Source organism: Microcebus murinus, chromosome 4, assembly GCF_040939455.1.
Source record: "Microcebus murinus isolate Inina chromosome 4, M.murinus_Inina_mat1.0, whole genome shotgun sequence".
Taxonomy (NCBI): domain Eukaryota; kingdom Metazoa; phylum Chordata; class Mammalia; order Primates; family Cheirogaleidae; genus Microcebus; species Microcebus murinus.
In genome coordinates, this window is record NC_134107.1 from 47,314,764 (window position 1) to 47,560,326 (window position 245,563).

The 245,563-nt window shown below is 36.3% G+C and overlaps 1 protein-coding gene and 1 long non-coding RNA gene across 2 annotated transcripts; one reads left to right on the forward strand and one right to left on the reverse strand.

Annotated features, from left to right (window-relative positions):
• Positions 1 to 20,299: 20,299 nt before the first annotated feature.
• Positions 20,300 to 157,006, reverse strand: PDE3B (phosphodiesterase 3B). Its single transcript, XM_012780718.3, has 16 exons — positions 155,681 to 157,006; positions 80,335 to 80,385; positions 69,637 to 69,885; positions 67,042 to 67,181; positions 62,153 to 62,259; positions 55,930 to 56,140; positions 55,096 to 55,169; positions 50,848 to 50,996; positions 49,883 to 50,020; positions 48,811 to 48,922; positions 46,731 to 46,844; positions 38,102 to 38,301; positions 30,420 to 30,623; positions 27,715 to 27,876; positions 23,269 to 23,521; positions 20,300 to 21,451 (listed from the first exon to the last, which is right to left on the reverse strand). Exons 1-16 carry the CDS (start codon positions 156,659 to 156,661, stop codon positions 21,240 to 21,242), a joined length of 3,357 nt encoding a protein of 1,118 aa, XP_012636172.1. The 5' UTR covers positions 156,662 to 157,006; the 3' UTR covers positions 20,300 to 21,239.
• A 71-nt stretch (positions 157,007 to 157,077) lies between these two features.
• LOC105879996 (uncharacterized) lies at positions 157,078 to 210,435 on the forward strand. The gene is made up of 5 exons (XR_001157971.2): positions 157,078 to 157,288; positions 183,030 to 183,207; positions 194,375 to 194,472; positions 207,957 to 208,211; positions 208,421 to 210,435. It is a non-coding gene; the product is annotated as an uncharacterized LOC105879996 (long non-coding RNA).
• The last annotated feature ends 35,128 nt before the right edge of the window (positions 210,436 to 245,563 follow it).

The following is a 245,563-nucleotide window of genomic DNA, read 5'->3' on the forward strand; positions in this document are numbered from 1 at the left end:
CCAGCAGTGTAGGAGTGTTCCTCTCTCTCCGCAACCACGCCAGCATTTATTGTTTGGAGATTTTTTGATAAAGGCCATTCTCACTGGGGTTAAGTGATATCTCATTGTGGTTTTGATTTGCATTTCCCTAATGATTAGAGATGTTGAGCATTTTTTCATATGTTTGTTGGCCATTCTTCTGTCTTCTTTAGAAAAGTTTCTGTTCAAGTCCTTTGCCCACTTTTTAATAGGGTTATTTGATTTTTTCTTCCTGATTTTCGTGAGTTCTAAGTATATTCTAGTTATCAGTCCCTTATCGGATGCATAGGATGCAAAGATTTTCTCCCATTCTGTAGGTTGTCTGTTTATTTTCATGACTATTTCTTTGGCTGTGCAGAAGCTTTGTAGTTTGATCATGTCCCATTTATTTATTTTTGTTGCTGCTGTGATTGCCTTTGGGGACTTCTTCATAAACTCTTTGCCCAGGCCTAGGAGAGTGTTTCCAACTTTTTCCTCTAGAGTTCTAATAGTTTCATACCTTAGGCTTAGGTCTGTCATCCAGCGTGAGTTGGTTTTTGTGAGAGGTGAAAGGTGTGGGTCCTGTTTTAGCCTTCTACAGGTGGCTATCCAGTTTTCCCAGCACCATTTATTGAAAAGGGATTCTTTTCCCCAGGGTATGTTTTTGTCTGCTTTGTCAAATATTAGATGGCTATATGAGGATGGTTTTATATCAGGATTCTCACATCTGTTCCACTGGTCAATATTCCTATTTTTGTGCCAATACCATATTGTTTTAATTACTACAGCTTTGTAGTATAGTTTGATATCTGGCATATTAATGCCTCCCATTTTGTTTTTGTTGCCTAGAATTGCTCTTGATATTCGGGGTCTTCTTTGATTCCATACGAAGCGTAAAATTATTTTTTCTATATCTGTGAAGAATGCTGATGGGATTTTAATAGGTATTGCATTGAATCTGTAGATCAGTTTGGGTAGTATAGACATTTTGATGATATTGAGTCTGCCGATCCACGAGCATGGTATGGATTTCCATCTGTTTACATCCTCTGCTATTTCCTTCCTCAGTGTTTCATAGTTCTCCCTGTAGAGGTCTTTTACATCCTTGGTTAAGTATATTCCTAGGTACTTTAATTTCTTTGTTGCTATTGTGAAGGGAATTGAGCCTTTGATTTGGTTCTCAATTAGATTGTTGTTGGCGTATATGAATGCCTCTGATTTCTGTGTATTGATTTTGTATCCTGAGACTTGACTAAATTCATTGATCAGTTCCAGGAATTTCTTGGTTGAATCCTTGGGGTTTTCTAGATACAATATCATATCATCAGCAAACAGTGAAAGTTTGATCTCTTCTGCCCCTATTTGGATACCTTTGATTCCATTTTCCTGTCTGATTGCTGTAGCCAAGACTTCCAGCACTATGTTGAACAGAAGTGGAGATAGTGGGCAGCCTTGTCTGGTTCCAGTTCTAAGTGGGAATGATTTCAGTTTTTCCCCATTCAGTATGATGTTGGCTATGGGTCTGTCATATATGGCTTGTATCATTTTTAGGTATGTCCCTTCTATGCCTATTTTCTTAAGTGTTCATATCATGAAAGGGTGTTGGATTTTGTCAAAAGCTTTTTCTGCATCTATTGAAAGAATCATGTGGTCTTTGTTTTTGCTTCTGTTTATGTGGTGAATTGCATTTATAGATTTACATATGTTGAACCATCCCTGCATCCCTGGGATGAAGCCCACTTGGTCGTGGTGGATTATTTTTTTGATAAGTGTCTAGATTCGGTTAGCTAAGATTTTGTTGAAAATTTTTGCATCTATATTCATTAGGGATATTGGTCTGTAGTTTTCTTTTTTTGTTGCATCCTTTCCTGGTTTAGGTATCAGAGTAATATTTGCTTCATAAAAGGTGTCTGGGAGGTTTCTGTTCTTCTGGATGTTGTGGAATAGTTTCTGCAAGATAGGTACTAGTTCTTCTTTGTAAGTGTGGTAAAATTCAGGTGTGAAGCCATCTGGACCAGGACTTTTCTTTTTAGGGAGATTTTTAATTGCTGTTTCTATTTCAGCTGTTGAGATTGGTCTGTTCAGGGAATCTATTTCTTCCTGGTTGAGCCTAGGGAGGCTGTGTGTTTCTAGAAATTTGTCCATTTCCTCCACATTTTCCAGTTTGTGTGCATAAAGATTTTTGTAGTATTCATAAATTGTATCTTGTATCTCTTTGGGATCAGTTGTGATATCTCCTTTTTTATTCCTGATGGAGCTTATTAGAGATTTCTCTTTTCTGCTTTTCGTTAGCTTAGCCAATGGTGTGTCAATTTTATTTATTTTTTCAAAGAACCAACTTTTTGTTTTATTAATCTCCTGAATAGCTTCCCTGTTTTCAATTTCATTTAGTTCTGATTTGATCTTGTTGATTTCACTTCTTCTCCTGGGTTTGGGGTTGGTCTGCTCTTCTTTTTCCAGCTCTTTGAGTCGTTTCATTAGATTGTCTATTTGTGATCTTCTTGTCTTTTGGTTATAGGCATTTATGGAGATAAACTTTCCTCTCAAAACTGCTTTAGCTGTGTCCCAGAGGAGTTGATAACTTGTCTCTCCATTGTCGTTTACTTCATAGAATTTTTTTATTTCCGTCTTGATTTCTTCATTTACGAAGTAATCATTTAGTAGGAGGTTGTTTAATTTCCACGTTTTTGTGTAGAAATGTGAGTTTCTGTTAGGGTTGATTTCTAGTTTTATTCCACTGTGATCTGAGAAGGTACATGATATGATTTCTATTTTTTTAAATTTCTTGAGATTTTCTTTGTGTCCTAGGATATGGTCAGTCTTAGAGAATGTCCCATGAGCTGATGAGAAGAACGTATATTCAGTGGATTTTGGGTAGAATGTTCTGTAGATGTCTGTCAGACCCAATTGTTCTAGAGTTTTGTTTAAGTCCATTATATCTTTATTAATTTTCTGTTTGGAGGATCTGTCTCGTGCCGTCAGTGGGGTGTTGAAATCTCCGGCGATTATGGAGTTGCTATTATTCCATTTGCTTAGCTCCAGTAAGGTTTACTTTATGAATCTGGGTGCACCTAAGTTGGGTGCATATATATTTAAAATTGTTATCTCTTCTTGTTAAGCTGTGCCCTTCACCATTATATAATGACCCTCTTTGTCTTTTACTACTTTTGTTGGTTTAAAAACTAAATCGTCTGAAATTAGAACTGCCACACCAGCCTTCTTTTGGCTTCTATTTGCTTGGAATATTGATCTCCACCCTTTTATTTTTAGTCTATATGCATCCTTGCAGGTGAGATGTGTTTCCTGAAGACAGCATATACTTGGCCTGTATTTTCTTATCCATTCAGCCAGCCTATGTCTCTTGAATGGAGAGTTTAAGCCATTCACATTTATTGAGAGAACTGATAGGTAAGGTAGATTACTGTTCATTCTGTTGGGTTGGATGTTGTTGATATGATTTCTGTCTTGAGCCATTGTAATATCTGGCCTTTAATATCTTTGGGTTTTGGTTGTTTGTATATTCGTGGGTTATGATTATGATGTTCTGTACCTAACGCTGTTTTAAGTACTTATGGTAGGGCTGTTCTTGTCTTGGTGAATTCTCTGAGCCTTTGCTTGTCTGAGAATGTTTTTATTTCTCCTTCATATACGAAGCTTAGTTTTGCAGGGAATAATATTCTAGGCTGGGCATTGTTTTGTTTCAAAAGAGTGAGAATGGGGCCCCAGTCTCTCCTTGCTTGTAAAGTCTCATTAGAGAAGTCTGATGTTATTCGAATTGGCTTTCCCTTGTATGTTACTTGCTTCTTTTGTCTTAAAGCTCTTAGAAGGGCCTCTTTAGTTGATACTTTGGTCAGTCTGATGACTGCGTGTCGTGACGTCTTCCTGTTTGCATTGAATCTCCCAGGGGTCCTCTGAGCTTCTTGAACTTGTATATCAAGATTTTGAGCAAGGCCTGGGAAATTTTCCTCTATTATATCTTCAAACAGCTTGTCCAACCCTTGAGTGTTGTCTTCTTCCCCTTCTGTTAAGCCTATGACCCTCACGTTAGGTTTCTTCACATAATCCCACAGCTCTTGTAGGCTTTGCTCTTTTCTCTTGTTTCTCTGCTCTATTTCTGTGACTGATTTATTTAATTGGAGGCCATTTTCAAGCTCTGAGATTCTTTCTTCTGTTTGATCAACCCTGTTCTTTAGACTTTCCACTGTATTTTGTAGTTCCTTGAATTGATTCTTCATTTCCAGGAGTTTGATTACACTTTTCTTCATTGTGTCTATTTCTTTTCCCATATCCTGGAGCCTTTTTATGGTTTCTTTGTGTTGGTTATTGAGTTGTTGTTGCAGCTGGGTGAGTGTTCTTATGATCCACATACGAAATTCCTCTTCTGTCATATTGGTTGCCTGATTTTGGTTGGTGTCCGTTTCTAGGGGGCTGGTGCTCCTCTTTGGGGGTGTGTTTTCCGTTGGGTTCTTCATATTTCCTGAGTTCTTTCGCTGATTTCTTCCCATGTCAATCAGTTGTTTCTTTCCTTAAGTTATTGTTTGGGTATTCACACACCTTGTTTAGTTTCTGAGGCGTTAGGTGGTGTCTGTGGGTGAAACTGGACCACTCCCTGTATATTGAGTCAGTGGGTGCCGTGGAAAGGCTGTGCAAGATGCCGTCCCTGTCAGTAGGTGGCGTTTGCTTGGAGGAACAGGCTATGCTGTTGATTTTGTGTCCTGTTATCAGCTCTTGTTCTAGGCGGAGCTGGGTTCGGTAAGCCTGCCCTCAGGCAGTTAGCAGGGGTCAAAGTTCCGTTCTCTGCTTCCAGGGAAAGCGGTCAGGGCGGGGCTGGAATGGTCCTGCTTAGCCAGAAAGTCTGGGTGTGGGGGTGGGGCTGTCTGAGACCCACAGTCTGGAGCGGGCCTCGCTTCTTTCCACCCTCCCCAACTCCACAGCTACTCCTGGGCCTCTGCCAGCAGGCCAGACCACAAACCACCAGGCCTCCCCGGACTGTGATGCCAGTGGGTAGGTTCCCTGCACATGAACGCCACCTGGGTTGGGCGCACGGCCTCCTCCTGGGAGGAGGGTTGCCCTCTAGGACACCCATCCACCCCTGGAGGCACACACACCTCAGTAGGCTATTCACGTATAACCCTTTTGTGCCCCGGGCAATGCTAGCCCTCGGTGCAGGGGATCTGGTCTGCAGGTCCGACCTCTGGGTCCCAGAGTTCAAACTGTATCCCCATCAGGGAGAGGATTTCCGGTCCCAATTCACCCACAGGGAGCCCAATCTGGGTCTATATCTCTCAGCCTCTGAGTCGGCACCATTCTCCTGGGAACACCGTGCCAGCAGCACCTGGGAGGGCGGGCGGGTAGGGAGCTCACATTCTGAGTTCCCCTGAGTCAGCTGTAGGGTCCCAAAAGGGAAGATCCCGTTCCCTGGAGGTGCCTCCGGCTGGTGGCTGTATTGTCTGTCTGGGCAGCCGCGGGTAGGGTCGGCAGAGGGGAGGAGGAGGCAATATGGCGCCTGCCGCGCCACTCGGGTCTGTGCATACGGAGGTGCCCGGAGGAAGTTGGGAACCTGGTGCCACGTATGCTACAGGCTCACCGCTGGCTGGCGGCGGCGGTCCGTGGGCTGGTGTCCGCAGGTCTCTCCACCCACTGGGGAGCCCACCAGCAGTCCCAAATGCAGGGGAGGGGAAACAGCAAATCCACCTACCCTTGCCACTGGTCTCCGGGCTGCTCCGGTGGTCTCAGCCTCCAGTTCTCCTCCGCAGCCTCCTCCCGTGGAGTCTCCCGGGGTCTCAGGTACCCCTCCTTCCGGCCCTCGTCCACTGTATGCTCGTCTTCTTGCTTCTTTCCTCTAATTTCTGCTAGAATCTGTCTTTTCTGCAGAGACACTCTGTCTGGCGGTGTTATTTGTCCGCCATCTTGCTCCACCCCCACCACCAAATTTTAAGTGAAGATTTAGCCTTAAGTAGTCTGCATGAAGCAACTATAAGAGAAAATATTTTCAAAAGATGAGAAAGCACTAATTCAATACAAATTGAAATGGAATCTACTAAGATGTGTTACAGTTAATAGTAAAAATATGTGTGGAACATAAAAAGGCATAATTGGACAAATTGTATTATTCATCAGAAAGTACTTTGCAGGAGATATTTGAATCTATCATGTGTTATCAAACCAGTATGTCAATGGAGAACTTCATTTACTCTCATGGACTTAACCGTCGTCAGTTTTGTGAATTTTTCTCAGAAATAGAAGCTGAATATCCTGATTTGCTCTACCACACAACAATTTAATGGCTTAGCAGTAGTAATATTTTGTTGCAAATTTTTGAGCTCAAGGCCAATATTGAAATTTTTCTGAATGAGAAAAGCCACCCTTAATCACTGTTATTGAATGAACATTAGGTTTTATGACAAACTTGGTTGCTCATAATGAGTTTGACTTAAAATTTATAAGGCAAAACAGTGTTTATATAGGAAACATACTGCCAGGAAGTCATTTCAGCAACAATCTAACACTTTGAATTAATGTTTGGTCATGTGGCAAAAAATAACATTTTAGTCAACAACAGATCCCATACACAATGGTGGTCCCATAAAAGATTATAATACTGTAATTTTGTTGGGGCTTTTCTATATTTCAATACACAAATACTTACCATTGTACTACAGATATCTATCTACAGTATTCAGTATAGATTTGTAGTCTAGGAGCAATAGGCTATAACATATATCCTAGCTATGTATTAGGCTATCCCACTTAAATTCGTGTAAGTATACTCAGTGATGTTTGCACAATGATGAAATTGCCTAATGACACATTTTTCAGAATGTATCCCCATCATTATGTGGCAAATGGCTGTAATGTCAAGCTGCTTTATACACTTTATGCTGTCAAAAGTTAAAACAAGAACTGAGGCCTCCATGCCACCCAGCTTTCCAGCAGATATATTTTGTGAGCCCAAACTAAAGTGACCGCAGCACTTCTGAGGACCTTGATGCAAGAAATTTCCATATTTCAAATTTTACTTTGTACAATTAAGGAGCTTCCATCTAACCTTCAATTGGAAGTGATTAATGTGCAAAGTAATGACATCCTATAAGGCAAATATCAAGAGAACAATTTAATAGAATTCTATATATACCTTCCCAGTGACTAATATACTCAATGAAAATCAGATGCTTGTGGATTGCATCAGTATTTGGCAGTTCCCATCTGTGTGAAAGGCACTTTCAAAGATGAAATATGCAAATTTCATTGCAGATCAGCATTAACAGATGAACATCTGCAATGTTTTGCTGATAGGAAATGCTAACTTTGAACCCCAATTAAGTAAAACATTATCCCCTACCAAAAAGAATTTCCTTTTAGTTGTTAGTAGATCTATATTGCCAAAAAAATCTACTTAGTTATCAAAAGTATATTTTGAATATAATAAAAATTGTGTAGAATTTTTTTCTCATTATATAAGTACCTATATAATGTACTTGGCCTGTAAACCCTAAATTATTTACTATCAGCCCTTTTACCAAAAAAAAAAAAAAATTTGCTCACTTTTAAATTAGACAAAGCACTGGCTAACTTGATTAATCAAAGTAATGGGGAAGCTAGCATAAATGACCAAAGTACAAAATAACAATGGAAGATACTTATAAAAGCAGAATTTTAAGCATAAATTGCTTTCTACAACTCAATGCAAAGAAGGTTGAAGACCTGAATGAAATGGATAGTCTTCTAGGAAAACACAGTTTGCCAAAATTGAACCTAGAAGAGATAGTCTCAACAAAATAAATTTCATAGAAGAAAAAGGAAAGTTGCTAAAGATGTAGTCATCAAAAAAGTATTTGAACTATTCCAGAGCATAGAATGTAAAAGAAAACTTTTGAATGATTTTTTGGAATCAAATTAACAAACTATTCTCACTTATGGCTATCAATTCTAAACCTTAAATAAATTAATCCAACACCACATTTAAAAAATAATGCATCATGATCAAGTAGAGTTTACTCCAGGAATATAAGAATGATTAAATATTAGGGTTCAATATTAGGCTATATTAATCACATACACAGTAATTTATATGACATCTTCATATATGCTAAAAAGGCATTTGACAAAATTTAACACATTCTTGACAAAATAAATTGTTGAAGTCAATACCTGCGTATATACCCACATATATAAAGTGTATATATATCCACATATGTGTGTAATATATACATTCCAAACACAATCTGGAAATATTGAAGGTATTCCTTTAAAGTCAAGAATAAGAAAATCAGCCCACTATCATCGCTACCTTTTCCACGTTGTATTAGAGGTGTTAGCTAGCACAATTAGAGTGAAAGAACTGAAAAGAACAAATAAAACTTTATTTGCAGATAATATTACTATGCACTGATAGAATTGATGCAAATCAATAGAAAATAAGGTCAGTAAGGTAACAGGACATCTGATTAAAATATTTTCAAAAATCTATAACTATCACATACACAAACCATTAAAAGATGTATGGAAGAGAATACCATTTTTTCAGTATCAAAATACTAGGAAAAAAATAGGAAGGTACAAAAGGTAAATGAAAAAAATATTGAAACACTCTTGAAAGAGTATTTCAAAATGAGACCTGGACAAATGGATATATACCTTATTCTTGGACAAGAATGTAAAAAGATGGCAGTTTTCCTTAGGTTAATATATAAATTTAATGTGATCATATGAAAGCATTGACAGAATGGGGTTTTTTGTCATATAATTAGACTAGCTGTTTCTAAAATTCACATGAAAAGGTAAACAAGTACAAGTAGTTATAAAATTCTGAAAAAGAATAGCAGTGTGAGCGGTTTAGTTCTATCAGGTATTGATATACTATAAAGCTTGAATAATTAAAACAGTGTGATAATGACATGAATAGAATATAGAAAAGAAAGAAATCCGAACTATAGAGGAATATCAAATCAGTGGACCAAAGGTAGACTTCTTAGTAAATGATCTTGGTGTTGGGACTAATCTGTAGCCATTTGGAAAACAGTTAAAAATTTGAATCTGTATTTCAACTGCATATGACTTGATATATTCCAAATGCCCCAAAAGTTTAAATGTATAAAACTAAGCCATAAAAGTGATAGAAGAAAATATGGATGAATTATTTAACTTTGGAATAAGGAAGGCTTTCTAACCATTGCTGAAAATCCAAAAGCCATAAAATAAGATTGATAAATTTTACTTCATAAAAATAACAAAGATCTTCTGCAAGGGAAAAAACACTCTAAGTCAAAATGAAGTAGAAAAAAATGTCACAAACACAGAGCTAATCTTAATACCATAAGGATACAGAAGAAGTTCAACAGTACATTATGAAACAATGGTCAATGGATATGGACATTTCACATACTGATACACCATGTTGTAAAGATAACCTTGTTATCTGAAAACATAACATACCTGAAAAGATAACCTTGTTCATAATAAAATAAATATAAACTTCACTGAGATAACATCTCTCTCTCAGAGACCCCCAGCAACTGCACCAATTGACCCCTCTGATCAGGAGCATTCTCCCAAGTGTGGTGGAAGAGCACTGAATAACATGTTAGCAGCTCCCCCTAGTAGCACATCAAGCATTCACAGAGGCACACACCCAGGCTTACAAGCATCAGCTGCAATCTGTCTTGCCCTTACCTCCACTTTAAGGGGGAATAGGGTCCAAGTAAACCTCAGGAGTGGCAAGACCCTTCCTAAAGATCAGGGCATTCATAACCCCAATTCGGAGGACCAGAGACCAACACAGAGACATCATATTACCTTGATAACTGGCTCCTCCATGAAATCTACAACCAATGACAGGGTAACCCCATGGCTTAACACAGTGCCCTCCATCTCAAGCTATTAAATGGCAGTGGAGTTATACACAGTGTGATCCACCAACTGGGAGCTTAAGCTGGGGGACCAAACTCACTAATCTCTATTGGCAAAAGGTGAAGACAACAGGTCAGATGTAACCCAATTTGCTAAAATACCTCTAAGGCAATACAAAGCCAACATGCCTCTTCCCACCACTGTCAAGGAATGTCCCTTGGCAGCTTGAAGTTAGGGGCACAGATCACTCCTAGCACTCCCAGTTCTTGACCAAGCAGCCTGATGAGAAAGAACCAGCAAAAGAATGCAGGAAAAATGAAACATCAGAGAAAAGTAACCCCCTAAAGAAATCATTAGACCCTCAAAAATGGATACTACTTTAAATGAAATGATTAAAATGACAGAGGAAGAATTCTGAATATGGATTGCAAAAAAACTCAAGGGAATTGAAGAGAAAATAGAAACCCAACACAAGCCACAAGAACAATACAGAAAATGAATGAAAACTTCTCTAAAGAAATCAAAATATTACTAAAGAACCAAAAAAATTCTGAAAATGAAAGAGGCATTCAAGGAACGTCAAAACACAGTGGAAAGCCTTAAGAATAGAATGGGTCATGCAGAAGAAAGAATCTCCGAGCTTGAAGATATGCCTATGTGCTAAACAAATCAGATGAAGAAAAAGAACACAGAAGCAAGAAACAAGAACAAAACATACAAGAAATGTGGGATTATGTAAAGAAACCAAATATAAGAACTGTAGGCATCCAGGAGAGAGAATAAGAAAATATATAAGGCTGGAAAATCTATTTCTTGGAATACCAGAGGAAACGATGCCTGGCCTGGCCAGAAATCTAGATATCCAGATACAAGAAGCACACAGAACTCCTGAGAGACTCAATGTGAAAAGGCAATCACCACGTCATATAGTCACTGGATTGGCTAAAGTAAACACGAAAGAGCAGCATAATCCTTTAGCAACAAAACAAAACAGCAGATAACCTGCAAAGGAAAACCTATCAGACTAACTGTGGACTTCTCAACTGAAACCCTACAAACCAGAAGGGACTGGGGAACCCATCCTCAATCTTCTTAAACAGAATAATGGCCAACCTAGAATTCTTTACCCAGCAAAACTAAGCTTCATCTATGAGGGAGAAATAAAGACTGCCCCTGACAAGCAATGACAGGTGGAATTTGCAAAGACCAGACCTACCCTGGAGAAAGTACTAGGACTTGCATTATACACTGAACAATGTAATATACATTCAACAAAGTAAACTCACTCAGAGTTAAATAAAGTCTAGAACCTGGATTACCCAATGGCTCAAGAGGTAAAACAAAACAATAAGAATTTACCTAACAATATAAACAGAAATCTACCCCCAAAACCAATCCTCTCAATAAATGTGAATGACTTGAATTGTCCTCTGAAGAGACATAGACTGGCTGAGTGAATAAAAAGTCATAAGCCAAGTATCTGCTGTCTCCAGGGAACTCATCTAACCCACAAAGATGCTTTCAGGGTCAAGGCCAAGGTTTGGAAAATAAACTTCTAGGCAACTGGGAGCAAAAAGAAAGTGGGCGTAGCTATACTTATTTCAGACAACATAAATTTTAAAATATCAAAAGTAAAGAAAGACAATGATGGTCATTATATAATGGTGAAAGGAATAATCCAAGAAGAAGATAACTTAACAATTCTTAAAATTTATGCACCCAACATAGGAGTGCCCAGATACATAAAGTAAACCCTGTTTGATCTAAATAGCATGATAAACAGGAGTGCGATAGTAGCTGGGGATTTCAACACCCCACTGACTGAATTGGACAGATCCCCCAAATAGAAAATAAACAAAGAAATATAAGCAGAGCCCTAGGACAAATGGGTCTAACAGACATATATTGAACATTCCACCCAAATAAAGCTGAATATACATTCTTTTCATAAACTCATGGAACTTTCTCCAAAATCAATCACATCGTAGGCCACAAATCAGATCTCAACAAATTAAAAATAAAAGAAATAGTACCATGTATTTTCTCAGGTTATAGTGGTATAAAGTTAGAGATCAGTTCCAACAAAAACATTCACCACAAAGTCATGGAAATTAAACAATCTATTGATGAACAACTACTGGGTTGAGGAGACCCAGATGGAAATCAAAAGATACTTTGAACTAAGTGATAATGGGGACACAAGTTATGAAAATCTGTGGGATACAGCAAAAGCATTTCTGAGAGGAAAACTAATAGCATTCAGTACTCACATTCAAAAGACAAAAAACTCAAAAATCAACAAACTAATAAACCATCTCAAGGAACTGGAAAAGGAAGAGCAAATTAATTCTAAACCTAACAGAAGAAAAGAAATAACTACGACCAGAGCAGAACTAAATGAAATTGAGAATAAAAGAACTATACATAAGATCAATAAAACCAAAAGTTGGTTTTTTGAAAAGATAAACAAAACTGATAGCCTTCTTGCTTGATTGATAAGAACTAGAAAGAAAAGGACTTTAATAAACTCAACCAGAAATGAAAACAGAGAGGGCACCACAGACATCATGGAAATATAAAACAATATCTTTGAATACTATAAAAATCTATATGCCCCAAACCTACATAATGTGGAGAAAATGGACAAATTCTTGGAAAGACACAACCTCCCTAAGCTCAATCAGGAGAAAATAGAATTCCTGAACAGACCAATATCAAACACAGAAATTGAAGCAATTAAAAATCTTCCCAAAAAAGTCCAAGATCCGATGGGTTCACATCTGAATTTTACCAAACCTACAAAGAAGAACTCATACCAATACTGCAGAAATTATTCCACAACATTTAGAAGGATGGTATCCTCCCCACCTCATTCCATGAAGCCAATATCACCTTCATACCAAAGCCAGGAAAAAAAAAAAAAGAAAGAAAGAAAACTACAGACCAATATCCCTCATGAATATAGATGCAAAAATCCTCAACAAAATCTTAACAAATCAAATCCAACAGCACATCAAAAAAATAATTCATCACGACCAGGTAGACTGTATCCCAGGGATGCAAGACTGGTTCAACATATGCAAATCTATAAATGCAATTCACCACATAAATAAAAAGCAAGAACAAAGACCATATGATTCTCTCAATAGATGCAGAAAAAACATTTGACAAAATCCAACACAGTTTTATGATAAAAACTCTTAACAAAATAGGCATAGATCAGACATTCCTTAAAATTATTAAGGCCATATAAGATAAACCCACAGCCAATATCATATTGAATGGTGAAAAATTGAAACTATTCCCACTTAGAACAGGAACCAGAAAAGGTTGCCCACTATCTCCACTTCTATTCAACACAGTGCTGGAAGTCCTTGCCAGAGCCATCAGACAAGAGTGGGGTATTAAAGGTGTCCAGATGGGGGTAAAAGAGGTCAAACTGTCACTCTCTGTTGACAATATGATATTATATCTAGAAAGTGCCAAGGATTCAACCAAGAGACTCCTGAAAAGTCTCAGGATACAAAATTAATGCACACAAATCAGTGGCATTCATATACACCAAAACAGTCAAGCTTGAAGTCAAATCAAAGACACAACACCTTTCACAATAGCATCAAAGAAAATTATATAATTATTAGGAATATATTTAACAAAGGAGGTAAGACACATATATAGGGAGAACTACAAAACATTGAGAAAAGAAATTGTAGAAGATATAAACAGATGGAAATCCCTACCATGCTCATTGATCATTGATTGGTAGAATCAATATTGTTAAAATGCCCATACTAAAGTGATCTACAGAATTAATGCAATCTCTATCAAAATACTACCATCATTCTTTACAAATTTAGAAAAAATAATTCTGTGCTTCATCTGGAATCAGAGAAGACCTTGTATATCCAAAGCAATTTTAAGCAAAAAGAACAAATTTGGAGGTATTAGTCTGCCAGACTTCAATCTTTACTACAAGGCAATAGAAACCAAAACAGCATGGGACTGGCCCAAGAATAGAGATAAAGGCCTGTGATATAGGATGGAGATCCCAGATATAAAACCATCCTCATGTTGTCATTTAATTTTCAACAAAGCAGGCAAAAATATATATTGGGGAAAAAAATCTCTATTCAATAAGTGGTGCTGAGGAAACTGGATATCCACATACAGAAGACTGAACCTGGATGCCTACTTCTCACCTCTCACAAAAATCAACTCACGATGGATAACAGACTTAAACCTAAGTCATGAAGCCTTAAGAATTCTGGAAGAAAATGTTGAGAAGACTCTTTTAGACATTGGCCTAGGCAGATAATTTATGAAGAAGACCCCCAAAGCAATTGCAGCAGCAGCAAAAATAAACAAATGGGACCTGATAAAATTTAAAAGCTTCTGCACAGCCAAAGAAACTATCATTAGTGTGAATAGACAGCCTACAGAATGGGAGAAAATATTTGCTTCCTACACATCTGATACAGGGCTGATAACAAGAAACTATATAGAACTTAAGAAAATCAACAGGAAAAAAATCAAATAACCCCATCAATAAATGGGCAAAGGACATGAACAGAAACTTTTTAAAAGAAGACAGACTAATGGCCAGCAAACATATAAAAAAGTGCCCAACATCTCTAATCATTAGGGGAATTGCAAATCAAAACTACAATGAGATATCAGCTAACTCCAGTAAGAATGGCCCTTATCAAAAAGTCCAAAAACAACAAATGGTGGCATGGATGTGCAGAGGTTGGACACTCTTACACTGCTAATGGGACTGCAAATTAGTACAACTCCTGTGGAAAGTAATTTGGAGACACCTCAAAGGACTAAGAATAGAAATGCAAATTGATCCAGCAATCTCACTACTAGGCATGTATGCAAAGGAAAAAAAGACATTCTGTAATAAAAACATCTGCACTCGAATGTTTATAGCAGCACAATTCATAATTGCAAAGATATGGAAACAACCCAAGTGCCCATCAATACATGAGTGGATTAATAAACTGTGGTATATGTATACCATGGAATACTACTCAACTACCAAAACAATGGTGAATGATCTCTTATATTATCCTCCATAGAGATTGAGCCCATCTTTCAAAATGAGGTATCACAAGGGTGGAAAAGCATGCACAACATGTACTCACCATCAAATTGGTACAAACTGATCAACACTAAGGTGTTCACATGGTAGTAATACTCACTGGGTGCCAGTCAGGTGCAGCAGGGTAGCAGGGTAAACCCACAACTAATGGAAGCAGAGCACACTGTATGGGGGAAGGACACACTTGTAGCCCTGGCTTGGGTGAGGCAAATGCATTACATGTAATGAAAATGTTTGTATCCCCTTAATATCCTGAATTTAAAAAAAAAGAAATACAGACTCATGGGACCTGCTACAGACCAGAATCTGAATTTTAACCAGATCTTGATATGATTTATATGCATATTAAACCAAGATTTAAAAGTACTGCTTTAAAAATTCCATTAGGTTAAGTCTGTTGATTGGAAAAGCTCAGAGTTTATCTGAAAATATCTTTATTTTATCCTCATTTTTAGTAGCCTTGCTGATTAACTATAGGTGACATTTATTTTTTTTCTCAGCACTTAGAAAATAACGTTGCAGTGTCTTCTAACTTCGATTGTTGGTGTTTACAAGTTTTTGTCAGTCTTATAGTCATTCCTTCTTGGTGACATTTTTTATATCTCTTGCTTATTCATTTTTTGTCATTCCATCTTATATTTCCTTAAACATTTCATACATGATTATTATATTGTTTTTTATGATGTGATGCAGCTTGTGGAATCATGAGGAATCTAAATCTGCTATTCATGTATTTAATGATTATATTATCCAGGATTCTCCAGAGAAACAGAACCAATAGGAGATAGAGAAAGATACATTTGCTTATTTTAAGTATAAAATTGTGGGATCTGACAAGTCTGAAATCTGAAGAATAGTCCAGCAGGCTGAAAACTCAGCCAAGATCTGATGTCATCTGAAAGGACAGCATTGCTAATAAATCACCTAAGATAAAAACATCACTGTACACAATGGTGTGCTGACCCCATTGCTTGCTTCCTGCTTAATCACCTGTGGCTTAACTTATTTTTTTAAGAGCTTGTTTTTCAGAATTGTAAGAGTACTGAACAAACAGAAAAGGGTATATAGCCCCTCAGCATCTGCCAGACCACATTCCAAGAAATCAGATAAAACCACCTGAACAGAAAACAACTGCTCTGGAAAATGACCACCTTCTGTTACCACTTCACATCAACAAATGCTCTGGAAAACAACTGCGTTACACTTCCATTATTTTGCAACAACTACTCTGTTCTCTATAACCCCAATAAAAGTCCAAGCCACTAGTCCTTGGTGCTGGCATTCATTCTTCCTTTCATACCATGCCCTTTCCTCCCTTGGAAAGTAAAATAATTTTTTTGCTTCAAAACTTACCTTAATCTTTGAGTGGAGAATTCTTTGTCAGTCTGTGGTATGACTAACATTGTTGTTTTGAGTATAAAACCTGCAGGGTAGGCTGGCAGGGTGGAAACTGTCACAGGATTTTTACATTATAGACTAGAGTCAAAATTCCTTCTCTAGGAAACCTCAGGTTTTTGTCTTTAGGCCTTCTACTAATTAGATGAGGTCTACCCATATCAAGGGTAATCTCCTTTACTTAAAGTCAGTTTATATGTTAATAATAGATGTTAACCACACCTAGAAAATACCTTCACAGCAAGATCTAAACAGTGTTTGACCAAATAAGTGGGCATCATAGCCTAGCCAAGATGACACATAAAATTTAAACCATCACAGTGACCTTTGGTTGTGAATCTCACTTGGTTTATGTTAACATGAAAGAATCGAGAAAGCCTAAATTGGTGATATTTCCCTTAAATAGGTTTTGCATTTCCTTTGGCTGACAGCCAAGAAGGACTACTAAACTGGAGTCACTTTGGCCCCCTCAAGGTCCCTAGCTTAATTAAGAAGTTTCAGATTCTGCTCCTTCACCTTGTAGTAGCCCTATGGTTTAAACTCAGATTTCAGTTTAGGTATTCAGTAACCTTGAGTGTGTAGATGTGGTTTAGCACTTAGAGCTCCTGTTTGGTTTCTATTTTTTTTTTATTTCAGCATATTATGGGGGTACAAATTTTAAGGTTTTGAATAATGCCCTTGCCCCCCGCCAAAGTCTGAGCTTCAAGTGTGACCATCCCCCAGACGGTGCACATCTCACTCATTATGTATGTATATACCCGCCCCCTCCTCCTTCCTCCCACCTGCCCAATATCCATTTAATGTAATTCCTATGTGTCCGCTTAGGTGCTGATCAGTTAATACCAATTCGCTGGTGAGTATACGTGGTGCTTGTTTTTCCATTCTTGGGATAGAGGAAGGAAATAGCAGAGCATGTAAACAGATGGAAATCCATACCATGCTCATGGGTCGGCAGACTCAGCATTGTTAAAATGTCTATACTATCCAAACTGATCTACAGATTCAGTGCAATACCTATTAAAATCCCAACATCATTCTTCACAGATATAGAAAAAATAATTTTATGCTTTGTTTGGAACCAGAGAAAGACCCTGTATATCAAAAGCAATTCTAGGCAATAAAAACAAAATGGGAGCCATCAATATGCCAGATTTCAAACTATACTACAAAGCTGTGGTAATTAAATCAATTTGGTATTGGCACAAAAATAGGAATACTGACCAGTGGAACAGAACTGAGAACCTTGATATAAAACCATCCTCATATAGCCATCTAATCTTCGACAAAGCAGTGGTTTCTATTTTTTTAAAAATGTAAAACCCTGGAGATTTCTCTTATTTCTGTGAACCCAGCAATGTACCTAGTTTTCCTGTGGTGGAAAGGCATGAAACTATTAGAATTCTAGAGGAAAATGTTGGAAACACTCTCCTAGACATCGGCCTAGGCAAAGAATTTATGAAGAAGTCCCCAAAGGCAATCACAGCAGCAACAAAAATAAATAAATGGGACATGATCAAACTAAAAAGCTTCTGCACAGCCAAAGAAATAATCATGAAAATAAACAGACAACCTACAGAATGGGAGAAAATGTTTGCATCCTACGCATCCGATAAGGGGCTGATAACTAGAATATACTTAGAACTCACGAAAATCAGGAAGAAAAAAATCAAATAACCCTATTAAAAAGTGGGCAAAGGACTTGAACAGAAACTTTTCTAAAGAAGACAGAATAATGGCCAACAAACATATGAAAAAACGCTCAACATCTCTAATCATCAGGGAAATGCAAATCAAAACCACAATGAGATATCACTTAACTCCAGTGAGAATGGCCTTTATCAAAAAGTCTCCAAACAATAAATGCTGGCATGGATGCGGAAAAAGAGGAACACTCCTACACTGCTGGTGGGAGTGCAAACTAGTTCAACCTCTGTGGAAAGCAATATGGAGATACCTTAAAGCGATACAAGTGAATCTACCATTTGATCCAGCAATCCGATTGCTGGGCATCTACCCAAAAGATCCAATGACACTCTACAAAAAAGACACCTGCACTCGAATGTTTATAGCAGCACAATTCATAATTGCAAGGCTGTGGAAACAGCCTAAGTGCCCATCAATCCAAGAATGGATTAATAAAATGTGGTATATGTATACCATGGAGTACTATTCAGCTCTAAGAAACAATGGTGATATAGCACCTTATATTTTCCTGGTTAGAGCTGGAACCCATACTACTAAGTGAAGTATCCCAAGAATGGAAAAACGAGCAGCACATATACTCACCAGCAAACTGGTATTAACTGAGCAGCACCTAAGTGGATACATAGGTACTACAGTAATAGGGTATTGGGCAGGTGGGAGGGGGGTGGGGGGAAGGTATATACATACATAATGAGTGATATGTGCACCATCTAGGGGATGGTCATGCTGGAAACTCAGACTTGTGGGGTGAGGGGGGAATGGACATTTATTGAAACCTTAAAATCTATACCCCCATAATATGCCAAAATAAAAAAAGTCATATATATATTATATGACTATATGATTATATAATTATATGTTATATATAATATATATTATAATATATTTACATATTTAAAAAAATAAAACAATGACAAATTCATGATGAAAATTATTATAATAAATTAATCTGAATTAATAGCAACCAAAATAAGATCTGTAATATTGCTCATGGCAATTTCTCAAGTAAAACTCCATCTAATAGTACTATGTGTATTTAATATACTTACACATTCATTTCTTATAATTATGAATTTTTAAGCTTCAGTAGGCATATTTTTTTGGTTTCTTTAGACTAGCTATTTTGATTGATACTTGTCAACTATCTAGCAAAGGTTAAATTATTTTAAAATGAGTTTCCAGTATTTTTCATAGAAAAAAATTCTTCTTTTTAGAAAATAAAAATATGAACTAGAAAAATCCAATAAAATAATAGTCTCATTATGCATGGAGGCACATATATGAATTTATACATATACACTCTTATATATTCTGCAGGAGAGAAAGCAATAGCAGAAATACACTTAAGCAGGATGCAAGATGTACTCTAGAGAAATATAAGCACAGGATATAAGTGCAAACTCAATAAATTATCAGTTAAAATTTTATTACTTAGTAATATATGGTGGGACTAGTTTATAAGTGGTGTGGCAATGGTAACAAATGTGGCAACAAGGAACTCAGCACTCAACATGTCTAATAAATAGTGATTCACTAAATACTGACACTGTGAAGGATCAAAAATTCCAACGCTTCCACAGATCTTTAATTGATATCTTTCAGATAAGCCAAATATTGTAGGTAAGTAAGACACTGCCTACTGATACCATACTTCAAAGGTATTGCCTTGGAAAATTAATGATTTCACTGTCCATAAAATTGCATGGATCCAAAATATATAGTCTTCAATAATAATCAAAAATATTCTATCATCTTGCTATCATTTTGGCTGCTCTTTATATCTTCAAATATTTTTTGCAACTAGAGTATATATCTGCACTCTAACAAGCTTACAACCATTGTAAATATGGTCCATTTTCTCTGCAATCACCTTAATAATGTGATTATTTATTAATGTGCTTTTGTGTGAAATGATTGCCTAAAATGCTTAGTTTTTTTATATAAAAATTAAATAAGTATTCCCATCCTTTATCTCAGAAATCAGTCTTTCATTTGTGCTCTAGAAGTAATGAGTAGTAATAGGTCATTACTGTCATGAAGTCTTGAGGCAGAGGGAAATTAACAGAAAGATAAATGTCAGTTTTACATTAACTAAACACACAGCACCTAAGATATGGATCTAAAAATAACCACATATTCAAATTGTTTATACAATGTATGTATCTTTTAGAGCTCACTATATTTCTTTTTTCTTTATCTTTGATGGGACTAGTTTCATTGGATTTTGCATTGAGGCAAATGACAGACATCTCCTTTTCCTTGGCTTTAATCAGTCTCAAATTCATCAAAGAATAGACAAAACGATGCTCATTTCATAAAAGGTTAACATCAATATTAGGACAAATTTTTTTCTTCTGACAATTCTGTGCTGTATTTATATTAACTAAATGTTTAAAAATACTAATCCTGAGCAAGAATAAAATAAGAACAGTTTGGACTAAAGAATAAAATTCCTTCATTGTTTAAACCTAAATAGCTTTAAAATTCAACCACAGAACATAAAGTCAATAAAATTGGAATTCTGACTTCTGATGTCCACGGCAAACCTGAATACTTTGAGCAGAAATAAACACACATAGTAGGTAATACGCAACAGTAAAAAGCATCAGAAATTGATGCACCTGGATTTTGTTAAATATAACAAAGCTCATTCAGTCCTTCATGGATAAATCCAGCTAGGAGAATAGCACAAACTGTATTGCATTGAGCAGAAATCCCTCAGAAAGGCAACGCTGGATTCCTTTTTAGATAGGCATAGACTTTTTTTCAAAACATTCAAAGACATAAAAGAGATACAACATGAATTCTGTTTTCATGAAAGCAAAAAGTTCTGGCCACTTTGGTAACTGAACTAAGTCACTTGAGTTTTTAGTTATAGCTATTCCCCAATGAAAAATAAGAGCTCACTACCCAGCAAAGCAGTATTATAACAAGTATTTATGCACTAGTGAAGGATTTAAGTAAAGGTTTCGCTACATGAGTCAACCCAAGTCTAGCTCTAAGAATAGTTTTCTAGTTCATGTGGTGAAAGTGCATAGAAGTGGGAAACTGCCAGTACAGCAAGGATCCTCTCACAGTATTCCCTGTCCACGTGGGAACGGTCAGCTCAAGGTCGGCACCGTCCACTAGGCAATGATTTCTGCCCCTGGGCACAGCCCTACAGGCTTCTTCATTATGACTTTTCTTTTATTCAAACTGTCGCTTCTTCCTCTTCATCTGCTTCTTCAATGACCTGAATCTCATCTGCTTGAGGTAAGGAGGAATTCTCCACCGGCAGCTTATTCCCATCAGTTTTACATTTTTCTTCTTCCTCTATGATCTCCTTCCATATCTTATGGTTTTCAGTAAGGTGGTGCATTAGCTGGCAAAATATTCGTCTTCTGCTTTTCCTTCTTGGCGGTTCTGTGAAATTTAAAACAAATATATTCAAATCATAGCAATATGATTCAATCATTCAACAAATATCTAAGTGCCTATTTATTCTAGGTATTTATCTAAGCATTGGGGTTATGACAGTAAACAGTATTATGAAATAATAATATAAAATAATATAATAAAATAGTATTATAAAAATAATCCCTATACTATGGAGCTCACATTCTAGTGGAAAGATCTGGACAAACAAAAATAAGCAAAATAGGAATATGTTAGATGGTATTATAAATATAAATAAAGTGGATGGTATTATAATTATGGATAAAAATAAAACAGGGAAGAGGTTTAAGAAAGACTGGGTAGGTATGGGGGAGGGAAGGATACTGCTGAAATTTCAAATGAAAATAGTAACAATCCAAAGTTAAAAGCCAACCTTTCAAAGGTGTTTTATGTATTGAATTAAACACAATTACCAACATTTTGATGAGTATAGTTTTTAGAAGTCAGTCAAGCTTCCCCTGTTGACACTCAGATGCTAATGGCATTATGATTCAATTTTTTAAAAACTTTAAATAAATTTTAATAGAATTTTCTACGGTAATTCTAAATGCAAGGCATGAATGTGTATGTTGGGGGCTGTTCTTTGTAGTCATCCTATTTGTTCTGATTTATGGCATGTTTGAAAATTTTAAAAAAGCTAGGTATAATCTAAATTCTACTTTAAAATAAACAACAAATAACTGATTTCATTCACAATTACAAAGGTAACAAATGTTTTTTTAATTTTCTATTCATACTCATTGTCTTCTAGAAAATTATACAGAAAATTATATAGACAATTATATGATATAGAAAATGATATCACTGCAGTTTGGTAACTCAAATTCATAATGCTATAAAACTTGGCTCTTTTCCCCCTTAGAACCAGAGAATGTATGTTTTCCTTTATCCCTCCACTGTTTTGAGCCATTTCCCAGCTCTATATGAAAGGCAGATTAGTAGGCTCCTTTGGAAGTTGTGTTCCTTAGCTGCCTGGTGGGGCTGAGGTTGGGGTGGGGTGTGTGAGGAAGGGTGACAGGGAGGAGAACTAGCTACTAGGACCCACCCCCTCACATATGTTCAGATGTGGTACAGCTCTATCACATATGCACGGGTAGAGCCTGCTAAAGAGTACTGAAGGGAGGACAACACTTCAAGAGATGTTACTTTAATTAAATAAGAATAAGAATGCTTGTTAGCATAGTACCCAACATATACAAGTTTACACAAAACATGACTATTGATCTGAACATTCAGGTAGTAGTTAATCAAAATAGGACTGCCGAGCCAGGTGCAGTCACATGCTCTTGTAGGCACAACTAGTTGGGAAGCTGAGGCGGGAAGATCACTTGACCCCAAGAGTTTGAGGTTCCAGGTGAGCTATGATCATGCCACTGCAGTCCAGCTTAGGTGACAGAGGACAGAACAAGACCTTGTCTCTACAAAAACAAAACCAAACCAAAAAAACAAAAGATAAGACTGCTGAATCTGTATCTAACAACCAAAGATCAAAATCCAAATTAAATAGACATTTGTAGCTAATAAAGGTTCAGTATTCCTTGTCTAAAATGCATGGGACCAGAAGTGTTTTAGAGTTTGGAATATTTCATTATATTCCTTATATATTCCTATATTGCATCATATTCCTAATTTGAAAATCTGAGATGTGAAATGCTCCAATGAGTATTTCCTTTGAGTGTCATGTTGGCACTCAAAAAGTTTTGAATTTTGGAGCATTTCATATTTGGGATTTGGGATACTCAACCTGTAACATTAAATAAATGATAGTATCCCTGTGTTCTTACTAGAATTTAGATTGTCTTCCATTTCTTCATCGTCTATATCTAATTCTTCACCATCTTCATCATCACCACTTTCAGTATCATCATCTTCTTCTGCTTCTATCCATTGACCTGGCAGCAAACCAGCAGCATCATAGGAGTTACACAGGGGACCCACTATGTGGGTGATAAAAGATTCTTGGAGTTTTGCTAGTTGAGGAGAAGAACGATCCATGAAGGGACTGATGGGCAGACCAAGATTTGCTTCTTCATCTCCCTGAGCATTGGAAAAGAAAAGTACATTTTTAACTATTGAAAGAACTACTTAAATTATCTTGTTTTTTTGTTTTTTTTTTTTTTTTAGGCATTCCCAAACATTCTGTATATCTTGTTTTTTTTTAAATAAACATATTCTACATCAAAATAATTTTTTACAAAGAAGTATCAGTGAATCTAATTACTCTATCATTTCAACTGTAAGAATTTCTTTAATATTTGAGAAGTCCTAAATAAAACTTTATTCTCACACTCTTTCCACATCAACCAGTATGGTTGATGCTAAGTTAAGAAGGAAAATATACATCTTTTAAATAAGTATCACCAATTTTACTAACAACCTGCAAGATTCTACAGGGTCAATTATAGATTTTCTTTCTCCTAGAGGCAAAGGCATAATAGAAATATTTTTATTGTAGTTATACCTCAAATGTACACAGCTGAATTTTGCAAGTGCTTTTCAATACCCTCCTTTTTCTTCCTTAAAAAAGGCACAACTAGCCTTTTTTCTTATTGATCTTCTGTATTATTTTTTGTTTTCAATTTCATTTAGTCCTGCTCTGACCTTAGTTATTTCTTTTCTTCTGCTGGGTTTGGGTTTGGTTTGCTCTTCCTTTTCTAGTTCCTTGAAACAATTCCTTAGATTGTTGACTTGTTATCTTTCTGTCTTTTCAATGTAGGCATTTAAGGCTATGAATTTTCCCCTTAGGATTGCTTTTGCTGAATCTTACGGATTTTGATAATTTGTGCTCCCTTCATCATTTAGTTCAAGGAATCTTTTTATTTCCACCTTAATTTCCTTTTTGACCTAATAATAGTTCAGGAGGAGGATGTTTAATTTCCACGACTTTGTGTAGAATTGAGTGTTTCTGTTGGAGTATTTTATTCTGCTATGGTTTGAGAAGATACAAGGTAAAATTTCTGTTTTTTTGAATTTGTTGAGACATGTTTTGTGGCCTAAGATGTGATCTATCTTAGAGAATGTTCCATGTGATGATGAGAAGAATGTATATTCAGTAGTTTGGGGGTAGAATGTTCTGTAAATGTCTGTTAGGCCCATTTGCTCTAGAGTCCTGTTTAAGTCCAGTATTTCTTTATTTATTTTCTCTTTGGAGGATCTGTCCAGTTCTGTCAGTGGGGTGTTGAAGTTGCTCACAATTACAATGTTACTATTTATCTCTTTGTTTAGATTTAGTAGGGTTTGCTTTATGAATCTAGGTGCACCTGTGTTAGGTGCATACATATTCAAAGTTGTTATGTATTCTTGATAAATTGCTCCCTTTACCATTATATATTATATAATGGCCCTCTTTGTATTTCTTTACTATTGTTGATTTAAAGTCTGTTATCTGATATAAGAATTGCTACACCTGCTTTCTTTTGATTTCCATTTGCATGGAATAATTTTTTCCATCTCTTCATCTTGAGTCTGAATGAGTCTTTGTGGGTTAGATGTGTTTCCTACAGATAGCAGATTCTTGGCTTGTATTTTCTTATCCAATCAGCCAGGCTATGTCTCTTGAGTGGGAAATTCAAGCCATTCACATTTACTGAAAGGATTGATAAGTAGGATGCATTTCTGCTTACTTATAACTTTGACCAAATAGTACAAAAGCAATCCATGTAAATGAAAACATGTGTACCCCTTCAATATTCTGAAATAATAATAAAAAGGCAGAACCCTCTAATGCATCTAAATCAGAAAACTCAAGGAGAAATACAATTTAAAGTAGAGCTACTATGGCTGATGTGAAGATTCTGGGGCTAAGCCCTGCCTGCCCTCTAATACCTTTCCACTGTGGCTTCTAGAGAGCACAATTTGAGGTCAGAAAGATGAGGTTTCAAAACCTGCTTTTGCCACTTACTATCTGTGGGGTGTTGGACCAGCTCTTCACCCAATTTCATTGTTTGTAAAATTTGAATAATAATCTACCTTGCTATGAGGAAAAAAGGCAATATTATGTAAAGTGCTCAGCACAGTGCTAAGCATTCCCCAAATGCTATTAACATTTTTGTACTACTGTTTGTTGAACTGGTTGGGTATAAATTATTCTCCACAATGTACAAATTCTGCAGGCAAGCAGTGTCTATCTGAAATGAGCAAACATAACATGGAAGAAACAACCAGAAACTATCCCAGTGATTAACTCTTCCATGATTAAAAGTCTTTTATGATTTTATCTTCTATGAGGTAAGAAAACTATTAATATTTTTCAAAAAACAGTTGGGTTTATCTATAGGCCTCAGTAATTTCATAGGTATAGTTCAGGAGTTTGGCTGTTCTAAGTCCATGGCAGTTAAATGGCTATAGGGATAAAAAGATAGTATAATTAGGAAAATAAAAATAAAAAAAGTTGGGCATCGTTATGATTTTGCACCCTTATCTGATGGTGGCTTAACAGCATAACAAGAATGAGAAGGAATTTTAATTCTGATGAAGTATGATTAGGACTTTCACATGTGGTAGAGTATCAGATGACATTTTCCTCCTTTGTCATGAATAATGAAATTTAGAAACATTAAGTGAAACTGTCTGAGATAATATATTATTTTTACTGATAGATCTGAAATTATAATAGCTAACATTTATTGAGCATTTATATGTCAGAACTATTCTACAAACTATATATATATATAGAGAGAGAGAGAGTTTGTAGAATATATATATATATATATATATATATAAATTGATTTAATCTTCACAGTAACCTTATAAGGTAGGTTCCATCAATATTCCTGTTTTATCAATGAGGAAATTGAGGCACAGAGCAGTTAAGTAACTTACCCAAGGTCACATTGTCAATAATGAGTAGTCAGGATTCAACCTTAGGCATGGCTTCCAAGTTTGTTTAGTGAGTATTAATTGAATATGCTTTTAAGATAATTCTATAAGTTGGGTTTAAATGAACATTTCTTATATTATTTCATTGAACTAGTGAGTTTTCTAAACTTGACATACACCACTATTTTTTTGTTACCTATTTGTACAGATAATATAAAGATAGCATTTTCTTAAGTATAAAATTCCCATTTTATGAACATGAGATCTACTGGAGATCTCTAAGGCAGGCTTCAATTATTACTGAGGATGAGGATACAAAATATGTATTATAATCTTACAAATTAGTTAAATATAACCATTTATTACCCAACATTAAATATAATTTAGTTGAAATGTATCAGAGAATAATAAAACAATAATCTTGGAATACTTATATATTTCCATGATTATACAGTATGGTATTTTGTAACTTATAAATACCAGAGTGTATATTCTTATGTTGGGATGTTTAGCTAGGATGGGTGAAAAACACTGCAAATTTACAATACAATCTGAGGGTAATAAATTACATCAGGTACATGGTTATATAGGCTAAATTCATTGTTCATGTTTTGTACTCATAGTAAGAAAGCCCTCACTTGATAGACATCTTGATCTTTCCTGATTATCAGAGCCAATAAGGATTTATAAGGCATGTAATTCTAAAGCCAAGAAGGCATATTTGATATTTTAGAGATAATGAAATATTATTGTGAGGAAATAAGTGCACTTCTACGTTGTAGGAAGCCTCAAAGTTGGACAAAAAAGGGCACAGATTCTGCAAAGTGGTAGGATTATTTTAAAGTCAAAAGATTTTAAAAGATACAATAGAAGAGTATGTTTGTACCTTTGGATCCTTGAAATTCACTAAGTATCTACTCTGTTCCCATTCTAGCCTTCTAATTTCTCCTTCTGTGCCAGGACTCTTGCCCAGTTGATGTTTCTATGGCAGGGTACTTAGACTTTGTATAGCAGAGCTGAAAATGGGTTGATATTCTTTAAATATATTCGGAGCACACTCTTTATAACTTAAAAACCACTGGATCAAGAAATAAATTTTTCTAGGTTATAGATTCTCAGGGTTGAAAGGGATTTTGAAATCATAATGTAGTCTATCCTCAACTCTAGACTCAAGGGTATGTTTACTCCACTCCAGAGAGGCAATAGCTATTTTTTGTTGCTTTAAATTTTAGCTGCAAAGGCAAACAGATCTGAGAAAATCCTAAGAACCACAGCAAATGCAACAGTTTCTAACCCTTGCCAAGCAAAACAACACAGATTTCAAACACTTAATATAGCTATTCAAATCCCAAATGCCAGCGTCTTCACATGGCAGTTCTTCAAAATCCCATTAATCTCATATTTCAACTTACCTGTTCATAAAATTCATTGACAATGCCTTCTGTCCATTTCAAATGCAAGTCTCGAACTTTTGCTGGGCCATTTATATCTGCCAGTTTGATGCACACCTGGCATACTAAGAGGCGATCATTTTCACTATTCCATTCTATGCCATTACTATTTACATCATTGGCCTATTTTGGAAAAACAAAATTATTTTAGGTCTGAAATCTCAGAAGTTTTTTAATAGTTGTTGGGGGATTTTTTGTTTGTTTTACTAAATTATTTAAAAACTGTTCCTGTCTAAATGACAGGAAGAAATTTCAGTAAATGCTTCTTTTAATTAGTTTATACCATTAAATGGACCTCTATGAATTAAATTTCTTTTTGAAGTGTCACTGTAATTTTGTTCAATGGAACCATAACTTTTGTTTGTTTGTTTGTTTTGTTTTGTTTTGAGACAGAGTCTCACTCGGTTGCCCAGGATAGAGTGAGTGCCATGGCGTCAGCCTAGCTCACAGCAACCTCAAACTCCTGGGCTCAAACAATCCTGCTGCCTCAGCCTCCCGAGTAGCTGGGACTACAGGCATGCGTCACCATGCCCGGCTAATTTTTTCTATATATATTAGTTGGCCAATTAATTTCTTTCTATTTATAGTAGAGACGGGGTCTCGCTCTTGCTCAGGCTGGTTTTGAACTCCTGACCTTGAGCAATCCGCCTGCCTCAGCCTCCCAGAGTGCTAGGATTGCAGGAGTGAGCCACCACACCCGGCCAGAACCATAACTTTTTAAAAACATACAACCAATGATGGATTTCAATATTTGTGATTACCAAAGAGAATTGTAATTTATTTGTATGTATATATATGTGTATTATGTATAAGTATATATAGACATATATCATCAATAAATCATATAAGAATTATAACTATTTATTTCTCCCTCAAAAAAAGAACATTTAGCCTGGGTAACAAAACAAGACCCCATCTCTACAAATAATTTAAAAATAAGCCAGGCATGGTGGTGTGTGCCTATAGTCCCAGCTGCTTGGGAGGTTGAGATAGGAGGATCGCTTAAGCCCAGGAGTTTGAGGTTGCAGTAAGCTACGACTGCCGCACTGCATTCTAGCCCAGATGACAGAGTGAGACCCTGTCTCAAAAATAAAACAAAACAAAACACTTAAGGAACTAAGGAGAAGTTGGCTCTAGCTGTAAAAAGTAACATGATATAGTTAAAAGAATATAAGTCTTAAAAGCTGACTCCTATGGTTTTAAATCCTGACTCAAAATGATTTACTAATTCAGTATATAATATTGGAAAAATTAATTAACCTCTTTGACTCTAACTTCCTTCATCTATGAAATAGGAAAAGTAGTATCAATGAGAATAAATAAATAAATAATGCCTACTTCATAGTAAATGGTAAGTAAATATTAACATTGTTATTTAAATAAAGTAATTACCATTATTACTTAGACAAACTAGTATGCCTTTCAAGAACTCAAATTTCCTTTTGTCAAAAGGCCAGATCATGGCTTTTGAACTTTTAGTGTGATGGTTGTTTTTTTTGGCATCAAACTCCTTTGTCAAAGGAAAATTTATGAAGACCACCACAGAAAATACTTAAAAGGAGACCTATTTTGATTGAAACTGGCTAGGAGGTCTAGAGACCCGCTCATATGGCATTTTCCTGAGATTTTAGAATAGAAGTCTTTGAGGAATATAGATTCAAAAGTATTGTGTGAAATAATCTTTTACCTGTAAAAGATGACTTAAGCAATTAAATGAATTTTATTATTAAATAAAAATAAAAGTGAATGAACTATATGACTATGAAACAATTTTAATGGTACCCTGATTTCTTGCTGATTTTAAAAAGTATTTTATTAATATCATGATAGCAACACATATAGGAGTCTCCTTCCAGGGGTTAAATCTAGCACTGCTTTGTTACCAGTTTCTCTACCCTGAAGATGAGGCTTCTTTTAGGTCACAAAAGTCATCAAGAAAGCAGTAGCTTCTTGCCCGCTAAAGAGGGGGCATCCTTCCCTTAAAGCCATGCTTCTCAACATTTTTTCACCCCAAATGTCTGAGGGATAGAACATATTCTCATTAGTATCACTCTCATACTATGGCAGTGATTCTTGATATGCCAATGACTGAATTCTTTGAGAGGAGATACTTTGACCTGTTCTTCCCTCATTCTTCCCTAGCACAGTGACCTGACAGAGTGGGCAATCCCAATAAACAGTTGTTGAATGAGTGAATTATTCACTCAAGTAGAAGAGGGTACTTCCCTTCCCCTATACTAAGCAGTCAAAGAATTATAATATAAAGAAGGTGTAACAGGTGTGGTGAGGTAGGTATAACTGGCTTCTTAGAAACATATCTTTAATTTCATATAATGCCTTACTTGACAATGTGCATGACATTCTCAAATCTGCCCATAAAATCATTTGAAATAATTGATTTGTCACTATGTGAAAGAAAGTCACAATAATGTAAGTCTATGTGTTGAAAGAAAATATAACAAGCAATAGTATTTTAGGACATGTTACCATAACAATAAAAATGTTTTATTTTAAAAAATGTAGGTGCATATTATTTTATATCGATTATTTATTGCTACTTCATGAGTAGTATTAATTCTGACTTAACATTAAAAAACACCTTTTATCAGTAACAGTGACAACAATATTTCTATTTTTGAAATCAAGCACTAATTTGCATAACAAACCTTGGCATTGAATTCAGCAAGAAAATCAAAATGCTTTTTAAGATCTGTGGCAAGGATTGCTTCAATGACTAAAAAACGAAAGCGCTTGAATTCCACGTGATCAAGATTAAGAAGGAAGTTGTATTCTGGGCGAGAAAGATATAAATTCCAAGCTGATGCAGCATGATGATTTTCCAGAACAGATTTGTCGTTGTACAAAACTGCCTAAAAAGGAATATAGAAAATGAGACAGGCATCTCAAAGATAATAAACTTTAATAATTAATAGGGTTGGGGCTGGTTGGAAGAATACAAACAATGAGTATACCAAGCATTTTACCAGGCATTTTAATACCTCTGAGAATGGATTGTGATCATCTTATAAATGAGTAGACTGAAGTGCAAAGAGGTTAAGGTACACCTTTCCTTCCAGCATGCACAGCTAGTAAGTGAAAGGGTTATTTATCTCCAAAGTTCATCTTCTTTGCAAACACCCATGCTGCCTCCCAAGAGATATAAAGTTGATATTTTGAGGCCTACTTCATTTAATCAGTAAACCTTCTCAGATAAAGCTTCTGTTATTAAAGTCATTAGGGATCAAGAGCAGGTATAGGGATACATTTCTACTCTTTACTCAGCATGGAGTCAGTGGTGATGGGGACTTAAGAAGAGGAGACAGGAGTACTGTCCAAAGACCCATGTATCTGAGATGGATATATCCTATACTCCCATCCTGACATAGTGCCTGGGAGTAAGAGAGAAGTATGAAAAAGGTAAAAGGACAAATACTCTGGTTCAAATGGTGTGGAACTACTCACTTTTTCTTCACCTCACTCCAGTGGAAGACCCTGAGGTGCCTCCTCAATATGCTAGGACTTTGGAATACAGATTCAAAACCACTGGAGTATAGAATTTCTAAAGCCTCTTCCACTGCTAAAAATTAAGCAATTTTTCATATTATTAAAAAAGTATAGTAATTATTAAAGAACTTCCACAGCCAACTTGTGCTAAAGGCTGGGGATAAAAATAAAAGTCTTATTCCTGTTTTCATGGAACTTTCTGTCTAATGAGAAAGGATAGATAAAAATAGGAAATCTCAGGTAAGATACATATTCTTAGAGCTTAATTAAATAGCTCTACTTATTATTTGTGAAGATTAGCTATAGCCTGGATTTAAGCACAGATGCTTAACACCATATGATTATTTTTACACTATTTGATTTTAGGTAAGAAATGATATGATTTAAACTTTGCAACGGGCCATATAAAGGCATTTCATACTAACCCTAAAACAACTTCTAAACATCATAAATCCCAAAGACAAAGAATAAGCTTTCAAAGCTCCCTAAGAGGTCAATTTACATTTAATAGCGATTTGACTGATTCATGCTCAAATACGAAGACTGATAAACTATCAGAATAGTTATGTCCGTTCAGGAAGAAGTGAGTATATCTCGGACTCATTTAAACACAATGTACAATGAGTACCCTGTGAAGCTAGCTGACTTAATAAACTCTCAGGTAGCAAGATCAGCTAAAAAAATGAGTAAGTTCAGAATTCCTTCGTCATTCAAACTACTCTTTGAAATTACCAAAGAAATATGAAGTGGGGCAAAAATATGAATCAATATTAGAATCTAGATATAATCACCATACTGGAAACTTCAAAGACAAGGTAAAAATGAGATGGATTGAGGAAAGGCCAACTAAGTCACTGCATGAGAAGGAGAAACCTACCTGAAGAGTAAGTGGAAGGTGTCCTGTGCTGGACCCCAATAAACTCACTAGCTCATAGCTGAGTGGCGGCAAGAAAGATTCATGGAGCAGTAGGTAGGAAGCAAATGTCAATTCCACTATGGAAGAATACTTGGAGGTAGCACACACAGCAGCAGACCAAGCTTAAACTTAGTAAGAAAAACATTGCAGGTAAAAGAGAGAACGAAGCCACAGCTAGCTCTTACTGAGGGCTCTTTAATGTATAGAAGGAAGACAGTGCCTCAACTAATTTAGAGCTGCAGTAAAATCCTTTGACTTTGTGTTAAAGTACCTTGCTACCTGCTTTATCTAGCTATAGATCCCTTCCTTCTCTCTACAGGCAAATACATCTACAATTTAGCAAGACAAATTAGTTAATCATAAACCTTACTTTTTGCCCTCTGAGTTGGAAAGATCCAAAAAGGGGTTTAATACAAACTGACAGAATCTTAGCAAATAGTTAACACCTTTCAATGAATATGAGCAAAAAGAGAAAACCCATCAGACATAAGAAAGACTTAGATCCAACAAAGTAAGAACCTGACAAAGCTGAACAAATGTCCCTGTTTAAAAAGCAATACACAGGAGGAAATATTTTTAAAAATCTAGGTTATAGTTATGATCCGATGACTAAGATGGTACTTTAAGTGAAAAATCTTGCATTAAGAAAGGCTGTTCATTTAAAAATAATATTCCTGGCCGGGCGCTGTGGCTCACGCCTGTAATCCTAGCTCTTGGGAGGCCGAGGCGGGCGGATTGCTCAAGGTCAGGAGTTCGAAACCAGCCTGAGCAAGAGCGAGACCCCGTCTCTACTATAAATAGAAAGAAATTAATTGGCCAACTGATATATATATAAAAAATTAGCCGGGCATAGTGGCGCATGCCTGTAGTCCCAGCTACTCGGGAGGCTGAGGCAGAAGGATCACTGGAGCCCAGGAGTTTGAGGTTGCTGTGAGCTAGGCTGACGCCATGGCACTCACTCTAGCCTGGACAACAAAGCGAGACTCTGTCTCAAAAAAAAAAAAAAAAAAAAAAAAAAAAATAATATTCCTAACTTTAAGAAAATCCAGTAGAGGTAGCAAACAAATAAGATGCTACAGAAAACAAAGCAGCTAGTTTTAAAAAAGACATTTTAAAGAAACAGTCTTAATGAATGGTTATCACCTTGGGATTCCATTACCCTGTAGTTCTGAGTTTGTTATAAAATTTCTAATAATCTCATATCTTTGTCTTATTACCATCCTTATTTTGTTAAGTGACTTTCTTAAGATGGACAGGCCATGATTTTTTTGAATCATTGCATATCTGAGAATCTCTTTATTTTGCTCTTATGCTCAGTGGTACCTTAGGTGATTATAGAACTAACTTGAACCCCTACGCCAGCACAGCCTATCTCCTCCCTGCTTTACTTCTTCCCTACCACTTCTATCATTATTATCTCCCTCTCTCCCCTGCTCAATATGTCTTTCACACACACACACACACACACACACGCACACGCACACGTGCACACACACACACAATTTATTTATTTTTTTGATTTACTAGAATATAAGTTCCAGGAGGGCAGACTTTTCCCCCTATTTTATTTAACAACAGTGCCTAAATAGTGCCTGTCACACAATATGATGTATCCAATAAATACTGAACAAATAAACAAATGAATAAATTCCTTTAGAATGTTGAAGACTTTATTCCAGTATTGTCCGGCATCTATTGCTGCTAAGATATATTGCCAGGTGAATTTTTGTTCTTTTATATATGTGTTGTTTTCATCCTCTCAGGAATTCTTTATTTTTAAAAATCAATCTCTGGTGTTCTGAAAATTTTTTCAGGGTATATTACCTGTGGGTTGGGAGTTGTTTTTTCCTTTTCAATTTCTCTGGTGCTTAGTGAACCCCTTCAATCCAAAGACTCCCCTCTTTTTAGAACTCCCACTAATAAGATCTTGGCTGGGTCCCCTATGCCCTATCTTGTCCTTCTTTATATTTTCTCTCTATCTTCTTGGTCCATATTCTAGGAGAGATTACCTGAACTTTTACTTCCAATGTCTATATTATATTTTTTAAAATTCTGCAGTAATATTTTTAGTTTCTAAGAACCCTAACTTGTTCTCTGATGTTTCCTTTTTTACAATTTCCTCTTCTTATCTTACAGATGCAATATTTTTCAAATTTTCTGAGAATACTTTTTTTTTTTAAAGTTAAATGCTTTTCTATTCCCTAGATTATCTTTTCCCCTGTGTTCAATAATTCTTTTCATCTTAGCCTTTTCTTTCCTGGCTGCTGGCTAATGGCATATGCCTGGTGATCCTGGTTATTTGTTGATATAAAAAATGAATTCTAGATTGCAGGTATAACTTTCCACTGCTATTATGTATGTTTTATTGCTGAGTCTCTCCTTTTGGGAAGGATGAGTAGGAACTCTGTGATATGGATGGGGTCTATTATCTAGCAAGTTTTGCTTTACAATCACCCGACTGGGTGCCAGCTGTTAAATTTACAGATTGAGAAGGATTCACTCTGGAGCACTAATACCCATTCTAATAACTCTTATTCTCTCCAGGCAGTTTCCTTTAATATCTAAGAGACGAGTTTTCTGCTTGGAGGTAAATGCAGGGTTGTAGTAGCTCTGCTTAGAGGGGTACATGTGTGCATGCATGTGTATGTGTGTGTATGTATACCCACAGGGAGAGCAAGCAGAGTCAAATAGCATTATGAGTTTCTCTGGGGTTCCAGCCATGCTATGGACGGACCCCTTATATTGTATTTTTGTTTTCTCTGTCAATATTTGTCTATCTGCTTTTCATTTTCTGGAAATACTATGAAATTTTCTGATATACTGGTGATAATAACCTTTCACTGATTGTTATATTACTATCATTTTAATGCGTTCTCAGGAAGAAGGGAGACAAATCCATGTCTTTAAATCATCATCTTGATCCATACTTTGGGAGAGAAAACAAATTTACAAAATCTCAGCTTAAAATTTTGTTTTCTTTTACCCCAAATCTCATCAAAATATTCTAGAAATACAATGATCTCAAGCACTAATCTCCATCTTTCAGCCAACTTTTCATTTGTAAATAGCTCAGAAATCTCTTAGAATCTTATTAATGCTGACATTCCTCCATGATATACCTGACTATGTGCTTCACCTTCTTTCATGGCAAGAATTCTCCTGCATTTTCCCAGAACACTTTCCTCACCATGGAAGAGAAGAGAATGCTTGATCTAGTTAGTAGTATTATATACTACTGTCTCTCTATAATACACTGGAACTATAATATCTTTCACTAATTATGGCCTGACTAGACCCACTGAGCTTCCAAAGATGAAAGAACCTACTTTATTACTTAACCATATTGAGTCCCAGGCTTTTACAAGAGCCCTTATCTCATAAATGCTGCCTGAACAAGTCCTCTTTGGGAAGAACAGAATGTATTTCAGAAAAGGTAGGAGTATTGCAGAGCAAAGAATTAGGCATCCTTCAACATTTAATAAAAATTTACTGAATGCCTTTTGTGTGCCAGGCACTATCCTAGGTATTATGAAATCAAAGAGAAAAAAATCCCTGCCCTCACAGAACTTTATATTTCACTGAGGAGAAACATATAATAAACAAAATATATATTATGCTAAATGATCATTGCTATGGGAAAAATAAAGTAGGGAAGAAGTGTAATAATGCTAGGAAGAGGATTTTTGAAATTTTAGATGAAAGGAGGGGACAAAATGAGCCATATAGATATCTAGGGAAAGAGTCCCCTGGGTGGGGAGAACAGAAAGTGCTAAGGCTCTCAGAGAGTAAGTGTGCCTAGGATAGAGAGGGAATAAGCAAGGAGGCCAGAGAAGCCAGACTTGAGTAAGTAAAAAAAGAAGAGTTAATGGGTTTCAATAATATAGGGCATTTTAATGACTCTTTTACTAGGAAGCAATGTTAATGCCACTAGAGAGTTTGGAACAGAGTAATGTAACTCACATTTAAACAGGGTCACTCTGGCTAATATGTGTTGAGAACAGGCTGAAGGGGAGCAGGGAACAAGCAAGAAGACAAGGTAAGAGGATACATTTTTTCACAGGTGAACTCTAATTAGACTCCTTTCCATTGTAGCACTTCCTATTGCTTCATCTATTGGCAATTCTTAAAAATCAGAAGTTAGAAATAACATGATTACTGATATTATGTTCAGACTTCGTGTTTGTATTTGACAACAGCTCTGAGTACCCAACTTGTATAAATTGTGTTTATATATCATTGTGTTAAATTATCTCTATGTGAGAGAGTTAAGACTAGAATTCACTTATTTGTCATATCCTTTAGGGAGAGGTAATGAGCAAGTCTGACTCACCTATACACAAAACAAATGAAAGAAGTAATAAAAATAGAGAGCAGACTAGAACAGTGAATAAATTCTATGATAATTGATGGTTAATTCATATATTATTAATATTAATCAATAATTAATAATTTCATGATAATCTGACTAGGAGTTTCTCATGCCACAGAAAACAGTAGAAAACTTTCCATATGTTATCTCTTTTTACTCTTAATCATATCAGATACATATTTTTAGATTCAGAAGAATAAACCTTTATTTGAGTTCATACAACTAATAAGTGGGCAACAAAAATCAAACACAGGACTCTTGATCTCAAGTCCAGTGCTTTTTCCACTGTGCCACTACTCTCCAATCTATGATTCTCAAATGGAGTAGGATTTCCAAAGATTATGATGTATTAAATCAGAGAGAATGGGCACCTGATTCTTGCAGAACAGTATTCCAAATGGGGAAATATGTGCTCCTTGGGGGCAATATCTTCCAAAACAACAGTTAGAAAGTAGTCAAATATTAATAACTAGATTTAAATTCATCAGAAAGTTACCTGTGGAAATCATAAGCTATTAATAAAATCTCATTGGAGAAATGAAAGACATGTCCCTTTTAACCCATTTACACACACACACACCATTATACACACTTACACATATACATATACAGACCTCTCTGCATTCCTCTCTCTCACCCAAACACATGCTTGAGATTCAAGAGAATTTATCTCCTATATTTAAAAAGTTGGAGAGTATGAAAGAGATAAAGGTGAAAAAAGAAACACAGAAGATGGCTACGGAAGATGAAAGTATCAGAACTGAGGTTTAAACATAGAATGATAAAGTGAAGAAGTCAGATGAATTCAACAATTACTGAGTACCTACTTTCTTTATAAGGCATGCAGTTAGAAACACACAGATGATATTTCAGGAATCCTCTGCATAAACAAACCCCACTACCACACTAAATTCTATTTAACCCACAACTACACTAAATTCTACTCAAAGCCGTGTATTTAGTTCCAGGTCCTCATGTTTAAAACTGTTACAATTATAGTATCCATTTACTGGGAACTTCTACTTCTTTATGCAAATTGTAACTCTAAAGGAACTTTATACCAAATAATATTATACCAGAAGAATTTTTACATACAGTTATATATTCAGAGCTAAGAGATTTAGGGTCTGGATATTAAGGCGAATCTTAGGGGAAAAAAGAGAATAAAAGAAAGATTAATAGTTCTCCTCAACCATTATAGCTTTTAGCCATGTGACTGACCTAAACAGAAGGAATATAAATCTTAGATACAGGCAGCAGTTTTGTCAATTTGATTAAAGACAAAAATATTGACAGCAAGGACTCTAGAATTTGACAAAACAACGAATTACTATTTCAAGAACTGTTTACTATTTTCCGGTTGAAGATGATTTTTTCCCTAATTTCCTAGCACATATATGTCAATGCCATGTGTTTATTCAATTAATTAAAATCTAGAGTCTTAAAGTCAGATGGAATGGCCATATGCTTCAACTGAAGAATGATTTATAATGGGATGTGCAGCATGTTTGTAAAATTTCAGAATTACTCTTTAAATTTTCTGAAAAAATATTTCGTACCTGAGGGGCATTTGTAGCCACTAAAAATGCATTTGTCCGCCCTGGGTGATCATAATCATGCATGGCAGCTGCCACATACAGAGCCATCAATTCTAATGCAGGAATGTGTGAAGATAGGCAGCCATAACTCTCATCTGGAATAGAGCAGCTCTTCGAAGAAATATAAGCAATTCGCCCAGGATTAATTCTACCATCAGAATCTGAGGAATAATAAAACATAAAATAAACCAGCATTAGCACATAACAATTATGCTAATGAGATGATTTACTATAGGTAATGTGATTACTTATCTTACTTGTTGACTTAACTAAGAAAAGAAATAAGAAGTTTAGAAGAAATAATTAGAATAATAAGAAATAATAAGAAGTTTATTAAGAAATAAACTCTGTGAACTTAAAAGAGTATATTATTACCAATATGCATGCTAATACACAGGAACAGTGTTAAACATGACCCTGAAGTTGCTTACTGTATAATACAGGATAGGATTGTTATGCCAGTTTTATGTTAACTTGGGCTAATAATAATTTTTAAAAACCTCTTATTTTTTAATATTTTTTATTAAAGGGCTAGATATAATGGTTAGGGCATAGGATGTAACAGAAAAAAGCAATCCTAGGAAATAAAATTTTATGAAACCAGTACAGAGATTTAGGAATTTAATGTATTGCCAAACTAAGCTCTCAACATAGATGCTTTTCAAATCTCATCCAGAAAGATTAAATTTCATTTGAAGCCCTTTTCCCCTTCTTTTTCCTTCCATGAAGCTCTGTACAATATAATGGAATGAAATGCTAAGGAAAATGAAAAGGTATGAAAAACTGGAGAATGTGTCAGTCACTATAACTCTACCCTCTTGTCAGAAACAATGTGTTCACCATCCACACTGTGCTTTTGGTGTCTTAATACTTTACTATTCATTTCTTTTTTTATTATATTTTGGTGGCTTAATCTTAGATAAAGATGAATATTCCATTTTTGTTTTTGTTTTTTTGCTAAATGAATCTTAAGAAAGTATAAGGAGGGAAAAGAAACAAAGAAAAAGGAAAAACAAAGAAAAATGGAAAAAAGAGGAGACAGCACATCAAACCACAAAGATATTAGAGATACAAAATTTCCCTGGTTGTATTCATCAGTGGAACCCAGACATAATGTTCTGTCTTGTCAAAGTTCAAAACGATTTTTTAACCCTAAATTAGTTGACTCAATATTTGCCATCAAAAGAATTTTTTAACATAATGATTTTAATACACTAGTGACAATTACAAGGATACCTCATTATTTTCATGCTATTTATATTTGTACCTAAACTGAGTTTTAGAATAACCCACACTAGAGCTATTTATAAAAATTATTTATTTGTTTATTATTTTTAAAGATAGATTCTTGCTATGTTGCCCAGGCTGGAGTGCAATGGGTATTTACAGGCATGATCATCATAGTGTACCACAGTCTTGAACTCCTGGCCTCTAGTGATCCTCCAGCTTTAGCCTCACTCACCACTGTGCTTGGCTTAGAGCTATTTTTAATATAATCATAAAAAATAAAAATAAGACAGTTAAGTATATAAATATGGATATATTAAGCAATCAAATTTCTGACAAGACTTTATCAATATCAGAGTCGATAATTTGAATTTTTTACTATGTTACATATATCTTGGATTTCCCCTACAATTTAAAAATACATAAATAAAATTTAAAATGGCAAAATATATTCTTTTAAACTCAATAATTACTTAGAATTGGCACGTTAGTATCTTAATATATTAGTTTGTACATGCCTAATAAAAATTAATAGTATGAAAAAGAACATAGTTGGCAAGGACAATTAAACATAATTATTATGAATCCCATTTATTTGCTTCCTTTCAGAAAATGATGATTCTTTTAACTTGCTGACTCATTTCAAAGGAGGCCTCAGTAAAAGACATCAAGATTGGAAGGGAAGATTGCAAACTATCTTTATTTGCAGATGGCATGAAAAAAAAGATATATATATACATATATATATATATATATATATATATATTCCTAGGAAATCCACTGAGAAAACTACTAGAACTAATAAATTAGTTCATCAAGGCTATAGGGGACAAGATCAACATGCAATAATCAATTGTATTTATACATAGTAGTAACAAACAATCAAAAAATGAACCTAAGAAAACAATTCCATTTAGAACAGCATCAAAAAGTATAAGATACTTCAGCTGACTGAGACAGGAGGATTGCCTGAGCCCAGGAGGCTGAAGTGAGCTATGACTGCACCACTGCATTTCAGCCTGAGTCATAGAGCAAGACCCTGTCTCAAAAAAAAAAAAAAAAATACTTAAGAATAAATTTAACCAAAGAAATAAAAATCTAGTATTCTGGAAACTGCTAACTATTGTTGAAAGAAATTAAAGAGGACGTAAATAGACTACAGCAGGTGGATCAGGTGGAGCATGCCTATAATCCTAGCACTTTGGGAGGCTGAGGTGGGAGGATCACTTGAGACCAGAAGCTTGAGACCAGCCTGGGCAACATAGTGAGACCCTGCCTCTACAAAACAAAATAAGAAAAAAATAGCTGGGCATAGTGGCATGTACCTGTAGTCCCAGCTACTTGGGAGACTGGGGAAGGAGGATCACTCAAGTTTAGGTTGCAGTGAGCTATGATAACACCACTGCACTCTAGCCTGAGCAACAGGGCAAGACCTTGTCTCTAAATAAATAAATAAATAAAAGACCTAAGTAAGTGGGAAAATACCCATGTTCACATATTAGAAGCCTTAACATTGTTAAGAGGGCAATACTCCCTAAATTGTCTCACAGATTCAAGATAATCTATGTCAAAATCCCAGCTGGGATTTTTGTAGAAATTTACAAGCTCAACCTAAAATTCATATGGAAATTCAAGAGACTCAGAATAGCCAAAACAATCTTGAAAAACACAGACAAAGTTGGAGTATTCAGACTTCCCAATTTCAAAGCTTACTACAAAACTCTAGTAATGAAGATATGTGGTACTGGCATAAAGACAGACATACGGATCAATGGAATGGAACTGAGAGTCTAAAAATAAGCCCTCACATTTATGGTCAACTGGTTTTCAACAACGGTGCCAAGACCTTGTTGGTGCCCTACTATGCGCCCTGCATGATGCTAGGACCTTTCATACATGTTTTCTCACTTAATGCTCACAACATCTTATCAGGTAGAAAATCTGATGTAATAACATTTAAGAGTCCACTATGTTTAAATATATAACGAACTCTTTTTAAACAAATGGTTCAGGGACAACTGAATATTTATATACAAAACAATATTCCACCTCTTCCTTATACCATACCCTCAAATTAGCTCCAAATGTATCGTAGACCTACATTTAAGAGCAATTATTATAAAACTCTTAGAAGAAAACAGGAGGGAATCTACAGGAGTCAATCTATAGAATGGGAGACAATATATGTAAACCATGCATCTAATAAGGGGTTAATATACAAAATATATAAAGAACTCAAACAATTCAATAACAAGAAAATAAATCATCTGAATAAAAAATGGGCAAAGTATGATAAGACATTTCTCAAATGCAGACATACAAATGGCCAACAGGTATATGAAAAATGCTGAACATCTCTAATCATCAGGGAAATGCAAATCAAAATCACAATGAGATATTACCTCACAACTATTAGGATGGCTATTAACAAAAGAAAGAGATAAGTGTTGGTAAGGATGTGGAGGAAAAGAGATACTTGTACACTACTGGTGAGACGATAAAGTAGTACATTCATTATGGAGGCTTCTCAGAAAGTTAAAAATAGAATTACCATATTATTCAGCAATCCCATTACTGGATATATACTCAAAGGAAATGAAATCAGTATGTTGAAGAGATATCTGCACTCCCATGTTGATGTAATATTATTCACAATATCTGAGGTATGGAATCAACCTAAGTGTCCATCAATGGATGAACAGATAAAGAAAATGTGGTATATATACACAGTGGAATGCTATTCAGACTTTAAAAAGAAGGAACCCCTCCTGTCATTTGCAACAACATGGATACAGTTGGAGAACCTTATGCTAACTGAAATAAGCAATCTGCAGAAAGATGAATGCTACATGATGTCACTTACATCTGGCATCTTAAAAAAGTTAAAGTCATAGAAGCAGAGAGTAAAATGACAGTTACCAGGAGGCCTGGTGGAAAACAGTATAGGAGAGATGTTTGTCAAAGGATACAAAATTCCATTTAGATAGGAGGATTAAGTTCAGGAGACTATCATATAACATATGACTATAGTTAATAATGATGTACTCTCTACTTGAAAATTACTGAAGAGTAGATTTTAAGTGTTCTTACCACAATGAATTATGTCAGGTAATAGATGTATTGATTGGCTTGCTTTAGCCATTCCACAATATATATATTAAAACATATTAGACATAATAAATATATTTTTCAATGAAAAATAATTACATTTTTAAAAAGAAAGAAAAAAGTGAATAAACAACACACAGAATGAGAATAGTTGCAAATCATAAATGTAATAAGGGACTTGTATCTAGAATATATAAAGAACTCTTAAAACTCAATAATAAAAAGACAAATGACCCAATTAAAAATGGGCAAAGGACTGAACGGACATTTCTCTGAAAAGATATACAAATAGCCCATAAGCACACAAAAAGATGCCCAACATCATTACCCATTAAGGAAAAGCAAATTAAAGCCACAATGAGCTACCACTTTACACCCACTAGCACAGTCATAACCAAAAAGGTAGATAATAACAAGAAGTGGCAAGGATGTAGAGAATTTGAAACCTTCATACATTACTAGTTGGATTCTAAAATAGTTTGGGAGCTCCTCAAAATGTTAAACCTTGTGACCTAGCAATTCTATAACTAGGTATATGCCTAGGGAAAATGAAAACATGTCCATACAAAAACTTGTGCATGAATCTTCACAGAAGCATCATTTACATTATTTACCCCAGATGTGGGAAGAACCCAAATGTCCATCAACCATATATTGGCTGGTAAGAGAATGAGAGAGGAAGAAAATGTTGCTTAATATATAAAATAAAAACATATCAAAGCAATGAGGAAAATACATATAGCTATTATAGACTTCATTTCTATGACTTGTCACATAACTTACTTGGGATTTATCATTTTCTTACTTCACCATTCATTCCATGTTCCCTTTGTCCTGCCAACCAGGATGAATACCAAAAAAAATTGCCTGAGTACATCATAGTTAAAATGCTAAAAACCAATAGCAAAGTAAAAAGGAACATATTAGGAGCATATTATATTTACATATTACATTTCTCGATAAAACCTAAGGCTGACATGTCAACAGAAACTATGAAATTCAGATGATGATGGAATGATATCTTCATATATACTGAAATATAAAAACATTCTAGGATAAAATTAAGATATCTAATGCAAGGCTGGTTCAGCATACGCAAATCTACAAATGCAATTCACCTCATAAATAAAAGCAAGAACAAAGACCATAGGATTCTCTCAATAGATGCAGAAAAAGCATTTGACAAAGTCCAACTCCCCTTTATGATAAAAACTCTTAACAAAATAGGCATAAGTGGCTCATACCTTAAAATTATCAAGTCCATTTATGACAAATCCATGCCAATATCATACTTGATGGGGAAAAATTGAAACCATTCCCACTTCAAACCAGAACTAGACAAGGATGCTCATTATCTCTACTTCTATTCAACATAGTGCTCGAAGTCCTAGCTATAGCAATTAGGCAAGAGAGGGACATTAAGGGCATCCAAGTGGGGGCAGATGAGATCAAACTCTCGCTCTTTGCCAATGATATGATATTATATCTAGAAAACCCCAAGGATTTGCCCAAGAAACTCCTAGATTTGATAAATGAATTTTGTAAAGTCTCAGGTTACAAAATCAATACACACAAATCAGACGCATTCATATATGCCAATAACAGTCAAGCCAAAACTCAAATCAAAAACGCAATACCTTTTGCTATAGCCCCAAAGAAAATTAAATATCTAGGAATATATTTAATGAAAGATTTGAGAGACGTATACAAGAAGAACTACAAAACACTAAAAAAAGAAATTGTAGAAGATGTAAACAAATGGAAAAATCTACCTTGCTCATGAATTGGTAGAATCAATATCATTAAAATGTCAATATTACCTAAAGTGATCTACAGAATTAATGTAATCCCCATCAAAGTACCATCATCATTCTTTACAGATCTTGAAAAAATAATTCTCCACTTTGTATTGAATCAGAAAAGACTTTGTAGAGCCAAAGCAATCTTAAGTAAAAAGAACAAACCGAGAGGTATCAGTCTTTCAGACTTCAAGCTGTACTACAAAGCAATAATAATTAAAACAGCTTGGGACTGGCACGAGAACAGAGACATTGATCTTTGGAATAGGACTAATATTCCAGAGATGAAACCATCTGCATATGGTAATCTAATCTTTGATAAAGCAGTCAAAAATATATATTTGGGAAAAGAATCTCTTTTCAATAAATGGTGCTGGGGAAACTGGATAGCTACATGCAAAAGAATGAAACTGGATCCCTACCTCTCACTTCTCACAAAAATCAACTCAAGATGGATAACAGACTTAAACCTAAGGCATGAAACCTTAAGAATTCTAGAAGAAGATGTTGGGAAGACCCTTTCAGACATCGGCCTAGGCAAAGAATTTTTGAAGAAGACCCCCAAAGCAATCACTGCAGCAACAAAAATAAACAAATGGGATCTGATCAAATTAAAAAGCCTCTGCACAGCCAAGGAAACTATCATTAGAGTGAAGAGACAGCCTACAGAATGGCAGAAAATATTTGCTCTCTACACATCTGATAAAGGTCTGATAACAAGAATCTATCTAGAACTTAAAAGAATCAACAAGAAAAATCAAACCCCATCAATAAATGGGCAATGGGAATGAACAGAAACTTTTCAAAAGAAGACAGAATAATGGCCAGCAAACATATAAAAAATGCTCAACATCTCTAATCATTAGAGAAATGCAAATCAAAACCACAATGAGATATCACCTAACTCCAGTGAGATTGGCCTCTATCAAAAAATCCCAAAACAACAAATGCTGTTGAGCATGTAGAGAGACAGGAACACTCCTACACTGCTGGTAGGACTGCAAATTAATGCAACCTCTGTGGAAAAGAATTTGGAGATATCTCAAAAAGCTAAAAATAGAAATACCATTTGATCCAGCAATAGCACTGTTAGGCATCTCCCCCAAAGAGCAAAAAACATCTGCACCCGAACGTTTATGGCAGCACAATCCACTATTGCAAAGATGTGGAAACAACCCAAGTGCCCATCAATTCATGAGTGGATTATTAAAATTTGGTATATCTATACAATGGAATATTACTCAATTATAAGAAACGACGGTGATCTAGCACCACTTATATTTTCCACGATTGAGTTTGAGCCCATTATCCAAAGTGAGGTGACACAAGATCAGAAGAATGGGCTCCACATGTACTCACCATCAAATTGGTATTGACTGATTAACACTAAGGTGTTCACATGGTGGTAGTGTTCTCCAGGGATTAGGGGGTTGGGGCGGGTAGACTCACAACTGAGGGACACGGTGGGCATTGTAGAGGGGAAGGACATGCCTCTAACCCTTGCTAGCGAGAGGCAAAGATATAAAGTGTAACCAAAATGTTTGTACTCTCATAATTTCCTGAAATAAAAGAAAAAAGATATCTACAAACAAAAAAGCTGAAAAAATGTTCTCCGATAGAAGCACAGAACTGCTGAAAGGACTCATGGGCACTGGAAAGAGTAAATACAGATGGCAGACAAAAAAGAACCAGTGACATAAAGCAAATCCATACAAATATTGGCAGTACTTCAGACTCAACTACCCAAATGTAAAGCAATCATTGAGTCTATGACACTTACACTGATCAGTATGGTAATATTATTTCTCAGGTATTGGTAACTGAGCAAATTCTATCCTGATATATATCTCTTACTGGAGTATTCCCTCTACCTTTTTATAAACTAGAATAAGAAAACTATGAATATCATAATTCATTATATTTACATAAATATTGTATTTATGATGAGAAATATTGTTAGTTTTTTTTCTTTTTGTTCCATAATTCTTCCAACCCTGAGAATTATTAGCTTTTTTGGAAGCAAAATTTTCATGTTTACAAAGAATTTTTAGTATCATGATACTTAAGTCAGGCTTTAAACATGTTCCCTTTGGTTTGGGAATGTTATATATTTTAAATGTACATGATACACTTGAAACTAAAACAAAACCAAGAATAAAAAAAAGCCAAGGAATGATTATCACAATATTGAGGACAGTGGCTATCTCAGTAGGAAATCAATAGGATGGGACAGAGAAAGAAACATGACAGATCCCAGTACTGGATCTTAATTAATCCACCTTAAAATGCATAGCAAGTTTAAAATGTTTCGTGTCATTATTATGCATCAAAACTTACAGTCCTTTATATGTACTAAAGATTATTTAAACATTTTTTAAAGAGGAGAGATAGTAAAATGAGAGAGCTGGATTTATTGCTCCTAATAAAATCATTGAGAGACCTGTAGACAGAAGTACCTGTTTCACTTCCTGTTCCATGATCATTGTGCATCTGCTGTAAGCCAGGAATTGGCCGTGTTGTCAGATACCAAACTGCATGTAGGACATCTGTGGCATGTATACGATTGTGATCTAAAGTCACAAAGATGTTTTATAAAAATGGTTATTCTACTAGGTTTGACATAGGACATTTTTAAAGTACAAGAATTTTCTAGCTATACTATATATCCTCATAAATAAAATGTATAACTTAGAATAATTTCCCACAACAGTATTTAGTTTCATTTGTAAAGTCTCTTGATGTGTTAGAAAGTTCTCTTTTAAAAACTTTCACATATACTATGGCAACATAGTAAAGGGGCCAAAGAAAAGCCAGGATAACCTAGGATAACTGAAAGGCATTAGAAAATTTTCTTAAGGTTACTGTTTTGTGGCTTTTAAAAAAATGTCATGTAGTATGTGGATTATGGAGACACACTTTTGCACACAAAACAGTTACAACTTTTGGATACTTATACTTTTGCCAAAAAAAAAGAAGGAAAAAAAAAGGTAAGAAATACCTATGTCTCAGGTTTGCTATAAGAATTAAATGATAAATGATATGTGAAAACATCCAGAACAGTGTCTGAGACATAGTATATGATCAATAGAACACTGATTTGCTGAAATTCCACTATGTGAAAAGGCAATATGTCATAATATAAAGAATATAAGTTTTAGTAGTCAGACCTAGAACTGAAACTCAGCTTTGGTATCTAGCTTTATGATTTTGGGAAAACTGTTTCTCAGTTTACTTCTCCTCCATAAAAGGTAGATAATACAACCTTTCCAACAGATTAAATAAGACAACCTATGTGAATCTAATGATTATAGTCATAGCAGATATCCAATAAAAATTCAACACTGCAACAAATGTTTAATGAATACCTACAAGCTAGCATTAGTAGATAATACAATACTAAGTGTTCAGGCTATAGACATCACATGATGTCAATCCACTAGGAGCTTAATTATCACTAATATAATCATCATCTTTTATTGACCATATAACTATGTGCCATGAATTCCAATATGTGTTTTACATGAATTATTCTTATATTATTATCACTGCCTATGGAGTAGGCACTATTAATATTCCCATTTACAAACTTGTAAACTAAAGTTTATAAAAGTTAGGTACAGAGACTGTTTTCTTAACTAATACATCCTAATTGAATCTGACAGTGAAGACTCCTTACCATATTTCTTTCCATTCTGCTTCCCTTACATTCCATCTTAATGTATCCCTATATTCCATTTATAAAATTCAGCCATTTTTTGAAATGTACAATTTATAAGTGTAAATAATAGTATATATAACTCATCTTAAATTATTAAACTTTATTAATGAGTTATGCCAATATAAGAAAAAGTAAATAATTTTTATGAATAGTAAAGATATTTATAATATCACTGACTTCCCAAATAATATGTCAATATGAAGAGATATTATAGACTATATATTAAAAAGCCACATCTTTTCCTAATATGAAACTCAAATTACAGTCAATCATAAAATCCAACAGCCATTAAACATTATTCCATAAATCAGAATGTAGTCAAAAATAGAAACTATGGATAAATTTTAAACATTTTAAAATAAAAAATTTTCTGAAATTCTTGACCAAACAGCTAAAAAGCTAAGGCAAATAATTTTAACATAGAAAGATGTATACTATTAATATATAAATTAGGTGTAAAAAGCAGATTATAAATATATATCAATATTATGATCCCTTTTACAAAAAATAAATTTATAAGAAGAAATTCTTCAAGGATATATACTAATATGTTAACAGTGGTCAGTTAACTCTAGCTAGTGTGACACAAATTTTCTTTTAAATATTTTTTTTTCCTTTTTTTTTTTTAATTTCAGCATCTTATGGGGGTACAAATGTTAAGGTTACATATATTGCCCATGCCTCCTCTACCCCCTCAAGTTATGCTTTTCCAAACATGTAGTTTTAAAGGTGTTTAAGGGACCATCTAAAAAGAAAGATAATAAAGAGTTTCAAAACCAGTATCACTTGTACTTAAATAATAAGATGTTAATACTTACAAGGAATGTCTCGATAGCCATCTTCTAATGCACAAAAATACTTCATAAATTGTTGAGTGGGAATTTTAAATATGTCCAATAAACCAGTGTCTTGAAATAAGGTGTACATAACCTAATTGTCAATTAAAATAAAGTTCACTTTAAAAATCAAAATTCCTATTTGTAGCTGAGTACAATGTTTCTGTGATTTGCATTTAGGAATGTTAACCATGTGTATGCCTTAGAATTAATAATTCATTAAAAACTTTCCTAGAGTTAATTCTTTCCAAAAAATAAGAAAGGAATAACATCACCCTAAAGCTCCTGAAAACCTAAAAAGGCTTACCACACATATTATATCACAATTTATAATTTTTCCATTTTTCTCTTTATTTATTCATAATTTAGTACAGGGAATGTGAATTCTATCTAGTCCTAGCCTATGTGTTAAAAAAAAAGTCAGAACAATATCATATTTATCACATTTTTATCTTTAACAATGTCAATGAAATGAACTTATTTGTCTTCTACATAATTTACCCTTATGTTTGTGCATTTCATAAATAAGATATTAAAGTAATTAATGAGTGATATTTTGGGAAGGTTAATCCAATGCTGTTATATCGATCTATCAGATAGATTACTTGAATCAAAATGGTAAAATGGAAGCATATTTCCATGGTTCTAGCATGAAATGAATCATCTGGCCTTAGGTAAAGAATAGGCAAGTGAAAAAAATGAAGCATCAGTTTTAGTGGTTAGAACTAGATCACTTTCATATCTTTTTCAACCTTAAAATTCAAGAAAATATAAATTTTTATTACTTCTTTAGCCTAAATTAAATCCCATAAATATGGTCAACTATACTTTTCATTTATATATGTAATTGCATAATCTATATGTAATATTATATGTAATATATAATTGTTTTATATATATATTTGGGTTTTACAAAAAAATAAATAATTCAATGAACCATGTCATTGTTGAACAAATGCCTAAAGCAATATTATATGATATTTAGATTTTGCTTTTTATAAAGACTTGAGAAAAAATTAATTTATAGTAAAAAAGTAGAGATTTGAAAACAAACCTGACTGAGAATCCTTCCTGATTTTTCTCCCATCTTTTCTACAAGTTCAAAAATTTGAAAATTCCAGTTGCTCATCTTTTCTATTAATGAGTCATAATCTTCTACTAAAATCCAGTCCAGTGATACTTCCTGTTCAACCTGCACATGCAGGAAGACAACAACTTTATTTTACCTTTTATAAATATTGTTAAATCCACATCTAAATGAGAACACTTAGAATTGAACATTTATTTGAAAAAGGTCAGTACCATTTTGTATAATGGTTATTTTCAAATACACTCTTATCTGTACTTCCTACGTTTTCTCTTTGTAGAATGCTATCTTCAGACAACTATAAACATGTCTGCTGGGCATAAGAAGACTTACTAACCTTCTTACAATTACTCTTATAAAAATGTTATATTTCCAAATCACTACACAAATCTAAAATCCACCATTTTCTTTTTAGAAGTTACAGGTATCAAAGGGTAAGAGAAAAAAACTTATATCCTTTAGTGGCATTTATGACCAAGATAACTTCCCAAATGAAATGGATGGGTGTTTTTTTCCTAAAGGCTTAAAATTTGAACTTTAAGAATAAAAATATATTTCTATTATAAGTAATTATTTTCATTGTTTTTAATAACTGTATACATGTTTTCTGTACTTTAAAAGATATAATTAAGAAACTATCAGAATAAAAATAATATGTCTACAATAAAATAAATGTCTACAATAATATGTCTATAATAAATAAAATGTATCCATTTAAAAATGAAGGCTGTTTGTCCCTCTTGTATAACAGGTTTAAAATAAATACTATATTATTTGAAACCCAAGCAATATTTTAGTTACAGTAATTTCTCAGTTAAAAAAATTTAAATAACATTACATTAAAAATCTTGTTCTGGGAAAAATAATGAAACCAGTACTAACTAGTATTATATTTCACCTTAACATAATCATATTGAAAGTTTATCTTTTACATTTAGTTGCTGTTCATTCTGTGCCTCTTCTGGTAGGCGATTATCACCTTCTAAAAATAATTTTCTGCAGTCTCTCTTCTCTGTTTCCTCTTCTTGTGGAGTTTCCATAAGGTTAAATGATTCTTTTGAGAAAATGTTTTCTTCTTCACCTTTCAAAAAAATGTATAGTAATAAATAGGAATAAAATTTCCCCTATGAGTACAGCTCAATAAGAAAAATGGTTACATGTTAAAAATATTCAGATAAAGTGAACCATAATGGAGTTCAATCTAAATTAAGTTGTATCTTGCTGGACCAATTTGCCCAGGTACCTTGTTCTTAGGCAACACACACATTTCACATGTTAGACTCATCTTACATATCTACTCATGGATGAAAGAGAAAAAGAGTGGATATTCTTTATAAAAGTGAGAAACAGAAAAAGTCAGTCCCTATCAATAGAAATCTTCTTACCAATTTTATGTAAACAGTTTCTAACATCTCTGAGTTTTAGATATAAAAACTCTAAATTCATAATTATAAGTGAATGAGATTGTTACATACAAAACTTAAACCACAGTATCATGAATTGTGAGTTATTTCTCTGCCAATGTGATTAATAATATTCTTTTTCTCCAATCACATGGAAAAAGGGAGCAGCATTGATAGATAAATAGTATTCATTCAAATGTTAGTAAACATTCGTATTCATTCCATTTGTAATACCCTAAATAGGGAACTTTCTCCAAATCCATTAGTAGAATAAATAAAGTGTGTATATATTCACACAACTGAACATTACAGAACAAAGAGAATGAACTACAGTATGAATGGTTCTTATATATATGTTATTGGTTCTTATATATTATATTAATTAATTATAATAATATATATTAAGTACAATATGAATAGTTCTTATATATATTAATGTTCACTGAAAGAATTCAGGCACCAAGGTACATATTCTGTGATTTTCTTTATGAAAAATTTAAAAGCATATCAAAACTGATACACATGAGTATTGAAAGAAAGGAAGATCATTGTCTTTGAATGATATGGCTGGAAGGGAACATAAAAGGTAATTTTGAGGTGCTGGTAATATATTATTTCTTGATCTGGGTACTGATAGCACAGTGTACGAAAGTTCACCAAACTACAGACTCATCATCTGTGTACTTTTCAACATGTAGAATTTTTAAAATTGGGGTTTTTTCTTAAGTAAAGAGAGTTATTAAGAGTAGTCATTGGAATTGAGTTTCAGAAGAACTAGGTTCAAATTCTGATTTTTGTACTTTGTAATGGTAAACTTTTCCCCCCAGTATAATGTGGATAATGATACCCCTATTGCTAGATGTTACACATAATAAGTTATCAATAAATGTTAGTTATATCTGAGCTTAATCAACTGAATATATAAAAAAATATCATTAATTGATAATGATCAGGAATTAGTATTGTTGGAAAAATAATTTTTCCAAATGAAAAACATTTATTTTAAGAAATAAAATTTAGAATATTCAAGTAGTCTTTGTAAGTTAAGGCAGTAACTACAATGATATTCTAAAATAGCAGTTAATCTAAAAATTGTTGGCATTTGAAGTATATTACATAATTTATTTTTTAATGATATAAATTCCTAATAACTATATTTTACGGATAACAAAAACAGTTGAGATAAATATGGCATTTCTTTTCCAAAGATGTCTGCAAGACTATCTCATATCCCACATACTTTTCTGAAATGAATTCTTACCACTCCTCCATCAAGAGAGTGTCTTTATTTACCAACCCCTTCAAATCTCAAATTCACAGGCCTATGAATGCTCTGATTTATTTCTCACAGTTCTGGAGGCTGGAAGTCTGAGATCAGGGTGCCAGCATGGTCAAGTTCTGGAAAGAGCTCTGTTCCAGTCTGCAACTACCAAGTTCTCATTGCATCCTCACATGGTTGAAAAGAGGGCTAGAGAGCTTTCTGGAGTGCCTTTTACAAGGGAACTAATCCCATTCATGAGGGTTCCCCCTTCATGACCTAATTATCTCCAAAAGGCCCTACCTAATACCTAATACCTAATACCATTGCATTGGGGGTTAGGATTTTGACATGAATTTGAGGGGAACACAAACATTCAGCCAATTATAATTTTAGTAAATGTATAGCAACCATCATGCCAATCCAGTTTTAGATATTCTCATTAACCCAAAATGTTCCCTTACCACCAATTATGGTAATCTCTATTCTCACCTTAGGCAACAATTGTTCTGTTTATCATCTCTATAAATTTGCCTTTTGAGAATTTCATATAAATGTAATCATATAACACATAATCTTTTGAGTCTGCCTTCTTTTACTTAGAATAATGTTTGAAGTTCATCCCTGTTGCAGCATGTATCAGAAGTTCATTCCTTTAATTGCTAAATAGAATCCAATTGTAGGTATATAACATATGATGTTTATTCATTCACAAGTTGATGGACATTTGCATTGTTTCTAGGTTTGCACTATCATGAATATAAGCATTCACTTACTTGTCTCTAAGTGTTCATTATGTTTTCTCTTGGGTGGATTTTTAGCTGTGGTATTGTTGGGTCATATGGTAAATTTATGTGTTTAGAAGTTAACTTTCAAAAATTCTGCCAAAATGTTTTTGAAAGTGGCTATACCATTTTATATTCCCATCAGCAATGCACAAGGGTCTCAATTTCTCTGCATCTTTGTCAGCATTCAGTACTGTTGGACTGACTGTCTTTTGATTATAACTATTCTAGTTTAAGTGTAGCAGTATTTCAATGTAGTATTAATTTATATTTCCCTAATGATTAATGATGTTTATCATCTGTTCATGTTTTAGTTACTCATCTATTTATCTCCTCCAAATTACTTTCACCAAAATATCTAAAATCTTTTGTCCATTTTTTAATTGAGTAGTTTGACTCATTATTATTGAGTTGTAAGAGTTCTTTATATATTATATATATAAGTCCTTAATCAGATGTATAACTGTAAATATTTTCTCTCAGTGTGTGGTTTATCTTTTCATTTTCTTATTGGTGTCTTTTGAAATGCAAAATTTTAAAATTTTGCTGAAGCCCAATTTATTATTTTTTCTTCTTTCATAAATTGTGCTTTCAGTATCGTAAGAATGCTTTACTCACTCAAGGTCACAAAGACTCTGTCCTATATTTTCTTCCAGAAGTTTCATGGTTTTAGTTCATATACTTAGGTTATGATCTATTTTGAGTTACTTTTTGTGTATGTGGTGAGGTAAAGATCCAAGTTCTTTTTCTGGCAAGTGGATATCTAATTGTCTTGGAACCATTTGTTTAAAAACAACAACAACAACAACTATTCTTTCCCTTTTGAATTATCTTGCTTCTTTGTCAAAAGTCAATTGACTATAAATGCAAGAATTTTCCTTTGGACTCTCAGTTCTGTTCCATCGATTTGTAAGCTCTTCTCTGTGCCAGTACCACAATATCTTAATTATAGTGGCTTTATAATAAGTTTTCAAATCAAGTGGTGAAAGTCCTCCAAATTTGTTCTTTTTCAAATTTGTTTTGGCTATTGAGAGTCATTTGTATTTCCATACGAAGTTTAACACCAACTTGTCAATTTCAGCACATACCCTATTGGTGGCCTCAGACTCCGGCTCATGTTCTAGAACTTTTATTCTCCTCTAGATCTCGTACTGGAAATTCTTAGAAGCTTATTAGTTCTTGAATGGCTTCAAGTAGATTTTTAAAAAAATAACTTGTCCAGCTTTTGTAGCTGCCCTTAGGGGGAATGTTGGACTGAGTTACCTGGTTAATTATTACTGGTGGTTTTCATCATCAATTTTTTAAGGTTATAAAACAACTATAATTTTATCAATAACATTTCTTGTTTGGGGATATAAAATGTTTCGAAATGATATAACTGACCACATTTTAAAATAACTCCTCTCTATGCTATAAAAAATTTCTGCAAATATTTTTGGGCTTAGATTGTGTAGTATAAATTTGTGTTAAAATAAATAATTTCACAATTTATGAATACTAGCCATAAACTAAGAAGACTACATTCATTTGTACAACACATTTTTATTCTTCAAGATACTTTCACCATCTATAATATAATTTGTTTTTAATAATTCCTCTGTGAAGTAGGTGAAAATATTATAATATTTATTTTAAAGATAGATAAACTGAAGTTAAACTCAATCATTTGTCCATTCTAAAAAACACTATAAGAAATTGCTCTTAAACTCAAATATATGACTTTTGCAATCTCACCTGATTTTCCACTGTGGCATTCCATACCAGGTGATTCAGATGTCGAAACATATTTCTGTATTTGATGTCCACAGCTTGTAGAATAAAATAGATAAATATATATGGTAAATGAGGTAAATTTTTTACCTAACCTTAATTAGAAAATCTGCTTAAATTTTAATCAAGATCCCAAGTGAAACACATGCTAATATTCCAATCTCTATAAACTTAAAAGGCTTTATCCTAGAAAGCATCTGTGTGTCCCTGAAAGAAATAATACATTTTTGAAAGTCAACATTGAGGTCTGAGGTAAACTCTTATTACTATCAAAGCAGAAAGGAGATTAAGCACAATATGAACTGGTATTATGAATAAGCACTAAAGTAGTACATACTAAAATAATTCTCTCAACATTTACTGATATCTTATGATAAAAAAATACTATTATATTTCACTTCAGATGGAGACCATTTAATTAGAAAATTAATAATAGCACTGAAATGAGAAAAAGGTTATTTAGATTAAAAACTACTACATAAAGAAGGTATCTCTTTAATCCATCATCTAGTTATAAAACAGAACTAGAAAACTGGTAATATTAATACTTTATTAAAATACAGTACTTCCTCAGATAATGTCATTGATAGGTTCTTAAAAATTGAGACTGTAAGTAAGATGACTTATACAAGATCCTCAAATTATGTCATTTCATTAAAATATAAATGAGAAAAAAAACTTGTTTCATTATAAGTCATTTGGGTTAAAGTTGCAGCATCCAAGAACCTATCAATGATGTTGAGGACTTACTTTAACTTATATTTTTAAACAGAAATAATGAACAGTTGGGAAACTTACCTGTTACACAGATTGCTATCAGAATTTCTAAACTGCTGATACAAATCTGGTGTATTGGGTACACAGCCCAGAGATTTGTGTAAAATAACGCTTGGCTTATTAAAAAAATCAGCAGTATCAGGAAATTCTATAGGTGATCGATTAGTTAGAGAGCCAGTAGACACTAGTCCATGGCTGGGAGAATTCACAGGATTCAGGCTGGATAAAGCACCTTAAAAATTAAGAGAGAAGATAGATAAATAAATATATATATATGTGTTTATTATGTATGTCTGTGTTTTTATAAAGAACATTTTCCTTCTTTAAATAAAGCAAAGTATTTACAATTAAATGATATAATAAATTTCTACATGGGGCTTCAAGACATTCTAGAAATTTAAGCAAGATTTGTCATATTTATCAATATCCATTACTGTTGAGTAAACAACTGGCATAATAGCACATAACAAGTAAATAAATATTAAGAGTATGACTAAAATGTACATACTGCATGGCACAAATTGTCCTAATTCATATTGGTCTTATCTTTCACATTTTGTGTCCCTACCGGCTTGATTATCCACATAAGTAAAGCATCTCTACCAAATTTTACTGAATTTTTTTCAATTCAGTAAAATTCAATTTTATTGAAAAACTAAAGTTCCTAATAGCATTAAGCAAGTTGAGGATATGCTAAAATTATATGCTAACATAGTGACAGAACCCTTTACAAACTGCATCCAAATATTTCCAGCTCATATACTCATTCAACAAATATTTGACAGCCTAGTATATGCTGGAAATGTGCTGGATTTCACAATGGAGAAAAAGATACTATTCCAGTGATTCAAAGAACCTAGAGTACAGTGGAAAATGCAAACAAGTGCTAGGTTCTAAAATAAGGGAAAAAACAAAGTGCTTTAGGAACACATAGGATGAGTGCCTTGAACTAATGCAGTGTGGGTATACTTGGAAAGAGATAGGCAGATTTAAAACTTTATTTGGAAATAATAAAGATCCAAGGAAAGCGTGATTCAGAGAGAAAAACAAGTTAACAGTGACTAAGAAGCTACAGTATTTTCAGGCATAGTAGTAAATACTTACAGATGTGTGTGATGGTGTCAACTTGACTAGGTTATGGGGCTGAGTTGTTTGGTCAAACACTAGTCTAGATGTTGCTGCTGAAGATATTTTTTTACCGTAGATGTGATTAACATTTCAATCATTAGACTTTGAATAAAGCAGATTAATTTTCATAATAGGTGTGGGCCTCATCCAAGCAGTTAAAGCCTTAAGAGAAAAAACTGAGGCTTCCCAGAGGCACTGTTTTTTTTTATTGTACTGTATTGTATATATTTAAGGTGTAGAACATGATGTTTTGCTATACACATACATAGAGAAATGGTTACCACAGTCAAGCAAAATTAACATTCATCATCTAACAGTTAACTTTACGTATGTGTGTTTGTATGTATATGTGGTAAGAGGATCTAAAACCTATTCCCTTAATATCAATAAAATATTAATAACTATAGTCTTCATGCTATACATTAGATTTCTATACTTATTCATCCTATATATCTACAACTTTGTACCATTTGACCTACATCTCCTGATTTCCACCAACCCTGCCTCAGCCCCTGGTAACCACCACTCTACTCCCTGTTTCTATGTTTTCAACTGTCTTTTTTAGATTCCCATGTCACAAAGCTCATGTAGTATTTTTCTTTCTGTGTCTGACTTATTCACTTAGCATAATGTCCTCTAGGTTTATCCATGCTATCACAAATGACAAGATTTCCTTATTCATTAAGGCTGAATTTTATTCCATTTTGCATATATACCACATTTTCTTTATCCATTCATCCACTAGTGAACAGTTGAGTTGTCTGCATAGTTTGGCTATTGTGAATAATACTTTAATGAACATGGGAATGCAGATATCTCTATGAGGTGTTTTTTTTCTTTTTTTTCATTTCTTTTGGTTATAGATCCAGAGAAGAAATTGCTAGGTCATATGGCAGTTTTTTTCTTTAATTTTTTGAGAAACCTCCATACTATTTTCCATAATGGCTGCACCATTTGCATTCTCAAGAGTGTAAAGGGTTCCCTTTTCTCCACACCCTTGCCAACATTTGTTATCTCTCATGGCTTTGACATTTATAGTTGAATCTCTGATATATTTTCAGTTAATTTTTTAGTACAGTGAGAGTATTCATTCTTTTGCGAGGACAAGTACATATGCACTTGTCCTAGCACCATCTGTTGAAAACATTCTTCATTCCTCATTGAATTATCTTAGCACCTTTGTTGAAAATCATTTGACCATAAATGTAGAGGTTTATTTCTGGACTCGCAACTCCATTCCATTGAATTGAAATATCCTTATGTTAGCACCACACTGTCTTGATTACTGTAGCATGGCAGTAAGTTTTAAAATTTGGAAGTATGAATCTTCCAATTTTTTTCTTCTCTTTTTATTGAAGAACTCTTTTGGCTATTCTGGAGCCCTTGCTTGTCCATATGAATTTTAGCATTAGATGTCAATTTATGCAAAGAATCAGGTCAAATTTTTATAAGGACTGTGTTGAATCTAGAACCCTTTGGGGAATATTGCAATCTTAACAATATTAAGTCGTTTAATCCATGAACATAGAATGTCTTTCCAGTTACTGAGGTCTTCTTTAATTTCTTTCAACAATGTTTTATATTTTCATTGAAAGGCTTTGCATTGTTTTGTTACATTTATTTCAAAGTATTTTCTGATGCTAACTGTAAATGAAATTATTTTCTTAACTTCAGTTTGGGATTGCTCATTGCTAGTGTATGGAAATAAAATGGATTTTGTATATCCTGCCACATTGATGAACTTGCTTATTGGTTATATTATGTTTCAGTAAATTTCTTCGGATTTTATATATACAAGATCACGCCATTTGCAAATACAGTTTTACTTCTTCCTTTTATTCCTTTTTATCTAACTGCTTTAGTTAGAACCTACAATCCAATATTGAGTATAAGTGGCAATTATTTTATATTTATTAAAATAATGTTATAACTTTATTTCATAATTTCTAATTACATATATTCTCTCTGGTGAGATAGTATTGTCATACTCTTCTTAAATATTTCAGATATGGTTTCCTCTGATTCTTTAAACATATTTACAAAGGCAGATTTATAGTCTTTATCTATTTAAGTCCAAAATCCAAGAACCTCTGAGAAATTTTCTGTTGGCTATTTTTTTCCCTGTGTACAAAGCAAAATTTTCTTCTGTCTTTGCATGTTTCATAAATTTTTGTTGAAAACTGAACATTTTAGATAAAATATTACCCGATGGCTGCAAAGCTGCTAGGTTTTGATTACTGTACCACTGAGCTGGGGAGGAAGGGGGAAGATTAAAATAGCCCCAAATTAAAATGTCACAGAATCCAGTCTTACCAAGGTTCAGTAGTTTTCTTGGATAGAAAACTTCTAGTTTGTTCTCTGGCTTTTGGTAATTTCCAGAGTTTTGAAATGACTGCTTTAGTTTTATTCCTTTTTTGTTTGTTTGTTTGTTTTAGCAGAAAAGTAAATCTTCCCTCTGCCATTCCAGAAGTTGATTTCTATGTATTATTTTAATCCTTTGAAACTCACTGAGACTTGCTATAGTCAAGCAAATGCTATGTTGTGATACAATTTGTGTCCTTGGAAAATATAAGCATCTTGTAAATGGCTGGGTATAGCATTTTATCATCATTAATTGAAGTTAGTTGATCATGTTGTTCAAATCTTTCATATATTAATACTATTTTGGTCTGCTATTCTACTAGTTAATGAGAGTGGAGAGTTAAAATCTCCAAATATAATAATGGACTTGTCTATTTCTCCCTTAGCTCTGTCAATTTTTAGTTCACTTATTTAATAGCTATGAGATCAGATCTATCTGTTCTTATATTTAAAGTATGCCTCATATAAAGAGGATATAGTTGAGTCTTATATTTTTAATTCAGTCTGACAATCTCTATATTTTTATTGGAATGTATAGTCCAATTTTTTGTTGAAGACTGGACATTTCATAGATAATATACTGTAAAAACTTTGGTCAGATCTTTCCCTCTGCCCCAAGTGTGCATATTTAATGTAATATAGCATCTTTAATCTACCGTGTTGCTATTTATTTTTCATTTTAGCCTACTGTCTTTGTTTCTTTTTCTTTTTTTGGATTATTCAAGTTTTTTTTTTATCATGTCATTTTACCTCCCTTATTAGCATTTTAGTTATATCTTTTTCTATTATTCTTTTAATTTTCCCCCTGGATATTAACAATGAACATTTTAAAATACTGGTCTCTCTTAAATTAGAACTTTTTATTACTTCTCAATCATTGCTAGTACCTTACAGCAAGTTTTTAAGTCCATTTACCCCTTCCTTTCCCTTTAGGGTATTGTTGCCATATATTTGACTTCAACATATATTACAAATGCTGTAAAAGTATTATTACTTTTGTTTTTCCCATCAATATTTTCTTATACTCACCACCTATTTAGGATTACCAGTGATTTTCTTTGTTTCTGCAGTTTCATTTGTTCCTGATTCAATCTGGATCATTTTCCTCCTACCTAAGAAACTTCCTTTATGAATCTTAGTAGTGTAGACCTGCTAGCAATAAATTGTTTCAGCTTTTGTTTGTTTGAAAAAAAATTGTCTTTTTCTCTAGCTTCTTACTTGATTTAGTAAAAATATTTTTGCCAGCTTTACTGTGGTATAATTTGTCAACAAAAATTGTACAATATTCAAGGTATATAACATGATGACTTGATTTGCACATATACTGTGAAATGATTTTCATGATCACACTAATTAACATATATATGACCACACTTGGTTACCGTTTTGTGTGTAGAGGGGTAAGGACACTTTGGAAAAAAAAGTTTTATTTTGCTCTAATTTTTCAAGGATATTTCACTGGATAAAAGAGTTCTATGTTGACAAGTTTTGTTCTTTCAACACTTCAACTACACCGTTGCATTGTCCTGGGTATCCATAGTTGCTATTTAAGAAGTCATTATCAGTACTATTGTTGCTTCCTGGAAAATAACCTTCTTCTGGTTACTTTTCAGTTTTTTTCTTTATTTTATAATTAAAGGGTTTGACTGATATACCTAGCTGTGATTTTCTCTATTTATCCTGCTTGTGGTTCACTGAGTTTTATGAATTTGTTGGCTTCTTTCATTAGTTTTGGAAAATTATTCTGTCCTTTTTCCCCTTTCCTTTCTTTTTGGGACTTCATTCACACATATTTTAGAACTTCTGACTATGTCCTGTATGTCTCTTACACTTTGTTCTGTTCTTATGCATTTTTTCCTTTCTACGCTTCAGTTTGGATATTTTCAATTTCTCTGTCTTCAAGCTCACTATTTTTGTTTTCTGCTGTGTCCAATATACTTTTAAACTATCAAATAAGCTTCTAAATCAATCAAATGCATTTCTCAGCTCTGGATCATCCACCACTTCTTTTCTAATGGATTTCAGTTCTCCATTGAAGGTATCCATTCATTTTGCCTATCTTTCTATTTCTTTTAAAACATTATTGTTATTTTGAAGACTGTTAGATCCAGCATCAATATCATGTACAATATATATATAGATCTTTTTCTAGTGCCTGCTTTTCTTGATTATTGTAACATTTTCCTCTCTCTTCACATGTTTAATAATTTTTTATTGTGTATAGATGAATTTTGTGCTTGTATATCCCACTGTGCCAAAATATCAGTTTGCTCTGCTATTACTATGTTGTATTTGTAAAATATCTTTGAGTCAAGAAGTTTTGAAGCATTCTATAATCTTTTAATTTAAAGATAATTTCTACTGGAATGACTTAGCAGGATTATTAAGGGTTTTTCCTGTTCTCATGCTAAGGTTTTTTTCTACACATTTACCATTCTACAAAAGAAATACTCTTTGCTGAAGATTTTTCCTTGTTTTGTATCTGCAAATATTCAAGTTAGTTGAATAGTTCTATATTTTATCTCTGAATCCCTAGTGTCTAAAAAAGTGCCTGGTACATAGTAGATGTTCAAAAAGTGTTTACTAAAAGAATTAGTAAATGGTCAACTATTAGCCAACACAAATTGCTCAGTCATGTTAACTTAAAACACATGAAATTGTATTCAAAATTAGCTACAATGTATAATGAAAAGAATTAATACTACCATAAACTTTGAGATCTCCCATATTTAAATCATAAAGACTGATTTCTTACCAGCTCTTCTCAGACCTATATGGTGAGTCAGTGATACAGAAGATGATCTTTGCTTCGGGATTGTCAGTAGATTTGAACTAAAAGGCCCATTTAGATAGCATCCTTGACTGAAAGGGAAAGATAGCAGGTTAGGAATCTTAAAACCATGAAAAAATGTCCTTCTTTGTGGTCTTTAATTCAATTAGCAAATATATCCTTATAAATTCAGAGTTTTGACATTTATTTAGTGCCTAAGCCCTAAAGCAGAAGGGCGCAAACTTTTTCTGTAAAGAACTGGATAGCAAATACTTTTCACTTTGTAGGCTATAAGATCTGCTGCAACTATTCAACTCTGCCATTGTGGCTCAAAAGCATTCATAAACAATAATAAATGAATTGGTATGGCTGTGTTTCAATTAAATTTTATTTATAAAAACAGGTTATAAACTAGATTAGGTTCACAAGCTATAGTTTGCTGATCCCTGGACTAAAGCAGGTTATCATTATCACCTGAAAGTCGTCTATTTCCCCCCCCTCCCCCAGAAACAGAGTCTCTCTCTGTTACCCATGCTGGAGTACAGTGATGTGATCATAGCTTACTGCAGCCTCGAACTCCTCAGCTCAAGCAATCCTCCTGCCTTAGATGATTCTGGTGTTCCTGGTCCAGGGACCTAACTGAGAACCACTGGCCTAAAGTACAGTTTTTAATTATTTTCTGTTCCCACTCTTCACAAATACTGACTACCATACCAAATTTCCTTTGTAAACCCCTAGCCTCAGCCCAAGACTTTGAAATGGTTTCTTTGAGGCACAAACCTTGCCCATTTCCCCACCGCTAGCTCTGGAATAAAGTCACTTTCCTTTCACTACACCTTATCCTTCTTATTGTCCTTTGTAAGCTGCAAGCAGCTGAGCATGTATTTGATTACAGATCTGTATCTCTATGAGAGAAAAAGATTCTGTATTATCAAGAGAAGGCATGCAAAATCAGTTGGTAATCACTCGTTAAAACTTCTTTGTTGATATTAACAATAATTATAATAACAACAGGCATTATTGTAAGTAAGAAAGGAGTGATTCGGAAATATAGGACTCCAACCAGCTTGAGCAATCAGCCTGTATTTCACCTTCTTGTTTTCACAGAACTCTGTGAAGCCTGTAGCCCACCCAGACAGCTAAAACTAGCCCCTGACAAACCATGGCATCTTACAGATGAACTCAAGTGAACTTTCCTCATCGCCATGCTAAAGCCTCCACCCTGAGAGGCACTAACCCTAACCCCATTCCTAAATTTGGTAGAAGACAGTTTTTTCCACCAGCCGGGGTGAGGGGTGGGGTTGGTTTGTGGGTGGGTGGAGCTCTGCAACCTGGTCCCCAACAGGCCACAGACAAGTACCAGTTCACAGCCTGGGGGCTGAGGGTCACAGAAACAGAGAACTCAGAAATAAAACCATATAATTACAACCAACTGATCTTTGACAACGGAGACAAAAACAGACATTGGGAAAAGGACACCTTATTTATCAATTGCGCCAGGATAATTCGATAGTCACGTGCAGAAAAATGAAACAAGACCCCTATCTCTCACCATATGCAAAAATTAATTCAAGATGGATTAAAGACTTAAATTTAAGGCATGAAACCATAAAAATTGTAGAAGAAAACATAGGAAAAACTCTTCTAGACAAAGTTGTAGACAAAGAATTTATGACTAAGACCTGAAAGGCAAATACAGCAACAACAAAAGTATATAAATAGAACTTAAAGTTAAAACCTTCTCTACTGTAAAGGAAATAATCAACAAACAGGCAACCCACAGAATGGGAGGAAATATTCACAAACTATACATCCAACAAATGACTATTAACCACAATCTACAAAGACTCTAACAAATCATCAAGAAAAAAACCAAACAAACCCATCAAAAAATGGGCAAAAGACATGATCAGAAGCTTTTCAAAATAAGACAGAAAAATGGCCAAGAAACACGTGAAAAAATGTTCAACATCACTAACCATCAGGGAAATACAAATTAAAACCACAATGAGATACTACTTTACTCTTGCAGAATGGCCATTATTAAAAAGTAAAAAAACAATGGATGCTGGCATGGATGCAGAGAAAAAGATACTCATATACTGTTGGTGGGACAGCAAAATAGCACAACCTCTATGGAAAACAATATGGCAATTCCTAAACGAGCTAAAGGTAAAACTACCATTTGATCCAGCAATCCCACTACTGGGTATCTACCCAAAGGAAAAGAAATCATTGTATCAAAAGGACACCTGCACTCAAATGTTTATTGCAGTACAATTCACATTTGCAAAGATATGGAATCAACCTAAGTGCCCATCAATTCATGAGTAGATAAAGAAAATGTAATATATATATATATATACACACCATTACTCGTTTAGTAATACTCAGCCATAAAAACGATTGAAATAATGTCATTTGCAGCAATGTAGAAGGAACTAGAGACCATTATCCTAAGTGAAGTATCTCAGGAATGGAAAAGCAAACACCACAGGTTCTCTTTAATAAGTGGAATCTAATAGATGGGTATATTCGGGCACAAAGTGATATAAAGGACATGAGAAATCAAGAAAAGGGGAAGGGTGGAAGGGTGGGTATAGGATAGAAATTTACCTCTTGGGTACAATTAACACTATTCTGACTTAAGCATTATACATAATATCCATGTAATAAAAATGCTTGTACTCCCTTAATTAGCATTTTGAAATAATAAAAAAATTTTAAATTTATTTTATTAGAAAATAAAAAGCTCATATGTTGTTTTATTATACTATTAAAATTTCTGTTCTCGGGGGAAAAAAGATGATTCCAGAGTCACAAATCTGTTAGTTTAGGGATACTGAAACATTACCATGCATTAAACATCTAGAGATGCACTAAGATGGATTCAACATATATAGCAGCATGACAGTCACATATATAGGGCTCATATATTTGAATTAAATTAATAAAAATTAAATGAAATTTAAAATCTGGGTCCTTAGTCATACTAGATATATTTCAAATGATGAATAGCCACATGGAACTAGGGAGCACCATATTGGACAGTGCAGATATAAAATATTACCATCATTGCAGAAATTTCTATTTGGACAGGACTGATCTAGAGACTTAAATTTGAGAAGGAATAGTGTTTGTAAATGCTTTACATATTCCCATCTTATCCCGCCTATGTTCAAAGTACACTTACAAGTTTATTATTACTGAGAGGCTTTAGCTTCTTCTTCAGCTTTTTGAAAAGAGACCATATCTAGCCTGATCTCTTTAAAGTAGATATACATAATATCACCACTTACTTTAATCTTCAAATTTCTAAATCTTTGATGAGGCATATGGATTTTGTTTTTATGAGAGTTAAGTCAATATATAGAAGCTGCCAACATTTACCTTTATATGAACACTTCTCAGAGTTGAAGATTAGTTTTCTATTTTAATATCAATTATCTGAGGCAGCACAATAAAAATGACCTTAAACTCAAAGTATCAATTGTTTCTTTAACTACAAATACATGCTGTTACATCAGTATGAAAGATTAAAAAACAGAATAATTTTCATCATTCCTTTTAAAATTCAACAATAGTCTCAAGATAATGCTTCTCATAGTTAAGAAATACTATTCCATTTCCAGTTCCTGACATCATTCACTTCCTCATATCCTGCTTCCATTCCCAAAAAAAAGACTACCATGTTCAGGCTCTAGCAAACTTTGGACCAATGCTCATTTTCCTGTACTGCACTCTTCCTACTTCAATCCACTTCTGTTTTATACATCATTTCACTTAATTTTTCTTTTATAAAAAAGAAGTTTACCTATTTGAATGTATTATAGGAGATTCAAATTAATAACCCTTAAGAGAATCTGGAAAATTATAATTATCTGATTATATTTCACATGTAAACATTAAAGTTTAACAGATAAATAGCTATGATCCAATCCTGCCATCTACTGTTTCAAATATGAAACCATACAGCTCAAATTAAAAGTATTGTACAACACATGTTCAGTAAAAACAGAAAGTGGTTTAACATGGAATTTACACTAACTCCAATTTTATAACATAGTTAGATAACTGACTAAAGAGAATCTTATAATAAACCCATACAAGAAATCAGTATCTTCTCTGGCTTTCAAAAGGCTGTATTATGGGGGGAGGGGGGGAAGGGCATTTATTGAAACCTTAAAATCTGTACCCCCATAATATGCCGGAAAAAAAAAGGCTGTATTAAATACTTTGTTGTCAGTGTAAATGTATATATTTACATAAAGAAGATTTCAGCTCCTGCATTTTACCAGTCTCATTTACTTGTAGTTACTGATGCCTTTCACTGATAGGATTAGCACTGTTTAGTTCCAAGTAAAGTTTCAACAAAATACAGAATATGCTAGTACTCTCAGCCACTAACAGGAACAGGGTTTGAAAGAGACTTGTAACCTTAAACCTAACAACCATAAGCCCTGGGAATGTGCTCCTCCTTTCACAAATCAGTAATTCTGCTGACCTACCTTTGGATACTATGCATTAGTTGGTGTCTGCCCCTGTAATGGCCACTTCTACAGATTTAAAAGCTTTCCCAGTACCCTGTCCTAAACTGATTCTAGTTTCCCCAAACCATCTCACTGACTCATGTTTTTGAGGCATTAGCATGCTTTGTACTCAAGCTAAATAAGCCTTGAGAGAAAGCACGCTAGCTGCTTCTTAAGAATCAGTTTCTGTATTATACATATTATAACCACCCATGTTGTCCTATACCTAAAATATTTCAACCGTTCCTTTCTGCTTTTAGAACTATTTCAAACTTTATTCACAGAATCTAAGTAGATACATTAATTTCAGGGTTTTTTTTTTTGGTAAGGCTCTGGAGATTTTACCTTGAAACACCAAATTCTTGGTGAGGCCTTTTGGCAATATTGCGTTCCCACCTTGAAGACTGCTCAATAGGTGGCAATCCTGAGGTTCCTGAGCTCCTCCTCAGCTGTGGAGTTGATAAACTATTCCTACTATTTAGTCCCTGTTGAATAATTTAAGAATGAGTAAAACTGTCACCCTTTAATATGCTATATATGTAACATTAACTATGGCACAAAGAAATATCAATACAAAGTATATTTTTAACATGTACAGAACAGAATATTTTATTCCAAAATTCATCAGTTTACTCCAAATTGTATATTTTATACTGTTGTTCTATTTATCTTTCTCCTACTAAAACATATTTCTGAACTCTCTACAATTTAAACTAGATTTTTTTTCTTTTCACATTTAAATCCTAGTTTCATGAGGAAGAAACAACTGGCAATTTTAAAAAGTAGATATGCAAGATTTACCCTGAAAATCAACTTCAGGGAACAAGTTTAGAATTGGGGATGATCAGCTCTATATCCTAGTTTTTTAATATTTTCAGTATAATGCTATCTAATGCACATAGCTGTTAGTCTGGATAAACTGTAGAATTCTAAGTTTCTTCATGAATCGATGATTAAATTAAATGCAGAACAGCTTTAGCATTAATATTTTACCTTAATTTTTAAAAATATTCTCAATCCAAATGTTAAATTAATGAGACTATTCCATTTTGACCATTGTGAATAAGTGTTTTACTGAGATCTAGAGTTTCTGCTTTTAACGAATTTTCTATCAGCAGACACTGTAACAATCTCAGAGAAATAAATATCTGTGTTATATTTAAGTTTTCCCAAGGATGCTGCTGATTTTGTAAAGGTTCATTGTAGTTAGACCAACTGTGAAAAAGTTCTTTGTGTAACATAATCCTTGTTGACTATATTTTAGGTTCATATAATTTTTCTTAGTTCTTAACACACATATAAGCTATTTATATTAACTTATCCGTCCCTATTCCCCTTTGCCTACTAATTGTTTTTTTCATAAATTCCGTTGTTCTTTTCTGAAGTAACATCAGGCATTTTATATGCTTTTCCAAAAGCAGAGATAAATTACATATGAAATTCTAATAAGGAATTTAAAGAACACAAAGGAATAAGGGTTACTTTCTGGTTCTTATACGTATCAGTAGATTCTAGCACCCCAACTAACTCTGATTAACTACAATGCTCAGGAAATGAGGCATTTAGGCATCCTGTTCAATTAATATTATGTTTGGAATGCTTCTAAAATGTACGAGTACACTTTTCTACACAGTAAACATAGTAACAAACATAATAATGATATCAACATGATTTTTATAATCATTTTTAAGAATTACTATTTTAAAAAATTACTATCCTGAGCCCCAAATGTCAATAGAAAATGCAAAAGAAAAGCAACACATCAAAACTAACTCAAGAATGTATTAGAGTTATTTTATTGATGGTTTATTGCTATCCCTTTTGGATGCTTTTGATTAATCTCTTTCTTATAAGGTAGAGTGCTTAAAATATAGTCATATAACTAAGTACTATTGTTACCTGCATTTTGACTAATGCAAGTACTACCGTATAAACTTTAAAAAAATTAAAAAAACACATAACTACCTATGATCTAGATTGTCATCAATAATTTTCAAATCATTTTGTACTAATTGGTTTTGCCTAATTTTTCAACATTTCTAAACCTAATGCTGAGAACTGACAAAATAAAATGGATGATCAAAATCCCTCTAAAAACTATATTTACCTTTTTTTAAGTTCTAAATGCACTATTACAATTAACCAAGGCAACTAATTTGAATTTCATCTTCTCTTGGTTAGTTTCCTTACCTGGAATAAAGTAGCTGAACTAGAATAATACCTAAAATATTTCTAGTTTCAAAGTTTTATCATGTTAACTATTGGTGAAAATATTGATAATAGTTAAATAAAACAAGTAAAACCACTCCCGAAAAAGCATAATGTATATCTATTTACAACAATATTTATTATTTTCTAAAAAAAATCCTATTTTAAAATATTAATATTTAATGAGAAATTAATCCCTTATGTAATAATGGAAAAATCAATGCCTATTGGGCTATAGTAATCTTTCATGGGTAAGAGGGGGAAAAACAAGGTTCAAATAAATGTAAAAATCATTTTTAAATAATGCTATATAATTGATAAAAAGAATATTATAATTTCTTCTTAGCTCAACAAAAACAATTCCTAGACTCTGTAGAATAAAACAGATTAATTATAATAATAACACAATCTTACTACTAGTTTGTCATTCAAGCCTGGAACTAAATTTGCTTGTTGTTCTTTATGTCTTAACAACAAAAACAATGATAATAAATAATTGCGACCACTTAAATTATAACTGCTAATTACAGCAGCAATGTTATTTAAAATAAAAATTGAATACTCATCTAGAATTATCTTGAATTTATAACTGCCACTAAAGTCCCAAGCAGTTCAATATAATATCTGGTCCTCGAAAGGAAAATTGTATTTTATATAAGACTTAAGGAGCATTTTTAATTTGAAAATGTAATTAAATGTGATAAATAGGTTGGCTGATTACTGTATTTTGACCTTGTGAAGTTTTCGATCCCCTTTCTCAGTTGGGTCCTCTATTTCAGAGCAAGGATAAAATCCAGGAAATGGTGTGAGAGGATTAATCTTTGGCCTACAGGAACCTGAGAAAGCACCCATCAAGCTACTGATACTCCGTAGGGAAGAAATGACTTGTGGGGGAAGGCTTGGATCAATCAGAAGCTCTGACACCATATTTCGAGCCTCATTTAGCACTGAAAGATCAACTCCATTTCCACCTCCAGAATTCTAGAAAAGAAAGAGAATAAAAATTTTTTAAATTTAAGAAAAACTTACTCATTTGCAAAAATAAAAATAAACCTACTCTACTTTAAATCAATAATATCCAGGTAATTTAATCCTTTTAAATATAAATTTTCATTGATTTACACATAGCATAAATGATATAACAAATGGTATGATTCTAACTTAAAAATTTTTTATATATATGTAGCAGATACTGTGAAATTTAATTTTATCTTTATTTTTCATTAGCTTATTTCATTATAGTTAATGGTATTTATTACTGACTTACTTTATAACTAGTATAAAACTAAATCTGCATTTACTTTAAAGTCTATAATTTGAACATTTCATTAATTTATTGATGATTTCCTTTCCTTTATGTCAACATTTCTTTTAAACACAAATAGCATTTCTTTCATTTACCTTACTCACTTAAGAGGCAGTCTAGCCTAGTGACAAGGCTTTCTTAAAAAGATATCTGATTTGAAATCTGTTTAACCTTAACTGTCTGACCTTGAGCAATTACTTAACATCTGAACATTTTAGTGTCTTCAATGTAAAATGAGGTTAATAACATCTAACTCATTCAAAGCTGATGTGAGAATTAAATCTGATAATACAAGTAAAGCACACTAAATAATTATAGTGTATGTATTTAACGTGCAATAAATAGTATTATTACTATTAATATGAAGAAAAATGAGACAGAATGCAGTAAAAAATGGTATCAGAATTCAAAAGAGACAGTGATAACTTAGAGATGGATGGTTGACAAAAACTTCATGGACAAGGCAGCATCAGGGTAGGCCCTAAAAATCTGGTAGGAAAACATACATTTTTAATTTAGAAGAAATATGTCATTGATATAAACATATAATATGATTTTTGTTTTTTGAAAATACATGTATTATGTTCAGCTTGATTACTCATAGAAATAAATGGACTAATAATCATAACAGTAAATTAAATGTTACTTTTGTTTGTTTCATTGTACCTTGAACTTATATTTGGGTTTGTCTGAAATTCATAATTATTCAAATTATTGAATGAGTTCACCAAAAAACCATTTATTAAGTATCCTCAATACATTGTGGAATTGAGAAATGTTATGAAAGTTAAGCCAAGTTAGCTAAATAATGTCTGCTCTTTGTGGAATTCTTTTTTTTCTTGTGAAGTGTTAATTTATATTAATTTTGATTTTAAAACATTCCTCATTACCAGGGCATAGCCCAACTATTTCTAGTCTTTATCTATTATAAATAAAATTAAAATAAACACCTCTCTATATATGTTACTGTGAACAAATAAGTATACTTCTTATAGATAGCTTCCCATAATTTGAATTGCTGGACTAAAGCAAATGAACATGTTAAAATTTGATCATTACTCTAAAACTACCATAGAATATGTTGATCAAATCTATACTTCCACTAATTGTATATAATAGCACCTATTTTTTCCACATCTCATTACAACTGGATACTATGAATAATTAATCCCTACCTATTTAATAGGCAAAAAAAAAATCATTTCATTGCTGCTTCACCCTGAATTCTCTGATTATTGTCATTCTGAATGTTCCCTGTCATACTTACAAAATTTATACTCCTTTTTCTGTGACCTTTGTCTATTTACAGTCTCATTTAACTGCTACAAAATTCAAATGGAACACGTATACAAATAATTTTTGTTTGAAAGTAAACTTTCTTCAATCTTATCTAAAAACTGTTTAGATTAGGAAAAAACAAATCACAAAATTACCAAGACAATACAGTGTGATTTTCACTTTAACAGTTACAACATAATTAGAATCTACTGATAAATATCTCCTATGACAACATATATGCATTATGTACAAAAATAATTCACTGCCATAGATAAATCTTTTTGCATGGCCAATTTCTCCTTTTTTCATATTGTGTCCTTTTATGGTAAATATCAATGTTAGGTCTTAAGTTTGCCATTTTATTATTTGTCTTCTGTTTCTTATTTCTGTTAGTTTTTTCTTTCTTTTCTAGGGTTACTAGAACATATTTAGGGTTCTATCTCAATTGATTTATAGAGTTTTTGAGTATTACTTTATATAGTTTTTTTAGTGGTTGCTCTTGGTAATATAATATACACATGTGACTTATCACAGTCTACTGGTATCAACACTTTACCACATTAAGCGAAGCATAGAAACCTCCTTCCTGTCAGGTCTCTTTACCTTGCCTACTTTTTGCAGGGGTGGGGAGGACACTGCAACAGGGTCTTGCAGTTGCAAGGAAAGACTGGGCCCAGATCCACCACCTTGCCTACTTTTACAGAGCATTGTCTTAAGTATCAGATGGTATTATAATTTTTGTTATAGTCATCAAATATGATTATTAAACTTACAAGAAGAATGAATCTCATCTCACAGATTCAAAAGTCTATTCCTTTTACCTATATTTCTTCTTGTTTCATTGTTCTTTCTTCCTTGCTGGTACTCCAAGATTCCTTCTTTTATAATTTCCTTTCTATTTAAAGAACTTCTTTTAGTCATTCTTTCAGGGTAGGTCTCTTGGTGAGAAATTATTTTTGTTTTCCTTCATCTCAGAACATCTTCCCTCGTCATTCTTAAAGGACAGTTTTGCCAGATAAAGAATTTTGCAGCCCCTTTCTTCCAGCACTTAAAAATGTTCTGCCACTTTCTTCTAATCTCCGTGGTTTTAAATAAGAAATTTGCTGTCATTCAAATTGGTGTCCCCCTATAGGTAATGTGTTATTTCTTTCTGGCTGCTTTCAAGATATTTTCTTTGTCTTTAACTTTCAAAAGTTTAATTACGACACATCTTAGAGTAGATCTTTTGGAATTGATCCATTTGAGGTTCACCAAACTTCCTGAATCTATAGGATTATATCTTTGGCTAAATTTGGGAAGTTTTTAGCCATTATTTCTTCAAATACTCTTTCAATCCTACTCTCTTTCTCTTTCTCAAACACTGATGACATGAATGTTCAATCTTTTGTGACTGTCCTACAGTCCTACTGTACAGTCCTACTGTCCTACTGTCCTACAGTTACTGTCCTACAGTTCTTTTGTTACTGTCCTAAGGCTCTGTTCATTGTGTTTCTATTTTCCCTAAGTTGTTAAAATTGGATAGTCTCCTAACCTATCCTCAAGCTCACAGATTCTACCCTGTCATCTCCACTCTATTATTCAGCCCATTGAGCAAGTTTGAAATTTTTATTATTGTATTTTTCAATTCTCTAATTTCCATGTTTCTTTTTTTATAACTTCTATTTCTTTGCTAAAAATTTTTTTGCCATTTGTTCTAAGAGACTTTGTAATTACTTGTTAAAACATTTTTACAATGACTGCTCTAAAAATCCTTGCCAGATCATTCCAAATCTGATTCACTTTGGTTGGCAATGATTGTCTTTTCTCCTTCAAGTTGTGATTTTCCAGATTCTTGGTATGATGAGTGATTTTTAATTTTATCCTCAATATTTTGGCTATAACATTAGAAAACTGTGGATCCTATTTAAATCTTTTATAGTAGGAGCAATCTATTTAGGTTTAGTATGCAGGTCTTTGCCTAATTTTGTGGGCTGTGATTCCAATGACGATTTAATTTTCAGAGCATTCACAATTACTTTGGTTTGCTTGATTTTTCTGATGCCATTGGGGTTCCCAACAGCCCTTGCTAGTGCCTCAGGGTTGGGGGAGAGTGAAGTTCCTGAGGTTGTATCACCTGGTACCTCTAGGTGAGGGAAAGGAGTCTCCAGGCCACAAGAACAAAGAACACTTCCTGGGCTAGGCATTTATGGCAATATCCTCCTTGCCAGGCACACTGGCCATCTGTATCTCTTAGTGGAGAAGGAGAATCTCGTGCCCAGGAGGGAAGGAGAATACTTCCCCTGGCCACTTATTGTCAGTGGAGCTCCCAATCAATTCCCTCTGCTGGAGCCACAAGACACTTGGTGTTGTCAGCAGGGCTCTTGTTTAATCTGGAAGAAGAAATGAGCCTACCTCCATCACCTTCTTTTGTTAGGTTGGGAGTGGGGGCCTGGGATGCCTTCTGCTGTTGGGTGGGGATCATAAGACATTCTGTCACTGTGTTATTCCTTTAGTGGTCCCTAGCCAGTCCACCTTCCTCTTTCCATCTTTCACAGTTCTCCTTTGGTTGCTTAATGCATTATTTTCAGAGTTAATAATTATATTTAGCAAAGAGGAGCAGAGAGAATTAAATCTAATAATACATGCAGAGCACATTAGATAATATATAGGACATACAAGTAAAGTGCAAAAAATAGTACTATTATTATTAATGGAAAGTGAAGAGATAAAAATATGGATGAAATGGCATAAGAGTTCAAAAGAGATATAGATAATTTTAATTTGGATGGTAACATAAATTTTATGGAAGGAGTAGCATTTGAGCTGGGCCCTAAAATTTTGGTAGGATTATAGCTATAAATGTTAGGGGGAAATAATTTTTTGTAATAAAAATAAACAAAAATGTATTGGGGAAGCTCATTGCATAAGATAAATAAAGCATAAACAAAGGTATACAAAAGTGGTAAAATAAAAAATTTTTAAATAACGATAATACAGGGAACATGAAATTGTTAAAGCACAGGCTATATAAAAAAGCAATAGAAAATAAGGTTGGAGAGGCATAATGGGATCAAATTTTTGAGAACAGCAGACTCTAAGTAATATGGACAATAAAGGGGTCATATAGATTTTGGACAGGCTAAAATGAAAAAATAAAGCAAGCAAAGGGAAAAGGAAGTGATGGAAGGCAATGCAATTTTAAAGAGGGTAGTTGGGGTATGCATCACTAAGAAGGCAACAATTGTGTTAAGACCTGACAGTGGTGTGGGAAATAGTCATTCCAGGCAGAGAGATTAGCAAGTGCAAAGACCCAGAGGCAGAAGGCTGTCTGGCTTGTTTGTGGAATAACAAGGAGGCCAGTGCAGTTGGAACAGAGTATATGTAGGAGAAAGCAGTAAAAGATACAATCAGAGAAGTAAAAGGGATTAAAGGAGAGAACCATATTGTGTAAATTCTTTTAAGTCCATGACAAGGACTTTAGCTTTTATTCTGAGTTAGACAGGAGAGTAGTAAGAGAGTGACATGATCTGACTTACGTCAGATGAAATTGAATATTCAAATTGTTTTGCTATAATTTTAAAAGTTGAACTTAAATTACTATTTCCCATTGGCTTATTTTTGGCAAAATCTTGATTTTGTACAGAAAGCTAAGAATGGTTTTTGTATTTTAAATGGCTATGAAAGAAGAGGAGAAGGAGGAGGGAGAAGAGGGGAAAGATGAGAAGGAGGAGCAGCAGTGGTAGGTGGCCATATGTTGCCTGCAAATGCTAAAACATTTACTCTCTGGACATTTATAGAAAAATATTTCGCGGGGGTAGGAGGAGTGGGGCAAAACCCCAGCTAACGGGTATAATGAACACTATTCCTGTGATGGGCACATTTATAGCCCTGACTCAAGCCATGTAACAAAAATATTTGTACCCCCTTAATATTATGAAAAAAAAAGAAAAACATTTGCTGATTCCTGTCTTATACAGAAGATGCTTAGTATTTATTATTATAGAAACTTATATAATATTAGCTCACATTTTTATTGAGTGCTGCTATGTACCAGGTACATATTATTATTTTAATCAGCCCTCTGAGGGAATTGGTATTATTCCCAAATAGGTTCAGAAGCACTCAAGAGGCTTGCCTAATTTTCCAGCTAGAAGGGAACAGTTCGTATCAGACCAATTCTTCTGCTTCGAACAACTAGAAAAGCTGAAATAAAATACATTTCAGGGCATCAGAACACATAAAACCAAGCAGCCAAGGCTTAAAAGGACAAAAGCCTAGAGTTAAGAGAAAAGATTGAAATGAACCCAACATTCTGTGCTACTCTTTTTCCTCAAAGAATTTGCTGCTGGTTCATAGGGTAGAGAGGATGAGAAGGAAAGTGGTTAAGAGGTTGAGAAACAGAGTACAGATCTGTAGTCTCAAGTGGCTAGGCTAGGAGACAAAATTGGAGTTCAGGGCTATGAAGGTAGACAGGGCCAAGCAAGATCCCAGATTGATGAGAAGAACAAAGAATCAAGTTTAAATTCAGAGTTGCTTTTACTCTCAAGGCATTTGCCAATTTATAAACAATAGCCAAAAGAAGGAGAAACCAAATAGAAATCTTCAAAAAGATTTCTATTAAATACTTTGAAAGTAAAACAGAGCTTTCAGCAGTCTTACAATGCTAGGAGGAACTTGAAAAAAAAAAAAAGAGTTCTTAGAAAAACACAACTAATGCAACTGGTACAAGAAGAGAAATAAATTGAATCTATAACTTAAAACTGGTCCACAAAAAATACTCTAAGGAGAGAGAGCTTCACCCGAGCATCCTTCCAAGCATTAAAGGAGGAAAAATACCAATCTTCAATCTTACACAAACTTTTTCTACATAATAAAAAGAGAGGTTAATATCCTACCTTGTTTTATTTTGGTATCAAAGTTTTTGGTAATCTTGATACCAAAATATGCCAAGAACATTATGAAAAATAAGAATTACAAGCCAACACCCTCTCATAAACACAGATTCAAAACTCCTAAATAAAATGTTAACAAATAGAATCTAGTGACATATATTTTTAAAAAGACAATACATCTTGATCAAATTCACTTTATTCTGGGGATGCAAAGATGGTTTAACAAATAAACAATGTAATTCACCACATTAATAGAATAAACGGAAAAAATTCCGGGATCATCTCAGTAGATGCAGAAAAATCATCTGATAAAATTTTATACCCATTCATGACTTAAAAGAGAGAAAAAATCCTTAGTTAACTAGGATTAGAATGAAAATTCCTTAATCTGACAAAGGGTATCTACAGAAAACATTAGCGGTAATATGTTGAACATTTTCTCCCTGAATTCATGAACAAAACAAAGCTGCCCACTTATGCCATTTCTATTCAACACTGCATTGGAGGTCCCAATGCTATTATACAATAACATGAGAAAAAGAAATGAAAAGCATAGGACTGGGAAAAAAAATCAATCTGTCTTTATTCAGAGATAACATTATTGTATAAAGACTCAATGAATCTTCAAAGAAGCTATTAGAATTAATAAGTAAATTCAGCAAATCAACTGAATTTCTATGAATCAATATAAACTATTAAAAACATAAATTTTTTAAAAATTGATACCTTTTATAATATCGTTGTAATATTAAAAATTAAATACCTAGGAATAAATTGAACAAAATATGTGCACAAGACATCCACACTTGAAAACATTATTGAGATAAATTAAATATGACTAAAATAAGTGAAGAGATATATCATTTTTATAGATTGAAATTTTCTGTATCATGAAGATGTAAATTCTCCCTATACTGATCTAAGAATCAGTAGAATTTCAATATAAATCCTAGCAGGATTTTTTTACACATGGAAATTGTCAAGTTGATCCTAAATTTTATATTAAAACACAGAGAACCAAGAATGGTCAAGATAACTTTGAAGAACAAAGCTAGAGAATTTTTAATACTATAAAATATAAAGACTTATTATAAAGCCACAATAATTAAAGTAGTAAATATAGTATCATTGTTTAAGGATAAACAAACTAGCCAATGGACTAGAACAGAAAGTCCTGAAACAAATCCACATATATACATAGTCACTTGATTTATGACAAAGGTGACAATATAGAAAAAGAAGAAAGAATGCTTATTTTTTTCAAAATTGGAACTGGGTCAGTTGGATATCCATATGGAAAAAAACGTGTCTTGTGCTATATATCACACTATATAGAAAAATGAATTCCAAATGTATTACAGACCTAAAAATGAAAAGTAAAACAATAAAACTTCTAGGCATTAACATGGAATAAAATCTTCCTGACCTTGGAGGTAGATAAAGTTCTTAAATAAGACACAAAAATTCACTAATCAAAGGATATGACTGATAAATTGGCACTACATTAAAATATGAAGTATTTTCCTCAAAAGATACTCTAACAAGTCACCCATTTTGAAAATATTTTTCTCACTATATTCAATATATATATAATACATATATTTATGTATATGAATACAGATATTCATGTCCAAAATATACAAAGAACTACTTACTGCTAAGTAAAAGATAAAAAACTGGACAAAAGACCTGGCCAGAGGATATCTGGGTAGCCAGTTAACATATAAAAAAGGTCCTCTGAAAATATCTCATTAGGCAAGACCATCACTGTGTGAACTTCACAAAGTATGCTTATACAAATATATATTTTTATTTATATTTTTTCATATAGAAAACCAAATGTCCCATCAACATTACTGAATATCAATCATTTCCCCTCCTTGATCTGCAATGCTAATATCAAGTGCCATATATCATATTTCTGTATTTGCTCCATTATAATTTTATGGGACCAGTGTCATAAATACGGTCTATTATTGACCAAAACATTGTCATGCAGCACATGACTACTCAAACCACAAGACACTATTACACAGCTACTGAAATGACTTAAAAGGGACAGTATCAAGGGCTGGCAAGGATGTAGAACAAAAGAACTCTGATACACTGCCGATGGTTGGATAAAAATTAATATAAGCTCTTTGGAAAATCATCTGGTGATACCTACTTGAAGTAAATATATGCATGCATACACTAGCAATCTACTTCCATATATATACCCAACAAAAGGCATCAAGATTGTTCTAGCAGCATTACTTGCGATAGCCAAAAAACTGAAAATAAAAAAAAGTCCATCTACTGTAGAATGAATAAATAAATAGTGTTATATTCATCCAATGGAATACTAAGTAGATGAAATGAGCAGATCACTGCTATATGCAATAATAATAATCTCACAGATAAAAGTTTGAAAGAAAAGAAAACAAAATACATATGACTGATCCAATTTATATCAAATTAAGACAGGAAAAACTATGCTGTAATGGCAAAAATCAGCACTGAGATAATGCTTGACAGAAGTTGATGTCTAGAAGCAGAGGATAAAGGGGCTTTTGGGGTGCTGAATTCTTGATCACATGTGTATTCAATTTGAGAAAATTCATCAGGTTGTACAACTGTGAGTTGTGCACTTTTATATATGAATGTTATCTTTCAATTTTTAAGAAAGGGTTATTAGAAAGGGGAAGAGAGAAAAGAAAGAACAAAGGACAGAGGTGCCTAATATCTTATACCAGTCTGTCTGACTACGAGTCTATGCTCTTAGCTTACTGCTATTTATTTTTAGATTTTACCAGTAATTTAGATACTTTTAATTGGAAGCTGAGGATCTTGGTGAATATGAATGATGATAAAGCCCACTATGTGAGTCAAGGAACCATCTCCTTTTAGGTCAGATGTGGCCTTCTACTTGATTTCATCTGACTGCAGTAATTATATTATTTTACTCACTGAAGTCAAGAGAATATTTTATTCTTATGGGCTCTTATGTCTATTCCAGTCACAGTTTAAAAATAATAATCAGCTATTCAAAGATTCATTTCAAAAATTGGTATTGAGCAACTAGCTAAATAAATATGATAAACAGGGCTAACAATTCTGTAATATAAATGATTTAATATTTATTAGTGTTTATCCATTATTGTGACAAAACATTAAGTTTCAAAACAGCATATGGCACATGAAAATTAACCCATTTGACATAGTTATTGCTTGATGTTTACAAATGATTTTTCTCTTTTCTCCTATACTTCTATTTTCATTTTATCTGATGTAAACATAAGTAGTCAAAAAAATTAATCTGAAAAAATACATATTATATTATTTCATTTTTATATACAATGTTCAAAAATAAGCAAAACTAATCACTAGAAGTCAGGATAGGGATTATCTTTGGGGATATAGGTAATGACTGAAATGGGGCATAAAGGAGTCTTCTGAGATTCTGGTAATATTCTATTTCTTCATATGGATTCTAGTTACATGGGATATTTAGCTTGTAAAAATTCACTTAGTTGCATACTTTTGTGTATGTATGTTATCATTCAATACAAAGTTTAACAAAAAAATGAAAGTTAGGTGCTTTAACTTCCCTAATAAAGTATCTTGCCAACTGCTTTCCTTTGTCTCGTTTATGGCCTTCAATCTACCTTTTTTCCCCTCTGGTAGGATCAGTGGTCTATATCAGAAAAGAAAAAAAATCTCATCCTTAATATAGAAATATTAGTTTATTCTGAGCACAAATTATATTAGTAACATTATAAAAGTAATGATTTATATAAGTTGATTTCTCATCTTTTCTTTTTCCCTTACAATTAAATTTATTTATTTTTTTAATCTACCTCAACGAAAGTTCAAGTTAATTTAGTTCAGTTAAAGAAAATCTTATGGCACAAAAATCTTATAAATGTAACTTTAATTTAAATGTCAAAAGTTTCATTAAAGATATTAGTTATTGGGGATATCACTTATATTTACCTGATAATGAGGCTTATACCAATGCTTTAAGTCCCAATCCCAAAGAATCATCTGGAAAATAAAAATTCACTTGGTTACAAACCAGAAATAAACATATATGTAAAGATAAAATGTAGCATCTTCAATTATAATTACCTAAAATAGATTCAAATTTGAAAGAGGATTGCTATGGTAAGAATAAAAATGATCTCTAGACAGAATATTTCATTAATTAATACCATCTGTAATTGAGAAATCAAAAGAAGAATTACCAGAATAAAGTCACTAAAACAAGCTACATTGGCCTTCAAATATTTATTTATTACCATAAAAAGGAACATATAAATCCCAAATCACATCAAATCACTAAAAATACAAGAAAAAATATGTATCATCAGATATTCTCCCCCTCCCTACCATTTCCAAAGGCTCATCATCATCTTAAACCCAGTGTCAATGGATGGTGCTATTTCCTTATCAATAAGGCACTTCTGTCAAGATCACTTTAAAAAGCATCTTGTCGGGTGTCAGACAGATGGGAGGGGGGAAGAGGGGATGGGTATATACATACATAATGAGTGCGATGTGCACCATCTGGGGGATGGACACACTTGAAGCTCTGACTGGGGGGGGGGGGGCGGCGGGGGGGGGAGGCAACACACGTAACCTAAACATTTGTAACCCCATAATATGCTGAAATTTTTTTTAAAAAAGCATGTTGTCCTTGGGGGTAGATTAAGTATAAAGGAATGAATTTATAAAAAGCAGCACATATACCTTTAAATATGCAGCTAATTAGTGATTGTTTTCCTGTTTGTCTCCTTTATAGGCTATCAATGCTAACTTCTTAGTCCCAGATTAGTTTTTGCCTGCCCTTCTTCCTAGCAAGGCTTTTAGGCTGCTTCCTTATCCAGTATATTGAGTAGTCGCTACGCTCAAGGAGATAAAATTAACTTTTTTTCCCTTCCTAGTAATCCTTCAAAAATTAACTTTAATTTAGCAAACTTTAACTGCCACCTATCACTACTTTTAAATTTCTTTGAAGTTTACTGAGTTAACGTATGTCTCCACCTTTTACTTAATTGATATTAACTGCTCTTTTCTACATAGTTCTAAACCCTTGTCTTGAATACAGGCTAATTTGTATTAAATATACAGGTAATTGGGTAATATAATTATATAATTTCTATATAGTGAACTATTTATGCTGTTTCTGAAGTCTTAAGACCAGACTTTGTGCTGTTAAGTCTAAAGTCTTCTGGTTGCAAAAGATCTTAAAGTGTTATTTATTCTATCGCTGGTCCAATATTTTATCAGGAGTTAGCAAACATTTTTGGTAAAGGAACAGAGTATTTTAGGCTTTGCAAGCTACATAGAGACATAAGGTATCTATGGCAAATCCTTTGCTTTTTGTTTTTGTTTTACAACCCTTTAAAAAAACATTCTTAGCTCAAAGGTCATACAAAAACAGGATGCTCCACAAAAATCAATGGTGATATAGTACCTCTTGTATTATCCTGGATAGAGCTGGAACCGTTTCTGCTAAGTGAAGAATCCCAAGAATAGAAAAACAAGCACCACATATACTCACCATCAAATTGGTATTAACTGATCAATACTTAAGTGCACATATAGTAATAACATTCATCAGGCAGATGGGAGGGGGTAGGAGAGGATGGGTAGATACACACACGTAATGGGTACGGTGTGCACTGTTGGGGGATAGATATGCTTGAAGCTCTGACTCGGGTGGGGCAAGGGCAATATACGTAACCTAAACATTTGTACCCCAGTAATATGCGGAAATTAAAAAAGCAACAATAATAAATCATACAAATAAAAACAATACATTAAAACAACTTAAAAAAAAAACAGGTTCCTGGCAGGATTTGGTCAGTGATTATAGTTTGCTGACTCACACTTTTAATACACTCACACTTTTAATCACTCAAAAAACTGTCAATTGTCATTATCACTATCTCCTTGTCAACACCTTTGCAGAAGATAATCTTTTTCTTGCCAGTGAAATCTATTCCTTCCCAAACAAAATCCAGACATACTATTATACAACCACTTAGAAAATTCATGGACCATTGCCCACATAATGGCTCTGGAATAGCTACATGTAAAGTATATCATATACATAATAGACTTATTAAATTTATATAGTACTTTATATGGCCCTAAATGTGGTCCTGATATAATTATTTCAAGTTGTGATTTAACCAGCATACAAAATAGATTCTAGACACTAATTAATGCAGCTTAGCCCTTTGCACTCGGATGTCAAATGTGACTCGACACATTTAGCAAAAATTATAGAGATTAAAATTACTCTTTGAATGTATCAATAATTTGAAATATAAAAAATCCAAATAAATAAGTTTGTATGAAAAGAAACTCCAGTTTTTTATTCTACTGCTGCGCTTTGTAAAATCTGGGGTATGTAAAAAATTAAATCCTGAGTAGACTAAATGAACTGAGAAAAAAGCAAGCGAGTGCAAAGGGTTGGTTAAGATGTTAATAACTTCCTAAAAAATGGTCAGTAAGATTAACATAACCTAAAATCCCACAGTTTCTTTTATATTTGATATTGCTATGATCCATTTTCTCCATACTATTCTTTTTAGACAACGGGCTTTTTAGACCCAACTGCAATACTTTAGTTCTGCCCTTATTTTAGCCTACTGGCTTCTTTGGAGATTCAGGGTGTCAATCAGCCTATTCACCATTCCTCCCATCATCATGACATCTGTAAATCTGATGTTTTCTTAAATTAGCTAATAAATGTCTAGAATAAACAGGAGTGAAAACAGAGCCATATGACATGTCATTGGCTATGAGACAGCCAAAATCACCTACGAGTCAGGCACCAATTCACTAATTTGCATACTAATTCTATAAACTTGCCTAACTATACTAACATTTGATCCATACTTCTGTATATCTTCCATAAGGATACCATCAGAAACAGATGCCTATATGCCTCATTTCCCTAATTCATTGCTCTAAGTATAAGCCGATTTTTTACTAACTCAAGCATACTTTCATTAGGATGGTTTCTTAAAACTGAGTACTCGGCCTTTCTCCCCACTTCACTGACCTACATGATCAAATAAAATATTACCTTTTTAAATATTTGCATTCTACTGCTAGGGTCATATTTGTATTCATATCATGTACTCTCAATAGGGGTGCTATCACTCCCAAGCAGATGATAATTAGTTCTTATAGGCAAAAAAAGAAAAAAAAATTAAATTTAAATGGTTGGGGCCCTCCAAAAGCTACTGTATATAAATAGATATACTGTACACCTATGATATAAAAATTTCATTAAGGGGGAGGAATGATTAGGGGAGAAATGTCTAAAAAGGTTTCCAGGTAGAGTTATAATGAAAATAAAATTGAGAAACACTGATATAAAGTGTCCTGCTGCTTGCTTGTAAGAGCAATCATATCTTAGCTTACATTCTGAGAAAGTTCCCCAATGCATTTAGACAATTCTAAGGCTACCTACTCAGAAGCTGCTGCTAAACATGAGAGAGAATGTACACCCTATTTTAACTATACCTTTATAAGTCTTTAAAAACCTTACTACGTACAAGAATGCTTTTTTCCCTGTGCTTACTATTTTTAGATCTCTCTACTGTAGCATTTTGTATTGCAAACCATCTCCCTCAATAAATTCACTCCTCCTGGTCCTTTATCGCACTATCATTGTTTTCTCTCACTTGTATTTGCTAGGTTGGCTTTGAATCAACTCTTCAGCAGAAGCTCACCATTATTCGCAGCCACTTTTCTCTAGGATCAAAATTACATTACCAAAAACAGCAGGTCTTAGTCTGAAATCCCCTCCATATTAGGAATTAAAAGCAGATCCAGTGAAAGCCACAAAGAGCTGGCAGACTGCCTTTTGTGTAATTTGAACTACTAGAATATTATAATTTTGAGAAAAAAAATTCTGCATAAATAGTAGAAGATGAATGACCCAGTAATTCCACAGCTAGGTATACGTCTTAGAGCAGTGTTATTCAAAGTATGGCCCGGAACAAGATAAATAAAAAAAAATTAAGAGTAAAGATTTAGAAATTTTTATAGCAATCTGACATTGGTGAAACATTTTTAATGTATTTTACAAAAGCATCAATCCATAAGAGACTGGGGGAAAACCTCAAAAGCTTCATCCTTTGCTTCAGGTTAACACCAAGACACAAAAACAAAGATGCACACAGCTGTGCAGTCTGGGGTAGCAAAAAACTAGATACAACCCAAATATCCATCAACAATAAAATGGAAAATTTTTGGTACATTCACACAATGGAATTCAGCAGTGAAAATGAAGTACCACTACATACTATATATATAACCCCAGAAACATAATGTTGAAGAAAATCAAGTCACAGAGGGATACATATAGTATATTTTCATTCATGTATAAGGAAATACATATTGAGATATACTTTTTTTTTAGATAAAGTCTCTCTTTGTTGCCTGGGCTAGAGTGAGTGCCCTAGCGTCAGCCTACCTCAAAATCCTGGGCTCAAGCAATTCTCCTGCCTCAGCCTCCTGAGTAGCTGGGACTACAAGCATGCACCACCACGCCCAGCTAATTTTTTCTGTATATTTTTAGTTGTCCAGCTAATTTCTTTCTATTTTTAGTAGAGATGGCGTCTTACTCTTGCTCAGGCTGGTCTTGAACTCCTGAGCTCAAGCAATCCTCCTGCCTCAGCCTCCCAGAATGCTAGGATTATAGATGTGAGCCACCACGCCTGGCCGAGATATACTTTTTAGTAATATAAATATATGGGAAACTATAAAGGAAGTCAGGATGGTGATTATTTCTAAAGGAGAAAAGAAGGGAAGTGGTTCCAGGAATGGCATACAGGGAACGTTAATGGTAATGTTCAAAGTTAATGATAATGGTCAGTAGATGGTGTTTGTTTCTTTAGTCTCCATACTCTGTTCATATTTACAAATATTTATCCAGTTTTAACAGAAAGTTAAGATAAATTTAGGAAGGTAAAGAAGTGGAGACAGTGACTAGAGAATATTCTTTTGAGATATTGTGCTATAAAGGCCAGAATGAAATGAAACAATGGTTAGAAAAGAATGTACAGATAATACTATTTTTTTTAACATGGTAGCTTCTATATCAGGTTTATACTTGATAGGAATGATACAGGACAATAGGATAACTAATGACACAGGATAGAGTGAGAGATATGAAAATAAGCAAATCCTTAATGAAAATATTGCTAAATGTCTCTGTAATACTAGATTTTATATATATACAAAATATATATATATACATTTATAATATTAGATAAAAATTTTAACTAGGAAACAGTAATTAGTATTAGCCATTATTTTTTAAATTATGATCTGTGACTCACTAGTTGTTCCTCAGTGGTCTGAAATATTTAGAGAGAAAAATGGAAACAATTTAGTTTACATATTTTTTATAATTGTGAAATGTAAGATTAATTTTGATTTCCACAGAAATCTCATCTTTATCATCTTAATAACCATTATATTCTTAAAATCTGAGTAGGTACCCTAAGACCTGCATTATTCCATAAGAGTACAAATCATCTTAGCTATTTTCATGTCATTTGATTATTATTTATATCTGTTAAATTTGAATTTTTTCATTGTGTTGCATTATATTCCCCAATCAAAAAAAATAAATGGCTCAAATTTGGTTGTCTAAAGCCTAATGTATTGATAAAAAATAGCAACTCATAATAAATGTTAAGCCTAAATCTAGGACAGGACTCTAATGTCAACAGAATATAAATCTGTGAGAGTGATAATATCATAGAAAGGCATAAAAAAATGTTACAAGGACATACAACAGCAACTTTCTAAAATCTGGATTTTTTTTGAAGTAGAAATTCATTTACCCCACATTCTTCTGCATGTTGACTACTTAGAAACTTAATCAAATAATGACAGGAAGCCATGGAAACTTTTCAAACAAAACATAAAAACCTCTTTGGTAAATGAATAGAATCTTTTTTAAAAGAATACAAAATGATTTTACACATGAAACTGAAGATTTTTGTTCCTAAAAGAGAAGAAACAAAAACTATAGAGATACCATTCAGATTCTGTGTCCTCACAGTAAAAGCATTTTTAAAAGATAAACTATTGCTGAGAGATTTATAAAACTAGCCACACAGATGATAAGCATTATACTGAAAGGGAGGACAGATCAAACAATTTCCAAAATGTATTTACCATATGACCCCTTGGGACATCACAGAATAGAAAAAGCATACAATATAAGAGAGTAATTGCTGTTACATTTGCACATAGCAGATATTTTACTTTACTCCTGGATAAGTGCACTCATTTGCAGAGTCCAAATCAGCTCTTATAGGTGCAATGCACATGAGGAAAGATAGCAGACAACTTTTTATGTTTTATCACTCAAACCATCATACTACAAAAGATGATGTTTTTTCTAATTTAATGGGAGTTATTTTGTAAACTATGATACAGACTGGGAAATGTGTGTGGAAATCAGTTTTAAGAGAGAATTAGTTGTCTGTACAGCAAGAAAAAGCTTTGCTAAGCAATGAAAGTATTACACTGACTACAAATCTATATCCTGCTCTTATTCACAGAAAAGAGCTAGTGGTTAAAACACATGAGCCTGATTCAATGTTAAAGAAATAGTGTAAATGTAAAAGCACTCAATTTTTGGCCACAGAGTATAGTGTTGTGGAAAAGTAGAGCAAATATAAAAATATTAAAAAACAAATATAACATATAAAGAACAATGATAAGTATTTTTAAATATAAAATACAAAGAACTACTTCTCGAACTGTTAATTATGATAATGCACAATTTACCAACTGACATAGCCCTAAAAGTAGTCTTCAGTGAGCAATCTCTTAATTCCATATTACATGCTTAATCTGAGTATTCAGAACCAACACTCAACAAATATTTGCTGCCTTTCCTCATATTTATAAGTTTGGTTATATTTTTCCAATTTAAGAGAAACAGAGAAGATAAAATAATATTATTAGATGTAGAATGAAGCTACAATATTCAACTTATTATATTTACTCATCATTGAGCTGAATAAGGATACCTCTAATATTGCAAACAATTTGGTTTTTAAAAATTATGAATTGTTTTTATACATTTATCTAAAATTGGTGAGTGGCTACCATGCATAATGAATGCACAGTGGTGGCACATGCATATTATAATAAAAGTTTTGTCCTACTTTGAGCTGTGACCTGAACGCGAAAGGCATAGGGAGACCTGGGGACGACCCAGAAGCCAAGAAATGGAATAAAATGGAAAGACCAGGACATGGAAGATCAGTACAAAAGGCCAAGGAGAAATTTAAGACGTTACGTGGCAGAGAGACTCAGTGAAAGTAAGGAAAGGTGTCAAGGTAAAGAAACCTTGAGCCAGATTCCAGAGTGTGTTCTGAACAAGAAAACTGCTTCGAGAGTAAAAGCACGTGAAAGCAGTGTGCGTGGAGGAGTCGCCATGAGTCATTCATTTCACAATAGGCACATCAGAGATCACAATGAATATGAAACAGATGATTTTAAGAAATTTGGAGAGAAGCCATGTATACGTAACCAATATGAGAAATTCTTCAATGATTACTGCTCTCTTTTAACATCTGAAAGGTCTCACACTGGAGAGCAACCCTATGAGTGTAAGAAATGTGGAAAAACCTTCATTTCATCGAGAGGTATTCGAAGACATGTAGTAAAACACATGGGAGGTGGACCTTATAAATGTGAGCATTGTGGGAAAGCCTTTGATTATCCCAGTTCATTGTTTATACATGACAGGATTCACATTGGAGAGAAGCCCTATGAATGCAAGCAATGTGGAAAAGGCTTCATTCATCCCAGTGTCTTGTGAGAGCATGGAAGAGTTCACACTGGTGAGAAACCTTATGAATGCAAATTGTGTGGTAAAGCCTTTATTTATCAAAGTTCTTTTCGAAGTCATAAAAAGAAAGTACACTGGAGGGAAACCTTATCAATGTAAGAAATGTGGGAAGTCATTCACTTGTCTCATAAAGGTTTACAGACATGATGATGCATACTTGAGTAGGACCTTACAAATATAAGATATGTGTTTGGGAATACCTTACATACAAAGGGAAAGCCTTTGATTTTCCCATGCAGTTCAAATGTGTGAAGGAACACATACTACAGAGAAACCCCATGAATGTAAGCAATGTGGGAAAGGCTTCAGCAGTTACAGTTACTTTCAAATGGAGGAAAAGTCAAACTACAGAGAACCACTATGAATGTAAACTATGTGGTTTCTCTTTAGACATCTCAATGCTGTTTAAAATCAAGAAAAGAGTCACACTGGAGAGAAACCCTATGAATTCAAGGAAAGCTTTGAATGTTGGAAAGCCTTTACCTGACCTGCAAGCCTTTGAAGACACATGATCATGCTGGAAATGGAATTTATACATATATGTGAGAAAGCCTTTGTTGTTCCCAGTGTATTTCACATGCATGACAGAACTCACACAGGAGAGAAACCGTGTGAATGTGAGTAATGTAGTAAAGTTTTCCATTTTTCCAACTCTTGAATATATAAAATGTTTTACACTGTAGAGAAACCCTATAAGTGTCAGCATGGTGGCAGAACCTTCTGTTGTTCAAAGTATATTGCAATAGGTGAAAGGACTCCCAGTGGACAGAAACCGTATGTATGTAAGGAATATGGGAAAGTTTTCACTGGTTCCAGTTGCTGTCAAAGACTGGAAAGAACTCATGCTATTAATTTGCGAGAGAAATGCTATTACTGTAAGAAATTTAGAAAGCAGTCTATTGTTCATTTCCTTTCAAACACAGGAAAAGAGAGAGAAGAAAGAACCTATGAGTTAATTGACTTTGAGTTAAGAAGAGAGACCTATGATAGGATAATAACATCTATAGTTAGAGTTGGATCTCTGGATTGTTATGTCAGTGTTGGTAATTTTTGGAAGTAGATTTCCCCGAATCCATTCTATTTATGATTCCATTATAGAATTCGCCAATAGCATATCAGACATGAAGAATGCATTGGTTACATTTTGGAAACACCATGCAGGGAGACAGATTAATACAGGCTGTTCTGACACCTGCTCCCAGCCCATTTTTTATTTCTTTGCATTGCCAATCAAGAGGATCCTCAAAATCACCTGATTGTCATTTTCTCAGAGGTATAGATTCCAAAGATGTCTCCAAAAGCTCCGCGTTAAGGATCCATCTACAGTTTGCTTTAACTTCAGGTATTATAATATGTTTATCAGGCTAATGTTGAGTGTCATAGATGGGAATATCTCTGACACTTTGACTCCTATAACCTATAGATTGAATTGGTATAAGGTATGAGGGTTTCTCAATAGAATTCCTTATAGAATCTGTGTTCGTTTAGTTGTACGGATTGCTGTTCAAATGTTGTGTGTCATTTCTATGTATTAAATGCTGTTAGGATGTAAACTTAATTCTACCCTTGCTAATCATACTAGTCCTAACCCAGAAGCCTTAAAAATGGTGTGGAGGTCAACCTAATTCATGACAATTGCCTGCCAGTCATATTATAAGAAGAAGGGAGTTTTGGTAATTCTTTTGATTTGGAATATGTACTCTTCTATTAAATTTAAAGACATGGTTACACAATAAAAAAAAAAAAAAAGTTTTGTAACAGAGGGAAAAGCCTAAAAAGGGGTAAAAGGTTTTACGACTTGTCTCTTTAACATCCTCCAAATCTTTTGGGGAATTAAAATCTGCATACTGCCTGAGGCCAGTAATCAGAAGCTCAGAGGTGTGTCCTCTGTACCCCAAGTGATGGCTAAATGGAATTGTCTGGGAAGAAGGCACAAGACTCTCTTCACTGCATATAGGTCAATCGGGACCACCAACTACTGTTATTAAACACCAATAGCCCCAAGATGAAAAGTCCTTTTAAAAATTCTGTATTAGCCGGGCGCGGTGGCTCACGCCTGTAATCCTAGCACTCTGGGAGGCTGAGGCGGGTGGATTGCTCGAGGTCAGGAGTTCGAAACCAGCCTGAGCAAGAGTGAGACCCCGTCTCTACTATAAATAGAAATAAATTAATTGGCCAACTAATATATATATAAAATTAGCCGGGCATGGTGGTGCATGCCTGTAGTCCCAGCTATTCGGGAGGCTGAGGCAGCAGGATTGCTTGAGCCCAGGAGTTTGAGGTTGCTGTGAGCTAGGCTGACGCCACGGCACTCACTCTAGCCTGGGCAACAAGGGAGACTCTGTCTCAAAAAAAAAAAAAAAAAAAAAAATTCTGTATTTTTGCTTATAGATAGGATGATGGTACTTTAAGATGCCAAGTCAGCCATTCTCCTCATTTGCTGGCAAATTAATTAAACTTCCCTTTCCTTCTCCTCAAACCACTTGTCCTCGTTCTTATGATGCAGCTTTGGGGACAAGGGCCAAACTTTCTATAACAGTTTTACGAAACATTGGTCCAAGTATTCATTCCTCCTATATAATAAAATGCAGGTCTTTTAAAATCTTACTTCCAAGTAGATAGTAAATGCTCTGTATATACATCGTTTCCCAGTCAGCAAAATTTTAGGCATCTAAATTTCAACACCAATACCAAAGTAGATCCTGTAAATAATTTAAACATAAAAATAAACAAATAAAAATAAATTTTGAATTGCAGTAAAAAAAGAAATTACAGTGACTATGGTATGTTTTCAAAATACGGTTCTATCAAACTATGGGACATCATTTAATGAGAGTTTGAAATATTAATGAGTTTTCATTATGATGTTTATCTGTTTTTAGGAGCTTCCATTATGATCTTTATCTGTTTCCTCCTAAGCTCAAATATAATACACTATCAGAAAATATTATAGCTTTTCACATACTATAGGTATTTGCTCAAAAGTAATTTAACAACAGTAATCTCTTTAAGTACCATATGAGGTATATGATATTAGATGTTTTTTAGTTGATTTGATAAAGTGCACCCAAGACTGTATCTTTATTTATATTCATCTTTTCTTTGTGGTAAAAGTTGAATCCTGATAAAAATTTCTGTTTGAACATGTTTATAAATCTAACATGCTTTACAAAGCTCTACAAAACCGCCAAAACCACAATGAAACATCAGCAGTACAACCAGGAGATGTTATCAGGCTCAATTACGTCAATGAGGTTTTATTTCATTGTTCTCTATGTAGCCAAAAAAGAAAAACATACATGTGCCCTCAAATCAAACTTACAGAATGGTTACATTTATGCGATATTTAAAACAATACTTATTATGGTAAAGCTCTGAATTACCATTACAACATCCTGTATTTACCTATTTCTTGAATTTCTTAATGAGCTTCTAATGATATTATTGAATTTCAGTATTTCCAACTTTTTCTATTCCTTTTAACTTAGGCCCAATGAAGAATACCACTTAACTCTTTGATTATTTGATTTATCAAACATAAATTTAAAACATAAAATAAATGGATAGCCAAAAAGTTAAACTAACTAAAGCTGTACTTTCTAATAGTTTAAATTGCAAAGATACTAACCTTGACCTCTATGTGACAAAGAAGGAAACTCATTCAAAAACACTGAGCAGAAAAAAAGGTGGATGGGGGCAGGGGGACAGGGACTAGTATTACTTAGAAGCTAATGTCATTTACTGTTCTTTATAATCCAGTAATATGATGATGGTTATGGTGACTCAGATCTCATGCTATGTACCAGGACTATGGGAAGCACTTAATACATACTGTCTTTAATCTTAACTAGAATTCTCTGTGGTAAGCCTTATTTCCCCATTTTACAGAGAAAAAAACAGAAATTTCCCAAAGTCACACAACAAGTAGCAGAGAGAGAATTTAAATCTAGATCTGCCTAATTGAAAACCTTAAGTATTATTAACCATTATGCTATACCACCTTATATTTATCGTTTACTGAACACTGCTATGTGCTACTAATGTGGCAAGTGCTTGGCAGCACATGCAAAATCACAGCAACTATGCAAGTAGCCCCATATGGCTTCTTGGAGAAGTAGCCATATATAAGTTTCTATATGGAGAAGTTGAGGCTTAGTGATTATACTGATTACTCTGCATTTGCCTCCCAGATCCTTCTTTCCTCTTCTCTGGACCTGAGGAGAGTAAACCCCATATTTTGCAACACCTGAGTAGCCTTGCAGCTGGTTACTGCTTAGGAAGCCCACAGCAGAAAATTGGAGTTTGAGAGTAGACAGAGATGAAGGTTATTTCTTCTCTGCTGCCCACAGCCCCCAATATGTACCATTGTCTCTGGCAAAGATTGTGTTCCTCTATAACTACAGCTCTTACCAAGTGGCCTTCTTTTACAGCTTCTGCAATCACTAAACTTGCAACAAATACCATCTACTGACCATTATCATTAACTCTGAACATTACCATGAACGTTCCCTGTATGCCACACCTGGAACCACTTCGCTTCTACCCACAGTCTTCCCCCATCTCAGTTAATGGCAACCCTATTGTTACTTTGCCACTTTTCTCTTATTCACACCCCACATTGGTAAATCTTTTTATCTCTTTCAAAATATGTAAACAATATGAATACTTCTATCTCCATTGCTCCCACTGGTAGCCTAGGCTACCATGATCTCTTGCCTGGATTATTATCATAGCCTCCTAAAAACTCCTTGCTTCTCTTGCCTAAGTATAATCTATTCTCAATAAAGCAATCAAAGTGATCCTCCTAAAGCTTAACTCACATGTCACTTCTCTGCTCAACACTCCCCAATGACTTCCCATCTTAACCTGAGCAAAAGCCTAAGGTTTTAACAACGGCCTATAAGGCTCTCTCCAAACCCCTCCAGGTACACTGGTTTATTTACTGTTCCTTGAACATACCAGGCAAGTTTAATTAAAGACTCATTCCCTTCTTCCATTTTCTCAATGAATTCAAAAGGAAGTAACAACATAACACTACTATCTGGTGTGATTTTCTAAAGCTGTACTGATAACTCAGATTTTATAATGTAGCACTTGAAATGCATACATAAAGTTTTTTTCCCTGTCAAGAAGTACAAAACCAAAAAGAAAAATATTTAAAAGGACAGGGATAAACATGGGTTGAATGAGCAAAATTAAAAAGTACTGAAGTCATACATTGTTTGAAATACACAGAACTTCAATCTGTTCAAGTTATCAATTACTTAAATATCTATACTCTATTGATGAAGTAGCAAGCATTTTAAAATTTTCCATTAGCTTTTAGGAGACTGTTCTATTTATTTTTTTCAATGTCCTGAAATTCAGTAAAACACCTCACTATTTTTTTTTTTTTTTGAGACAGAGTCTCGCTTTGTTGCCGGGCTAGAGTGAGTGCCCTGGCGTAAGCCTAGCTCACAGCAACCTCAAACTCCTGAGCTCAAGCGATCCTCCTGCCTCAGCCTCCCGAGTAGCTGGGACTACAGGCATGCGCCACCATGCCGGGCTAATTTTTTTATATATATATATATATTAGTTGGCCAATTAATTTCTTTCTATTTATAGTAGAGACGGGGTCTCACTCTTGCTCAGGTTGGTCTCGAACTCCTGAGCTCAAACGATCCACCCGCCTCAGCCTCCCAGAGAGCTAGGATTACAGGTGTGAGCCACCGCGCCTGGCCAACACCTCACTATTTTTAACCTTAAAAATTCCAGAACAAATATGAATTTATAAAATAGCCTACATACCACAATCTAATTGATAGGCTAAGGGAATTTAAACACAGAGAACCATTTTCTTAGTATGAAACAATCTCTATTTTACCAGTATTCTTAATCTCTTATTCTCTCTAGGTGTTTTCAAGTTCTTACCCACCTACTTCTCTTCTAGATTTCCTGTGTCTTTCTGGATATATTGCTTTGCCTCAACTGATTTCTCTAACCTGTGATGAGCAAACTTTTATCTCCATCTCTGACACAGTTTCTAGATCCCACTAAGATATATATATTTGGGGGAAAGAATGTAAAAATAACTAAATAAATTGGGATTGTAAGCTTTTAAAGAATATAATTTCCACTTTCCTCTTATCTGAATAAATAAAACATTTTTTTAAGTTATAATAAAATTTTCAGCATAATTTTAATAAGTAAGACATTAGATCTTTAACAGCTTATATTTAAAAGACCTTACTAAAACAATTAAACAATTCAGGATTACATGAGAAATATCCTAAGAAATATTCCAGAATTTCAAGCATGGACAAAACCAAAAGGAAAAAAATATGTTCCCCACTTCAATAACAGGAATATTTTACAAACTTGCCTCCAAGTCTGGAAAGATAACCTTAAAAAGAGATCACAAGGAAGCTCCCTTGGAAGAGATTTCAGATTAGCCTAAATGGGTAGTTTTATGACCAAATCTGGAGATACCCTCATCTATACATACTATAACTCAGGTTGTCTAATGCCACAGCCCAGGCTCTCAAACAGTATACTATACTACCTTCCACTGAGTTATAACACAGAGGAGGCTGGGTTATTTTCCCCCCAATCAGCTCTATACAGCTCACAAACTAAAAGATTCACAAAAAACAATGACATTCAAGTAAAACAGAGGAACTAGTAGGTCCTAGGTGGGCATACCTTCTGACTACAAAGCAAATAAAACCTATATTTCTTCTCTGATTTCCTTTATAATTTATCTGGGGACAGACAGATTATATTATTATATCATATATTATTATATATAATCTTAATAGTTTAAGATTAAGAATAATGAGCCAACCAGAGACACTGGATTTACTGGTTAAATAGTTACATATCTGTATTGAGAGAAAATTAAAAATAACACATTCACATTATCTGCTGGAAGTCCCTTTGTTTAGAAATTCCACTCCTTGGCTCTTTTGATATCCATGTTTCTCTAATGTGTTTAGACAAACACTGATCTTTGATTTCCCAAATAACACAATGGAGAATACTAATGGTACTTCACTGTGGACAGAGATTATATTTCATCATCAATCTGTAATTTATGCCCAAATAGCAGTACTACAGAGGGCTAGAATTCTCTTCTGGGAAAAGCTTAGAAATTCTCTACAAGGGCTCAGCTCCAGGCTGATACTCCTCTGCAGTCTGCCCACTCTACCTGACATTTGATCATTAGAATTATCAGTGCCAGTTATGGGCCCAAGAGCAATCTGTTCAAGTCTCCCATTTTCGAACACAAGGCAAAAGCATTATAGGTAATATCTAAATGTGTTTCAGCCATGCATTTGACAGAGAATAAATTGTGAGTATAACCTTTTAGTCAGATTCTGTCTTTGAGTATCCTCAAATTTCTATGTCACTGCAATTAAACTAAGACCTAACACAAAGAAGGGAGGCACTACCAAGTCTGGTAAACCGTAAGCAACAAAAGAGAATGAAAACTTGTGTGTTTACTATGCCAGGCACTCTATTGGAAGCTTTATATATATTATTACATTCAACCTTCATATTCATTCTGTAAGATAAGTATTATTCTGATTTTATGTATAATGAAACTTAAATGGATTAAGAAACTTGTTGAATGAATAAATGAATAATTTTTAAAATTTCTCTTTCCCCATTTCAATATAATTCAATCTAAATATGTCTGATTTTTCTCACCACCATATTTTTGACATTTTATATCACTTTCAACATCCTCCAATCAATTTTCCTCTCTTACAGTTCTATCCACTTCATATAATAAAACCAATCTTCAAAGCCATTTGTATCATGTTACTCCCCTGTTACACATATCAGAGTATATTTGAGCCAAAGGGAATTTCAAAGTCAACAATTCCAATCTTCTCATTTTATAGATAAAGAAAACCAGGACCAGAGTGTTGATTATCCTTATGTTTCTTAGCTCTGTGCCTAAACTCACTCAACTAAAAAATCTGCATGTAGGCAAACATTCAAGTGAAACAAAAGAGCTAACTGGTCTTAAGTGAGACAAGCCTTTTACAAAGAAAATATAAATTTATAATTCTACTAATTCATCTTTCCAACCAAACTCATACATGATTATCCCCTCAAACCAACTGTGGGGGGTGAGATCTAGCCACAAAAATCTGCTTACCACTTTCTTCACCTTACTGGGACCTTCCTATTTTCCTTGGTTTCTATTCTCTACTTCCTATTTCTTAATCCCAGTTAATATCTGACCTCTTAAAATAGAAGAAATAAATACAGGCCACAATGGAAATACAATAATGTTTTTGAAAGCAGCAGATTCAAGTTTACTAGGAAAGTAACAATCAGAAATTAAGTTATTCAATTTGAACAAGCACATTGCCAATATTGTAAAAATTCAGGACCATAAAAAAGAACTCACTGATCCTACTAAATGGCTACATTTCCAAAGCAATAAAAGGCATTTCATACAAAAAGGACTATATAAAGAAGTAGCACAGGTATGTTGAAGAATGTTTTATCACTTGTGTGAAATTAATAACTCCTCAAGGATAAATATTTAACAGAGATACATGTTAGGCCCTTACCTGACTTTATTTTAGAACTGAATATTAAATTTAGGTATATAGATATTAAAGAAAATTAACATAAAGCATCAAAGTAGATTTAAATTAACCAAAAAAAGAAACTTAAAAATCAATTTATATTAACAAACTAATCTTTTTACATTTAAAATGAAAATTTACCATTTTTTATTTTGTACTTTTATTGGTCAGATAGAAATTATTTAAGTTGCCAGTGGTATCTATTTAACACTGTTAGGCATTAGCTGAGTAAACAAGTTTTGTCATGGTAACTGTGCTTAAAATTAAGCAAACAAAGATACTAGCCCCATAGCAACTTGATTTAAAAATGAAAACTGGGAACCTCTTGCCTATAAAAATAAAAAAGTAGATTCCTGAGAGATCGTCATGGTGTCCTAAACCTATAAAACAAATGTACTAAAAGTTTTATGCTTTGCATAGGCAAAATGACTTTTTTTCAATAAATTTTAAACATGCAGATAAATTTAACACTACATTGTAAGAAAAACGTTACAAAGTAGAGGACCACTAAACACTAATTTTCCATGTATAAAATAGAGTTAACACTGAATTGACTGTTATTATAATGTAACATGGATCAGCTAAAGAAACTGACAAATTAAAATCAAACTTCAAGTAACTTCTAGAGATCCTACCTAAAACAAGAGCAACTATTAACTACCATTCAGTATGGAATAACTCATTTTCCCAAATACTGAATTTTCTGGTAGTGCCACACAAATAAAAAATTGTCAAATAGTATAGAAAAGATAGTTATAGCATAGATAGTTATATTATGGTCTATCAATTATCAATGTACTAGCAGATTTTTAAAATACTTCTATTTTTAATGCAATCGTCTTTTTTTTCTAAATTAATGGCTGCTCATTTATTAGGCAAATGTACAATAATCTAGTATTTTGTTGAGATTAGAGAGTCTAACATAGTAATAAATTGCGCTAATTCTTGACCATGAAACTATTAAAAAATAAACTATCCTAGAAGGAACAAGTTCTAGTATTTGACAGTACAACAAGGAAATTACAGTTAAGAATAATTTATTGTATATTTCAAAATAGCTAGAAGTAACATTCCCAACACACAAAAAAGATAAATGTTTGAGGTGATATATATCCCAATTACCTTGATTTGATCAGTACACATTGTATACATGTATCAAAATATCACATGTACCCCAAAAACATGTATAACTATGATACATCAAGTTAAAAAAAGATGTTCATAAAGCATGTAAACACACTGAGAACGGTGGCTACCACAGTGGGATGAGGTGGGAACTGGGCAGTGAGAAAGAGATTTGTCAATCCACTTTTTGCCTTTTGAACCATGTGAATAAAGTATGTACTTCAAAGAATTAAATAAGAACCCCATTAGATTGTGAAGACAAGAAAAAAAATTAAAAATAAACTAGCCTAGTCTTTTGGTATGCTGAATATTCTCCATTTGTCCCTTCAGCTCCACTCTCCAAATGGCAGTTTTCCCTAGGAAGCTAACCTTTTCAGACTATATCCAAAGGTTATTTGCGATATGGCGTTTGGAAGGGTTGGGACTATGGGAGGCACCAGCAGGAGATAAAAGAGCAGAAGAATGAGGTCGAGGAACATATAGGTGGGGGTATCAGCTCTTTTCTTGACAATGCAGGTTGCCAGTAGCTGGATTACTCCACTAGAAGCCACAGCTCCTGTAGGGGGCCCTCCTCTGCAGATATCCCCGTGTCTCTTCAGGCCTCAGGTGGTAAAAATGGTTATTTCCCATAACCCTTTTCACAGTTTTATAAATAGTCCTTCATTATATCATCCTCAATTACTCCATCTGAGTGTGTCTTTTGTTTCTTGCTGGGACCCTTGATGACACAGACACTGTTTCTCATACTTCTTTCTTATTACTCTTCAACATCCAACATAAACACATGCATATAAATAAAGGACACTAGACAGAAAATCAAAACAAAACATCTTAGTTCTATTTTCAGTTTTACCAATGACTAGCTTCCATTAAACTCTGTATTCTTTTTTTTTTTTTTTTTTTTTAGACAGAGTGTCACTCTGTTGCCCTGGCTAGAGTGCCATGGCATCAGCCTAGCTCACAGCAACCTCAAACTCCTGGGCTCAAGCAATCCTGCTGCCTCAGCCTCCCAAGTAGCTGGGACTACAGGCATGTGCCACCATACCCAGCTAATTTTTTCTATATATTTTTAGTTGGCCAGTTAATTTATTTCTATTTATAGTAGAGATGGGATCTCGTTCTTGCTCAGGCTGGTCTCGAACTCCTGACCTTAAGCAATCCTTCCACCTCGGCCTCCTAGAGAGCTAGGATTACAGGCATGAGCCACCTCGCCCAGCCTTAAACCCTGTATTCTTAAGTAAAATAAGGAACTTGGATTAAGTTGGAGGAAATGGTCATCTAAAGTTTGCTTTAGGAATGATGCAGAATTATTTTTTCTCCACTAATAGTTGAAACCCAACCAACAGAGACTATTTTCAATGTGTTTGATAGGCATGGGCTCACTTAAAAGCATGAGTAATTTTTTACCTCAGACTTGGCAAACTTTTTATATAAAGGGCTAGATAGTAAATGTTTTAGGTTTTACAGGCCAAGAGGCAAAATAAAGGTTATTATGCAGGTACTTATGTAATAAGAGACAAATATATTTTCATTAAGCTTTTATTGAAAAAATTCTAAATATAGTAATACAGAGTATAGCTTTTTGCAATGTAGTTCTACCAATAAGAATAGAATTCTTTTCTGGAGAGAGTATTTCATTTTAACGGGGGCTCAAAGTTCCCTATCATCAAAATCAATCTTCATCTTCAATGAGATTTTACACATCTTATCTTTGAAAATGTCTTTTCATCCAGAGAGGTACTACCAAAATATTAATACAAGTCCATAAGCATATGATTTTAATTGAACATATTCATTACTTGGTAAGTATTTATACAATTCTATTAGATTCTTCTGACATTTTTCTTTTAGCAAGTCATTACATTGCAGATAATCACTTCAAATTGAAGATTACCTGGAAGTTCCTAAATTGCACAGTTAAATCAATTATGACATGTAGAAAATCTTTAACTTGCAATGAGGTCTGAAAACCACTGCTAGAACTGTAATTTGATCTAGAAAATACATCTGCAACAAATTTATGTGGGAATGGAGATCTAACTTCTTGTGTTAAGTTCTGTCACATGTGAAGTACCTAGTGGCTTGACATTACTTGTGATTCAAACATTCACTGTCATCAAAATGAATTTTACCACAGTAAAAAATTTCACATTTAAGCCCTGTTATTCCTCATAATTTAAGGCTGAACTTGTTAAGAAACATTAATAGGTCTGTGACAAAAGTTAATTTCCAAAATCATTCCCAGTGTTCAGTAATAGTGGTTAAGGGTGGTTCTTCTCACTCAGAAAAAATTTCAATCTCAGTCCTGAGTTCAAAAAATACAGTAGGTAATAGGAGAACTATTACAGAGATTGTCTTTCCAACACTGTGCAACTGCCTGGTTTGGAAAGGGCATGAAGGGGATGATAAGGATGCAAACTCAAAGAAGAAGCTTAGACAGTTCAAGTCTAAGCAGACACAAAAGATAATGGTAACATTCATAAAAATAATAAGTGAAAGAAAAAGAGATCTAGAATTTAGCAAATTTTTTAAAAGAAATGGGGTCTTGCTATGTTGCCCAGGCTAGACTCAAACTCCTAGACTCAAGCAATCCTTCTACCTCAGCCTCCCGAGTAGCTGGGACTACAGGCACCCACCACAACACCCAGCTAGAAATAGCAAATTTAACAAGAAAATTGCCATATACAAAAATACAGATGTATAAAATAGATAAATTGAGGTGTGAATGGTCATATTCCAAAACGCTGTTCATTTGTCCAAAGAATTTACTACAGAGTTCTTTTCAATAAAGCCATCTATAAAATAGTAATAATAAAAATACCTATAAACTGTAGTTATTGAGAGATCAAATGAGATAATACACATAAGGGCTCACATTTTACTACGGAGACTGATCTCCAGAAATGTTAGCATGATTTATTAGTACTATTGATGTTAATTATAATGAGTGCTCTTATTTTTTACAAAGACTTAAGAAACAATAAAACTTAAGGTGTCAAAGAAAATGGCTAGTAAAATTAGATTATCAAGTTGTCAAGAAAAAGATTTAATTTCCATAAATATCCATATAACTCAGAAAAGAACAAGTAATTCATGAAAAGTGAACTATTCCTCTATGCTATGAAATACTTTCTGAAGTTTCTGCCTCCCAAACTGGGTCAAGCCCCATCTCAAACTCATATTACTTTTTCCAAAGTCTTAGTTGTTTGTAAAAGCTGTTATTAAATAAAAAAGTTTATGTTATTTAACATAATCTAAACAGGACAGGAAGTTCTTAAAACACAAGTTTCCACATTCACTCTATCTTGTTCAAAAATAAAAATAAATAAACCAATAAGATTTTGTTGGTGTGGGATATATTTTTATAACAAGTTTTGCTTTTCAACTACCAAAGCAAAATACTATTTAGTCATCTAACATCAAGTGGTGTTTTAAAAATCTCCAGTGTCTGCTTGAGTTTTCTCAGAAAAAAAATGATTTTTAAGGCTTTATGTACATTCTACTTATTAAATATTTGGACACTTTGATTAAGTGTTGAAATTGAACATGGCAGAAAAGATGTTATTCATTATCATTCTAAGGAAAACAAGCAATAATGAACATAAAAACTTTTAAGGTACTTTTTATGAACCATTTACATATTTATAAACTTATTTTTAATTATGATAAGAAAAAAATTTTTAATCAATATGTGGTTTTGAACTAGAAAGTTCCTTCTCCTCTGTGATCCCCTAAAAAGGATACTTAAAAGTTTTTCATTCTCTTCTCAATTAAATTATCTTACTTCTATGACTTAAACATAAAGGCAGAAAAATAATTCTGACAGGTAGAAAATGCTGAAGATACAGCACCAGATGCTTAGCTTAACATTTACCTAAGGAAAACAAAGCTATGGCTTCTCAGACAATTATGATTTTCAGCATAAGGAAATAAGAATTGGCATCTGAGAATAATATGTCCACTTTATACACCCAATGATATATAAAGGTAAGGTTATTTGATGGTAAGGTTCCTGCCTTATATATCCTCAGTGTCTAAAAAAATATTAATACATGGTTCATGGAAGGCAATCAAATAGATGCATACTGAATGGATAAATGAGAAAATAAAAGTTAGCTAACAAAATAAGCCTAAGAAAACTATGACCAGCTAAAATACTTAAGAAAACATTCTCTTCTTGACATAAAATTTTTGCAGACTTTGGAAAAGTCTCCCCAAAGTTCCCCAGCACAAATTACTGAATATTGAGAGATCAAGCTAGTTTGGCACTTATTTCACTACTTGATTTTTTTTTTTTGGAGACAGAGTCTCACTCTGCTGCCCGGGCTAGAGTGCCATGGCGTCAGCCTAGCTCACAGCAACCTCAAACTCTTGGGCTCAAGTGATCCTTCTGCCTCAGCCTCCTGAGTAGCTAGGATTACAGGCACGCGCCACCATACCCAGCTAATTTTTTCTATATAATTTTAATTGGCCAATTAAAATTTCTTTCTATTTTTAGTGGAGATGGGGTCTCGCTCTTGCTCAGGCTGGTATCAAACTCCTGACCATGAGCGATCCACCCACCTCGGGCTCCCAAAGTGCTAGGATTACAAGTGTGAGCCACCGTGCCCAGCCACTACTTGATTTTTTAAAGAAAGCTAGTACACTGCTGAGAAAGTCATGTATGAGGGAAAAGTGAACAACAAATTGCCATCATAGATGTTTTTCCATTAAAGCAAAATTTATGGCTATACTGGTGTCAATAACTATTCACACTTCAGATATGTACCATGAATATTACATCTACACATAATCATTACATCTATACTGCCTTACTATAATGAATTCAATGAGCATTTACTGAAAACTATTATGTAAGACCTATATCAGGAAACAAAACACACACACACACACTCTCACTCTTTCATAGTGGTTTGCTTGAAATCGCAAAATAAATCATGTCACAATCTTGGCCCTCACATAAACAGTTATTAGAACTACTACCCAGGCTGGCTCTCTCTCTCAATCCTTTATTCCAGTTTACCTTTATCAACAAAAAATACTTAATGTGATCCCCAAATATTATTTGCCTATTTTGCCCAATCTTCTCTTTTCCTTAAATTTTTCCTCTGTGCTGTTTTCAATGCTTCCCTTTCTCCTTCTTTCCTTTTTACTTTTCCTTAACTAGCCATACAATAAAATGATTTTAAAACACACACTTAATAAAAATGTAAGGTCATATTCTTAATTTTAAAATCACCTGAGTTGAAACTTTTATATCTCTCCCCCAAAGAACTAAATTTTCATTTATGTTAATAGTCAATCTTTCCTATAATCCAATGGCTGAATGGGGGGGGGGGACAGGGATCCTAGGCTTCTGACAAAACACAAATATGTTATTTTACCATTCTCAAGCACTATCATTCCTTACTACCTGAGTACTAAGTAGTTTACAGATTAGCTATGGTCACTAAATAAAAGTTCCAAAGCAAAGAGATAATATGAGAGAAAAGAGGAGACAGTCCAGAAAGTTAAAATCAATGGATCATACCAGGATATGAGATAGCTTTTAAAGGAACAGGAAAAGAGGAGGCAAAAGAAAAAAACAAAGAATGGAACAGGAAGATAAAAATGACAGAATGACAGAAGCCTTTGTATTGTACAAAGGCAGTAATATTTAATGAAATCCCAGTGCTAACCAGAATCAAGGAGAAACTGCAAATAGTGACCATGTTACCTCATAGTGATGTACATAAAGAGAAAGCTGGACATAGTCAATGTGTCTCCTTAAATTTAAGAAAACATTCCAAAGTTTTCACAGAAAAGATAGTCAGGACTCCATAGCATAAAACTCCAGGGAGAAAGAAACTTTAAGAAAGCTAGGAAAAGAAATTAAAGAAGTTGACCAATGGACTCAAAAAGGCCAAACCTCAAAGTTACCTATGGCTTACAAAAATGCAAGCGACAACAAAAGGGTTTCTATTTATTTATTTATTTGCTAAATTAAAACAAGATAGAAAAAAAAATAGGCTTATCTCAGAAGATAGTATAATACCAATAGAAAGAAAGCAAAACTCTGTAACTCCAAATTGTCCCAGTTTTCTCTGTCAGGGACTTGACAGGTATGAACAAACACTATAATACTGGAATGTAAAAACCCAAGACAGGTAAACCCAAGTCCCTGGTCAGGATGAATTACAGTCACAGGATACTGAGAGAACTAGCACATGAGGTTATTGGTTATCTCTGAAGACTCCTAGAAACAAGCAAATATAATAGATTTTTTAATTTCAAAATATTAAAGGGTTCAGATGTTTTTGTTACATGGATAGCTTTATAATGCTTTAGTCAGTGCTGTAAGTGTCCCCTTCACATGAATATTATTCATTGTACCTGTTAGGTAGGTTTTTACCCTTCCTCTCCACCCTAGCCCCCTTCTTGATTTCCAGTGATTTTTACTTCTTTCTGTGCCCATATGTGCCCATGAATTAGTTCCAAATTATTAAGGAGTACATGTGGTGTTTCTATTCTTGAGATACTTCACTTAGGATAATGGTCTCCCCAAAGGAAATGAAGTCATTTTACCAAAAAGATACCTGTACCTGAATGTTTACTGCAGCATCCTTCATAATTTTAACTGATTTTTAAAAGAGAAGAAAAAGGTAGATTGCATAAAATACAGAAGATGAGCATAGCAGGCGTCATTTGTACCCCATGTCACAGCTCCTCAGCCCACATTTAGTCACAGCTGTGGTGGACTTTCCTGGGAAGACTCACCTCACATTAACAAATTACCACTTCAATCACACATTTGCCCATCTTTACACTTTCTGTCCCAGGGCTTTCACTGGCACTACGATGTCCCACTCAGCCTGTGAGCAAGGACAGCCTGGAAATATAAGTGAGTTAACTTTCCCAGGTTAAAGGAGGGAGGGAACCATCAACGAATAATGGACAAGAGCTGATAATCTATAGCTGATAGATAAATATAGTCTAGGAGGAGTTCTGAACATTTTTCTGGACATCCTCACAGAATCAGGCTTCTGCCACAACACTCACTACAATAATGTATTCGTATGTTGGCATTTCCTCCTTCCCTGTCTCACTCTTCCCCACTTCCTTATTCTCACTTTGTGGGATCACCTCCCAAATAAACTTCCTATACCATTGACTCAGGCTTGAATTTTATAGGAACCAAAACCAAAACAATAATGCTTATATCAAGTGCTCACAGACAAGATTTAAGGAATGATGTATGAGAAATTAGGAGAAGTTATGATTAGCAGAAGTTATCAACTCACTACAAAAATTAGTGATAATTTCCTTTTTTGCCAAGATTTATTATTAGCAGGTCAGAGAAATGAGGTAGATAGGCTCTTAATTTCCCAAAACAAACTTGTTCAAAATGGAGAAGTATGAATTATAACACACTAATGATGTACATTAATGACTGTTTGAACCTAAAGGGTGCTGTAGGTCAACTTGGAGAGACAGAGTGAGTGCCATGCTATAGAATTCTAACTTCTATAACAGTCTATGAACATCATTATAAATGACATAAATGATATAAAATAATGGGGTTTCCAAATATGAATTCACAGAACAGTGCCAGACATATTGAATAATCACCAGGTGCACAGTATTCCTAAGCAAATGTGAGGTAGGACCTAAAAATCTATTTTTTAAAGTTCTTCAAATGATTCTGATGAGCAGCCAGGTTTGGGAATCTGTGACACAGAGAACATGATTATTGCATCTATAAATGACATAGAACAGAAAACATACTAACAGAATGGTTCAGAAACTAAAAAGACCAGGACAGGCTATAATCAAAAGATGGACTAATTCCAACTAGTGTGATCTGGCTGCCCAAAAAAATGAATGAGCTCTTGGTTTATGTTATACAGAAGCTGGGAGATGATAATCTGTTCCTACTTAGCATTAGTGGGCCACACATTTTATAGACCAAAAGGTCTTAACCACTTCTTGAACAATGAATCCCTTTTACAGTCTGGTAAAGCCTAGAGACCCTTTCTAAAATAATATTCTTAAAAGCATAAAATAAAAACATAAGAAAATAGAGGAAACCAATTAATCAATAAAATTTCTATTCCATCTACATATCTAAATATTATTAAAGTAAACATGATTCAGTAATATATGTTCATATAATTAGAAATGTAGATATAATATTCACATTAAGACCTAATGATTGTTAATATTTCAAAATATCTGCAACAACTATAATGGATATGAAATTATCTGTGATTTCTATTGCTACACAGCCACAGGATTTACCACAATGGTTTGTTGTCCACAGTCATAACCTTTTAAATGTCAACTCTCATCCAGAAGTTAGTAAATAAGGATAAAAATTTTCATGTCTGTGACAGTTAATTTTATGTGTCAACTTAACTGGGCCCTGGGATACCCAGACATTTGGCTAAACATTATTCTGGGTGTGCTTATAAGGGTGTTTCTGGATGAGATTAACATTTGAATTAGGGCCAGGTGTGGTGACGCATGCCTGTAATCCTAGCACTCTGGGAGTGCTAGGCAGGAGGCGGGAGGATCATTTGACCTCAGTAGTTCAAGACCAGCCTGAGAAAGAGCGAGACCTTGTCTCTACTATAAATAGAAAGAAATTAATTGGCCAACTAACATATATATAAAAAAAATTAGCCAGGCATGGTGGCACATGCCTGTAGTCCCAGCTACTCGGTACGCTGAGGCATAAGGATCACTTAAACCCAGGAGTTTGAGGTTGCTGTGAGCCTGGCTGCCGCCACAGCACTCTAACCTGAGCAACAGAGTGAGACTCTGTCTCAAAAAAAAAAAAAACATTTGAATCAGTAGACTAAGTAAAGCAGATGGCCTTCCCCAGTGTTGCTGGGCCTCATCCAATCAATTAAAGCAGTGGTCCCCCAACCTTTTTGGCATCAGGGACCAGTTTCATGGAAGACAATTTTGCCACAGACATGGGGCGGGGATGGTTTGGGGATGATTCAAGCACATTACATTTATTGTGCATCACACCTCTCTGCTAATGATAATCTGTATTTGCAGCCATTCCCCAGTAGTATCATCACCACCTCAGATCATCAGGCAGTAGATTCTCATAAGAAGTATGTAACCTAGACCCCTCACATGCACAGTTTATAGTAGGGTTTGCTCTACTATGAGAATCTAATGCTGCTCCTGATCTGACAGGAAGCAGAGCTCAGGCAGTGATTTGAGCTATGGGAGCGGCTGTAAATATGGATGAAGCGTCTTTCACTTGCCTGCCACTCATCTCCTAATAGGACAAGGATCTGTACTAGTCCACAGCCTGGGATTTGGGGACCGCAGAATTAAAGAATAGAACCAAAAGGCTTAGTAAGAGGAACTCTTCCTGTCTGACAACTTGAGCTACAGCATTGATCTTTTCCAGCCTTAGGGCTCAGACTAAAACATGGTATCTTCTTGGGTCTTCAGCTAGCCACCTTTCAGACTGGAACTCACACCACTTGTTCTCTTGGGTCTCCAGCTTGTCAAATGTAGATCTTGGAACTTCTCAGCTTCCATAAATAAATAAATAATAAATAAATAAGCAAGCATACACACACACACACACACACATATATATATATATATATATATATTTTTTTTTTTTTTTTTTTAAACACACACACATCCTCCTATTAGTTCTATTTCTCTGGAGAACCCTGACTAATACTAAAACCAAATCATGGCTTCCCTGAATTCTATTCATGGATTCTACTAGTAGTAAAGACCATCTGCTAAATATTCTGAAGGAGAAGACCTTTGCGACATATGAAGAATGGCTAAAGGAACTGGAAATGTTTAACCTAAAGAAGAAACTTCAAAAACAAAGAGAAATGGAAGGTGTTCTCAAATATTTTATGATTTTCATAAGAAAGAGTGTTTAGGCTATTCTCTATAGCCCCAGGGAATATGGCAAATGGGTTAAAAACAAAAAGAAACACAAGAAGGAAGACTTTGGTTCAATATAACTATTTGCTTTTGACTAGTCAATGCTATCCAAAAATGAAATGTATTATCTTTGGAAGTATTCATCATTGGATCAGTACCCGCAAAAGCTAGCTTACTATTTAGTCAACGTGTTTAAGGAAATTCAAGCACGGGAAGGCCAGAATAGATGATTTTTCACTTCACCTTCAATCTGAATATCCTATTACTTCTCCTTTACATACATACCAACATAGGTTAAAAAAAAAAAGCAAGTTTTATACAAAAATAGAAAGTTCCTAGGATCATAGGAGCTTATGAAATAAAGTTAGCTTTTTAAAATTAGGAGTATCATTTTAGTATGGATATTTCAAACAATGAAGAGAAAGATCATTATCCTTTTATCTTAACTATAATGTCATTAATAAATATAGCTGCCTTAGAAACTATCTAAAACCATAATAAATTATATTTAAAAAGAGAACTAAAAAGATTGTAAGAATTCCATTGGAAATAATTTTTTCTATTTTGAAATGATTAAAGAAAAAATATAAAACCATTCTACTTGGGTCAGAATTTTAAAAATTATTTTATAAGATGGTTAATATAAGAATAAAATCAGGGTTTCTTTTAGCTCATTTCTATATTAAAATAAGTTATTTATTCACAAAACTTAAAAGAATATTTTTAAATAAAAACCAGGTTAAGATATATTGATTATGTGAAAATTCAAAGAATATTATGACTGAAATTACTTCTGTACTGAAATGCCTTCAAGTTTCTGAGAAAGACTTAAAAATACACAGAAAAAGTAATAGTGTTTTAATTTATGGATGCTGCTTCTTCAGGCCACCTGCCTCAAATCAAAAGAGCTGTTAAAGATAAACTGGGACCATGGCCAATCTGAAGCATAAAACAGCTACATATCCAGGCAAACAATTAGTAAGTCACAGAACAGCCAGCCAACATGCAACCAATTCTGAGATTTGAGGTTCCAATGGAGAACTACAATAATATGACGTGAAGTAATTCTATTTTAAAACTTCACTTTAAACTATATGATCTACTCTTATTAATATTATAGGCCTATGTTATATTAAAGAATTTAGGTTACATAGCTTATAATATTTCATGTATAATATATAAAGCTAAAAGAAATACTATACCATGTGGTAAAATTATTAAATACAATATTTAATAACGAAAAATAAAATTATACTTTTAAGTTTCTTTTTATTCCATATGTAGTAAGTCAGAGAGTGACTATTTCCTCAAAAGGGCTTTCAAATTCTGAAACACAAGAACTGATGCATTTCCATAAAAAGATATTTATGAAACTCCTGCTACTTAATTATTTCTTAGATGTGTTTATAAAAGCTTCCGTTATTTTTGCAAATCACTTTATTCAAAATATGGAAGTTAATGAGAAAGATTCTAGAAGAAATTACTTTTGGCTCATGTATGTAATCCTAGCACTTTGGGAAGCCAAGGTGGAAAGTCCACTTGAGGCCAGGAGTTCGAGACCAGCCTGGCAAGACATCTGTCTCTATAATTAGCAAGGCGTGGTTGTATGTATCTGTAATCCCAGTTACTCAGGAGGCTGAGGCAGGAGGATTGCTTGAGCCCAGGAGTTTGAGGCTGCAGTGAGCTGTAACTGGGCCCACTGCACTCAAGCCCAAGGGACAGAGCAAGACCCTGCCTCAAAAAAAAAAAAAAGAAAGAAAAAGAAAAAGAAATGTATACAGCACATAAAAACGTACAATGAAAACTACAAACTTCCCTTTACCCCTCTGCCCTAGAGTCAACTACAATTAACAGATTCTGTTTTGGGTATCTTCTAATGTCCTCTATACAGAAGGAAGAAATTACAACATTTATGCTCCCTTGTACACACTCATTTTTATAAGTTATATTATTTTTTTTACAATGTTGGAGCTTATGATATTTGTGTTATGTGTATAAGTCTAATCAAAAATTGCAAATTAGTGGGCTTTACAATACTATGATTATGTATCATTCACTCTAGAGTCACATTGACTAAACTCAAGGAAGGAAATGAAATTCTATATAATTGATGCTTTGCCACTTCAAGTAGGATCTTCCAAATATTACCATCTAATGGATCCTCATATTATTTCTAGCCTCACTCGTGTTTTCTGCCACTGCTTCTTTTTTAACCCCATGTAATGATTAATATTTTAAGCGACAGCTAAGAAAATCTAAAGACAGCCTTCAAATATCTCAAACATGACACCAGTGAAAGAGATTATTTCGTATTAGCATGAGATACAAAAATATTTAGGTAAGTTTTTATGCTCAGCTTTAAAAACTGCCTATTAACTAGAAAGGGGCAGCTAAGACATCCCTTCAGAGCTGTCCTAAATTGGATTGAGGGAGGATCAAGCCTTTATTAATAACTCTATTTTGACAAGTCATTTAATGTAGGCTGCCCTAGAAATAGGATATTATGTTATTTAAGACAACTCTGTTTAGAGTGAGCAGACAATTTGACAATTACATGAAGACTGCTGAGATCTGTCAGGAGAAGACCTTCCCAGCAGCTGAGGGAATAAATCTTTCAGTCCTGAAGGAAAGATCTGGACAACATAATGCAGCATCCATGATACACAGTTTTTCCATATCACCATTTTCTATCTGATTCAGATTCAGGTCCCCAATCCCACAAAATTTAAGAATCCAGCCAATACACATTTGTTCTTTTCCCTTTCCTATCAAACAGGCTGGCAATTGTTGTATGTGCTATAGATGGGCACAGGCAATGAAGAAGGAAAAAATGGCAAAGGGAAAAAGTATAAGGAGGAAGGGAGGAAGAATAAAGAAAAAGGAGAATAAAAATGTTATACATAATAAAGATTTCTACCCACCTCCGACTTCATTTGGCATGGAATTCCTACTAACTACTTGCCATCCAAAGTTACAGTTGACAAATGAGAGTGAGCAGAAATCAATGCTTCCAAAAGTACACTTTGATATATTTCTATACAGCTAAATGCAAAGGAATAATAGTTAAGCATGGCAGGAACAGGATAAGTAAATGGTTAAAATATGTCAAATTAGATTTCCTGTGTGTGTATGTATGCATGTGTATAATAACTTACCCAGTACACTTAAATCACAAAGAATCAAAACCTTAGAAATAAATGACTACCCAGATACACCATTCTTTCTCTGAATCAAGAAATTTTTTAGATAACTACTAAAATTACAAAGTCAGTTTATTAATTTCACAGATATTTAATTACAGAATTTAGAAAAAATGGTTATAATTTTCACAATTTGAAAATTTCTCTAGGGAATGTGAAAAGAATAAAACATAGAGCCCTTCCCCCCAAAAAATACCTTTATGGAGCTTATAAATCAGTGAGAAAGATAAATACTTTAAGAGCAATTATAATATATGACTGAGCTAAACTATAACCGTATGTCTTTGACTTTTATTCATTGTTGATATTAAAAATGTTTCCTATAAAACACCATTGAAATCATCCTTAAAGATACTTAATGTCCAAAATGCAAGTACTCTCATAATTTTCTCCTAGAGTTTAGTTCCAGAAAAAAAGTTGTTCTCTTTTATTAGAAACACACATAAACTGACCCTGCTCCCCTAGTTCATTTTTTTTCCTTTTTTGCCAGCCATTCAGGATGCTCAGAAATAAATTTACTACTCAATTTATATTTACTTTGTTCAGTGTGTACACACTGAGAGCTTAGGAGAAAAAAGTGGAGTGGAAATATAGATTTGGCGATTACTGGCATAGGGTAGTAAAGATGTGATAACCCAGGGAATAAGAAGATGGCCAAGGACAGAACCCCAAGGCACATCAACATTTTAAGGATTATATCTTAATTCTGCCTCTCAAAAAACTCACAGCTCTTCCTAGACAATGTTGTAACAGAGTTAACAGCCTCAAAAAAGGGGGAAATGTTTTATAAGTTGTCTCCTTAAACCTCCCCCCCCTACACACACACTCTTTTTGGGAATTAAAACTGCATCCCTGCCCAATTCCAGTAATCAGAGGGGCCAGGGAATGTTTTTTGTTCTTTGTACTACTGAAGATGGTTGGGTCATTTAGATTGTATTCACCAGAAATGCTATAGTTAAACAGCAACAGCCCAAAGCTGAAAACTCTTTTAAAAGCTCTGTATTTCTGCTTATAGAGAGGACAGTGTTTTGTTTTGTTTTTTAAGATGAGAGTCTGCCATCCTCCTCAACTGCTGGCAAAGTAATAAGATGCTCTTTCCTTCTCCTAAACCACTTATCTTCATTCTTCATTTGGCCGCGGACAAGTACTGAACTTTTGGTAACAGAATTTGGTATCCCTGGGTGGGCCCATCAGTGCCCCAGTGGAATGGCTCCCTCTGACTGCTGCTGTGGCTGGAAGAAGCAGGGAGAAGCCCCAGGTCAAATTGTGGGTCTTCACCAGTAGGAGCAGCGTCTTGTTGGGATGAGAGATAAGGTACCACCCAAGCAGCTGCCAGAGACTGTTTAGCTCCAGAGAACTCCTGTCTCTTTCTCCCCAAATTAGACACAGCTCCAACCAACCTGAACTTTTTTTGGGAAAAAGGAAACGGATTTGGGAAATAAAGCGACACCTCAGCCATTTTAGTTAGTGAGTTCCCCAGTGTGCACACCGAGACCCTTGATTCCACCCATTTGGGTGAGGTTTTCAAACCTTCCAGTCCTGTGGCAGGGCATTTTGTTTGGAGGCACCATTTGAAGGTAGAAATTACCACTGAGTGGAACTAGAGAACCTGGGGGGATTCATCACCTTTTGGATTAGGAGATGTTAGTTCTCATTTGGGAATTTGGTTGTCGTTTGTGCGGTTCCCACTCATTTGGTACAACCTTGGCATTCAGATGATTTGCGTTGGGAATTCCCTGTATTGTCTACTTATTATGTTGTATTCATTATTGCTATCTGTTAGCATGGGCAGCTCCATTTCTATTCCATCTCAAAGCCCCTTGGAGAGAACTTTGGCTGAATGGTCAACTTACAAGTCTATGTCTAAAAGACAATGGTGTTATTGTAATCCAACATACATGCTGGAGTGTGAGGAGAAGTGGCTGTTGAATGAAACCTTAAATTATACTATCTTACAACTGGAATTATTTTGTCAAAGGTCAGGTAATGGAACGAGATCCACATGTACAATCTTTCAAGCAATTGCATAACAAAGAGACTGAAAGGACATGTGATAAAACTGGGGAGGGATTAACCAGGTTTGATCTCATGAACCTGCTCCCCTGCCACCAGCTGCCCTGCTGCGAGCTCCCCACCCACTGGGAAAGGTGCTGCAGGCTCAGCTGCACTCAAGCTCACATTGCTGTGGCCCCCAATGCACTGGTCATGAAGTGCACTAATGGGAGCAACTTTCTTCCTGCCCCCGCTGGAACACCACACCCAGCCTGGGGAGCAGACCCACACAGAGCCAGGGCTCAAGCAACTGCTGCCTGCCACTGCTGTCGCCATCTTGGCACCATGAAAGGAGCCAGGGAGGAAGTGACTGGGACCAATTCTTCAGTCCCAGGCCCACTAGGTCATGACTTGGGAGTGGGAATGGTCTCTCCTTCTAAGCCCCAGCAGGTAACTCAATTTGGCCAGAGGGCACCCACAGCCAGGGCAGAGCAATTTCCATTATGTCAGACAGGAGGCTTGAATGCTCAAGGACAGCCAGCAAGGTATTATTAGACTTACACAAATTGAGATCCTAATGCAGACGCAGAAGGTGTGAGAATAAATCATTACCAAAAGTATACACTGGCAGGCCTCTGGAGGGAGAGTGCCTAGAGAGAAAAGTTTAAATGAGTTTGAAGAATTACAACAAAAGCTAATGAAGATCCTTCTAAAATTTTGGAACACATCAGGTACATAGGAAATATACAGATGTGGATCCAAGGGCCCCTGAAAATATGCACATGATTAATATGACTTATAGGGCAGAATACTCCAGATATACAGAGCTGGAAGCTGCAGCAACATGTGGAAGGAATAATTGGCATGAATCCTTTACAGCTTGCTGATATCACCTTTAAAGTATACAATGCTAGAGAAGAACAGAAACAGAAACCTATGTGTGTTCTGTTAGCTCTGTCTACCAAGGGTCCTCTGAGACAATCAAAAGGAAAGGGCAGAGAAAGTCACCCCAGGTTGAAGTTACTTCTAGGATTCAGATGACAAAAGAGGGAGCCCAGGACTCCATGCCTCACTAGTGGCTCCTATCCAAATGTCCCCACAGGAGCTCCAGGTATGGCTGAGAGTGGGAACTCAATCAGCAGGTCTTTTAATTAGCACAGAAGTGATGCTGCTGCAAAGCTGTGTGGGCAAAAGTGGCCTGGGGCCTCCCCATTGGCCACCACCCTGGCCCCCAGCACCAGCTGCATATGGCATTCCGCAAGCCAGGCAAGGGGCAGAGGAGGGCCAGGCAGTGGTGAGGAAGCCATCAGCAAGTGCAGGTGAGGAGGCAGACCCCAGAGAGCCACTGCTAGAGCTAGAGCTGCTCCCACTGCCGCCTCCACTGCTGAATCCAGAATTATCCTGGGTAAGCAAAGGGAACATCAGGAGCTGTGCCAGAAGCAGCAGAAGCTCACCTCCAAGGGCACCGTCAAACTCCTGCTAGATGAATACTTGGGCCTGGTTAAGCATACAGGAGGCTGCCACTGGAGACCATTTCACTTTGAAGTTTGGTCCTCAGCAGACTTGCACATTGTTGCAGCATTTGCAAGAAGAAAGCTACCAAAAAGTGAGTATGGTGGGATAGGCCACCGGGATCCAGGACATTCAGAAAGAATTTATATTCCCCATACCAGTGAGTATAGATAAGTGAAGGATCTATGAGCCATTGATGATACTATACAAGTGACTATGAAAGGTACTCAGTCGCATCTGAACAGCAGGATCCTGGGACAAGGGTGGCTTCCTGGTGCTGCTTAACTATGTTGCCTCAGAGATTTAAAAAGACTCTCCTGCCCTGTTTGGTGAGGGCTTAGCAGGGGACTTGTGGAACCTGCAGTTGGACAGATTTGCAAACAGCATGTTACTTATCTGGGATTCCAAATTAGCAAGGGAAACCGTGACAACTGCACAGGTACCCAGGAATGGCAAGGTTCTGTCACATCTGGATCCCAAACTTTGGACTAATAGCAAAGCTCTTGTATAAGGCCGTTAAAGGAGTGACTGATCTGGACTATAGACTGTTTAAATGCCTTGAAAAAAAAAAAAAAGCAGTCTTATGACTGCCTCCACTTTGGGGTTGCCTGACTTGCAGAAAGAATTTAAATTATACATTCATGAAAAATAAGGAATGAGCCCTTGGAGTCTTAGTACAGATACTGGGAGACATCCCATGGCCAGTGGCATACTTGTCAAAGCCACTACACAATATTGTTAGAGAATGGCCTCCTTGCCTCTGAGCACTAGCAGCTTCTTGTGAGTTGTTATTAATGACTGTGTCTACTCTTAATCCTGCCAGCTTGTTACCAGCTCAAGAGAAAGAGTCTCTGCAGCATAATTGTTTACAGGTTCTGGAGGCTGTCTATTCTAGCAGGATGGATCTGTCAGATCAGCCAATGCCAGAGCCACAGTGGGATCTTTCCACCAATGGGAGCAGCTCTACGGACAATGGACAATGAAAGGCTGGATATGCAGTGGTCACAGAACGATGGGCACTGGAAACAATGGCACTGCCGACTAGGACTTCACCTCAGAAAGCTGAGCTAACTGCTTTAACCAGAGCTCTTCAGTTATCCAGAGGAAAAAAACGTAAGCATTCCATATAAATGAGAGTTCATATAACTCTAAATATGCTTTTAGGAGTGTGCATGATCATGGTGACATTGGGAAAGAAAGGGGGCTCCTGATGGCAGGAAATAAGGATCTGAAGTCTTGGTCTGACTCCTTATGAGGCACTTACATGAATGCACACACTATTGGCATGTGACCTTAATGGCTTTGGTGGGACCTCATTTAAAAGGATGCTGTTTGAATCAGAGTTGCTCTTTATGTGCTCAAAATAAACCAAAGACAGAAATGTGACAGGTTGTGTAGAGGCTTATCCCATCCAAATGGAGAGAGCATCTGTTACCAGAATCCTTCTGAAAGAACTCATTCTGAGGTATGGACTCCCTCCATACAGAGTGATAATGGACCCTCCTTTATATCTGAAGTAACTCAGCAAGTAAGCAAAGCCCTACATCTAAAATGGTGCTACTGCCCTCCTCCTGATAAGGGTAGCTCCTAGAAGTAGGCTTAAATTCAGCTGGTAAGAAATAGTTTATTGGAGCCCCTTTGTAGCACCCCCAGATAAGTATGGTAGTATAACCAAGGTAAAGAAAGCAGAGTAAAGCAATATATCAAAAGAGTGGGTCAGATACTAATCACTATGCATGAGTTTGCTTCTTTCAGGTCTTCACCCTAATTGGAGACACCCCTTCACTCCTTTTAAACCAGGAGACTTGGTGTTGCTTAAAGCTTGGAAACAACAAGGACCTAAACAACAACTGCCAGAAAAGCGGAAGGGACTCTGTGAAGTGCTTCTAACAACTTACACCTTGTTGAAATTGTCAGAAGTAAAACCTTGGGTCCATGATACCAGAGGAAAGAGGTATCCCACAGAAGAAGAGGACCCCAATACCCCAGTGGATGTGCCAGCCTTTAGGCAATCTAAAGTACCTGCTTAAGAAGAAGGAAAAAAAATGAAAATGTTGATATTTTTGCTAACCTTTCTTTGGTTATTTGTTCTGTCTATAGGATGGAGAGACAAGTCCTTAGTGAGGCTTTCCCCAAGTTATTGCCTCTTCTGCTGATCTATCTTGCTGCTAGGTTTGTCATCCTAAATTTCATTTGGTGCAAGTATTCCTGTATATGATTTCTTAGTTCCAGAAGCCGGTCTCTCAGATCACCTACAAAGTGCAACTAATAGCTCCTCACTCAGAGAGTCCCGTGTTCCTCTCTTACCCAGCCCTGTATCAGACGTTGTGTGCAAGGCAACAAGTAAGGACCCATAGTCCTACTGGTGTCTTAGATACCAAGCAAGGTAAAGTCTCTCTTATCAAGTATCCTCCATTTCAACTTGTCAATCCCCACAGTTGTAGTTGTTGCTTATGCCCCTTTTCACCTCATAACCTATTGCATTCTTTATTTTTGTAAATCTACCGCCAAAGCTTGGCAATGGCATAAGTATAAACCTTCCATCTAAAACATTGCCTCAATTCAGCAGGAATTAGCTCAACGAATATGTCACCCCTCCTCCCATTGATGTGGAAGGGTAAAACTGACATTGGGGAATACGTAACAGAGGGAATGGCCTGGAAAAGGGTAAACTATTTTATAAGTTGTCTTGTTAACTGCCTCCCCCAGCTCTTTTTGAGAATTAAAACCTGTATCCCTGCTCCACGCCAGTAATTAGAGGCGCAGGGAAGTGTTCTTTGTACCACAGGAGAGGGCTCAACAGAATTGTCTGGGCAGAGGTCATGAGATTGTCTTCACTGGAGATGCTATAGTTAAATGGAAATAGCCTGAAACTGAAAACTTTTAAAAACTCAGTATTGCTGCTTAAGGACAGGACGGTGTTTTTTTTTTAAGATGAGAGGCTGCCATTCTCCTCATTTCCTGGCAAATTAATAAACTCTTTCCTTCTCAAACCACCTGTCCTTGCTCTTTGTTCAGCCATAGTGACAAGTACCAAACTTTTGATAACAATGTCATCCTCAAATCTGATAAGCAAGTCTAACATAGCTTTGCCTAAATCATAAATAAAAAGGACAGGGCTAAGCTGGGCACACTGGCACGTGCCTTTAGTCCCAACTAATTGGGAGGTTGAGGCAGGAGGATCATTTAACTTATGCCCAGGAGTTTGAGTCTAGCCTAGGCAACATAGTGAGTCCCTGTCTCAAGAAAAAAGGGACAGGGCTAAATATAGAGATAAGTATCATGGCATTAGAAATATTTTTCTTGTTAAAAACCTGCTGAGCCAGTGTCACCAAAAACAGACGAGTCCCTCCTCAAAAACAATTAATGAGCTGGCACAAACTGTCAGAATAAACTCTTCTTGAACTCTGAAATCTAGTAAAAATCTTACAACCACCAGAGGAAGGCTTCAGATGGAGCAGGGACTCCTTTAAGAGCCTGGAGGTACCCCCCCCCCACCATGAAAATAAAGAAAAATCTTGAGTCCCTTCAGGGGAAGATCCAGGCACCTAGCTAGCCTTAAAAAGTTAGTGGGAATAATAATGAACTGCTAGGAAAGGCAATCATGAGGTGTTTGGGTTCCCAAAGGAAACTTAGCATATATTCTTGAGTTGTTTTCCAGAAACACCCTCTGTATGGAAAATGCAGATAAGAGGGAACTGAGGAATTGAATTCTGATCTAAATTTCCCCAAGTGGTCTGTCACATCCATCTTAACATTCCTTTCCCCCATCCAAGCATCTCTGAATCCAACTATGCCCCCTCCCCTTCAAGACATACTATCTTTTTGAACCAGGCCAATATATAACCTTCATATATTGATTTGCATTTTTTTTTTGCCTGAAATGTACCCCTTCCTTTAAAAACCCTAACTTATAAGCCATCAGAGAGTCTGGGTCTTAAGCATTAGCTGCATGTACTCCTTGCCTGGTGCCCTACAATAAAAAAGCCTTTTCCTCCCACTACAACTCTCAGCTTCAGTGTTTGGCTTTGCTGCAGTAGCCAAGCAGACTCCACATTGGTTCAATAACAGGTTTGGTAAAGAAAGAAGCAGTTGCTTTGTGGTAAAAGAGAGCTCTGGCATTTTAAAAATGCCTGCCTACCATCCCCCACACCCCAGACTAGAAGCAGCAGTAAAGAGATCAACCCCCCACCAACCCCCTACTCCTAGTGTGGGTTGTAAGGGAAGGTGCAAAAATACAGAACTTATTTTAAAAGAATTGTGGGACGGGGGTTGGCTTGTCTGGCAGCTCTGTGAAGGACAGGGTCAAGGGCTTCTCCCTGTTTCATTTGATTCCGAGCAGTCCCCACAGCTGGGCAGCTTCCTGGGTGCCTAAAAAGGTACTTAAAGGGGGCATGCATATACCCAGGGCTAGACATATGTCCAGAAAAGGCCTAAGAACACAGAACCGATCTGAAAAGACTAAGAGAGTATTCTGTTCTTTTTCTTTTTTTCTTCCTGTTCCTTTTTCTTTTCTTCTTATATCCTCTTTATGCCTCCAGGTGTTAAAGGAAACTCTTGTCAAAATGCTAGTTAACCACTAAGTTAACAGAACACAGGATTCAGTGGCCACACCAGATAAAGAATATATAGACTTTACAAAAATCTTTAGAAAAGTCATTAAACAAAAAGAAAAAACAAAAACCCACAACAAGTACCAACAAACCCCAGGGAGGGGAAAGAATCTGATTTCCAGAGTTGGCATATTCTGATGTTTAAAACTGTCCAGTTTTCAACCAAAAATACAAGAGACATGAACAAAAGGAAAAAGACAGGAACAAAAAAAATTAATAGAAAATATCCATGAGAAAGTAGAGCATTAGGCTTACTAGGCAAACACTTTAAATCAACTAGCTTAAATATGCTCAAAAGACTCAAAGAAAACCATGGACAAAATTCCAAAGAAACCAGGAAAACAATGTATCACCAAATAGAGTATATCAACAAAAAATAGAAATTGTAAAAAAAGACCCAAATAAAAATTCTGGAGCCAAAAATTACAGTAATTGAAACAAAAAATTCACTTGCGGGATCAATAGTGAAAGGGGCAGCTTTACAAAATTAACAGGAAAAATTTCCTACTAACAGTTAAAAATGAATCCCATGAGTTCTCTCACTAACAGGCACCCTGCAAGAGTTCTGCTTCTCACACTTTTTGAAAAGGGTTGAACAGAGGCAAAAGAAATGTAAATCTCTTTTTCAAAATTGCTTTGAGAATCTGCTTTTTTACAGCCTGAAAAGTTCATAAGTGAACAGCAGGATGAGAGCTTCAGGCCTCAGCCATATCTTAAAAGTCACATCTCCTGAGATAATCCCACCCCCAAGGAAAGGCAGAGAGGAGATAACTCTTAGACTTTCACATCCTGCCCCAGTTTCAGTTTCTGTTATCAGCTGCAGGAAAGAAGAAAGAATGGAGCAGATGCAGCAGTACCCTGTTAATTTGGCTACAATCATAAAACTTCTTTGCCCCTAAATAAAAACCGTGAATACCTGGTTCTCTCTGTCAACCTTCTCTACCTCCTTCACTTCTGTGTTGGCCCTTTTTCGCCCAGAAAAAAAAGTAAATAAACTTCTTTCTATCCTGATCTTCGTCTGGATAAATCTTTCTCAAATGGATACAAAATTCTTGGCTGGCCGCTGTATTGTTTAAGAAGACTAAAAATGAGATCCCAATCCCTTCTGGCTTGTAAAGTCTCAGCTGAGAAGTCTGCTGTTAGCCTGACAGGTTTTCCTTTGTAAGTAGGTGTTGCTTTCATCTCACAGCTTGTAGGATTTTCTCCTTAACTCTGACTTTGGCCAGACTGATGGCTATGTGCCTTGGTGATGTCCTATTTGCCATGAATCTTCCAGGAGTTCAATGACCATCTCGTATCTGGATATCTAAATCTCTAGCAATACTAGGAAAGTTTTCCTCAATTAATTCCCTCAAATAGGTGTTCCATGCTGTTTGCTTTTTCTTCTCCCTCAGGGATAGCTATGATTCTGATACTAGCTCACTTTACATAGTCCCATATTGCTCAGAGTGATTGTTCATTCTTCTTTATTCTTTTTTCTACATTTTTGACTGGGCTAATTCAAAAGCCTTCTCTCCAAGCTCTGAAATTCTTTCTTCTACTTGGTCTAGTCTGTTGTTAAAACTTTCTGCTGTATTTTATAATTCCCTAAATGACTCTTTCATTTCTATAAATTCTGCTGTATCTTTTCCTATGTTATTTACCTCTTTAGTAAATTTATCATTCATGTCCTGAATTATTTTTTTGGTTTGTGTTGGTTTTCAACTTTCTCATCAATCCCATTGATCTTACTTCCCTCATATTTTGAATTCCGTATCTGACATACAACAATTTCCTTTTGGTAGTAGCCCGTTGCTAGAGAACTATTGTGATCCTTTGGGGAGGGGGGTTAAAAAGAGCTTGTTTTTCATATTGCCAGAGTTCTAATGCTAGTTCCTTCTCATCTGAAATCTCTTCTCTCAGCTCAAGACAGATAGGTTTGTAGTGCACCTCTCCTCCTCTGCCTGGAACTTTCCTATTCAGTGAAGAGAGGGAGAGGTCCCTGGATGGTACACATAAGTTCTACTCTGGAAGACTGACATAGCAGGAGAGGGGTGGATGCACTGCGAGCATTTAACACTGTTGCTCTCCTGTGTCTCACTTCTCTCTCACTATTCCCCAATGGTTGTCACGGGCAGTTGGCACTCTGCAGCCATGAATGATCTTGAGGGCTGCCCCACCTACATCCATGGGGAAGTGGAGTTTGTTGACCTACAATGGTATGAACACTGCCCCACCTACCTCCACAGCTGGCATCCATTGTTGCCCTGTGTTGGCTTGAGTACTGACCCATTAGATCCACAAGCAGTGGCATTTGTCAGCCCACAGTGGCTTGAGCTCAGCTCTGCCCATCTGCCCATGTCCAAAGGTGGCAGTGTTTGTCAGCCTGCAATGTCTGAACTTTTGCCCAGCCCCAGGTCATGCAGCAGCAGTCAGGGTGCACAACTCCTCTCCATGGGAAGCTCAAGAGTGCCCAGCCTCCCTCATCTCTTCCCAGCCCAGCAGGGGTTATGAGGAGGCAGTAGCAACAGATCTGGTGCTGCAGCATCTAAAATTCACAATCGTGCTTGCTCTCTGGAGCAACATCACTGTTCAGTCCCCAGACTAATCCCTATGTCAGTCCTGTAGCCTGCTACGGAGTAGGGTCCCTCTTGCAGCTCAGATAGCAATGTCTCAAGGGAGGTATGGAGCCCTGGGATCCTCTCCTCTGACACTTCCCAAGTTCAGGCGCCTTCCCTGTACCTCCAGTCCCACAGAGTTGGTTGCTTCTCTTCCCTCTCCTTCACTTTGGGAGCTTCCTGTCACCTCTCTGTTGATTCACAATGCTTTCTCTTAAGACAACTGATCTGAAGGTGAATATCCACTTTCCACTTTCAATCTTCTCTGTGAGAGGAGCATGTGCAGGCTGCTTCTACTCCTCCATCTTGGCCCTCCTCCTAGTTATTACTTTAAATGTAAATGGATTCCAATTAACAAACAGAGATTGACAGAATAGATTAAAAGAACATGATGCAATTATGCTCTCTACAAGAGACTTATTCTAGATCCAAAGACACAAATAGATTGAAATTGGAGGATAGAAAAAGATATTCCATGCAAATAGTAAGCAAAAGAAAACTTAGGTGGCTATACTAACATCAGACAAAATAGACTTTAAAATGAAAATTATTACAAGAGACAAATAAGGATATTATATATTCATAAAGGGTCAACCCATCAAGAAACTACAACAATGATAAGTTTAGAAGGACTTTTTTTTTTTTTTTTTTTAGAGACAAAGTCTTGCTTGTTACCAAGGGTGGAGTGCAATGGTGTAACTGCAGTTCACTGCAGCATCAAACTCCTGGGCTCAAGTGATCCTTCTACCTCAGCCTCCCAATTACCTAGGTCTACAGGCATATGCCATGCAACTAAGTTTTTTTTTTTTTTTTTTTGTAGAGATGAGGTCTCACCAAGTTGCCTAGGCTGTTCTCAAACTCCTGGCCTAAGATTGGGTTCACGTGATCCTCCCACCTTGGCCTCCCAAAGTGCTGGGATTATAGGCATGAGCCACTCTGCCTAGCCAATAGTTTACTATTTAGTATATTAACTAATAGTCAAAGCCTTTATTACCAAGATTAATTAAATACTAGAAACTAAAGTATGTATGAAATACACTTCCTAAAAGTTTTTTAACAGAAATCTTAAAACAAATTTGCAATATTTAATTATTCTATGTTTTGTAAAATTCAGTAACTAAAATCTATGAACTATGTCACATAGACTGAAATGATTATTTAATTTTAAGATTGAAAACAATTCACTGTTGTAAATTTAAGGGCTCATAAATTTAAGAACCCAGTTAGGCAAGTAGTAGTAGATTTTAAAATCTAATCAAAGAAAACTTACACAATAACAAATAAAGAATATAACTTCTGACCCCAGCAAGAAATACTAAGAATATTTGAGTCAAACAATGGTTCTAATTGTCTAAAGAATAAATGCTTATGTCTAAGTTACCTATAAAAGGATAGAACTAAAATTTTAGACAAAATAATAAGAGTTTCATAATAATAAAATCTACTATATGTATTCTCCCCTAAAATTTTCTAATTCAAAATGTGATTAAAGAAAAAAAAGATATCCCAGGGTAGTTACAAAAGTCAGTATTTTTCATACTAGGCAATAATATAGATTCATTTGGTTGCCGTTAGTTTCTTTTCCTGGATGAATGCCTACAGACTTCCTAAAAGACAAAGTAATGACAAACACGTGTTTCAAGAAAACAGAAATGCCACAAGCTAAGTAAGATCAGATATATTACGTCAGAAATGAACTTTATTCCACAATGGAACATTTCAAGCATGAATACAATATTTCAGAAAACAATAGATTTTAGGTATATTTGTCAAGTCATTTTTCACAGCAGGAGGCTAGAACAAAATATGACTTGGTTTCTACAACTTTTATAATTTTTAAACAAGAATATCCCCAAGCAGCATGAAAGACATTCTCTTGGTGATGCACTATATTGTCAAATATTTTTTCACTCCTATTTTTCTTTCTTTCCATGTTTCTTTCTCAGCTTTTCTTATTATTTTCCTTCAGTTTGTAGTAACCCCAGCCTATTCCATAGACCTCCCAGTGATACCCTTAGGTATTGCTTTATTCAACCAGTATATTCAAAACCAAACATATTTTTAAATTCTTCTCTGCAATAACAATTCCTTTGAATTACACTTTAAAATTTTTTGTGAGCACCAGGGTTAATGGAAATCCTAAAACCTCTAGAGAGAAATCAGAATGGCTTTTGACTTTTTAATATTATAGTAACACTAGATGCTAAAAAAAAGTAAGAAAAGTGGACTGTTTAGTCAATAAGTAAACATTACTTCCATAAACAAAGAATATAAATATCAAAAATAGGTTTTAAAATAGTGACATAACTACAGTAAAATAATGAAAAGAGTGGAGGGAGGGATACTAAGGAAGCTACCTCAATTATAAGAGAATTGCTTAAGTCAAAAAATTAGTAGAAGAGTCATATTATTTTAAATTATGAAGGTAGATAATCTTAAAAATTAAGGAAAAGAATTAGGAATTATTTCATTTGGGGACATGGATGGGAGAAGTAGGGAGAACTAGGAAGAGGACTACTATTTTTCATCTTAAGTCTTAGTACTATTTGATCGTTGATTATATGCATATATTACTTTGAAAGAAATAAAAACAAATTATAAAAATTATACAGAAATTTTGTTAAAAATATTCAAGCTTTGAAATTATTTTTGATTATCAGTTGTAAAATGATGATGTAGGTAATTGAAATCTAAAGATAATCACAATACAGATAATATTTACTACTCATTTTAGCCATCTTACTCAATAAAACTTAAGAAAATGTTAACGTGAATAGTTAAAACTATTTATTCATACAAATGGAAAGGAGCTACAAATCCATTTATTTTTGCCACTACAATACACAAAATAAAATCTTTGGGGAAGATTAAGCTCCATATGTAAGAAAGATTAAGCTCTCTGTTTCACAAAACTAGTATTAAAATTAATTATCATCACCTGAGGACAATCAATGAATTTGATGGTCACAGAAATGTTATGCACCTAATAAGCACTCAGATCTGTTAACTAAAATGATCAAAATCAATAATCAATAATACAAGCAAGACACCTAAAGCAAGGAGAAGTCAGTACAAATTGATAGTTTACCATAGATAATATACAAGTAGTAACTGATAGCTGACTAATATATGTTAAGCACTTTTAGTTTCAGTTTCATAACTTTTCCAGCTGACCTTTTTTGCCCTTTCACTCTCTCAGGTTCCCATAAAATAATTAAACCATGATAAAATACAGAAAAGGAAAGCAACGATATCCAGATACATCTAGAATAGGAGAAAAAACTCTTATGAGATCTTGCCAGCAACAGCTTCCCACATCTACTGTCACTTGAACATTAGAAGTAAGAACACCAAAAGAAAAAAGGGAAACTTCATTTGGAGGAAAACTGCATTTGAAATTTTAGTAATCTTTTTTTATTCAGCAAATGATTTTAGAAATAATACCCTAAATATGGGGGAAACTGGTAACCCTTTTCTATGCTAGTTTTTAATAGTTATACTTTGATTTTAATCTTAAGCAAAGAATTAAAGTTGCCAGTTCATCAGTAATTTAACATTCAAATATTCCTTTCTAACTACTTATTTTTGACAGATTATCTTGGTTTTTAAATTTTTTTTCCTGTTTTACAGCATTATTATAATAAAATCAATCAACTTCCTCTTTTTCTATCTCAGAATTTTAAAACAACTTATATAGCAAGTAACCCAATTTTATTAATATATTGAGCCTCCAAATATTTTATTATTCAGCACAAATAATTAATTACTGTCTATTCATACCTGGCTTTATATAAAAATCCAGATAAAACTCTTAATTCTTATACTAATAACTAACCTAACTGAATGTTAGAGTCCACATGTTAACCAATTAAACCTATAGAACTGCAAATAAAGACCTACTATTATGAGCAAAACTAAAGAGAGAAAAAAAAAACAGCATGCCAATACTTTAACTTTTAAGGTGTTCATGGCTAACAATCATATCTATTCCTTTACACTAAACTTGAATCTTCATTGTTGGAGCTAACCATAATTATTAAAAGATTTTTAAAAAGCATTAAATACTATGTTTGTCATGAAAATAATCCCATTGAGATAGGAATATCACAAGTACCAGAAGGATTAAATGATCTCTTGGAAAAGTTTCTAGCTCTAACTTCCTGAGACTTTATTAACACAGAACATTTTTCAGCTAGAAAGCATTACCTTCTGAAACATTATCCTTTCGTAAGTTTCACTAAACAACACTTTATGCTTTAAAAATGAGAAGCTGTTTCAAAGGATGCCAGACTTTCTAATTACATTAACTGGAAATGAGACAAACTTACTGAGGTTTTTATATGAAGCAAATAAAATAATATCATTGGCACAGTATAAATTTTAGTGATTAAACAACATTAAAACTTGCTGAAAACTAATAAAGGAGCCAAACATTCCCAATACATCCTCAAGAAAAAAAAATTGAAATAGCCATAGAACGAGAAGTAAATAATTGTTAGAAAACTTGAATTCTTTGGTAATGAACAAACAAGGAACAGCTTTTCAAGTATTCTGTGCCATTTAACAGATGGAAAAGATGCTTCCACATGAGATAAAAGTTTAACTTTTTGTATTATAAGGAGAGTTCTCTTATAAGAATGATTGAACTTCAAAGAAAATAAGGTACTAGATTCTTCTTTAAAACCATCTTATATTTCCCTTGAATAAGGCTTCTTCCCTTCTCCTTGGACCTATTAGTATAAGATGAATTGATTCCCTTAACCTACCATATATTGGAAATAGTCAAGGTTGGAAATAAGTATCTTAATTTTTACAAAGCCAAAGAATTTTTGCCAGAACTATGTGGATTTGGAAAAAGAGGAATCCCAGTAAATTCCAAGTAACCATTTATTCCCACAGAGAAATAAAGCTGATTTATTCAGTTTGGGAATGGACGGACTTTTCATTTGACAGAGCCAACAGAATTATGAAGCTTAGCTACTTTTAAGCCACAACCCTCACAAACAGCTAAGAAGCATTCATCAAGAGTGTGCTGCTTTGACCGACAGGAAGTATGTTTTCAAAAGAAGTTTTCTAAGTTTTCAAAAAAAAACTAGTATTTCTTAAGACCCCCATATGACCACCTGGTCAGTCATTTTCCTCCAGGTATCCTATGCAGCAAAGGCTTTGAAGTAAGACATAACTGGTTTTTATTACAGATCAGTAACCACCAGTTACCTAATAATGATGCTTAACTTCTCTAAGCTTCAACTGTAAAAGAAGATAAGCATATTCTGTTTTGATGAGTGCTTCAGAAACTAAAAAAAGAGATGATCATACAAATTAAAAGTAGCAGAAACCAATCATAACAGTTTTTCAGTAAACAGTGAAAAGAGGAAACACTTCCTTAGTCATTGTATGAGGCCAGCATAAACCTAATACTAGTACCTGCCATGGACACAAGAAGGAAAGAAAATTACAAACTAATATCTCTCATGAACACAGATGTAAACTTCTAAAGTTAAAGAATAATTTAGTAAGACAAACACAATATATAAAAAGAGTAATATACATAATCATATAGGGTTTATTCTAAAAAATACAATGCTAATTCAATATTCAAAAATAAACCAAGTAATAGCCGGGTGCAGTGGTGTACACTTACAGTCCCAACTGCTCAAGAGCTAAGGCAGAGGATCACTGGAATCCAGAATTTCCAAGCTGTAGGGCACAATAATCGCACCTGTGAATAGGCACTGTACTCCAGGCTGCACAACATAGCTACACTTCATCTCTAAAAAAAATAAAAAACCAAACTAACTCACCAAATTAACAAAATAAAGGACAAAAATCCTAGGATTATCTCAATAGATAATCAGTAAAGATTATCTATTGAAAAAGATTATCAAAAAGATTATCTAAAGAAAAAGGATTTGATAAAATTTAACATTCATTCACTGTTTAAAAAAAAAAACTCTCAGTAACCTACAAATAGAAAGGAGCTTTTTTAATTTGATAAAAGTTATCTATTACCAATAATAATAATAATACACCACATACAAACCACCTATAGCTAACAACAATCTAAATGGTAAAATACTACCATCACTTTTATTCAACATTACATAGGAGATTCTAGACAGGAAAATAGACAATAAAATGGTAGGAAAGCATAAAGATCAAAAAGAAGTGCCGGGCATGGTGGCTCACGCCTGTAATCCTAGCTATCTGGGAGGCCGAGGCGGGCGGATTGCTTGAGGTCAGGAGTTCGAAACCAGCCTGAGCAAGAGCGAGACCCCGTCTCTACTATAAATAGAAAGAAATTAATTGGCCAACTAATATATATATATATGTATATATATATATATATATATAAAAATTAGCCGGGCATGGTGGCGCATGCCTGTAGTCCCAGCTACTTGGGAGGCTGAGGCAGAAGGATTGCTTGAGCCAGGAGATTGAGGTTGCTGTGAGCTAGGCTGACGCCATGGCACTCACTCTAGCCTAGGCAACAAAGCGAGACTCTGTCTCAAAAAAAAAAAAAAAAAGAAGTAAAACTGTCTTTACTCACAGATAACATGATTATATACATAGAAAAAGGATCTACAAAGGAATCTACAAATAACCAACTACAATGAATAAGCAAATTTAGTAAGGTTATTTAAAACAAGCCCAAGATTTTTGTATTATATTCCTATACGCTAATAACAAACAAATGGAAAATGAAATTTATTAAACACCACTTATACAATAAGATAAGAAAATAAAAAGCAACGAATAAATCTTATATAAGATGGGTAAGACATCTACAACTGAAAACTAAAAAATGAGAAAAAAATTTAAAGATGCAAATAAATGGAAAACTATACCATATTCATGGTTCAAAATACTCAATATTGTTATAATGTCAATTCTCCCGAAATTAATCTATAGATACAATGCATACCAAATCAAAGTTCTATTAAGTCTTTTTTGTAGAAATTGACAAGCTAAAAATTACATAGAAATACAAAGATCCTAGAGCAGCCAAGGCATAACAAAAACAAAGTTGAAGGACTTACACTACCAAATTTCAACACTTACTGCACCTTATCTATGTTTAGATATGTTTATATACACAAATACTTCCAGTGTGTTACACTTGCCTACAGTAACATGCTATACAGGTTTGTAGCCTAGGAGCATTAGGCTATGCCATATAGCCTAAGTGTGTTGTAGGCTATGCCACTTAGGTTTGTGTAAGGACACTCTGTGATGTTTACACAAAGACAAGATGTAAAATATATTTCTCAGAACATATCCCTGTCATTAAGTGACACATGATTAGCATAAAGGACTCCTCCAAACCAATAATTTTTAAAACCCAACAATCCAATTTTAAAATTAGCAAAAGACTTGAACTGACACTTCACAAAAGATATGCAATGTCCAATAAGCACACAAAAAGGCATTCAATATCACAGGTACTATATAGCTAAAATAAAAAAGACTGGCAACACCAAATGTTGGTGAGGATGTAGAGCAATTGGACCTCTCATACATTGCTGTTGGGAGTGTAAACTGGTATAACCACTTTGAAAAAGTATCTGTTAGTTTCTTATATAGTTAAATACAGGTCTACTCCATAACTTAGCAATTTCACTCTTATGTATTTAACCAAGAGAAATGAAAACACATCTCTACAAAAAAGACTTATACAAGACTTACACAAGAATGCTCAGGTAGCCTAATTTATAAGCCAAAAACTAGAAACAATCTACATATTTATCAACATAGAATGTATAAACAAACTGTGACAGAATAATAATAATTGTGATTATTAATAATAAAATAAATAATATAATATTGTATAATAATTGTGATATATTCATAAAATACAATATATCCACAAAATATATTCATTTATAATTATGATATATTCATAAAATATATTCAATGAATATATTCCCTGAATGGATATATTTTGATATATTAATATGTATCATTTATATGTATATAAATGATATATACAATATGGATAAATCTCAGGATAGTATGCAGAGTTAAAGAAGTCCAACTCAAAAGGATGCACACTGTATGATTCCACTTATAAGAAGTTAAAAAACAGTTAAAACAAATCTACAGTAATAGAAATTAGTAAGTGCCTGTATCTGAGGGGCTAGAAAGAATTGACTGGAAAGGAGTTCAAGTAAATTTGCTAGTGTGGAAAAATTTTCTGTATCTTGTTTGTTTCATGACTACATAGTGTATACAACCATCAAAACTTATTGAACTTGGCCAGGCACGGTGGCTAACGCCTGTAATCCTAGCACTCTGGGAGGCCGAGGTGGACTGATCGCTCAAGGTCAGGAGTTTGAAACCAGCCTGAGCAGGAGCGAGACCCTGTCCCTACTAAAAATAGAAAGAAATTAATTGGCCAAATAAAAATATATAGAAAAAATTAGCCGGGTATGGTGGGATGTGCCTGTAGTCCCAGCTAACTGGGAGGCTAAGGCAGAAAGACTGCCTGAGCCCAGAAATTTGAGGTTGCTGTGAGCCAGGCTGACGTCAGGGCACTCTAGCCCAGGTAACAGTCTCAAAAAAAAACCCAAAAACTTATTGAACTAAACACTTAAGTCCATGCATTTTATTGTATATAAATTATCTAAATGTTTTTTAAAAAGCAAAAAAGAAAACGAACAGCAAACAACATTAATAAGAAAAGAAAGAAAAATTGTTAATTAAGATTATAACAGAACAATTCCAAAGATTATGACTGCTCTTAAGAAACAGAGAAATAGGTGATAATTTACCATCCATCAGAAAGGGAAAAAAATAAGATTGTTTTTCTTAAGGAGACAGTTCTGGAAACAGAAACAAAGACTTAAGGCCTAAAAGGTTCTAAAGCAGCTTTTCATCCTCAATTCCAACTCTTAGAATTCTGTTCTATCTGATGAAGCATTATATTAACCTAATATATAATAGCAGGCAAGAGCTGTATTAAGAGCTATGGGAAATTCCTTATCCCAAACTGCTTTAATAGAAATATTGCACATCTGCCTCCTTCATTTCTGCCCTTAGGGCAAAAGGCCTCCTATTTCTACATTCTCTTTTTCATTTGAACATAAGTATTCATTTTTAATAAAAATATAAATAAAAATTTCTCGTAGAATATTAAATTGGCTTTCTATCTCAGTTGAAATCAGGATCAAGATGTCTCCCCCTAACTCAAGGTACTATAAACAAATTCAATATTTTCCTATGCAGGTAAAAAGCAGAAAGTAATTTTTTACCCTTAAATTCACTTTAAGTAGTCCAAATAATAGCAACTACAGTCCAGTGCAAGTACAGACTGCTAGCTGAAAAAGAAAATAGTAGAGTTTTTGCTATGACTGAGCAGCTAGAAACTACATTTCTCAGCCTCTCTTACCACCAGGTGAGGCCATATGACTAATTATCAGTGGAAAGTGAGCAAAACACTCACAACTTTCATGTCACTTGTTTAAAATTAAATTCTTGCTCTGTACTCTTTCTTTTCCCTTTCCCACTCACTGGAAAATGAGTGTAACAATGTCCTAGCTTCAACCATGTAGATGAGGACAAGACTCTAGGAGATGGCAAAGCAACATGAAGCAACAAAACTCTACTATTTTGATTTTCAGCTAGCAGTCTACACTTGCAGTGGACTGTAGCTGCTGTTATTTGGACTCCTTAAAGTGAATTTAAGAATAAAAAATTAGTTTCTGATTTTTACTCCCACAGGAAAAATTGAATTTGTACATAGTACCTTCAGTTAGGGGGAGAACTATGAAAGACCAACCAGCCTGAATGTGTGACCTGTTGTTATATGAGAAATAAACTTCTGTCTTAACTTGAGCCACTGTATTGCTGTCTCTTGTTACATTAGTTTAGTCTTTATTGTAACTAATAGAGCAATTACTTCTTGGTTTCATTTCCCTAAATCTTTCTGATTTGTGTTTTATCTCTAACAAAATATTGTAGTCTTTCCCCTTTTAGTGAGTTTTCCTTAATTATATACAGATATATTGATTCTCCATGTAAACTATGAGGAAGTATGTTTTTTAATTCCATCTCAAATCTAGCTTTTATTACTTACATAATTTACCTGTGTCAGTTATAATAAGTATATAAACACCTGAGTCCAGATAAAAATAACTCATGAATGCATTTAATAGGAATTTCCTAAGTGCAAAGTTAATAACTTAGTACTACAGTGCTCTCTACAACATTAAGAGTAAGGTACACAGAAGAGGGATAAGACATTGTCCTCATGCTTAAGAAACTCAGAATCTAATGAGGAAGGTAACTGTATACCTAACTAAAATACAATGTAAAGATACTTTAACAGTAGTATTTGCTAAACGCTATAAAATATTTTTAAAAGGACACTGCATCCAGGGAACATCCGATTCCAGAAGTGTAGGGAGAAAGTCACCTGAGATAGTCCAAGCCACTACTATCTCTCACTTGGACAACTGCATCTTCCTGCTTCTACTCTAGCTACTCCCTGCCCATAGCCCATAAACAAGTCAGAATGATATTTTTAAAACATAATTTATATCATAAAATTGTCTCGTGACTTCCCATTAGAATGCAATTAGAATGAAATGCAAATGTAAACAAGGTTTACAAGGCCCTACATGATCCATGCTCTACTTATCTCTTCTACCATGCTCCAGCCACCCAGTTTTTTTTCTAACCAGCAAGCATGCCGAGCTCTTTCCTACCACGGGACCTTTGCCTTTGCTAGCTCTTCTGCCTAGAATGTGCTTCCCCCAGCATGACCACCTCCTTTTTAACACTGATGTGCCAGTTAAAATGTCACCTCTTCAGAGAGGCTTTTCCTGACCACTGTACCTGAAACACCTTCTCCACCTCCACCACTCAAGCCCCTAGTATCCTTTCATACTAGGGATACTAGTATACCTTCATTCTGTTTTATTTTCTTCATGCATCCAGTTACACAGGTTACTTTACTGTGCTTTTATTTTCTATTTCCCTCTGCTAAAAATTTTCAAACCTCCATTAGGGCAGAAAACTGATGTGTCTTGTTCACAGTACTAATCACTGTACCTAGAACAACAGCTGGCACATTCGTTTGTGCTCAATAATTATTGTTAAATACACCTGCCATGGTGGCGACAGCCTGTAGTCTCAGCTAGTCCGGAGGTGTGCTATAGCATTACTTGCACCTAGGAGTTCAGGTCCAGCCTGGGCAAATGAGACCCTGTTGCTGAAAATTACATATATATTTTTTTTATTTATTTAACTAGATAGATAGATAGGAATGACATGTAATCTGGATTATTAGCGGAGTTAGGAAAAAGGAAATCAAACACATTTCATCTTGCCCAGAGCTTCGATTTTTACAGATTTGTAGTTTAAACCAATTGACTATTATAATTGGAAGTTATCCTAAAGATTTTATCTAATTCTTGTCATTCTGAGCATGAATATACCCTAAAACATCCCCCGTCTTTTCTTAAACACTTCCCTTTATATGTAAATCATTATTTAACCTATTCTGATTCAAGCAACTCCAAACAATTAAACAATTTTTTCATATTAATCCCAAACCAGTCTACCTGTTATTTACACACATTAGTCTTAGTCCTGACACTAGAGGTTCTCATGAAGATAGGAAGTTTAATCCTATTTCATGTGTCAGCCTTTTAAATATTGAAAAACATCTGCACTATACTCCTAAAGGTAATAAAAAATAGGCAACATTTATTGACACTGTCTACTAGGCTTTGGGCTCAATTTATGAATCACTCATTTAATCCTCACAACTACTGAGTGATAAAGTTATGACTGTGCCCATTCTGGAAATGAGAAAACTGAGGCCTATATTGGATAACTTTCCTAAGGTCATCAAGCTAGAAAGTGTTGAAGCCAGAATTCAAGTGCAGGTGAGCCAAATACAGAGCCTATATTAAGGGTAAGCCTCACTCTCTAAATCACTCCTGCTGTCTGTACTGTTAGTACTAGGCCTCTATGTGCAAATCACTCAGATAACGATCCTAAGGCACAGAACTTGACCCACTGCCTTCAATCTAATGATAAATGCAATACTGATTCTCATTCATTTATAAAAACCATGATATAAGACTTAACAAATAAGAGAATAAGCAAGATAAATGTTAACATTTCTCTGCAAATACTAACCAATCTTTTCATTTTTATGCCTAAAATTCCTCTTTGTTCAGCATACACCCAAACTATCTGAAATACTTTCTATTTTCTGAATATACTCTTTATTCCAATATTCCTCTACCTTTGTTTACATGCTTCTCTCTTCTTAAAAGGCCTTTCCTCTACTTCTGCAGAGATCAGTATCTTCTGTATTCTTAAAAAACAAATTGTGGGGCCACACTGGCTCACACCTGTAATCCTAGCACTCTGGGAGACTGAGGCAGGAGGATCAGTTGAGGTCAGGAATTTGAGACCAGCCTGAGCAAGAACAAGACCCCATCCCTACCAAAAATAGAAAAAATTAGCCAGGCATGGTGGCATGCACCTGTAGTCCTAGCTAATTGGCAGGCTGAGGCATGAGGATAGTCTGAGCCCAGGAGTTTGAGGCTGCAGTGAGCTATGATGACACCACTACACTCTACCCAGGGTGGCAGAACAAGACCCTGTCTCCATAAAACAAACAAACACCAACAATAAAAAAAAAAAAAAAAAAAAAATTGTGCTACATAGATTTCATTTCCCCCTCCAGATCCACTCTCCACTCTGCTCTGTGTCCCAGAAAGTATAAAAAGCCTTCCCCTTGCTATCTTATCTTCTGGGTTGATTCAGCCAGTAGAAGACTGGCAGGAGACTGAAAGACAGGAACAGAGTGAGCCTGGGGTATTCATTCCCCAGCTCTCATGTAAAATCACCTCTGGTTAGCAATGACAACATCTGTCAAATGGACCTCTATATAGCAACTCTCTGAGTCTTGACAACTCCCTATTCTGCCCTTATATGTCTAAGGGAGGTAATGGCTATTCACTGTTGCTCACCAGATACTCACCATACCACGTTGGTTTCCCTTAATCTTTCACACTGTTTTGTAAATCATCCCTTCATAAATTCTCCCAAGTTTACCCATTTAAGTGTGCCATCTACTTTCTGTCAGGGCCCTCCCTGATACAGTACCACTCTTTCCCTAAGCCTTCTCTGTTGTTTGTTAATACCTCTTTTATGGTACTTTTTTTCTTATACTAGACCCCAAGCTTCTTGATGGCAAGGTATATTTTATTTACCTTTCAATCTCCAAAATCATTCAGCTTCTGCACAGCCAAAGAAACCGTCAAGAGAGCAAACAGACAACCCACAGAATGGGAGAAAATTTTTGCAAGCTACACATCTGATAAAGGGCTGATAACTAGAATCTATTTAGAACTCAGGAAAATCAGCAAGAAAAAATCAAACAACCCTATCAAAAAATGGGCAAAGGACATGAACAGAAACTTCTCAAAAGAAGACAGAATAATGGCCAACAAACATATGAAAAAATGTTCAATATCTCTAATCATCAGGGAAATGTAAATCAAAACCACAATGAAATATCACCTAACTCTAGTGAGAATGGCCTTTATCAAAAAGTCCCCAAACAATAAATGCTGGCATGGATAGGACTGCAAACTAGTTCAACCTCTGCAAACTAGTTCAACCTCTGTGGAAAGCAATATGGAGATACCTCAAAGTGATACAAGCAGATCTACCATTTGATCCAGCAATCCCATTGCTGGGCATCTACCCAAAAGATCAAAAGTCACTTTATGAAAAAGACACCTGTACTCGAATATTTATAGCAGCACAATTCACAATTGCAAAGCTGTGGAAATAACCCAAGTGCCCATTAATTCATGAATGGATTAATAAAATGTGGTATATGTATACCATGGAGTACTACTCAGCTTTAGGAAACAATGGTGATATAGCACCTCTTGTATATTCCTGGATAGAGCTGGAACCCATTTTACTAAGTGAAATATCTCAAGAATGGAAAAACAAGCACCACATGTACTCACCTGCAAATTTGTATTAAGGGATCAATACCTAAGTGGACATATAGTAGTAACATTTATTGGGTGTCAGGAGGGTGGGAGGGGGGAGGAGGGGATGGGTATATATAACCAAAACAAGTAAGATGTGCAACATCTGGGGGATGGACATGTTTGAAGCTCTTACTCAAGGGGGGGGGGCATGGGCAATATATGTAACCTTAACACTTGTACCCCAACAATATGCTAAAATAAAAAATAATTTTTTTAAAATATCTCTTTTATGGTACTTTTTTCCTTATACTAGACCCCAAGCTTCTTGATGGCAAGGTATATTTTATTTACCTTTCAATCTCCAAAATCATTCATTTCTTGCCCACAGTAAGTATTAAATAAATGTTTCAAGATTAAATGGGAAAAATTAAATAAAAATAAAAACAAAGAAGATTAATATTTCACGGCATAAGAAAATGATATGAAACTCAAATTTCAGTTTCCAAGAAGGTTCAAAAGGGAAACTAATTAGAAAAAATGTCAGAATTGTGGATATCTTGTGGGGCAGGTTATTAACTGGGAGAGAACATGAAGAAGCCATCTAAGAGATTGGAAATGTTCTATATTTTGATCTGAGTGATCTATGTAGGTGTATACATATGTAAAATTTTGTTGAGCTATATACTTTTGTTTACTTCATAGTGTGTACAGCATACCTCACAAGAGAAGAAAAAACAAGATCTACATTTAGATGTTTGAGTTGAAACAATATGGCTAACTCCTAATTTATCCAGAAGTTCCTTATCAAAACAAACCAAAGAAAAGGTCTGTGCAAAGTCAAAACAGAAGTTACAAAGTCCAAACACTATATTCATGAGAAAGACTTTCAGGCTTTTTCATCCTTATTTTTACAGCCAAATCCAATTAGCCTGGTTAACCAGTTTCCTGACCTACTGTTGATAATCAGTAACTATAATAATTGAGAAAGGGGAGATCTGTTAAAGAATGGTAGCAGCAGGCAGCAAATGGCAAGCAAAATAACTACTAAAGAGCAGATAAAAATTTAAGATGCGTCATGAAGCATATGGTAAAGAGACTGTATAAGCCACTTAGGCATCCTTGTATCATGGCAGAGTAAGACAGTGTTAAAAATGACAACCTTGGCTGCAGGAGTGAAATAGAGGTTGGCAAGATGGAGATAGATGGTCAGAATGGTCCCCAGGAGCAGGGAGGCTTGTGAGAGGCTGGGAAGCAGCAGGAGAATCTCAATGTGTGGCCCCAGCCCAGAGCAAATGGGCTTCTAAAACACTCCTAACTGGTCTGATCGCTGGCTCTTCATCCTTTTCAACATGGTATTGTTTATTTGCATGTATCTTTTGCCATGACTGGTTTGCTAATATCTAAATTAAGAAGTTGGCCCCTAGGGTAAATTCTGAAAATGACGACAAACTTATTGAATAAAGGAGACAGACAGGATTGTGCAGCAGCAGAATTTCAAACCTCTATGGGATCTTCCCCCCATAATTTTCCCCCCCAAATCTTCTCCACAAATTTTTTTTTTTTTTTTTTGAGACAGAGTCTTGCTTTGTTGCCTAGGCTAGAGTGAGTGCCGTGGCGTAAGCCTAGCTCACAGCAACCTCAAACTCCTGGGCTCAAGCGATCCTTCTGTCTCAGCCTCCCAAGTAGCTGGGACTACAGGCATGTGCCACCATGCCCGGCTAATTTTTTCTATATATATTAGTTGGCCAATTAGTTTCTTTCTATTTATAGTAGAGACGGGGTCTCGCTCTTGCTCAGGCTGGTTTCGAACTCCTGACCTTGAGCAATCCGCCCGCCTCGGCCTCCCAAGAGCTAGGATTACAGGCGTGAGCCACCGCGCCCGGCCTTCTCCACAAATTTTATACTTTCTATTATTCATTTGGAAAACTCTATTAAATGGGTAGGATCTCATTCATTCACAGCTAAATTCTTAAAACTAGACACTTTGGTTCATGTTTAAAAGCTTTCTTCAAACATCTGATGGCTTTACAGGGACTGATTGTAAAAGTATTTGTACTTAAAGGTTTAGTGTATTGATTAAGAATTACAATAATACCTTTCCTTTAACATTTTAAGGGTTGATCAGGGTTTAATATGATGCAAATAATATGATGAATCACAAAGTGAGAAATCTATATATTCAAAAGTAAATTACTGAAAAGGAAAGATTTTTCAGAGATGAAACAAAAGCACAGAATTGCACAGAAGCCATACCACAAAAGATACACAGAAAATGTAAGCCCATAATGTATTTATTGGCTATAGGTACCAGTTAAATTTCTAGATTAATTGGGACTCTGTTATGAAAAGACATGTCATGGTTGACAGGTTGATACGGTCTAAGAAAAAGTAGATAACATCCAATATTCGAAACTTAGCATGCATGTCCTCTTACCTGGTTGTTTCCCCCTTCTTCCTTTTAAAACTCTTGAACTCCCTAAAATAGGATTGTGTGCTGCAAATCTATTTTTATTACTGTTGCATTCATTATGCTTGTGGCCAAAACATAATTGTTTTTATAATGTCTATAACTTACTTAAATACTTCAGCAAAGTCAGTGTGATATTCACTCATTCAACAGTTATTTGAGCTCTCACTATAGGCTAGGCATTATTTTAGACACGGCAATGAACAAAACAGACAAAAATTCTGGCCTTCATGGAGCTTACATTCTCATTTCTTGCTTTTTAAATCTAAATGTGTTATTTAACAAGAATTTACATTCTAGGGGTGACCAGCTAGCATGTAATCAGAAAGACCACACTCCCAAAGCAGCTACTATAATCACTTCAGAAGCTATTCCTATTAGCCCTAAAGGCTTTATATAATTAATGTCAGGAATGGGCCTTTGTCACTGAAATCAGTGGCATTCAATATACATGAACTGTCTTGAATATTTTGGAAATATTCCTCTCCCTTATTAGCAGGGAATATGATCTAAGAAACTCTACATCCTCTACCTTTCAAAATGGTTCTTAGGGTTTGAGTTGAGTCTATAATTGATTTTGGAGTATTTTAATTGCCTAAATGCTTACTACAAAGTCAACAATTAATGCCTTCAGGGTATTGTCTCACCTACCTAAAGAGAACCTTTTATGGAAGATGTGGCTGAATGAACAAAGAACTGGGATTTCACTGAGTTTACCAAATAGATTGTATGAACTGTTTTTGTACTACTTGCTAATAATTTTGCCTAATAAATGTTTATGTATAAAAGCTAACAACCCTTATCAGGAAAATAATAAATTATTTTCATTAAGACCTGTTCAATAAGCAGAAACAGGGGTAAACATGTAAGAAACAGACACAGAAAAATGTATTTAAACTAAAAAGATATTACTTATAAAACGATAAACTTCAGTTACCTGATAAAAAATGCACTTAATTTAAAATAATCACATTATTCCTGGAGTTTGCCAGATAATTATGACTAGTAATTTACCATTATCTTCCTCCTTTGGTGAATCGTAAAAACTAATAAATTTGTGTTTAAAATCCTAAGTTCAGCCAGGTGCAGCGGCTCATGCCTGTAATCCTAGCACTTTGGGACTCTAAGACAGGAGGATTACTTGAGACCAGTCTGAACAAAGAAAATATTAGCCAGATGTGGTGGTAAACATCTGTAGTCCCACCTACTTGAGAGGCTAAGCCAGTAGGATTGCTTGAACCCAGCAACTTGAGGTTGCAGTAAGCAATGATGATACCACTGCACTCTAACATGAGCAACAGAGTGAGAGCCTGGCTCACCAAAAAAAAAAAAAAAAAAAAAAAAAAAAAAAAAAATATATATATATATATATATATATATATATATATAGCAAAGTTGTGCTTAGAAATAAAAAGTGAAATCCAAGCACTGAAAATGTTCTATCAACACTTATTAACTGAGAACCATTCAAACACCTAGGAATTTTTAACCAATTCTTAAGCATTTTTATAAGCCATATCTGAAAAAGTAATGCCAAAATTATTTATAACCCTACCACATCACCATGATCTCACCTCAAATCATTCTACACCCCTTCTTTTTTAAGAATAGGTGACTCCTGCTCACAATGTCCTGCATCAGTATTCATTCTTCCAACTTTCAACATTCTTCTAAGCTTCACCTATAAAGTCAGGCATTCTCCGAAGGTAAGCTTTCCCAAGATTATTACTGAGTTTTGTGATTTCAAGAACTTGTTCCTTAGGCATCCTCTTCCTCAAGTTATTTTGAACGATGGAATTAGGAATATTATGCAACAACTAGGGAAAAATGCCGTGTGAAGTGATAAAGAAAATGATATTAATGCAATAATTCAATAAACTATTTGATACATGCCAAGCACTGGGGATACAAAAATAAATAAGATACTATCTCCTCATTTAAAGAACACAAAATATAGAGATAAGAAAGACCTGTCAACACAAATACATATTGTATTTGAGAGTATGAAGTGCAACTATGGAGGCATACAGAAGAAAATGACTCAAATTTTGTCAAGAGAGGAAAGAAAGAAATGAAGAAAGGTAGAATCTAGGCTCAGTTTTTAAATTATGTACATTCCATGCAACTATGTAAAAACTATGGTTGCAAAAAAAAAAGAGAACATGCAAAAATTAAAATACATGTTGTACAAAAGATGTCAGGATTACAAATGGTGTTTTCTATGTGCATGTTGAGAGGCAACTCCCTTTCCAAATCCTATGGCTTCTATGAGGAATAATTTTCCCCAAATACTTCTGGGGTCTCTCTACTCCCTCACTTATGTTTCTTGTAAAAGGTAATAGTGACTTACCTGATTGGTAAATTTAGACTAAAGAATTGCGTATGCATAATTCTACCCCTTGCTTTTTGCTCTTGGAAGCCTACCCACTAGCTGAAAGCAGAAGTTTTCCAATGCTTCTCCATGGACAGGCTCGCACAGAGAGGATGTTCCTGACCCTGTCCTGCCTCGAACCAGGTAAGTCTATTTAACTTTGGGGTTCAGTATCAGAAAGCATAACTATCTGCATATATAAGCAATTGCCTCCAATATCAGCTTTATCAGAAATAAAGGTGGTATTCTGATCTCCCATCTGTTACTCTCTTCTCAGTTTGTTCAGAATTTGGGCAGGGAATATAGGTGTTATTGAGACCTCTCAGACACTATAATATTATATGGCCTTCTTTTTGTAGTTTAAAATAAAATCTTCATTTTTAAATCTTACATTCTATTAAACTCCTGAGCGTACTATTCTTACATGACTCTTCTTCATAGCCCTCATAACTCCTAGCAGAATGCCTCGTAATGTTTGCTGAAGGCATATTAAAGGTACTTCTATATGGTGCTTATTTTTACAACAAAAGCACACAAAAAACATATATAATAATAAGTATTAATGTCTACTAATGTGTATGTAGGTATTTTTTCCCTAAAGAAAAACTTTTCCTCATTATTAGTAAAAATTTATATTCATATTTATCTTTATCTGCTTTGAACCATTACCCTTTAAGTGATGAAACTCTTCAGGGGACTTTTTCTGAGAAGTAGAACAAAGCGTTAAATTGAGGTACTAAAGCAAGGTAACCAATACCAGAATGAGGAAGAAGGCTGGAGAAGTCACTTTTTTACAAGGTTTCTCTTCCCTCTGTTTCCTTTTCTCTTATCTCTCTCTCTCACTATTCCTGGGGAAGGGTTGCATAGCTATCAACATGCTTAACAGACAGTGAACTGTGAAGGAAGAATTACAGGTATAGGCATTTATCTGAATTTCCAGTGCACTTCCAACTCCAAAGTGACAAACTGGAACAAAAAGCTTATGGTACAGTAAATTGTGATTGCAGCAACTGACAAATTTTTCTTCTGGAAGACCAAAGGTTCTTACCTAAATTTTAACTCTGAAACTTCAAAAGATAAGAAATCCAAATTATCCCTTTTAATCACTTTTGAAAGCATCACTTGTATCTTTTCTTTGTTGTCCTAATATACTGACAACTGCTAGAAGAATTTCCCCTATATAATCCTGTATGGAAAGAATTTACTTTTTTACTTAATACTGGTTCCAAGAGAAGTTTCAGGATGATAAAAAGAGATTGTTTCAAAGTTCTAAATTTCAATCAACTTTACGACTGATTTTAGGGTAATTTGGCATAAACTACCAAAACTTTCCTTCCCTTCAGATGATTTATCAGTCCCAATGCCTGCCTGTACTTAATCAAATCCTATATATCTTTCAAATGCCTCTTCTATGATGACTTCCAGTACACTCCCTCTAAAAAACTGATCATTCTTTTTGCTTTCCACAATAAAGTGCTCAGACTACAAATACAGCATTACTGTAACTCTTTTCTCATAGTGAGCTTCTTTATACACCTGTCTCTACTGGATATAAACTCCTTAAAGACAGAACCGTGTCTTATTCATCATTATATTTCCCTCATAGCACCTAGCATGCTGCAATGCTCAAAAAAGAGAATTAGTAACTGTGAGGGTAATTAAGACAGTATAGGCTGGGCGCGATGGCTCACGCCTGTAATCCTAGCAACACTCTGGGAGGCTGAGGCGGGTGGATTGCTCTAGGTCAGGAGTTCGAAACCAGCCTGAGCAAGAGCGAGACCCCGTCTCTGCTATAAATAGAAATTAATTGGCCAACTAATATATATAAAAAAAATTAGCCGGGCATGGTGGCGCATGCCTGTAGTCCCAGCTACTCGGGAGGCTGAGGCAGAAGGATTGCTTGAGCCCAGGAGTTTGAGGTTGCTGTGAGCTAGGCTGACACCATGGCACTCACTCTAGCCTGGGCAACAAAGCAAGACTCTGTCTCAAAAAAAAAAAAAAAAAAAAAGACAGTATAAGCAAAGTATAATATACTAATGTGATAGGAATGAACTAAAGGTATAAATCAAATAGTATACAAAAGGAACACTTTCAATTGTAGGTTGAATTTGGACACAGCTATTGATTATATGTGTGTCTGTATATATAGACATAGACATGTTATTAGGTACCTATTTAGAATTTTATCTTCATGACAAATTAAATATTTTATAATTATATAAGGATCATCTTTTTCTCTAGTAAAGTTTTTTCCTAGTTTGATGTTAATATCTTACCAGCTTTGTTGTATTTGTTTTGTATCCTTTTTCCATTCTTATATTTTCAACCTTTATAAATCCTTAAGTTTATAAAGAGTTGTCAGATTTTTTTTAAAAAATCCAAGTGAATAATCTTTATTTTCTTTTGACTATAGCTTTGCTTCTCTGTTTATTGTGGATACTAATAAATAGTATTTGGATTTATTAATATTACTATCATCTTTTTACATGCTTTCTATATTTGTCTTGTTTTCTAGGTTTCCCTTTTTTTTTTCCTTTTTTATATTGTATTAATTTTTCTTTTTTCCTTCATTCCACTTACCACCTCTATTTGTTTGGAAGTTATACACTCAATACCTATTCTTTCAGCAGTTGCACTAGCTGTCTACATATAACAAAATCTAAAGTCAGACTTTTAACCCTCCTCTTGAAATATGACTTTTTAGCAGACTATTCTAATTTTTCCTTCCAACATAAATGGTATTGTTTTCTAGTATTTTAACTGTAGCCTATTCTCCCCTCACAAATTAGGCTTTGTTAGTAATGTCTTATAACATCAATGTTTGTTTAATTTTACCTACATATTTGTCATTAGCATTCTTTCTTGATCTCAGATCTTCTACTTATGTACTTTTGATGGTTAAAAACTCTCAATTTTTGCTTGTCTGAAATGCTTTTACTTTGCCCTCCTTGTAGAGAGATACTTTCGTTGGGCATTGATTTCTAGTTTGACAGTCAATATTTTCTCAGCACATGAAGGATGATATTCACTGCTTTACAACTTCCACTGTTGCTATTGATAAGTCACCTTTCAGTATAATAACCATTGGTTCTTTTGCAGACAATTTCTCTTTTCTCTCTGACTTCTTTTAGTACTTCTCTTTTTCTTTGGGGATATGCAGTTTTGCAATGATGTATCTAAGGATGGGTTTATTTTTACTTATTCTTCTTGGAATTTAGTTACCTTACTAGAGAAAAAAAGTTGGAAAAAAAATTAACCAGGCATGGTGGTGCATAGCTGTAGTCTCAGCTACTAGGGAGGCTGAGGCGAGTTTGAGGTTGCAGTGAGCTATGATGACGCCACTGCATTCTAGCCTGGACAACAAAGTGAGACACTGTCTCAAAAAATAAAACAGTTAAAAACCTAATTTTAAAAAAGTTGGCATTTTTTCACTTCTTATCTCTTCAAATATTGCCTGCTCACCATTTTATTATCCCCTTTTGGAACTTCAGTTAAATCCATGTTCAACTTTATTCCTTATTCTCCAACTCTTCCAACCTCTTTCTTAGTTTCCATCTTTTCTTCCTTGCATATTATGGGCAATTTCTTTGGATCTATCTTTCAGTTAACAAAGTCAGTCTCTCAACTGCTACTGAATGAATGCAAAAGTTTTTAATTTGTGGTTATTATTTTCATCTTTAGAAGTTCCAATTTTTTAAATCTGTATGATTGTTCTTTTAATCTCCTGTTCCCCAACCATTTTTTCAGGCTTTTATTTTATATTAAACATTTGTTTTTATATTTTGTATATAATAATTCCAATATGTGAAGCTTCTGTGTGTTTTGCTGTGTACTTTTCCTGTAGGTTCTTATTCACAATGCCTTATTTCCTTGCATGTTTTGTGGATTTTTGGCCATGCACTGCTCAATTTCCTTGGGATTTTATCTTAGGAAATCATTTAAAGCATTAGAGAATCTGAATTTCTTTTACAGCTGCCTGGGAACATGATCAACCTGGAACCACTTTACATTTTTCACTTGAGGTTTCTCGGTCTACATATATGCAGCATTAATTCAGATCAAAAACTAAATAAGAACCCCAAAGATTGCACAAAAAACTAATAGAATAAACAAATTCAGCAAAGCTCCAGGATACAAAATCAACACATAAATCAGTTCCATTCTATACACTAGCAATGAACAATTCAAAAAGGAAATTAAGAAAAGAGTTCCATTTACAACAGCATCAAAAAGAATAAAATACTTAGGAATAAACTTAACCAAGGAGGCAAAAGACTTGTAATGTTGCTGAAAGAAATTAAGACGAAAATAAATGGGAAGACATCCCATGTTCATAGACTGGAAGACTTAATATTATGATTGTAACATAATCATACAAGCTATGGATTCAGTGCAATCCCTATCAAAAGCCCAATGATGATTACACTAAGTGAAATAAGCCACTCACAAACGATAAATACTGTACGATTCTACCTATATGAAGTATCTTAAGTAGTTGAATTCTTTGAAACAAAAAGCAGAATAGTAGTTACAGGCTGGGGGAAAGGAAAAGGAGAGCTGTTATTTAAGGGGTATAGTTTCAGTTCTGCAAGATGGAAAAGATCTGGAAATTTACTTCACAGTAATGTAAATATACTTAACACTACTGAAGTGTACACTTAAAAATGGTGAAGATGGTAAATTTTATGTTATGTACTTTTTACCACAACAAAAAATAACAATAATGAAAATAAATACTAATGACTTTTTTTTTGCAGTAGTAGAAAAATGCATCCTAAAATTCATATGGAATCTCAAGGGACACCCAAATAGCTAAAACAATCTTGAAAAAGAATAAAGTTTGAAGTCTCACACTTCTGATTTCAAAACTTACTACAAAGCTACCGTAATCAAAACAATGTTGTACTGACATAAAAACAGACATGTAGACCAATGAAATAGAACAGATGGCCCAGAAATAAACCCTCACATACACAGTCAAATAATTTTCAACAGGGAGCCAATACTATTGAATGGGGAAAGAACAGTCTTTTCAACAAATGGTCTTAGGAAAACTGGATATCCACATGCAAAAGAATAAAGTTGGACAATTACCTTACACTGTATGCAAAAATCAACTCAAAAATGGATCAAAGACCTAAACATTAGAACTAAAAGTTTTCTAAAACTCTTAGAAGAAAACATAGGGGAAAAGCTTCATAACATTGAATTTGGCAATGATTTCTTTAATATGACACCAAAACCATAGTCAACAAAAGAAAAAATAGATAAATTAAACTTCATCCAAATTAAAAACTTTTGTACATCAAAGGACATTAATCAACAGAGTAAAAGACAACCCACAACATGGCAGAAAATATTTGCAAATCATCTGATAAGAAATTAATATCCAAAATATATAAATAACTCCTCTAACAATAAAACTCAAACAGTAAAAAACCTAATTAAAAAGTGGGCAAAAGACCGGAATAGAGATTTCTCCAAAGAAGATATACAAATGGCCAACAAGCACATGAAAAAATGCCCAACATCATTAATCATTAGGGAAATGCAAATCAAAACCACAATGAAATATTACCTTCATACCCACTAGGATGGCTACTACCACAAAAAAAAAAAAAAATTAAAAAAATAACAACTGTTGATGAGGATGTAAAGAAATTGAACCTTTGTGCATTACTGGTAGGAATATAAAATAGTGCAGACACTTGTAGAAAACAGTATGGTGGATCCTCAAAACATTAAAAATAGAATTATCATATTATTCAAGTAATCCATTCCCAGGTATATACCCAAAAGATCTAAAAGCATAGACTCAAACACCCATGTTCATAGCAGCATATTATTCACAATGGTAAAAAGATAGCAACCCAGATGTCCCAGAAAACTATAACTTAAAAATTTCAATCAAAAGCAATTTTTCTCTAAATTGTTCAAAAGATTTAAGGCCAATCAAAATCCCAACAGAATTTTTTTGTGAAACTTCACAAGTTTATTCTAAAAGTTATACTGAAAACAAAGATCCAAAAATAACCAATACACTCCTGAAAAAGAACAAGATGAGGGGACTTACTGGATATTAAGTTTTCTTAGAAAGCTATTATAATTAAGATGGTGTGGTATTAATATACAGTACATAAACTAAATAATGAAATATAAAGCCCAGACACAGACTTGTCCATATACTGAAATGTAATATATGACAGAGGTAGCACTGCTGATGTAAAACAAATAAACTTCTCAATAAATTGTGTTGGCATAATTGGATATCCATATGGATAAAAAATGAGATTGAATCTCTACATTCACAACACCCATATAAATCAATTCTAGGTGAATGAAAACCATGTGAAAGGCAAAACTTTAAAAGGACAATAAACAAGTATGTTTTACAACTTCCATTAGGGAAGGGTTTTATAAACAAGTCACAAAGAGTTTTATCATTAGAGGAAAAGATTGGTAAATGTGACAACACTAAAATTTAGAACTTCTACTATTGAAAAATGCTATAAAAACTGTAACAAGATATTTGCAATCCAAACAAGCAATGAAGGATATGTGTCTGCACATACAAAGAACCCCTGAATTATCAAGAAAAAAACCACCCAATTTTAAAAATGGCAAAAGACATGAACAAGCAATCCCTGAATAAAAATACTCAACCTTATTAGTAATTAGAAAAATGCAAATTAGAATTGCAAAGAAATAGCATTTCATACCCACTAGACTAGCAAAAATAAAGTCAATAAATAGGAAACATTGGTTGGTAAGAATGTGAACCCAAGGGCATTCCTATTCACTGCCAGCAAAAATATAAATGGAATGTCCACTTTGAAAAACAATTCAACTTTAGGTAGAGTTTTAGTTTTCTATTGCTACTTGTATGGTTGAATTGTATCCCCTGAAAAAGATATGTTGAGTCCTAATCCTCAGTACTTCAGAATGTAACATTATTTGGAAATAGGAGCTTTCCATGGCTGATCAAGTTAAAATGAGGTCATTAGTGTAGACCCTAATCACATGTGACCTGGGCTTTTATTAAAATGAAAAATTTGGACACAAAGACAGACAAGCACAGAGGGAAGACTATGTGAATAGACACAGGGAGAATGCTATGATGAACGCAGAGGTCAGGATGACACATCTACAAGCCAAAGATCACCAGCAAGCCACCAAAAGCTAGGAGAAAGGCAGGGAAAAGATTTTTCCTCACAGCCTTCAAAGAGAACCAACCCTGGTGACACCCTGATCTTGGACATGTAGTCTCCAGAACTGTGAGACAATTAATTTCTGTTGCTTAAGCCACCCAGTCTGTGGTACTTTGTTACATCAGCCCTAGCAAACTAATACATTCCTGTAACAAATAACCACAAACTAAACAGCATAAAAAAAACACAAATTTATTAGCTTTTAGTTCTGTAGGTCAGAAGTCTGACACAAGTCTCACTAAGCTAAATCAAGGTGTTGGCTGGGCTTCCATTACCTTCTGAGAACTCTAGGGAAAAATTTGTTTCCTTGACGTTTTTAGCTTCTAAAGCTGCTTGCTTTCCTTTGCTCATGGTCCCCCTTGTTCCATCATCAAAGCTAGCAAAGGTGGGCTGAGTGAGTCCTTCTCACATTGTATTACTCCCACCCTGCTTCCACTGTCCAATCTCCTTCTCCCATCTCTTCTGCCTCTCTCTTCCACTTTTTAAGGACCACTGTGATTATACTGCACCCACTCAAATAATCCTGAATAATCTCATCTCAAAATCCTTAACTTAATCCCATCTCCAAGATCTGTTTTGCTATGTAAAGTAACATATTCACAAATTCCAGGGATGAGAATGTGGATATCTTTGGGGTGCCATTATCCTAACTACCATACATAGTAAAGTTGAATATGAGCAGACCTTATTTCCCAGTAATTATACTTCTACACACACACATGCACCAGGAGATATTAGGTTATTAATATGCAATGTCCAATTTCCTTAAGTACTAAGTTTGACAGTTGTTATCTCGGACATTTCACTTTGACCTTTCTCATTTTATTTTTATTGTGAGGGTACATCCTCAGTCTTTCAAATGCATGGTTTGGCTTGTGAGTATCTTTCAATTTTTTTAGAGCAATTTTTATGAAATCATGGGTAAAAAATCCGTGTTATTTTTGAATATGAGTTCTATCGTGGAACCAACACAGAGCAGATAACTTGAAATATCAACAAAGTGTTTGGGAAGGATGTGGCAAATGAGCACAATATGTCACAGTATGTCAATGGTTTGCAAAGTTCTGTTCTCGTGAGTTTAATCTTGAACATAAGCCACATGGGTGACCTGAGACCAAAGTGGATAATGATAAGCTGAAAGAAAGCTGCAGTGTAAGCAAATCCATCTCAACCTACGCGTGAATTAACAGGAAGGTTTGACATTACTATTCCAACAACATCAGACCATTTGAAACAAATCGGCAAGGTAAAGAAGCTGGATAAATGAGTTCCACATGAATTAAATGAGCATCAGAAGAGAAATGAGAGGCCGGGCGCTGTGGCTCACGCCTGTAATCCTAGCTCTTGGGAGGCCGAGGCGGGCGGATTGCTCGAGGTCAGGAGTTCAAAACCAGCCTGAGCAAGAGCGAGACCCCGTCTCTACTATAAATAGAAAGAAATTAATTGGCCAACTGATATATATATAAAAAAAATTAGCCGGGCATGGTGGCACATGCCTGTAGTCCCAGCTACGTGGGAGGCTGAGGCAGGAGGATTGCTTGAGCCCAGGAGTTTGAGGTTGCTGTGAGCTAGGCTGACGCCACGGCACTCACTCTAGCCTGGATAACAAAGCGAGACTCTGTCTCAAAAAAAAAAAAAAAAAAAAAAAAGAAGAGAAATGAGCATCAGAAATCGTCTCAAAGCTTGCCTTTCTTTGCTGTCACAACATAAAGGCAAACCATTTCTACACTTTATCGTGATGTGTGATGAAAAATGGATTCTTTTTTGACAATCACAAGCGTTCAGTACAATGGTTGGATAAAGATGAAGTGCTGCAACACAGACCAAAACCGAATATTCATCAGAAAAAGCTAATGGTGTCTGTTTAGTGATCCAGTGCTGGTATTATCCATTACGGCTTCGTGAAACCTGGTCAATTGATTACAGCAGATGATGTCTACTGCAACCAAATGGACAAATTGATGAAGATGCTTGTGATTAAGCAGCCAAGATTGGTTAACAGAGACAGGCCAATCCCCTTGCAAAACAACAATCAACCACAATATTTATAAGAATGTTCTTAGCAACATTGTATATAATAACAAAAAACTGAAAACCACCAAAGGGCTATGAACAGAAGAATGGACAAATAAATTTTATTATGTTCATATAATGAAATACTATACAGCATTAAAGAAATGAACTACAACTATCTGCATCAACATGGATAAATCTTAGAAAATGTCAAGCAAAAAAACGTTGCAGAAGAACATATGTAGTATGATTCTATTTATCTAAAGTCCAAAATCAGACAATACTAAATAATACATATTATTTAAGTATACATTCATAGGGGGTTATAATTATAAAGATAAGGAAGGGAACAAATGTCAAAAAAAAATCATGATAGAGGTGGTTACTTTTGGGGCAGAGAGAAGGGGATATAAGAAAGGTTGGGTGGGAGAGAGGGCTTCAAAGGAAATGAGCAGTGTACATGACTTTTTTTCTTTTATTGTTTTACTTTTTTAAAAACCATATAAACATAAATATATGGTCTTTCATGTATGCCATTTCTTATTAAAAATTTAAATTGTAAGTAAATTTACAATATGCTGAATACAAGTTGTATGAAATGTAAGGAAAGAAGTAGCCAATATACTGTTGCTGGTGGAGGAAGGTATAAATCTATACAGTTAAAATACCTCCTAGGTAAATCAATGACAGATGGAAGTTCTAGTTTGTAAAAGAAAAGAAAAAAAACAGTAGGAGATACATTCTTTTGCTCCCTGCTCTACGTAAATATGGATCAGCTTGTAAATAACAAGGTGAACACCGGACTTAGTGTTATAAACTATCAGGAACTACCCACAGACAGAACCTAGTTCTCCTTAAGTTTTGTTTGGCTAAGACGGTTGTTCAGTCTGTTTTGTTTAAATTGAATGTCTTCAGGGAAAGCAGGCAATAGTCAGTTCACTTCCATTCCTTCTCCTCTGCTTTTTACCCTTCCCTCTTTCCTCAACATACAACATAAATATGTTAAGGTTACGTAGCTGGCCCCTCAAGGCACTGAGTTTGAGAGCAGCATCCTTACAAGTCACTCCGAATGTTCTTCGAGGTCATTATTTTCAAGAATCCCTCCTAACTCTCTCTCTCTCTCCTCTTCCACTACTGTGTCCCCCAGCTCCTTTAACCAGAGACATTGCCTTTTATCACAAAAGTGAAGATACCTAACAAAATTAAGTTTGGCCTTGGAAAACTATAATGGCAGGTACATATGCTCTTTATGGAAAGTAAACATGGACTAGGAGTCAAAACTAGGTTCTAATTACTGTTTTCTCAGTATCTCATAGTATAACCCTGAGCCAGTATTTTTTTCCTCTCTCTGGGGTTCAATTTCTTTCCTTTCTACGTAATGAGCAGATTTCAATCAAATAAACTCTAAATCTCTCCTATATCTTCTATATGTATATAGATTTATACTGAAATAAGTTTATGCAAACATTTATACTGAAATAAGTTTTTCCAACAAGTATAAATTTTTCCTGCTTTGGATGGGGTATAGGAAGGCAGAAGAGTGTGCTACGGAAACAGGCTGACTGGTAAAGAGAATGAGAGAAGGGACTGCCACTAAGGAGGATAGAGTCTAAGGATACACTTTATAGTTTTACTTATGGTTACCTTCCACACCAAGTGGAAGTTTGTGTGTAACCTTAAGTTTGTATGAAAACACAAATTATGGAGATGTTACTATATCGTGCAATATAATTAAAACATTCTGTCACACATCAACATTGCCTCACATAGTTTGTCAACTTTTATTTTCAAATATGGCCCACTATAATGGAGTTTGGTTTCAGCTTATATATTAATTTGAGTATCAGTGTACTGTCTAAAGACTTCTTAATCTTATTTGTTTCTTAAAGGAGATTTTGGCAAGTAGGAATGTTAAAAAGCATAAGGAAAAAATCCACAAGCTCGATAATAAGAAGCAGCCCTAAAAGAGCTAAAACCAAGAATGGATTCAGAGGAGAGTTCCATAAGTTCTAGAATACTTTTTAAAAAAAAACAAAAAACAAAACAAAACACAAGGGTAAGAGCAGGTTATGAAGGACTTTGCAAGCAAGGGTCAAGGGTATGTATGAACTGTGGACAATGAAAAGGAATGAAAGATTTTTAAAATGGAAGGAGAGACTTCATCAAATTTGTGTTTTTGAAAGATAACTCTGATGGCAGAGTATACACAATATTTACAAAATAGAGTATAAGATTATTATGTAGGCAGATATTTTACCACAAAATGTTAACATGAAATTAGAATAACTAACACTCACTCATTGAAGCCATAAAATAAATTTCACAAATACTACAGAATTCTTCAAAAAACATACAGCAGCAGGGTATGCCTTGCAAATTCCTTAGGTGGGTAAATAATCACTTATACTTTAAAATCTCTTTTTTTTTAGTTCTCATACTACATATGTATACCTTTTTCAAATAAAATTAACACTTTAAATAATATTTATGGGCATTAAGTCCACAGAATTTTTCAATATTTACCTAGCCATTTAGAAAGCACTTAGCATTTTAGGTATAGAAAAATATCTCACACACTAACTTAAGCCTTTCAAAACCCAGCATTTACCAAATCACACACAAAGTGAGCCTATTGAAAAGCTGAAAACTACCTTGTAGAAAATACAATTAAAATGGTATCGAAATGTAGTTTGTTCAATTCTAGTCAAAGCTTCTATGAATACAACTGATTTTTTGTAACTTTCTATTGTTAGTTTCAGCTGACTCCTAACAAAACTTAGTGCTTCTTTCCATTAACCCACCAAAGCAGCACACAGTCAGCAGTAACTAGATTCAAACTTTAAATGTCTAAGTGTTTTGCTAAAAAACAACAACAAAAACCCTTAGGAAGAACTGACCTATATACAGCATAATAAAATATTATAAATCTGATCTAATTTTATGAACATGTACCATTATTTTTCAGCCTAACATAATGTCCCAAAACTTAAAAATTACTTAAAATCTATTCCTACACAATTAAAAACATTTATATTGATATGAGTTTTCAAGTGGTTGTCAATATGTTAATAACAATGTTTAAATTCTTAAGGAAATGAAAAAGTGTGATAATTTCATTACCATCAAAAAAAGAACCCACATATACTTTTTAAAAGAAATTTCTATCCAAAAAACAGAATATTTTGTTCATCTTTTCCAATTATTACACCTTGGAAAATACAAGTTAGCAATATCAAAATTCAACATTTAAATAAAACTTCAAAAATTACTAACTTGTGACATTTATACTTTTGTTTATACTTTCCCAAAAGTGTCAACTAACTAAAAGAAATTAATTTTAGTTGGAAGGTATTATATAACTCATCTACTGGGATCCTCTGATATGACAGGATATTGAGACTCAGAAAGGTTCACTGCTTTTTCCAAGATTAAACAGCTGAGCCAAGACTTGAGCTTCAATTCTTTGCCTTTGAACCTAGGATATTCTCCCCTATGTCAAATTCTACCTAAAATTTTTTCATCTTCCTTCATTTTCTGAAACAATAAAGCGTTTTGACAATTGCTACATATAGCTCTTTGAAAATTAAAGAATCTCTTGATCTTTTACTTCCATAAAAGTACTGGTTTCCTCTTAACATCTTTAACAGTATATACATGCAAACAAAAACCACACATCCACTGTTAAACTTCAGGAATAAGCATAAATAAAAATTCTTGTTATTACAATCTCTGCTAAATTAAAAATATCCTTTTCTGGTAATGTCAAAATAGAATTACCTTGTGACACTTAACATTAAGTAACCACGGATAAACACCTTAACAATTAACATATGTTTTAAGTCCCCCAAAATATTTCTATTCAAGGTAGAATGTAAATAAGAGTTCTCTGCACTAAGAAAATATGCCCTTTTTAGAAGCACAAATGCTATTTTCCTCTAATACAAATAATAAATGAAGCTACCTGATATAAGATTATTATATAGGCAGATATTTTACCACAAAATATTAACATGAAATTAGAATAATTAACACCCACTCACTGAAGCGATAAAATAAATTTCACAAATACTACTGTATTCTGTAGGTTGAAAAAGGCTGAAAAAGGCTGCAGTGATGAAAGAGCACCACACTAGAATTAAGAGGACTAGAAATTTTCCACACCAGTCCAAACATAATTGACCATACCAACGGAATTACAGTTAAAATATGTTAAACTGTTAAATTCAGGAAAATTGTCCACAAATGTGATGGAATTGTGCTAAAACACTTTTCTAGTGTTAAAAAATGCAATCTCTTCACACATAGTCAAAAGTCAAATGTTATTCCATTCTATGAAAATAGTTTATACTACTTTGCTCTACGATGAATCCTCTCAAAACAGTTTTTCTTCTGATACACATTTTGCTAAGCACTCTCTATTAACACTGATAGTAAACTGAGAAAACAAAAGGCATAACAAAATTTTTTCAAGCGTTTGGCCAAATACTATAGAGTACAAAAGTGGCCTCTGAAGCCATTTCAAGAAGCAAAATGTTGTTTCATTGAACACTACAAATTAGTGTTAAATACGTCATAAAATCAATGTAGTATCTTGAAGACTACTTTGAAGACAACACAAGGGACAAAAACTGAAGAGAGAAAAGAATAGAGAAGAATGCATCAAATGTAATAAGGACAAGAAACAAAATTTTGTCTCCAGTCTACCAGCTCCCAGTGTAAAACACATCGATAACCAAAAATATCTGAAAACCTATGGTATACACTTCTACTCTCATACTTAAAGAAAACCTCTACACTTACCCTTTTAGTTGTGTAGAACACAGCATTGAGAACTGAAAAATGTAATCAAATCCCAACACTGCCATTTACTAGACATGTGTGAAGTTGGGTTATCTCTATAAGCCTTGATTTACTCATCTCTAAATAAAGGTTAATGTCACCAACCAAACAGGGTTCTTGTGAGGATCTCAAACAATGTGTGTAAAGCATTTTGCACTTAGTAAACGCTCAATAAATAGTAGCTATACTTATTGAGTTGCTTGGTGATGTGTCAGGTAGGTTTTCCAACACTTCATAAAGATGCAAGTTCATAAAGATGCAAGTTCATAAGAGGCCACTCTTATGTACTCTGATAATTTCAATTCCTTTAAAAAACAAACATATGTAAATGTATGAGGGGAAAATGGAAATGCTTTTGGCATCTTTCCAGGCATTACTGAGTTTAAAGGTTAAATTGCCAAAACATTCTACTAATTATGCAACAAATACACACAGCCATGAGTCTGTAAAAGATTGTATTAGTCTATACTGCCGTCTTTTCATCTAAATTAATAAGTCTCATTTCCAAAGCTCATCACTGTTCTTTTAATTTTAAGATCTCACCATCCTCCTCTCGATTATCATCAATAGAAACAAAACCCCACTGATTAAAATTCTTGTACGTATTCCCTCGCTGTAAAGGCTGTATGTTAACTTTGGGCAGACACCATTATAACAGCAAACAGAAAAATGACACCAAAAAGACATATGCCAAAAGTGGTAGTCAATCTATTAAACAACAAACGATTCCCTTCATCCTTTTGAGAACTCGTCGAATGCACAGTCTTTAAAAAGTGCCATATGATTAGCGGGCTACTTCATTTCTACTCAAAGATAAGAGGTACTTGCTTCTACATTTTTAAAAGGCATCCTGTGTTTTGGAACCCTTTCCAGAATAAAATTTTATTTCCTTCCATGCCCCCCCTCCCCGCGCATTGCCCCCCCCCCCAATTCTGGAAGTTAACATGTTTTCAAACAGGCTACTTCAACTCCGGAACTGATACGATAAACCTGCCCCGCTTCCTTACCAGACCTCGCTTTCTGGTTAACATACCTGTTCTCTCGAAATACAAGGCAACGAAGGTCTCCTGAACATTTTGCAACTGCCACCATAGTAACTGGCTGCAGTTTCGCCCAGCGACACGCAGCTGGACCTCCTCCGGGGTCTGATCACAGGCACTTTTTCTTCGGTGGTACTGGACAACCGAGGATGATGAGGCGCTTCCCTGATTTGAAAGAAGTGATCCAACCCCAGGGCCAGCAGGCATCCAGCGCCCCCCACCAGGCAGGAGAGCAGCGGCCTGAGGGCTGAAGGCAGCAATCCGAGGCTGGTGAAGGAGACCCACCAGACGAAGCTGGCGAAGAGCAGCACCAGGATGCTGTGCTGGAGCCTCACCCGGTGCGCGAGCGTCAGCACACACACACAGCTCAGCACCACGAGCAACCTGCCCGCCACCGCCGGGGGCGTGTGCGGGGCCGGATCGGGGATCCCTGCGTCCCCGTCCCCCCAAAGCCAAGACCACCACTGCCACACCAAGAAGTCCCCCAAGTAACAGCAGGCGGGCAGCGCCAGCAGCCACCAGGAGCCGCCGCTCCGGCTCGGGCCGGGTCCCCGCTTGGTCCGGGTCAGGAAGCAGGTGAGGAAGAAGAAGGCACAGGAGATGCTGAAGAGGGGACTGAGGCTGTGCGAGCACACGCTCAGCAGCGTCCGCAGCCGGGCGGCCCCGGCAGCCCAGTTCTCCGGCCCCGCGCCGAGCAGCAGGGCGAGGACAAAGGCGGCCAGGGCGCCCAGCGAGAGGCGCGCCCGGCAGAAGGGGGAGCCGCGCCGCGGCTGCTGAGGGGAGGCCGGCAGCGGCCGCAGCTCCACGTTGCAGAAGCGGCAGAGGTGGAAAAAGAAGCCGCGCGGAGGGTCCTGCCGCAAGGGGCTCACACAGCTCTTCACGTAACCGTTCCTCAGACTCTCGGGGGGCGAGCCGACCCCGTCCGGCTGCTGCGGGTACCGCATGGCTTTGGCGTCTCGCTCGTCCCTCCTCATGGCCGGGCCGGGGTGGCCGCGGGGCTCAGCGCCCCCGCTCGTAGCTCAGCGGCCGCTGGCGCTCCCGGACCCCCGCCCCGCGCTCGGGGCGCCCCCCGGCTGGCAGCGCGTCAGAGCTGCGCCCGCCGCCACAGCCCGGGGTCCCCGCCGCGCGGGCTGAGGAGCGGCGGAGAACGCGACATGCTGGCTGAGGAGAGGGGCGAAAGGGGCGTCTCTCCCGGATGGCTTCGGCTGCCTCCTCCTTTTCCCTCAGGCACCTCTCGGAACTGTAGTCTCGGTGTCGCCTCCCAGCTCCCTGGCTGCTACAGTTACCTCACGGCCCCAGCCTGGTCCGTTGGGCGCGCGAGCGGCGGGCGGGCGCTCCTCCCCCGCGGCTGCCCCGGCCGGGCGCGCGCCCCGCCCGCCAGCGCGCGCGCCCGCGCCCCGTCCCCGGGCCTCCAGGGCCCCGGCCGCCCGACTGGGACGCGAGCCTGGGACCCCGCTGACTGAGAGTGCCCCGGCCGAGGAGCGCGCTGCCGCGGCGGTCAGGAGACCAGCCGGGCCTGGGAGAGACAGGCGGGGTCATCTTCGGGTGGAAGGGGAAAGCCCGTTATCTTGGGCCCCCAGGCGTGCACATTCCCTTTGAGGGTAAGTCACACACCCAGCCAGGCTACGACAGGTCACTGCCCGGGTCTTGGGGGAAAAGGGCGTTTGTGGTCCCTAGCGGAGTGCACAGTATGGTAGGGGTGCCAAGCTTAGGGGAGGAGGAGGGGGGAACCGCCTCAAAGCTCGGCCCCGTTCGGGGTGGGTCCTTGGACTGTGTGAGCAAAGCTGTGACCTGGTGAGGACCAGCCACCACTAAGGCCATGGCGCAAAACCCTAATCATTGTGGCCTAAGTCTAGCCTCAAAAGCGACTTGAATTCTTGGGCCACTCAGCAGGCCCAGGGTCTTAAAGCAGCTCTTAGGGAGAAGCACGTGGAATGCACCCTGGGAGCATCTCTGTCTTGCTCAAGAACCACCTTTACAAGGGAGAAACCAATGCCCCATCTCCACTTTGCACCCTTGCCGTATATGCCCACTGGTGCACATCTTGTATTCCACCCCGCATTCTTTCCAGACTGAAAGCTTTTTCACTGTAACAGCATGTTGTGGAGTGGCAGTAGGAGTCTTCTCCAAGACCACTCTCCAGTTTGAATCTGTTGGCCTTGAAAGAAGCCAAATAAGATGCTATCTGTGAAGTACTGGTGAAACTATCAACATTAGGAAACACTGACTCAAAAGGGAGAAGAAAAGAACTTTGCAGTACGGAAGGGACTGCTTTGGAATCTAACCAATCATAACTACCTTAGAAAGTTAACTGTTTCCCTCCACCAAAACTCTCCCTTCAACCTCATAACAGGCCTGCATTTCTCAAAGAGCTAATTGCACATTTTTCCAGGGAGATGAGAAACCTTACTGTGTGATAAATCCCACAAACAGGCCCATTTTTCACCAATTAATTTATGCCCGCAGCCATGACCTAAAACAGACAATTTTCCTATATGACCATAGTTCACATGCGTGGCAGAAATTGCTGAGAAATTAGCATAAGAATTTGACTAAGGTGAAAAAGTCCAGAATTCCCTTTTCTGTATAGTGGATAAAGGAATAAATGTTTAATAGAGTTTTCTAAGTGATTACCCAAATGCTTTCCTAAAAGATAAAAATCTATCAGATCTTTTTTCCAGCATGACAATTGAAAGCAAAAAAAAAAAAAATGCTCATTTCAGCAAAACTCAGCAAATACACTTTTTAAATGATGTGCATAGAACTCATCACCACCGGTTAAAGGTTAAAACAGGAAACTTAATGGATACATTTTGAGCTAGTATAGAAGGGCATGACAAAACTAGCACAAGCATATTACTGAAATTATGTATTACTGAAATGTCCATTATAAATTCCAAAGGAAATAATAAATTGATTTTAAAATTAGAACAAATTCAGATTAAAGTTTTTTGTAAGTTTTTTTTTCTTAATCTGAAGTTGTCATGTGAGGTAGGATAGGCATCTTAAGGGAAAGCGGTAAACTAGAGATCCTGTTTCATGAGTTTTAGTCCAGCCCTAGGCACTTATACCCTGGCATTATTAAGCAAGTCACATAACTTTTACAGGCATCATCCTTCTCCAATGTAAAAATGAAGCAATTTAATTTATATAACCTTTGAAATCCCTTCTGGTTTTAAAAAGCTCTGATTTCTGAGATCAGACAAGATCAGGCATGTTCAGGGTAGTATGGCCATATTCTGTATGCCAAAAATTCATAGGGATCCGTAGGATTTATCCTTCAGATTGCCAAGACCAATCTTTTGTATTCTTTATACCACCAAACTAAACCAAACTCTCGGTGTTGACAAGTAAAAATAAAGGGATTTTTATCAAAGGACTGTGTTCTGAAAAATACAATTAAAAGCCCTCTTCATGAAATTGTTTTACTTCCCAATTCTTTGGCCTTCTTTCAGCTGTTATTCAGGTTTTTGTGAAGCTAAAAGCCCGACTCCTCCAATAACCTGTAGTTGGAGTGCATCCCTCCTAAATGCCAACCCAGCACCTGAGAGGATTCTAAAATAAAATGTAAGAATGTGACCAAAGACTATCAGAAGTTTACTTAACTAAAAATATGCACACACAAAAAATAAGCTATCTATGTTTATAGCTACTCCCTTTTCTGTTCGGTCTCTGTCAAAGATTATCATTAGGGGGAGGGGGGGAAATGGGCATTTATTGAAACCTTAAAATCTGTACCCCCATAATATGCCAAAATAAAAAAAAAATATTATCATTAGGCCACATTTCTATGAAATTATTTAATTATTAATTATTTAATTATGTAATTATTCTCCTACCAAACTTCAACCAATAAATGACTTAGCTCTTGTCTTTAGGTTCAAGAATTTATGATCATTATCTGTGGTGAAAAAGAAGTTACTGTATACCTTTGACTTTTCTCAGAACTCTACCCCAGCCTCATTTTACCTGACTTTGTCTTCCCTCACATCCTGACCATGACCTCTCCACTTTCTAGTGGATCTCTCTATACTCTTCTGGTTTGACAACCAATCACATGGGTTCCTAGTGCTTACTACCCAGCTCCCAAGTCATTCTGGAGCAATGCAACCCCCTTTGTATTCCTCTTTAATTTCTCAAATTGGAATAGTGTCTGACAAGTTTTAAATATCAAAGAAACTTTCAGGAATAGGTAGTAAATTAACCAGTATCACTGAGACTTCAAATTTATAAACTAGAGTCATCCCATAAGATACATGAAAAGATTTTGAAAGAATGAAAGAATTAAAATTTATAAGCTTATAGTTAAAAATAAAAACAGACTAGCTTTTCTTTTGTATAGAATCATTCTGTTTTCAGTGTGCACTGGCAACATTGTTGCCCAAGTATGTTAATACCTATTTTCCTCCCTGCTAATATACATCTCAGAATTTGAGCCTCATCTTGACTCACTTTTAGTTCATCTCAACAAGTATTTTTAATTTTTATTTATTGCAACTTTATCTGCAAGGCAGAACATATTCACATAGACTATTAAATATCATAAGAGAATGAATATATGATTTTAAAAAACTGTTGGGAACAGTGTGTCAGGACTATTTAAGAAGAAGAGAATCGTTTTCTTCTAGAGTCTCCCCACTTTGTGGTTGTCTCTGCTTGTTCTCATGATTTGTTCTCCTCTACCAGTTCTGGTTCTCTCCCTTACTGTCTTCTTTCTTTCTCTCTCCAGTGTCTGTATAGATGACCATCTTCTAATCTCTCTCCTTTCTCCCCTCTCCCTGCCCTCCCTTTCTTCTCTATAGCTAATTCCCTCCCTTGTTTTACTTCTTCAGTTCTCCTATGTACTGTCTCCCTCCACCAACATTACTCTCTCTCCCTTAATGAATGCATTCATTCATTCAGCATTTATTATGTTCCTGGCATTGTGCTGGACACTGGGCTAGATGACAAAGATACAGTAATGAAGAGTGGTTCTTTAGTCTAATGGAAACTATACTAGTTAAAAAGACTGTTAGAGCCCAGTATAACAGGAGCTATGATATAGAGGCAAGTAGCCTCAGTGTACTCTGGGAGCTCAGGAGGAGCACAGCAGGTCAGGAGTAATGCTCTGGGGAAGTCAGAGAAAGTGATTTCTGGGCTCAGTTCTGAAAGGTGAATAGAAGTTAACTAAATAAAGTTGAGAGAAAAGAAAATCTGGGCAAAGCAAGCAAGTACAAAAATCTGGAGGAATGTGACCATAGTGCATTTAGATAACTCGAACATCCTATGGCTACAGTGTAAGGTATGCAGGCAAAGAACCAATGCATAAGGTATGAAGGGGCTAAAAAGATGATGTGGTCCTAATATGGAGCTGGAGTTTATTACTATTTTTTATATAAAGCTTTATGTTCTGTTATCACATTTGCTCGTTTACATGGCTACGTCTACAACATACTCTTCAAACGCAAGAATTCTGTCTTATACTTAGCTCAATCTCTATGCCTACCTAGCACAATGCTCAACTTTTATGCCTATCAAGTTCTCAGCTTTTTCAAGTGTGTTTATATTTCTCAAAGCAATTTTAATAAATCAGATTTTAGTTGTGTGTCCTTTGATTTTTTAGTTAATGAATTTTAATAGAAAACTCTTAAAATATGATTTAAAAGAAAAATGATTCTATATTTTTATTGAAAAATATTTTTTAACATTCATTTGCAACAAATCAGTAAAAGAACCCTTTATCTTAAATTAAAAATAATACTATACATGTGTTTATGTTTCATTTAATTTTCAATGTAAAATAAATGGTTAAAAGATGTATGAGTGATTTTTTATTCAAGTGATGATACCTGGATTTTGTTTGCTATGAAAGCATATATTCTAATACTTTAAGAATTTTCCTTTTTCTGTTTCTAGTTTTCAGAGCAACAGTTATATCTATGACATAAACTCACCATTATAATTTTTAAATATAACAACTGGTAAAAGTATTAAATCTATAACTATTAACCTGAAATTTCCTAGATTTTTTGTTTAAACCTAAAACCCGAACCTTGAACAATAAACAGCAATGTAGACTCTTTCCAAGTTTTCCTGTTCCCTCCTTAGACAAGCAGTAGTTTCTTTAGCTCTGGCTATCCCAGCAGATCTGAAGGATCACAGCCACGACGGTGGCAGCCTACCGTTGACACTGAACTTGTGGTTAATTGTGGAGTTCTGCCACAAAACCACCTCACTACCACAAGCTGGATACTTGCCCAGGAGAGTGACAAACTGCCAGGCCAAGCAATCTACAAGAGGCAGCAAGAGCAAACTGCCTTTTACCCCAGACAGCAGTCATTTCTGGATCCCAACTAGAGCCAGCAGCGGGGCACACCAAAGAAAAATTTAGAAGTATGATTTCTCCACTAAACTTGCTTAAAATGTATTCATGCCATTTTGCAACAGAAGCTCAAAACAGTTCATCCACTTCATCATCTAGCATCATCAATAAATGTGAGACTATACTTTTCATTAATAAATTTTTTTAAACAGGCATAGGACTGGAAATAAAATTATACTTACATTACTGTTAACTGCTAAGTGAACCACTTACATATATGATCATTGCAAATAGGAGCAAATACTGTGTCTTTGTGTGTGTTACTAAGCTGTGCACAGCAGCTCTAGGAACTTTGTCTGAAAGGCAAGGCAGCATGATGTGAAGGAAGGAAAGTTTAGCATCATTCTGATCTGGTTACCACTTTGTAGCTGCATGACCTTGGAGGTTACTTAATGCCTCACATTACTTACAACATCTATGAAGTGGGGATAACAATAACTACCTCTTAGGATTATTATTATGGATTAAATTAATTTACATATGTAAGGTAACTAACAACGAGTAGATGTAAATTAGTTTATTTTTCTTACATCCATCCTGTTCCTTACCATTCCACACCTCTTCAGGGTGTCCCAGGATTCTGTTAATTCTGAGTTTTTCCAAGGAGATCTCCAGATTACATCATCTGTTCAGTTCAACTCTTTTTCAAGGCTGGCTTTTAATGTTATTTCATTTAACTAAGTCTCTGCCTTACTAACTAGGCAATCAAATAGGTAAATTGGAAGCTCTCTTTCATCACAAATCAAGTACTATAGGGTTTTAATGCCTCTGTTCTAATTACCATAAATGCAAAAGTCTTAATGCATTAATATTTAAGGAATAACTACATATTATTATCATAATTTTGTGGGCCTATATATCTTAGATCTCATTCTGCAGAAAAGATGTTGATTAGGGCCTACATGTGGTAACATGGAGAAATTTTTAAAAAATCAAAGCTTAACAACAAATTTCATCCATAATAGCACTAAACATAGTGAAGACCAGAAAATATTTATGTTTGCAAACATTTATTCATTAATTCAGCATGTACCAGGTACTACCTAGATACCAAAAGTACAAATATGAATAAGATATAGTCGCTGCCCTCAGTCTGGTAGAAGAGAACATATGTAAACAAGTGCAGCACAGAGTGAAATCCTCTAATAGAGTTCTTACCAAAGACAGTGGTAGGACAAAGAGGAGTTCACAGATGAAGAGATGCTAGCCTACATATTGAAGTATAATGAAGGGCTTCTCAGGTGGACAAAGAGAAGGTAGAGCATTCCAGACAGAGAGCAGTATATACAAAGCCATGGAGGCATGAAACATTATGGGCATTTCTGGAACTGAAAACAGGTTGGTATGCTTCAGGGTGGGGGGAGGATGGGCATAGAAAATGAGGCTAGATAGATGGGTGGAAAGCAAATCATGGGAAGCCCTATGGGCCCACTCTGAGAAACCTGAATTTTATTCTGTGGGTGATAAGGAAGTGTTAAAGGTTTTAATGTGGAGAAGAGGCATGGTCAATTTTAATTGCATTTAGTTGTAGTTTAATTGCATTTCAAAACTCAATACTGGTACTGCATGAAGGGTAGCTTGAAAGAATGTGAGGCCAAAGCCAGGAAAATCATTTAAGAAACCATTAGAATAGGCTAAATGAAAGATAAAGTTCTGTAAGGCAATGGCAGTAAATTTGGAAAGGAAGGATTGAATTAGTATCAGCTACAGAATTTTCTGATCAATTCCGTAGATTAGGATGGGAGAAAAGGAGACTGTGAAGAGGGTACCCAGGGTCTAGCATGGGTGATTCCAATACCTTGAAACCACTGAACAGGGTAAGAAGTACAAGAGAAATAATTGAGAGTAAAGATGACAGGTTTCATTTTGAACAGGCTGAATTCAAGTAGAGATGTTTCTTGGTTGTTGGATATATGAGTCTAAAGCTCAAGAGAGAAATCTGGGCTACAGATATAGTTTGTAAGCCTATAGTATATAGGTAGAAGTGGTACCCTGGGGGAAAAATGAGCTATACCCTAGGAGAATATATGATGTGAGAAGAGAAGAGGATCAATTTTTGAACTCTGTGGAATACCAACATGTAAAGGATAAGGAGAAAACAAATTCCTCAAAATGGTGACTGAAAAGGAAATAGCAAAGCTAGAAAGAAAACCAGGCAGGAGTGTTGTCACAAACCAAAATAAGGAAGTTTCAAGAAGGACAAAAAATATAAAATACCAAGCTCCAAAAGAGGGCAGAAAAGCATGCACAAGAAGTCATTGTCAATCCTACGTGAAACCAGTGCCATAGTTGAGGCAGAAGCCAGATTGCAGTGGATTGAGGAATAAATTCATATTTATGTTGACATTAAGAAAAGAAGATTCATTTTTTAAAGTTTTATCAGAAAAAAAGCTTTACCTTTAGTTTAATCATTATTTTTGTTAGTTTTAGCTAAAAGAAAAAAATTTTAATTAGCTTACTGATAAAATATAAAGTGCACATGCACCCATTGTTGTCCTGTATTTAAAAAAAAAAGTTGAAATAAAAAATTACACTTAATGGTATACTACCTATAGTCTTCCCTACATTTTTACAAATAGATATTATAAACAAGCACTTGTTTTCTATTCATAGTGGTATCCTACAAATAAAGCAATAAGAAATATGACAGTGATGTTATAGAGTCCATAGAATACAGAAACAAATAGAAATGTCTAACATAGCTCTGAGACATTTTAAAAAAACTAAATAGTTATTATCCAGCTTCAATGAGTAATGTAATCTTAGCCTGATTCTTTTTTTCTTGTACCCCTTTGAAGTCAGCGAGAAATCTCCATTTTTGAAAAGATTGAAATGATAAGATCATTTAAGGGGTCTTGTTCAATATTATTTGCTTAAAATCACCGTATTTTTACCAGCTCTGGAAATAGTAAACACACAACTAGATCTACTAATGAAAAACAAAATATAGATTTATACATTTAAGGATTTTTTTTAAATGTCTGGTCAGATAATTCAGACAAAAGCAAGAGTATTTTATGTCCTTTTGCTGCTAAATAACCAGGATTAACTGCAGTGTTCCAGTTCTTAACCTAACATCAGTCTTGACTAGAATTATGCTTGGACTGCTCCCAGTGACAACTCTCTAGCATGGTTTGGTGCTTTGGTAACTATATTAAACATAAGTGCAAACTGTGAAAAATAACAAGAATCCTTATATAAATTCAATGTTTTAATACTGTATTTTGGGGATGTGCAATCGTGTTTGAAAGGACTAACATCCACTCTGATATGAACGAGACTTTAAACAAATCAAAACTATGGCTCTTTAACCAGTAAACCTCACAGTTATGGCTGATTTTATTCCTTAGTGACTGTGCTTTTTACAGGTGAAAAAGTTTACATCAGATTTCCTCTCATTATAACCTCTCAAATGTTGTCCAGACCAGCAACCCACTCTCTTTAAACAAATACCAGCCAACCAGGAAACCATGAGGTTTTATTGTGCTATAAAATAGACCAGACATTTCTAAACGTTCATAGGCATGAACCTGACTAAATCTTTACTAAAAATAGTTTCAAAATAAACTGTGGGCTCCAAGTTTCTCTAACAATCAAAATTCCTTCATCCTTCATCAGTCTCGCTCTCAAGCTCTTTATTCTTCCGGAGCTACATTACAGGAACTAAAGGTTCCAATTCTATTCTCTTACTGGGATGTAGGATTGGAGAAAAATGTTAGCTTCATTCCCTGCATTCATTCACATTTGTCAAATTCTGTTTCAAATTTTTTTTATACACTACCAGCTCATAAGTCATCTGCTACTTATATCATGGGCATAGAGAGCCCGAATTTTGCAAAGAATTAAGTGGTATATTTATCTTGAAAAAATATTTCCCCCTTGATTCCATTCAGCAAATATTTATTCATTTAAGCCTTGTTCTAGGTACCCTCAAGGAGTGTGTGTTGCATGCATGCGCATGTTGCATTCATGTGTGTGTTACATATGTGTGTGTGCATATGTTGGAATGGGGTCAGTTGTAAATGATCAGTGGGAAATAAGACATACACAAATAACTATAATACAAAATGGGATATCCTAAGAGATAGCCAGATTGTAATGGGGATCAGGAGGGGTGACATGATGTAGGTGGGATTTAAAATCTGGCTTAAAGCCGGGCGTGGTGGCTCACGCCTGTAATCCTAGCACTTTGGGAAGCCTAGGCGGGCAGATTGCTCAAGGTCAGGAGTTCGAAACCAGCCTGAGCGAGACCCCGTCTCTACCAAAAATAGAAATACATTAATTGACCAACTAAAAATATATATACAAAAAATTAGCCAGGCATGGTGGCACATGCCTGTAGTCCCAGCTACTCGGGAGGCTGAGGCAGTAGGATCGCTGAGCCCCGGAGATTGAGGTTGCTGTGAGCCAGGCTGACGCCACGGCACTCACTCTAGCCTGGGCAACAAAGTGAGACTCTGTCTCAAAAAAAAAAAAAAAAAAAAAATCTGGCTTAAAGGATGAGTACGATTTAGAGATAAGAAAGGACGGTATTGCAAAGAAGAAGAAAAGCATAGAAGTGAAGACAGTGTTTGTGGAGCCACTGTTTTATCAGAACATAAAGTTGAAGAATGTTAAAGATAAAAATATTATGAAGCAACTACAGCATGTCAGGTCCTTTAATCCTCTAACTCTAATCCTCACAACAACCTGCAGGTAGTAACAATAATACTTATTTTACATATGGGGCAATTGGGGTAAAGAGAGATTAAATAATTAGTCAAAGATTACACATCTAGTAATTGGTGGAGCCAGGATTTGAACCCCGGCCATGTGACTCCAAAGCTCTTATGTTGTTTCCATTTTATCAGCAATTTTTTTTTTTTGCATTCTATTTTTTTAATTTTTTTAATTTCAGCATATTGCAAGGGTACAAATGTTTAGGTTATGGATATTGCTCTTGCCCCACCCGAGTCAGAGCTCCAAGCATGTCCATCCCCCAGACTGTGCACACTGTATCCATTAAGTGTGTATATACCCATCCTCTCCTCTACCCTCCCACCTGCCCGACACCCAATGACTGTTATTACTATATGTGCACTTAAGTGTTGATCAATTACCAATTTGATGGTGAGTACACGTGGTGCTTGTTTTTCCATCCTTGGGATACTTCATTTAGTAGAATGGGTTCCAGCTCTATCCAGGATAATGCAAGTGGTGCTATATCACCATTGTTTTTTGTGGCTGAGTAGAACTTTATGGTATACATATATCACATTTTATTAATCCACTCATGTATAGATGAGTACTTGGGTTGTTTCCATATCTTTGCAATTGTGAATTGTGCTGCTATAAACATTCTAGTGCAGATGTCTTTTTTATAGAATGTCTTTTGTTCTTTTGGGTAGATGCCCAGTAATGGGATTGCTGAATCAAATGGTAGTTCTACTTATATTTCTTTGAGGTATTTCCATATTGCTTTCCAAAGAGGTTCTACTAGTTTGCAGTCCCACCAGCAGTGTATGAGTGTTCCTATCTCTCCGCATCCACACCAACATTTATTATTTTGGGACTTTTTGATAAAGACCATTCTTACTGGAGATAAGTGATATGTGATTATGGTTTTGATTTGCATTTCCCTGATGATTAGAGATGTTGAGCATTTTTTCATATGTTTTTTAGCAATTATTAAACTCTGGTACATAAGAGTCATCCAGATAGCTTTTACCCAGATGATAAAAATGCAAATTGCTAGACCTTAACCCCAGCAATCCTAACTCAGTAAATCCAAGATGGAACTGAATCATCTGCATTTCTGTCAAGCTTCTTAGGTAATCCTGATGCAGAAGGACTAGGAACCACATTATCCTGAGGTAAACCAGCACAGCTTTGAATAATACCTAAAATGGACTTAAGCATACTTATTGGTGAGTGTCATGGACTGAACTGTGTTCTTTCAAAATTCCTATGTTGAAGCCCTAATCCCCAATCCCAATGTGACTGAATTTGGAAATAGGGCCTTTAGAGAAGTAATTAAGATTAAATGAGGTCATAAGGGTGGGGTCCTAATCCAATATGACTGATGTCTTTATAAGAAGAGGAAGAGCTGGGTGTGGTGACTCACACCTGTAATCCTAGCATATTGAGAGGCATAGGTGGGAGGATGGCTTGAGGCCAGGAGTTCAAAACCAACCTGAGCAACATAGCAAGACCCCATTTCTACAAAAAAATTTAACAATTAGCAAGGTGTGGTGGGGTATACCTATAGTCTCAGCTACTTGGGAAGCTGAGACAGGAAGATCACTTGAGCTCAGGAGTTTGAGGTTGCTGCGTGCTATGATGACACCACTGCAACAGAGAGACACTCTGTCTCAAAAAAAAAAAAGAGAGAGAGAAGGAAGAGACACCAGGGATGTCTTAGGGATGGAAAAAAGGCCTTTTGAGGCACAGAGAGAAGGCAGCCATCCAAAAGCTAAGGAGAGAGGCTTTAGGAGAAACCAACCCCGCTAGCACTTTGATCTTGGACTTCCAGCCCCCAGAACTGTGAGAAAATAAATTTCTGTTGTTTAAGCCACCCAGCCTGTGGTATTTTGTTATGGCAGCACTATCAGACTAACCCAATGAGCTAAATTAACTTCCTGCTTCTCTTAAGCTATATACATCTGTCATATATCAGGAGCTGTCCCAAAGAAGATCCATAATTACCATTCCTATCATAAAAATTCATATCTATATGGTATTTTATAATTTGTAAAGCCTTTTCACATGCTCTGTTGCACTTGAACTTTGCAACAGCTTATGAGGTAACCTCAATAAGGCAATAGGACTTGCCCAGGTTTCTTACAAGTTGTAGAGCAGAGTTCAGGTCTCCTGATCCCAAATCTTAAGCTTATTTTTCCTATATCACACACACATGTGCACATACATGCATGCACACACACACACACACACATCATGAAGTATGATTATTATATAGAAGGCCCATCAGAGGACATGCCTTTCTTTAGCTCTAGGAGTAAATACTTTTACCCTGTTCTCTAGTTAAGTAAGATATGGTTTCAGGAATTTAAGAGGTGTGTCCAAACATTAATAGCAAAGATGATATCAGAATACTGTACAGGATTCCTAATATCCAGTTCTTTTCTCAAACAATTGTCTGGGCAGTAACAAAATGATCCCATTTAGATAAATTAAGATTATGCTTTTGGTCCTTCAGTGAACACACTTTTGATTGGTTTTCTACTAGTGGAAATGGTTTTGCTCAAATGCCAAGTGATATAAATTTGTAGACTGCCATACGGCACAGCTTAAGTAATAGTAAAAACAGTTAGTAGGAGAAAAAAAAGTGAAAGAGCAGTTAAAGATAGAGGAAGTGATTCCTTTACTTTCATTTTCTTTTCTTTTGCTAGCACTTCCTTTTTAGCAAAATAAAAGAGTTTTTGAACTGGTATTCACAAACAACAATTTGTAGAAAACAGTCAACATTATGTAAGAAATTTCTAGAGATCCGGTACAGGCAGGTAGATTCTAAGTCTATCTTCTTTGTACCTTACCATTTTCTTGTTAGCTAAGGTCTCATTTCCCTGGTGGCATTGTCATTTCCCTGGTGGTATTGTCATTTCCCTGGTGGTATTGTGTCAGTCTGTGCCCTCTGAGAAGCAGATGCCAAGACAGATTGAGACACAAAAGAGGGAGAATGCCTGTGAAAGATAAAGGGAAGATAGCCAGAGAAAATGAGGAAAGCCTTCAGACTGTCAGGTAGTTCTAACACTAGTGAAAGAGGAGGAAAAGAGGATTGGGTAGAAAGAGTCTTAGACTATAGCACAATTCTAAGAAAGTTTAAATAAGGTCAATGTGGCACCCTCAAGCCAAGCCAAAATCATTTGTAAATGGAGTCCCTCATCTCATAGGAATAGGCCTACATTTGTATCCCCATTGTCATTGACTAGGAAAAGCCCAGAGGAAGTGTTGTCTCAGTGCAGAAAAAGGGGTAGATCCAGAAGGATAAAGGCAAGGGTCCAGGAGTCAATTATGCTCCCCATCACAGAAGATTTGAGCAACACATTTGCATGGTTGCCACAGTCCACCCCTTGCTCTCGACAGATCTGCCTCTCTAAGCAGATGTAGGGAGCAGATCCTCCCTGGTTCCTATGGACCTCTCCTCCTGAGAGGAAACTTAGAAGAAGGAAGTTAGGGAGATGAATCAGAGCCCCCATTGCTGCAGATGGGCTCGGGACTGTAACTGGTGTTACCCATACTAATTTCCCTCAACTCTCAACTGTCACCTTGGCAAGTCTTGGTAACTTACCTTGTAGTGTGACCCAAACCTTCATTACTGATTCTGAGCACTAGGCAATCACTGATGACCTGATCCTGGCTCACAGGGTTATTATGAGGATTAAATGAGTTACTAAATGGAAAGTGTTTACAATGGTGTGTAGCATACAGAAAGCACTCAGTAAATCTTATTAATTTTATTTTTCCAGTTTACAGAGAGCCATCAGATAATGATAGAGAGATGTGACATTAAGCTAACTCCTTGAGCAGAGATTTAAATGAAGTGTGAGAGATATATATGGCCCTTTCAAGTGAAAGAACCTGGAATATTTTTCCTGAGGGTATGAGGTTTCCAAGGAAAACTCAAAATAAAACTGATTGTAAAGCTGGAAAGAAATAATTACAAAAACAGACATTTAACCTAATGGGGGAAAAAGTTGGCTACCATGTGCCAATTCATTGCTAGCATTGCTATATTTAAGATAATGTCATTAAATCTGGCAGTTAAAATTCTTGACAAATGCTTCTGACGAATAATAACATGAAACATGATCTTGAAATAAAATGAATGAATGCAATTGTGCCCATTAGCCATCTCACAAAAATTATGTTTTCTATTACCTAAATGTCTGTTTCTATATGAGATAAATAAATAAAAAATACATTCATACTTTTTATCTCTGACATAGGTCAATGTAAGAGTCAGTATAGGACAATGAAAAGTATAATAACAGGACACAGCCTGGGCATGGTGGCTCATGCCTGTGACCCTAATACTTTGGAAGGCCGAGGTGTGAGTATTGCTTGAGGCCAGGAGTTTGAGACCACCCTGGGCAATAGCAAGACCCCGTCTCTACTGAGAAGCTGTAGTCTCAGCTACTCAGGCAGAAGGATTGCTTGAGCCCAGGAGTTCAAGGTTGCAGTGAGCTATGATCAAGCCACTGTACTCTAGCCTGGAAGAGAGAGCAAGATCCTGTCTCTAAAAAAATAAAATAACAGGATACACACACATCCCTACTCTTCATTAGGAAAAGTATAGTTTTTCTTGTATAATGCTGTTATTTGAGAGGACTCAAAGCTGCTATCCTCTGGTATTACCTTAGTGGTCAAGTTTAAAATGATCCGGATAACTCTCAGGAAACTGCCAAGTTTCATAAAACTTTCCCAACAATTGTCAGAGTGAGAGCTATAAAATAATTCCAAGGTCTCTAAGAAGGAATCCACATTTGCTACTTTTAAGAAAGCTAGGAAGGGGGTTGTTGGATAAGATCTAAACATGGCTTCCTTCAACTACAAAAAAAGCTGAGCCTCTGTGACGGGTCTCCATGCCCATTCTGTTATCAATATGCCATCTCAGAATGAGGCTTAGATGGCCTACAATTTAGGAAATTGCTTTGTTGCTTTATTGCCAGTGTCTCTGTCTTTACAGAGCTTTCCAGAACAGAATCACCAGATTGAATTTATTCCCCCAGAGACTCAGTTGCTTATTAGCACTTTTCACATCCAGATGGTTTGAGACAAAGACTAAACCAGGGTTAACTCCCAATTAAAAATTAGTGGAAACTTTCTTTTGCTAAGGGACTCTAGTCTATTGGGCAATGGGCTGGGGCATGGGTTTCTTTTGCAACACCCCAGCACTACTGTGGCCTTTTCTATAACCCCTGTAAGTCAAGTCACCTGAGAGGCCAAGAGTTAAACTGGCTGTACAGTCTGAACTGTGAAGGTTGGAAGTAAATCCAAATGGACCAATAGCCTGGATCTATTTCATGAATAAACAGAGGAGTTCAGGCTGGGGACCCTATAAAGTTAAGTCAATATTAGTTATAGAGGAAATCCTGTTTGTTCTTCTTCTGTTGTAGTTGCTTTTTTAAAAAGAACTCAAGTAGAACTTTTTGGTATGTTATAATATAATGCTAAAAATACCTCTTAAAACACACACATACACACAGGATGTTTATAACCAAGTAGAAAGCAAATCATTGTTGTCTTTACTATTAGGTACATGAGAATTAAAAGTGTTTTCACAATATCTTTCAAATATAAAACTTAGAATGCCCATATTTATGAAATGGGAAATACTCGTCTAGATTCTGATGCCATGTCGTTACCTTATTATGATTATTATGGTAAAAATAATTAATTGCTATTAAAACACTTTAATTCCACTTATTTGACACAAATTTCTCCCAGTACTCATTGCCTAGAAATTACATGTAACAAGGTCCAAGTAATCCAGTGTTTAAACTTCTAGGGGAGGAGGGTGCTTTGAAGTTGTGACACCCTATCTTGTTTATTAGATTTCACAACTATTCCTCCTGTCATACTGTCCCCACACACTCAAAGAAAAAAATTAACCTATTATATGATTAAAAAAAAAACTTAAATGAATTTAAATTAATTTTACTTTGCTTCAAGCTTTTGTTTGCTTGCTTGCTCGCTTGCTTTTCTTTATAATTACCTCTGCTTTGAAGCCTGAGCCACCCGAGAACTAAGGTCAGAATTAACTCTCTTCGTGTTGTATTCTTTTAGCTCTTTATACAGTATAAATCTACATTACAGTATTTTAACATCATATTTTTCTTAGTTAATGTTAAGTCTTACTCCCTGGCTTACATGTAAGGGGCATGTCATATTTATCCTTTTTCCTGTGCTAGAATTTCTAGCACAGTGCTTACTGCAGAGGGGTATTCAATAAATGTTAGTTAATGGAATGAATTAATGAATGAGCAATGGCCTGGAAGCAGAAACACACCAGCATGTCAAAAATACCAATTAGAGAATCATTACTCTAGTAGTTTAAAGATATATGTGTCTGAAATCTTCTGTTCTAGAACTCAAATCCATTGAGAGAATGAATTCAAGCACACTTTATAAACCATGAAATCCTATATACATGTGAGCAAATGTCACTGTTGCTTATTACTTACTAACCTTTAGGGAATCATTTCTGAATTTGTGAATCAACAGTCTGTGAAAACAAGAATGAACTTGGATCACTGGAGTAGGAGGAGCAGGGAAGGAATAATAAATGGAAGCAAGTTGACAAGAAGTTGTCCCATAATATAGTGACAGTCCAGTTTTGGAAACTGGGCCTTGCTGAGGTCTTTCTCAAATACTCTTTTTGTGTCCTGGTTTATAAATAACCATTTCTTTAGACACTTAGAATTTAGATAATTCCATATAGCATTCCCAGAAATATGTGTTACCAGGTACAAAACATACAGGCTTGATTGGTCAAGGAAACACTTGTCACATTTGGATAACTCTACTGAGAGGCTAAAATAACTGACGCATTTTGAAGTGACCATTCATTGTAAGCTTCAGTGGTTCTGGAAGAGGCAATAAAAATATCAGGGCAATTTGACAAGCTACTGTGGTTCAAATAGATGTTAGTAGTAGCCAAAGTTCACAAATTATGTCAATGAAGCTGGATTCCATTAAGTCAATCAGTAACTAAGGAAATAGTTAATTGAGATATAATCACAAACTAGAAAAACAGGATAAATTAAAGAAGTAAGAAGAATAATCACATTTTTCAATAGTCACATGCAATCAGACAACAGAATCTGATGTCTAGAAGATAAAGCAGGCAGATTTCAAAAATGGAAAAGGAGGTCATGGGCTAGAACAGGAGTAATTCCATAAAAGCAGCCAAATGGGGATCTTTCTGAAAAGCAGATGACGTCCTCACAGAAGAGAATTGCTTAAAAACTACTAGGACATAGTTCCTGTGCTACAAGCTTATGCTCAATGTCACATAGCTAGTAAGTTGCAAATGAGTTTTCAAAACCATGTTGACACCAAAGCCCATGTCTGCTACACTCGATGTCTGTGCCAAGTTGTCAGGCTATGTTGTTCCTTACACCTTTTCTGATTCCAGTTTCAGAAAAGCCATTAGTCATGCAGCAGTAACAGTAAGAAGCTTTCAGCTTGTCCAGCTTACTTGTTAAGCCCTAATATTAAAAAAAAAAAAATTGAAAAAAAGTCAGGCAATGAAGAAGCTGAAGATGAACTCAAACCAAGTAGCTGAATCTCTGAACTCAAGCCAAGTAGCTGAAGTTCTGAAGCAGCTAATCTACTTATGAACTAACAATTAATCTTAGTGTGTGGTATATTCTTACTTCTGTATTTTCTGGGAATAAGAGAGAAATATCTACTTATTCATTCTTTTATTTAACAAGCAATTACTGAGTGCTTACCATGTGCCAGTCACTGGAGACACAGAGATTAATAGAAAAAGATTTATACTATTAAGAATTGCACCCCCATAATATGCCAAAATAAAAAAAAAATTAAAAAAAAAAAAGAATTGCACAGTGAGGAAGGAATGAGGAGGCAGAAACAGACAAGCAAATAATTACATTACAATGTGGCATTGATACTGAGAAATAAAAAAAGTAACAAATACAGTGATGCTACCTTGAAGGAAATCTCTCTTCCCAATTCCTGATGTTTCCTTCCAGATAGAGGGGATTCCACTAGTGGAATCCAAACCTTCCTCCACCCCTCAACTCTTTCCTTCTCAGGGGAGGAATAATTACCCTCTTAATCTGATTGATGAGTATGAAAAAAAGTGGGCATGTAACACAAACCCCTTGTTCATTCTTTCTCTCTCCCTCTCTTTCCTTTTCTATCTCCCCCTCCCTCCCTACATGCCTCAGTAGTCAGCCTACAAAGAAGATATCTTCTGTTCTGCTGTTTCATGTCCTTTGTTTTCCAGAGACAGGCCCCATGTAAGGAAGCCTGCAGAAGCCCAGCACTGTCTGTGACTGGAGGTTCACCATTAGGAATCCCTCTTTTTCATAGATACAAAGCACATTCTTCAACATCAGTTTTATCTGTAATATAGTAAATGTTATTTCTCAAGAGGCAGTATAATGCAGTGGTTTAGGTGCATAGACTCTGGAGCCAAACTGGTTCATACCCTGGGATTGCCACTTAATAATACTTGTGAGACTCTGGACAAGTTACTTAATCTCCTTGTGCTTCAATTTTTCCACCTACGAAATAGCACTAATAGTATCTGTTCATGGAGTTGTTGTGAAGATGAAGTGAGTTAATACATATAATAAAGCACCTAGAACAGTGCCTGTTACAAAATAAGTTTTCTAGAAGTTTGAGCTATCATTACTATTATCATTATTATTTTAGCCTTTGTCTGTCTTGATCTTTTATTTCTCAATTTGTTGAAAACTCAGGCAAGAAAGAAAAGTGCTATTCATTGGGATCCTCCAATTTTCACCTACAACAGTCATGGAAGTTTCAAAAATCTTACACAGCTCTCAGAGTCATTGTCCTTTTATTTACAGTTCTTGGCTCCTTACTGGTTGAAATTTGGAAGACTCCGATAGATGCCAAATCCTAGACCAAGTATCTCAGACTTTAGCCCAAGCTACATGGAGGGTGACTCCTCTGATCTCTGTGAGTAAGGCAGGCAGGCAGCTTACTTGATTCTCAAAGATTACACTCATGTCCCTCAGGTTAACTGCACATTCCAGAGATTTCTCCTTGTTCTAGCCTCTACACGTACGTACTACCCCGGTCTTTGCAAAAACCCCCAAGGAAAGGAAGGCTCTTTCCTACCTAGTCACAATGATTCTCTAGATTCAGATCTGCCCTTAAAGATTTTAATGGGGGAAAACACACAGGTAGACAAAAATAATTGGAATACAGTGTGTTAAGTACTGTTAAAGAGATATCTAAATGGTACCATGGAGTGGAACAGCCAGAGAGAAATAATTTACTCACAAAGGTATAGTCAGAGTTAGGGATAATGAAGTATCAACACTGAGAATCTGTTTTCACCCCTAGGCCTAAAGAGACAAAGTGAAGGAACTATTACCAAAATCCAGAAAGCAAGCTATAGAAGAGGGCTACCCAAAAGAAACTCTGTTTCAGCAGGTTAATGAAGCCCCTGCCAATTCAAGGCCTGGAAGAGAGAAAGCTAGGGAAATATTACTACATTCTTACTCTTCTGTCCTCTGATCTTCTTCCAGGGCCTCCCATTGTTCAAATCTACCAGAAAGTCAAAAGGCAAGGAAACCTGGTTAATGTTGCCCAAAGAGGTCAGACTCTGAGGACACAGGGCAAGGAGAAAATGGGGGAGAGGGGACCGCAAGGGCCCAACAAAGAAAGCACAGCACAGAAAGCAAAGGAACTAATTCTTCCTGAGGACTTCAAAGAAGACCTTTTAGAGGAGGTAATATTTGAAATAGGTACTGAAGGATAAGCAAGGATTTACAAAGTAGAGAAGTGAACAATGGCATTCCAGGCAAAGGGATAGCATATTCAATAGTTCATGGATATAAAAAAGAGCATGCATGGTATATTTAGACAAGCAATCACATTTGGCAGATGCACATGATACTTGTGGTGAGATGGGTTTGAAAAGAAAAGTTAGGACCAGATTTAAAAGGTTCATAAATGCCATGCTAAAATGATTGTACTCAATCTTACAGTTAATGAGGATCCATTCAGGGACTTTCAGAGAGAGAATTAGAAAGTTAGAAAAAGATAACTCCAATGACTGTAATAAAGGGTGGACTAGAGTACTGAGAGATCAGAAGCATGAATATCATTTCGGAGGCCTTGCAATAGTCCAGGCAAGATAAAGGTGAGTGGCACTAAAGCAGTGGCAGTAATGATGAAGTGAAGACTCTAGGCCTTTTCTGAAGATTTAATTAACAGAACCTGATGACCTAATAACTCTGAGGAATGTCAAAAGGCAGGCTTTAGATAAGTATTCAATTTCTAGTTTGAAATACTAGGTAGATGGTTGCACTACTAATTAGGGGAGAAAATTAAAGAAGACTAGGTTTATGGGAGACTACATAGATTTCAGCTTTATACATACTGAGTTTATTATGTCTATGGAGCTTTAACTAAGAAATGTCTACTTAACAATGAATAATAGATGGCCAGGACTCTGGAGAGAGACCTAGGAGCCAGATATACAGTTTAGAGAAAAACAATTTTTAGGTCATTAAATATTAAATGTCCAATTTTGAATCAAAAATGTAGTTTATTATATTTCAAACAAGAAGCACTATAATTAACCAAAGTATGCATCTAAACTATCAACACTGTTTTGCCATCTTAATGGTAGCTTGTTTATGCTAGCAGTAAAGAAGCCTGGAGAGTGAGTGGCAATGAAAAAAATTACAAAAGGTGTTTTCCACAACTTATTGAGAATTGAATATTTTTCCTTGCAAGAAGTGGTCCAAAGCCTGGAAGAAGTAGTACACAGTTGGTGCAAGGTGTGGTGAATATGGTGGATGACAGAGTTTCCAAGTCCAGCCTCTGTAGTTTGAGCAGCATTGTTTGTGCAACATGTAGTCCAGCATTGTCTTGCAAGAGGATGGCCTGCCTCTGTTGACCAATCTCAGCTGCTTAATCATAAGCATCCTCATCATTTCATCCAGTTGGTTGCAGGAGACATCTGCTGTAATCGACTGACCAGGTTTCATGAAGCTATCGTAGATAATACCAGTATTGGACCAGCAAACATATACCATTAGCTCTTAATTTTTTCTGATGAATATTCAGTTTTAGTCTGTGTCGGCCCTTCATCTTTATCCAACTATTGTGCCTAATGCTTACAATTGTCAAAAGGAATCCATTTTTCATCACACATAACAATATGGTGTAGAAATGGTTCGCCTTATGCCATGACAGCAAACAAAGGCAAGCCTCGAGATTTCTCTTCTGATGTTCATTTAATTCATGTGGTATCCATCTATCCAGCTTCTTTATCTTGCCCATTTGTTTCAAATGGTCCAATATTGTTGGAATAGTAATGTCAAACCTTGCTGCTAATTCACACGTAGGTTGAAATGGATTGGCTTCCACTACAGCTTTCAGCTCATCATTATCCACCTTGCTCTCACGTGGCTCATGGTCAAGATTAAAATCACCAGAACAGGAACTTCTCAAACCATCAACATATTGTGCATCCATTAACCACATCATTCCTAGACACTTCATTGATATTTCGAGTTGTCTGCACTGCATTGGTTCCGTGACAGAACTCATATTCAAAAATAACTCAAATTTTTCACTTATCCATGGTTTCACAATAATTGCTCTAAAAATTTTTTGAAAGATAATCATAAGCCAAACCATGTGTTTGAACGAATGAGGATGTACCTTCACAACAAAAATAAAACAAGAAGTGTCAAAGTAAAATGTCAGAGATATCAACTGTCAAACTTAGTATCTAAAGAAATCGGACATTTGATACTTAATAACCTAATTTTTTTGTAGCCTATGTAAAATATATTCACCAGACTTTTCTCAACCTTTGTAACTAACAAAGGAAAAAATGTGACTCATCATGTAATGAACTAAACCACTATAACAGTCAGAAGTAAATCTGCTGCTGATGCTGCTTATCATGGGAAAGCATTTTCATTTGTTTGTTAGAATAGAAACTCATAACACAGAATTGCATGATAGTTTGGGAGTGTTCTTTAAGAAACAGGCAATCCTCAATTTTTGATACTAAGTGCTATTTCCTCTTTAAATTTAAACTCATTTATTTTGTAAATAAAATCCAAATTTCCCATAGCACCTACATTTTATTATATAAACCCTTATCCCAGCAACATACAATTAATTGTTCTTCAGCTAAGGAATTTGACAACACTGTGACCAGCAAAGTTCTTTTCCTCAAACTAGGTACATGATAAATATTTACTGGATGAATGGATAAATGGGTAGGCAGATGGATAAATTAAAGCAATGGATTATATTAAAGTAATGTTGACTTTGTTATGAATTTCATATACATATATAAGTGTGTAAAAACATAATCAAAAGAGAATTAGAAGCTATCTAGTTTTGCTTCCTCAGTGGAAAAGGCAGAATTATTTACACAACTGCCAGTTTCTCCTTTGTGTCCAGCTGCCTCAATCACCTTATTTATTAAGAACTAAAATACTTTTTCTTCTAGTTCCTTGCTGTGTTAAATGATCAAAGGTATAGGATTTTACAACTTTACTTCTTTTGTGTAGTTGCTAGCATAATTATTTTGAATCTTACAATATAGTTCTGATTAACTGAAACAAATGGAAGTCTGCCACTAACAGCACATAATGAAGCACAAGTAAGAACCAATTGATTTTTTTTTTTTTTTTTTTTTTTTTTGAGACAGAGTCTCGCTTTGTTGCCCAGGCTAGAGTGAGTGCCGTGGCGTCAGCCTAGCTCACAGCAACCTCAGACTCCTGGGCTCGAGTGATCCTGCTGCCTCAGCCTCCCAAGTAGCTGGGACTACAGGCATGCGCCACCGTGCCCGGCTAATTTTTAATATATATATCAGTTGGCCAATTAATTTCTTTCTATTTATAGTAGAGACGGGGTCTCACTCTTGCTCAGGCTGGTTTTGAACTCCTGACCTTGAGCAATCCGCCCGCCTCGGCCTCCCAAGAGCTAGGATTACAGGCGTGAGCCACAGCGCCCGGCCTCCAATTGATTTTTGACTCCTAACTTTTAATGTGATCAATATGAGACTTAACATACTTATTAAAAATTATAAAATTATTGAGTGACTTTATTTTGTTAAAATTCTCTTTTCAAAATTTTATTCAAAATAACTTTAGAAAAAAATGTTCTGCTTTGGTGGTTGCCCATCTTGTGAAATTTGGAGTGAGTCATTAACACACTGCATTTACCATGTTCTTTCCCTACCTCCATCTTAATGTAGTTTCTTTATCTTCAGTTGGCACCATCTACACTGCACCTTTATCCCTCATCTGCCCAACCCTTTCATCCCATGTAACAAGTAGAAAGATGTGTTCCTAACTCCTGCCTTTCGAAGGAAGGAACCTTTCTAAGGAAGGAACTGTAGGTATATGTGGTCTAAAGAAAACTGGACCACAAGTTAAATCATGATAACTCTCAGGCATCCAAATGCCATATAATCTCTGGGTAAACAGAGCCTACCCCCAAATGACTGAGTTAAAGGTAAGAGGAAGATACAGGAATACTGAAAATGCTTTGTCAAGTTTGTCAACTTTAAACTTTTGTTGAATATTTAAAATACATGTCTCTCTCCTAGGTCTAAAGAAAACTGGACTAGTCTCTGTTCTAGTCATCTATGTATTTTTCTCAACACCCAGTACGGTAACAGTTGCCAGCAGAATGAATTAAGAAATTGCCCCATACATGATTTTTCTGTCTTTTTAATTTTTTGTATTATCCAATTTTTTAATAAACTGCTTATATAATAAAAATAAAGTCAATATTTTGTTTATTTTTAATGTCTATATTTTATATTGGTATATTATATACAGAATATATATGTATATGCATAATTGATCATACTTAAAGTTGAAGGAAAATAAGGAAATAGTTTAAAACTGTCTTATGAATCAATACATAATATAATTTTAACATATTATGAAAAATTGTGAGTTATAATACAGAATATTTAAATAATAATAATGTATTTGGGTTATTCTGAACAGATGGTTAGCAAAAACTGAAATGAATGTTTTGATTGTTTTCCTATGACACAACTGGGTGAAAAGCAGAACTACACATAAGTTTCATAATAAAACTTGAAACCACATCAACTTGTCTATCGTCAGGTTTTGTTACATTCCCCCTAACTTAACCCAGACTCCCTGGAGTTGGCAAACAGGGCAAAGTTTCCTTTGAGCTTTAGGGATGCACTTAAAATTCTGGGGAAAACCAAAAGAAAGGCAGGTTTTTCCTCCAGATGTGGCAAATCTGTCATTTTCCTCATTTATTCAAACTCCAAACTCAGCACAACAAATAAAGACAAATGCCTGGGAGAAGAAGGGAAGTGGGGGCTGGGAAATCCTAAAGTTCTATTCCACTCAAAATAAGGGATTGATGTTGTAAGACTCCCTAGAAGAGGAACCAAATTAGGAAGAAGGCAGGAGGTGGGTAGAGGGGAGGGAGACAGAGAGAAAAAGAGAGAGAGACACAGAGAGAGAGAGACAGACAGAGAGAGAGACAGAGAGAGAGAGAGAGGAGGCTGTTAAAGAGAGAAGCAGCAAGGAAAGAGGGAGGGAGGAAGGAAGAAACGAAGGAACAAACCAGTGAAGAGACTGTGTCATAAGTAAAGGTTAGGATTAATCCAATTCTGTGGTCCTGAGATACAAGAAAAAAAATTTTACACTCGACCTAATCATGTTGATTTGTATAGAGGCTGATTCCATGTCTGAGACAGGACATATTCATAGACTAGACAGTTACTAAAAGGACAATTTAAGACAGCAACAACAAAAATAAATAAATGAGACCTGATCAAATTAAAAAGCTTCTGCACAGCCATGGAAACTATCCGTAGAGCAAATAGACTAACCTACAGAATGGGAGAAAATATTTGCATGCTATACATCTGATAAAGAGCTGGTAACTAGAATCTATATAGAACTCAGGAAAATCAGCAAGAAAAAATCAAACAACCCTATTAAAAGGCAAAGGACATGAATAGAAACTTTTCAAAAGAAGATAGACTAATGGCCAATAAATATATGAAAAAAATGTTCCATATCTCTAATCATCAGGGAAATGCAAATCAAAACCACAATGAGATCACTTAACTTCCTTGAGAATGGCTTTTATCAAAAAGTCACAAAACAAATATTGCCCTGGATGCCAGAGATAGGAACACTCATACACTGCTGGTAGGGCTGCAAACTAGTACAACCTCTGGAAAGCAGTATGGAGACACCTCAAAGAACTAAAAGTAGAACTACCATTGATCCAGCAATCCCACTACTAGGTATTTACCCAAAGGAAAAAAAGTCAGTTTGTCAAAAAGACAGCTGCATTTGAATGTTTATAGCAGCACAATTCACAATTGCAAAGATGTAAAAATAACCCAAGTGCCCATCAATACATGAGTGGATTAATAAAATGTGGCAGATGTATACCATGGAGTTCTACTCAGTCACAAAAAAATGGTGAACTACCCATTGTATTATCCTGGATGGCACTGGAGCCCATTCTTCTAAGTGCAGTATCACAAGAATGGAAAAACAAACACCACATGCACTCACCATTAAATTGCTATTAGTTGATCACAACTTATGTGCACATATGGTAGTAATATTCATCGGGTGTCAAGCAGGTGAGGGGACAGGAGAGGACGGCTAAACTCACATCTAATGGGTATGGTGCATGATGTCTGAGCATTGGGCACGCTTGTAGCTCTGACTCAGGTGGTGCAAAGACAATATATGTAACCAAACTGTTTGTACTCCAGCAATATTCTGAAATAAAAATAAATAAATAAAAATTTAAAAAAATAAAAAGGATAATTTAAGGCACAGAGTTTTACTCTAAAAAATTGAGAAAAAATATCTAATATTGTAGAATTTTCTTGGTTGCCCTATCTCTACTATTTATACTTTTCCACTTTAGCCATACATATAAACAACTGGAAAATAATTTTCCTCTCAAGTTTTCAATTCATTTGCTATGTAATTGTCAACATTTATTGAGTACTAACCTCATTTTAGGTACTGTGCCAAGTATTTTACATACTTTCATGGGAAATGCTTATTCCTCACTCCTGATATTTCCTTCCATATGAGGGAACATCCATTAGAGTAACACTCCTAGCCTGTGTCTACCACTCTACTTATTAATTACCAGGAAAGGAGAGATTTTGATGATTTGCGGATGAAGAACAGGGCATATGATGAAGATGAATTATAATTCATGTCCATTTGCCCTTCTTCATTGTCTTTCAGATATTCTAGCCCGCAAGGAGCATGTGTTTCTGGTCTGCTCTCAGTAAGGCATAGCAGAGCAGTAAAGGCCCTGGCTCAGCACGGCTGGGAAAAAACAAGGACAAGTCAAGCCCAGACCTGAGTTGGATGTTGACTCACTATGTGACTGTCTCCTAGGAATATTATGCAACTCAGAAAGGTGAAGGTGACAATTTCTTTGATTTTGGTAAACACAGAATGCATAGATTTCTTATGTCTCACTATGGGAAATCTCATATAACAAAAGCTAGACGAGTATGTAAGAAAAATGTATGTCTAGGTCAGAAAACAAAAATAAAAGAAAAATGTGTAATAAAATGAAAGAAAGAAGATGCTCAAATCCAGCCAACAATACTAGCCTTACCATAGGTACTGAAAGACAGGGATCAACCTAAATTACCGGTTGAATTGTTTTAAACTCAGATGAGCCTTTCTGAAAAATAGTCACGGAACAGAGGAGGGAAATATAATACTAAATGCCTAACCCCTTACTGCAGAAAATAAATGTGGCGGAAAGAAATGCTCTCAAGGCTCGTGGCATTCAAAGGGAAGAAAAGACAAGGTATTGAGTAGCACATGACATAGATGTAGGAACTTACTTGGCCCATAGGGGCACAGGTTTCAAAACCAGCTTTAATACAGGCCTCTGCTGAGGACAATTACATTGTAGGAAGCAGGAGGCAGGTATCTTAGGCCACAGCAAAAGGCAACAGCAACAGCCCCTGTGGCACAGGATTGGGGTGCCTGTTCATAAGACATCATGGAGACTATGTCCCCACACAGCACCACTCTTTTCTGCTTGGGGTCTCAGAAACATGAGACTCAATGGGAAAATAGAAATGAAGCTGTTTTGAATATGTTAGGAAGAAAAGGCAATTTGAGTAAAAACTATTGATTGGGGCTGTCATCATGTGAAGATTTATTTTAAAAAACTTTTTTTTTTTTTTTGAGACAGAGTCTCACTTTGTTGCCCAGGCTAGAGTGAGTGCCATGGCGTCAGCCTAGCTCACAGCAACCTCAAACTCCTGGGCTCAAGCAATCCTTCTGCCTCAGCCTTCCGAGAAGCTGGGACTACAGGCATGCACCATCATGCCCGGCTAATTTTTTCTATAGTATATTAGTTGGCCAATTAATTTCTTTCTATTTATAGTAGAGACGGGGTCTTGCTCTTGCTCAGGTTGGTTTCGAACTCCTGACCTTGAGCAATCCGCCCGCCTTGGCCTCCCAGAGAGCTAGGGTTACAGGCATGAGCCACTGTGCCCAGCCTATTTAAAAATTTTTTAGCAGCTAAAACTGTCACAAATGTCACTCTCTGAGGAAGGAAACAGTATGCAGAGTTGGCTCTTCCTCCTATATTGGAAGTAAGCGATTAACTTCTTGATGGGTGATTTCTCCCAGTTGAGTTTAAGCTCAAACTTTCCCAACTCCAGAAAATAGGAAGGTACTACCATCAAACTATATACAAACCCAGTCATTTGTCAACCCCCACTATCACCTTGGTCCAGGCCACAATCATCTCTTGTTGCAGCAGCTTCCTAAATGATCCTCCTGCTGCTGCACTTTGCCCCTTAGAGTTGCTTCTCAGCAGAGTATTGGGTGATCTTGTTAATTCAAGTCAATACTCTGCTCTGTACCCTCCACGGGCTTCTCATCTCATTAGAGTGAATGCTACATGGTATGTCCCTCTGTGTCTTCCAGATCTCATCTATTCACTCTCCACCTTGCTCACTTTGTACTCCAGCCACACAGGCTTCCTTGCTGTTTCTTAAACACTCCAAGAATCTCCTGTCTCCTGCTTTTGCATTTGCTATTTCCTCTACCCTAAAATGATCACTCCTCAGATATAAACATGGCTTGCTTTTTACCATCCTCTAGGATTTTATTCAAAATTGCCTCCCCTGGCTATCCTAGATAAAATTCTAATCCTATCTCAACATTTCATAACTCCTTTCTTTTATTTATTTTTTTCTCTTTATCATGTCACTGATATGTTGTGTATTTAACTATCTTATTTTTAAAATATCAGCCTGGTGCAGTGGTTCATACCTATAATCCCAGCACTTTGGGAGGCTGAGGCAGGAGGATCACTTGAGGCCAGGAGTTCAAGAACAGCCTGGGAAACACAGAGTGACCTTGTCTCTACAAAAAAATAAAAAATAAAAAATTATCCAGGTGTGGTGGCATGTACCTGTAGTCCTAGCTACTCAAGAGGCTGAGGTGGAAGGATTGCTTGAACCCAGGAGTTGGAGGTCACAGTGAGCTATGATCAGGCCAGTGCACTCCAACCTGAGTGAGGTGACAGAGTGGTGAAAGAGTGAGGCCCTGTCTCTAAATGAATAAATAAACATTAAAAATGTCTTCCCAAATAGAATGCAGTTTTGCTCCGTGAGGGCAAGGACTTGTGTCTATTTTATTCATTGCTAGAATATCTCCTGGCACACAGTAGGTATTCATTAATTATTTGCAATATGAATGAATGAATCCTGTGAGACTAAAGCCCAGATTATCTCCATTTACCTACCTTTACGCAAATACCTTTGAAACGGTCTTTGGCCTCACCAAACAATGTGATCTGGAAACATAATTTTCCTGTGGTGACTACATTATGATCCAGGGCTTAGCTTGCTTTCTAAATTGTATAGTGACTAGGTAGAACTCTTATAATTTAGTAGGTTCTAGGAATTATTTTGTAAAGTAAGGATCATAGAGACAAGTTCTAGTTCTTGAAAGAGCCATATCCATTCCAAGAGCTGTGCTGCTGAGGGGACCCAATCTCACATCTCCCCTCTCTTGGCTAAGACCGAGTAGAATAAGAAACAGGGGGAGACAAATTCTAGACTTTAATTTTTTAAAACTTTAACTCATCAAGTCAAGAGAATTTGATTTAGAACTTTAATCTCTTTGGACTTTAACTTATTTGGACTTAGCTTGCAAGGGGTTCTGATTTTTTTTACTATAATTTCTCCCTGGTATTTGATCATGGGGAGAAGTCTATATTCAGATGTGAAGCATCTTATTGTTATATATTATTATTGGAGTATCTTTATACTGTCACTCTATTAAATATGCCATTGTGGAACTCTGGTGGGCTATACCCATGTTGCAGCCATGAAAATGTACTGCTCAGCCCTCCTGCTCTGGGGAGCATAATGGACTCCCACCCTTTGGACTCATCACCATGTTCACACTGAGGACACTTCAGCCAGCTTCTCCTAGCCAATGATGGAAGACAGCTAGGGTACTAAAGCAGGCCCTTTCCAGGGAGACAGAAATTCTCCAACAAGCAAATTTGGCTCAAGGACTCCCGGTCAGCCAGATTTAACCTTTCTAAAAACTGCACTGGAGTCTAAGATTCTTCCCATCCAGTTCTCCTCCCTTCCCTCTCTTATTGCACAGAAGTCAGACTTGCGCTATGCTTTGAAGGCTCTCTCTGCCTCTACCTGCTCCCTCCTCCAATAAATCTCTTACCTGTCTAATCTCTTCTTGGCAACTGCTTCTCAGTGGACCTGAACTAACATACCATGTCATTGGACAACTTGACTAGACAAAATCTGGGATGGGAAACTGATTTTCAGCCTTGGGCACAATATATCTCCAAGTTAATTTATGTAATGTATTCATCTGGCCTATTTCAGGGCATTCTGGGTACAGAAGCAACACTAGACAATACCAGGAAGACCCACAGAGTAGCACAATTAATGCTGAGAGAACAGCCTTATGAAAATGAGAATACGACTTTCTTCATAGTCTGCACTGATCTTTACCCCACAAGAGGATAGCCACAGCCTGATAGAATATAGGCTAAAAGGTCAAGCCCAGTAGAATAAGAGAACAAGAGTCTGGAAATGTTAGGTGATAAAACTTTCCCTCTACTCCAATGTTTCTTTCCTTAGGGAGCTTCACTAATGTAATATTCCTGTCTACTTTCTCCCAACCCTTTTCACTCCTCCCCAGGGAAAGGGCAGTGACTTTTCTTATTGATGACTTTAGGCGAAGCATTTTTAAAATGCTTATTTCAGACCTTTCTTCCTTCATTTTAAATTGGGATCCAAAGAGAGCATGTATTCCATGCTATTCCTACACACCACACATTTTACATGGGCAGGCTCCTGAATGGGGAGACCAGCAGGTCCAACACCAACTGATTTGTTAGCCAGCCTATTGTTGCCACACGTCTAAGCCCAGTTCTCAAATCTAACGTTTAGCAGTTTAGTGGATGATATTGTGATTGCTATCAATCTTTTCCTTTTCTGGCTCATAATTGGTCCTGAACTCCCATGGGAAGAAGGTACCATTATATCCCTTTTTACCTAGGATAAAACTGGGGTATATCAACTAACTTTCCCAAGATTATACAGCTAATAAGTGGCAGAATTAGAACTCAACAGAAAGTTCTTAGCCTCTATCTAAGCTTTTAAATTTTGCCATTTCTTATTATAGCTCTATTTTCATGATGAAGGCTTTTGACACACAGGAATTAGAAACATTCAACTAGTGAATACATGAGTAGTTTTGATAAGATTTGGTCCTATAGTCCTGTGCTTATTTATCTTGGATTTTTAAAGTTTTTAAACTATTAAATTGTTACCTCTAAAATCTCTCACTGAGTGTCTTCAGAAGAGGTGATTTGAAGGGAAGAATAACTTCTGATTACCTATTCTCTCATGTAACCTCTAATGTATTACAAGAAGTAGGCCAAATTTGTATGTGCCCTAAATATTTTCATCCTTGCATCGGGGACCTGGAGAGGCCTGAAACTAGAGACATTAAAGACCCTGAATATAACAGTCAAGGAAGTTGAATTACAATGATAAAGTACTCATCTTAAATCAAAATTTGTCCTACTTACAAATCTCTACTCCCTATTTTCTAGGGAAAGAATTAATCCTTAAATAAACATTTTTGAGCTACATGATTTTAGATACTAGTGACAAACAAACGAGACCCTGACACTGTCCTTTAATACCCCTTAACCCAACTTTTCTTTACCTAAATTGGGATTCTCAATCATTTGCTGATTAATAAAGTTTTCACGATGTCATCATCAGTCACTGGTTCTGTTTTGTCTGGATTATCTGTAAAGCATTGTTGGTTTATACACTAGTTCGAACATTTTGTTCAAAGCTATTTTATAAAAATGAGTGGAATGCAGAAAAATAAAACACTAATATTAATACTTATAATCATTTAAGTGGGACAAAAATGGGCAGATGTTGGGGGAGAAGGGTCGGGTATAGACACACCTAATGGGTGTGGTGAGCACCGTCTGGGGGGTGGACATGCTTGAAGCTCTGACTCAGGTCTGCCAAAGGCAATGTATGTAACCTAAACATTGGTAACCCCATAATATGCTGAAATAAAAAGATAAAAGAAACCTTCGTATCTCCAAAAAAACAAGTAGGACAAAAATGGAAACCAGGTATGGTGGCATGCACCTGTAGTCTCAGCTACTTGGGAGGCTGAGGCAGGAGGATCACCTGACTCTAGGAGTTCAAGACCAGCCTGGGCAACATAGTGAGATCCTGTCTCAAATAAAGAAATAAGCAAGATATTAAGACAGAGATAAAATTATTAGGCATGCTAAAGGCAGCAAATATTTAGCCTCAATTAAATTCTTATTGCATTTAACCTGGTTGACTGTTTAATTATAAATTAAAGAAGCAAATTTAAAGTATTTGTACAAAATGCAGATAAGTAGTGATAGAGAAATCAGACCCATAAAATTATGAACTAGAAATCAATATCGAGAAATAGTCCAGGAATTCAAATGCAAAGAACTGTTTTAGTTCCATAGCTCTGCTGACAGGGGTACAGCTTGTGGCTTGATTCCTCTACAAGCAAAAGAAGGCTAAGCTTAACTTTCTCTTGAGAAACTTAGCATCTCCTGTTTGATCTCCTGTGAAATCCTCTGGAAATCATTCTTAGTAAACTGTTCCCAATGTTAAAATATATTTCTCCTGACTACTAAATGTCCTTTCCAGTAAGATGAGAGAGCTAGAATTTGAAATATGACATTACTTTAGGAAATCTATTTTTACATATATTTGATGTTTAATCCATGCACGGAATATTTTGTATGATATTAGATCCCTTGCAAATAACAGGAACATACAACACAAAACACTGTGACATGCACTTAGGCACTTTGAGTCAGAAGATTTGAAGGGTACAATCAAACACAACTTTTGTTTTCATCCTCCCTGCCCATTCTGAAGAACTAGTCCTTCCCATGAGAGAAAGCCAGAGCAGGTCATGCCTAGAGAATGAAGTCTTCTGATTGCATCTAGTCACATGAATTGACTTTTTTTGTTAATTAAAATGTTCAATAATTTAAGTATAAGAGTCAAAATTCCAAATTTCACTTAACGTTAAAGTTTCTCCCCTTGACAAAGCATTATCTTCCTCTCTATTTCCCTACCTGGTGCTTCTACTCCTCCTTCCTTACCATCAGGCTGCCTCCGGATCCTCTGGGGTTAAAACAGGGAGAGGAATAAGAAGAGGCAGGAAATGTCTTACCTGACTGGCACTGATGTAATCTGGCATTGGTTACCTCTGGCTGTGGCAAATGTTTAAAACCAACTCTTTCTGGCTGATGTTCGTTTGAACAAAGCTGACTATTCTTCTCATGGATGCTTTCATGGCTACTTTGGAAGCCCCCACATTGAACGGCCTGTCCTGTGGGTGAAACATTTACCTTCAACTGGTCACTTATGTTTCCTCCCATAGCAGTAGAAATTAGGTAAACCTACCCTCTGTTGGGGTCACTTCACCTTTCTCAGCAGAACTCTTGGGTAAAATCTGAAATGGCTCTAGGCTGGCTCACTTCTGCTGAGCCCACACCTAATCCATGAGAAACACTCCCCATCTTTGTCCCTGCTTTTAGTACAAATGCAACTAACACTCGATGCAGACTAGATTCTGTCTTTCTCTATTTCTGTGAACTTTAGATCAATATCTACAGCCTCTTGTCTTATCCACCAAGTTTATTTATTGATATTTAAATTTTATCACCACCTCATTCATTGCATCAACAGCCATTTTTAGTACCTATCCAGATATCGCTGCTCTAAGATTAAAAAAAAAAAAGGCCAAAAAAAAGGCCAAATTTCAAGCATTTTGTAGATTACAAAATTACAAGATAATTACATATATACATATATAAAAACAAGTTTCTATAGCTATCATTCTTTCATACCTTTCTTTGAAGGTCTAAAGTGACCTGGAAAACCTGGCTCTCTGCCTAGTGTATGTACCAGGTCAAAGAAGAGAATATAAAACAAGGTCCACTCTTTTCTCTCAAACAAATGTCCCAGAGAGGTGGTAATAAATAGGATAACTTTCCTTGCTACTCCCAAATAGCTTGGTGATAGCCCAGACTTTTCATTGTCCAAGACAGTTTTGCCCATGTGTCTAGTTCTGGGAAATCATCTCCATCATAGTAACTGAGATACCCTCTTAAATGAAAGTTTAGCAGTTCATAGGCTCCTCCATCCTACTGAATCCTCTTCGTCTAATGGGAGGGATCTAAATAATAGATGTGCCCTCATGGGTGGTTTCATTGAACCTGAGCTAGGACCTACTCACCTATGTGTGCTATGCTGGGTGTGAATCATGAAGTCATGTATCTATAGTGAAGAACCAACAGATGCTCAGATGGAGAATAAAAGGATTGACTAAATTTTGAGCAAAAGTGAAATGTGGGGAATGATGAAGTGTGGGGGTAGGCATTGGCTTCATTATCTTCTTCTGACAGCAAGCCCTTCACAATATTTTCCCATGCTTGAAATTACTTGGCATGAACTTTGATAGAAGTCTCATTTAGCAAAATGGTTCTGTGTACAAGTGTTGGGAGTTAGACAACTGGGATTTTAATTCCCACTCTTCCATTTACTAGATGTGTGGCCTTGGACAAGTTACCTGCTCAAGTTCATGGGGTGTAGGGTAGCAGTGTTCATTTTTGCTCCTTAAGGCATCTAAAAATCTGTTAAAATCAGATTCCAAAGCCCATGACAATCTGATTTTCCCCAAAGGGAGCATCTAGACAGGATTATCTGCTCAAGAAGAATACCTTGTTCTATTTTTATTGAGCCTTCATTCCCCTAGAGTTGCCAACAACCCAAGAGACTAGTCTGTCAGGGTCGACATCTTCTTCAGGCCATATCTAGAGGTTCCCAGGCAATAGTGCAGGTAGCCTCGTGTTTTGAGGTGGAAGAACAGCAGCTTTTGCAGGTTTCAAGTGTCAATTTCACAAGACCCAGGGATAGCCATGTAGCTAGGCATCCAGGATGCTAGAACCTAGTTTAGGAACAGGAAGAATCCCTAAAATTCTTAGCTGTAGTATGAGGATCTTTACTCTAGTATCATACCATTGACCTGTCAATTACTCCCCTCATGTCTGCTTCCAACACAAGTCCTATCCCTGCCAATTTAGGCAGCACCATTGACCCATTTGTATTTCAACACCTTGTACAAGTTGAAAGTGTAATTTTATACGTATTTTGGACCCATAATAACTATGCCCATATAAGTTACCTTTAACTTTAATATGAATGAGAACTAGAAACTAACACTTTGCTATGCAAAAACAATTCCAAATAAGTTAAAATTTTATATTATAGTCAACATGTATGACAAATCTCTTATTTCAGACACAAACAGAGTGGTCTACAATTTTAATTAAAAGAAAATCAGATATTCTCATTCACATTGAATAAATATTGAACAAATATTTAGTGAATATTGGATTAAAGTAGTACTAATTTATTTTTTGTCTGGGAACCTACATGTTTTGTCTAGACATGATTGAAATATAAAGCTGAAACCCCTCATTCCCTGTGCCACCAATTTATAAAGTTCATTAATATATTGTCCCAAAGAGGTATAGATCTCTTTATTTGGACTCCCTTGCTGCTGTAATATTCCTTCCAGATGCTCACACTCGGACTTGTGTACACACATGGAGGGGTTGTGAGGGGTGCTGCTCCCCACTTCTATCAGTTGAGATGCTTTGGTGACAAGTAACAGAAAAACCTAAGAAAATGGCTTTAATTATAAGAAACATTTATTATCTCACATAATAAGTCCAGGTGAGAGTGTAGGTTGGCTAAGCAATGTCACCATGAATCCAGGTTCTTTCCATTTTTCTGTTCTGCCATTCTCATCGTTAATATTAGCTTTATCTAACATCTCTTTCTATGTATCTCTTTTCATGAACAGGCAAACCTTTCCTGGAAGTCCCTGGGCAGACTTGCCTTTATGTCCCACTGACCAGAACTGCATGAGGCAACCTATTCATTTCTACACCATTCACTGATGAGTACAGCGATTGGCTTAGGGAAGCACAAGGCTGAGGGAGGCTGGGTGAATCACAAGGGCAGACGTGGGGTTCTGTTAGAAAAGAGGAAGACACAGTATAAATGTTGAGTAAACAACACCAATGTCTACTCACCCTTTGGAGATCTGTAGGCTCCTTTGTGTTACAGGCCAAAATTAACTTTCTGCTGCCTTACTTAAGACCACATACTGAAGTCACAGATTTTGCTGAAAGAAAGGTGATCTTTGTGCAAATCTTTCATCCCACCATCTCTCTTAGGCACGTTAGGTCACAGGTGATTACAATGGAGTTATGTCACTGATCTATAAATAAAGCACTAACAACTTTCCAGTCAAATGGGCTATAAACCTTATGGCAGCATTTCCAAAAGTATATCTATAAAACTCTAGGAACATTCCACAAAAAAAGAGGATGCTGTGATCAAGTAAGTTTGGGCAATGTTGCATATGCTTTTCTTCTCTAGATTCAGAAGGCTTTGAGAAGTCCTGCAGTTAAATAAACTAACTCAAAATGAGTTCTGGAATCAAACTGCCTGTGTTTAAATCTGGGTTCTACCATTTCTAGCTGTGTAAATTCTTTAAACCTCTGTTTTCTCATTTGAGAAAAGGGGGAGGTGTCTAATAGTGCTACTTAATTGGAGTTGCTGTGAGAGTGGGTGAGATAATCCATGTGAAGCTTTCAGCACACTGCTGTGTATACTCACTGATTTAACAAATAGTTATTGAATACCTATGGTGTGTCAAGGTCCCAAGTCTTACAGAGCCTACATTCTAATGGCGGAGGGAGGGGACAGACAATAAATAAGTAAATAAATAGAATAATTTCAGATAATCATGAATACTATGAGAAAAATAAAACATAATGATATTATAAAGCATTACTAGGATGAGAATGGCTACTTTAGGTGGGAGAGTTGGGCAAGACATTTCTGAGGAAGGCATTTTATCTGAGCCTGCTGAGATACAAAGAAACTGGAGTCATTTATCCATTCATTCGCTCATTCATTTAACAAATGTTTATTGAGCACTTCCTATGTGTCACAAACTCTTTTAGGCACTAGGGTAGAGCGATAAACAAAAATTAGACAAGAATACCTACCCTAGTGGAGCTCACATTCCAATATGGGAAAATAAAAAGGAAAACATAGAATACACCAAGTGGTTAGGTGCTATGGGGAAAATGAAAAAAAGGGAAAGAATATTTAATTTTAACTTCAAACTTTTAAATAGGGTTACAGGGATCCCTCACTGAGAAGGTGACACATAAACAAAGAAAGATGTGAAAGAGATGAGGATGTGAGCCATGTAGAAATCTGAGAAAAGAGAATTCTAGGCAGAAAGAAACAGAAAGTACAAAAGTCCTGGGGCAAGAGCACACTTGATGCATTTAAGGAAGGGCAAGGAAGGTGAATGCCTAAAGGAGAGTAAGCATAAAGGAGGGTGGTAATAAATAAGGTTCCAGATTATGTAAAGATAGCAAAGGTCCCTAGTAAAATTCCTCCAGGCAGATAGAATAGCAACTGCAAAGGCCCTGAATCAGAACCAAGGTTGGCCTAGTCAAGCAATAGAAAACTGGCTGATAGAGCTAGAACAGAATGAGCAAGGGGAAGAATAGAAATGAGGTCCAAGAAGTCATCAGGTCAGATCATGTAGAGCCTTATATTACAATTATAGGCCAAGGTGAGGAATATATATATATTATATATATACATTTGCATAAGTACATTGAAAAGTAATTAGCTATAACTGCTATTGTCATTATTCATGAGACACTATTCTGCTGAATAGATTGAGAAATGTTGTCATAGAACCTATTTTAATTAAACCTCTTGCTCATCTTCCATATCAGTCCACAAGTGTTTTGTCTATATCAAGGACTATAGTAGGAACTTGATAATGGGCCCCCAAACTCTCTCATTTTTATCTCTTAAGCTACTTTTGGACTGAATCACTGTCCTGCTCCTCAAACATTTCTGTTGTTTTTTTATTTACAGGATCAAGTCCATGCCCAGTAACTGGCAAGGATTTTAAGGTTTCCCTCTACATCTCCCTCCACATATTCCTGTTAGAGGCACTGAATCGCACTTCGAATGTAAGTGCATGATTTATAGCTCCACCATTTAGTTCATGCCATTCCCTCAGCCTGAATTCTCCTTACCCTCATTCTTGGCTTATTAGAAGTTTTCTTTTCATTCAAGGCAGTAAAGTGCCCGCTCCTCTCTGAAGTTGTCCTGATATTCCTAAGCAGACACACTCACTCATTCTTTCAACCATGTACCCATCAGTGTCACTTCTGCCTCAGTTTGGTGTATTTGTCCAATTGCCTTTCTGTAGACTTAGTTGTCACCTCTTTCACTTCCATTAGATTGTAAGCACATTGAAGGCAAAGCCTATATTTTCGTCATGTTTTCTAATAGTGTCTAACACAATTGCTAGCACATAGCAGGCACTTAATAAGTTGCTAGTGAAATGAAATTTAAGGGGCAGTAATATGGTAAACACCTTTAAGTAAAGTACTGGGGCGCAAAGGAAAGAAAATGGCCACGATGTCAAGGAACTTATAAATCAGTAGTAGTAGCTTCCATTTATTGAGTTCCAGTTAGGGTACAGGCATTCTCCATGTGGTATGCCATTTAACATGCATAGCAACTGAACAAGGTAGGTGTTATAACCCCCAGTTTACAGAATGAGGTTAAGTAACTTGCCCAAGTTCATAGAATAAGCAATAGGATTCAAACTTAGGTTTCTCCAGCTTCTAAGCTTGTACTCTTTTCACCATCGACTGGGCTCTAGCCAGGAAAAGAAACAAGTCTTTCAGAAGAAGGGAATTTTTTTAAACAGAAGATTGGTTACACAGATAAATGGAAAAGTGAAGAAGCCAAATAGGGAATAGTGAAACAATTCACAGACCAGCAAAATTGGGAAGTCACTCTTCTTTTTGTACAAGTGACACTGGGAGAAGACAGTGTCACCAGAGTCAAGAAGCTTGGGCTGTCAGGCAAAGAGAGTGAAAACCACTGAGGGAATTGCCCAAGTAGAGCTGGGACCAGGAAGGGAGGGGCTGTCGAGTGGGACACTGCCAGACTCCACAGGAAGCAGGGAAAGAGAGGGTGAGAAATAGTCTGGCTTCTCCCTTTCCCCAGGGTCCAGTTTTCTTCTCATGCTTCTTAATTGCTTTAACCTATGAAAAGCCAAAGAACCTGACAGCCTATGTGAGGCTGTAACAGAGCAGAGCAGGGAAAAGGTGGGAATGGATCTGAGACCAGTACCTGCATGCTACCTCTCTATCTGAAATGTATTGAAACAGGATTTAATCTGGGGCTAGGATGAATGGCGAAGATATTAAGTAAATTCAAAAGAAAAGATTTATGGTGCCTGCAGTAGCAAAGGAGAGACTCTTTAGAGGTGAAAAGTTATACCAATTCCTAAAGAAAGGTAGAATTTCTACCAGTAAAGAAAAGAGGGTAGGTAGGTGTTCCCAACAGAGAGAACCACCTAAGTATTTTCCTGTGGGCAAAGGATACTATTCATTCTTTTTAAAATTCTTTTTGCTCAGAAGATAAAATGGGATATCTCTAATATGCATATACAGTATAAAGAATAATGAAAAACAAATACCCCCACACGTACTATCTAGGCTCAGGGAGTAATACATCATTATCTGCATTTATTTTTTTTTTATTCGTTGTGGGTTAGAAAATATATATAAGAGATAAAATTTGCCATCTTTAAGTGTATAATTCAGTGGCATTAATTACATTAACAATCTTGTGCAATCATCACCACTATTTCCAAACCTTTTTCATCACCCCAAACAGAAACTCTGTAACAATTAAGCAATAACTACCCATTGCCTGCTCTCTTCATCCCAGTAATAAATTTACTTTTAAATGTATCCACAAAAAAGATGGATTATCAAATGTCACAAGATGGATAGACATATAAAATAAAACGCTAATAGTTGAATCTAGGTAATGGGTATATGGGTACCCTATAATTTTTTTCAAATTTCTTGTCTGTTTAAAAATATTCTCAATAAAATATTGGGAGGAAAAATTCCATGCTTAGGCCCCAGCCCAAGACATTCTGATTTAATTGGTTGTGTTTGGGTCTGAACATCAGAATTTTGTAAAAGCTGTCTGGATGGATTCCAATGTGCAGCTAGGAATGGGGAACGCTGCCCTAAGTATGCCATGGGATCACAGAGCCAGGATAGGCAGAACAGCACATGGGGTAAGCAGGACGGATAGATAGAGAGGGGCAAATTTCTGCCTGCATGTCAGAGATGAGGCCTTCAGGCTGGGCTTTTATGTGTTTTCCGTGTCAGGATACGCAGATGGGCTCCATATGAAAGAAGCAAGAAAAGAGCAGCAGTTCAGTGTGGGTTAATGAGAACATAGGATTGGCCAGGGTTCTCTGGAGTTCTTAAAGTGGGGCTGAAAGGTCTATACTTAATCTGACAATGATCCATCCTTTGCAATGTTTCTACAGCTTTATCATTCATTCAGAATGATACTTTTAGCATGTTAGTGTCCTTTAACCCTTGGCAAGTGTAAGATCCACTTTCAACATACATATAGATGCATTTTCGCGTTTTACTATTTTTAAACCACTTTTATGTATATGAAGAGGTAGGCTTGTTGAAGCAGAAAGAAAATGTTGTAACCTTGGCAGCCTTGGACGCCTGGGTCAGCAGGAAGGGAACAAGAGAAAGTTAGGCCTGAGTCAGATAGGGGCTGGCAATCAAGCCTAGCTGTCAGGCTTGTATATTTGTCAATTCCAAAGAAGCATTTGTAAACCAATTAATCAATAAAAAGGGTGATTGATGCTTCCTAGAAGACTGATTTCTATGCTGCCTAATTACAATATGCCCTCCGCAGTAGTACAAACATCTTCCATAACCCTTCCCCTGTTTCCAGCTATTTTAAATCTTACTCTGGGGGTTACTGTAATGTGTAAGGTTATTTGTCCCGGCAATAAATGATCCCAGTCCATTTAACCATGTGAGAGGAGACAGGAACAGTAGCATCTGATTCCTTGGTCATGGGATCCCAGCCTGGCTCAGTACAATTGCCAGCTGGAGGCAGAACAGGGCCCAAGGGCAAAGGCAAAATGGCACATGAGGAAGAGGACCAAAGGTCAGTCGCAGAGCTGCTGTATCACAGGTGAAATCTAAAGGGAAACTGCTGTACTAAAGCAGGAAGCAAATAGAAGTTCAGAGCCAGCGGAATGCAAGAACACATCAGGAAAGGGGCTACACAACAGGAAGAAAATCAGGGCTTGGCCATGAATGAGGCCAGGGTACCTCAAGTTCATTCTTGCTGGGAGCTTGCTCTGTGGTGCTGGGGTAAGCAGGGAGGAGCTGGAAAGTATAGGCTGGAACAGTCTAAAAAAAAAAAAAGGTTCAAACCCTGTTATCACACAGTCTATTAACTGATGCTTATTTTGATGACCCTAAGTCATCCAGAAGAGGTTAAATGTGGTACCTTTAATTTAAAAAGTAATGAAAATATATGAAATATTTTAGAAAAGTCAGCAAATAACATGGCTTTAAAAAAAGAAAAGAGGTCCTTTTACCCTTGGATGGATAACTTTCAGCTGCCAGGAAAATTCACATATGTATAATTCCACATTGCCTCCATAAATCTAGGTAGTGGTAGCAGTGATTCAGAGAAGTGGAGGTGTGGCTTTTTGAATGTGGTTGTCTCCATTTCTCCCAGCTAGAATGACAGCTATTTTCCTCTCTCCCTTATTTTGGAGTTGTAAGGATATTAACATTCTTATACAGCTTTGATCCAATATAGAAATTTTGAAAACTTTCAAGGAAGAACTACCTTGGGCTGGTATTAACTGTTTGCCTATATGCTATGTCCAGGGAGCTGTGATGCTGTAATTGGCCCCACTGCATACTATCACTCCTTGGGAGAAAGATGGGGTTGGGATAGAAGGGTATGAGCGCTGAGGCCATATGAAGTAGGAAAGGGGTGCCCTAAAGGAAAGAGGCTGCTGTTCTCAGAAGTAGGGGTGTGGGAAAGAATGCTGAGCAGATATCTACCACAATCTATCAAGTTCACACAGGTAATGAGTGAAATAGCAGGAGCCTAAACTCATGTTTGTCTATCTTTAAATGTTTTGTTGTTTTTGTTTTTTTTTTCTCCTACTGTTATGTCTCCTTTGCTGGAGAAAACATTTACAATTGTTGCCAAACTCCTGGTGTTCCATTCTGTCTGCCCTCTCTCCTACCCTGCTGTTACCCCCAGCCTGGAGTCCACTTGGGTGGAAATGCAGCATATAATGGGCCCAGAGTTAATCATCTGCAGGTTTCCCCTGATAAGTCACAGTGTGTTTGCTGCCCTCCTTCCAAGAGTCAACAGCAGCTGTGGGGATGTGCCGAGAGTGGCCTATGGCATTCCGAGCGCTGGCCCAGATGGGAGGCAGTGTGCTAGGGAGACTATCTGAACGCTACCATCTGGAATGCCTCTGTTGCCCTGAAGGCACTCGTCTGTGTCTCCAATGGACACAGCTTAGAGATGCCAAAAATTGAGCCAAGTTCACTGGATGTACAAATGGCCTGACGTCAATGGAATTTGCTCATAATTTAGGCCTTATGTGTGATGTACTGTCTGAACTCAATGATCTGTCAAAACAATCAGGGAAGAAGAAGAGAAGGAAGAAGAAAAGGTGGAGGAAAACACGGAGGAAGAAGAAAAGTAAGAGGTGGAAGAAACGGCAGAAGAGAAGAAGGAAGAGGAAATTAGGACATAGCCAGGAGCTGTGGCAGGACAGGTTCAGCTTTTGGCTCCTGGGGCCAACAGTCCCTGTAAGTTTGTTGAAAGCATCAGTGCCAAATAAAACATGGCCTTTTAAAGCACTGAATTACGTGAGTGCAGAGCTGTTAAAATCAGTGTAGCAAAAATCCAGCTGGGTTTGGCCAGTGCCACAAAGTACAAAATGATGATCACTTGTGCTGCCAAGACCCCAGGGTTCCCCAGACGTGGTGGCCCGAGCTGAGTTACTTGGATATATGTCTAGCTCTCCATTCTTTAAAACAAGAAATCTGCTATTAAGAAGTAGACATATGCTGTTTTGCTAGCCCTATGTCCAGAGGAGGATTTATTGTGAAGCTAACAAAGCATATACTTCAGAGCTCTTTATGTGCATGGGTCCCCATATGTCCTGGGAGATGCTGGGAACTATGAGGTATTCCAGGTGGGGAGAGGAAGCTGGTTTATAATGAAAAAGGCGTGTATGTATTAGAATTTCTGATAAATTGCCTATCTGGAAAAGAACCAAGAGTCCAAGAGTCCAACAGTTCGTTGTGATTTATTTTCTCATTCTAAGTAAAACTCACCTTGATACCTATTTTTAAATTTGTAATTTTTTTTAATTAAAGAGGAGCCCAAGATTATGAAGCCCCAGGCTCCATAAAACTTAAATCTGTCTCTATCTACCTTCATTGCCTTTCTTCTAGTAACCGCACCTTGATTTGCCTTTGTAGATAGCCCTTCTACTCACTCATGGTAGACACATGATCCAGGCCTGGCCAATCAGGGAGACATTGATTGGTTCAGGAATAAGCATGTGATCCAATTTGGGCTAATGAGAATCAGGGCCAGAGTTTTTGCTGGATCATCTATCAGGGTTAAGTTGTGGAAATATAAGTCTGGCATTGCCAACAGCCATTTTGCTTCTATAAAAGGAAACTGCCAGAGAATAAAATTAGCATAGAAGAAAGCAGAGATGGGAGATAAAAAGAAGTCAAGTCCTGATAATGTCTCTTTGTACCCCCAAAACCAACTGTACTGAAGCTGGTATAGATAACCCTGGGCTTTTCAGATGGACAAATCAATAAAGCCTTAGTTTTTGCTTAAGCTAGCTTGAGTTGATTTCTATCACTTGCAACTGAAAGTCTTGACTAACACAGGTCCCAATATGCCAGAAAAAGATAACTATCATTATTTCAATTCAGAAAGTGGTTCTTTAGTGTATTTGCCTCTGAATAGTTATAATAATAGATAATACATTGATCACTCTTATTAAGGGCTTTACTCATATTAACCCATTGTATATATATTTTTTAAAGGGCAGCAGCCAGCTGGCATTGGAGCACCTACCAAGTGCTCAGGAACACAAGCACATGCATAGTGATGGGCAGAGCAGATGGCCGCCAGCCCCAACCCATTGTATCTTAAGGGCAAACCTTGTGAAGTGTGTACTGTTATTATCATACCCATTTTACAAAAGAGGAAATTAAGAAATTTGTCCAGTTAGTATGCACTCTGGTTTTAGACCTTGGATTCCTAACTGTTAACACTGTGCTGCTTGAGCCAATTGATTCAGATGTTACTAACATTTTAAGAAGAGCTCTTATACCAAGACCTCATCAGCTGTTACCAGCCTACACATCAAATTCCTTTAGAACAAATGACAGGGTGAGAAATATGGTTCACTTTTCTCAGAATCAGCTAAGAATGTCAGGTACAACGAATGTAATGGGGCCAAGTATGGTGGCTTACACCTGTAATCCTATTTGGGAGCCCAAGGCAGGAGGACCACTTGAGGCCATGAGTTTGAGACCAGCCTGAGCATAAGCAAGGTCCTGTCTCTACAAAAAGAAAAGAAAAATTAGCCAGCCACTACAGTGGTGCACACCTGTAGTCCCAGCTTGGGAGGCTGAGGCAGGAGGATCGCTTGAGCCCAGGAGTTTGAAGTTGCAATGAGCTATGATGATGCCACTGCACACTAGCCCTGGGTGACAGAGCAAGACTCTGTCTCAAAAAAAATAAGAAAAAGAACATAATAGATCCTTCACCAGCCAATATATGTATGCCAGCCAATTGGGCCCAACATCAAACCCCTCTTCGCTTATTTGGGAAGTTTCTAAAAGATCCCTCACACATGCTTCTTTTTATCCTATTTCCTTCAATTCATCCCATAAAGATATAGCTCCCTGATGTCAGTATGACACTTTTTCGTTGTAGTTCATCTGTCGGCACCACTCATGATGTCACTGATATTAATGGGGAACCCCAACACTTCCACTTTAGTAGTTTTCATGCTGAATTTAGGACAATGAATTCAGGGGTTCTAATCTGCCTTTAACCACCCCCATTATGCCTCCAAACTGGATAACTTCTCAGTTCCCTGCAATTCCCTTTTCTTGTGCCTCTGGAATTTGCTCTTCCAGATTTATTTTCAGCATAGCCTCTGTGCTCTTCTCTCCCTATGGCTCCAGCCTGACAGGTTTACAAAGGTTGAAAGCCTGGATCCTATTGTCACTAAATCTACAATGTATTCCAGACTTGAAGCCATAATGACCTGATCCTTTCATTTTTCAGCAAATACTTATTGAGCATCTACTAGACACTAGAGAGTCAGGGATGAGTATGACACGGGTCTGTCCTTCTAAAAGCTCTCTTAAAGTATTGGGAGGAGGTTGGATGGGGCACAAGGCCAACGGTTCCCATGAACAGAATGACTTGGACTCACAGCAGAGAGAGATGCCAACTCATTGAAGGGAGTAAGGCTTTTTAAGGTAGAACTGCAGATGGAGTAGCAGGAAAAGTGGTCTTGAGGTGTTGTAGGAATTATAAGGCAGAGAAAAGCATTTCAAGCAGATGGAACAGCATATTCAAGATTAGAAAAGCAATAAAGGATATGCCTTGTTTGAGAAATAGCAAGAATTTTGGTGTGGCAGGAGCAGATGGTCTTTGGGGAAGAGTGGTGAGAGATGAGTGTAAATGAGTAGGTAGAGGCCAGTTTGCAAAGTCCTTGTGTGCTATGTTAAGGAATCTGAAATTCATCCAGTATTCTTTGGGAGCCAATGAAAGATCTCAAGCAGGGAGTGGCATGATTATACTTGTATTTCAGAGAGATTACATGGACAAAAGCATCAATCCCTTGTAGTAATCAGATCCTTCCTTCCAGCTCTGCTCTTTGGATTTGAGGTACTTCAGATCGATCCAACATTTGGCCTCCATGATCACTACTGGTAGATTTTTCTCTCCATTTCCCTAAGAAACAATCAATATACTCTGAGGTTCTCCCTTGCCCATCAGCCTGGGTTTTGGCATTCTCTCAGAGAAGCCATTCTCAACCACGTGTGGATGTGTGCATTATAGGAAGAATGTATCATTTTCACTTGGAGGGCATTTTCACAATAGTTTCTGTGCCTTTGTGTCACACTCCCTTTTGCTCTGAAATTTTGATAGGCCAAAGGTTGGGGGTGGGGAAAGTAAAGGGGACTAGCATTTTGGAAAAATTTAATCTTTTAAAGAATAGAGATCCAGAAATGGAAACTCTAACCAAGGGAATATCCCTCTCAATTCCAGTTATTATCAAAATACTATAAAATCTGCATTTATATTTTAATAATGATACCTCTTATGGTGGGATGAATATTGGCCCCCCAAAAGATATGTCCATATCCTAATACTTGGCCCCTGTGAATGCTACCTTATTTGGCAAAAGGGTCTTTGCAGCTATAATTAAGTGAAGAATCTTTAGATGAGATCATACAGGTGGACTTTAAATCCAAAGACAAGTGTCCTTATAATAAAAGACAGAAGAGAAGACAAGGACAAAGAGGAAAGGCCATGTGAAGATGGAGGCAGAGATTGAAGTTATGCAGCCACAAGCCAAAGAATGCCTGGAAAGCTAATACACCTTGTTTCTAATAGGTTATGCTTCACAGTCACTTTTCGAGAGGACACAATTCTAAAGTGTTGTATAACAGTATGATGTAAATGAACGTGGGTAAGATAACTTCATCCCTCTGAGCTGTTTTTTTCACCAAATTCCATCTTCACAGAATGTTGAGATAATTAAATGGGATAAAATAAAACTATCCAGGAGACAACTGGCAACACGCTCTCAAAGATTTAGCCATTTGAGACTAGGACCAAACACACATTGCATAGACACTCTGGTGAAACAAGGCCTCCTAGGAGACAGCCAGGATAATTAACATGCAAAGCCTGGGCCTGCATCCGAATCTCTTTTGTATGTAACCACTTACACCCATCTGGTGTCAGCTCTTGTTTCTCACCAACTAACCACGGCCCTCTCCCCCAGCCTTCTCTACTTCCTGTTTACGTAGATTGCTGCTGGCCAAGGAAACTGAATGGTTTCAGCCAGACTGCTTTTCCTCTGGACCCATGCCAAGAATATCTTCTTTGTTCTCCTTCTCTCATTCTGCTTTCTACTTATAGTGGAAGCCATCACATTAATGAGGAGCAAACTGCTGCCTAGAGCTATCCCTAGCTAAGCAGCTGGTCTTCCTCCTGGCTTTTGGATTGAGTCAGATGAACAGAGTAATAACATATAAGAAATCTGTCTGTCTCTGCTTGCCCCAACCCCTCTGAGATATGGATACTGACGCTTTTTTCCATTCAACTGTGCTAGTCATGATGTCTACACTGTCCTTCCCAGCCCTGTCCTGTTTGTGTGAAATAGTTCTGACCAAGGCTGGCAGCACAGCAGTAGGTTAACTCAACCAGAATACCAGGTTGTGAGGTTGTTGAAATGATCTAATTTGTGATTCTCAATATGAGGTCAATATTCAAATCATCTAAGAGGCTCTTTCAGACAAACAAATATTTGTAACTTGAGGGTAGGCATGAATATTTTGGAAAAAAATCTCTTAAGTGATAATGATTTTCCCCATAACTCCAGGCTTACCATCCTTAACACAATAGACAAGAATGTGAACTCTGGAGCCTGATTGGGTTTAAGTTCTGGCTTTGCCACCTATGAGCTGTGTGACACTGAGCATATTGCTTAATCTCTCTATGCCTCAAGTTCCCCATCTGTAAGACAGTGGTAATAATACCTACCTTCGTCATAGAATTGTTGTGAGGAATAAATGAGTTAATATGTGATAAGCACTTAAACTATATAAGCGTTTGCTGTTATTACTATTACTTTTATTGCTGTTTTTATTACTCCACTGGAGGGAGACAAAGTTGATCAGAGGGTGAGATGCCTGAATTAGTGCTTTGAAGATGATGCAGGTAGAAGGAGTGGCAGGGTTCATGGTATGACAGGGGAAGTGGGTAGCAGAGTTGGAATGGAGGAAAGATCATTCGTTGAAAGGAAAAAAATTTGGAGTAGCATTAAATTTCTCTCTGAGACTAGAGTACCTGAGTTTACTACTTAATGGTGGCACAACCATGAACAGATTACTTAATTGTTTCCTCAATGCTAAGATGGAGATAATGATAACAGTGAACTATCTTAGAAGGCTGTCAGGAATCAAATGAGTTAATACATAACATGCTGATTTCTTAGAAAAGTGACTGCCATGCAGCAAGTGTTAGCTTTTATTTTTATTGGAGATTAGAAGGTCAGGGAACAGAGAGGCCAATTGTTAGCTGGACATTGACATTATCCTAGATGATGGCAAGGTTTGAGGTAAACAAGAACATTGTGAGCCAGCTGTAAAAGTCTTCAATGAATGAGATGACCAGGGGGCTGATAGTAATGCAATTTTCTCTATTGTTACATTCTTTCAGTTTCAGATTTTCTTATATCAACCAAGCCAAACATTTTCAAAATAAAAACTGTCAATGTGATCCATGTCACTGGAACAAAATAAAAAGTTTAAACTCTCCCAAATAAGACAGTATTGGATATCCCTTCCCATATTTAACCCACATGGGTATCCTCTTTCTCTAGCCTTCGTAGATCATGCAGCTGTTCCTAAACTGAGTTGCAATCTGTCACTTGGGCATCTCTAGGGGATAGTCCTAGACCAAACTACAGAAATTTTAATTTAGTAGATGAGGGTGAGACCTAGGATTGTGCATCTTAGCAAAACTGTTCAGTGATTATTTAGGAATACTGTTCATACTGGCCTTATTTTCAAGGGCTCCATAGTCTCATGGGGCTAGTACCTACCATATTGGAGAGTAGAGATATGGAACTGTCCTATCATCACCAGATGTTCTAGTGGATAGCACTGGTCTAGACCATTTACTCTCTCTAGCCCTTACTGTGATATTTAGCAAATGTAACTTCACCCTCCACTCTTTCCTCCACCTTCTAGACTCTTACTACACAATCTGGACTGTCATTTCCTAAGCAGAAAAGTCCCCATATAGTCTCAGCATTTCTCTGACTATTCTCTTTGCCTCTTGGCCCTAATTTATTTCCTCAGTGCAGGGCCAGCCTATGGTATCAGGGTCCTCTTTGCTCCCCAATGTGTGCTTCCACACTTGTGGGAAAGACTCAGTTACTTGGAGGCTAATGCCTTTGGCTATTAGCTATTCCACTCTCCCCCTTCTTATTAAAAGCTTTACTATCAGCCCCCTGGTCATCTCAGTCATTGAAGACTTTTACAGCTGGCTCACAATGTTCTTGAAAGCTTTGTGTTACCCATATTGTGGAATCAGGTAGTTAAGGCAATGTCATCTAGCTCTCATTGGTCAGGGAGCCCAGCTTTCATCTGGGTTACCATGGGAAAGAAAGTAAAACATAAAATGATCTGTGGGTCCTGCTATGAGAACTGCCTGACCCCCAGGCTGGCCACATGAGCCATCCCCCACTTACAGGCCCCTCTGCAAGCCTCTCCTGTCTCTGAGACTGGTCTGTGTGATATCCTGTCCTCTCATCTGCAGAGTGGCCTGGTTGGCTACAGCCCTACCCCTCACCCAAGGCATGTCACAAGGAGATATGTGGATAAGTGCTCTAGGTCCTAGAATCTAGGGGGTTAGGGAAGGGAGACATTAGTGTGGGCCTGAGCTATTAAGGTATCTGATTTGCTCTTCTTCTTAACTTCACACAGATTAGGTCGGGCAAGGCCATAGGCATTAATGGGCCCCAGAGATGGGAATAGTTTTGAGGAGTAGGGGTGCTGAGTTCCACAGAGCAGCTGAGATATAATAAAAACAATGTAGATTCCAGGAATATTGTCAATAATTGAGCCTTACAAGCCAAATCTGCATTAAGTCCAACAACAAGGAATATTCAAAACTGCAAGAAGAAACCCAATGTCGGAAGCAGGAGCAGAGCAGAAGACCGGGTCAAAGCAGAAATGAGCAAAAGGTATGGGATTTCTAAGCAGGAAACTGGGTTACTGGGGCTCCCTCTCCTCAGTGGGAGGCAGAGGTAGGAGAAAAAACTATAAGACCTGGACTGTGCATTGTAACACACTATGTGTGTGTTAAAATATACATGACATAAAATTTACTATTTTAACTATTTTTAAGTGAACAGTTCAGTAGCATTAAGTACATTCACATTGTTGTACAACTATCATCACCATCTATCTCTAGAACTTTTTCATCATCCCAAACTGAAACATTGTACCCATTTAATTAAAAACTCCCCATTTCTCATTCCTCCCAAACCACTGGTCTTTCTGTCAGTGATTTTCACTGTTCTCAGCACCTCATATAATTGGAACCAAATAATATTTGCTCTTTTATGCCTGGCTCATGAAATATACTTTTAAAATATCCCCTCATAGTTTCTAAGGAATATGTTGTTGTCAGATGTGCACAAGGTTATGCCTCTACTAGGTTTTCAAATAAACCAATCACCTGCCCCTTATCCACCACTGGCTCTGATTCTCCTCTTAATGGAGAAGTGTGCTGTCAGGAGGAAGGGGGCCCACTTTCCCTCTTCCCATTGTTTCTGCTGGTGCTACCAGTTTGCTTCCTCTGTTCCCCAACCTTGATCACCACTGCCAATTTTATCTCTATTCAATCACACGACAGCCATTTCTAACCCCAAAATAGGATGGAATTGTCCCTTTAAAGAGTAAAAATGTTTTCAACAAAGCTTAGGAAGTCTGGCCTCCAAAAAAGTGTGTTTAGGTTCAAACAGATGGCCACAGAACTCCTTTGGTTATCTAAGGTCTGGGATGGGACTCACTCTGTGACACCTGGGATGGGACTCACTCTGTGACACCGCCTACCCCAGTCTCCTTTCTCTATTTGATTTGTGCCCACAGGAAGATGGATATTCCCTTCCACTGCCCACAACTACTGCTTTCCAGCACCAGGCCTCTGTTCTCCTAGGATGAGGGCCTATTTCATGATCCTCTCTCCATTTAAGGGTATCAACCACCTCTTCTGGGTTCCAATCATTAATTCCCAAGGCCCTTTTTACCATTTCTCCTAGAAGGCTTAAGAGTCTCCATGCAAATCAGACTGGGTGGTGGCAGTGACATCCCAAAACTCTCAAGGTGATGAAGAATCTTACCATGACCACTGTGACTCATGAAATAGATGACGGAGGGTCAAGTTGGAGACTGCCAAGTCATAACCAGACACTGTCAGAGGGCTTTGCTGAAAGGCTTCTTATCAGTCATAAAAGGTCAAAAATTAGCACCTTCGTGGTCTGAAAGTAAACACTGAGAAAGAGGAAAGCCCATCGGCTCTAGCAAAAATCTACTAGGTGAGCAACCTTGGCAAGTGATTTAATCTGGCTAAGTCACAGCTTTCCCATTTGCAAAATTAGAATAATATATAGTATCTAATGCAGAGGGTGTATCAGTTTTGATTAATATCGACTGAGAAACAGAAACACAACATAAGCAGTTTAAATAATATAGTTTATTTTTCTCTCACATAGAAATCCTGAGGTACCAAGTCCAGAGCTGCTCCACCACATATTCAGTGACACAGGCTCGCCTCACTGTTGTCCATTCCTTGGGTGTGGCCCTGACCCTCATGGTCCAAGACAGTGACGAGGGCCGCAGCTATCATATTAGTATTCCAGGAAGAGGATAGAGGAAGAGATGAAGAAGACACAAAGGGCATGTACCATCTGTCTTTAGAGGAAAGTTGCCAGAAGCTTCCATACAACACTTCTGCTTCTATTTCATTGGTAAGAACTTAGTCACATTTAGCTGCAGGAGAGGATGGGAAATTCCAGACAGCCTTGTGTGCACCTAAAATTAGAAATTCTAGTACTATGGAAGAGGGGTAAGGTGGATTTGGGAGAGAAATTTGAGGCTCTGATACATAAGTTATTTGTTGTAAAGATTAAAGTGTTCCAACAACAAATGTTGTCTACTTTTAATATTCTTCCTTAAGGGGTTCCTAAGGAGCAACTTGAGGAAGCAGAGATAAGAGTGGCCCCCCAAGTGAAGAGAAGATGCGGCTTTCATTTTACTCTTCGTCAAGATGGTGACGTACCCAGACATTGTAGCCTACGTGGTGTTGACTAAAAATTTTCAAAGTTGTTACCTCTTTACAGATTAAAATAAATAGAACCCTACTGGGACTTTGCTTGCTTTGAGAGTGTCACAGTGATTCACTGTGAGACAACCGGGGCAGGCTCTAAGAACGCAACACACCAATATCCTAACTAGATATAGTTTCTGGAAGGGACAATTCTCAAAAAATCTGTACCTCCTCATACTCCATTCACCATCACTGTGAGGGTTTCCTTTTCTGTAACAACGTCCACTGTCTAGGGCCCAATCAGCACCATCTCCAACATAAGTCTGACTTCCCTCTGCCATCACATTCTATCTGTGGTGCAGACAAGTGCCTGGAGAATATTGTTTCTTCTCTATCTTAATAAGTCCTGTATCACTCACTCACTAAGATGTATTATGTGATTTCTTTCATTCTAGGGAGCACAATTCCTACCAAAGCCACTAATGCACACCGAATAAATAATCAAGACATTGGAAGAATTGACTGATTAACTAGGAACTACTAAGACAGACTTCCCATAATCTCAAGGCTGTGGTGGTTAGATTCTAGTCTAATGGCCTTCAAAAGGCTATTTTAGCAGAAACTGACCCTAATTTTTTTTCTATTGAAATATTACATTGCATCCCAATATGTAAAACCTATTAAAAGCAGAGTTGGTCTTGAAGGTGGGAAGGGCTAAAGCCCAGTCTACTCAGCTTCTTGCCAAACACCTTGACTACCATGTGAGGAAGCCCTGGAGGTACTTCTATGGAACACTAAAGCTTGCTCTACTGGTCTCAGTTTGAATACCCCTGTTCTGGTCCATTCTCTGGCTTTAAGAGTTAAGGGCAAAGAAAAAAGCTTTAGAATCAGTAAGGCCAGGTATCAAATGTTGAGCTCTACCTCTTATTATAATAACAATATCCTTGCAATCCTGATTTCCATGCTACACTACCCTACAAAGTGACATTCCCTCCTTAGACTCCCAGTCAAATGTATCCATCTCTTCCTGGTCTAACTTCCCATCCCTTCTTCCTTATTTCCTCTCAAATCTCATTTGCCATGACTGATGAAGGAAAGAAGAAGGGAGAAGGAGATAAGGTGAAGTAAGAGAAACTAGGCTCGCAGATGGAGGGGTAAGAAGCCAGAGCTGTGTAAGAATAAGCACCACTGATGCCCAGCAGGTCTAGAAGCCAAAGCCCAGGTACCTTTATTCAGAGCCAAGACTAGATCCCAGCTCAAGTAGCGCACCTCATGCCTCCTCTTTCCTGTGTGCCTCCGCCCCATTCCTGCTGGGGATTCCCAGGTCCATCTTGCCAGAGTTAAAGAGGGTAGGCCACAGGAGAGAATGAAGAGAGATGAAGAAAAGAAGCAGAGAGCATCAGTGGAATACTTGTCTGGTTCGGATTCCTTTGCAATCCCTTGACTGCCTCCTCTGAAGAGCTCTACCCGCAGCTGTGCTGGCCCCACTGTGTAGCCTTAAGAATTCCATTCCGTCATCAGCCTACATCAGAGGCTTTTCTCGCTGGGGAAGACAGGAAGACAGATGTTGATCTAGGTGCCTAAGCAGGCATTCAACTAACATTACTGAGTACCCATTCTATGGTCAGTATTCTAGGCACAGGTGATTCAAGGATGAACAAGAAAGATGTCCCTATCATAATGAATCTTGCAGAAGCAAAGTCTTATACAAAGGACTGCAGAAAGCCTTTCCAAAACAGTCAGCTGAGACACTTAGAGCATAATAGGGTAGGGAACTTGTGGCCTGGGGGTCACATGTGGCCTTCTGGATCCTTGAGTGCAGCCTTTTGACTGAATCCAAATTTTACAGAACAAATCCTTTTATTAAAGGGGGTGCAAGGGAGAAATATGAAACTTTTCTTGCCTCCTTTAGTGCTCAAAAAAGAACAATCTTGAAATCAGAAGGCCACAGGTTCCCCACCCCCTCAAAAAAAAAAAAAAGGGGGTATGCTTGATCTTGTAAGGTCATCATGCAAGAGAAGATAAAGGTTTCATCTTAGATGCCAACTCTGATTGACTGGTGGTGGTTGTCTGGAGTCCTATGAGGATTGTGAAACCCCGTCTGAGCTCAGCATGAAAAGGGCCTGTGACAGATTAGCAACGTCTGCCACATGTATTTAAAGGATGAGTGAAGGCAAATGTGCTACACATTACTATCTTAGCCTAATGTAGACTATCCTACAGTTTTCACAGTTGTTTTACACCTGTTCATTTTCCAACTAGGCAACAAGCTCTAGGGAAGGCACCATTATGCAGCAGCAGGAGCACCGGAAGCTGAGCAGAAGAACTTTCTTTTCTCTTCTGAAAGGTAGCACGGTGGGATGAAATCAGAGAGGCATGGCTTTGGAGCCAGGCACTCTACTGTTCCACAGATTGTCTGATCCTAAACATGTTACAGTCACTTCTTATTTCTTCATGGTAATTATATTCTATAAAGTCTCTACAAACACCGAATGAGCATTTGCTAACGAACTGTTACTCATAGGAGAAACTTTGTTAGGCACCTGCAAGCCTCTGGTCACATTTTCATCAACTAATCAATACATAACCTCATTTCATGTATGTTTCTGCTTAGAGACACCTTATTTAATATTCATTATTGATTCATCAACACTGAACACACGGACAGTAGTGCTATAATTCATGCCTGAATGGAGCTTATCTAACACATGTGTTTTCTCTGTAAGGTACATCAAAGCCTTCTTGCTCTTAGGAACACTAGACAGCACTTCAACACTATGATTAGGGCCCATTTTAAACAGCAAAATCACCAAAAATGCAAAAATGAAAAACACATAGCACCAAATAGACTGCAAAAAGGATCTTGTTTACAGTACGAGAGATGAAGCAAGAAGACAAGGCATTGCCTTGTTCGACCTCAGCTGCTAATGTGCATGTTAGAAAATTCCAATTTTTCACTGATCTGCACTTGTCCATGAGTGACCACAAAAGTGCCATGAGTAGTGATTTGGGTTTACAAATAAATTTTAGCAAGTAGGCAAATCTGCAGTTACAGAATCCATGAATAATGAGGATGGTCTATACTAGATCTCCGTGAGCCTTGGTAATGGTACTTCCCTCACACTACAGATTAAATGAGAGAAGGTATATAAAATGCTTTGCATGATTCTAGTTAGCTATTCTTTACCAAATTTTTGTACTTTCAACCTCTGTACCTTATCTGCCATGCTCCAACCAGAGACATAAGTAGATACCAAGAAAGTTCCAGCCAAATGTATTATCTTTGTCCCTGGAGCATAGTCCAAAAACCATCCACACTAGCTCAAGTAGAAAAGAAGGTATTTTGAACACATACAAGAGGCTATCATTTGAAGCACTAAAGTGCAGCTATCAGCACAGCTGGGCCATCCTGGGATGGGACCGAAACAGGAAGATCAGAAGCATCCCACCTCTCACATGCCTGCACTCTCTGCCATTTGTCCCTCTCTCCAAGAGTCTGCTATACATTCCTGCTTCCCTCAGCAGACAGGAGGTTTCCTCTGCTTTCTCTCACTTCCTTGCATCCTCATAATTTTGACTTTTATGTGGTTCTGGCTTCTATAGCACTGATTATAGCCCGACTCTACATGGCAGGTGCATACCTGTCATTTTTTTACTCTCTAGCACCATTCTCCCACCTTTGGTAACAGAGGAACCAACTGCACCTCTGCCTCTAGGATTGGCCTGTGAGTGAGGCATGGCCATTGACTCTCTCTTCTGAAATCTGATCTGTCTTGGTTATCTTCTATCACTTCTGTCATTACTCTGTATGTCTGTTTGCTGCCCCATGGCTTTTGTTTGCTCAGAGCTGTTTATTCATGGTTTCTGCTTACTCATGAAGTCTGAATACTGCCTTCTCTCTCTGTCTTTCAACTTCTGCACTCATTGATGATTTTTTTTCCTGGTCTCTCTGGTTCTGATTCTTGAAAGAAAAAAAATCTTATCGTCATAGTTAATTGCCAAGTATTTGGGCAGAACTTTCATGCCAAGATGCCATATACACCAACATCCAGCCTATTGGACAGCTGCCCCTAGATAAGGGCCTGCCACGGCCCAACAAGTAGTACATAGGGTTGTAGGGGCTAGAGGTGTGCATGTGGTATTGAACGTGGCCACCTATGTTTAAAGATTTACATCAAGCTGGTTATCCAGATCTTTCTCTTTTTCTAACACTTCATGCCCAACCTATGAAGAAATCCTATTAGCTCTACTCTCAAAATATGTTTAGGATGTAATCACTTCTCACTGCTGCCACTGCTACCACTCTGCTCCAAGCCACAATGCCTTTCACCTGCAGCATTCCAGTAGCCTAAGAGGTCACCTGCTTCTACCCATAATCTATTCCCAGTAGAGTAGCCAGAGTGATTCTTGAGAAGCCTGAGTCATGTCACATTATTCCTTTGCTTCACATATGCCAGTGGCTCCCCATTTCACTCAGAGTGAAAGCCAAAGCCCTAGCTCTGTTCCTCTGACCCCATCTTTACCACTTGCCCCTTGCTCACTCTCTAGTCTAGCCACACTGGTCTTGTTTCTCTGCAGGTATTCCAGGCATGCTTTTACCATGAGGCCTTTGCTCCAGCTGCCCCATCTGCCTGAAACACATCTCCTACAGACAGTGGCTTCCTTGCTTGACCAACTTATTTCATTCTACAACTGTATTCAGTTACACTCTCTAATCAGTAAATACTGTGGTATTAAATACAATAGTTACCCACACAGCCATTCCTTCTTACATTATAGCACTTTTTATTTCTGCACTTATCCCTTTCTAACATAGTTTACAAATTATGCTTATTATTTATTGCTTATATCCCCATTAGAATGTAAGCTCTACAAAAATAGAGATCTTTGTTTTGTTCCCTGACATACACTGAGGAATTACAACAGTGCCTGGCCAGGCACTCCATAAATATCTATTGAATTGAATTGAACTGAATTCCTCGGTAGGCAGCTAGAAACAGCAGGTATACATATATTCCCTATGCAATATAAAATATGTCTTTCAGAGAAATGTATAACATTAAAATCACATATTAGAAAAGAGGAAAAGTCTCAGATCAATAATCTAAGCTCCCATTCAAAATCTAAAAGAGGAGAGCAAAATAAACACAAAGCAAAGGAAGGAAATAAGAAGGGACAGAAATTAATGAAATTCAAAACACAAAAATAAAGAAAGTCATTGAAACAAAGATCTGGTTCTTTGAAAAGATCAATAAAATAGATAAACCTTGGAGAGAGTGGGTTAGTGGGGAAGTAGGTAGGTGAGTGAGAGAAGAAAAAAAAAAAACAACAGAAAAGCCTCTAGCAAAATTGATAAAGAAACAAGAGAGAAGACACAAATTACTAATATTAAGAATGAAACAGGACATAGTACAGATCCTGCAGACTTCTAAAGGATAATAAAGGAATACTACAAACAACTCTATGCACATGAATTTGACAACTCAGATTAAATGGCACAACTCACCCAATACAAGATAGATCATTTGAAGAACACTGGAACTATTAAGGAAATTGATTGAACCTATCAGAATTGCTAAAATAAAAAATAATACCAAAATTTTAGTAAGGATACAGAGAAACCAGATCATTCATACATTGCTAGTGGAAAGAAAAATGGTACAGCCATTGTGGGAAACAATTTGGCAGTTTCTTAAAAAATTAACCCAGCAACTACCATACAACCCATCAGTTGCACTCCTGGTCATTTATCTCAGAAAAATGAAGGCTTACATTCACATAAAAATCTGTGCCTAAATGTTTATACCAGCTTTATTTGTAATACCCCAATCTGGAAAAACCCAAAATGTACTTCAATGAGTGAACAGCTAAAAAATTAGAGCTTAGTTCTCTTTCCCTTCTCACAAGATGGCAGATGAAAAAGTTGAGAAACCAGATACTAAGGAAAAGAAACCTGAAACCAAAAAGGCTGATGTAAGTGGTGAGGTTAAAAAAGGTAACCTCAAGAGTAAAAATCCCAAGAAGGGGAAGCCTCACTGTAGCTGAAATCCTGTCCTCATCAAAGGAATCAGCAGATAGTCCCGATCTGCTATGTATTCCAGAAAGGCCATGTACAAAAGGAAATACTCAGTGGCTAAATCCAAGATTGAAAAGAAAAAGAATGAAAAGGTTCTTTTCGCTATTATGAAACCAGCTGGTGACTCCCACTGCTTCACTTAACCAGCCTTTAAAAAATAAACAAACAAACAAAAAAAACCATTGGTGGTGACAAGAATGGTGGCACTTGGGTAGTAAAACTTCACAAAATGCCTAGATATTATCCTGCTGAATATGTGCCTCTAAAGCTATGGAACCACGGCAAATAAACCCTTCGGTCTACATGTGAGAAAACTGCAAGCTAGCCTCGTCCTTCCGGGATGCTTCTGATCATCCTCACTGGACGCCACAGAGGCAAGAGGATGGTTTTCCTGTTAGAAGTTCCCGAGCAGTGGCTTGTTACTTACAACCAGACCTCTGGTCCTCAATTGAGGTCTTCTGCAAAGAACACACCAGAAATTTGTCATCACCTATGAAGAAAAATTTATATCAGCAATGTGTAAATCCCAAAGCATCTTACTGATGCTTATTTCAAGAAGAAGTAGCTGCAGAAGTCCAGGCACCAGGAAGGTGAGGTCTTCAACACAGAAAAGAGAAATATGAGACTATAGAGCAGCACAAGGTTGATCACAAAGCTATGGACTCACAAATTTTACTAAAAATCAACACTATTCCTCAGCTCCAGGGCTACCTGCAATCTGTGTTTGCCCTGACAAATAGTTTACCCTCACAAATTGGCATTCTAAATTTTTTACAAAGAACCTAATTAGGCCAGGCATAGTGGCTCATGCCTGTAATCCTAGCACGTGAAAAGGCCAAGACGAGAGAATCACTTGAGCTCAGGAGTTAGAGACCAGCTGGAACAAGAGCAAGACCCCTGTCTCTACAAGAAATAGAAAAATTAGCCAGCCATGATGTCTCACACCTGTAATCCTAGCACTTTGGGAGGCTGAGGCAGGAGGATCGCTTGAGCTCAGGAGTTTGTGGTTGCAATGATGCCACTGCACTCTAGCCTGGGTGACAAAGCAAGACTCTAGCTCAAAAACAAAACAAACCAACTAATTAAATAACTGATACATTTTTCTGAAAATTAGGTACATTCATACCACAGACTATTACTCAACAATAAAAAAAAACACACATTATCAATACATGCAAAACCTGGATGAATCTCCAAATAATATGCTCATAGCAGTACAATTCATAATTGCAAAGATGTGGAAACAACCCAAGTGCTCATCAATACATGAGTGGATTAATAAAATGTGGTATATGTATACAATGGAGTACTATTCACCTATAAGAAACAATGGTGATATAGCACCTCTTGTATTTTCCTGGATAGAGCTGGAACCCATTCTACTAAGTGAAGTATCCCAAGAATGGAAAAATAAGCACCACATGTACTCACCAGCAAATTGGTTTCACTGATAAAACACCAAGTGCACATATGGGAAAAACATTTATCAGGTGTCGGGCAGATGGGAGGGGAGAGGAGGGTGCGGGTATATACATACATAATGAGTGCGATGTGCACCATCTGGGGGATGGACACGCCTGAAGCTCTGACTCGGTGGGGGGGCTAGACAACACATGTAACCTAAATATTTGTACCTCCATAATATAAATAATTGAATAAATAAATAGGAAATGAAAAGGAAAAAATTTATGCTGAGTGAAAAAAACCCAAAATAAAAATATACATATAGTATGATTTCATTTATAAAACTTTTATTTTTTTAGAGGCAGGGTCTCACTCTGTTACTCAAGAGAACATCCAGGCTCAGCCCCCTGAGTAGTTAAGACTACCAGCACACGCCACCACACTTAGCTTATTTTTTAAATTTATTTTTCATGTAGACATGGGGTCTCTCTATGTTGCTCAGGGTGGTCTCAAACTCCTGGTCCCAAGCAATCCTCCTGCCTCAGCCTCCCAAAGTGCTAAGATTACAGGCATGAGGCACAGCTCATTTTATAAATGAGCTACATCTGGCCACATCTGGCCCATTTATAAAACATTCTTGAGATGACAAAATTATAGAAATGGTGAATAGTCGGGCATGGTGGCTCACGCCTGTAAACCTAGCACTCTGGGAGGCTGAGGCGGGAGGATTGCTCGAGGTCATGAGTTTGAGACCAGCCTGAGCAAGAGTGAGACTCCATCTCTACTAAAAATAGAAAGAAATTAATTGGCAACTAAAAATATAGCAAAAATTAGCCGGGCATGGTGGCACATACCTGTAGTCCCAGCTACTCAGGAGGCTGAGGCAGAAGGATTGCTTGAACCCAGGAGTTTGAGGTTGCTATGAGCTAGGCTAATGCCATGGCACTCTAGCCCGGGCAACAAAGCAAGACACTGTCTCAGATTAAATAAATAAATAAATGGTGAACATATTGGTGGCTACCAGAGATAACAAACTAGGTTGGAGAGGGGGGATTAGGAGGAAGGTAGGTACAGTTATAAAAAGGCAAGCTGGGGGATCCTTGTGGTGATGGAAATGTTCTGTATCAATGTCAATATGCTGGTCATGATACTGTATTATAATTTTTTTTTTTTTTTTTTTTTTGAGACAGAGTCTCGCTTTGTTGTCCAGGCTAGAGTGAGTGCCGTGGCGTCAGCCTAGCTCACAGCAACCTCAAACTCCTGGGCTTGAGTGATCCTTCTGCCTCAGCCTCCCGAGTAGCTGGGACTACAGGCATGCGCCACCATGCCCGGCTAATTTTTTATATATATATCAGTTGGCCAATTAATTTCTTTCTATTTATAGTAGAGACGGGGTCTCGTTCTTGCTCAGGCTGGTTTTGTGTATTATCATTTTTTAAGTTGTTACCATTGGGGAAAACTGGGTAAAGGGTAAACAAGATATTTTTGTATTATTTCTTACAATTATATGTGAATTTACAATTATCTGAAAATAAAAATATAATTTAAATATTCTCTCTCAATTTCAAAATACTATGGACTACATTTAATTATAGCTATTTGGGGGAAGAAGAGCAATACTTTATCAAATTTCATCATTGATTGTAAAACTGCATCTCAATTTCAGAAATGTTAAAGGTAGGAAAGTATACCTTAGAAACTAGGAAATATAAGTATGCATATTTATATAATTATATACATCAGACATAGAAAACCATTTGGAAGAAAAGACACCAAAGTCTTAACAGCAGTCATCTATAAGTGGTAGAATTATGGGCATTTTGGGGGCTTATCTTCATTTTCTCATTTTTCTACAGTGAACACATATTACTTATGTAATTTTAAAGGCACGTCATATTGTTAAGACATTATTTAGACCAACTCTTAATTCATTGCTTGAAAACCTGTAGCCAATCGTAAAATATAATAAGTAGTCACTTCAGTCTTTAATATCATAGAAACCAGCATCTCCCAAAGCAGCCCAGGCAGCTCTAATTATTTGAAATGAAAGCTGTTGAAAGCAAAGGTCTGTACTGCCTGTGCCTTTAGGGGTTTTAAGGACATGGGTTGATCCCAGCACAGGTCAATTAACTTGGCTTATTCATAGAGGAAAATAATAAAGGTACATTGGCCACATGGCTCACAGGGGCCAGGCACTACTCAAACATTGTCCACAAGAGACATAGACATGTGAAAGTAAACAGGCAGTGCAAATCCATCTCTGCTAAGCACCCTTTCTCACAATGGACAATTTCTCATTTCCTCAAGTGGTCAGCAGGAAACACAAACAGACTTTAAAATAGTTGTTATGACCAATAGCAAAAACAAAAGTGTAAAAAGCAATCCCATTAACAACTGAGATTCCAAATTCCTATTAAATACAGTTAATATGTTTATTTTCTTCATTTCATTAAAGAGTTTCTCTTTTCCTAAGCAATAGGTGATATGTGTTCATTGTAATGCATATTGAAATATATAGATACATGAAAAGAGAAATCTTTTTTTTTTTTTTGAGACAGAGTCTCACTCTGTTGCCGGGGCTAGAGTGCCGTGGCATCAGCCTAGCTCACAGCAACCTCAAACTCCTGGGCTCAAACGATCCTCCTGCCTCAGCCTTCTGAGTAGCTAGGACTACAGGCATGCGCCACCATGCCCAGCTAATTTTTTCTATATATGTTTTTAGTTGGCCAATTAATTTCTTTCTATTTTTAGTAGAGACAGGGTCTCACTCTTGCTCAGGCTGGTCTCAAACTCCTGGCCTTGAGTGATCCACCCACCTCAGTCTCCCAGAGTGCTAGGATTACAGGCGTGAGCCACCATGCCCAGCCTACCTTTTATTTTAATTGGGCCCAAGAACCCATTTCACAACAGCGTTGGAGCAGCAGTGGCACATGACCATGGGATCCACTATTCCTATTTCATACCATACAGTGGCTGTGTACAGAAGCTGTCAGCTCGACAAAGTAATGAAATGGCCTTTTGAAAGAGCAACTGAGGTGCTACTTTGTAGGTGATACCCTGCAAAGACAGAGTAACATTTTCCAGGATGTAGCATATACTCTAAATCTCCCATTATTACATGTGCCTGTGTTCTTAGTAGATCTAACACATAGTTCTAGGATCCCAGAGGAGGAAGTAGGAGTGTCCCCAAGCCTTGCTTGCCATCACTCACAGTGACCCACTTGTGGTATTTGTGCTTCTTGTCCCTGCAACTCTGGGCTTTGTGAGTTTAGAGGTCTTGGTGATTGACTGGGGCATCTCTTGATATCCCTTTGCCCAATTTTGATGGTAAATGGAGACAAGGGCAGCAGCCATAACCTGAGAAGGACATGGTAATCAGAAGCCCACCTGGTAAGCCCCTTAAGCAGCAGAGCTGAGGGTGAGAGAAACTAAAATGGGTTGTAGAGCAAGGACACAATGAATACCAGTTGCAACCTTCAACCAGAAACAGTAACAAAGGTCCCACTAATCTTCCTCTTGTAAGGTTCCCCAGGAGAAGAGTCCAAGCAGGATCCTGGAGGAGTTGTTTTGCAGACCTGGAGGTCTACAAAATTAGTAGACCCAGTGCAAAAGTTTGGCTGTGTTGGATGCTATGGTGTGCCACTCAAATCCCCCAGTTGGACTGAGGCAACCTATTCCCTTGGCTGCTAGGAATATTGGCAGCTGATGACTGTCAGACAAGTCTCTCTGCTGATAATTGTCCTCACCTAAAGAGAGTCATCTCACTCAAGTTCATAGGCAGTCCATATCTAATGACTAGTCCATGCCCAGGTATGAAGACCCAGCCTATTTTGCTCCAAAGCAGGGCAACTCCAGAGCTCCCTGTAGGATCGGCTAAGAGACCTTTGTTGTGACCCCACTGCAGTTCAATTTCTTCTACCCAATCCTACTTCCCTTTCTCCTCTTATATTGAATCCCTGGGCACACCCCAATAAACTCCCTGCTTGCAAATATTCATCTCAGAGTCTATTTCTAGGGAACTCAGAATGCAACCGTTATATTCATTTTTTTGGTTTTGTATTTTAACAGAAAATACTATCTAACACTTGCACAAAGCTTTAAAGCTTTAAGTGTGCGACTATATAGAGATATTAAGAATCCCTGGGCGATGATCTATGTCTGGCAAGCTAATTTACCTCACCAGCAACATTGACGCTATTTCTTTTCCTTTTGGAGACCTCGTTTTCCTGGGACTCCATTGCATGAATTAAATACCAGAAGCAGCCAGGAAGCCTTTCAATTCTGCTTCTGTTTAAAGGTCATTTCCTTTCTCCTTCAGCTGTCTGGTCGTGTCAGGCCCTGAGCTTTTCTATCCCATCTTTCTAGAAAGCCACTTGTCACACTAGCTGTCACTGGTCTCCCTCCACCCATATCAAATAAGTTCCAGATACTGAGAGAGTTGTGGGAATCATTCCAGTGCTGCCAGGAGGAAAGGAACATAAATTCCTCTGGCTAGCAGGCACCATCTTGTTTCTCCGATTCTTTCTTTGGCCCCATTCTCCCATGATTGGATAGACTCTCCCTTACCCCACTGCATCTTCAACTTCCTCTGCCCATTGGGATTTCAGTAACTTTTTATAGTGTTTTGCAGTGTATCTGACACTAATCCCTGTATTAGTGACTTATAATAATTTCAAATTTCTGAATGACTAAGCCATAAATGGGAACTAAATTCTTCCCTTCTTTCTTTTCTGCTTCCTTCCTTCAGCAAATTTCTTGCTTACCAACTCTGAGTCATCTCTTCAGTGAAGCTAGGGTATACCTATGCTTATTTAAGGTTATTAAATGTGATATTAAGGACACAGCCATTCCCTCTCAAAACTTCCCTAGGGGCCAAAGCTGGCAGCAGATTGCTGGTCTGGCTGAGTCTTGCAGCACATCCCACTGGAACAACAACCCAGAGCTCATGCCCTTGGATGGAGAGTTTATTAACAGCATTCTCTTTGTGTAGGAATGCCTCCAAGTTTTGTCAAAGCCCACTATATTTAGTGTAGTAAAGTGGAATGTCCCTAACCAGTAGATTTCTATCGACCAGCCAGTCTTCAAAGGCCAACTGGACTGGGAGGCTGGAAACCACAACTAGCCCCCTCCCAGTGGCTCCTTTAAGACACTAGGCCCTCCTGTGTACTTCTAATTCAAAACCCACATAAAGTTGGACCTCCTCCATCCTCACATTGTTGTTGACCTTAGTCCTAAAGCCTGGACACATTTCTCGACCTTTCTCCAACCTCCAGGTTTCTGATTTTGCAATTCATTGTCCATTTATAGCCTGGCCTCTCCCTCAGGACATAGCTTGGGGTCAGCAGAGGGAAATACAGCTCCTCTTCATCACATTATTTCAGAGTAGAGTCTTCTCAAACTGAGATATATAGAGAGAAGGTAGACAAAGAATGTGACTCTTAATATGGTCATTCCTCTATTTGCAGAGCCTTTCTTGTTTTTGCTCATTTGTATCTGACTATCAGCACTATTTCTCTGTCTTTGACTTCAAACTTTTGTTTTGCTCCTGAAGCAGGATTCATCTTCACTCATACCAGTACAAATCAGAGGAAGCTAAAAGAAGTAATATAAATAGCTCCACAGACCTCTGGAAAACTCTGAAATTGGAGGCACTGGGTGCCTCTGAAGAAGTGTGGGGTGTGGGTGGGAAGAGATTGCTTGAAATTCTTTATAATGACCAGTTAGATCCCCACATCTTCTTCCCAGCAGGGCGGAGCCAAATGACTACTGTTCTGTCACCCTGGAAGAAGCCTGGAGTTTTATTCTCTTCAAAGACTGGGTCAAACACTCTGGGCTTGGTATGCCAGGTGCAATGAAAACAGGGGGATTAAATGGAGATCTTCAGACCGAATACTGAGATCCCTGACCCCTCCAGTGCCCTTACTCCTGCTAAGCTCCCAGAAGGCCGGAAGCTAGGTTTATAAAGCCCCATGCAAAAGAATTTCTCTGATGGGGAAACTGACCAGTCTAAAGAAAACTCAAATAATGACATTTGGAGGTCCCTCCTTCCATAAAAGGACTGTGACACAACTGCCAAGCCCAACAAGTCAATAAGCTCTGCCCATTCACAGGGAGTACTTAAGTGCCTCACTCTTAAGTATGAATAGACAGCCTTTTATGAAAAGTTACTAGTGTAAAATATAAACCGAGTTCCAAGGGACAAATAGAAGAAAAGTTCAAAAACTACAATTAACATCCTTAGAAAGGTAAAAGAAGATATTGCATCCATAAAACAAGAACAGATGTCATTTAAATCAAGGCAAAACAAAAATGGGATAGGCGTTATGTATGGGGAGAATACTCAGAGAACCAGCAAGAAATTTTAGAAAATAAAAATATGATAATAGAAATTTTAAAATTTAATAGAAAAATTGGAATATAAAGTTAAGAAAATCTCCCATAAAAAAAAGAAAGATAAGAAAACTAGAAGTTCAGTTCAAGTGATCCAACAAGTAAATCAGGAGTTCTAGAAAAAGTGAGCAGAGAAAATGGAGAGGAGGGAATAACTAAAAGAAGAGTATACATGATAATTTCTCAAAACTGAAAAAAATGTGCTTGCAGATTGAAAGGGCCCATTGTGTTGAGTTCATTTTGCATAGCAGAGGAAAAAAGACCCAGTTCTAAGGTACATTATCATGAAACTTAAGGAAAAGAAGATCTCAAAACTTTCAAAAGAGGAAGAAAAAAAACTCTTCGAGTCCCACAGGATGTATTAATGTCAAACTCATGAAGAGCAACACAGAAAGCTAGAAAACAAAGAAGCAATGCCTTTAGAATTCTGAGGGAATAGTATTTCCAACCCAGAAGTCTATACTCAGACTGTCATTCAAGTGTGATGCTAAATTAAAAACATTTTCCGACATGTTAAGTCTCAAAAGAATTTATCTTCCAGGAACTTTTTCTCAGGAAGCTATTGTAGGATGAGTTCCGCCAAATCCAGTGAGTAAACCAAGAGGAAAATATGAGATCTAGGAAAACAGGAGATCCAGCAAAAAAGGGATGCAGAAGGAATTCCCAAAATGACGAAAAAGGGAAGTCTCAGACAGCTGGGCAGCTGGTCTAGAGAGCAACCAGTCCAGACCAGAGCTAGACAATGAAGGGCTCCAGGATGACATCAGAAGAGAAATCTCTGAGGAAACAAAACAAAACAGATTTATAATTCTGTTAGAGGACATGGGGAGAAATTCGTGATTACTTCATGGAAACCGATGTTTTAAAAAGATAATTATTAGCCGGGCGTGGTGGCTCACGCCTGTAATCCTAGCACTTTGGGAGGCCGAGGCGGGCGGATTGCTCAAGGTCAGGAGTTCGAAACCAGCCTGAGCGAGACCCCGTCTCTACCAAAAATAGAAAGAAATTAATTGACCAACTAAAAATATATATACAAAAAATTAGCCGGGCATGGTGGTGCATGCCTGTAATCCCAGCTACTCGGGAGGCTGAGGCAGTAGGATCGCTGAGCCCCGGAGATTGAGGTTGCTGTGAGCCAGGCTGACGCCACGGCACTCACTCTAGCCTGGGCAACAAAGTGAGACTCTGTCTCAAAAAAAAAAAAAAGATAATTATTAACGTAAGAGAAAACAAAATGATTGTATCAGATATGAAGTGAACAACAAGTAGTTCATCTGTGAACAATATTTTCATAGACCTAATAATGTAAACACTGAAAATGGATTTAACCAAAACTGTGATGTTAAGGGGAAGATGGGGAAGGATGAAGGGTGTACGTTCTAGAGGGTGGTGTGAGAAAGCTAGATTCTAACCTCCATCATAGGAAATCAAAAGGTAATATCCAAAACTGAAAAATCAAGAGAAAAAAGTATAAGCACCAGAAGAAACAGCTTAAAGATGTGAATATAGTTGGCTGTGTGGAACAGAAATCAGAGGTGAGGAGGAGTGGGCAACGTGACTGCCATTTTGTTTTGTTGTTTTTAAAAGCCTTGTATTTGGCATTTTATATGATATGCTTGTATATTTTTATTTTTAAAAAGACTAAAGCAGACTGGGTGTGGTGGTGGCTCACGACTGTAATCCTAGCACTGTGGGAGGCTGAGGCAGGAGGATTGCTTGAGCCCAGAAATTTGAGGTTGCAGTGAGCTATGATGACTCCACTGTACTCCAGCCAGGGACCATATAGTGAGACTCTGTCTCAAAATAAAGAAAAAGACTAAAGCAAAAAAAGGAGGGGAAAAGGTAGATTAGAGAGGAAATAAAGGCGAAGAGAAAATTAGGGTAGAAAAAATTGAGATGAAGTCAGAAGTCATTCTAGATCCAGTACAAATCATTGCTAAAGATAGGCTAAAAATTTTGGTTCTGAGCTTTTTAGCAGCCAGCACAAAGTGGGAAATGTAATCATTTATACGGTTTCGCAATGTCCAGGAGATAAAAACAAACCACTTACTCAGGAGAAATATGTCTATTCCTGGTACAGAGATTTGAGAGACACTTTTCCTATCTGTCCTCCTAAAGAGGACGCCATGTGACGTAGTAAACCACATCCTCATCAACTCACCAACAGTATATGCAACAAATTAGTTTCACAGAGCTGTTTCTTATCATGTTTCTCCACGTAGGTCGATGGCAAACACCAATGCAGAGTCTAGTAAAAGCAAGTCTATGAGGAGATATACATCTTTTCACTTCAGAGAGGCAATAGTGTGTAGTGGTTAGAGTGTGGGCCCAGGCTGTCAATCTTTCTCTCATACAAGTTACTTAATACTCTGTACTCAGTTTTCTCAGCTATAAAATGGGTTTTATATTACCATCTCATAGAATTTTGTGAAGAATAAATGAATTCAAGCATGTGAAGCACTTAGAACAATTCCTAGCTGATATAAGCACTAAAAAAAAAGGTAGCCATTATCCATAGACATGTTTTTTATTAAATGGATCTTACATGTTAAGACTACAGTAAAGAAAACAGTGCGCTATTGATGGAGGGACAGGCACATGGATCGGTGAAATAGAATAGAGAAATAGATCACACAAGTATGGCCAACTGATTTTCAATAATGGTGCAAAAACAATTCAATGGAGGAAAGATTTCAACAAGGATGCTAGAGCAGTTGGATATCCACAGGCAAAAAAATGAACTTCAAACTCGAAATGGATAATAGATTTAAATATAAAATGTCAAACTACAAAATTTTCAGACAAAAAACCAAAGCAATTTTTAGGACCTGGGGCTAGGCGAAGAGTTCTTCAATATGACATGCAAAGCATGATTCTCAAAAGAAAAATCAGTAAATAGGACTTCATCAAACTTAAAAATTTTACTCTGCAAAAGATCCTGTTAAGAGGATGAAAAGACAAGACAGACTAAGAGAGAGTGTTTGCAAATAAAAATGTATTACACAACCAAATAAGTAAGATGTGCAATGTTTGGGGGATGGACACGCTTGAAGCTCTTACTCGAGGGGGGAGGGGGGTATGGGCAATATATGTAACCTTAACACTTGTACCCCCATAATACGCTAAAATAAAAAAACAAAAATAAAAAAATATTACAGAAAATATTGTAAACCAAACACCTGTCAAAGGACCATAAATAACTCTCAAAAATCAACAGTAAGGAAACAATCCAATTAGAAAATGGACAAAAGACATGAACATTTCTGCAAAGAGAATATACAGATGGCAATAAGCAAATAGAAATATGTTCAACATCATTAGCCATTAGGAGATGCAAATTAAAACCATGACAAGATATCATTATATACCTATTAAAATGGCTACAATAGTGACAATATCAAATGCTGGTTGAGAAAACTGACTCTTTCATATATCGCTGGTAGTGATGTAAAATGGTAGCCACTGTGCAAAACAGTACGACAATTTCTCAAAAATCTAAATATATACTTACCACATGACCCAGCAATCACAATCCTAGGCATTTACTAAGAGAAATGAAAATTTATGTTCACACAAAAACATGTACAAGAATATTCATTGTAGCTTTATTTATAATAGCCTAAAATTGGAAACAACCTTCATTGTAGCTTTATTTGTAATAGCCTGAAATTGGAAACAACCTAAATGTCCTTCAGTGGGTAAATGGTTAAACAAACTATGGTGCATGTATGTCATGGAATACTACTCAGCAATAAAAAGAAACAAACTATTATCGGGTGTGATGGCTCATGCCTGTAATCCTAGCACTCAGGGAGGCCAAGGCGAGAGGATCACTCGAGGTCAGGAGTTCAAGACCAGCCTCAGCAAGAGCGAGACCCTATCTCTACTAAGACTAGAAAGGAATTAGCCGGACAACTAAAATAGAAAAAATTAGTTAGGCATGGTGGCACATGCCTGTAGTCCCAGCTACTTGGGAGGCTGAGGCAGAAGGATCGCTTGAGCCCGGGAGTTTGAGGTTGCTGTGAGCTAGGCTGATGCCACAGCACTCTAGCACGGGTCAAAATAAAACAAAAACCAAAAAACAAACTATTGACACCTGTAACAACTTGGATGGATCTCAAGAGAATTATACGGAGTGGGGAAAAAAGCCAATCTTAAAAGGTTTGATATCACATGATTCCATTTATCTAACATTCTCAAAATGACAAAATTATAAAGATGGAGAACAGATTAGTGGTGCTAGACATAGGAGGGAGGATCGGTGTGACCATGGAAAGGCAGCATGAGGGCTCTTGGTGGGAAAACAGTTCTATATCTTGATTGTGATTATTTTTACATGAATCTACTACATGTGATGAAATTGCATAGAACCATGCACGCACGTGAGTGCATGTAAAACTGATGAAATCTGAATAAATTTAATGGATTGTATCAATATCAATTTCCTGGATTTTATATCGTACTATGGTTATGTAAGATGCTACCCTTAGGGGAAACTGGATAAAGGGTACACAGGACCTTTCTGTACTATGTTTGTAATTTCCTGTGAATCTATTATTATTTCAAAACCAAAATGTGGGATGGGTATATACATACATAGTGTGATGCACACCGTCTGGAGGATGGACACACTTGAAGCTCTGCCTCGAGGGGGGAGGGGAGACAAGGGGAATGTATGTAACCTTAATGATTGTACCCCCATAATATTCTGAAATTAAAAAAAAAAACAAACAGATTCCCTTACATCCATCTGAAGCTACTCAGTAAATTCTGTTCTGGTCAAATAAATATTCCTAACCAATCTAAAAAAAAAAAAAAAAAAAAAAAAAACGTTTTAAAAATGTATGTTATGAAAAATGTTAAGTAATCTCTAAAATAAAACCTCATTAATTAGGAAATTAAAGTTTACTTTTATTTCACAAACTCTTTATATATTGTATAAATTGATAATTTAAACATTTGTGGTGTTGGTAGAAATTGTAGAAATTCATTTAAAAATAGTGCTTCTTGCAAAACATAGTGAAAGCAAAAAGGGGTATGCAGGGGTTACTCATGCAGGTGCTCACTGTCTCAAGAAGGCAAGTATTAATAGAATAATTCCAAGGGTCCTTACAGAATAGCACTTATTACCATAGACAATTATCTGGCCCTTAGCTTTTCAGGTTCAAAAACCTAATTTCCCAGCTGACTGAGCACAGATTCATATTAACTGAGCTCACAAGACTGACGTACTGTGTGTGACAATCTCACTTGCAATTTCAGATGTACAAGAAAAGTCAAGTTTCTTTCCAGTCTTTAAATCAACTTACTTTGAATTCAAAACCCCCATCATACAAGCTGCAGGGAAATTCAGCTTAAGTAATTCTTTGCCAAAGCACTGTGGTTCTGGTCACTGTCCAGAGATCTACTGCTATAGTCTAAAGGGTACTCCCAGGAATGGTGACTGTGGCTTTTTGATGGTTGGGACTCAGGAAACTTCGGTGCTTAGGATCCAGCCTCCCTGGGCACTCCATGCAGCCATTCCTCTCTAAGGTCTTGCCACCTTTCTGTGTTCTGACATCTCAGCCCCATCCGCACCCTCAGGGGTATTCCCAGAGAAGCTTCTTGCCTTTCTGGCCTAAACCTCCAAGACATCCAACATTATCTCGTCAATCAGATTAGCTTTTCCAGAGTTGGGAAAAACCACTACCTTGAAGCTGCTTCCACTTTTTGTCCTGCCAAAATCCTCATGGTAAGGAATTATAAAGCCTCACTACCTTCTGAAATATGGGGAAGAGAAAAAATATAGGGAGGATAAAATAAAATTAATATTTTGTTAGTTTACAATGAATGTCACAGCAACAAGTCACATCCACATGGCTAGCCCATTCTCCTCTCTTTAAAGTAGACATTTGCGATCCTACTTAGGCTGTTGCTTGGCATGCATGATCAGAACCAGGGGTATTAGAATAGTTCACCATTTAAAGGGATCAGGTTATTATAGCTTGATGTATTAATCCCACAGCAGGGATACTCACGTCATGCTAAGGGAGTTGGAAACACTGGAAGTTCACTGGTTATGATTCCCTGAATCCATGCTTACGTGGAGAATGTCCTTATCAGTGGAACTGCAATATTCAGAGGAATTTGGCTGGGACTCTCTCCCCAGAGGGCACTTGGATAAACACTACCAATATTTGTCCTAGAGACTGTCCTTTTTTCAATGCTTCAACAACTCACCACCCCTTCCATCAAACAAGAGGCCAGTCCTGCTGGCCTAGGATTAATGTCTCTTCAAGATAATACTGCGTAGAGTAATTTCAATCAATTACATAAGGACTTTGAATCTGAACTCTCAAAGAGCTGTATAATTTCTTTTTCCTTGTGTTAGCTTTCCTGTACTCACTACATCCTGATAATGTATATATAAAACAAACTATATTAGAAGATCTTTACTCTAGGATTCTAAATACCAGGAGCATCCAAACAAAGGAACTATATTAAATAATTCAAAAATAATTATACATCAAAAAAATTACATCATAATCATTGAAGACTAGTTAATTGCAGCATGTATAAGGATAGTGAAATCTGCTGGATACAAAGGATCCAATAGTAATGATACTAGAGTCAGATTTAAAAGTGTTGAGTTCACACTGTTCAGTGTCCAGTGGTCTTTGAATAAAAAGTTCTTTGTGCTGTGTGCTGTGTTAAGATACCTAAACTTTAGATATATCAATAAGCTACTATAGGTCAGGCAAGTAGATGACATTTTCCCTCACTCTTTGCAGAGAAATGATGGGCATCCTAATGAAAGTATTATAATATAATACAAATTTACAAAATGCAATCTTTATGGTAATTTCTTACATATATATATGTGTACATCAAGAATTATCCTATCTTCTATTTTATAAAAGGAGAATAAGAAAATATAATTAACATTAATAATAAATTATAATGTTATTTTTCTCATAAAAAGTTTTAAAAGTTTCATCACCCATAGCAGCAAGAACAAAACTTAGACTGATCTCCCACCCTCAAACTCCATTTAATCACCTTGTGGTCTCTAGTATCCTTTTGCTTGCCTTACTTCTCTTTTCAATCTTTTTATTTCTTCTCCAGTTTTCTTAAAATGGCACAAGTAGGGTATCCATCATTACTAATGAGATCTTCCCAATCTTACTCGATTCATTACGTCCAATAAAGCCAGGAAAAATACCAGCCAACTGGCCTCATGAATGATTTTGTAATAGCTTTATCTATCAAGATAAATAGATTTGCTGTAGCATGTTAGGGCTTTCGAAGTAATTCCACTACAATTTTAGGAATCCAAAGGCAGTATATGAGAAAATGAAGTTTTTCAAAGCTCTTTTCAACTGGTTTGGGAGTAAAAGTTAGCATAATGTTTCTATCAAGTTGTGCAGTTTTATTTTGATTTGATTCCTTGACTATTTATGAAACACATGAATGTTTATGAAATACATGAATATATTTACTTTGAGCTTTGCTTGCCTCTAACTCATGCATAACGACCCTTTTTTTTATTTATGTAAACTTGAAATAATAATAAAAAGCTAGCTGTGTTCAGCTCCGTCCTTTGAGATGAAGAGATGCAGTCATAGCCCCAGAGGCCAGTCATATGGTCTCCATTGCCTCTCAGCATGATTACAAATAATGACTGTGCTCAGAATCTGTTCAGATGACCATTTCACCCAAGACATGTTTTGTTAAATACAGAACACCAAGGCATTAGGAGAGATGAGGCTGAAAAGAGTTAACATGTTTTGTCTTACTAAGATAACAAATATCCAGTCTGACGTATTATTACCTGCTGACTTCATTCTCTTGCAATTGGAACATCAGGACAGAATCTGTTCACATTCTCATTGCCCCAGGCAGAGGTCTGGCCTTGAGCACACTTTGTGACACTCATTTGGCCAGGAGGATCCAGTAGGCAAAGGAGAGCTGCTTACTACTGCTATGTTGTATGAGGTGGTAAGATTGTCTCTTGAGATTTGGTTTTCATTGCAGGAAATTACAAAATCAGATTATTGCACGTAATGGGACTCACTCTGAGATACTAGAGTGAGATTTAGAAGCCTTTCAACCCACTTATCAGAATGCTTACAGTTCGCATTTCATTGTGGATGGAACAATAATAAATATTGAGCAAAGGAAGTTAATCCGCATCCGGAGGATTTTATCAAGTGCAACAAAAAAAGTTGTGCAGATCCCAGGCAATGAGTTTCATATTAAAATTCATAGTAACCCATAGGGACATTACATCAGAAGCCATAAATAGACATTGTAATGTATCTTTTCCACTACTGACTCTATCATGAGTCTAACTGAAAAACAAACAGTAATAGCAAACATCAAGGCTTTTTTCAAAAATCAGTATTTTTCATTTAGCAACATAGCAGATTTAGGACTGATAAGGAGCTATCATAAAGCATTATCCACAGAGAAGTATCAAGCCATTTTTTTCTATACTGAAATGTAGTTAACATTTTATAACAAGTATCTTGTAAAAAAAAATCTCTTTATTTGATCTTTTTACCAGCATAGGATAGGTATGAGGAAAAGTAGGTCAAAAAAAAAGTTATTACACAGTCAATAAAAGATAATATATTTTTAATTTATTTGTGGCCTACAATGTGAATTAATTTGTGGTTTTAGTTACATATGTCTATCCATTTGATACATGTGTCTGCGATATATATACCCAATGTGTGCTGATAAGTCAACCTTTCAAAAAATTGAGTCCTGATTTACTGCTTTTGCCTATTTCCATGCTGTAAATATTCCCAGTATGGCCACTTTCAAGCTATCGATATGATGTCACCGACTATGGAGTTGGGAAGAAACGTACATGCTTGACTCTTGTGCACCAGTACAAGCAGGCTCTAGCACACCACTGTATCTATACATATGTGTGTATATACACATACATACGTATATAAAATATGTACATGCATGCACACACCTGTGTGTTGAGTTATATATATGACACACACATACACACACACCAAGAAGTCTATGTATTAGTGACTGGGACTGTAGTCATTGCCTACCTTGAAATCCCACCTCTACCACTCACTAGTTATATGACATTCAGTAAATCACTTTTCTGTGCCTCAATTTCCTCTTCTGCATAGTGAACATAATAATAGTACTACTAGGTGTGTTATAAGGATTAAATAAACTAATATGTGTAGAGTGCTAACAATAACACATAAGAGCTCTATAGATACCAGCTATTATTATTGTTGCTATGATTATTATCTCTATATACAACTGTGTGTGTGTGTGTGTATATATATATATATATATATATATATATATATATATATAGAGAGAGAGAGAGAGAGAGAGAGAGAGAGAGAGAGAGAGAGAGAGAGAGATCTGTCAGGGTCTTGCCCATGAGAAGCAGCTAATACTCCATCTCCATCTCCTCCTCTACTTTCCAACCTCTGCTCTATCTCCCTGCTCCTCCCATTTGCAGGTTCAGGTTAGCCTGTAGGGATTAAGTTCTGTCCTATCAGAAACACAGCAAATCTTGAGACATGACGCAGGAGATATTTTCTTACCAAGCCTCATGTTGTCTGCTGTCTTGACTGCTCTGTCCCTCTCCATCAATCCCTGCAGAGGTGGAGTATGGCCCTGGATGTATGGCTACCTACCTTGGTCGCCCACAGTCTTTGAGCTCCTCTGGTTGCCTCTTGCTTATTGGTTCTCACTGATGCCTGCCATGACCCCTGCTCAGAATGTATTTCTGGATCTCTGGACCTTGACAGCTGGGTTCTGATCTCTTGCTTTGGCTTAGCATCCTGACTATGATCTTGTTCAGGACCTTCCCAGTTCCTATCCATTTTTATTGTACTCCCAATGCCCTTTATCTGGGATACTTGCTCTGAAATCTAAAATTATGATGACTGTTCAACCTCTATTTTCCAGAGAGGGCCAGTTTTAAATATTCTGTCCTTTTGAGTCTAGTGTTTTGGTATACAAAGTGTACTGCCCAAAGAATTTTTGATGACAGAAAGAAATCAAAATCCCATAGACAAAACATGTCCTTTTTCTAAATTTAGAAAATATGATCATTTACAAAGGTTTCTCTAAATTCCAGCACTGAAGTGACCACCAATTCTAAACCAATGCCCAACATTAAACCATAGTCCAGGTTCTGCTACCCTAACAACCTGTACCATATTACACAGTGAAGGTGATTTGGAAAGAAGGTGAAGTTCAGAGGAGGACCCAGAAACCCCCTTGCCCCCGCTTTCAAATTAAGGATGGATATCTGCTACACATTCTATTCTTATTTTAAGATAGTATTTTACTTTATTTATGTATTCATATTGTAATTATCAAATAGTTGTTGTCATTTGAATATGACGGAGACAATTCTATTGTTTCTGTTTTCCTCTATTCCATTGCTTAATGACCACAAATCTATTAGCATTTGTCTATTTAAAGCTTTATCATACGGCATACTCAGGTAAGCTCCCCTCTAAATCAAAGAATGCCTTATTTCTGCAAAATCCAAAATCAGTGGCTTGAGCTTGGTTACCCCACCGTATCTCCAACTGACTCAGTCTCTGTGGGAGGCTTTTTTGCCTTGCCAGGCATACAAAGGCAAATTCTAGAAAATCTTCCTTCTCAGGAAATTTCCAAATCCACATTTCTGATAGAGCTGTGAACACTAATTATTTCTCTAAATTAATGTCTTCTGGTGAAAGGGGAAAACATTGTAACATTATTTGGTGGTGATGCTGTATATGGGTTGTATGGGTAGTGGTGGTTAGCAGGGCGGTGGAGAAGGAAAGGGGAGGGTCATAGTAAAATTCCTCTTTTCTTTCAAAACTCTCACACAAGCAACCCTCTTGCCCATCTCTTTTTATTTATTAGTTATTTTATTTTATTTTATTTTATTTTTGAGACAGAGTCTTGCTCTGTTGTACCAGCTAGAGTGCAGTGGTATCATTATGGCTCACTATATCCTCAAACTCCTGGGTTCAAGTGATCCCCCTGCCTTAGCCTCCTGAGTAGCTGGGACTACCCAGCTAATTTTTCTATTTTTAGTAGAGGCGGATCTCGCTCTTGCTCAAGCTGGGCTCGAACTCCTGAGCTCAAGTGATCCTCCTGCCTTAGTCTCCCAGAGTGCTAGGATTGCAGGCATGAGCCACTGCAACCTGGCCTCCCCTCTCTTTTTAAAGCTGATGCAGTAGAGCAGTTTAAATAAAACTCATTCTCTTCCACCTAATCCCTTTTACTAAAAAAAGAGACAAAAGGGCAGAATCAGTTAGAAAGAGCCCTGGACTCAGAGTCAGGAGGTGTGAATTTTAAACTCGCTCTCTCACTAACTCTCTACAGAGGTTTTTAACCTAGCTAGGATTGATGGGCCCTCAAGGAGTCTATAGACAGAATTCAGGGTGTCCATGAACTTGAGACAGACAAAATTATATCATTATCTTTATTGACTTCTAACTGAAATTTTCAATTCCTTCAGGATCTCCCCCAACTTCTGTTCCATCTTTTACCTCCTCACATTTGTAGGCTTAGACTAGCACATGATCCTTCAATGATTAATGTAGACAAGAAGTCACAGAACATTAGCAGTACTTATGACTTTCACCAATGGAAATCACATTGTTTTTATATTTCTTGCAAATATCTAAAAAATATCATATACATTAATCACTACTTTGAAATTTTGGTAGTTAGTGGATCTACTGCTACATCTTATAATTCAATGTGTTAATAAAGAAGCACATGTATTACTATATCACAAATTTATTTTTAATATTCTGACACCTGCATTTCAATTGGATTGGTTTCCTTTGGCTTCTTATGTATCTTATTTTTTAAAACATCTTTATTGAGATATGTCATATATAATTAACCCATTTAAAGTGTATAATTCACTGGCTTTAATATATTTACAGAATTATAAAACCTTCACTACAATCTCAATTTAGAACATTTTCAACTCCACAAAGTAAAACCTGTACCCATTAGTAGTCATGCCCTCCTTTTCCCTCCCCCCTCTAGGCCTTCAGGACTTCAGTTCTTTTTACTGCCAAATAATAATCCATTCTATGGATATGCCATATTTTGTTTATCAATGTTAACAGACATTTAGGTTGTTTCCACTCTTTTTTTTGAGACAGAGTCTCACTCTGTTGCCCGGGCTAGAATGCCGTGGTGTCAGCCTAGCTCACAGCAACCTCAAATTCCAGGGCTCAAGCAATCCTTCTGCCTCAGCCTCCCAAGTAGCTGGGACTACAGACATGTGCCACCATGCCTGGCTAATTTTTTCTATATGTATTAGTTGGCCAATTAATTTCTTTCTATTTATAGTAGAGAGGAAGTCTCGCTCTTGCTCAGGCTGGTTTTGAACTCCTGACCTTGAGCAATCCGCTTGCCTTGGCCTCCCAGAGAGCTAGGATTACAGGTGTGAGCCACCACACCCGGCCCATGCACAAGTTTTTGTGTGGATACATATTTTCATTTCTCTTGGATTTACACCTAGGAGTGGAATTGCTGGGTCATATGGTAACTCCAAATGTAAACTTTTGAGGAACTGCCAGACTATTTTCCAAAGTGATGGCAATGTTTGAGCATCCTAATTTCTAAATATCTTCTCCAACCTTTGTTATTATGTGTCTTTTTTATTACAGCCATCTTAGTAAGTATAAAGTGGTATCTCATTGTGATTTTGGTTTGCATTTCCCTAATGGCTAATGATAATGAGTGTCTGTCCGTGAGCTTATTGGTCATTTATATATCTCCTTTGGAGAAATATCTATTCAAAACATTTGCCCATTCTTTAATTGGGTTGTTTGTCTTTTAATTTTGAACTGTAAGCATTCTTGATATATTCTGGATACAAATCCTTATCAGATATATGATTTACAAATATTTGTTCCCATTCTGTGGGCTGCCTTTCTACCTTCCTGATGGTATTATTTGTAGCACAAAAGTTTTGAATTTTGAGGTAGTACAATTTATTATTTTTTTCTTTTGTCATTTGAGCTTGTATAGGCATATCTAAGAAGTTATTGCCTAGGTCATGGTTGTACAACTCTGCAAATATATCAAAAACTATTAAATAGTACACTTTACAAGAGTGAATTATATAGTACAGTAAGTCCTCACTTACTCAAGCCATTAACAAATGTCTGGAAACTATGACTTTAAGTGAAATGCTATATAACAAAATCAATTATTTTTCTCATTGTTATAAGGAAATGATGTTGAACTAAGAGAAAGTATTCAAGGACCTGCTATATGTAGTTTTCACTTAAAACTGCAGTTTCCAAGAAGCTACTGATGATGTTATATGAGGACTTACTATATATGAGTTAATCTCAATAAAGCTGTTTTTTTAAATTATAAAAATAGCCAAAATGGCAGAAAAATAGACAGACTGAGAAAATCCATACTGTGGTATTATTTGACTTTCTCTCTATACAAGCAAATAAATCCTTCTTATTATTTTTTAAAAACCCAAAAACTGACCAGGGTCTTTTTTTTTTTTCCCCAGACAAGACCTTGCTCCATCACTCAGGCTAGAATACAATGGTGGCGTCAGCCTCCTGAGTAGCTAGAACTACAGGCACATGCTACCATACCTGGCTAATTTTTAAATTTTTTGTAGAGATGGGGTCTTGCAATGTTGCCCAGGCTGGTCTTCACCTTCTAGCCTCAAGCAATCCTCCCACCTTGGCCTCCCAAAGTGCTGGGGTTATAAGCATGAGCCACCTTGTCTGGCCCCTAGGTTCTAAAATTAGATCATGGTAATGGTTACACAACTCTGTAAATACGGTAAAAACCATTGAATTTTACATACTTTCAATGGACAAATGTTATGGTATATTAATTGTATTTCAATAAAGCTATCTTTAAAAAGACAAAGGAAACCACTGCCTAATCCAGTCATAAGATTTACTCCCATGTTTTCTTCTAAGAATTGAATAGTTTTGAGTCTTACATTTTGGTCTATGATTGATCCATTTTGAGTTAGTTTTTTTATATGGTGTAAGGAAGAGATCCAGCTTCATGGACATTATTTTATGGTTTCAAAAACATTATTCTGAGAGAAAATCCACAGGCTTTACCACCCTACACTGGGTGGACCACGGCACAGAAAGAGTAAAGAAATCTCACCTAGAACTTGGATTATAAACCCTTATGTCTCTGCGTCTGAGTCTCCTCCCCTGTAAAAATTCATAGATAGGACTGTGTTGGGAAGTCCCTTCCAGCTCTGTAGTACCATTTGCTGTGCAGTGGAGAGCAATGACACTTTTATTAAGAAAACACCTCAGGTCTGTGACACCAGCTGCTTCTAACTTATTTTTCTTCCAAAGGAAGCCATTGTCTGGCAAGGCTCAGCCAGAGTTTTGTGAAGTGTTTTAGGCGGTAGAGGTGACACAATAGGGGAAGGAAACTCTTTCTATTGAAAAGCAGTCAATTGCCTTCAACAAGTTGCCAACAAACTGGAACGTTGGTGTGTTTTCTTTGCCTGGTTATAGCTGAATGCCAGCTTTTGGAAGGTAAATAGAGTGGGCTAGATGAATGAGTTATAGACGCCTCCAGATGAGGGAAGGGACTGTTTGTACAAAATTAGCAGGCAAGATGCCAAGGATGCAGCTGAGCCACCATCACTGACGTCATCAGAGGGGAACAGAAATCAGGAAAATACAATTAAATCTTTACTTTTACCATTGCAAAGATACTTTTACAATTTTACAATTGCTATTCCTTATTATTTACTTTCTAAAAAATTTTAACCATGGTATGGAGGGTTTAAAATATAGATCAATTAGGTCTTTTACAAAATTGATTAAATAATTATGAGATAAATAATTTGCATTTTATTAATAAGAGCTTTAGCACCAAATTCTATATGTTATTTAATCATGGTCTATGTACACTGCAGTTTTTCCTGGAATCTAGTCCTACACAGTGGAAATATTGATAATGACAATTATAAAAAGAAGGCAAAATGTACTTTTGCAAAAGTTCCATTAAATATGAAGTTTTAAAAAGACTATGGGATATTTGTAGAAGGGTTAGCATATTCTTCTGACATTTATTAAATATCTACCCTGATGCATAGACCATGCTAAATTCTCCATGTGTTTGCAAATTTTTCATGCCATGTGTTGACATCCATTTAGTTAGTTAGTTAGTTAGTTAGTTAGTTAGTTAGTTAGTTAGTTAGTTAGTTAGAGACAAAGTCATGCTCTGTCACAGGGCTAGAGTGTGGTGGCATCATCATAGTTCACAGCAACCTCAAACTCCTGAGGTCAAGTGATCCTCCAGTCTCAGCCTCTGGAATAACTGGGACGACAGGCACAAGCCACAACATCTGGCTAATTTTTCTATTTTTGTAGAGATGGCATCTCACTCTTGCCTAGGCTGGGCTCAAACTCCTGGTCTCAAGTGATCCTCCCACCTCAGCCTCCCAGAGTGCTAGGATTACAGGCGTGAGCCACCGCGATGGGCCCTGAAATCCTTTTAAATTAACAGTCCCACTCCCTTAACAAGGAGGGGGGAAAATCCTAAGAGGCTCCAAAGTCAGAAGTTGTACTTTTCTCTCCCTAGCACCTCTTTCTCAGGCTTTTCCTCCTTCCAAAAGGTGCCAAAAACATGGAGAAGAAGCCTATGGGCAGTGAGGAAGCAGGGTCATACCTTTAAAGCCCTGCCAGTTAGTTAAAGGTCAGCACGGAAGGAACTGTCTGTGAGAGGACAAGGAAGCTGAACTTCTCTTGAGCCAACTGAACTGGATAGCAGCCAATCTCTTTCTCCTCTCTGGGCTGGAGCAGAGCTCCCGAAAGTTCTGAGTGCCCCTGTACAAAGACAAAAATGCTCTGTAGAAATAGGGTCTAGTTTCACCTTTTAGGTGAGCAGACTGAACTAGGTTTCAGCAGGGGGTCAAGGGACAGAGGACAGAGAGGACCAAACTGGTATTTGCTGTGTCAGAAACTTACAGGCTTATTTGGAAAGGCAGAAACTAAATAAAGACTTCTTATTAGCATAGGACTAGAGTTGTGAAATCTGGTCAAAGGATTTTATGCAAGGAAGCCTTTTATATATATACACACACACACATACATACTCTCTCTCTCTCTCTCATGGCAATGGAGAAAAGTAGAGAAAACTACATTTTAATTAGGGGAGAAAACTATTATGATGTATAAATTCCTAACATTTCTCATGATAGTAATTTTTTTCTTTTATACTAAAACATGAGACTGGTACTCCCAAATTTCTGCCCCCTACCCCAAAATGAAGTAAAATTCTTTTCACAAAAATAAAGTGTACATCTTTTAAAAGAGCAGAACAAACATTAGATAACTTATTCTGAAACAATCTTCCTCTTTATTTGGGCTTTTCTTCAGATTTTCTTAGAGGAAAAGTTGACATTCAACTCCATGTGTTCCTTTTTTGCTTTCATAAATGTTTTTCTCACATTTCCTTTCTGGTAGGAGTAGTATTTTATTGTTCTGTGAAAATCCAACTGCGGTCTGTCCACTATCTGTCATTAGTGAGGTAGTATGTGTAAAACCAAAACACAGACTTTTTTTTTTTTTTAATCTTTCTACATTTAGGTGATCTCAGCTTATTTTTTGGAAGCGTGCATTGAACCATAAGCAAGACTGTATCTCTCCTGAGGACATAATCTTTCCTAAATGCCTGTCTAGTTCACTGTGTTTTTCAGAGGTAAGAATCTTGAGGGCTGGGTCCAACTGGGAGGAATGTTACCCAGGGTGGCCTGGGACAACGTAGTTGGATGGAGAGTTCCAGTTTTCATCATCTTAGTTGCAAGAAGACAAGATCATCCACAGAAGGCAACTTTGTGCATTTATGGGCCAGTCAAAAGCAGAGAAGCAAGTAGGGAAGCTGGAAACAAGGGAGTGAAGATCTGAACAGAGCTGGGCGGGTAGAGAGGGTCAAGGGAAGCGTTTCAGTTCTGAAGCCACAAATGGGAAGCTTGTGCCAGAGGGCCCCTTTTATGTTAGCTGTTGAGAGAGGCTGGCGGCTTACACTAGCCACCCAGCACTCCAGGCTAAATGCTGTAAAATCAGTAGCTACACCAGCTCTATTTTTATTCTTGCTTTTATATACTTCCTTTTTATCTTAGCGCTATATGGTTTTTTAGCCTTTAATTCTTCCTCCCATGGGTCCTCTGTCCTTTACAACTCTAATTTCCTTTGGGTTTTTTTTTTTTTTTTTTTTAATTTCTTTCTTTTTTTTTCCTTTAAGAGCTCTCTAAAAGCTAGCACTTTTGTAGGTTTTTTTTTTCTTTGTTCATGTAGTTTGATCTAGAAACCAGGACTTTATGTTGGCCTGGATTTCTCAGGTCTCAAATCAACTCTGTGTAAAGTGGAATAGCTTGGCAATAGGCATAATAATAATAATTAAAAATAACAATGAGCACAGAACCAAGAAATGATATTCAAAAACAAGAAGGAAAGTGACATAGAGTCATAGGCTTTTGTCTCAAAATATCTATTTTGGCCAACTGAGAAGCACACTTGCAAATCAACAAATAATATATCTATGTGGAGAAAAGCAAAGCCACAGGGAAATGTTGCCTTCAAGTGTAGAGTTTGTTTTGTGTATTACCTTCTGGTGAAATTCCCACATACAAATCAACCAACCTTTGAAACCCTAAGTGAAAACAATGGCTGCTGCTAGAAAGATTTCCAAGGGTAGTTTTAAAACACAGAGTAGATTTGTGTTCCTGGCACGACAACTTCAGAGAAGTTCCCGCTTAAATCCATGCATGGCCATTTTATATCTGCCATTACATATTCTTATTTGCTGAATGTAAGTCTTGTCAGCAAGTTATTTTAAAAAATACTTTTTGAAATTACCCACACCCCAAACAGCAGAACTGCTGTGTGTATACACAAATGCTCTGGAAAGGTACAAGTCAGGTATTGGGTGTAGGCACAGGACAAACCGCATGGTCTGCCTTGGCAGCCCTGTCCTCACCTGCAAGCTGCCCACACACACTCCCTTCCAAACGGTGCTTCCTCTGATGCCAATTGGCTGACTGAGCTACTGTGGGAGGAAGCCTTTGGCGGGGGTGTGTGATGTGAATAAATATTTTATTAACCAAATTTCAAGTTTAAAACCTGACTTACCCTTTCAACCAAATTCACATTGAAAGTCCCACCTCTTCTTAAAAATCTTGGACATTCAAGAGTTAAAGGGGTATGGAAGCTGGTGTAGTCTAGGGCTGTCATCCAAGGCCAGCTGAAAAGGCAGCAGGAAGGGTTTGGTTCTGGCGAGGCTACAGACAGGCCATCTGGATGCAGGGAAGGCCTAGAATGCCAGAAGCAGCTTTTCCTTTTGGTGTTAGACTTCAGTGAGTACAGCCTGGGGAGAGTCTTTGGTGTAAGACCCAAATTGAGAATCTTCTTTGAACAGGCATTTGATATTTGAATTTTTATATATAAAACAAACATCCACTACACATATTCTTTTGGGTAAAGAAGGCTGGAGACAGCACTGTATACACAATTAAACATACTTAGAAAAGAATGTATACCAGATTCACTAGACTTATAAATACACAGAAACTATGTGTAGTCTTCAAATAATTTTGCTAAGAATAAATCTGCATAGGTTTTCCTGGCACAACAGATAGGTTGCCTGAACAACAACAAAAATTATTTTTTATATTGCACCCCTCCGTTACTCTTATGAAGAATTATTTTATTCTTTTTCCTAGAGTTCACTTGAAAAAGCAATTTTACCACATCGAAATTGCCTTTAGGCCTTTAAAATTATTTTCCTTCTCCATTTTTGTTTTATATTTAATTATATTATATTTGTAATTAATTACATTAGGCATAATGGTAGCATGGGCCAGTTGTAATTCCTTTTACAGGAAATTTTTCTTTAGTGAAATTGAAGAAACAAACAGAAAAAAAAACCCTGTAGGGAAATTATAGCAACTTCCTACTCTATATCACTCATGAACATACACTCTGTTTGGAAACCACCCTCTTTAAAAGATATGATCTATTCTTCCTTAACTATAGCAGTTTATGTTTGATTTGTATGTGCTATTCCTAACAATTAAAGGAAAGGGTGAATGTAAATTCACTTGGACAAAACAAAACAGGAAAAAAAGAATATTATCCTTTAAAGAATTCTTACCTTGAGAAAGAGAAAATGCACGTATCTTTCTGGTTGAGGGAGGTGGGGTGGGGGAGGGAGAATTTTTTTTCTCTGCAAGGCATTAATTGCCACCTAGCAGCAGAGAAAGGAATTGCGCACTTAGTTGGGACTGAAATTCTAGAAAACATTCGTTTTAAAGGGCACATTCATTACTTTTACTGTGAACATTATCTTAGGAATTATTAAGCCTACTGGTAGACTAAGGATTGATTCATTTCTCTCTTGTTTTGAGGAAAGAAAAAGAAATACATGAAAATGCTCGGTTTATTTATAAGAATATTCTTTCCATCATAAAATGTCTATTCTTTTGTTACCCTTGTCACTCCAGCCACAGGCCAAAGGAAAAGAAATTCTGAAGCTGCCCTGACACTAAAAAATGATGGCATTGGCACATTAAAGGAAGAAATATCTGTTTTTAATATAGAAAGTAGTTTCCCAAATAATCTCAGGATAAATTTCTATAAAAATAAGATCAGAATATATTTTATTGTGCGAGCACAATAAGGAGGTTTATTTTAAAAATGAGAAGACATTTTTATAACAGATGAAATAATTTCCAGACCAAATTATTACTCAAATTTGTTATAAGTATCCTTATTTCAAACTCTAACAACTATGCTTTTGTTTTTATAGCAGCCATCCTGAATGTTAAAATATTAAAAGAGATTATTATTGTGCTTTATAGATCTTGGCAGCTAAATAAAAATAACTAAAAATTGCCAAAAGAGACTAAAACATAATTCAATATTTAGGAGGACTTCAAACATCATCAGATTTAAAAAAAGGTTTTTTATTAAAAGTATAAGTTATTTAAGAGATTATATGGGGAGGTGCCTCTGTATACTTCTAGTTTGCCACTTTCTATCTAGGTAAACAACTTGCATTACTACTGCACTGATTATATCAGTATATTATCACTAGGATGGCAGCAACATTTAGAAGACAAATGCTGGTTCTAAAAGTAATAATAACAGCTAGTATACACTGAGTAGTTGCCATGTACCAGGCAGTGTACTAATTACCTTAAATGAGAAATTCACTGAATCATCACAATAATCATAGAAGATACCAGCCAATATTATCTCCATTGTATACATTTCAACAACAACAAAGCAAGGTTCAGAGAGGTGAAATATGTCAGCAAACCTCTCAGAGCTTATAAGTAGCTAAGCTCAAATACAAATACAGTTCTATCTTAATACTGGAGTGCCCAGCATTCAATCCTTGCAACTCTTTTCTATCTATTCTCATTTCAGTCTTGTTGCTCTAAATAACTTCTCTATGATGATGACTCTGAATTTTGGCTCTCCCACCTCGACCTCTCCACTGAAATCCAACTAATATGCCAATCAACTACTCCATATCTCCACTTAGATGTCTAATAGACAACCCAAACTTGAAACGTACAAAACCATATTCATCATCTTTTCCCCCAGACCTGTTCCTCCTGTCTCTCCTTCATCTCAGTTCATTGTAACTCCATTTTTCCACTTGCTCAGGCCAAAAATGTTGGAGTCATTTTGAAAACTCTCTTTCTCTTACATACTATATCCAATTCATTAACGAAGTACTGCTGGGTCTGACTTCAAAGTACATCCAAAATCCAACTACTTCCTACCACCTTACCATTACAACTCTAGTCCAAGCCATTGTCATATCTTACTTGGATAACTGCAATAGCCTTGATCCTATTAGTGCGTTTGGCCCCTTATAGTCTGTTCTCAACACAAGGTCAGGATCTTTTAAAAATATCAGGCATGACATTCCTCTGTACAAAAAACTCTAGCAACTTTATATGTCACTCAGAGTCAAAGTCCTTACTATGGCCTAAAGGCCTTATGTCCCTTAGCGTAACCCCCCATCTTGTTTCCTTTCTGATTTCATCCCATACCATTCTTCCTCTCAGGAATTTCTATGTTTTATTTACTGAGTTATTACCAGCATCTTAGTAATAATGCATGGCATACAGTAAGATGATTAATAAATATTTGTTAAATGAATGAAAAATGTCTGACTCAAAATCTTGTCCTTTTTATCCTTGCTTTCTATGCATATATAGGTAGCTGAAGGTGGTTGGCTAGACTCTTCAGAGTGGCTCTTATATAAAAACCCCACTTGTAGGGAGATTTTATTGACTTTGGGGTTTTCGCTCTTGGGGTTTTATTGGCTTTCAGCTCTTCCAAGCATGATGAGGAGATTTGGCTCAGTACACATCCCGGTTCTTAACCAGTAGTTGCAAAATTGATCAGTAAGAGTAGTTTGTAGGACAAACAGGACAGAAAAGCAATACTACTTCTCCAACTTAAAGACCATGATTAGTTATTCTAGGATTTCTTAGAATAAAAAAAATTATAATAAGAGCAAGCCAAAATTTTCTCATGGATATGTAATATTCATTGTTACTCAACTATGTAGATTACATTCTGTAATAATTGCTTAATTTCTGGAAAAGATATTTCTAAACAACTTAAATATGCCAATGGCTTTTGTACAGGCCTCTCTTTTGGTCACACACTTTGAGGGAGGAAATTATACAGTTTAGTTATAATTCTAAGTTGTTATTCTTCACAATTATGTCCATTAATTCCAGTTTGTTCTGTACCAAGTACTAGCTGTTACCAGAAAAGAACCTTAGCTTCTGAATAACCAGTTAGAAAAAAAAAAAAAACAAAAACAAAAATGTGCAAGTGGGTATAGACAAGGCTAGTTTAGAGTAAGCTATAACTAAAGGCTATCACATATAGGTAAAATAAATTATGAAACATTTATATGATAGAATACCTTTTAGTTATATACATACTTAAAAGCATGCTGTGACATGAAGACATTATACCACAATGTCTGTGGTATAATGTTTACATAGAGAAGCAAGTTAAAAAAGAATCATATATAATTCTATACAGAATTTTTGTGGCAGTTTATTTTGTTGTATATTAATTCTATGTGTTCTATTATCCCACTGCCCCTTGCCTTCATTCAAGCCGATATCTAGAATTCAGATTTTTGTAAGGCAAAAAGCAAAAGCTGCTTGGAGACAATATAAGCTCTCCTTGTCTCTTGAAATGAGAAGGGTGAGATGTTAGAAAGAGTTCTCAAAATTTAGAAGACTGAAGCCTGTAGGCTGAGTATCTAAGACTCCTATCTTGATCTGTGACAAAGCCCAGAGAGGTGACAAAATCTCAAAGAGAAAGGCCACCTGGGGTACTTTGGGAGGCTAAACCTGGGTGTAAGGACGGCCAAGTTCACTCACTTGATTCCAGATTCTTGAGTGATAAGTGCAATAAAGAAATATCAGAGTCACCAGATCTGAAGGGAAGATGGCAATGAAGAGAATTTCCCACCAGCATGGCAAGATGGGAGCTTGGGGTTAGATTCAAGCGGATCTAAAGAAACACAGTATATTTCTTTCTGTGGAATGAGAGTCACCTTCACAATATGTATATGAACACACAGAAAATGTGTATGTACATTATACATATTGGAAAATATAGTCACAGGATTTTTCTCCCTTCCCTGCATGAATATTATTAGAAGAACAAAATTCATTAAAATTTTAAGTAATTTTCTCTACCCAGAAGATTATAACAATTTATCATATTATCTATTTTTAAAAAATCATAAATGTCTATTCTTTTTTTAATCAGAAAAAAAATTATAACACTAACTATAAGCTGGTTTTCCCCCTTATATATTTGAGCAAATAGACAACAGGGAAGGACATATATATAATAAACTTAGGTTCTACTTTCCAGCTGTTTCATATCTACTGATATTAACATTCCTGAAAGTATAATATAAACTTGACCTCAAGAAAACAAGTTTTTTCACATAAAAAAAGTATTGTATGCCTCCTGCACCCTGTAAAAATTTTTACATTGTATTGTTACCAGTCAAGGTCTTGAACACTCAAAAGGGGTTACTAAAGAGAGTGTAATCATACTCAGAATGTGGACAAGGAAACAGCAAGGAATGACGTGGTATCACTGCCAATCTGTGGC

What these genes read in the sequence shown, in the direction of transcription:
- PDE3B (XM_012780718.3), bottom strand. Translation starts at nt 156,661, where the DNA reads ATGAGGAGGGACGAGCGAGACGCCAAAGCCATGCGGTACCCGCAGCAG. An exon ending in CAAGAATTTGGTGTTTCAAG is followed by an intron (nt 62,260 to 67,041) that starts GTAAAATCTCCA and finishes TTTCCCTTTCAG; the next exon opens with TCAAGGATGCTATCTAAATG. An exon ending in GGAAGACAATCTAAATTCTA is followed by an intron (nt 21,452 to 23,268) that starts GTAAGAACACAG and finishes TAAATTTCACAG; the next exon opens with AACCGCCAAGAAGGAAAAGC.